The following is a 236351-nucleotide window of genomic DNA, read 5'->3' on the forward strand; positions in this document are numbered from 1 at the left end:
GTAAAATTGCTCAGTGGATGAGCCTGCTCTGTGGATAAACTTAACAGGCCATGATCTGGATGTTATTAGAGGTGCAAATTTAGGAAGTTTTAGAGCTATACTTCTGTAGATAAAACCATTGGTTTTGGTGAACCTGGTATTGAATTATTGTCCTGGCCTAGTGGCAATTTTTTAATTTGTGGTAAAAATGGAATCAAATGCAAAAAAAAGAGATGTGAAGCCGTACCTACAGAATGGACCGTTTATTCAGAAAAGTCTCAAACTCAGGAGTAACACTAGGGAAATCCTTCACATATGCTACCGAGTGTGGGTACCCCTGTGAGATGTCAAAGGCTTCTCTGTCAATCGGCCTGCTAGTTTACATGCCAAGTCCTGTTTGAATAAAACACATTATGGTGTCTACTGTAGTAGGTCAAATATGTTGTTCTCAAGTACGAGTGCATGTCATGGTTCTATATGTACTTCATTTCAGCGTGAGAACTGGGCATCTGCTGTTGACTTGTGTCCCCTTCCCTTCACAATACCTTGACCTAGTTTTAATGGAGAGAAGATTCTTAAAACATCCAAGTCTGGACAGAGTCTCCTCCATGCTGTGTCCTGTGGATATGTATGAAGTCCCTGGCCATTGCCATGACCATTTCACAGGGGTGACTGGTAGATGTGTGACAAAATGGAAAAGGCCAAACAAAAAGGCAGAGCAAGAAACAGCAGTAAGAAAATGTGATGAACTCACAAGTTAACAACTGAACTTAGACCAGTGTACTAAAATTCAACTAACATGAATTAACTCAAAATCTTTTCTTTCCAGAAACAAAACTGTACTTGAATGGATAGGCACTAGCGAATTAAAAAAAAAAAAAAAAGCCTCATGAAAATGATCCAGTGTGTCTGATTGTAAGCACCAGGCTGAGGATGTGTAACAATTACAGGTCTTAGGAAAACTGAAGACTGAGATTACAGTGGGTCTCCTTTAATAGGAAAAAAAAGATGGATCGAGCCTTTGATGAACAGCACACAAGGTTATGTAGCAGTCACAGCATATTCTGTCTTACTTATTTGGGACAGAGCACCAGATGCATCGCTGTTACATAAGCCTGCTGACCTGCATATAGAGCTTTGTGGTAACAGGAGTTTGAGAAAAACAAATTCTGTTCAACTTAGCCAACATGAAGACAGGAAATTAGTGTCTTTTTAAGTTTGGTTGCCTTCTCTGGAGTTGTATGGCTATACAGGTACATTTAAAGGGGAAACCCCACAAAATATGTTATTCCCTAAAGGACTTGGTTTTGAAAATAAAAATGGGAGAGCATGAATACCTGGGATAAAGAGGAAGGGTGAGGAGGCAATGAATGTGATGAAACCTCAGTCTGCTGAGTGATGGTACAGTTTGTATGTTTAGGGAACAGGACCACAAGACGTGTTGTACACCAGCCATAACAGCCCACTGTTCAAGAGGTGCAGCATGAAAAAAGATCATGCCATTTTGCAGAGGATTTTGATAGATTTTTTCAATTTGATTTTATTCTGATTTGAAATGGAGTATTTTTTCAATTCTCGATGAATAGAATAGAATATTTTCAGTTGGAAGGGACATGCAACAATCATGTAGTTCAAAGTGAATGACACATGGAACTGGAGGTATCAGAAGCTCTGGGGTCCCCAGCTCTAGAAAGTCTGTCTGGATCGTCTGGCTGCCAGGGATGCCAAGGAGGTGCACATTTCCAGAGCTTCCAGACTCTTGCTTCTTTTTGTTCAGCCTGGTGGGCTAACAGAGGGCTGGTAGCCTTGGAGTTTATTAGCAGGGATACTCTGCTCTGAGTTTCTTGGCATCCTGCCTAATGAGATCTGTAGAGGAGCCAGAAGCTTAGGAGCTCTGCATTCTCTGAGACAATCCTGGAGCAATAACTTTCAAACTCCCACTCTCTGTCAACCTGCCAGGAGTGCTGTTGAAGAACAGGGAAGGGGACCTGGCAGGAAATCAGGTGTGATTCCTGCAGCCTCATCAAAATCAAATGTTCCATGCAAAATGTTTCTGACCACTTTTAGTAACTCCACGCAGAAACCCTAACATATCAGCACCTGATCCTGAGGTCCTGCATCCCCTTGCTTTAGATATGAGTGCAAAGCTCAATGAGGCAGAAGAGAGGACGAAGAGATATTTACACCATCCTAGTATCTCTGTAGTTGGGATGCAGGTCAGCTGCAGCTCTTCACACAGCACTAGACTGCCTGTAGTCAGATGGCCTACAAATCCCAGTTGTCCTAATGGTGTTGGAGGACATGGTTATTCTAGGAAGGCTCTTGACTGGTGTAGCAGCTAACGTCATGGTAATGGGAAGGTAGATGAAATACATGTTGGCTCTCTGTGCTTTTTCCCATGCTTGCTTTATGATTGACCTTGAAGTCTGTGTCTGAGTAGCGATATTGGTCCAAACAGTGTGGACAAGAGAATTGTCTGGGCACACGTGTCCCCCAAGCATGTACTTAAAATTCAATACAGATATTTCCAATGTAAGTTATATCAGCCTAAAGGTTACTGTGATTTATACTTACAATCTACAGCTACAGAGTGATGTTTCAGCAGCTGGGGTCCCTGGAAGGTGAGCATGCTCTTGCTTTCTCTAGCCATAGAGCAGGAAGATGATAATGCAACAGGCCTTGTGGCTCACCGTCATGCCTGTGGCCCCTGCAGGGTGTATTAGGACCGATGATGCAATGCAAAACTGCCCAAATGACAGAGAGAATTTGAGCCATGGTGTTCATCTTGTCTGATTTCCAAATTTTTCAGTGCTCGAGGGGACAGAATGGTAACAAAGTTTGACTTCCTGCTATGTAGGTCATACACTGTATGCTGAATCCCCTACTACAGGGGTAAAGCTGGACCAGGGAAACTTGCTTTGCCTTTGTAAATATTGATGGGATAGCAAATGTTTTTCTTTTATTAATAATTTTCAAGTAGTTAGATTTGGGATAAATCCATTTAGACATTTACTGTTGGTGATGCATTGAAATATGTTGCAGTAACAATGTGTTGCAGTTGTTAAACTCCACAGTCTTTAGATTGCTGCCTCTGAGCAAAATTCACTGTTGGTCTGGAGGCTTTCCAGGTGGTGAGTGGACTGTCTGGCTCTGCCGTGGGGTGTTCCAGGATACCACCCTCCTAGTGCACCTGCGACCATGGCTGGGCATCCGCTGTCTGGCAGACAGGGCTGTGCAGGCTGACACGCAAATATACTGTAGGTTGATCTGGAAACAGGGTGAGGAATTAACCACAGAAAGCCTACGATTTGCTCACAGACTTGTAATGATACTGCTTTGATTACTACTTTAAAAAAAAAAAGTCCAACCTACTGTAGCAGTTATTCTGGCTTATAATAGGCCCTTGTAAAGATCAGGCAAGCAAAACAAAGCAAAACAGAAAAGGTCAAATATTTGTATGCTCCTGTCTTCCTAAGCTTTTGCTATGGGATGCAGAGCATCTAGAAATCCTCTTCCTCAGATGCTACTTAATCTGTTCTGGATGCGCATACATCATTTTTCCCTGCATGGTTGGAGGGGTTGTGAAATACAAAAATGCTTTGCTGAAATGTGAATTCGCTTGCCCATTTTTTTTTCGGCTGACAGCAGCAAGGCAAACCTGCTGATCAGTTACTTGGATGACTGTGCATTTAAGGGGAAGATATTTCTTTGTTACTGCTGCAGCTCTGTTGCAGCAATTAAAAAAATGTGTCTAAGGAGGAGGCAATAACTCTGAAAGCGTCTTTGGTGACTAAACATTATACTCTAAATATGCAGTGTTGCTGCTGATTTTCCCAGTCTCCTGTGAGTCATAAAATCTTGTCTCGTATTGAGTGAGCCATTCTTAATGACCTTGACTTTAAAAAAATAAAAATGCCTGTGACTCCTCCTAAGTCAAATAATTTAAATGAATGATTTTCTGTAGGACATTTGTAGTGCTTTTCAGATCATTACAGTTCCTGAAGGACAACAGGCAGTTCTGCATTTGCAGGCATCACTGCTGTCCTCAGGAGAAAGCCTCTCTGGCCCAAAGGTTGCTGTGGCTTAGATGAATACAACCTTTGGTCTTCTGGGCAGCCTTTACCCACTCAAATGTGAGTAGGACTGCCTGGGAAGATCATCTGGTAAAGAGATGGCATGCACTAGAGACTGAAGGGCTCAAATGGCCTCTACTTCCAGGGACCTTATGTTGTCCTGCTCACAATTTGTGCTCTTCTATCCCAGCAGGTCTTTCAGATTTTCATAGTTGTACTTACCTCCCGGGCTTCCCCAGCATCCCCCACAGACCAGGGTGCTGCTCTGAGGCACAGGCTTTCCCCTCACAGTCGGTTGATCCAGTTTGCAATGCCTTGCTGCAAGAAGGTTGAATCAAACTCAGCAAACAAAGCATGTTTTTACAAGATTCGTGGCTGTTACCTATTGTAGATATATCTGTTCCAATGGTGTTCTACAACTAGTCTGTGAAACTGATATTACACATTACCAGAAGAACCTTATCATTAAGATTTTGACATTAAGGATACCTCTCTGAGAAACTGTAAGGGCAAGGAGTGGCCCACCAGCCCAGAAGGTTTGGAAATAACCAAGTTGAACATGCTTCTATTGCATATTAATTTTTTGAGCTCTGGGACTGTTGTGGGTCCACCTGACTATTGCATATTCAGCACTGGAAGAAACACCATATGGCCCAGTTGCAACTGGATGTGTTATGGAGCTAAAGCACACAGTGAAGTACATTAGATGTGAAGTATTTCTTGTGGTTGTTGTTACTGTCTGTTACTGTTGGCAATTTTTTGATAACGCTCACTTCTTTAACTAGCCTCAGAAAAACATGCACATGATAGGGATTGTCTACATTTTTGACTTGACAAGATCATCTTTCTGGAATTTGCTTTTTCATTGTATTGAGTTGCATGATTGTTTTGAGATGTTTCTCAGAAACAATATGTCTGCTATACAGGAGGTACCACGTTGCTGTCATATTTGAACATGTCCTGCTATTATTGTCTCTTCAGTGTGAGTTTAACAACTCATTTGTATTAGCCTATAAATCCATTATAACTGTCTTAATGGGAGAGAGGTAAATATCAGTAAGCTCATGTCCTGACTTTACCTTAGCACAAAAAAGAGCCTATAGATTAGATTTATATTTTCAAGGCTAGTGAAAGCTCTGGGGTATATAAATGGGGTAGAGCCTGTACAGGAAAATCAAATCCATAAAGTAAATGGAATCCTGTGGAAGACGCTTTGAATACAAGGGTGTTTTAATTGTTTCTTATTTTAAATTGGAATAGGGCCGCTCTTTAATTAGGACTAGCACTGGGTGAACTCTGTCATACAAAAAAAAAAAAAATTATTCCAAGCTGGTTTTTCCTTTTTTTATGTGTGTTCTCAGCAATCTGTGATCAGACTTCGAGGTTTCCTAGTTTGTCATTTTAAATTGTTGGACTGCTTCATATCAGCATGTTTCACCCTAAACTTCTTGGCAAGCTGGCTTGCTTTGGCTGCGTTTTCAAGATTTTGGGTTAGCGATTGATCTTGTAAGTGTATATGTTACTGCTGCCTGCCTGCAAAGTTGTGGAATATTTGATGAGCAGGAGGTTAGACATCAGGATTCTTCTGTAAGCATTTTCATCTCAAAGCTGCAAAGGATTGAAAGGATATTATTTTAGAAGACATTTTTTGAAAGCAAATATATTATTTCTGTGTATATTAATAGGCCATTAACAGAAGAAATTAACTTCCAGTATGGCACTCAGCACAGTGGTGAATTCAACTGCCCACACACATTTGTGAGATTCACATTTGCAACTCCTGTTCACTGTAGTCACGCAACCCTAATTAAGACTCTTAAATTGTTTTTCCCCTAACAGTGTGAAAATGAGTGTGTGCGTGACATTGTTCTGAAGAGTTCCTCAACATCAAATAACACTGCTTGTATGTTATATATTGACCATATTGAACTGCTAATGAAACTAATCTGTTTTGCATAGAGTATGATTAAGGCAAACCTCATTCATCACTGCATGAATTCGTTTTACCAGAGTCACACCATTAGTTTCATAAGAAAGAAACTGGCATAAAGCCGGAGCAATCATGTTGAGTAAGATCTATAAATGTAACACTATTTAGTATTTAATACCTTCATTAAGCACAAAAATGTAGAATAACATGATTTCTTTTTCTAACAGAGGAGAATATAATTTATTTGTGGTTTTCAACATCCATGGTTGGTTAGTTGCTTGTTTTTTTTTTTTTCCCTGGTATGCAATTGGTGTAGCTTTTCCTTTCCTCTGAGATACAGGCAAGCTCTGTTGGCCTTTGGTTATGATTGGGATCAATATCTCTTCATTCAGAGTTTAATGAGATTCACACCTCTTGAGCTCCAATGTGAATCCATCAATTATAAATGAATTTTTTAAGCAGCAATTTGTGAATGAAAAGACTACACTGAATACTATTTGATTTTCTTTTTTCCAAATTTAGAAATCAAATGTTTTTGCAAAGATCAGTATACTCTTGGTTATATAGCATTTCTTTACCAAACAGCTAAGGGATCCCATGTGTATTATGGCAAAATGCAGCTTTGCATAATTTCCTTTCCTGTAATCACTTTTTTTTTGGCAATTTTTCTATTTGCAGGTAATCAAGATTTTTCTAAATAAAGATGTTTATATTTTAAAATAAGGTACTATAAAACACACACGAAATAATTTATGGTAGATAATTTTCTATTCAAGTGTGTGTGTGCCACAGACACATTTGATTTTCTGTAATTAATAGAAATTATAATATGACTGGATGCTCATGATTATATTAGACCAATTGAAATATCTGTAACTTTATTATCAAATATTAAAGAACAGCACAAGGCTTCATGCCTGGCATTTTCTCTCCTTTGTGCTACTGTAGCTCCAGAATAGCAGTAGGAGCCAGTGGTGCTTCGGTGATACTAAAGAAAGGATAGTATGTGACCCTTGGTAAGGGCAGAGACACAGCAGAGTAGTTCTTTGATATTTTACAGCAGAAACTCTTTTAAGACATTGCATAGTATCTTCTTCAAACATTTGTTCACAATAGCAAAATATGTATTTCCTTGCTGGGTGTAAAGAAATTTTAATAATTCCTTGAATTTTGCGCTTTCTTCACTTTAAATACCTCTAATGATACAAATCAATGGAAATATGGTGTACCCATCCTACATATCAGACCTGAGGCATAGGGCACCCACTGTGTACTGGTGACTGCAGATCTGCGATGCTGTGTGTTATATATTGAGGAAATGTTCCCAGTATGCATTGGCTGAGATTATTCAGAAGCCAGAGTGAAGCAGCTGGAACTGCATGGTGGTCCACTACCTAAACCCACCTCAGATACTTGGAAAGTTAGCAGACATTATTTTGGTATGTTTTTTACAGTGGTATCAGCATATTTCATGTTCTCTTTCAGATGATGAGAATAAAATAGCATCCTCCTTTTTCTATCTTTATCTTGTCAATGGAAGGAACTATTTAGCTTAAAATCTTGTGTGTACATTCATTAATCAAAAAAAAGCACAGGGACTCTCTGAAGATGCCGTAGAGGTTTTAGGAATATGTGTACAGTCCTGCAGCTGTTTTATTTTCCTTCCAGCTCTGCTGTTGTTTGTCTTTAAAGTCTCTATATTGGCTTGTTTATTTCTGACTTGGATGCATACTCAAACTTTTTTGCAAAGCTTTTACTGCTGTACCTTCCTAAGGGGAGCAAGGTGGCTTCTACCCTGTGCTTTGCAAAGGACAGAGACCACAGACTTTGGCAGTGGACACAGAGTTCTGCTCTCCAGGGAACTGATTGGAGTGGAGGAGTTAAACGACAGCTTGCTTTAGGAGGAGGTGTGGTTGGTCAGCATTAGTTCTGTTCCAACAGTGTGAGCTGAGGTGGATGAGCTTCTGCAGACCAGTCAGTACCATTTCTGTCATTGCATTCTTTGTATCATCTGTCTCTGAACAAGCTGAGCTGGCCAGGGGATAGCAATGGCCTTGGTTGGCAGTACTGGTGCTCTCTGAGCTTCCTTAAAAATGTTATTTTAGATACTTGGGAGGGTATACCACTTGCTCTGTGAGCAGAAGCCAAGGGACCTTGACTGGTTCACCCTGGAGAAGAGCCAGTTTTGGAGAGACCACACAACAGCCTTCCTGAACCTACGATGAAGAGTAGGTAGGAGAGTGAGATGTAGTGGGCATAAGTTGAAACAAGGGAGGTTCAGACTGGATATAGGAAAAGCATTTCCCCCATGAGGACAGCCCAGCAGTGGGACAGGCTGCCCAGGAAGGTTGTGCATTCTCCATCCCAGAAGGTTTTCAAGATTTGACTAAGCCCTGAGCAAACTGGTCTGACTTCATAACTGACTCTGCTTTGAGTAGGTTGATCTAAAGGACCTTCTAAGGTCCCTTTCTATGATCTTATAGTTTCCTGATACTTAGCACATGATGAACAAGGATAGATGAGGAAGACTGGGAGGTAGAACAAATAAATTCTGGTGACTCACAGAGGTGGTAAAAGATTGGATAACATCAAGTGAGTGCATGAAAATGGATTGCTGATCTTTGTTGTGTTGGAAAAATTTCAGTGCTGGCTTAGAGAGCAGTGCAGTCTTATCACTTTTATGTTGCAAGGTTCCCTTTAAGGCTCCAATATCATGAAGAAATCAAGTTTTGTTTAATGACCTTCTGCATTAGCAGTTCTTTGTGTTGGTGGCTGAAATTGATTTTGCTCGTGGTGTGAAGGAATAGGAGCCCAGCCTCCACATTGTTGCTCAAGCATGTGATTTAGCCCTAATAATAGATGGGAGGCCAGCAAATTTCTGAGCACCAGAAATATCCATGCTGAAACTCTTTGTTCCGTTATTGATAAAGACTCAGCTGGTTTTTAATCACTGTGATGCATGGTTGGAAACTGCCCCTTTGTGCTTAAGCACTGGAAATGCTTGGTTGAAAAAACTCTAGTAAAGTGACATCATGAAGACCTTTTTTATTTTCCTCAAGCAAAACAGACCTCCTCCATGACCAGAGTAATTACAAAAGAGTTCAGTAGTGGTTTATGTTGCCATACTGCTTAGTTAGATAGGTGGTATGAAGAAAAACAATAAGAGAAGGATGAAGGATAAATATGTCAGGGACATAAGACTGCAAGGAGCATGAGGTTTCAAAAAGACTTGGAGCAGAGAATAAAAGGAGGAACAAATAATGTCACATAGGAAAGAGGAAGGACAGCAAAAGAGGATGAAAGGAACGTGAATCTGACAAAAACAAGAATAGAAATATAATCAATGGCTAACATTTCAAGAAAATGTGATACAAATGGAAGTAAATGTAATGCAAATAATGACTTTTATGTTTGTAAATGCTCCCTGGTCTAGCAGTGCGTGTTTGGCAAATATTCTTTATCCCTGACTTTGGAAAACTGCAGAACTTAGTTTAAATTTTAATTAGTGGATAACAAAAGATGTGGTCAGTAAAGTGCAAAAAATATATGTTCATTAAATGTATGAAGTTTGAATCAGATTTCCATTATTCTGGCCACACCAATTTTCAGACCTGATACTTCAGGGACATTTTTTCCTTTGAACAAGCCAGTAAACTGACAACTGGTAACAATGGGTGGCTCCTGTGCAAGCAATTGAAGGACTAAAATCGCAACCTCTCTGTCTTCTAAAATAAGGCTAAGTTTTAGGAACACCTAGCGACTCATCCTTCTGATCCTCCCCAGCTCCTATGCACAGTGATGGGATCACAGAGAAGAGACTGTGGATGAGTGGAAGGGGAGAGACAGGAATATATTTCAGACCATCCAGAATATAAGACCAGCTCTGCTGTTACTAAGTCATATTTCTCTTTGCAATATTAATTATAAAAGGGAAAGTGCCTGATGTCCTGAAAAATCCTTGGAAGCTGTGGATAGCAAAGGCTGTAAGTGTATTCTGTTGGGTTTTGTTTTGATTGCACTTAGACTACAAAGATATTAATCAAAAAAGAAGACGATCCATGGAGACTCTAGTAGCTTTCCCTTTCTTTGCCTGGAGACAAGAATGAACTGCAATGGACTTTGTTTGTTTGCAGTCAAGCCTGGAGCTCTATTAGACCATGGAAAGAGAAGAAATTCCAAAAATGGTTTTGTTTAGTCCACCTACAGCAAAGGCAGAGATAACTTATAATGTCTTAAGAAGGCTGCAGAAAGCTTCTGGTGTTGCTTTGAATGAGAAGCGAATCTGAACTTTTGCCACCTTCTGATCCAACATGGAGATCTGAACTGGGGAGTATGCAAGGGCTGTAAATGCCTCTCATAGCTAGGACTCCTAGATTTGCTCCTGCCCAGCTGGCGCTCTCCTGGCTCAGTTACCGACTTTTGCATACCTCACTGGTTTTGTGTCCTACAATATCCCATCTAGCTGCTTCTCCAAAGATAACAGCCTCCCCTTTATTACTCTGCATCACTCTGCAGGATTTCTTCTCAGTTCTGTTCTTCACACTTGGAAAAACCTTTCCATCCTAAAGTACAAGCCATAAAGCCTCTCTTCTTTCCCAGTTTTTAATTTTTCTCTTTTGGGGGACATGTCATTGAATGGGATGCGTTTTAGTAATGACAGTTAATTACTATTACCAGTTGCTTATTATAATAATAATTACAATATACATTTTTTAAAATTCTGTATATTATCATTTCCTATACTCATGTACTAAGATGTATGTTTCTCCAGTAGACATCAAGTTTTAGCCCACGTTAAGTATGCAGGCACTGCATCACTGCTGATTTTTAACAGTAATAATGACAGCCTCGGTGGAAATTGCAAAGCCAGATGTAATATTTTGCAGGCTTTGGAACTTAATATCTGAGGAAGACTTCAAGCGATGAATATTGGTCTGGGAAGAGGCATAGAACTAGGACTGACTTGGAAGGTTGGATTTATGATGGCTGTCATCCCTGGGATGAACTTTATCCATGAGACTACTTCTGTGGATCCCTGCCAAGGGGATTATGAAATGGTGTTGGGAAGATGGCAGGGAATGTTTATTCCCATATAGATAAACAGATGACAGGAACTTGCTTACAAGAAGGAGCAGCAAAAGGGAAAAATATGGGATGTACTTTTCATCTTAAAATCAGTAAATCATGGGAGAATGTCTCAATGTGTTTTGAACAGTTCAGTTTCTACATTGTGTTCTCTTAACGCTGCCGTTCTGTTATGTTTGTATGGAAGCACCTAGGCATGCTTCTTCCCAAATGCTTTATTTTGACCTTGAATGAATAACAAACGATTCCTTAAATTGTGAAAATCCAGATACTTATCTTATGCTTTTGTCTCTTTTTTTTTTTCCTGCCTTTTTTTTTTCTCCTTCCTCTTATCCAGGGAAGAATGTATCAGTCACACAGAAGAAGCAATACTCTGAAGGAATGATGAAAGGTGCTTTGACCTGGTGGTGACCACAGCTGCTTCATTATGGGAAAAACTGAGAAGTTGCCCTGACTTACTATCTGCCACGTTTTAGCCACATCCTGTAGTGGAAGCTGGCCATGCAGGCCAACCCCATGTGTGGTTCGAGTTTTCATCCTGTTTTGTTTTCTTGGGATCTCAGCATTTGCATTTTAAAGAAATTATCAAGTTAAGCACAGACCCCAGTCTTCATGGGTCTGCTTGTGTGGGCATGTAATATCTTCAACCTCATATGGCTTTGAGCATTCCTGAAAGAGTCTTTGATCTGAGTTAGGATGTTTAGTATTTCTGAGGACGTAGTACTTGAGGGTACAAACTGTTTAGGAAGTGAGACAGAACTGCATTTTTACAAGGGTAAGTAGAATTGGGAATGTACTTTGTGTGCACTGAGAGGCACTTGGAACATCAAAGCGCTGTGTCCTAATACTCTAGGTTGATTATTTCAACCACATGAATAGGCCGCACTGAATTTAACTTTCAAATAAGGTATTCGCATGCATACATGCTTTTCCTGAAATAGGCGTTTTTGTGCACACTGGTTGTTAATAGTACACATGATGCAAACACATTTTGCAACTACACTGCATGATACAGATTTACGCACCCATAACCCATACTGTTCATATCTGAGTACCCATTTGTGAAGGCATGGAGACGTGAATGCAGGCACAAGACTTGTGCATAAGGGATCATATGGGTACATCCATTCCTTCTTTAGCCAAAGGCTTGCACATAGCGCTGTTCAAGTCAGCAGCAATACTCCTGAGCGAGAGCAGCCGTGGGTACTGCTGTCTCAAACTATCCCTCACAGTGTAACGCACTTTCAGTTTTGATAACTGTTTTATGACTTGTATTTCCTCTTTTTTTTCAAATGTTGAGCTAACTGCTAGAACATGCTGTCTTTACAATGCTTAGTTGTCCAGTAATTCCAGATATCCTTTGAAAGGAGGCAGAAGGATGATAAACTGTGGAATCCCAAATCAGATTAATGTAATGTGCATTTCTAGATTATGATTAGTAACGAGATGACATGTTGGCATGGTAACACTTGAAGCTTAACTACAAGTTCTTAAAATAAAGCAATGACATATGTGCAGGTTTCTATCCATTTGCATACTATCCACCTGAAAACATACGTTCCCACAATACTCGGGCAACTAAACCCTACTTCTTACTTTTGAATTAAGTGTTGACCTGAAACATCATGCCTCTTTCCTGCATAATCTCCCACCATAAATTATAAATGTTGATAATGAATCTGTCCGTTTTGTAGTATCTTAGGCTTTCTGCCATTTGGTTTCATTTTAAAATGATTAGCATAAGGAATGTAGAACATGCTTCATTCTTTGTGGTTTGTACCACATCGATCTGCTTTAAATCTGACCAACTCATAATATGAAAATCGTCTCATCAATATTGGTAAAGCCTGTTTATTAATTAAACTGATAGACCAGTGGGTGCATTTCATGCGGCTGAGGATTGGGAATTAAAATCCCAACTTTACCCCAAATCATTGTAAGAAAGCAGTAAGATTTTTAATGTGAGATTACTAGCTGAGACGGAGAGCCTAGCTCTTATTTTCTAGTTGCCTTATGGTGAAGCAAAAGGTGTTGTCTAGTTGTTACAGTCTCTTTGGCTTTCTTTCACTACGCTGAAGTTAACTTGTTTAGATGTGCTATCTGTGGTAAATGTGCCAGGGGATGCTTTACGTGTATCGTTGTTTGGTGTTAAACTTTCTAGAAGGCAAAATTGGGCACTTTGTTCTGATTGCTTTGTAAGCACAATATTGCTTTGACCAAATTCCTTACAGTCAAAATTAAGATGCTGCTACATTCTGCGTAAGTCAATACAATCTTCTTCTGTCACCCTAAATAGACAAAATGGGCAGTGTTACATGGAAAATATGATTTCTTTGACAGTTCACTTATTTACACGTACTGTACTGTATAGACCATTGCAGGATATTGCAAATACAGCTCACAGTATTTCCACAGCTCCTTACGCAAACTGTGAATCCCAAATTCTGTTCTTCATACCACTATGGATGGCGGATGCTGGAAGTACAACGATTGACTCCAGCGTGATAATCATGTTACATTCAGAATAATACAATTGCCAGGAAATATTGCACATACACAGCAGAGTTCCTAGGACATATGTCCTGCTAAGACATGGCTGATGTTTTTGGCCTTTTAGAAAGTGGAAACCCTGGTCTGTGTTTCATAAATCTACCTGTATTTCTCACTCACTTGCAGATGAAGGATTTTAGTATTTGAATTTGAATTTGAGGGACATGTGCATGCTGGGTTTTGTCACTAATCCTTTGGAAATCCTTTAGTGCCTTAAGGAGGCAGAGAGGGAACAGACCTTAGGATTACAGAAACTTGTTCAAACCTCTTTCCTGCTTTAGCAGAATTCCTTTAAAATGTATTGTGCCTTTGGCTCCAAACATGTTTGCGTTAGAAATCAGTAGCCATGGGATTATGGATGGGAATTTTTGTCCCTGCACAAATGTTAGGAAAGACATTATACTGTTTCTTATCTAGGATGTGAATTAAAAATATAGCTAACAAGTTCTGCTATTGGAATCCATGCATAAACCATTATTTGACAACTAGAAAAGTTGCAAGTTGCAGTTAAAGACAAAAAAAAAAAAAAAAAGAGGAGAAAATTTAAACGGGCTGGATGAAATGCTTGTACCACTGGGGTGACTGGCAAATTTCCACTGGCTTCCCTGGGACCAAGATTTCATGCTTGCTTCTACTTGGCTTAAGAAATGCTCACATATGATGGATACTTAAGCATCATGCTTTAGTGTTTTCTATGCACATAGAAGAGGAAAAGAGAGATTAGTAGTTGTGGAAATCTGCCTTGATTTGGAGTTGTTGGGATCTGTGGTATAAATCTCTGTTCACTATTGTTTCTCTGTGTAATATAGACTCTTGCTATGGGAATATGAATATGCAAATATAAATTCCTGTGTTGGAGGTTACTGCGCAGTGAGCACTAACTGATGCCGAATAACTACATTTCTCTGCTCTCTGAATTGTGGTTTTGTCTTTTTTAAAGAGGGAAAATGTAGTTAACAACTGAAAAATACTCCTGTGCAAAAAAAAACCCACCACAACTGTGTGAGGCAATTCATGTACTCACTGATGGTCCTCAGCAGAACTTAGCAAAAGTTGAATAAGCTTTTAGCTCATGAGTGAATTTTACCTTTTAGGGATTAAGAGCAATTTTTTGGTACAGAGCTACAAAAAAAAAAAAAAGGCAAAAAAAATGAGGACCTGAAAATCAGAGCAGTGGTGGTCTTCTGTTTTGCTCCCTGTGATGACAAGCAAGTTTTAGAGAATATGTAAATAGTTTAAAGAAAACCATTACATGGCTCACAGTATGCAAGACAAGACCCAGCATGGAACAGATTTTTATAGCTTGTTTATAAAATACGCTTCTGTCTTTTGTTTGGAACTTGGAAAAAGAAACCATGTAAATTAAATAAGGAGTGAAGACTTACCACACACATTTGTTTGACTGAAGCAAAGGTATTTCCCCACCTCCTGAGGTATTAATGAGAAAGCTGGGATGAATAATGTATGGAGATCTTGCCTCGTGAGCTGTAGTGCTATGCAGCTATTTAACTCTTTTGCACAGCCAACAGTGGGACAGTAACCAGAAGTCATGAAGAGCAGCTATTATGGCCACAAATTGGGATCCATTTGAAGAGGTGCCAAAGGATGCACAAAAAGGCTGGGGTTTATGGTGTGATACTTACTAACCAGATGTACCAGCTGGACTGGGGAGGAAGGGGTGTTTGTAAATAAATGCAAAAAGCTTAAACTCTGACCCATGACCACCCTGTAATGGGGTGTCAAATTGGTCTCAGCTAAGTGAGAATCTTCAATAAATCAAAGAGGCCACTCTTGTTTTGTTCCATTAAAACCTTCTGGATAACTTTTCAGCAAAGATTTCCACTCTAAGACATTTTTCACAGATATCAACTGTACATATGTATTAATTTTCAGTGTAACTAGGGAGGATACAGACTTGTAATGAAGTCACAAAGTCTACTTGATGATAATCACAGGTTTATAACTCTCACTGATATTATGTAAGATATGTTGACATTTTATCTTGTTAACAAGATGTATTTTTCTATGTTAGTTAAATGTATAATTTGTATAATTTTGTATATTAAATGTATGCATATTTTAAATTAAAAACTTTATAATTTTAATTATTTTTAACTCTAAAATGGTGGTGGAGCTTCTGAAATATAGTTGTAAATACAACTGTGTCCTTGGATAGCAACCCAGGAAGTCTCCATTTTGAGGAAGGGGCCACCTGGTCTGCTAACAGGGTAAGGAAAGTGTTAACACCTGAGCTCTTGCTCCTGTTTGTGGAGAAGCTGCTGTTCAGCTTTTGCTGATTTAGCAAAATTAATATGAATTAGCAGAATACTGGGGGCTGGATCCCTTGCTCAGAAAGCAGGAAACCTGAGCCTTCCCCAGCTTGTTGGGTTTTGGATCCTGGGTTCCTACATGTCAGGACACAGTCGAAATCATCAAACCATGGGATGGGGTTTTGTGGGGGGAGGAGGACATTACAGCCAGGAACATGACAGTCATGTAGAGCAGAGAGAGGGAGGCTGACTCAGTGACTTAGCGACTCAAGTCACTCCAGGAGAAAGAAGACGTGTGTCTCTCACACCCACTCCCTTTGGGCTGTTCATGCCTTTTTTGTCTGATTGTTCTGTTGTAAAATGCAAAATAGTGAAAATAGGTGCAAAGTGTACATTGCGTATTCTCTGAGCCCCTGCACCAGGGAAGTTCTGTGCTAGCTTATAATGTTCACACTGTTGCAAGAAGAGTTCCAGTTACAACTGGAGCCAAGCCGGTAAATGGTATCTTTCTTGTTGGAATTTTGTTAAAGGTTTTTGTTGAGTGAAGCAAGCATGTCTCCAGGTTTTCTGCTGTCTTTCATCTAGCCTGCTTGGAATATAATTAATTTGTCATTGATGCTATACCAATATAAAGATTAAAGGTCCTATAGGACAAGGGTGCACTTTCAAGCAAGTTCTGTCCTATTTTCACCAAGCTATGACAAGACAGGATGAGATGCAGTGTCCGTGGGAGAACATAACAGACCAGTATCTTTCTCCAAAGTTGCATAAATGTTTTTAGGTAAACTCACAGGGTCACAGGGTATCAGGCTGTAATTGGGTCTGCTTCTGTAGCAGCTAAAACTGCAATTTTATCTCATAGTGAACAGAAGAACAGTATGCATCTGTTGACTTAGAACACAGTTTTTAATAAACCAAAGGCTACAATATGAAAACAATCAATTAAAAAGCAAAGAAAGACTCTAATACTATCTTATGCTTACTTCTAACTTGAAAGTTTAATGCTGTTTTCTAAAGCACTGATTTGACATGTTCTCTGAGTCTTGTGGTCTCCTTATGTTATTAGCATTAAGATGAATGTCCTAGCTTAATACTGAAAAAAGTAGCATTATTCTTTGTTATTCCAACAATCTGAACAGTTCTAGAAACCTGAACAATGTTATCTAACTAGATCTCAGGTGTAAACAGAGTCCATCTTTCTTGGCTTTGTGGATGTTAAACAAAAGATGCTTTTCATTTAGCAGATGCATGCACTATGTACAACATATTGGACCTACTATGGAACCATTAGAAATTTTTTCTGGAGGTTCAAATTAATCTCTTGATTGGAAAGAAATATCTCATAACATGAATCATTTTTCCAATACTTACGAAGACATGCAGGTCACACATCATGCTCCATTTAGCATCTGCATATTTCACTAACTGTTAGGGTTTGGTGTCCTGTGGAGGAGGAAATTGACTTTTTTTTTTTCCAACATGATCAATAAATCTCAATGTTACCATTGGGAACAACAAAAAAAAATCAATATTTGTCTACATACAAGAGAAGAATTTAAGGAAGCAACAAAACAATATCCTGTAAGCCATACTTATTTTTCCACACACCAGTGAAACCTCCATGTATTAATGTGTTAATCTGGTAGCAAGGTTTATCAAGTGAGTTGTGGAATCCTGGGCAATGTATGCTCAGAAATGTCAGTCATGATGCTGCAGCTACTAAAATCAGTGTGTTAATAACCAATGGTCAGTGAACTTTTGACTAATTCCCTAAGTCCCCTCATGCAAACAATATACAGTGTTCCAGGGCACTCAAGACAGGAGGCACCACTGCACTATAACAAGTGCAGAAAAGAAAGATATTTTCCTTCGGTGTTTTTTGGCAATGCTCAAGTATGCTACATCACTGCTTTTTACATGGTTTTGCTCCAGCAGTAGTTGTTAATGGGAAAGATGGTTATCTGGACTTGCTTCTGATGAAATCCCAGGGACCTCTGTCTTTAACCTCCCACTTTTCCTGATCAATTTATAACTTGTGATTTTTCTCGTGCTGGGACCACCAGGCATGCCTGTGGGCAATAGACAATAGTGCGGTGTGGCTGGGCTTGTATTCAAATAGTATAACCATGTCGTACATGAGCAGTGAAGAGGTCTTGTGATTGATCCACTGCTTGAAATTTGCTTAGTCATTTAAACAACCTCAGACCAGTTTGTTCCAATATGCTATTTCAGAGCGATAGAAAATGTCCCTTATGTGACTGCTGATGCAAGGCCTGTCAGAATTGTCTGAGACTGGCTGCATGTGCAGGAGAGGAGTGTCCAAGGTTTTGTGGTTTTGGGGGATGATCTCCTCAGGCATTGTAAGACAGACAGGGGTGTAAAGATGGACTTTCTGAAGTGCAGAGAGGTGAGAGGGTAACACATTCTCCACCCCTCCTGCTTTAGGGAACCCTCCTTGATTTTGGGAACTGGCGTCCCTCGCAGTGAAACGAAGCCGTCCGCCTCAGGCTCCCGCGGTTACCTCTCCTTCGCCGAAGGGAAAGCCGGGCCAGAGCCTCCCGGGCCGCCCGGCCGGGGACGCCGCCCGCGGTGCTGAAGGGACAGCTCCCCCGCTGCTCCGCCCGGGATTCCGCGGGGCTCCGCGGGGCGGCGGGCCGGGCTCGTCGGGGCAGCGCGCCGTGCTGCGCGGGCATCCCGGCCCCGCAGGGGTCTCGGCAGGGCGACGCGTCGGGCACTCCGGGCTCCGCGGGCTGGACACCGCGGTCCGCGGAGCCGCCGCCCCCCGGCCATGCCCGGTGGCAGAGCCGGCGGCGCAGGCAGCGCTCGGCGCGATCACTTCCGTGTCAGGGCCGGCTGCCGCCGCCGTGCCTGCTGCCTGCCCGGCGCGCTGCGGGATCGGGCGCTCTCGCATCACCGCCGCGGCGAGGGGGGAGAAGGCGGCCGGGAGCGGCGGGGCGGAGCGGGGCTGCCGCCACCCCCCCCCGGGCACCAGCTGCTGCGGCAGGGAGAGGGCAGCGCCAGCCCCCCTGCTCCAAGGGGTCGGGGCTGGTTGTGCTTCCTCCCCCCACTCCGCGGGCTGCCGCGGCCGCGCCCCCCGCCCGGGCCCCACCGCAGCCTCCTCCTGCGGAGGGAGGCGGGGGGAGTGTGAGTGTGCAAAGTAGGAGAAACTCCCTCCGGCTCGCTCGGGGGGGCTGGGGACATTTTGGGCTTTGCTTTTTTTTTTCTTTTTTTTAATCTTTTTTTTTCTTCTTTTTTTCCCCCTGAAGCCACGTCGCAGCAGGTGACTGGCGCCCGCCCGCCGGGAAGGTCCCTGTTTGCACCGGCTGCGTGTGCATGTAGCGGGCTGCCTCCTCCCCCCGCCTCCCGCCCCCCGGATCATTCTTTATACCGGGGGAGCGTGTGCACTGCGGTCCTTGCTCTGGGAATTGCTGCTGCTCTTCCTATTCGTCAAGGGCTTTCCAATCACCTGCCTCTGCCACCCTCTCCTCTCCGCTCTTTGTACTTTATTTTCACGTGCTCTTTACTAACACGGCTATTTTTAAATCCCGCTTGAATTTCTTTCTTTCTCTCTCTTTCTCTCTTATTTTTCTTCCTTTTTTTTTCCTTTTTTTTTCTTTCGGGGGGTGGGTGGGGGGAGGGAGGTTAACGTTTGCATCTCCCTAAGGGAAAGATCCCACCAGCCAACCCAGCTCCGCCACTGCTGCATCCATCCATTCATTTTTATGGTCACTAGCAGCCTATCCCGGTAGTAGAAGGTGCAGAGAAGTGGGAGACAGAGACAGAGAGAGAGGGAGGGAGGGAGAGATCCGGACAGCGAGAATGGCCGAGAGAAAGAGGAACTGGAATAAAGAAGATGACCTGCCTGTATATCTAGCTAGGCCGGGTACGACAGCACAGACACCGCGGCAGAAATACGGGGGGATGTTCGCCTCCGTGGAGGGGGCCTACGAGAACAAAACCATCGACTTCGACGCCTACAGCGTGGGGAAGAAGGGGTCCCGGACCCCGCGGAGCGGCAGCCGGCACGACATGCTGGACGGAGGGGACAACTACAGCGAGACCGCCAGCGACATCAGCGAGGTCTCCGGCTCCGTCATCAGCTCCCCGGGAGACCGGGAGGACAAGACCCCGGGCGTGGAGATCAGATACCCCATGGGGAAAGAGCTGCTGCAGGGCCAGGACAACGGGCAGGTGAGCGGGGCTGCAGGCCGGGGGGCGGGAGCTGCCGCCCCCGCTGCTCGGCGAGCCGTGCCGAGCCGAGCCGTGTCGTGCCGCAGAGTCCCGCTCGCCGGCGCGGGGAGACGGGGGCCGCCTTCGCGGGGGAGTATGGGCACGGAAGGTCAGGGAGGCATGGACCTCTCCTCGCCGGCACAGTGATGCTGTAGGAAGAGCCCAGCTGGCCCCTAAACTCACTTGCCTGAGCATAGTGGGGGCGGGGGGGGGGGGGGGGGGGGGGGGAGGGCACGGGCGACCCCAGAAATCGTTTTCCTTTGTGAGTGATGGCGATGAGTTTTCTCCGTTTCCTTTCCTGCCGGTAAAACGCTGCCCATGCCGGGTGGGCTGGAGGGCAGACCGGGCCCCCTCGGGGCCTCCCCGCCGCACCCCGGAACAAAGCAGCCTCCGCTGCACTTCTGGGCTCGCCGGAAAAACTCCGCGGAGCCTGTCCCAGACACGGACCCGGCTCTGCCCTGGCTCTGCCCTGGCTCTGCCCTGATTCCCCCCCCGGCTCCTCATGCGCCTTCATTGTCTCCCCGGCAGGCAGTGCCTAAGGCCGGAGGATCTGCCGACACCTTTGCCCGGGAGTTCCCCACCTCTGGGGCTGCAACCTGGGCTCATATTGTAGACTTAAGGAAAAAGCGAGGCCGGTGGGGCTGGCTGGCTCCTGCCAGCTGTGCTTCTCCATCTTACCCAGTCTGAGGCACGCAGACCCGGGGGCCTGGCTCTCCCGGGAACCAGGGCTGTCACTGATTTCCCATTAGAAGGAAATGTGGCCTTGCAGTCATGTCCCTGCATAGATTCACCCTTTCCCTGAGCACCCAGCCTTGAGATTGTGTGGCCTGTCTATGCTCTGCTCTTTCCATAGGCTAAACTGAGAGTTTCCACTCTTTCTCCCCCTCTTCAATTTGAGTATGAACGGGGCACTGGTCCTCGCTAGTCTGGGGGCTTGGTGCAGGTGGTGCATGGTCTCCCGTGCAGCCCGGTGGGTGCCCGCTGTAGTGGGACACTGGAGCTAGCAGGCAGGGCTTGGTGGGACACTGGAGCTAGCAGGCAGGGCTTGGTGGGACACTGTGCCTGCGATGGTGCCGCTTCACTGCAGGGACCTCAGAGTTGCCTTCAGAGGCTGCCAGCTGCAGTGCAGTCTTCCCTTTCCCAACTCACCTGAACCCCTGTGTCTTTTCCATCAGGAAAAGTGGGAGGGCATGGCATACCCTGAACATCCCTCGTCTTCTGGGACATCCATGATGCTTCCTCCCTGTCCTCTCTGCTTCCTAGTTCAGCCTGGGACTCAGGCTAGTGAGCACATTGCACGCTACCTGCCTGAATCTCACTGGTTCCAGAGTTGTCTGGCTCTGGACTGGACTTGGGGCGGTGAGGAGAAGGTTGGGGGTAGAGCAGGCAAGATTTGGTCACTGGCTTAGGAAGGTGCACTGTAAGTAGTAGCCACGTGCCTGACCCCTGCACAGCGGTGGCCAGAGTTTTTTGCAAGCTCTGAATGGTGATTTTGGGGGAGATGTGCCAGGGATGTGACCTGGGTGGGAAATGCTTTGTCTCTATGTATGTGTTGCAGGGGGGGTGTGTGCTAGGAGCCCCTGACTGCTTGTCGTTGGGGTGATTAACTCGAGCACAGCTTTGCAGGGCCTTTTACCATTCCTGCAGTTGTGCATGGAGCCTTAATCAAGCACCACGGGAGGAGGGAGGCACTCTGTGAGTCAGAAAAGGCGGAAGGGTTTCAACTAGCCACTTTTCCTCTCCATCAGCTGCTGGCATAGCAGCCACCTGGGCTGGCCTGCCTGTGCTGGGCTGTACCAGCACCCACAGCCTCCCTGGCAACGGGGCAGAGCAGGGACTGGCACTGGGACAGTGACAAGGAGGGCAGAGCAGGGCAAGTGCTGTTGGGGTCAGAGTCATTGGTGGGGACAGAGCTGGGCAGCGCCATCCATCTGGGTCAGTGCCATTGGGGACAGAGCAGGCAGTGCCATTGCCATGTACTGCGCAGTAGGACCCATAGCCGGGGGTTACCCCCCCACCCCGGTCCCCACCCCGCGGGAGCCCACGCGTGGGACCCCACAAGTGACCTCAGCGTGCGAGCGGGGCGGTGGCGGAGCTGGGGGAGGGCGGCGTTTTCCAGCGCCGGTGCGAGAAGGAGGGAGGCTCCGGCTGGATTGATGGGCTGGGAAGGGGGGCCGAGGGGGTAGGGGTGGGGGACAGGAGGGAAGGAAACGCTTCCTGGGTTGAGCTGAGCGAATCCTGCTCCGACCTGCAGCCGGGAGGGCGCTGCTGCCGCCGGGAGAGGCAGCGCTCGCCGACCCCCCCCGGGAGCCGCGTGCCTGTTTTATTGCAGCCGGAAAAAAAGGTGCCGGCTTTGCCTGGCTCCCTTTCCCCTTCTGGGCGAGGAAACTTTGCCTGCATTACCCAGCTCTGCGGGGTCGTCCCTGCCCCGCCCCACCCCATCACCCTACCGCGCTCTGAATTACTATTTCTTTTACTACCACCGGTATTTTCCGCCGGGCTCGGCTCGCTCCTCGGGGTGTGTTGCGTGCGCCCGCCGCTAGCGAGAGCCGACATGTCTTACCAGGGCAAGAAGAGCATCCCCCACATAACGGTAAGCGGATCCCGGCACGCAGCGAGCCGCTGCCCTCGCTCCTTTGTTAGCGGGGCGGGGAAGGGCGTGAGGCGGGAGCGCAGCGGCCGCTGCCGCGCAGGGCCCCGCGGCTGGCGGCGGGGAGCCCGCCGGGCTGCTTGGCCGCGGTTCTGCGGGGCTGGGTGGGTGCGGGCGCCGGTGCCCTCTCCTCCTCCTCCTGCTGGAGCTCCGGGCTGGGAGTTATTTTATTTTTTTTTTTATTCTATTTTTTCTGTTTTATTTTCTCCCTTTCCTCGCTCTCGGCACAGCCGGGGCTCAGCGCCGTGTGCTCCCTCGCCGGCCTGGGGCCGGGCGGCGGTGGGTCGGGGCGGGGAGGGGCGGGCCGGGCCAGCGGGAGGCTTGTCCCGGCGCTGGCGGGGCCGGGGGTCGGGGCTGGGGGTCGGGGCTGGGGGGTGGCGGTGCCGACCTCCCGAGGAGTAGGGCCCGGGGAGCCTCGGCCGCCGGGCGAGGCAGAACAAAAGAGGGAGGGGACGAGCCGCAGCACAACGTGCCCCTGCCGCCGCCCCCCGGCAGCGGGCAGGGGTAGCGCAGCCCCCCGGCGGGGGCAATGGGGCGGTGGGCCAGGGCGGGCTGGGGGTGCGGAGAGATGGGAGGTGGGGAAACGGGTGTGGGGGCAAAGCGTGGAAAATCAAAGAGCGCCATGATGCCAGCACCGGCACCTCTGCACGCTATTAATACATCAGACATGGTGGGGATCAGAAGTCAAAGAGTTAATCATAACCATCCTCTTCTTATCTGAGCCTGTCTCCCGCTAGATGCTTTTATCTCCAAGCAGGGCTACAATAGAGTGTGCTTTCCATGCCAGAAAGAAAGGATCTGGGTCTTTTGATTCCGTATATTGTTTCCCTTAGATACACTGGATCAATAGGGCTGGGGATAAAGAACAGGCAGAGCTGGTGGGGAGGGGGGTTTCAGGGGAGATCTCCGGAGTTTGGTCACGCAGAGATTTTCCCCAGAGCCAGTGTCGGTCTGCAGGCGGGTGCCCGCTTTCCTCTTGGGGGGCTGGATCAGTGGGTGATGGGGTCACTGCTGCTGTGGCACCCAGGGCAGAGATGAGCGGGGAAGCGGGGTGAGCTCAAAGAGCCTTGGGCTCATGGAGCTTTCCCAGGAAGGCTGGCACGGTCAGGGCGCTGGGAAGCAGGGCAAGTTTCAGTAGCTGTAGGGGGGCTGACTGGTGGGTGTGGCAGCTTCCTGAGCAAACCTGATGGCTGAAGGCATTATTTGAGCCAGTGTTAGAAGGCTTGTGAGCACCTCGAGGTTTTCTCATTGTTAAAAAAAAATCCTTTAGCCAAAATATTTGGTCAGGAGCGGAACAGCCTCCTAAAAGCAGAGTTTTATGATACCAAAGTGCTGCGTTTATACAGTTTTCCACTATCAACAGGCAGCAGTGTGGGGTGGCCAAGGCTGAGCCTGGGTGTTGCGATGGCTTTTTCGGTGATGGCTCTTCTCGCCTCCGTCCTCAGTGCGTTGTGTGACCTGGTGGTTACTCAGGGTGTCTCTGGACTGAGGGAGGCCCTGGCTGCCCTCTGGGTGAGTGTCGGGTGCTTTGTGTGTGGCTCGACCTTCGCTTGCAGCTGGAGTGTAACAGGTTCCCACCCATAGCTGGTTGTTTGCTCTCCAATTTGGAGAGGAGCAAGAAACTGTTAGAATTACGAGTGCTTGCCTTGGAATCAACAATTCATTTTAATTTCTTCACTTCTCACAAATTTCCTTCTCTGTGCTGGTGAGAGGATTACTGGGGAAAAGAAAGCCCAGACCTCAGCCTGCTCTCTTTGAAATGGGATGTGTTGAAGCTTCTATAAATGAATATTCATTAACGCTAGTGTTGAGTTTTGTGACCGAATCAAAGGCATGAATTAACATTAGTGAAGTTGGCAGGCATCAGACTTGGACTGCCTTTTTTTATTTTAATGGTTTACACTTCTGGCCCTTCTTCTCCTCCAGCAAAAGCAAATCAGACACTCTATGTTACACCTTGTACACACTGTCCATCCCACAAGAGCCCACCGGATTTGTCTGCATGTATCTTCTGAAGCCCCGTTCCAGTATGGTAAATTAGGTATTTCATCTTGCCACTGAGGAAATACATTGGAGCTTCAAGCCTCCTGGGCTCTGAGGAAATGTGGTAGCTCTGTAAAGTTATGCAACAACAACAGCGATGGTGAAATCATATAAAAATGTCACTTGTTACTGTGCTTAACATTTCCCCCCCCCAGCTCTTTGGAGCTACATCAGCTCCTGGATTTGTTGGAATAGTGAGAAACTAATTTTTGACAGTGTCCTGTGTGCTGATACTTTGCTGTGGATTTCCCCATGCCAAGCCTGTGTTCCTTGCGTGGGGCCAGGAGCCATCCTGAGCACACGAGGAGAACAGCACTCAGAATCCTGCCACAGCATCCAACCACAGGCACTCCCTGCAGTCAGTACCTGGCCAAAACTTCCCTCCGGGGTCATTTCTGCAGCATCAGGAACTTTGTGAAGGAAGAGGCAGAGGCTGGTTTCAGCTCTGATCAGTGTGGGTGCAGGTATCACTCTTGGGAAGACAACCCTGTGGTGTCCTTTCTGGGTTACTGCCCTCAGTGCACGTGGGCATAACTGCCTCCTTGTGCTTTGTCTGACAGTGTCTTGTCTCCTAACCCCTTCAGACTACCAGCAGTGCCTGACTGATACCCCCTTCACCCTGAAGCAGATTTATTCCTGCCTTCCTTTCTCCCATTTCTCCTGGAAGTACCTAGGATGGCAGAGAGACCGTGTTGCAGACAGGCCCCCTTTTGCATTGAGCATCTCCCTACTCTTTATTTGCCAAATCTGCACCTGCTTTTTTTCATTTCAGCCCCTGAAAATTCATGCTTCTTGCAATTTATCCTGTTTGTGACTCTCCTGCCGCCCTTTATGCATCGCATGCAGCATCCAGGCTTGTTGTTATTAGCTGGGCACCAGCGCTGCTCCAGAGTAAGGTGCCATTCTGTTTTGAGTCCGACTGGAGAAACTGGGCCCCTTTCACTGTAAGTGCTGTGGGAAGGACCTCTGTATTTGAAGCACCAGACAGTCTCTGGATGGTGTAAAATAGAGATGCACTGAACCAGTAAATGGAAACACACTGGTCACGTCCTCTGCACTGCACTGAACTGAAGTCCTTGGGGGGTTTCACTCCCCTGGTTCAGGAGTGTTAGCTGGGGATGGAGCAGGGTGTGCATAATGTAAAGACGGCAGAGAATGCATCTGCAGGAGCATACTTCTCAGGCTGTGTAGTACAGTCAGCCACCACATCCATTGCCGAAGTGTTTTTCTGCATGAGGTGGCAGTCTTTTGTGCTTTGGTTGTGCAGGCGTGCTCTCATGCAGACCAGAGTTTCCAGGATGCATCCCCCCGCCCGTTGCTTTTAATGTCACTATTATACTCCCCTTGTGCAGTATATTACAGGGAATCAACGGCAATGATGACACGGAAAGATCTGTTGCAAATTATTTTGGCTTATATGTTTTGGTAGTGCTTGACACTTTTCAAGCAAGGCCTCAGCCCAGATGAACTCAAAATTACAGTATATACAGAGCAGAATTTAAAAAAAGCATGTGGCATGTAAAATGTCTGCTACAGGACTTGTTTGTTACAGCAGTGACTGCAACCATTAAAACATAATCAGAGTGAGCTCAGTGAGGAGGAGGTGTGAAGACAACTCTACTGAGCAAAGGGAGAATAGCTAGTCACCAAAGCAAATGCAAGGAGGGACATGGGAGAGGCAAATGGTGCCCAAATCTCTTAGAAAAAGCAATAATATTCCTGGGAATGGTCCAAGGGTTGGCATATGAATGGGGGAAGGAGCTGCTGGTCCTGAGCTGTCAGACTGTAAGGCATGGGGAGACAGAGAGCTCAAAAATGTGGTGGTACAGAGGAAGGATCTCACTATTTTGCTTAGCAAGTAAAGGGAAGAGCTGGCACAAGATGAGAAAAAGAAGCAGATGCAGAAAAATGAAGAGAGGCTGGAGAAATTCAGAAGAGTGGGCATGGAGAACAATTTTAGTTGTAGCCTTTTGAATTGATTGATGTGAAGAGAGCTGAGAAATAAGTACGCTTTAGTTGAACGTGGTAGAATACTTTGAGAGAGAAAAAATGCATTCGCCTGGACTTGTGCTGTGTGAGACTTTGGTGTTCTGGTGTGAGACGCCGACAGCAATTTCACTTTGGACACCAGGGGTTACACGTCTTACAGACGCAAGGTGTGGTGAGTACCTGGAATGGGGAATCAAAGTCCTCGTCTAGGTGTGCATCTATTCCATATCTCCCCTGGCCGTGCTTTTTTCCCACCCACCTTTGTTTAACAATATGAAGCCACACACAGATTGGTGTGTGACTTGCCAAAAGTATTTGAAAAGCCTACTGAGTGCTGGGCATGAGAACAACATCTCACATTATTATTCTGCTATTGGCGCAAGATTTGGACTGATTTAAACAGCAGTTTTTGTCCTGCTTTCAAACACCAAGGCCTGGGACTTCTGGATCCCTGCTTACTCTTGAATATTTGCTTAATACTCAAAGTTACATTTTTCCATCTGTGGCTGTTTAGCAGACTTGGCCCCTCTCAGTTTACTTGTCTGTTCATGAACATTTGTGAATTCATGTTGTGTATTGCAGTGGGCTTGGCAGCTCTGGAGATGCTTTAGCTGCTTCAGTAGAAGTTGTTGGACTTCCAGCCACCATTTCTATCATTCTGTGATAAGTCTTTTCCTTTCCTTTTTTCTACAAGAGAGAAAGTGGCCACAGTGTTTAAGCCACTTCCATCTGGTGTCTTACATTCAGGGTAGGTCCTTCTGGGGACATTTCTATGGAGACTGAAACCTTTGGCAGAGGGACAGAAAGAAGGGTTTGGGGCAGTGATTCCTTTAACTGCCACAGCAAGTTTGTCAGTCGATGCCCTCAGCAGGGCATCAGAGTTTTCAGCATCATAGCTGGTGTCAGCATGGGGAACCGAGCTGCGTTTTGCTGGAAGCCAGGCAGGTTCGGAGAGGGAACAGGGGCTGTCTGGGAGGACAACTGATGTGGTGAGGTGATTGTTCAGCAAGTCTGAATCTCCTTTTTAGAAGTGCCTAGAGAAACTGCTAGCAATGAACCACTTTCCTGACAGGAGGTCAGGATCTGTTTTCTGCTTTGCTGCTGTTTATTTCATAAGCAAGTTTATACATGTGGTAAAAGGGAGAAGCTTCATTTTGCTTTGCAAGAGTGGGAGCCAGGAGAGCCCGCTGGCTTGTGAAGCAGTCAGATGCTGAGAGTTAGTTGGGATAAATTTCTTGGTGCTTTTGTAGGTATGAGAGAGATGGAACAGAGATGAGCAGCAAAATAATTTGCAGGTTTCTAATCTTGCAACACGTAAAGATGGTGGCCTTGTCCCCTGGGACAGAGATACTTTGGGCTTACTTTTGCTTGTCCCTTGATGCGCTTGTCACAAGATGAATTTTCAGTCTAGTGCATGTCCTGATAAGGTTTAAGGCCTCAGCTTTTGCTTGTGTTCCTGATGAATAATAAATGTCCCCACTGATTTCAGTGAAGTCTCTATGTAGAACCTCTCTAAGTAAAGCTGATCACCCTTGCCCACCTTGCACATGACTGGCTGAAGAAGTACGCAGCGCTTAGCGCTGAGATACTGTGGAAGGGTTGTTCATGGACCAGTGCTGATAGCACGGGAGGTGGAGCAACAAGTGTTGCAACTTTCTATGACTTGTAGGAAAAGTAGATATGTGAGGCAACAAGACAGCAAAAAGTGTTTAAGTGCAAGCAATACGCACCTGTATCCACCACATTTAGTCAATCATGATTTACCATTGCTAGCATCATATTCAAGGGCATTTTCTACTGTTCTGTTTCCCTTGCATCCACCTCCTCTGTCAAGAGAAGGGCTTCCTTACGGTCTCAGCTGGATTTTGACCATGACTGGTGCCAAGGCTGATGTGTCCTGGTAACCCGATGCAGGTTTCTGACTAGAACTTAGATAAAACTCATCTTCAGTTCAGTGGCATACTGCAGCGAGCTGTGCTGTAAGTTGTTGTTATTTTTTCCCAAGTTTAACCTTTCCTATGAATGGCTTTCTGAGATTTTGAGATTAGCTCTAATTGACGTAACCTGTGTGTAACCCAAGAGATGGCTATAACACACAATGGAGGGTTCAACCCTCCAGCCCATACTTAGGTGAAACCCTTGCTGATGCCAATGAGTATTGTCATCAATAAGATGTTTGTTGTGCTTCCCTTCTAAAAGCAAAGCAAAGATGACATTTACAGTGAAGAAATCCCCATGGAGTTAGTAGCTGTAGGAGTAGCCCTTTTAGACTGTGTGATTAAGGAGTGAAATTGCTAGCTGAATAGAAAGTCAGGTCTCCAAAGGGGAAACAAAATAACATCAGATCTTTTAAATGAATAAAGATGAATGAATATGTTGGCTACAGACCAAGATACAGCATTACTACAATCAACATAATCCTTCCTACATGAATTGCCATATACTGGAGTGCATTTGTTAAGAAAAGGACCTTAAAAGCAGGATTCTTCATCAGTGGCATATTGGAAATGATGCCTCAAGGATACGTTTTACAAGCAATTCCCTGAGCTGATTCAGGGATCACCTTAGCTAAAAATTACTTCCTATGGAGGGTAACCTAGACATGAAATTCGAAAGGAAGGATAGTGCTGATTAAAAGCAGATCTTCTATAAGCAGACAGTACTTCATGAAATCCCATTTACAGCTCTTTGATCCTTATGAAAGGATTTTAAGCAAGCATTCCTTTTGGGAAGGATGTCTTTCTTCTTTTGCCATGAAGTTTAAAAATGTTCCTTATTTGTAAGTACTTGCTAAAGCAAGGTAATTTAACTGTGTTGTATCACAACTGGGTCTGAATCTGACCAGCTCTGACAATAGACAACCAAATATATCTACAAAGGAAATATCTTTTAAATCTCTTATGTATTACGAGAAATAACTCTGCAGGGAGGAATGCACAGAAGCACAGAGGAGCTCTGAGTGTCTCCCTCCATTGTCTGCCAGTGAGACTTTTGCCTTTGAGAAACTTCCCCCGCAAATTGTCTTCTTCTGGAGATTTGGATAATCAAGGAGAACGCAAACTTTAGCCTGTGGTTTTTGAACCTTCCCTCTAAATTGGAGATTCTGTGTCTTTTCTAACTCTCAGTGGCCTTTTTAAAGCCTGAGCAACAAAGGATTCTCAAATGCTAAAAAAGCAAAGATGAATGCCTTGGCTGCAAGTGTGATAATGTAGTCTAATGCCTTCTTATGTCTATCGCCTTTAATCTGGTGTCTTTTAAAACACACATTTATGGGCAGAAAACTGGAAATACAGGTGGATTTGGATTTTAAACTGTTTTCAAATGGCTATTTAGCACAAAATCCTTAGTCCTCTTCAGGGCCATGTACTAATCTGGATTTTAGAGAGTACAGACATTGTTGCTCTGGAGATGTAAGGACAATGGTATATTCTAGTAAGTCCTTAGAATTACACAAAGGATGAAATCATTGCTGAGTGTTTCCTCCTCCTTCAGGCCTGGAAAATCTGGGGCTAAAGAGTGTTGCAAAGACTTTTTCAGTTGGCAGTGGCTGCAATGCAGCAATCGTGAAAGTCCAAATCCAATAATGAAGCGCTTAGACCCATATGCTGGGTACTTTATATGAAGGTCGTTGTAGCTACATTATAAAGCAAACTGTAAATAATTAAAAAGACATCTTTTACTTGATTTAGAGCTGGAGATGTAGTAGATAGACGTTCCTTTCATGGATGAAAAGGAAAAATGTGATGGCATATATCAGAATTACAGTCTGGACAGATGCTGCTATTCGATTAAAAGACTGCTCTTGAAATCTCTTTGAATCTTTTCATGAATAGATAATGGCAGATTCTTTTTTTTTTTTCCCCCAAGCTCCATCTTGTACAATAAAGGTATGGTTTTCTCTGCAAGGTGCCTGCAGGTGCAGTACAACGGGTATCGATACTGAAGAGAAATGTGTGGTTTGCTGTAACTTGTGCTGCATTTTGTTTTGACATGCTGCAGCAATTTGAAATAATATTTACGTAGTAAGTCTTATGTCAGAAGATGGCAGTTCTATTTCTTCTGTTACTGTGTTTTTTAGTAGTTCCAGAAGCAGATTGAGACCTGCGTGTGTAAAAAGTGTATTTGAATTTTGTTGTGTTTAATATTTTTAAATACCTCTAGCTCCGAGTGGAGTACGTGAATGAAAAAAGGCTCATTTTAAATTTCTTTGCAATTGTTCCTGCTCTAACATTTGAATCTAACATTTGGATCATATTTACAAATAACCAAGTTGTTAGTGACCAAAGGAATTTGACTTCACTTGTAATTGCGCAGAGCCCGCTGCAGATCTGGGGGCTGCAGCAGGGCTCAGGCTCATCATCCAGCAGGTTGATGCAGATGCTGCTTATCTCTGCTGCCCTTGTACCATTGGGAGTGTATGAAAATATGGACGCGCATCACAAGAGCTGAGCCGAGCTGATTTAAAAAACCCAGCAACACCGGCAATTTGTACAAATTGTGCCAGTCACCAGCTTACAGATATTTCGTGTTGCTCATACTGTAATGTGAACAATAGTTGTAAGAGAGCGAAAGCCACCGCCTCGTGTCTGAGCAGGCAGCCCCTCCTTCTGCAGCAAACGATGCTGAGTTTGTGGCGTCTCCTTCTGCTGCCATGAAAACTGCTGTCATGTCACAGAGCAAGCTCTGTGCCTTTGCTGACAGATTAAGCAGGAGAAGCTAGAACGCGATTAGCAAAAAATCACCAGGAAAGCAGTGCGCGGGGTTTGAAGGTGAAGAGCTGTGAATAATGGGAATGGCTGTATCACACTCGGCAGCGAGCTGAGCCAGGAGGTGCCGGAGTGCTTGTAGAATGGAGCTGCAGGGAGACAGAAGATAAGCATCGTTGCTGTGCGGATGCTGTGTCATAGCCAGGCACAAAACCTGGAAGCAAACAGCTTTGCATCGATGTGGTCGCGTCATTGCAGCAGCGATGGGTGGAGGAGAAACACCTCGGCGCCCACCCCCCGCAGTGGATGCTGAGCAATGGCATGGATTTACGGTGGTGCTTTCCACGCCTTCCATGTCAATGAGAGCAGATTTTTTTCCCCTTGAATATTGGCACCTAATGAATTGCTCAGTTTATATGTTCAATTCGTAATACCCCCTCTCTGTTTTGGTGTGTTCCTGCTGACTGTCCTTGGCAGGCTGGAGGGAGGAGAGGGTCCCAGCAGTTTGCCTTGGCTTGCACCAGGGTGAGCTGTGCTGGCACCTTCTTGTGCTGGGCAGTGCACTGGAAACTCGGTATGGAGCCCTTAGGGCTCAGTAGTCAGGGTACCAGTGACCAAGACATCTGTTAGCTGAATATAGAGGTGGCAGCCATTCTATAAAGGTGTGTGAGCGCATTGTTGTTTGCATTGTGAGAGCACCCGAAGGTCACCCGAGTGGCTGAGGGTACATCCGAGAGCTAGGCAAAGAAAGTGTCCTGCCTGGAGGGGTGTGCATCGGGAAGGGGCAATATGGGCCAGTGCTGTGTGGTTAATAATTGACTGGAGCATCTCCCTTATGAGGAGAGGCTGAGGGAGCTGTGTCTGTTTAGCCTGGAGAAGAGAAGACTGAGGGGGGATCTTATCAATACTTACAAATACCTTAGGGGCAGGTGTCAAGGGGATGGGGCCAGACTCTTCTCAGTGGTGCCCAGTGACAGGACAAGGAGCAATGGGCACAAGCTGAAACATGGGAAGTTCCATCTCAATATGCGGAAAAACTTCTTTCCTTTGTGGGTGACAGAGCACTGGAACAGGCTGCCCAGGGAGGCTGTGGAGTCTCCTTCTCTGGAGATACTCAAAACCCACCTGGACACGACCCTGTGCAATGTGCTCTAGGTGAACCTGCTTTGGCAGGGAGTTGGACTAGATGATCTCCAGAGGTCCCTTCCAACCCTAACCAGTCTGTGATTCTGTAATTCATGAGCTTCAGGTCACTCCTCCCTCCACCCCCCTCTGCTTTCCCCAGGGTGCTACAGAGTGTGTCTGTCCTCCAGCCTGGAACATTGTCTAGGTAGAAGAGGACTTTGGCCCCTAGTTTTTCTGGACATTTGGCACTTGGTAAGAAAACTGCAAGACACCTGCCTAACATCAAGCCCCCACTAGATAATAAATGGCCCCTGACCATGCACAGGCAGGCTACGTGCCCGAGGAGGCTAACCTAATTCACAGACCCTGTGTGTGCCCAGATTTCTGTCCAGGATGTCACTGCCACAAGTACCAGTGACCTAAAACAGTACAGGAGGGCCCAGGTGCTGGTGGCCTTGGCAGTGGTGCAGGGTGGCAGCATCCCTTTGCCTTCAGGCCAGGGCTGTGCCTGTCCCCAAAGCCCATCCTTAATGCTATGGCAGGGAACAAATACTCACATGTTGACCAAGGGTTTGTATGAAAGTTTATTTTGTGAAGAATATAGAAAATTGCCTGTCAACATTAACCCATGCCTCCCTGCTAGTTAGTTATGTTTGTGTAATTTTTCCGGCCTGTTCTTGAAAATGCATCTATATGGGTAGGTGCACACAGGCATTTAGTACCACTGCTTTGGCTAAGGACAAGCCACCCCTGGTCCGGAGCCTGGTGTAGGAGGCAGCGCCCATTTGCTTGGGCGCAGCGTGCTGCCGGGGTGTCCAGGTGGCACTGAAACCCCACCTGGGTTGCTTGTGCCCATCAGCACCGTCTGTGTAAAGGTACCCTGCTTTGCTCATGCTCCTGGCTTGCAGCGATCTGTAACGTGTCTTACAGACATGCTGGCAGCTTGAGCTGGTTGGGAAAAGTTCCAACAAAACCCTTTTTCTTCTGAATTTGCTGATTTGCTGGAAAGGAAGTGTGTGTCAGAGATGTTTCCACGTCTCTCAGGTCCTGATGAAAGCTGGGCAAGGCTCCATGGCACCTTCCCTGGTGGCTTGGCAGACTATCTGGGGAGCATCAAGGTTTGTGGGTTTTTGGTAGCCTCATCTCCCATGGCTTCCTGTTCCTGGCTGGGATCAACCTTAGCCACAGGCCAGCTCAGGTGCAGGACCTGCTCACTTTTGCAACAATTTTGAACAGTTTGTATTTTCTTCTGAGCGGGAAGGTGTCAAGAATTAAAATGTTGAAAGTCTCCATAAAGTGCTGGTTTTTTTCTTCATCAGAATTTCTTAGACCCTCTGAAATTCTGAAGGCAGCGAGAATTTGTAGCTAAACATTCAGTAATCCTTTATAAACTGGAAGTGAGGCTTAATTTAATGGATGACTCGCATAACTGAGTGCTTTCTTGAAACTGCCTTTGTATCCTTTTTAGTTTCAGATTATTCTAATATCTAGTTTTGCCACTTATATATGTATATTTATATATAAACACTTATGAAATCCTTATGTCTACAGTTATTTTTCTAGGGTTGCACTTTGCTTTATTTTAGTGTGTCTTATTTTCCCAGCCTGTTACACTGGTTTCTATTTATTATGCATCTTCTACTGTTTTAAAAGAAACAGTAAAATGTAGAACATCTTGATGAGCGTGTAGATTTTTGAGTCATTAGCAGTGACAGATGCAGTGCTCTGGTAACGTTCCCTGCCCGTATCCATAAGCTCTTGCCTCTTGTAATTGGACGATATTAATGTTTAGGAAGGCAATTGAATGAGCGTAAAAAGAGCTCACAAGATGGTGGTCTCTGAAGGTCAGCAGGTGGTGTAGTAAATCATCATGGTGAGGAGATGCAACTGCCAGCACATGGCAAAATTACTTATTAGCGTTGAGATTGCTGATTCACAAGTCCTGCAGTTACAAGTGACAGTAGAGAGGCTGGGGAGAAAACAGGGAGCCTGCCCTGGCAAATTCCAGACTGAGGACCTGCATTCATATCCATCCCTTAACAAGGGTACCAACATCTGAGGCAGGTCCTGGGGACATATTTCATTGTAGTTCTGGGCCTTGGTTCCCCCCCCAGGTCATCTCGCTGCTGCACCACATGGAGGAAAGCCTGAGACCTTCTGTGTACATACTCTTTTGTCATGCGCTGTATTTAAAATGTCTTTTCCCTGCTTCTTTCTGCCCTTAAAATGTCTGTTTCTCCCTTTTTCCTTTTCTAGAATGATATAGAGGGCTATAGAGACTTCAAACCTGCAAAATGTTCAAATACAATCTGAAAAGTAAATATGCTACGTAGAACTGAGAAGTTACATTAAAGAAAGATTGTTGTAACACCCCTAACTCTGACTTGGCACTTTTCAATCAATACGTTTTTAGGAGGTCTATATCGTTGTCCTGGTTTTATAGATGAGGGAACATATCAACTTGTTCAATTATTTTCTAAACTGGGAACTTGGGACATGCATGGTTTATATGCGTGAGTCATCCTGTAATTAAACCAAGAATTGAGTCTGGAGTGAGGAGTATAAAACATGGACAAAATGGAGATTCCGAGTTATTGTTCAGTGAGCCAAGGAAATAATTTACAATAAATTGCCTTTTTTTAATATATGAATGGGAAAAGAAGGTTCTGACTGCTTTAGAGTTTTCCAGCATTCATAGTCACTTGACAAAAATATTTCCAAAAGCGTTATGTACTGAAGTTACAGACTTTCCCTGTCTCTGGATAGGTGGTAGAGTGCTGGCATTTCCAGTACAACTTCTTCAATGTGGGAGTTCAAATATGGGTTCTCAGGAATATGCAGAGGTAAAATTTGCTTTCTGTAAAATACATTTTTTGAGAACGGAGTGTAACCATTTGAATAGAGAAAAATGGAAACAGATTATTGTTGTGAATAGTGCCCCAGCAGACTTGATATTTGAACAGTTCTTCATGGGAAAAAATGTTTGCTTTCTGGCACTTCAGAAAATACCAAGAGGCAGTAGCTCGCTCTGCTGTTCATATGATATTTCAGATAAACTGAATTTTGGAAGTCCTGTCCTCATTCATGGAGTGAGTGAGATATGGCGTGGGGAGCCTCAGTACAGGGTGCCCCCAACTAATCAGCAGCCTTTGACCTGCAGGAATCACAAATTAGACAACAGTTCATTATTCATGGCCACTAGAAACTAGACTTTCTGCTGTTGGTCTGCAACACAGTACAGGAGGCCCAAGCTGTGGGCCATGTGGGCTGCCTCAGTGGAGCAGCCGAGTTGACACTGCTGAGCTGACCCTGCTGAGCTGACGTTGGTTAAAGCAGCTTCCTTGGGCAGGAATTTCTGCATTACGGAGCTCAGCAGTCTCTCCTGACCTTGTTCCTTCCCATTTCAAGCTCTGTTACTCTTCCAGGGGTGCTGAGAGTCCCAAGTGAGCTGAGCTTGGCCATTCCAGTGTTGGGCAGGTTATTCTGGGGTCTTCTCTTCCCTTTTTGGCCTTTGTACAATAAGGTGGTGGTAAAAACGGGATGTAGCAGGATTTCAAGTGTTTCCATGTGCAATGAGTTCTACTTTGAGGAAAAGACTGTGATGACCATGAGGCGTCATGTTCCAAAAGGCAGAAATAAGCACTCTGTGAAACTATGGTTTTCCTCTCCACTGTCTATGTACACACCTGAACCTATGCCATAGACTTTTATATAGGGTAAGTGCTTTGATGTTAATGGCTTTCTATATAATATAAGCCTATTTGGTATCATCAATATGTTGTTATGTTTATTTATTTCAACAAACCCACATTTCTTCCTTTTTTTTCCCCCCAGAGTGACCGACTACTCATTAAAGGTGGAAGAATTATCAATGATGACCACTCCTTCTATGCAGACATATACCTTGAAGATGGACTTATAAAGTTGGTTTTATTAAATATTGAACTTTTTTTTTTTTGCATGCCTGTTAGTATAGACTACTGTGATGGTGCTGACCTGCAGCCAGGGCCTTGGTTACCTCTAGAAGTAGGGCCATAGCAGAGGAGTGTTTAATTATGTCATTTTATCTTTACTAAGATTAGATAAGTAGAAAATTTCTTTACTGTAAGTTGAAGGTATTTGCTTTTCAAACAGTTCAATCCTAGTTTCTTCCAAAATAGTCAAGGCAAGTAGGCTCTCTCAAGAAGTGATCCTAAGGACAATGATATTTTTGAGTCCATATATGACAGAAGGCTCATTACAGCTTTTTTCCCCACACCTAATCAGGGCGAATGCAGCCGTGCTCTAAAGGTTTGTACCGCACAGAAATATGCCCCGTGTTACACAGTGCTAGCAGGGACCTACTCTTTCTTAATTCCCTTGTTGGTTAATGCTGAAGCACAGCATGTTCTGTTCGTACAATGTTGTTATGTATTGCTCGTACGTCCCTCTTCTTGTTTAGCAAAGGTATGTAATCTGAAATCTTCACACAATTGGACAGAAAATCCTACTGATTTATCAGGATGTAAAATACAGGAACTGCGAAAATATTCCTTAGGCAGAAAAACCTAAAATAAATGTTACTGATAGCCTGGGAAACAGTAACAGAGATGTCTATTTGTGTAGCGCTCTTGGTCCTACCTTGACTTGGTGGAGATGGGGGTCTCTAGTTTTGCAAAGTTATGTAGCGTGTATCTGATATACACAAGAATCAAAGCCTTTTTCTTGACTGCTAAACATTTTCACTAGTGACCTAACAAGTTTGGTCTCCAGAGGCTACAATTTAATGCACAGAAACTTAATTATGTTTATCTGGTAAATAATTCATTACCTACTTGTTTTCAAAGCTCCTTTTCTTAAGAATATATTATCAGAGTCGAAGTCCAATTCTTTACGTATCTGTGGCTACTTAACATTATTCATGATTCAGGTTATTATAACAGAAGAAAATTCTACATGCTTGTATCCATGGACTATGTGGTTTTCTTTTTAATACTGCACTCTGCTTTTCCAGTTGTAGTGTTACTTGCAGTGCAGAAGTGGCAAAAGGAGCATATCGTTTTAAGTGGAGAAGGCACAAAATTATGAACACGTGTATTTTTTTAATAGCAACAATCAACCAAGTTGTGCTCTCTGTGATAGGCATTTTAGTTGAGTTTTTCTCTGCTTTTGTTTGTTCAGATGCAGATTTCCTAGTAACACTTGTAAGCGTCAGAACTGATACAACAACTAAGTGCGTGAGATGCTGTGAGTCTGAAATTGCTGTGGATTTTTGGCCTTGATTCCCGAAATGCAGTGATACTCAGTAGGCAGGTTAGCAATGCCAAGCTTTCAGCTGCCATGCCATTTAGCAGCCCTTGCTAAGTGCATAGACTCCTTCTGAAATCCATGCAGGGATCCATACCTCCAGAAAGTGTCACAGCTGCCTGAGACAGCTAGGATTAATAATGATTAGACAGACAAGATCTTAATTTTTAAAATGCCTTTATCTTTGCCTAAGCAGGTGAGTTTACTCTTCAGCACCCTAAGTCGTGCCTGGTTTCCTGGATTTAGATGACCCAAGGTTTTTATTTGTAAACTGTCAGGAAGTCCTGCTCTGAAAAAGCAGCTAATTTGTGAGGGCAGCCTGGTGTGAGATGGGCTTGAGTCCTAACTGTGATCAGATGATAAATTCTGCAGTCTAGGGAAGCGCTGTATTTTCTGGGATTGGTCTCTCAATTTCTCCAGCTGGAACTGCCCATTGTGTCTAAATATTTAACATAGTTGTTAAATGTTGCTTGAGATCCTTTGGAGCAGGACCTTGAACCTCCAGCATCCCCGTTTCAGTTGATGCCCTAGCTCTCCAGCTGCAGATCCGGCTGATAATACAGAGTTCTTTCCACAGAATGGAGCAGCCACCAAACCACTCAGCCCAGAACAGGCAATAGTGTTCTCTTTTTGTTGGGATATAAAAGATTTGGGTTAATTTTCTTATTCTTTAGTGGAAAGGGATTGGAAAATAGAAGATTGGGTTTCTCTTGCTGACTAATGAAGTAGGATCTTTTAAGGCTTATGTCCCTGCAGGTTGTCCTGCAGAGAGGAATGTAGATATAACCTTGAATGTGTTTGAAGATTAGTTATAGTTTGGAGGGTGGTAGATGCTTTTTCCTACCTATCAATACTTAAACTGGCTCCCTATGTACAAGGGAGCAGTGGTGCATGTGGATCTTTCCTCTCTGAAACTTAAGCCCTGCACGCTCAGGTGGCAGTTGAGAGGCAGTTCTCCAGTATCTAAATAGTAATTTAGATATTTAGTAATTTAAATTGCCATTGGTACATAAATAATGTATTTTGCTTACATTTATCGTGTCTCTCATTTGAGCCCCTGTCTCCATGCCAAGTGGCAGGTCACGGTGTAGTGCTTGCTGTCCTCTGCTCCGTCCCTGCCAAAGGGAAGGGTTGGGTCCCTCTGGGCTGGAGGGGACTAACAAGTGTGCAGGATGGGTGGCTGGGGACAGGGTCTCCAGAGCTGGGCAGACAATGAGCCAAGTTAGGAGGAGCCTCAGGTGCCTAAAAGAGATCTGGGCTTGATAACAACAGAGAGAACTCCACTGAGTTGTGAGGGAGGTTTTCAGCTTTCTCAGGTTAAGCTTATGAAGAGCTGTTTCCATTGTGCTTTAATCAGCTCATGTATGTCAGAATTTACCAGCTTCTTCAACTGAAGATGGTAGACAGCATAGACGGTTGTCTAGTTGCTGGTGCATCAGAAAACCAGCTCAATCATTCGTGCAGTGTCTAGAATAGTTATCTGCGCTATTGTATTTTTTCACCCACAAGTAACTAAACTCCATTCTTATTAACATACACTTAGCATGAATGAGTGAGCAATTCAGGAATCCTGTCACATTATCTCTTACTCTAAAATAACCTTGAATGCCAGTGAAGGTCAGCCTTCTCCCAGCCTTAATCTTGATGCCAGGGCAAGAGATGAGACAGGTTCCTGACAGCTAATAGTGCAGCATCATCCACAAAGGCCATTTGGTCCCACGTCACTTCATCATGGATGTCTTCAGCCATTGCCAAATAAGCTGTTAACTCAACTGTATGCTGAAAATAATGAGCAATGAGTCACCAAGAAACTTCCATACATACTTAGCACTCTTTCCACTTCATTAGGGTGTTGGTTTTCTTGAGCAGGGAACTGGTAGGTACTGATCGTGGAAGAAAATAAAAATGAATTGCTTTTATATTTTTGTGCAGGTTTTCTTAATATTGTTATTTTCATAAGGTGTGGTAGTCCTTGGAGTGCAGTTCCACCTTAGACATATTTAACAGAGATTGGTCATAGTAATTTTTTTTCCCCAGGTCAGTTTTTTAGCGACACAAACACTGTACAAAGGTTGAGGAGTGTTCTGATTGAAATCTGGGGAGTGGATCCAACTAAAGAGAATTAGTGCAACACCATTATTATCCATGGGGCTACCTAACTTTATACAAGCTTTCAATGTGCTCATGGGTTGGAGTGCCATATGGTATGCCTTTGTGAGTCAGATTTTAACAGCAGAGAAGCTTCTTGCAACTTGTTTGTGCAACGGGATGTGCTGGGCTGCTGCTGGCTTTTGCATACGTATCGATGCCCTGTTTGTCATGGTGTCATTAGCGCTCCTCACAGCTCTAACAGGTTATGACACGCTCCCACTGCTGTACGTGTTGATGAGTATTAGATGCCAGACATGGAGTTGTGCGGCTTCAAGCCGTGACATTATCAGCTCTCACGAGTTAAGCCCTTTTGGATGTGTTCAGTGCTGAGTGGCTCAGACCCAGCTCGGGATGCTGCCGGGGCGTTTGCTAACCGAGTGGCTGTGCTTCCCCCCAGCCAAACCTGGAGCACCGGGGGAGCCAAGCTGCTGGAGGTGACGTTTTTGCATAGCGTATGAAACAAATTCTTGACCTCTTGGGGCTATTTATTAACTCTGGCAGTTTGGCGAAGTTCCAGTGTGAATAATTATCCCTGTTTTTTTCACTGGTTTTAATTAACAGTTATATTCATTTTTGGTTCTAGCTTGTTGCGACTGGCTGTTACTCAGTTGCTGTGTTTTGTTCTGTAGGTGGGAGTTGCGTTTTAATATGGGAGAAACAGATTCAGCAGCTCAGATGTCTGGGGTATTTGTTTAGCTATGGATAAATGTTATTTTATCTCAGACAAAAGGAAATTAAGACAAGGACTGTGTGTCTGTAATACAAGATAAACTAAGTGAACTTAAACTACCTTATAGTTATCTCTAAGCCCAAATATATTACGGTGTAACAACACAGAGACATGGCTTCCACACAGACCCATACCTTTTCCTGTTTGGAACCATATGAAGTAGACAATAAAACTGTAATGTGGCTTTAACTTTTAAAGGTTAATTTACTGATAGTTGTGTTCATGAACACTAAAAGTATTTTGATTGTACGTATCTGGAGTTTGCTTGGTGTCAGCATGGGGGACAAATTAATATTTTTAATATTGAAAAAAAAATCCTATTTTGAAGAACTGAAGGGAAAAACATTGCAACAGTTAATTAACGTTTTTCCACACAGTTGTGCAGAATGTTTCACTGAGTTTTAACTTTAAGAGGACGATGAAGAATGGTGTCATGATAGATTAAAGGTGTTTGGGTCTCTTAAATATGTATTTCAGTATCTTAGGATATTTAGATTTCTTTTTACGGATAAATTTGCCTTGCTTTGTTACAAAGTAATTATAACTCGTTTCTGATGTGCCTTGTGCTTCTGCCATATATTTACAGTTCCAGCTTGCTGTCATATTTGATCTATGTTTTTCTGTTTTTGTTTAAGAACTTAGTATACAAAACCAGAGCCCCCAAGAGAGCGTTAACTGTACATATTTGTAGTTGTTTAAAGATAGGGATCATATTAAAAAAATCATTTTTTAATGCTGGTGCGTTATGGCTTCTTTGTTGGCCACTAGAGCAATGTAAAGCAACCTGGGCGCACGGCCCAGCTAGGCAGGCTTGTGGATGCTTTGTTCTGCCAGTGCCATGCAGAGTGGCCAGAGCAGGTGTTTGAGCTTCACCTTTCCTTTGGGGTCCCAGTTCTTTCTGTATGGCCCCTAAGTTTCTCTCCTTTACATGTGATAGGATGAGAGGAAACAGCCTCAAGTTGTGCTAGGGGAGGTTTAGTTTGGGTATCAGGAAAAATTTCTTCACGGAAAGGATTATCAATCATTGGAACAGGCTGCCCAGGGAAGTGGTGGAGTCACCATCCCTGGAGGTATTTAAAAGATGCGTAGATGTGGTGCTTCAGGACATGGTTTAGTGGTGGACTTGGCAGTGCTAGGTTAATGGTTGGACTCGATGATCTTAAAGGTCCTTTCCAACCAAAAGGATTCTATGATTCTATGCCTCAAATAGCTTCTGTCCACTGTGCTTCTTTGTTTAAGTGAAGTAACATCGGCGTTCCTTGCTGCCTAGGCAAATAGGAGAGAACCTGATTGTTCCTGGAGGAGTCAAGACCATAGAGGCTAATGGGCGCATGGTTATTCCTGGGGGAATAGATGTCAACACTTACCTACAAAAGCCCTACCAAGGAATGACTGCTGTTGATGACTTCTATCAAGGCACAAAAGCAGCACTAGCAGGCGGCACCACCATGATCAGTGAGTACTAGCAATACTAACTCTTCCCACCCCAGGCTGAAGCTTGTGTAGCACATGTGGGGATAGCTATGGGAGGCTCCATACCAATTTTCTGAGATCTTCTGCAATGAATCTTGAAAATTCTGGGCACTGTGTTGGAGATCCATTCATCATTGTCACCCAGGACTGGCCTGAAAATGAACCTACCCTCAGAAAGAAACAGCGGCATGGGGAATTGTCTATTGGGTTTTCCTCTGAAATACAACAAGCACTGAGAGATAATAACTCTTGGGATTTTTGAACAACAATGTAATTAGTGCTGTAAATACATGGCACAGAAAATCTGACAAAGATCTGCTGTTCCCACCTAGTGACATTTTAGGGGCTCTGGAAATAACAAGATGCTTATTTATGAACTTGGATTTGGCACCAGGAATTGAGGAAGTCCCTACCAGAGATGTCCTGGAGGAACATCTTTCTTGGTGGAAGGGAGAAGTGTTTCTAGTTGTTAAAGACCCTTCTTCTGTCTACCAGATGGCAGGACAAGACTTATCTCTTTCCTACTAGCAGTGGCTTGGCCCTTGGTTAGACTTTGTGAGGCAGTTGTTCAGGTGACATAAATTGTCTTAGGTTCCTTGCACAAAGGAGCTGCCCAGTGGGGTTTTACTCCCACTGAATTGGAATGTGGCTTTTTTGCTGAGTGCTGTTACTTATTACCTGTGTTCAGCAGCAAGTATTAGCCTAAAGGATCTCTAGCAGTAAGCACAAAATGCACTGCTGTGTGTTACTTTTGTTAATGATTTTTTCAGTGTGTGTTCTTGAGTTGAGGCTTCCTGTGCAGCATTAGGTTTGCAAATGCCACTGATAAGCGCATCTTGCTTTGTTTCCATACTTACTTTTGACTTAGCCCTGCAAAGATAAGTATATGTGGATAAGTAGTCATGTCTTTATTTTATGTCAGTAAACATTGTGGCATGGTCAGATGAAGAAAGCCTTGAGACAGTGAAGCTGTATAGTTGCAGAGCATTCGATCTGCCATACAGTGTGGCTGAGTGTTTGTGCTCTTCATCATCTCTATTCAGACCTTTGACAATATTCCCAATTCTGGCTGCTGAGAAAGCATTTGACATCTCCACTGATACATTGGTGAGGCAGAGTGGGCCAATTCAGTGACTACAAAGCACTGATTAATAATAATGCTTACTATGAAATACGTAGAAATGGACACATCAGACAGTAAATACAGGTAACACTGGAACTTGTGGTCTCTTACAAAACAATTAAGGGAAAAACAAATGTTCCCTAAACTGTGAGATGTTTGGATCTCCCACTGTGTGTCTATTGATGCTGCACCAAGCAGGTTGCCAGGCTCAGCTTTAGTATAGACTGTCCACAAAGTCTGCTATACCTGAGACAGCAAGACCTGGCCAACATCCCAAAGTTAACGCTCTGCACACAAACTGCCTCCAAGGCTGCTGTTTTGGCCGAAATGCTGGAAGGCTACTTACATGCAGTGAGCGAATCTGAACAGTGTGCAGTCTGTGTAACAGACACTGAATCTCTTTTTCAGTTGACCACGTGTTTCCAGAACCTGGATCGAGTTTACTGACCTCCTTTGAGAAGTGGCATGAGGCAGCTGACACCAAATCCTGTTGTGATTACTCTCTCCATGTGGACATCACCAGCTGGTATGATGGGATTCGAGAAGAGCTGGAAATACTGGTGCAAGACAAAGGTTAGTGAGTGAAAATTAGTAGTATTTTTTGTTTTTATTGAAATATCGTATGGAGGTGAAATTTTGAAGGCTTTTAACGAATGCATCATCCAGAACAGAAATGCGTGGGCGCTGGTTATACTGCCCAAGGTTCTGCGCTACCTTGAACTTTTGTATTCACTTCCTGCTGTGTAAAATAGACCTAAAACTTTGTGCATTAGTGCTAGACAGCAGCAAGGTCGATGGAGGGAGAAGGTTTACCCCAATATAGGCATGGAAAGCTAAGAAGTGTATGAAAGTTCAGAAGCCTGCGTTGTCAGATACAAATGTATCACCATGCTTGCTTGTACATGTGGGAATAGGCTCAGACATTGCATAGTTAGGTTTTATTTTAAGATAAAACTCAGAGATCAGCATTTAGGGTAATCAGCCCAGTGGCCTTAGATCCTCTGTTTCATGAATGGAGAGAATGAGACATTTAAAGGTAGTGGTTCAGATTTTAACTAGACTGAAATCTGCCCATTTAGCTGCCTCACATTAAGCCCAAATATGAAGGGCACATGTGTCTGAGAAACTGTCGTCAGAGGCTATTGCTCATTTCTCAGCAGTGGCTCAGGATAATTCACTTGAGAGACTAGATGTTTTTATAAAACATGCCTATATTTTTAAATTAGGTTCAAGTTATTAGAAAAAAGCAATGCTAAACTTAGGTACCTAATATTGGAAAAATGTCCTGATTTTCTCAGGTGCTTGGTCTCCAGTGGCTTTCCCTGAAGTTACTAGAAGATGCTTTGTTTCGGGACTTACAAAAAAAAGGGTCACTTATTTAGGAATCTATTTAAGACACTTAAGGGTTTGATTCAGTTCAATTAACAGGTCTACTGACACGTGAGATGCTGTAGGTTACCCTACCTGGACTTCAGCTACCACTCCAGAACAGCACAGATAAAACCTCTCATAAATCCTTTTCCATACATGCCAGCTCAGTGTCGTGGTTTCCTATGTGGAGGGTAACTTGGTGGCACCAGCTATGTTATGTGTGGGCAATTGAATCTAGCCTTCAGAAAATAATAATTTTGATCTAGTTCCTTAAAATTCTGCCTAACAGCATGGATTTTTTTGTCCAGAAGCATTTTTTTTCAAATATTTTTCACTTCATACTTTCCTTGAAAATGCATGGATATTAATTAGGAAATATTTTCTGAAATGATATTTAGTTACCACGGGTAAATCAGAATGACCCTTATGTTGGGAAGTCTAAGTAATATGTGTATGCAGTATCCTTTGTAAGGTGTAGTGCTAGTGATGACTTAGATTTGAAAAATTCTGTTTATATAGAAATGTAGTATCAAAGTAGAAAAACAAAGCAAAATCCTATTTTTGAGTGAGCAATTGTTCACTGAGATACTATGGAGGTGCAGCCACGTAGGGGAATTTATCCTGTATTGCAGCCTGCTGGCAGTACACATGCCGTGTAACCAGATTTTAGGCAACAAAACCCTTCAATCGGCAAGATTACACATAATTTAGAGAAACTGCAGCTGGTCTTACATAGGTCTTTATAATATAGGTGATTTTTACAAGGTGATGACATCTGTCAACACTTATGGTGCCAAATCTGTGCTGTTCCCCTGCTGTCAGTGTTAACATGGGTATGCTGCTGTGCATTAGCTGACTGTACTGTCACACAAGTTATCCTGTGCGTTGTTTCAAAGGTTAGATACTATTTTCCAGAGCTCCCAGATCACAGATGGCTCAGCGCGCCCAAATTTGCCTGAGGGCTTACATTAAAAGCCTGGTGCAGACAGTTGGGTTAATAGTTCTCTCCAACTGTAGCAATGTGAGTTTTCAATATAAATCTGACCTGCCTTTCACTCTTTAGGGGAAGCAGGAATCTGTTCATCGGTTCCTGGACTGGGATGCGTGATGGGGCCCTTGGTGGCCTCTTTGGTGGCGATAGCACTAGGAGTTCACCTTTGTTCTCACGGATGCTGCAATATGTCTCAGGCAGTCAGTGTGAATTCCTCTAATGTGTTAGGAGACACAAGGTAAGGGAGAGTATGAAAGCACAAACACAATAGGAAATATTTCAGCGTGGCAGGGGCTTTCAAATTAATGGATAATATCTGCTGATAATTGTTAACATCTGAGCCAGCTGGTGCAAATAGACTTGATGTCAATGGAGTGACACTGGTTTTCATCAGCTGGGAATCTGGATTGAATTTGTTCTCAGCTGATTGTGTAGTGGGTGAGTTAGCCAAGTAACAGGGCTCAGTTAATCACGTTTTGATGCTGTTTGTGCCTAATACAATCTTGGCATGAATAACAGGGGAGCTCACAGAGCGGCTGTTGAGGTGCCCTGTCATGAGGTATAATTGAATAGTTCATCAGTTCTAAATCAATACAAAGCTAATTTAAGGAGACAGAGGCTTTGGAAGGGCCTGGAGATTTTGTAGAACCAAATGTTGATTATAAAGACTCAAGCTTGTAGCATTTCAGCAGCTACTTTGGGACTGGGCTTCTCCAGAACATGCAAAGGAACAACAGCCTGAAATGTGTTGATGGACGCCTCACTCATTCCTTTAACTACTGCACTTTGTCACTGTGCAAAAAAACCTGTCGCACTGTCTGAAATTTGGAGAGGATCCTGTTGAGTACTCCTGGTGAGAGAACAAGCAGGACATTAGCAAGAGTGTCATATGTAACGAATGTTAAGCAGTAAGGTCAATAGGCCATGGACCAGGTCTTTTGAAAAGCCACATATTTCCAAGGAGTAGATCAAGACACCAGAGCAAGGCATTAGGCAAAGAGTTTAATATTGGATACCTGTATATGTAAATTGGTGTTATTTTATCTCGGTATCTTGTAAAGGTACTCTCTTTGCAAGGCAGGATGGTTCAAACCATCTCTCCTGTTAGCTGCAAAGGCAACCTGTGAGATGCCCTTCCACTTGGTGTGTGTCTGATGTGGTAGCTGAGGGCGTGGATGTGCATTTAGATGGGAGAACTCTGCTTCTGCATTGTGGGAGCTGTCAGTAAGGGACAGGCTCAAGATCCCACGGTGGGATCCTTTCTCTTCTCATTGACTTCAGGGAGAACATTAATGTGAGTGGGAGCAAAACTCGTAGTGATTTTACCAAGGTCAGAAAAGGGCCTAAGAAGATACAAAGGCAATAAAAGAAAAAGGAAGTAAATATATATTACTTGGGCCAATGTATGTCTTCCAACCACAGTACCCAGAGAAAGCTGCCTTATCTCCTGGTGGGATTTTGATTAAATGAATTACCTTTGTCTAGATCCCAGTGGGTAAAGGAGAGCAATAGGTAACCCAGCTCTTTGCTTACAGAGAAATGTGTATGATTCAGTCCTGTGCCATCACTGAGGCTCGTCGGTGTGGCTTGGACCAGCCTTGACACGGCTCTCATTGCTTCACATGTGCATGATCACTCATGCAGAAAGGTGGCTCCCAGGTGCACCTGACATCTGAGACACTGTGTGGGTTTGTGAAGGGAAACAGAGCTTTCCTCCAAGGCAGGTTGGGCAGATGGGATCAGTCAGAGGGTAGATGGTGCTGCAGGCGTGATGCTGTAGGCACTGGCCCCAGGGAAGGCGTAGGCAAGCTTGAAGATTTTAAAGCAGGGACATGCTAAGTACATTGAAACTGTGTAAGGAGGAGTAGGCTGAGGGAATACAGTTAGTAAAGGGCATGCATGTTTTCTGGGAACTTGAGAAATAGGAAAATAGGAAGAAAGGACAAGCTCACAGGCTGATGGGGCTCCACGGTCCAGGCTGGATTTACTCAGCGTGGAAGGCAGCATGGAGGGGCCGGCTCCTGCTTCGTGTTTCTCCCTGAGCTGCCTGGCCTTAGCAGGAAGACATAATACCAGGGATCATTTCAAGGTTTTATCCTGGGGTATTTTAATCTTGTAATTGTGAATAAACAAATTCTATGTGTGAGTGTGAACAGCCGTACCCTCTGCCTGAGGATATATCCGTGCCTTCTAGACTCGTGAAGGAGTTATATCTTCATCAGAGAGCCTTAGTCATTCAGTGTAGCCAACTTGAATAACATGAACAGATCTCTTTCTTTTTCCTCTTGCCCCAGGAAGCACAGTTTTCGTGACAGCTATTTTGAAATGCAGCATACACCACTTAGCTTAGAATTTACTTTTCTTTTAAGCTAGAAAACTCTGAGATCAGTCCCTGTACCAAAGTAGGGATGTTGTCAGTAGACTAAAGTGTAAGGCAAATTTATAAACTAATATGAATTCAAATGTACAGAAGTTGTGAACAGAAGATGTTTGGAATTCCAGTTGCCTTAGAATACGAAGCTGTGTAAATAATCACAGAATCACAGAATGTTAGGGATTGGAAGGGACCTCGAAAGATCATCTAGTCCAATCCCCCTGCCGGAACAGGATTGCCTAGACCATATCACACAGGAACGCGTCCAGGCGGGTTTTGAATGTCTCCAGAGAAGGAGACTCCACAACCTCTCTGGGCAGCCTGTTCCAGTGTTCGGTCACCCTCACCATAAAGAAGTTTTTCCTCATATTTAAGTGGAACCTCCTGTGTTCCAGCTTGCACCCATTGCTCCTTGTCCTGTCAATGGATGTCACTGAGAAGAGCCTGGCTCCATCCTTATGACACTTGCCCTTTACATATTTATAAACATTAATGAGGTCACCCCTCAGTCTCCTCTTCTCTAAGCTTTGAAATAAACAGCAAAACTTGTAGTGGTTTGAATACAGTTGGTTCTTGGTCACCGACACTCAAAACTAGCATTTCTTACTGATTTCTAAAATTTGGAGCTGTCACCTTTCATGGTTTTGTATGACTGCCAACATAAATTCTTCCATCTTTGGAAGGTGGAAGGAGAGGTATGGTGAGCTGCCCTTGTAACTCGTTTCAGGCTTTGCTTCCACTCCTTCCCAGTGTCTGGCATCAGCTAAGCTGGGTGCTTTGGGCAGTAGGGTCAAGAAAAAGCAAGTTTGTATGCAAATTCAGATACACAGTTCCTACAGCTTCTCAGCACTTTGGGGAAACTTAAATAGAAGTTTATCTATTAAAAAGTACAGTTTCAGGTCAAGCTGAAATGTTTTCCTGGTTAGCTGAAGAAAGCTAAAAAGAAAACCAGTGATTCACAGAACCTTACACAAGTTTTTTTAAACTTTACCAACTTTAGATGCTTTCTGTAGCCACTATTGCTTGTCCGTGATTTGGCTACAAGCAGTCTCATTTGCCGTGGTGGCTGGGTTGCTCCAGGGCTAAACACAGGCAAGCCAGAGAGTCCAACAAATTCCCCCAAAGAGGGGATTCAGGCTTCTAGTCCTAGCAGCTGTAATGCAGCTGTGGAGCCATGCTTTATTTCTGGCAATCACTGGTGAAAAGCCTAGTCCAGACGTATTCTATGACTTATTTTTCCTGAAGTTTTTGTTCAAATACAATTTAAGAATCCACAATGGCAACACCTTTGAATTTTGTCTTGGAACAGGTGTCAACTCTTTTCAAGTCTACATGGCCTACAAAGATCTCTACCAAATGTCTGACAGCCAGGTATGGCTCTGAATGTTTTTCATTGTTGTGATCTGTCCTCTCTCCTGTGATGTCCTTCTCAACACTTGAGGAGCTGCTAAGGTTGAATCCTGGAGAAGCATTCCCATGGACCTGAGTGGCACTGGGGGAGATGTGCAGTGGGGGAGTTCTCTCTGGAGGGTCAGTGCTGAGCAGTGTTGAACAGCTGCACATGTTCCTTCAGGTGTATGACATTCATCTGCTGCAAGGATTATCTGGTGCCTTCCAACATTGCAACCACTCAGCTCTGCTCAGGATTTTGCCATGCACTTTATTTTGCTGTTACCTTTCAAGAACTCTAAGCCAGAGAGGGAAGAAAAGTTGAAACACTCGAAGCGGTGGCAGTTTTGAGATTTCAAGAGTTTCTCGGTTGCTGCAAACAGCTAAATGGAGTTGCTCTTTGCGGGAGGTGGCCTTTTCTCATTAGGGCTGGTGATAACAATGAGCTTGTTTGTCCAGAGCTTATTACAGATTCCAGACTCTTCAGCTTTCCCATTCATAAGTATCAGGTCATTGTAAATGGACAATGGCATCTGTTAGTAATAATAATATTTGCTTATTCAGTTGAGAAAATGCTTCTTTCTTACTTATTCCCAGAGCTGTAGCTCTTGGTCTGTTAAATAAGTATTGTTACACCTCCAGTCCATGTGGTTTTAATTGGAATTTTAGACATAATAATATATAAATGTTCTCTGAGAGGCAGTGCCTGTTAAATTCAACTCCCTGTTGGAATTGCCAGGAGAAATACATCAAAATGTTTAATGTGTGGCTAGACTAATACCTGTTACCTTGTTTAAATGCGCATGTTGCAGGCTGTGTATTCCGACCCGTTCAATGCTAGCTGAAGTACCCTAGTGCAAAAGTAGGCACTGAGAAAACCACGTCTTCAGTATTTGATCTGTGTTTGAAAACTGGACTCCCACATTACTGAAGTCTGGTTTAAACAGGGAACACATTAGCTGAATACCTTTTGGAAAGGGAACTAAATTTCAGTAGATCTGTGCTCAGAAATTCTCAGTAAAAGCAATAGGATCAACAGTTTCCTTTCTGTATGGATGGGATTTAAATCTTAGAAAGTGATAAAAAAAAAAGGGTGCTCTAGAGAAAACATTGCAACTTTTCATTGGAGAATTAAAGGTGTTGGTGAAAGCGTGACACTATCTGCTCTAAGAAGATGGTGCAAAATGCCTGCACTTCAGAAAATAGGTGTTTTAGCCATAATAAAAGTGTCTGTAGCCCATGGGAATAATTCCATTTTACATTTGCTAAAACTACGGAAAAGAGACCGCTCACTAAACTTAGGCCTGCGTGGAGGGGCGTGAGGAGGTAGCCCTGCAGTACGAGGGGCTGGGGGAGACTCAGCCCCGCTCAGGACTCTTGACCCTGTCTCGGTGCAGAAGGGCAGAGGCTCATCCTGGGGCTGGCTGGTGTGTAAGGGAGTGGGTAAGTCAGCACCTGGCAGTGAAGCTCTGGCTCTGTGTAGAAAGTGGAGAGTGGAAAAGGGAGATAATTACCAGCACAGAAGGAGCAAAACTGAGGTGAACAGAGAGGTCTGAGTGTTGTCATGTGTTTTCCTTATTCAGCAGTGTTTCCTTCTTTGTACTACCTGCAGCTTTATGAAGCCTTTACCTTTCTAAAAAGTCTTGGGGCTGTTATCCTGGTCCATGCTGAAAATGGAGACTTGATAGCTCAGGTGAGTGAACTGTCATTTTTGCTTCACTTTGTGAGAACACAGACACAAGAGAGGAGAAGTAAAGCCCTCCAGTCAGAGTATGGGTAGGAAAAAAGGAACTACCTGGTAAGTGCCTTAATTTGGCCGGATGTCCTACACACTGCTGGTATAAAGACTGGGATGAGAGGATGGAGACCCTTCTGCAGAGCATCCGTGAGGTAGAGCAGCGGTGCAGACAGCTCCTGGCCTTGGCAGCAGATGAGGACTGGGTGAGGGGGGCAGAAGGAAGCAAGAAGATCTCTTCTGAATCCAGCAGAGACAAGTGATGCAGAACAACATAAAGCCTTGCTCAGAGACTTTGGGGACAAAAAGTGTAGCTAGGAAGCTTTATGCTAATGTGTCTTGCTGCAGCTCTCAGCATAAGCAGCATAGTGAGTTTGGGTGGTAAAGCTCTCGGACCTATTTATTTTTGAGAATATTCTTATAAATCTCTGAAGTTAGAGAATAAGAAACCACCGTGATCTTCTAAACATTTCAAAAATGTGCATTAAAAGTGTAAGTCATGCTCTTTGAAGATGCCTGTCAGAACCAGGAAACTGGGCTCAAATTCAGTACATTCCATTAAAATGTCCCGGATCCCCAGTGCACTCTTTACAGGTCAGGTCCCCCGCGTAGGTACTGTCCTCACACTGGAGCGTGCTGTAGCTCCGATCTGTGCCACAGCACATCGAAAGAGGTATCCCAAGGACAGCAGCTGATAGTAAACCTTCCGCTGGTCTTTTAGAGGCCAGGATTCCCTGTAAAACAGAATGGGCAGGTTTGGATGGGTGTTATGACTCTATACATCTGTGGCAGATGAATCTTTTAAGGCTGTTGCAGAGGTGTTTCCTTCCTGTGATCCCTTGTACGTGCATAGAGCCCCTGAGGTCCGTGAGGCTCCGAATGAGCCAACTCATTTATCTGTTGAGCTCTTTATCTGCTGGCTTATCTGCTAAGGACTAGGCTGCAGAGCTGACAGGGAAATTACAATAGCTAAAAACAAGTTGTCTTTGAGATCTGGACTAGGGAAGCCACCTTGTCTCATGGTTAAGCGAGAACCTCAAATGAACACTTGAGTGGTTGGGCAGTGTGTAAGGGCTCTTACCCATGTGGGTTTATTTTTTTGTTTTTCCTTCAGTGGCCTTCTGTCCTTTATCTGCCTGGTAGGAATTTACCCCCTTGGAGAGCCTTTTTTCCCTTTTCCCTTCAGGTTTGGCCAAAATAACCACTGGGCTCAAAACTTCCTAGTGAGGAGTCAACAGACACATACAGCGCAGTTGTGTCCTTCCCCCACTGAAACCGGGTGAAAACCCTCGTTTGGATTCAAGAGGGGAAAAAACTTCCCATGAAGTTTAGCATGATTTAAAACTACCAAAATATATAATTTATAGTTTTAATACAACATAAAATATCCAGTAGAATGAAAAATAATAAGAAACATAGTAAGTCAATATTACTGTAGGAATGGCAAAATGAAACAAATCAAATGGCACCTGTGATGTTTTGATGTGTTCACCATTAAAATCAAGGAGCACTCATGGAATTGCATTTCTGATAGAAATCTGTTTCAGTTATATTTTTTCTTTGATCAGCTTTAATATACTGCCATGGAATACGAACATACATTATTAGGAAAAGAGGAAGTAGTAAAGAAATGTAAATTGTGTTATACATCAACATATTTCTTCACTGTTGCCATGTCTCATAAAATCAGTCTTTCCTTATGCTTTTATTTAGAAGGATTATTTGGATAGTGACGAGAAAGCTGCCTGAAGGGCTGTTTTGCAGGACTATCCTGTGTGAAAATCCAAATTTGGTCTTATCAAACAAATGTTCTATCTTGTTAGCACTATCAAATCCTCTTAACAGCAGGTAATTTTATCATATGGTCTGATTTTTATAACTTCCTTCAAGATGCAAATCTATCCTACTTTGTGTTCCATCCTTTGCCATCTTGCTATTTTTCATATTATATGGTTGCATTTTAGATTTTGTTGTATTTTAATTATCTGAAGTCTTTAACTCTCACTCTTCAGAGCTGTTGCATTAATGATTTAGAACATCTATTTTTAAGAATACCTATGAAACATTATGATTTTCTAACCAAAATAATAATTAGAGAGTCAGATTATTACATTCCTATTAATGCCTCTTCAGCCTTGATTGATAGCACCAAAGGCAAAAGTATATGTGAATATTAACTTGTTCAGGTTTTCCTAGAGTATGTTGCTAATGTGTGAGCTTTTCACCCTCGGGGACCTCGGATCAAATATTTATTAGATGACACAGTAAAGTATGTTAAGTAACTTCATCCTGGTCTCCAGGGGACATTTGTCTGTATCACAGAGTCATTACATTTGTTGAACTGGGCTCATTAGAGACCTGTGGGCAGGGCAGGCCAGGCTCGGGGGTAGATCAACAGCTCTGGTCCCACTTCTGCACTGCTGGCAGACCTGGACCAACCTCACATGAGAAATGGCTGACCGCCGTTTTCTGCAAAAAGGGGAATTTATTTCAATACCACTGCTTGACCTTAAATTAAAAGAGGTGAAGATTTTTATCTAGTTTTAAAAATTGGTCTCACTGCTGTGAAGCTAGATAGCACAGATTTTTTTTCCTGACAAACCCCCATTGGTCCCAAGATGGGCTTTTTGGCGTGGACACAGTCCCCTCACAACTGGAGGGCACTGTTTTGCTTTTGTAAAAAGAGAATTTTAGTGATTCCTCTGTAGGAAAAAGTGTTACAGAAAACTGGGTGCCAAAGGCAAGCCTTTATTTGATGAAGAGTTAGCAGTGCTAAAAGTTTAAGGAAGGTAACAGTGCTTCATGGATTGCAGCTAGAGAGGAACTTCTGCGAGTGAAGAAAGAGTTGCAGGGTGGAAATATCCATCATTACCATTTAGTGTATTGATTGAAGCCTGTTCCCTGGGTTGGTGTCAAATAAGACTTTCAGGAGGGCAGAGAAGATTTCTGATGGTGCAGCCCAATGGCTTGAGGTGCAAATACGCTCTGTCACACTGCAGAGACAAATCTTCCCTTGAAATCTGCGCTGGCTGCGTGGAGCAGACGCCGGGGTGGCATGGGACCAGTTTAGGGCCAGTGTTTTCAGTCCTTCTACCCCGGCAGCAGGCTTACATGGCTGCACTTACACAGACAAAAAAGGGGCAGTCAGACAATATGGCTGTTAGTCTGCCAGAGGATGCCTGGTGCAAGGGTCTCATCCTGGAGCGCTTGTCAGCATTTATCTCTTATCTTGCAGGAACAAAAGCGTATCCTGGAGATGGGAATCACAGGACCTGAGGGACATGCTCTGAGCAGACCCGAGGAGGTAAGAGACTTCACTCATTTTGTCGAGCATGTAGCATCAGAGCTTAGCTTCTGTATGTGCGGATGATAGATGGGTGCATGGGGGAAGGCAGCAGTCTGCTGCTCCCATGGCCTTTTCCAGTATTATTCAAAGACTTGAAAAGTCCAGGTTCCCCTTCAGCTTGTTTGTTTGCCTGAAATAGCCTTTTGCCGCTGCAGCAGGTGCGTTCCCTTGGTCCAGGGATGAGCGTGTCCTTGTACACTCAGGAGTCGCAGCTCCTGCTGCCCTGGGCACGGGCATGCATGTGTTTTTTGAGTGTGACCCTTGTGATTTGATTTGTGATGACAAAAAAAACGGGTTTAGCAGGGTAAAAATCAGCAGTGCAGGTTGTGGGTTAGGCTTTGGAGTAACTGCATTCATTAAAACGCTTTGGCTGAAAACCTCCTATAAGATGCATGTGTACATATATACCATGCATATACAGGCACTCACATATAAATCTATGTTATGCCAGCAGATAGATTTGTAGTAGAAATGCAGGCTGTAGAAATGCAAATATGCGAGAATGGAAAGATGCTATGAGGCAGCTCATTTTATGCAACTCTTTTATAATAAAAACCAGGCTCTGACGTGGATCATTTTAGGCATCTGGAAAGGGTTTCTTTAATGAGAAGGAAAAGGTGGAGACATGTGGATGTCCCTTAATGGACACAGTTCAGACCGTTAATGGGATGATGGAGGGTGGCAGTGGGAAGTGACTGCTTTCCTTGAAGACTAAAGAGACAAGGTCCTGGGGATATGAGGCTAAAATTGAAGAGATTGTTGTGGTTTGCAGATCTTCATATAACCTCTCCCCAAGGCAAAAGGAATCAGCTTAATTGGTCGCATTCTTCTATTGAACTGTTTATGTACTTTTTCATTTTGCCGTTTAACTTCCACCTAAATTATTCTAAAAGAATGAAGTTGTTTCCTTTTAATGAGAACATGGGCCTAAGGAAAAATCTGCATTTACAGTTTCCAGAAAGGAATTTTGCATCTTTCTGACCATGCATCTGACCACCTCAGCCCCAGCGCTGAGATACAGAGGTTCTGCCTCCTTCCCTGCTCTTCTGCGGGTGCATTTGGGGCTTCGAGAGCAAATGTGCTAAAAGTCTTAGGAAAACCTGAAGTGACAGCCTGATTTAAGAAAAAATATTTTACAAAACTGTGAAGAATTAAGCCATGTGGTTTTCGAAGGGCTAAGTCGCTTAACTTTTCTAGCACAACTCTTGGAGAGAATATCTGTACTGACGAGTCGGTATTTTCAGTCACAAGAGTTTTGGGTATTAAAATGTCGATACTGTGAGTCCATCTGGGAAGGAGGTATAAAACCGATGACTGGGAAAAGGAGTCTTCAGAGCCGCTGGGAAACAGTGCTTCTCTGTCTGAAAATGACTGCTTTGTGTGCCTATGTCCCAGATGGCTCCCTGGGAGGAGATTGCCTTTACGCTTGCTGACAGAGGGGACTTACTGGGCGATGCTTCAAAGGCTTTTATGGATTATAGGCTAAATTCAGTCCATAGTGCTGAAGTTGCTATTTGAGAATACTTTACATTCGCTGTCATCTTATCCTTATGTAAAGATTGCATAGGGTAAGCTGCCAGGGAATGCTCAGAGGTTGTCTCCGAGCTGGGGCAATGTTTCCTTGCTTCATTCTCCTTCCAACTGCAGGGCAGAAGTCTGAAACAGAAGGGTGGGAGGGAGGTAAGGAAGAGCCCCATCAGCTGCTTGGACGTGACCTTTCCTGGGGTGCAGGGAGCCAGGGAGCTGTATTTGTGCCAGGGCAGCTGTACCCCGTGGGCGAGTACAGCCTGGCTGTGGTTACTCGTAACGCAAAGTACCTGAGGTTGGGTTAGCTCCCCATTTCCCAGTACTGCTCGCTCTCTATGGGAAAAGCAGAATCAACCCCTGAAGAGTTGTTGCTAAACAGTGAGAAATATGGCTCTGTCCTCCCGTTCATTTTTTCTTCAGTCTGCTTTTGCAGTTAACTTTTTCCTCCTTGTTTTCCTCAGCTTGAAGCAGAAGCAGTTTTCCGTGCCATTACCATTGCCAGTCGAATAAACTGCCCTGTGTACATCACCAAGGTGATGAGCAAGAGCGCAGCTGATATCATTGCACTGGCCAGAAAGAAAGGTAAGAGACTTCCTTTTCTCCCCCAAACTCCTTTTTTTTTTTTTTTTTTTTTTTTGTTGAATAGAAGCTCGGTGGAAAAACCTGTGCATCTTGACCCAAATCACAAGATACAGGGAGAGGTTACCAAAGAATGGTAATACCATCACAGACCCTAAATATTTACAGCTGGGAAAGAAAAATGGAAATCCTTCTACATTTTTCAGTTGGGAAACTATCCCCACAAACTGTCCGCTTGAAGATTGTGTTGTAACTCTTCTTTATCCTGTCTTCCATTTTATCTTTCCCTTAGGTTGCTGTATTTCTGTTCATGGGAGGGAGATACTTTTTCTTAACAGGGTCTACCATATCCTCAGTGCCTTTTGGGGTTATTTCAGGGTATTATCCTCTGAGGGGTGGCTTGGGCAGTGAACCTGCTGTTAGGATGCCTGGTGCTCACTCCTGGCCTTGCTGCTGGAGGCTGACCCTGTCAGATGTGCACTGGGGACATCGGCGGGTCGACACAGCTTGCTGGGGCTGTGGAGGGATCCAGGTTACAAAGCACCCAAAAGGGATTCGTGAGCTTGGGGGCAGCTGCTTTTGAAGCTGCATTTGCGAGTCAGGACCTTCTGCTGGTTGGTGCTACAAAGCGCGTGAACAATATGGAAAAACCAAAGAGCAAATTATCGTCTTGATATTTGTGTTCTTGGAGACTTGGAGTATTGTGCTGGGGACCATATGCTGCTATCTGCTGGTGCTGTGCCCAACCTGGGAGTAGTAAAAAGGCATCTGTCTGCTGGAGCCCATCCTCCATGTAAATGCTCTCCGAATCAGAGCAACAAAGAGAACATGGCTGTGATTAAACCAGTACAAATTAAAACCAGATCTGAACTGTCTCCTCCTGTATTAGAAAGGGAGCTTTGTAAATATGCTGATCAAAAGCATGGGTAGCTCAGAGAGCCAGCCTCCTGATTAATTTTTTATCATACAGACAAAGCCAGGGCTGCTTAATTTTCTGGGAGCTACGCTGGCCGTGTAGCAATGCGTAAATTATACATGGTTGCATGCAGCAAGGAGTATAATGTGCTGAAGAGAGAGTGGATTGTAATCAGTTCCTGTATATCCTTGCTTTCTCCAAGGTCCCCTTGTTTTTGGAGAGCCGATCACTGCCAGCTTGGGGACAGATGGGACACATTACTGGAGCAAAAACTGGGCCAAGGCTGCAGCTTTTGTGACCTCGCCACCTCTGAGCCCTGATCCTACCACTCCAGATCACTTAAATTCACTCTTAGCATGGTAAGACCTTTATTGTTTTTACAGGCTGATGGTCAGACAAGTGCAAAAGCCACATGGGACAAAGCATCTAGGGATCAGCTCAGTTTCCTTTAGACAAGTCTCATACACAAAACAGCAGAGAAGGGACATAGAAAACCAGGGATGGTTATATCCCCGTGTTTAGGCTGTCAGTCAGGTGAGCAGGCATGGACTCTACAGCTCCAGTTTGCATGATAGAGAGGCAACTGCTGGCTATTCAGGAATTAATTATTTTTCTTTCTGCTTTTGAAGTGATTCCTAGTTGTACATCTAGATAGTCTTTAGCCCAGGACTTCAAACTGGCTTTCTCCCTAGTTCTCTGTTTTCTTCAGCCACATTGTTAATATATGATCGGATGGCATCGTCAGCGTCCAGCATAAGCAACAGCCTGGTGGGTAGACCCCCATCTGTGAGAACAGACTCAGTTGTAGACCCTGGTCATATCTGGCAAGCACAGCTCCTGAAATCAGGGTTGTCCCTGGATGCAGAGATACCTAGAACTGAGAAACTTTCCTGGTGCAGGTTTTGTCAAAGCTGGTGCAGGGCTGTAAGCTGTGAGCACGTTGGAGAATTAGGCTGTCCTAAACTAAATTGTAAGTGTTTGTAACAGAGTTCAGTGGTTTTAGCTCCTGTGTATTGAAAACTTCTGACTTGGTAGTTTGCCTTCATCTGGGATGGACCAAAATCATATAAGTTTACTTGTGTTTAGTTCTTGCAGCTTTGTTTTTACTTTTAGCTTGCCTTGTGTCTTTATAGGTTCCAGGGTCATCAAGCTGGAAGACAGCAAAGATAAGTGGTGCATATAGAGAAGGTATGTCAGGCAGGAGAAAGAGGCCAGAGTGGACTACAAAGGAGACTGTCAGGGACTCAGGTGCAGACAGGCTGGTGACTGGAGGCCATCACTTGACAAGATACGGATATGGGCTGATTGTCTTCAGGTTGGCAGGGAGAGGGTTGTCACTGGAGAGATGAGTGGAATGTGGACAGCAGAGGGAGAAGTGTGTTTCTGATATAGAAAAGAAGGCATCAGCAATGCCTTGCCAGCAACCCAGACCGTAAACCCATCCCTGAAAGTATTTCCTGGCTGTAGCCAACTGTGGATCTTCTTTAGCTTAAGCAAAAGACCATCTGGTTTGAAATGATACAGAAGTTCACAGCTGAAGCCCCACCAGGACAGATTGCTAGTGCTGGAGCGAGGAACTCAACTTACCATTCAAAACCTGATTTAATGCCATGTGGTGACAACTCATCTCACCTGCTGCCTCCCCTTCCTAGGGTTTCCAAGGCTCTTGACAGAGCAATAGAATTTGAACCCTAAAAGGGACCCATTGGTCTTCAGAAAACATTTCCTCCTGAGATTGGTTTTCCTCATGACTAACGGGCAGGCTGTATGGCAGGCAGGCTGTATGGCAGGCAGGCTGAATTACCCTGCATGTGTAATTCAGGCTTAGGCAGAGCTGCCCTTTAGGTGGATGAGCATATATGTGTGATGGGACGCTGCCATCAGTCAATGCCACTGCTGCAGTATGCACACACCTCTCCTTGTGCACTGTGGGTCAGGCTGTGCAGTCCACCAAACCCAGGTGTTAACTCAGCTGCCCTAATGATGCTGCATGGACAGCACTGTTCATGAATACACCGCTGAGCTCTGAGTTACGTGTGGTTCTGGTAAGAATACGCAGGAATTTGTTCTGTTGTTACGGTTTGACGGCGGAAATGATTTTCCATAATTGAGCTTTCTGTTCCTTAAAATAAAGACAAGGAAGAAAAATGACTTTTCTGGTCTGATCCATCACTGTCAGCACTGTAAAGAGTGAAGCGCATTGTGTGAGGGTGAGGCTCTTAGCCAGCACATGTGAATGTGTGTTAAAATGTTTGGCTCTTTGCTCTATCAGATGTGGCTATATGTTTTCTAGAAGAGAGTCCCAAAATAATCGTATGTGGGTCAAAACAGATTAGCGAAAATAGCAAGAGAATTTTTAGAACTGGAATCCAAATAATGACTTTTTTAACACTAACATCAGAAAGACAAACTGAGGAGTTACAGAAGTTTTCATTACCTTCCAAGCATGTGAAAATGGCCTTTTTTTCCTAGTGGCTTAAAGTCCTAGATCTTAAATGACAGCAGCTTAGCCTGCTTTCAGTTTTAATACTTTAAATCTATACTGTGAAACAAAAAAAAGAACTGTATATTTTATCAATCTGCCATGCATTTGTGGGGAATTTTATGCAAGGATGAAGGTAAAGACAGTATTTCACTTTTCTATTGCACTGTTCATTAGGAGACAAATATTTTACATTCATTAAAAAACCCTTACAACATTCTTCCTCTGCAAGTACACAGCATACTGCTCATGCTGTTTTCCACGGAAAGTGTTGATTTTTCACTGGAAAGCTGAATGTATAAAAATCCAGCATGTCTCATGGGGTTTGCAGATTGGATTTCCCTCATGAGATTTGGTCCTTGTTTCATCTGTGGGCCATGCACCTGAGGTAGCTGTCATCTTCCATGGTGTACTGCTGCATTATTGCCACTGTGATATGCCATCTCCTCTGGATGTGAGATCTTGGCGCTTCATGGAAGATGTAACCTGCCGTGAAAGCCTCGTTTACGGTGAAGAGTAAGATGACAAGGTATTGATGTGGCATTTAAAGATACACATATGTCCACTCTTAATTCCTACCACTCCTTCTTTTGGAGCTGTGTTCTGTGGTGATCCCTTCTTCTCTTTCAGTTTTTCAGTTTATCTGATGCTCGTCCCCCATGTATCTAAACAGGAGGAGTGCCCGTGTAGTTAACCAGGTGTTGAGCAGCTCTCAAGCAACATGCTTCAGCTTCAGAAGTCTTTTGTTGATTAGACTGGGGAGTGCAGTGCATGTCATTAAATGTCATCAAATGTCAGAGGAGAGGGAAAATGGAGTTCAGAGGAAGCAACTGTTCTTTCACATGTAGGAATTAATAGTGTGGTGTAAGAAGCGCAACATTAACCTCAGGGAAATGGGCCTGGCTGTGACATTCATGTTTTCGTGGTTGTATTCATCAGAGTGCAGAAGAGAGAGCGAGGGTAAGCTACAAGCAGCTTAGCTGCCAGAAGAGCAACAAAAAGGAAGAAATGGCGTTGCAATCTTGTGACTATATTGTTGTGTTTGTTAGAATAAATGAAGGTTTAACTGATGGATTTGGTTTAATCCTATGGAGTAACACCAGGCAGTCATTAAGAGTCAGGAATAGCTAAAACATAGCTGCCTTTTCACTGTTAAATACATGGGTTTGGCTTCTGCTAAAAACTGAATGGATGCATGTGAGCATGGTGAAGAGCTAAAAAAGAGGCCAAAGGTTCTCCCCTGTCTGTCAGCAATCATTAGGGCTGGTAGCCCAGAAAATTGCATTAGAATTAGTGATGTGTGACCCTTTTTTTCCTCTGTACTTGGCTGTTTCTTAGCTTGCTGGAATCTAAATATACGGACCAGAATCATTCAGATGTTTCAGAGCTGGAACTTAGATAATCAGTTAAAGAAAAGGATGACAGGCTCTTGGGGACATCGCCCTTCTGGATAGAAGGGGGATTGTAGTGTGTTTGAATGTTCTTGGCTCTTGTAAGCTTAATCAAGACCTAAAAATATCACCTGTTTTCCTGGGGATATTGAAGAACCTGTCTTCTTTTTTGTCTTTCTATTTTTGCAAGATTCTGCATATTGGTTATGTTCTTCCTCCTTATTCCCGAGAGCAGCTGTGATCCAGTTCTGCTCTCTGCAAAAAAAAAATTTCCCTAGGCTGAAAAAAAGACTTCTTAAATAAAAGCATTAGTATTTGGTAGCTCTTTTTGTGTTTCACTCCTTGCCTTTTTCTATGTAAGACCTTTAAATTAGATAAATCCAGAGCACAGGTTTGACTTGAACTATGCCTTTCTCTGTTTAATTAGAAGACTGCCTGATAAAAAGCTTTCCTTCCATTTTTTATTTTCATGGTTCTGTTTTGGAAGGTCAGACAAGAAATATTTGTGTAAGAATTGCAAGAAAAATATATGTGCAGGGGAGAAATACAGGGAAACAAGCTTTGATGCTCATGACTTCACACTGTGAAATTTGCCATTATTTTTCAGCATGGTTATGAATTAATTTATCTTGAGAGTGGCAGACATTTCATACAAGCTTCCGATCGTTTCCTTAATCCTGGAATAATCCTTTGTCCTGGTTAGTGGGCTTGTGTCTGATCTCTGCCGATAAGCGGCTTGAAACCCACGGGGGCTGTAGTCTGGGAGTTCAGGGTGCTCCTGGGGGAAAGTAGAGATGTCCAATGCCATTGTCACTCTTCAGTGATCTGTAGCCAACATGTAAAGGCTGCTGGCATGATCTACAGCGTATGCCTCTGGTGTGTAGGCTTGAAAGGTCCATTCACAGCTAGTCTGAGACCAAGGTAACCTTGGTGATGCCTGGTCTAAACCTTCTGTGTGTTAAATCCGCAGTGGGGACCTGCAGGTGACGGGAAGTGGACATTGCCCGTATAGCACTGCCCAGAAAGCCATTGGAAAGGACAACTTCACTATGATTCCCGAAGGGGTCAATGGAATTGAGGAAAGAATGACTGTTGTCTGGGACAAGGCTGTAGTAAGTAATTACTTTTATGAACTAAAAAGAAATTGAGCGTTGGCTGAATAATGAAAGCCAGGAGACTCTTGGCCAGTACTTAAGTGACTTTCTGATATATTTCTGAGAATTCCCAGAGAGAGCGCTACTACGAGGTGAATTGTATATTTCAAAAACCTTCTCCAATTCTATAAACTCAGGGCTGTGTTTCACTTTTGACAGTGCAACACAATCGTGTTGTATGAGACCTGAGGCTTCACAGACTCCACCGCTGGATTTTCCAGTTGTGTCAGAGCGGATGCTTCTCAAAGATGTAGGATCCAGAGCAGTTTAATGATTTTGAAGTGGACCCCACATAAACGTGATGAATGGATTGTTTGAATTTGGGAAGTGTCTCATCGTTTTTGAGAAATTACAAATGGATGGCAGCCGAGCCTGAGGCTAGACTGTAAAAGGCTTTGAAGGAGAACATTGCATGTAATTCATACTGGCATGTTTTGCAGTGGGGTGCCGCTATAAGTTAGCAATTTTTTGATGGTTCCATGGATGCTAATATCTAACGATATTCTCCCTCCATTGTCTGTCTTCACATACACACTCGTGCACACACACTCACACACGTGCACACACTCATTACCTTACACTGCATTGCACTCCAATCCATATCGCAAAGTGGGAAGTGGTAGTATTTACAATGCTCTCGTGAGCGCTTCTCCCAGACTGTGTTTAATAACCACTTTCTTCAGGGACCACTGTTGAGATTCCAAGCACAGACGCAGCTTCAGATATCTGCCGTGTAGGAGCAAAGTGCAGCCAGCCAGTGGTATTTGCCTTTTGTTACTCCCACAAAGGGAAGGAGCTGCAGCAAGGGCTGCAACATGGGATTTACAGGTGGCGACACTCGGTGCTGCACCACTGAGTAGCTTTTATTTTACAAATCTCATGTTTTACCAGGCAGGAAGTAAGTGTTTATTTAATATTAAAAAGCTTGGCACTGTTTTTCTTCCTTGCAACGTTGTTCTTGCTTATTGCCAGGGAAGACCCCAAAATACTCTACTGAGAAATCAAAATGCTGTTGTGTATAGCTGCTATTACGCCATCACTGACTGTATAAAAAGTTCAATCGGTGGTGACATTTCTCCAGGCAAGGACTTTATAATTGGGGTTGTATTACTTAGATGTATAGGTTTGGTAATACTAATTGCAGAATGGACTTAATTTGCAAGAAATGTTTCTAAAAGAGTCTGAATCTTGATCTTTTATTTAATCTCATAATACTCTAAGTTCCTCTGTTTTAAAATCAAAATATTTAAGGAAATTACTAGGACTAGCAACAAAACACACTTAGGCATCAGTGTGTAGAGAAAGGGACTGTACATAACTGAGCACCCTGATGGTATAATCTGCGTTAAGGTTTTATTGGCTGCTCTTTGGGATGCCAGGAATAACCCATTCACTTTTTTGAAACTCCCAAGTAACGTGCCTTGTATAAAGTCCTGCTTAAAACCTCTGTTTCATGCAACATCACCATATATATGAACCACATGCCCTCCCGTATCTCCCTGATCGTTCGGCACTCTGAATAGTAAATCCCCATTTTATAAGCATGTTTTGCTCAAGGCACATTGTTTTTAGGCCACAGGAAAGATGGACGAGAGCCAGTTCGTAGCTGTCACCAGTACCAACGCTGCCAAAATCTTTAATCTGTATCCAAGAAAAGGCCGGATTGCTGTAGGATCGGATGCTGATGTGGTTATTTGGGACCCTGACAAGGTGAAGACTATAACAGCTAAGAGCCATAAATCGGTAAGGAGAAAAGGAAAAGCAGCAAGAAAAAAGAAATGTTACTGTTGCTTTTCAAATGTTGCTCTAATTCATGTGAACACCAAATATACGGGATATAGAGGAGTGGGGTAACTGCCTACTCCTATTCTGAAATGGGTAGATGTTTCAGAAGCTGCAAGTATTGAAATCTTGCATTGGAAGCACTGGGATCAGGAAGGATTTCTTTTCTCTCTGCCTATACCATTGACTATTTTTTGCATGCTTGTGGCAGATCTGTAAACAGGTGTCTGTAAGCAGGTCTGCAGCTGAGGTTGGTAAAGCTGTGATGTTAAATTTAAAACCAGCTCACTTATTTGCTGACCTGAAAAGCACCTGATACTGTAAATCGCACCATTAAATCAACAGTATTCCAAATTATGACAGATGATTAAATATTTTGATAATACAGCTCCGAGCAGCTTCACGGCTGGGATTTTCTATTTAATTCCAAAGCTTTTCTGCATACTTCTCTGCTCTTAGTGCAGAGTACCAGTGACTCACAGCTGCTTTGATTTTGACTGTGACAGGTTTTATCTTGTGTGTTGTGTATCTCAAAGTTGTTATCTTACTGTTCGGTGCTTTAGTCTTTTATATTGGGAAATTCTTCCAAACGTTTTACTGGAAATATAGTAATAGGGCTTATATTAAAAAGGCATAAACCTTTAGAAACCTTTAAAAAGTAAGTTTAGGTGCTTCAGTTTTATTTCTCTGTCTTGGGATCTCTCTGTATTTTCGAGAAAGTAATAATCACCCGCCCTTTGACAGTCATTCCCATTTAGACTCAGGCTTTTCTGGTCCTTTCTGGGCTTTTTCAGACAAATATGTGTGCTGGCCCCTTTGAAATTCCCTTATACAGTCACAGCACATTCATGGTGGGACCATGTCCTCTGGGTATCTGGCAGCTGAGTCACAATTTTCCTTCTTATTAAGGCTGTCACACTTCTAGAGGCTCTGGATAAATACGGAAAGTCCTCAAAAACAAATGAGAGAAAGCCCTGATGGAAAGTGAGCAATGGATTTCAACTACCCTGATATTTGCTGGGAGGCCTACTCAGCCAGCCATCCTCAGTCCAGGAGGTTCCTCCAGTGAATTGATGATAACTTTCTGATGCAAATGGTGGATGAGCCAACTAGGAGAGGAGCGCTGCTGGATCTTATCCTCACTAACAAGGAGGGTCTGGTTGAAGAGGTGAAGGTTGAGGGCAGCCTTGGTTGTAGCGACCATGAGATGGTAGAGTTCAGGATCTCATGTGGCAGGAACAGAATAGCTAGCAGAATCACAACCCTGGACTTCAGGAGGGCCAACTTTGGCCTTTTCAAGCAATTGCTAGGGGAAATCCCATGGGACAGGGTACTAGAAGGTAAGGGGGCCCAAGATAGTTGGTTAGCATTCAAGGACTGCTTCTTCCGAGCTCAAGATCAGAGCATCCCAACAAGTAGGAAGTCAAGGAAGGGTACCAGGAGACCTGCATGGTTAAACAGGGAACTGCTGGGCAAACTCAAGTGGAAGAAGAGGGTGTACAGATCATGGAAGGAGGGGCTGGCCACTTGGGAGGAATATAAGTCTGTTGTCAGAGGATGTAGGGAGGCAACTAGGAAAGCTAAGGCCTCCTTGGAATTAAACCTTGCAAGAGAGGTCAAGGACAACAGAAAGGGCTTCTTCAAATACATTGCAGGTAAAGCCAACACTAGAGGCAATGTAGGCCCACTGATGAATGAGGTGGGGGCCCTGGAGACAGAGGATAAAAAGAAGGCGGAGTTACTGAATGCCTTCTTTGCCTCTGTCTATACTGCTGGAGGCTGTCCTGAGGAGCCCCGGACCCCTGAGGCCCCAGAAGAAGTCAGGATAGAGGAGGAATCTGTCTTGGTAGATGAGGGCTGGGTCAGGGACCAATTAAGCAATCTGGACGTCTATAAATCCATGGGCCCTGATGGGGTGCACCCGCGGGTGCTGAGGGAGCTGGCGGAAGTCATTGCTAGGCCACTCTCCATCATCTTTGCTAAGTCATGGGCAACGGGAGAGGTGCCTGAGGACTGGAGGAAAGCGAATGTCACTCCAGTCTTCAAAAAGGGCAAGAAGGAGGACCCGGGTAACTATAGACCGGTCAGCCTCACCTCCATGCCCGGAAAGGTGATGGAACAACTTGTTCTTGATGCTCTCTCTAGGCACATCAAGGATAGGGGGATCATTAGGGGCACTCAGCATGGCTTCACCAAGGGGAAGTCATGCTCAACCAACTTGATAGCCTTTTATGAGGACGTAACCCGGTGGATAGATGATGGTAAAGCTGTGGATGTGGTCTATCTCGATTTCAGTAAAGCGTTTGACACGGTCTCCCACAGCATCCTCGCAGCTAAACTGAGGAAGTGTGGTCTGGATGATCGGGTAGTGAGGTGGATTGTGAACTGGCTGAAGGAAAGAAGCCAGAGAGTGGTGTTCAATGGGACAGAGTCCAGTTGGAGGCCTGTGTCTAGCGGAGTCCCTCAAGGGTCGGTACTGGGACCAGTACTATTCAATATATTCATTAATGACTTGGATGAGGGATTAGAGTGCGCTGTCAGCAAGTTCGCTGATGACACAAAACTGGGAGGAGTGGCTGACACACGGGAAGGCTGCGCAGCCATTCAGAGGGACCTAGACAGGCTGGAGAGTTGGGCGGGGAGAAATTTAATGAAATATAACAAGGGCAAGTGTAGAGTCCTGCATCTGGGCAAGAACAACCCCATGTACCAGTACAAGTTGGGGGCAGACCTGTTGGAGAGCAGCGTAGGGGAAAGGGACCTGGGGGTCCTAGTGGACAGCAGGATGACCATGAGCCAGCAATGTGCCCTTGTGGCCAAGAAGGCCAATGGCATCCTGGGGTGTATTAGAAGGCGTGTGGTCAGCAGGTCGAGAGAGGTTCTCCTCCCCCTCTACTCTGCCCTGGTGAGGCCTCACCAGGGCAATTGTGTCCAGTTCTGGGCCCCTCAGTTCAAGAAGGACAGGGAACTGCTAGAGAGAGTCTAGGGCAGAGCCATGAAGATGATTAAGGGGGTGGAACATCTCCCTTATGAGGAGAGGCTGAGGGAGCTGTGTCTCTTTACCTTAGAGAAGAGGAGACTGAGGGGTGACCTCATTAATGTTTATAAATATGTAAAGGGCAAGTGTCATGAGGATGGAGCCAGGCTCTTCTCAGTGACATCCCTTGACAGGACTAGGGGCAATGGGTGCAAGCTGGAACACAAGAGGTTCCACATAAATATGAGGAAAAACTTCTTTACAGTGAGGGTGACCGAACACTGGAACAGGCTGCCCAGAGAGGTTGTGGAGTCTCCTTCTCTGGAGACATTCAGAACCCGCCTGGACGCGTTCCTGTGTGATATGGTCTAGGTAATCCTGCTCCGGCAGGGGGATTGGACTAGATGATCTTTCGAGGTCCCTTCCAATCCCTAACATTCTGTGATTCTGTGATTCTGTGAAAGGAAAAGTCTGATCCAGGAAAGTCTGATCAGAGAGATTCTTTTAAATCTTTTCATATCATAATGCATTGCTTTTCTTTCGGACAAAACAATTTTATACATCTTGTAATGGCAGTTGTCTAAAAATATGACTTAAATACAGACTATAAATTACTAACTGAAAGAGATCTTGTACTGAACTTGCAGTGAATATGTTGGTTGATCCTCAGGCCATTGAGTACAACATCTTTGAAGGAATGGAGTGCCATGGTGCCCCACTTGTGGTCATAAGCCAAGGGAAGATTGTGTTTGAAGATGGAAATCTGCACGTAAATAAAGGAATGGGCCGCTTCATCCCTCGCAAACCTTTCCCTGAATACCTTTACCAGCGCATCAAAATCAGGAATAAGGTGACGTCAGATATTATTGAATCTTCTTTGTAGCCGTATACTCTTGGAACTACAGTAGCACATCTTTTTTTATTATTATTGTGCTAAGATGAGTCCATATTAGATGGACTATACATGACTTGTTCAAAACGTGACCAAAAATCTGGTTCCTCTGCAAGTATGAACTGATTTAACTTAATTAAAACCATGAGCTTCAGTGGGTAGAGCATATAATTGCCAGTTGCTCATAATTGTCTTATGCCCAGCTGTGCAGTCTTTTGAAAGGAGGTGGAATAGTCATAGAATTTACTTTTAGTTAAAATTCAGGAAAAAGACAAAGCTTCTTTGAGAGGAGGGTTAGCCAGAAGAAAACCAGAATTTTAAATTGTTACTGAGCTTTGCATACTGAACAGCCACACTGCAGAGAAGAAAAGCATGCAAGCCAGAGATACTCACTGTATTTGGCATCTCTGAGGCGTTGTTGATGCATTTGCTGAGCTGAATATTAGCAGCATTCACAGCTCAGAAAACTTTCCTCTCGTGTTTAATAAAAAGCTCGGGAAATGACCAAGATTAAGATGGGGTCACTTCTGGTTTTGAATTTTATCAGTGCTCCTCTGTTGAAAACCAATTGGCTTGGCACTAGTTCGGCATTATTTGGAAATTGCTTTTTGCTACTGAGCAAGAAATTCACTGTGTGAGGACAAGTAACAAGACAAATTGACTAAACCTCATATTTTCTTCAACCAGGCATATATCATAGCCTGTGGGGATGACAGCTGAAATTAAGTCTATGAGCAGGTTCATAGGTTTTATCTTTCATCATTTGTTATACAAATTCTGTCAAGCTGTGGGATACAAAAGGTCTGCTTTTCTAACGAGAAAAGGCACTGTAAAAATCAAATGCATCTGCAGAAGTTTTGCAAAATACCAATCAGTATTACACTTTTTTTACATTATCCACTTAGATGATGTGGGCCTTCTCTTCACACTTGCCTCACAAGAGTTTAGCACATGGGAGTGCTATGTAAAGTAGATTATGATGATCTAATGATTATATTAATATATGAATATAAAATTAAAATATATTAATTATATTTTAATTATAAAAATATCATTTATATAGTGAAAACAACACTTCAAAAACAAGTATCAGAGAGTGGTGTCTTCTGCCAGGAGTTTGCACAAAAGTAACTGGGCCAAGTAAACTGCATCTTGCAAGTGGGCCTGGAATGTTTGGTTTTAGATACTTACGAAATACTTAACCTGTAGATAACTTAGGTCTGCAAAATGACTAAGAAAAGGACTGATATTTTTGCTCTTGCAGCTCCCTCTGCTGCCTGCCGAGAGGAAGGGAGAGCAGATTCATGCTCATATTTCTTTTCCCACTACCGAATTTTATCAATTGGAAATATTTAGAAAAACCCAGTGATGGTCATAGCAGCCACCATTTGAATATATCAGTGCACGGCAAAGGAATATAGAAAAAGCATGTCAAGCAAGGGGCTGCAGAGCTGTAACTGGCACAGGATAGCGGTTTATGTTGGTCCCTGGCGCAGGGACAGCAGTGTAAATTCCTGCCTTTGTGGATCCCTGTGAGATGTTTCATTGCTGTGATCGGCAGCTGCTCCCTTCTGGGCATTCATTTTGGTTCAGCCTGCGAGACAGTGGCTCTTCTGAGCCTGATGTCCCTGTCACCAAAAGCAAGGAAAAGGCATTGATTTCTGCAAGAGCTGGATCAAACCCCTGTGAATAGTGTCCTTCCTATATGGTATTTTAATTTCACTGTTAACCTGTTAGGGAAATGGCTCTGAAACAATAATCTTGTAAGCCAAAGATTTCTGATCTTTTTGATGAGCTTTGGATTCTGCGATTCAACGTCTTCAGGCTCCTCCTGAAAACTGGAAGTTTTTAAAAAACATTATTTCCTAGATTCCTGGGATTTTAAGACCAGTGAGGCTGTTAGGATTGTCTTTTCTCATATTCCTTGTAGGAACTGTACAGGGATAAAATCTAGAGATCTCAAACTGAAATCAGAGCTCAAATGACAGACACTCTATTGACAAACAATGAAAGATAGGTGCCATGCCACAGTCTAGTGTACAACTGCTTTTCTAATTCATGACAAGAAGTGGAGGATTTTGAAATTTTAATTTTAAAATTGCCACCACTTTTCAATGAGTTCTAATGAAGATGATACGTTTGAAGGGGAGGAGCAGAGAGAATACAGTTAGGAGTGAAATTGCTATAATCGGTATAGTGGGTATCAGTCTTGCAACAACCAGAGTGGGATTCAGCAGCTGAACCAACCCTGCTGAACAGCCTCTGAATGGAGAGAGACGAGGTGATGGTGACTGATACTACTTAAAATAAAGATCTTAGGTTAGATCTTACTGTGAGGGTGGTGGGACACTGGCACAAGTTGCCCAGAGAAGTTGTGGATGCCCCCTCCCTGGCAGTGTTGAGCAACCTGGTCTAGTGGAAGGTGTCCCTACCTGTGGCAGGGGGGTTGGAACTAAATGATCTTTAAGGTCCCTTCCAACCCAAACCATTCTATGATTCTATGATCTGTTCTTTTGAATCCCATTTTTCCCCATTGACTGCAAAGGATGCCTAATACGGATCTCCCTCTTAAAATTTATATGTATATAAAAATGGAGGGAGGAGACTTTATAATTTCCTTTACAGATAAAGCAGACTGTAGCTTTGAGAATACAGATGTGTTTTTACTTCAGCTAATGCAGAATATAGCTCTGTGCTCAGCGGTCTCTGCATGTAGGGAGGAGTATCATTAGGGACCGTTCTCAGAGCGTTCAGTGTCTGGGTTTTCATTCTCCTCTTGATGTAGGTGGGAGGACTGCAAGGAGTCTCCAGAGGAATGTATGATGGGCCTGTGTATGAAATCCCAGCTACGCCAAAATATGCAACTCCTGCACCCTCAACTAAATCTTCCCCTGCCAAAAACCAGCCCCCACCAATCAGAAACCTCCATCAGTCCAATTTTAGCTTATCAGGTAAGTCAGACTGACTCATCAGCAATGTTTTATAGCCTTGAGTATGGATTATTGGTGATAAATTTCAATTACAATTACCTGTTTAACCAAATATGAAGGGGTGGTCAATGGGACAGAGTACAGTTGGAGGCCTGTGTCCAGCGGAGTCCCTCAAGGGTCTGTACTGGGACCAGTACTATTCAATATATTCATTAATGACTTGGATGAGGGAATAGAGTGCACTGTCAGCAAGTTCGCTGATGACACAAAACTGGGAGGAGTGGCTGACACACCGGAAGGCTGTGCAGCCATTCAGAGAGACCTGGACAGGCTGGAGAGTTGGGCGGGGAGAAATTTAATGAAATATAACAAGGGCAAGTGTAGAGTCCTGCATCTGGGCAAGAACAACCCCATGTACCAGTACAAGTTGGGGACAGACCTGTTGGAGAGCAGCGTAGGGGAAAGGGACCTGGGGGTCCTAGTGGACAGCAGGATGACCATGAGCCAGCAGTGTGCCCTTGTGGCCAAGAAGGCCAATGGCATCCTGGGGTGTATTAGAAGGGGTGTGGTTAGCAGGTCAAGAGAGGTTCTCGTCCCCCTCTACTCTGCCCTGGTGAGGCCGCATCTGGAGTATTGTGTCCAGTTCTGGGCCCCTCGGTTCAAGAAGGACAGGGAACTGCTAGAGAGAGTCCAGGGCAGAGCCACGAAGATGATTAAGGGGGTGGAACATCTCCCTTGTGGGGAGAGGCTGAGGGAGCTGGGTCTCTTTAGCTTGGAGAAGAGGAGACTGAGGGGTGACCTCATTAATGTTTATAAATATGTAAAGGGCAAGTGTCATGAGGATGGAGCCAGGCTCTTCTCAGTGACATCCCTTGACAGGACTAGGGGCAATGGGTGCAAGCTGGAACACAAGAGGTTCCACATAAATATGAGGAAAAACTTCTTTACGGTGAGGGTAACTGAACACTGGAACAGGCTGCCCAGAGAGGTTGTGGAGTCTCCTTCTCTGGAGACATTCAAAACCCGCCTGGACGCGTTCCTGTGTGATATGGTCTAGGCAATCCTGTTCCGGCAGGGGGATTGGACTAGATGATCTTTCGAGGTCCCTTCCAATCCCTAACATTCTGTGATTCTGTGAATGCTACTTTCCACATGGATTTATGGTCACTAGCATCAGATTTACTGTACTGTTAACCCATGGACTTGGTGGGGACAGGTATTCTAAATCAATGAGACAGGTTTGAAAAATCCACTCTGCACATACATATTTTTTTTCCTTTTAGTTATACTAGCAATATTTTCTATCAGGGTCTGATCTTACAAGGGGAACCCAGGCTGTAGGCTGCCATCGCTGCATGGGCTGTTCTTCAAGTCAGTGGAAAACAATTCCCCATGTAGGGTGAGCATCAGTCTGACGTCAAACATTTAATCCTACACTTCTCACTGACGACAGCTGGAGCTAGGCACAGAAATGTGCCTTGAAGGTCTGTTTAGCCCTTCAGTCAGGGGTCTGGCTCCAGAGAAACCAGCTGATGGTGATGTGAGGGAAGCATAGCTGGAACTAGCCACGTAAAATCTCATTGCTGCTGTTTTTTTCCTTTTCATAGCTTTGTTTCCTCATTTTCTGTTGTTGCAGGAGCTCAGATAGATGACAATAACCCACGCCGTACTGGCCACCGCATCGTGGCACCTCCTGGTGGTCGCTCTAATATTACCAGTCTTGGGTGAAAAACGGTGATGGACAGAAACACAAGGATGAAGATGATGGGAATAATGTCCATTCCCTACAATATCTGTGTTATCGAACCCACAGTTTTATTTGGTACTAATGGAAATAAAAAAAATGTCTTTTTTTTTGTATAGGAAGAGGCGATAATAGTGTGGTGTGTTTGCTTGGAACTACTTGCCTCACAATTGTGCTTTCATGCCATAGTCACCTTAAAGCATGGTGCTTCCATTGCCCCTTTAGTGACTACAGGTTTTAGCTTTGTCTCGTAACTGAATGATGGTTCTTTTGCACCCTTTCGCTGTATTAGAGTAGTTAATGCATGTTACTGAGTTATTTATGCAAGTTGCATTCTGTGAGTCCCTGTAGAACACGTTGCCAACAATTGACTAGACACAATGCCAAGATTAATGTCCGTATTTGAGAAACCACCAAAAACACTAACGAAGGAAGAATATGGCCATCTTGAGAGTATGCAGTAGAGTAGTATAGGCAGCTTCTGTTTCATCTTTAATTTATTATAAACCCAAGAAGCACTTCTCTAAGACACAGAAAATCATCGGGACACGTAATGACAAATGGGCTCTGTAGCACCTGTCTGTTCCCACTCACTCACTATGTTCTAAGTCTGTGTCCTTCTTGTTTCCATTTTAGACAGAGCCATAATTTATACATGCCATTGCCACCCCTGCTGGGATTTCTCCACCTGGGCAGTAGTGCTCTCCTTCTGCATGAGATTTTTGGTACTTACAGATAATCCAAGTTGCCGTCGGATTTTTAAAGTTTTTTGTACAAAGTTTTTCCTTTGTAATCACATGCATTTTTACTTACTCTACCGTATCAAGATCTACTAGTTGTGGTTCAATTTCTGAATTCAAAGCTTGTGAAATAAAGGAAATTAATCGATGGGTAAGTGTCTTCCTCTGCTTTCCAGTGCTGTTGCTCGATGACTGAAAATTTAGAATGGAGAAACTCAAGAGAAAGTGTCTTTTAGGTTGACATCATGTGAAAGAAAGAACCACCTTCGATCGATCACAAGGGATGTTAAATGTATATATGTCTCCATATGCATACTATAGCATGCCATAATTTGTCTTAATTAAATAGAGCTCACAGTAGAAATATACTTAACCGTTTACATTGCAGCTGCCTCAGTTTTGGCCAAATGAGACCTAAATTATCTTTCTCCCAAGATCTTCAAGCCTGCATACAATTTGCTTGAAATGGTAATTGGTTGCCATCATCTTTATGTGTAGTACAGAACCAGTATGTAGTGCTCCAGTTTGACCTAAGCTATGCTTGACTTAATACTGGTTTTCTCTGATGACTGAACTGGGACAGTGTTTAGGCATGGCATGAACAAGAAATGCTGCAGGCAAGGTGAGGAAAGTGGACTTCAATTCTCTCTCTCTAGAAGAGAGAAGGAAATGCTTTCTCTGACAAACTATGTAAAGAAACCTTTTCTGTCACTTGAAGACTTGTTACTTGTCTGATTGTGTTGCAGATGTTGTGGGAAGAGTGGGCTACAGTGGAGGGTGGGCTGCTATGAAATTAAGCAGGTCAGCAAAACACCTCCCCTTGGCCTTCTACCACTTTGCCCTTGTCTATGCTACAAAGCTACACCAGGAAGTCTTGTAGCAGCGTGGTGCCGGTGGAATGGTTTTATCTAGTTGGGATGCTTCACCACTTAGCACTGGTCCATCCTTTCCATGCAGCAATAAATTGTGCTGGCACAGGGCAGGTGGTGCACGCCAGGTGCATGTGGGACATGGACATAGAAGTTGGAAAGTAGCCCACCTGAAGCCTGTCATCTTATTCTGAGGCCAGTATGCTGTCACCTCCAGCTTGCCCGGGAAAGGAACTGCTACCCTGGAAAACTCCATTTAGGTCAGCTCTGTCTGAAAACCTGGCAGCAGAGCTGGTCTGAATAGCCAGCTTTTCCTTTGGCTTTGACCTGAACCAGCGAAGAAACACTGCAATTCAGCCTGAAATGAACTGAATTGATTGCTCACAAAATAAGAGAAAAGCTTTTCATGAACAACCCCTTCTGTTAAGGATTCAGATTCATGTTTCCTATTGCCTGGAGAGTGCCCTCGTCCCTAGGCTTGCTTGTTCACTTGGTAGTTCAGGTATTTTCTGTAAAATAACTTGCTCACTTGGTGGTTCAGGTTTTTTATATGAAATAATGCTAGCAGAGAAGCCTGAGGTCAACCTCCCCTGGAATAACCCACAGCCTAGCAAGTAAGGCAATCCTGAAATGCCAAGTCTCCATCTCCACTGTCCTATTCCAACCCATTTGCTATGAGTGTTGACAGAGCCAGCAACAGTTCTGGTAATCTAACCCTGACAACAGAAATAAAGCTGGTTTGTGAAACTATGCAGCAAATTTGACATAGTGTGAAAATTTTGGAACTGCTGGTTACAATTTCTTTAGTGATTTTTCTTGTGTGTGTTTGGGCAAGTAGCAACGGTTGCTCACCTCTGAGTAAAACTATATCTACAAGGCTTGTCTTGCTTGAGGTGACAGAAATGATTGTTGTGTAACTAGTATTGACAGATTCCACTTTTCCTACAGGCTAAACAACATCCTAAACCAAAGAACCCTTTGCCTACAAGCTAGTAAAGATCCACTGTTGTTAACATGCATTTATTTTTCCGCAGTAAAGTGTCTGTGAATAAATACACGTGTGGGTGTTTGTGAGGCCCTTCATGGTTCAGTGCTTCTGTGCAAACAAGATTCTGCTTGTCAGGTCAATGTAACTCCACTAAGATTTCTCTGAGGAGAAATAGGCTAGTGTGCCCCTGATGTTCATAAGCCCCCACAGCCTGACTGCTGCTCCTGTGCCACTGCTGAAGGACAGACTGCAGGAAGCCTGCGGATCCTGTCCTGTGCCTGCGTCTCTTCATTCTGGACATGCAATACTACCTGGATGTGATTTAAGCAAAAATTTTTTTTGGAGCACAGGTATCCTTACTGCATGGTCACCAGGTGAGGTGAAGGACGGGTTCACTTGGTTACTGTGATCCACTATTGGAAAGCTGGCACATGCTATGCCATGCTCACGGTGGGTTTAAACCAAGCAAAGTAAGTGGTGCTTCTCACCACCTGGACGCCTATTTCACAGCAATAGCCCTGCCTCTACATCGCTAACCTGTCCTTAAAAAATAAACCAGCAACAGTAAATAAAATGGATTAGCTGGTGATCCTGAATACATCTGCAGAATAGGAAACTATACTTGAGTTTGCTCCCTTGTAGGAGCACCAAACTGGGAGATGTTCAATTTATGAACTGGTGGGTGGGAAGCTGCTGTTACCTCAACTACAAGAAGAAAGTGCAAAGCTTTCATTCTTTTTTAATCATCAGGCTTCTAAAAACTTACAGCAGGGCTATGATCTTTTAATACCTGATATAGTCCTAATGATGTAAAACTGGCTCTTCCCTGTTGCCATTTGCAGACCCCTTAAAATTAGCCCTTATGACCAGTCTGAAGACTTTTTCAATCAAGTGATGTGGAAGAGAAAGCTGCATCCATGGATTGTTTCCTGAGTGACAGTTTGGACCAGTTTGTCTTGTGTTAGTTTGTCTGCTACAGAGCAATGCAGTCACACGTTTGAATTTTAAGTGTTTGCAGCAAAGCCTGTTAAATCATGATGCTACCACCATACCAAAACTGGTAACTGTCCCAGCCGTTAAACGTTTCTCTTAGCAATACACTGATCTTCATCCTTAAGAACTAAAAATGCAGACTGGACCAAGTCAGATAACCACGTTTTCTGGGTTCCAGTAGCCAACATAAGCTTAAGGGAGGCCAGAAGAAAAGAGCGAACATATAATGCTAATATTCCTCTGTTTCGCTCATTTCCAGTGCCTTGTAATTTCTTCAGAAGTAGCAGCATCTTTGTACTCTGTAGCTGTCAGTGGATTTTTCTGCCCTGAATTTATTTGCCAAGATGCTTTTAAACCCATGTAAAATCCTGGCATTTATGGCTTCCTGGAGCAAGAAGATGCACAGCTTAATGCACAATGACAAAGTAAGTGCCTCCTTTTGACTCGGCCATCACTGACTCAAGCGAGTCTACTTGGCACCAGCTAATTCTTGCCATGTAGACCTGGCCAGTATTAAATCTCAGTCATCTGAACAAACAGTTTTCAGGATTGTTTTCCACCATGATTTTTGTGAACTTTGCACAAGCCTCCCACATACATTTCGGTGACAATAGTGAGGGGTATTCAATTAAAAATAAATTGTATGGAAGAGTCTTATAATACAGTAACAATGCAGAGTCTGAGATACTGTTTCTTTGAGTATCATAAAGCTCATGAAGTATTTGCAGTGATATGGGTAAAGCAGTTAGGTCTCAGCACGTCACCTCTGCTTCCCCACCCTCCAGCCAACTGCATATTCTGTAATTTTTCTAGCACAGCGAGATGTACATGCAAGGCTGTCTTTAAATGTATAGTCATATATAGTCATACATGCTTTAAAAAGCTTTAAGCTTAGTGGCTTCTTCCTCACAACTGAAAGTAAGCCAACCTGCAAGTACATCAGTGACTGCAATGTTCCTTTCTGACAGTCTTCACCTGGCAGGGTCCACATCCTTGTCCCCTCTCCTGATGCTCTGCAGCGCACCAGTGGCCACAGCCGCGAGGGTGCTGAGACCAGGAGCCCTCCCAGTGCAGAGGCAGTTCCCAGACAGCACGGGGCAGGCCGGGCAGCTACACACTAAGCCCTTCATACTCTCTGCAGAACACATGGAAGATACATTTGTTCAGATGGAAGAAACACAACCAGAAAGCTGTTGTATGTAAGGATCTCTGTATGTCAGTGGCTCCCAAAGACTCCCATAGATGCCACGATGGAGTGAGTGAAGGTGCTAACCTGGTGCTTGCCCTGGTATTGGGTTATGGTGTGCACAGACTGGATCAAAGGAACTTTACATGTGACTTACACTTAGGAGTGCTTGTTTATTCAGGAATGAAACTGCTCATGTTGCCCAGGAGCTGGCATCAGCTTGAAGGTCCCAAGTACAAGTCTCTTAAGTTGCACACATCTTCAGTGTGGTCCAGGCTACTTTGCAGCAAGACTTCTGCATGACAAGGCTTTCCACATTTTTCAACAGCAGAAAGACCATTGACATTGGCTATTTTGATTCTTTCATGATAAAACAATGCACTCAACAACTCTTAACACCATGCCTAGAATTTGTTTGAGCTACACCCTTGTCATAAAGCTGTGAATGAGGCTAAACAATCATAAACTGTTGGAATAGCTGTTACCCTTGATGTTAAAAAAAAGGAGAAAACAAGCATGTCATTTTTTCCCTAAATTTCTGCAGCAAGTGTTTTTGATACATACCTGTAAAGCATGATCAAAGCTCCTTTTGAGCCTCTCCTGAATAAACTAAAGAGAGAATGCCTTATAGATTTAACATTGTAAAGCAAGTGTTTTGAGCTGTGATTGGCACCTAGGTTTCTCTATTTTCCCCTATCTGACATGCACTATGGTGGAGACTGCTCTCAGCTGGCAAAACTGCTTAGCAGTGTATCTCCCAAGGACTCTCTAGGCACAACCCCTGGCTCGCAAGCAATTTCTACCATCCCTTAAAACACAAGGAAGGTACAAGGGTGCTCTTGGTGGGGGAGATGCACACACATGCACCAAACATTTCAATAACAGATCAGTAGGAAGGAATAGTAGAATCACAGACAGATTTAGGTTGGAAGAGGTATCATCTGGAGTCCAGCCTCCTACCTAAAGCAGGGCTAACTGCAAAGTTAGGCTGATCAGGACCTTGTTCATCTGAGTGTTGCAACTCCCCAAGGACGCGTATTCTGCATCCTCTCTGAAATACCTGTTCCAGCAATTCACCTATTTCATGGCGCGAATCTTTTCTTCCTGATGAGCAATTGGAACTTCTGTTCCAATATGTGACTATTGCAATGAGTTGTGCCTATTCGGCTGGTGGTAAAGTATTTGTCACCGTTTAACCAGGGCTAAACAATAACCAGTTGTTCTACCACCCACAGAATCACAGAATGTTAGGGATTGGAAGGGACCTCGAAAGATCATCTAGTCCAATCCCCCTGCCGGAGCAGGATTACCTAGACCATATCACACAGGAACGCGTCCAGGCGGGTTTTGAATGTCTCCAGAGAAGGAGACTCCACAACCTCTCTGGGCAGCCTGTTCCAGTGTTCAGTCACCCTCACCATAAAGAAGTTTTTCCTCATATTTAAGTGGAACCTCTTGTGTTCCAGCTTGCACCCATTGCCCCTTGTCCTGTCAAGGGATGTCACAGAAGAGCCTGGCTCCATCCTCATGACACTTGCCCTTTACGTATTTATAAACATTAATGAGATCACCCCTCAGTCTCCTCTTCTCTAAGCTAAAGAGACCCAGCTCCCTCAGCCTCTCCTCATAAGGGAGATGTTCCACCCCCTTAATCATCTTCGTGGCTCTGCCCTGGACTCTCTCTAGCAGTTCCCTGTCCTTCTTGAACTGAGGGGCCCAGAACTGGACACGATATTCCAGACGCGGCCTCACCAGGGCAGAGTAGAGGGGGAGGAGAACCTCTCTTGACCTGCTAACCACACCCCTTCTAATACACCCCAGGATGCCACTGGCGTTCTTGGCCACAAGGGCACACTGCTGGCTCATGGTCATCCTGCTGTCCACTAGGACCCCCAGGTCCCTTTCCCCTACGCTGCTCTCCAACAGCTCTGTCCCCAACTTGTACTGGTACATGGGGTTGTTCTTGCCCAGATGCAGGACTCTACACTTGCCCTTGTTATATTTCATTAAATTTCTCCCCGCCCAACTCTCCAGCCTGTCTAGGTCCCTCTGAATGGCTGCGCAGCCTTCCGGTGCGTCAGCCACTCCTCCCAGTTTTGTGTCATCAGCGAACTTGCTGACAGTGCACTCTATTCCCTCATCCAAGTCATTAATGAATATATTGAATAGAACTGGTCCCAGTACCGACCCTTGAGGGACTCCACTAGATACAGACCTCCAACTGGACTCTGTCCGATTGACCACCACTCTCTGGCTTCTTTCCTTCAGCCAGTTCACAATCCACCTCACTACCCGATCATCCAGACCACACTTCCTCAGTTTAGCTGTGAGGATGCTGTGGGAGACCGTGTCAAACGCTTTACTGAAATCGAGATAGACCACATCCACAGCTTTACCATCATCTATCCACCGGGTTACGTCCTCATAAAAGGCTATCAAGTTGGTTAAGCATGACTTCCCCTTGGTGAAGCCATGCTGAGTGCCCCTAATGATCCCCCTATCCTTGATGTGCCTAGAGACAGCACCAAGGACAAGTTGTTCCATCACCTTTCCGGGCATGGAGGTGAGGCTGACCGGTCTATAGTTACCCGGGTTCTCCTTCTTGCCCTTTTTGAAGACTGGAGTGACATTCGCTTTCCTCCAGTCCTCAGGCACCTCTCCCGTTGCCCACGACTTAGCAAAGATGATGGAGAGTGGCCTAGCAATGACTTCCGCCAGCTCCCTCAGCACCCGCGGGTGCATCCCATCAGGGCCCATGGATTTATGGACGTCCAGTTTGCTTAATTGGTCCCTGACCCAGCCCTCATCTACCAAGACAGATTCCTCCTCTATCCTGACTTCTTCTGGGGCCTCAGGGGTCCAGGGCTCCTCAGGACAGCCTCCAGCAGTATAGACAGAGGCAAAGAAGGCATTCAGTAACTCTGCCTTCTTTTTATCCTCTGTCTCCAGGGCCCCCACCTCATTCATCAGTGGGCCTACATTGCCTCTAGTGTTGGCTTTACCTGCAATGTATTTGAAGAAGCCCTTTCTGTTGTCCTTGACCTCTCTTGCAAGGTTTAATTCCAAGGAGGCCTTAGCTTTCCTAGTTGCCTCCCTACATCCTCTGACAACAGACTTATATTCCTCCCAAGTGGCCAGCCCCTCCTTCCACGATCTGTACACCCTCTTCTTCCACTTGAGTTTGCCCAGCAGTTCCCTGTTTAACCATGCAGGTTTCCTGGTACCCTTCCTTGACTTCCTACTTGTTGGGATGCTCTGATCTTGAGCTCGGAAGAAGCAGTCCTTGAATGCTAACCAACTATCTTGGGCCCCCTTACCTTCTAGTACCCTGTCCCATGGGATTTCCCCTAGCAATTGCTTGAAAAGGCCAAAGTTGGCCCTCCTGAAGTCCAGGGTTGTGATTCTGCTAGCTATTCTGTTCCTGCCACATGAGATCCTGAACTCTACCATCTCATGGTCGCTACAACCAAGGCTGCCCTCAACCTTCACCTCTTCAACCAGACCCTCCTTGTTAGTGAGGATCAGATCCAGCAGCGCTCCTCTCCTAGTTGGCTCATCCACCATTTGCATCAGAAAGTTATCATCAATGCGCTGGAGGAACCTCCTGGACTGAGGATGGCTGGCTGAGTAGGCCTCCCAGCAAATATCAGGGTAGTTGAAATCCCCCATGACAACCAGGCCCTGTAATTGCGAGACTGCTCTCAGCTGCCTGTAGAAGGCCTCATCACCCTCCTCATCCTGATCCGGTGGCCTGTAATAGACACCCACAACAGTATCACCCCTGCCAGCCTGCCCCTTAATTCGCACCCACAAACTCTCAACTCGCTCCTGATCCGCCTCTGGACAGAACTCAATACATTCTAGCTGCTCACTCACATAAAGAGCAACTCCACCACCTCTCCTTAGTGGCCTGTCTTTCCTGAACAAGACATAGCCATCCATGACCACATTCCAGTCATGCGAGGCATCCCACCAAGTCTCTGTGATTGCCACTAAATCATAGCCCCCTGACCGAACACGGATTTCCAGCTCCTCCTGTTTATTCCCCATGCTGCGTGCATTGGTGTACAGGCATTTCAGGGAGTGAGCTGAGCACACCGATTTCACCCCAGGGGGATGGGAGGCCTCCTGGTCTGCCTCAACACTAGAGCGTTGCCCCAGTGGTGCAAGCCCAGCTACTACCCCATCCCCCTTCGAATCTAGTTTAAAGCTCTCTGCATGAGCCCTGCTAATTCCTGTCCCAGAACCCTTTTGCCCCTACGACATAAACCTTTCCCATGTATTACGGTCACGCCTGGTGTCTTATAAAACCAGCCATTATCAAAGAACCCAAAGCCCTGCCTGTAGCACCAGTCTCGTAGCCAGGCATTAATAGAGAGAATCCTACTATTCCATCCCTTGTTGTTCCATTACCTTTCCGGGGATGGAGGTGAGGCTGACCAGTCTATAGTTACCTGAGTCCCTCTTCTTGCCCTTTTTGAAGACTGGAGTGACATTTGCTTTCCTCCAGTCCTCAGGCACCTCTCCCCTTCCCCAATCTCCCTTCCCCAGCTGAGAAAGAGAATTGGGAAAAGGAGAGAGACTTGTGGGTTGAAATTTAAACGGATCTAATAAAATAAGAAAACCAATATCAACACTAATACAAAAGACACAAAATTATACTTAGCTCATAGAGTGGTGGCAAGTCCCTCTAGGGAGAGTAACCATGGCGAAGACAGTGGAAAAAGACCCCTTCCCCAGCAGCTTTCCCATTTACAGTGAACCTGACGTTAATGTTATAGAACACACCTGTGGGCCAGCCTGGGTCAGCTGCCCTGGAGTTAACTGCTAATGGCCTTGATCACCATACCACAGCTGGCCACAAACTGAAACAAAATGTAACAGATAATTGGTTCTATAAATTTTATCCCTGCAACACCAGGACAGTATTTCACAGCATCACGAAAAAATCTCGCTCTCAGTACTTTTCTATGTTGGCTTTGAAATAAGAAGTCACATGGATTTAAACTGAACTAAGGGGCCAGAGGTAGGAAAAAAAATCACTCTGTAATGACTATGACAGAAGATGGGAGGGAGATCTGCAGCATCAGGATCCAGATACTGACTGTTACTATGGTTAAAACACCATTAGCACAAGATTTCAACAGTGCTTAACTGGAGAGCAACTGTTTTGAGCTTAGCTTGGCCTTTGCTACACTTGTTTCTTGGTCTGATAAAACTTCTCCTTGTTCAATATCTGCGTCACTGACAGGGAGCGATGTTAAATAAGTGCCATGACATGCACAAAATCTGCACGTGACTTCAAATTGGACAGCGAATCCATGGAATAACTCAAGGAGACGGAGAAGTTGGTAACAGGGGCAAGAGTAGGGGGTCTTTTGCCAGGAAGCTAATGTGACTTTGTGGGAAAGGAGAAGAAACGCCTGTTTGTTGAAACTCCAGCCCAGGGATGTCGGGCAGACGGAGCAGCCGCAGCACCAGACAGGCAGATGCCCGTACTTGTGTTCGGGGGGAGTGGGGACTCATGGGGATCCTGCTGAGAGCTGGCACCCTCCCTGGCTCCTTCCCGGTGCTCCCTGCCTGTCACTTCCACCAGCAAGGGGAAGAAAACCCCGCTAACTGCCCGGGAGAGGGCACTGCTGCTCTGCTTTTGCGATAATCAGAACCTTTCCACTTTTTCTAAGGGAGAGAAAAAAACATTTCAGTCCTGCCTAGCCAAAGGAGTCACAGTGCATCCAGGGAGACCCCGCTTGGGTGCTGAGAGACCCACCTCGGGTAATTAGATACCCCACTTGGGTGACTGGAGACCCTGCTTGGGTTATTACGTTGCATCCTAACTGTGACCGGAGCCGCTGCTGCGCTGCATGGTTTAAAACATCATCAACTCTAATAGTAAAAGCTTCCTTCTTGCTAGCTTATAGAGCGCGCTGCAGAATTAGGATGTTCAGAAGTAAACAGGCTGCACCTGTTTAAAAAAAAAAGCCCAACAAGCAGCAATTAAAATGTCAAGATCAGGAAGGCAGAGAAACCATAGAGACCAACTGCTGAAATACCAGAATCAAACGCTTGAAGTGCTACCATTTAGGGGAAAAAAAAGCATTTTTACAATGATTGAGGTGAAAATTGGTCCTTTAACATATAATGTTAAATATTAATGTTAAATGTTATGCCCAGCATAACATGCCTGGCAAAGTCACTTTTATCTGAAGTAAATCACGTAACTGCTGCAATATTTTCCATCATGCCCCAAAGGACAGCCTTTTAGTCAGCAAAATGTATGTTCATTTTAAAAAGACAGAAAATTTTCATTTCATGAAAGCTGTAAGATTGCTTAAGTGGGGCAATTTATTACACAATACAGGTGCTCTGTAAGAACTAGCTGCTTTGCATAACAAGAAGAATTCCCTTAAGAAACTAATGAGCATAACAAAGTATGTTGGAAACAAAAGAGTGTACTTAAGGAAGAAGACTAGAAACTGAAGTACAAAAAACACAACAGTAAACTGGTTTTGTCACATTCTTCCTAAAAATAATAACTTGAAATCTGAGACAAATGCAGAGAAATACATTTATAAAAATCTTTGTACAAATTTTAAAAACCATGGAAAAAAGCATTCTTTGGAAGCACTAAAATATAACAGAGACCAAATGTCATCTTTTGACGTACCCATACCATCTGAAGTCTGTTTACATATTCTTTACATTTCTATCTGGTTTTGTTAGTCCAAAGCAGCAATCACAAAATATTAAGACTCCATCTACCACATTTAGGGCTCAAAAGCAAATGGTACATCACTATTGTAATGAAACCTTACTGAGATACACTGACCTGGGCAACCAGCCTAGTGTGGATCTGTTCTCCTACAAGCACACTTTCCTCAGGTATATTCCTAATCTAAAACTATCATCTCCCCTCCACATTCGCCAAGCGATCTGGAAGAGCTTATATGAAAGAATTCCTTGTTCTCCCTTACCAAAACCAAGTGGGAATGTTTTACTAACAGTTAAAGGAAGTCAGGATTGATTCTTGGTCTGTAGCTAAAGAAGGTTTCTTGGTTATTATTGATGTTCTTCGTTGTTCCTCAGTAAAGCAGCTCAGGAAGTATTTATAGCTGCTGAGATTCCCCAGAAGAATGCTGGTACTCCGTGTGCAGACAGCTCATGTAAGTGCTTTTACTATCTGTTGCTTCTTTTTTTTAGCATCTTTGAGTTTTCCCTCTGTTCAGTCTCCCCTTCGTGTGGACTCTGTAACCTCTCTCTGAGAGAAATAAACAAGAAAAATAAAACAAAATTGTAGACAGATTTTTTTTTAAATGCTACAATTCTCTCTTAAACTAAAATAATTTTGATAAGAGAAGAAAGGCGCTTGCTATATAATTATAACTTCTGCACTCACTGGTTTCAGCTGCCCCTGTTGAGGCTGCCAAAACAAAGTTGCATAAAGATCACCGTTCCTTTGTTGCATCCCTGTTCCCTACACACGTATCACTTGTTGGCTGTGGGAAAGGAGTGTGTGAAAAGGGTTGATGCCATCAGGGAAAGGAGCCATCTCCTGAAGTCAGTCCCAGGCTGAGGTCACTCAGGGGATAAATACTTTTCCCCAAAGGCCTGTGGCTCCTGAGAACCAACTGTTTGCTTTGCCTGTCAACAGGATTTTCTCTGCTCAATATATCAAGCCCCAGAGACCAGCTGGCTGGTTTGATCTGCCCATAGTAATCAGCTGGCATCTTTCAGGTTTGTAGCCATTTCTTCTCCTCTAGTTAGCACCCCAGCGTAAGCCAACTGCAACATCTATCAAGAAAATCATTGTTAGAGCTGCTACCCTCATCAGCCAAAGACTGGCGCTTGCCTTTGTTCCTGAAATAAAGGTGGAAGTTGAAAGCCTAAATACCACAGACCATATTTTGGTTGCTACATGTCAGCCTAGTTCCATTGGATTCACTTGTCTGTGCTGATTTATGCTGTCTGTGACTCAGGTTTTAAAAAACCTAATTAAAGGAAATTTGGAAACAGTATTTCTCATTTCTCTAGCTAAAATCAAAGTTATTTATAAAATACATAACAGCACAGACAAGCAAACTCAGATGATTTTTCTAAATTTAAAAAATATGGGGGGAAAAAAGGTCAAATACATGTGAGAAGTAAGTATTAAGGAAGAAGCTGAGCTAGTGTAGGTGTTATACTTTGGGTTTGACTGACATACCTGCTTAGAAAGTACATTTTGTACTGCTTTTTGTAAAATTTATAATGTTTTTCACATACCCTTTTTTTTAGCCTCTACTGTACCTGCATAAGCCAGAAGTCAGTCCAGGGGGCTCTTGAATATTTTCATGAGAATTATCTTTGTCTTCTGATTCTGGTGACTGAATGGTCTTTCTTTTTGAGTTTGTTTTTCCCCCTGAATTGCCAAACGCATGTGGATTAAGAAAAAAAGAATCACAGACAGTAGTAGAGCTTGTTTGGTTTTGATCAACATAAAGCAAAAAAATATACTCTAACACTTCATTCATACATATACGTTATTATTCCAAGGAAATCATTCCACTTTACATTAGTCTAGAATACTATTTTTTTACTATCGGTTAGTTCTCACAGAGTGTTGAACTTCCATACTTGCTGAACACTGAAGTAAGTTTCCATGAGGTGCAACAGTTGAAAGCCCTATCATATATTTTCGTGGCAAGTAATTGAAAATAGCTTTTTACTACTAGCAAACAGAAGAAAATCACTTCATAATTTTATGTGATTTGAATAAGAACAACCTGATTCAAAAGTCACACATGTCCCTCGGGTCACGGTGCATACCAGGACAAACAGCTCTGCATGCTTGAGAAACAACCAGCTGAGGAGAGAGCCTTCAAAATCATTCAGGTGAGTAAGCTGCTTTTCTCTTTCAGGCACCTGTCTGACCTTTCAGCATCTTTCAAATGTAATGCCAAATGTTTCATTCTGATAATGACAGCAGAATTGCATGGCTCAAAGGATGAGAATTTGCACGCTCCACTCCAAATATAGATCCGGGAACACAACTGCTATTCTGACAATTTGTCCCTAACTCTCTCTTGAATAATGAATTAGTCTAATTTGTTAAAACTGTAGTAAATTCATATAAATATTTCAAATTTCCTCATTCAGTAAGATTTTACTTCTGAATGTGTGTGGGAAGGCCGATTCTTCCATTCTACCTGGAGAATGAAAACTGAGTGATTCAGCTCTGCTGGCCTCCCAAAGACTTAGTGATCGAGGCGAACGGAGTCCTTGTTAAAGAACTAATTAAGACATGAAACATAATTCTGGTTTGAGCAAGGCAAAGCCTTACCTCAGGGGACACAATGGGATCTATAGGCTAAAGGACTGCTCTGGAGTAAGGAACAGTGACACTTATTTGTGGCTCTGCTACGTGCAAGCTGGGTGACCTTGGACGGTCGCCTTACTTTTCTATACCCCGATTAGGGAAATGGCACCAACGAAAAATCTCTCCTAAAACTCCATTGTGTTATATTGCAAAATATACACTGATATGTGGTATGATGTGTTTTTTAAAACAATCCAGAGTTGTACTAACCTGCTGGCTTGCTCCTTTTTGAAGGCTTCTTCTTCATCACCACTGGAACTCGGGCCAGCGCAGCCAACTCACTCACAAAGTCCTGCTCTGCTTCCTGCACAGGAGGATAAACCAGAAGTCAGTTAACACAACACAGCTGGGTTCTGGGTTATGTTATTCTACATGTGGCACAACAAAAAAGGTGTAAGTCCTTGCAGAAACATAGGAAACAACATGGCTAGCATCAGAGATGTGTTTCTTACTGAAAAAATATTCAGTGAGGAGAACTCTAGCTTCTCGTTAACACGAACAGGCTGAAAGCATGCGTGTGATGAGGGCACGAGATCTGATGTGAAACCTGGCTGGTCACGTCTACACTGCGTTTGGGCCTGATCCCCCTTGTCGTGGCCATGAGCTCAAGCACACTGATGTATTAGTAGTGAGGCTGAGTAGTCTCCATCTGATTAGGTAGAGATGTTCAAGTAACCAAAAAGTGAGTCTGTACTTCCAACAGACACAATACAGAACTGTCAATAAGCAAGACAGAGAATATAACGCCTCCCCCAAGTCCCCGGTTCTCTTTGTAGGAAATAGTTTCAAACTGTTAACTGTCTGTATGTGTTACTGGGTTTTGAGCCATAGCTTCAATGGTGAAGACAGTGGTGAATCTTAGCACTGATTTCAACTGGGACAGCAAAGAGACCCTTACAACCTGTCCGATGTTTTGCCATGGACTGATTCAGATCCCTGAGTCATTTTACCCTGATTTACCTTTAGCTGATTCTCCAGCTCAGTTTCTAGGTGATGCAATCCCAGCAGCTTTTGCTTCAGAGACTCCAGACGAATTTGCTGCTGCAGTTCAAACTGAGACAAAACCTTCTTTTGCTGCAGCACCATCCTGGTAAAGGGAAATTTAAAAGTACCGATGTTGTTCAGATCAAGGGATGAATACAATCCTGGCAAAATCTATTTAGAAGACATTGTAGAGAGAAAGACTCATTAACAGTATCAGCCCATCCAGCTTCTCCTGGGACAAACCATTTTGTAGTAGATTTTTAGTTAGATTTACTTATTTTAATAACCTGCTTTGGTTCTCCATGGAATACAAGCTCCTTTCAGAGGTAGGAATTGCAGCAGAAATTTGGGGAGTCCATGCCTGGACTTTGGGACCTGGAGTTCAGCTTTAATGTTGAAGTCTGCTTTGAAAACCATTGTACGTTTCTAAAGTCAGCTTTACTGTCTGCTTGCCAAAGAGACAAGCTGTTAGAGGATCAGGCGTGAGGATAAGGGATTAAGAATTGAGCATTTCATTCAGGGCTCTTCTGTACCAGGTTGAGAATAAGCCAGAAACATGGTAATGCAAAACTTGGCAATTGGGAGCATTGACAACTATATTCTTCACTTGTTTCATTTTGCTGGTTAAAGATTAATATTAATACAGTAGAACCTGAATGGCTGCAACTTTGTTGAATCTGTATTCCTTCTGTCCTCTTGCCTGATCTACTTTGAAGCAACGCTGCCAATCACCCATCACATTCCTCAGGGAAGGAGATAACACAAATTGTTTCTGACATCTACACATAACGAAGTTGCTATTGTAATAGTCAATGCTTACAGAAGGTTAGCTTTCAAAATTTGCTTTTTGAACTCGCACTCATAATGTTGCACCAAGGGCAAAAGGAAATAAAACAATTTATGTTGAATTTAATAGGAGTTAGACAAATTAATGGAAATTTTGTCATTAATTTACACAGGACTACGATTTGACTGTAAAAGACATCATAATAACAATAGGAAAATGGGTTGGATTACTAATGTTTATGAGACCAGCTTAGATACTGAATAGTTACATTCTTGAATACTGTATTTCTGCTTGCATGAAGGCTAATTTGATTGTATTTTGTTTTAAGACACTAGAACAGATTATGGAAGAAAAAACTGAGACAACAGCTAGAAGTGAATTTATATGTCAGAATAAATTATAAACTTGATAATGAATAACTACCAGATCTTTTATGAAGCCCTTTATTACCTGAATCTATTTCCATACTAATTTAAACAAGGGTGAAAACCAGAAAGTGGGCAATGATTTCTTTCAATTTAGAAGTAACAGAATGCCTAAAAAAAAGAATGAACCTCTTTACAATGTCAAAACTGCAGACGCCATGTTGTTCTGGATGATAAATCAAGAGTAAAGAAATAAAATGATTACAGAAATGTATCATGTGCATGCCAAGTCATACAGCTTTTTACGACAACTTATTCCTTTGGAATTGCAGTGCTTTTTCTCTGGACTCTTAAGTTTCATAAAATCAGTAATGAATTAAATACAATTTTTATTTAATTACTATTTGAGAGTTTCCACTCTAAATTTAGTGCAAGTAATCCTGATTGTCCAAGGCATTCGCTGAAATCTTGCCATTTTGAGTATTATTTATGCTTCAAACATTTTTTCTTCATATGGTATATGTTTACTCAACAGCAAACTAACAAACACTTTTGACGTTCAAAGCAGAAAAGATGGAACGTAATAAGTAAGATAGCATTGGTTCCCATCCTACATTTATGTTAGATTTCTTTTAAAATTTGGCGTATGTTTTGGCATTGTTTTTCATTCTCTCTTTTCAAGCTGTCCATGTATAGTTCTTCAGTCTGTAATTAATGAGCATCAAGAAGTTTAATTAATAAGAAAGTAATTCTCTGAGATCAAAGGGTAGACATAATTTGGCAACAGATATTTCTTTTCCATCGAAGACAAATATAAAATGCAAAATCAAGACATTTATTCAGCTAGACATTTATGTAGATCTGCAAACACTTACAACATTTAAATGGAGTCAGCAGTGCTGCTGCCTGCTCTTACCTTTGATGGACTGTGGATGATACGTTCAGGAGGCCTTTGGTCTGTTTTTCTTTCAATGCCAGTTCATTCTCTTGTTTCTTCCTAAGTCTGTTCCTTTCACCTCTTTCTGCTGAAATAATGTTTTTGTAAAATTTTCTGCTCAAAATTACAAATTCTGAGTTGTGGCAACCTTACAATTTATGTTTTGCATCAGCACAAATTAATCCCTGTTCTAGGTAGTCTTCCCAAAATTACTGCTCCTTAGGGATATCAAGTACTTCTTTCTTACACACTCTTGCTCTGCTACTGTGATCTGTTGCACAGACAATAATAGTTTGTGCATCATCTAGCTGGGATGGTAATGTCACTGAATTCCTATTCTTATCTACTTCTCCCATTAGGCTAACTGATTAACATGGAACTTGAAGCAGAGATTTTATGAAAGACTCTGATGCCTCGAGCAAGAACTGCAATACCTAAACAAAAAATGCAATATAAAGAAAACCTCTGCTCAGAGGCCACTTAGCTCTGGAAATGCCTAACTTTACTAGACGTCCCCTCATTTGTTGGGGAAGTATTCTGGGTACTTTTGCATACGCTCACACTCTGCGAGTAACTTGGCATTTATCTGCTGACCAGGCTCCTGACTCTTGCCCATGAACTCCTGCCTGGCAGCAAGGCTTGGGGCATGTCTGCCAGATAGGACTGGTTTCCTTGCACCACTGCTTTTAAATAAAACGCAGCAGGAGGGAGACGGATGGGTACATAACAGATTAGGGTACATAACATTCATTTGGGGAGCATTCAACCACTTCTGAATGCTCGGAGAGGCTAACAGGCACCCCTCTTACCAACAGCACCATCAGGGAGCAGTTACTCGCTGTACTCTAGGCTGGGCTGGGCTGGCTGGAAGAGGGGACATACTCTCCACCTTTTTTCCTGCAGCTGTGCCAGACAGACCATAAATTCAGATTTACTAGGCCAAGGGATGCCCAAAGATGCAAAATCCTCTAGCCTGACATTAAGCCCAGTCACTGGGAGAGACAAGCCCAGCATTATGCTCCTTACTCCTATTTAGCTATCACTGAATGAAGTGCATATAACAAATTTCCTATGTGGCCATTCAAACCCCAAGGCTATCACATAGTAGGTGGCTCTATTGCCAACACTGTTTTTTCCAACTTGTGTTTTAGAGAGAGAAGTTATGAGAGTATTTGGTGAAGAGGATCACACTCTCAGTGTGGTAATCATGCTCGGTGATGACCTAACAGATCAGCCCCTTCTGAAAAGGAAGAAACATGGATGTTCTGCCTCCTGGCTGAACTTGGATGGAAAGTAGTTGGCAGGCTAGCAGGGCTTAGGGTGTCCTGGCTGCGCCCTGGAACGAAGCTTCAGGCTGTTAAGAATCACAGAGAGAAATTTAAATGCTTTTGGGGCCAATACAGCAGCTGAAATGAGAAAGGAGTGGGGTTCTGCATCACAAATTTTGACTTTGGTTAAAGAAAGACTTGCGTGTACTAAAACATCAAAGTCCCTTATCAGATGGTGGTGCTCACTCCTAATGTAAAAAGCACCAACAAAGCTGTAGTAATCTGTTGATACTGAAAATCTCAGCCAGGCTGCAGCATGCACATGTAGGTTTGCAATATTTTTTTCACTGTAGCAATTAATTTGATCTGTAAATCTCAGCTGGATTTCTCTCTGGCCACCCAAATCTAAAACACTCCTACTTTTATTACCAACATAAATACTCTCATCCTCCCTCATGCCTGTAGGCTTACACTGCAGCAGAAGGATCTTCTTTTCCTTCAGTTGAAAAGAAAATGTGCTTAGCTTACACATGTAATTTTCTTCCTTGTAGTTCATGGAACACCAATACACTGAAACAATAATATATCCACACAAACTCTAGGAGAAAAAATAATCTAAATGAGCAATTACTCAAAGGCTGACTGTGGTTCTACTGACTGGTATTCTATGTCTCACAACCTATTTGGGAGACCAGTTGAGAGCATTCAAGTGTGTAACGACATCCATCTCAGCGCAGATCAGAGGAGCATTCTGGAACAGACTTCAGTTTTAATTCCTGCTTAAAGGAACTCAAATCAAAGGGATTTTAGACTCTGTAGTTGGCTGAATCAGGGCCAAAGAAGTCTTTAGAGGGACTTTGTGAGAACTTAAGTAACTGCCTTGCTAGCTGCCAATGTTTAAAATACAGATTGTCAAAAATCCAGGCACAGATTTTGCCTAACCCAGCTTTCAATATTAAAGTCTTCAAGGTTCACGACAGGGCAGTGCAAAACAGATTGGTTCTCTCTTATAACCAGTGAGCATATCTAGCTCCTACTGGGGCTCACAAATCCTTCCTACCCACTCATGTCTGGATCTCAGCCTTCAGTGGATATGCCTGTTCCTCTTCAAAAACTCTCTTCTGTGGCTAAAGAATAATTTCTATTTAAAATTGCTAACTCTATTTTTAGAAATAAAATCCATTCCATGTGTCTCAAATACAACCTCTGATGATATTGCCGTTTCACTAACTTGCTAACTTCATTTAATGCCGACAGCCTTCACCCAGGGGAGGGAAGAGCGTTTACAAAAGAAATCAATAATCACAGTTTGCTTTTGTTCTCCTGTCCTGAAGGAACTAGTCAATTAAAAATAGGTCCAGGAGCACCTGTATTTACGTGAGATCCAGCAGTTCATACACCTCTTCAACAGTTTCACAAGCTGTAAGAGGGTCATGGTTGACAACTAAGAAAGAATGTGGCAGCTCACACAGTGTTCCAAGAAGGGCACGCTTGGCTTTTTGGTGTCTCCTCTAATGCATTTTCTCAACTTCAGAGAAAACAACATTTCACTAAGCCAAAAAAGGAATGAATATTCCAAAAAAGGAACGCTCTAGTGTTGAGGGAGACCAGGAGGCCTCCCATCCCCCTAGGGTGAAATCGGTGCGCTCAGCTCGCTCCCTGAAATGCCTGTACACCAATCCACGCAGCATGGGGAATAAACAGGAGGAGTTGGAAATCCGTGTTCGGTCAGGGGGCTATGATTTAGTGGCAATCACAGAGACTTGGTGGGATGCCTCGCATGACTGGAATGTGGTCATGGATGGCTATGTCTTGTTCAGGAAAGACAGGCCACTAAGGAGAGGTGGTGGAGTTGCTCTTTATGTGAGTGAGCAGCTAGAATGTATTGAGTTCTGTCCAGGGGCGGATCAGGAGCGAGTTGAGAGTTTGTGGGTGCGAATTAAGGGGCAGGCTGGCAGGGGTGATACTGTTGTGGGTGTCTATTACAGGCCACCGGATCAGGATGAGGAGGGTGATGAGGCCTTCTACAGGCAGCTGAGAGCAGTCTCGCAATTACAGGGCCTGGTTGTCATGGGGGATTTCAACTACCCTGATATTTGCTGGGAGGACTACTCAGCCAGCCATCCTCAGTCCAGGAGGTTCCTCCAGTGCATTGATGATAACTTTCTGATGCAAATGGTGGATGAGCCAACTAGGAGAGGAGCGCTGCTGGATCTTATCCTCACTAACAAGGAGGGTCTGGTTGAAGAGGTGAAGGCTGAGGGCAGCCTTGGTTGTAGTGACCATGAGATGGCAGAGTTCAGGATCTCATGTGGCAGGAACAGAATAGCTAGCAGAATCACAACCCTGGACTTCAGGAGGGCCAACTTTGGCCTTTTCAAGCAATTGCTAGGGGAAATCCCATGGGACAGGGTACTAGAAGGTAAGGGGGCCCAAGACAGTTGGTTAGCATTCAAGGACTGCTTCTTCCGAGCTCAAGATCAGAGCATCCCAGCAGGTAGGAAGTCAAGGAAGGGTACCAGGAGACCTGCATGGTTAAACAGGGAACTGCTGGGCAAACTCAAGTGGAAGAAGAGGGTGTACAGATCATGGAAGGAGGGGCTGGCCACTTGGGAGGAATATAAGGCTGTTGTCAGAGGATGTAGGGAGGCAACTAGGAAAGCTAAGGCCTCCTTGGAATTAAACCTTGCAAGAGAGGTCAAGGACAACAGAAAGGGCTTCTTCAAATACATTGCAGGTAAAGCCAACACTAGAGGCAATGTAGGCCCACTGATGAATGAGGTGGGGGCCCTGGAGACAGAGGATAAAAAGAAGGCGGAGTTACTGAATGCCTTCTTTGCCTCTGTCTATACTGCTGGAGGCTGTCCTGAGGAGCCCTGGACCCCTGAGGCCCCAGAAGAAGTCAGGATAGAGGAGGAATCTGTCTTGGTTGACGAGGGCTGGGTCAGGGACCAATTAAGCAATCTGGACGTCCATAAATCCATGGGCCCTGATGGGATGCACCCGCGGGTGCTGAGGGAGCTGGCGGAAGTCATTGCTAGGCCGCTCTCCATCATCTTTGCTAAGTCGTGGGCAACGGGAGAGGTGCCTGAGGACTGGAGGAAAGCGAATGTCACTCCAGTCTTCAAAAAGGGCAAGAAGGAGGACCCGGGTAACTATAGACCGGTCAGCCTCACCTCCATCCCCAGAAAGGTGATGGAACAACTTGTCCTTGGTGCTGTCTCTAGGCACATCAAGGATAGGGGGATCATTAGGGGCACTCAGCATGGCTTCACCAAGGGGAAGTCATGCTTAACCAACTTGATAGCCTTTTATGAGGACGTAACCCGGTGGATAGATGATGGTAAAGCTGTGGATGTGGTCTATCTCGATTTCAGTAAAGCGTTTGACACGGTCTCCCACAGCATCCTCGCAGCTAAACTGAGGAAGTGTGGTCTGGATGATCGGGTAGTGAGGTGGATTGTGAACTGGCTGAAGGAAAGAAGCCAGAGAGTGGTGGTCAATGGGACAGAGTCCAGTTGGAGGTCTGTGTCTAGCGGAGTCCCTCAAGGGTCGGTACTGGGACCAGTACTATTCAATATATTCATTAATGACTTGGATGAGGGATTAGAGTGCGCTGTCAGCAAGTTCGCTGATGACACAAAACTGGGAGGAGTGGCTGACGCGCCGGAAGGCTGCGCAGCCATTCAGAGGGACCTAGACAGGCTGGAGAGTTGGGCGGGGAGAAATTTAATGAAATATAACAAGGGCAAGTGTAGAGTCCTGCATCTGGGCAAGAACAACCCCATGTATGAGTACAAGTCGGGGGCAGACCTGTTGGAGAGCAGCGTAGGGGAAAGGGACCTGGGGGTCCTAGTGGACAACAGGATGACCATGAGCCAGCAGTGTGCCCTTGTGGCCAAGAAGGCCAATGGCATCCTGGGGTGTATTAGAAGGGGTGTGGTTAGCAGGTCGAGAGAGGTTCTCCTCCCCCTCTACTTTGCCCTGGTGAGGCCGCATCTGGAATATTGTGTCCAGTTCTGGGCCCCTTGGTTCAAGAAGGACAGGGAACTGCTAAAGAGAGTCCAGCGCAGAGCCACAAAGATGATTAAGGGGGTGGAACATCTCCCTTATGAGGAGAGGCTGAGGGAGCTGGGTCTCTTTAGCTTAGAGAAGAGGAGACTGAGGGGTGACCTCATTAATGTTTATAAATATGTAAAGAGCAAGTGTCATGAGGATGGAGCCAGGCTCTTCTCAGTGACATCCCTTGAGAGGACAAGGGACAATGGGTGCAAGCTGGAACACAGGAGGTTCCACATAAATATGAGGAAAAACTTCTTTATGGTGAGGGTGACCGAACACTGGAACAGGCTGCCCAGAGAGGTTGTGGAGTCTCCTTCTCTGGAGACGTTCAAAACCCGCCTGGACGCGTTCCTGTGTGATATGGTCTAGGCAATCCTGCTCCAGCAGGGGGATTGGACTGGATGATCTTTCGAGGTCCCTTCCAATCCCTAATGTTCTGTGATTCTGTGATTCTGTAATATAATAAACTATTCCTTAAAGCTGAGGGCAGTCACCTCAGAGGATGCAGACTGTCTGCCAATGATGTTTATGTTTTCTAATATGGGAGAAGGGATTCAGCTTGTAGGCGCCTGTCATACACCCTCTCTCTCTCTCTGTGAATATTTGATTCATTGATTCATTTTATTTGCATATATTAATACTCAGAGTTGACCAGTGTTTATGGCAGACCTTGGCTGTATAACCTAATACTGGTACAACTCTTTGCTTTCTCAATTCTTCTGCCTTGTGTTGAGGTTTAGAGCACCAGAAAACCAATTGCTGGTGGTTGTGATTATGGTGGCATCTCTGATCTTAGCTTGGTGAACCAGAGTTCATGGTTCAACTATAATCCCCAACACTGGGTCAACATTCCGTGTGTGTCTGTACCAAACTGTGAGTAACGGAGTCCTGCATCCATGACTGTAATTCAAGTAATTATTAATAATAACAGTTCTACCACTTCTCTTTCAAAGATCGAAATGGACCTACACATTCTTTTGCTTTGTTGCTTACTTTAAATAACAGATTTCTGTTATTTTTAAAAGCAATCTTTACAGTGATAAGAAAATTAATTTATCTGTTAAAAAGCAGAATTATCTTACAGTCATCAATATCATACATACCTTGTAAGGATTTCAATTGTTGAAGCTTTTTCCCTTCATAGCCTTCTGTGATTTTTCCTAATTGCTGATAGTAGTTTTGCACCAGTCTATTGATATTATTGCTGGTCCCATACACACTTTCTACAGCAGCTTCCACCAGTCTCTCCTGTATTACACAGTACCAGTCACAATTAATTTTCTAAGTCAAAAACTGAAGTGTTTTGATCTGTCTAAAACTGAAGACCCAATCTAATTTTGTATGTGCATACAAAATTGTGAATTTTGTGCTTTAAAAATGTGGCAGACTAAGATGCTGGAAAACAGGTATTTCTATTCATCCACGGAACATTTCAACATGAAAAATTACAGTAAAATCTTTCTAATGTCCCTCACCTCCATTTGGGAAGGGGCCATTCCCCTATATGTTCAATCTCTATAGCCCATTTTTCCTGTCAACCCAACTGCCAGCAAAGTAAATCAATATACGTGTAGCTCTACTACAACTTTCCACTATACAGAAAATCCAAATATTTACTTCGCAATAATTTTATTAACCTGTGAAGCAAGTTTTATTTTTATTTAATTATTTATCTATGAATTAATATTAAGCTGTTAATATACAAATACTATTAACCATAAAACTTTCATCAACAGATAACCATCTCAATTTCTTCCTCATTTTTCTCATTCCCTGTCATCAAGGACTCTCTCAGTTTTTTTTATGTTCCAGGGTTTGGCTTAATAAAATCTTTTGGCTGCTATAGCAAGCCACTAGAAAATACTGTACTTCTACGTAAGTGTTAGTTTGTAAATACTTCTCAAAGTATCTTCAGTTTTAACACAGGTTGTAATGGTCTCCTGCTGATACGTCTAGGCATAGGGTATGCATAAATGAAATTGCCTTCCATTTTACAAAGTAGCATTCATTTTGTTTGGAAAACCGCTATTGAACATTTCTATACCTTGAAGTCCTGTCCATCATCTGAACTCTTTTTTCCAGCCTCCTGTTGGGCATGCTGCAGCAGTGTCTGCCCAATCACCTGCTCCATGCGCTGCTGAAGAAACTGAAGAGCTTCTTGAATTTCTGTGACTAGCTGCTGGTGAAACTCTAAATGGGTTTGCTGTGTTTCTTCCTCGAGCTTCTCCTCCTCTTCCAGAATGTGGGACTCCTGGTAATCAGACAAAAAGAGCACCACCATTTAAATACACTGACAAAGTTAGTCAGCTTCACTTTAAAAAAAAGTCTTACACCTATTCAGAACGTTACTGGTTTAAAACTTAGAATAACCTAATTTCCAGCAGAAGTTTATGTACAGTCATTTAACACATTTGTCTTTGCAACAAAACTATTGCCTCTGTCATGATACATACAGTAACAGCTACATCCTGTCCCATCAGTAATTTTGAAGTGATATATTCCCATCTTTTTATTCTGTACTGTTGAATTTGGTCTTATTTCTATTAAAAATACGAACAATCTAGGTTAAATATCCTGAGTCCAGTAAGGGATAATTGTGGATGCCTTGGTAACGTGCACAGGAACAAGGCAACTATACAGTTATGCACCTGGAATAGTCGTACAGTTTGTGGGATCTTCCTGAGAAAAAGTTGGTATATTGCTACTTACAGCCCTTGGGAGAAGTCATGAACATATTTAATAGCACTTGGAAACCATTTGCACTCTTGGCATCTACAGCATCCTGTGGTGGTGAGTTCCACAGCTTATTTACGTATTTCTTAATTTTGAACCTGCCATCTAATAGCTTAGTTCGGTGCTCTCTTCTTCTTTTATTAGAAACAAGAAATTAAAAGCAAGTGAAAAAATTGTTCCCTATTCATATCTTTTATGCCAGTTTTAAAACCTATGATATTCCAGAAGGCCTCTCTTTTTTAGGCTGAAGAGTTCTAGTCTCTTGAGGTCTTTGGACCATTCTTGCCATGACTTTCTATGCTTCTTTTTAAATCCACTTTCCCTCTAAACTCTCTTTAGCACACAACAGTATACACTCACCAGCACGACCTGTTCTGTCTTCCTTATGTGTATTAGTCTTCCATAGATTGCTTTCTATTGAGTTGCTGATGTCCCTCTTCTTATATTAATATTCTCATTTAAGGCTAAATAACATTAAACTATTCTGGGGGATTTGAGAGTACCTATTTGATTCTGTCTTGGAAATAAGAAATACAAGTAGGAAATGAACCTGCTCTGCCCACATTCATCTATGGAAAATAATGATGTCTCTATTAACACTGGGTTATTCTGACATGTCTTTATTTATAGCTTAGACATATGGTTTTGATGTGGGTTTTTTTAAAAAGTCAGAATGTCATTAAACCATTTCTCTTTTTTTTAAGAGACCCAATGTCATGTTATCATGTCCAAGCTAGGATTCGTTAGTGTTGTTTTACATTTTATATGAAACCAACAGATAGACATGACACTCTCTCCCAGTCTAAAACTGGCACAACCTCAAATTAAGCTTAGTTCAAACAACACAGTATGTCTAAAACTCTGGTTGAGTGTCTGTAAATTAACATTTTCCTTAACTCCTGATACATTGGTACTAATTTTGGAGGTTGATTCATAACATTTTTTTTCTTTGACTTTTCACAATTCCACACCTAGGTCCTACTTCTTTGGGAGCAAGGATCTTATATGTGTATTTTTAGGCACTTCCTTGTGAGATGAGTTTTAGCTGGCCTTGGAAAGAGTCTGTAATGGAGAGAGGCCAAAGGAACAGTAATACCCGGGGCCATTTCATTTTTGTTAGGGAACACAGTGATTGTATCATTTAATGTCCCTGTGGGAGCTAAGTGAGAGGGAGTAGTGGAAAGCACATAACAAGAGGAATGCAGTCATATGCATTTGTATTTTATTATTTTATATTTTATTTCTTCTGAAGGTTAATGAGATTTTGAGATTTTCACAGTTAACAGGAGCTACTTCAATAGACTATCAAATATGAAAATGGCAGCAGATAGAATTGTATTATCCATGGTACAGCGCTTATCCATGATACAGTGCTTCAGAGTACTTTCTAAGAAGGTATGAAAATATATATATTGGTTGACGAGAAGCTCAACATGAGCCGGCTACGTACGCTTGCAGCCCAGAAGGCCAACAGTATCCTGGGCTGCATCAAAAGCGGCGTGGCCAGCAGGTCGAGGGAGGTGATTCTGCCCCTTTACTCTGCTCTCATGAGACCCCACCTGCAGTGCTGCGTCCAGCTCTGGGGCTCCCACCATAAGAAGGACATGGAGCTGTTGGAGCGACTCCAGAGGAGGGCCGCGAAGATGATCAGAGGGCTGGAGCACCTCTCCTATGAAGACAGGCTGAGAGAGTTGGGGCTCTTCAGCCTGGAGAAGAGAAGGCGCCGGGGAGACCTTCTAGCAGCCTTCCAGTACCTGAAGGGGGCCTACAGAAAAGCTGGAGAGGGACTTTTTACAAGGGCATGTAGTGATAGGATGAGGGGGAATGGTTTTAAACTGAAAGGGGGTAGATTTAGATTGGATATTAGGAAGAAATTCTTTCCTGTGAGGGTGGTGAGACTCTGGAACAGGTCGCCCAGCGAAGCTGTGGCTGCCCCCTCCCTGGCAGTGTTCAAGGGCAGGCTGGATGGGGCTTTGAGCAACCTGGTCTAGTGGAAAGGTGTCCCTGCCTGTGGCAGGGGGGTTGGAACTAGATGAACTTTAAGGTCCCTTCCAACCCAAACCATTCTATTCTATTCTGTATTTTTAATTGATTATGCTGGCATTAATGTGTTAAAAAACCATTTTGCCTTAATTCTGAATTTGATTTTTTCATTGGATAGAAAGGTTCAGCTTTGTGCTAAAAGAAACTTATACTTTTTTCTTTTACTCTACACTGTTTTTTTTCTGTCTCTCTGGGATCTGAAATTTTCTGGGCAGACTTCTTTGCCTGATTGTTTTTTAATTGTGGCCAATATCTGCATGTCTCACATCTATCTTTGTGTGATGAACACACTGAAGTATAAAACTTAACTGTTTATGCAAACAGCAGAGGGAGCTTCAGCACCGTGTATTGTGAATGATCAAGTTGGAAAACTCAAGGTTTTTAACTTTCTAATATGGAAAACCAGAGCATGTTCTACGAAGCTGTTTGCTAAAGTAACGAATGTAAGGGAAGCATCTTCTGTATTTCATGGTTGGAAATTAGGTAGGATTTTTTGGCTGGTGGAAGGTGTCTTCAATGTCTTTGTTTTGGACTGACAAGGACATTTGGATTTCGCGTATTACTTACATCTCTGACACCCAAGATGGTGGAAGTCTGGAATACATCGTATGATGGGGATAGTAATATGCACAGTTAGAAGTGCCGTGCAAAATATACTTGGTATGGAGCCAGCTAGCCCAGATTGTGCTACATCTTGTCCTCTGGTGAGCTGTATAGATGTTCCTGCACTGTCTTTAGTTCTGCATGGCTGCACCTCCAGATTTTGAACTAGCTCCATAAATTCACACCATGCTGGTCAGACCTAATAAGCTTTCCATGAACCTGAAGTACTGGGAGTTCCATGAGCAATAGTGCAGTGGTACCTGAGTAATTCTGCAGGAAACAACTTGGTCCTGAAAGCCTTACTGGTTTCAGCTTAACAGTAGTAATGTCAGATCTGGTCTCATTCCCTCTAGACATTCAGGTGTTTCTGTGCGTTCCTGTGTTTCCAGCAACAGTTGTGCAGGGAGGCCTGAACTGTGTCTGTGTGCAGCCGTTTGAGGTCTGCCTCGTAGAGCATGTTCTTAGGTGTACTACACTGTTTGTATAGCTCAGCTCACCCTGGAGACAGGACTGTTGCATTCATGAAATGTTTTTTCTGAGCTAACAAACCGCAATGGCTCTGGATAATTCTTCACAGAGCCAAATCAGATGCCTTTGCATCCAGGCTGTCCTTATTTAGCAGTGTGGGTAGCCACCAGCAGGCAATTCAGACTTGCCAGTCTAGGTTGGTAAAACACTTTGCTGCTTCCGCTTGCTGAAAAGTCTAGGCATCATTCCTCACGCTGTGTGCTCCCTTTTCAAGTGAATGGAATTTGTGCAGAAGCTACCTCTCTTTTTTTTCTTTTTTTGAACTTTTTTTGAACTTTTTTCCCTTTTCTTTTTTTTTTTTCTTTTTTTTTTTCTTTATTTTAGTTTTTGTGCCCTACCAGCTGATGCTGCCTTGCAGCACCTTGCACACTCTGGACATTAGAGAGGTAACGTGACGTTATCTTACTGAGAAACCCAGGCAGTGTAAAGTACCAGAAATGTATGTTGCAAGATAAAATCATAGATTTTATGAACCAGGGGAGGTTCAGGTTGGACATTAGGAAGAATTTCTTTTCAGAAAGGGTTATTAGACATTGGAATGGGCTGCCCAGGGAGGTGGTGGAGTCACCATCTCTGGATGTGTTTAAGAAAAGACTGGACATGGCACTTAGTGCCATGGTCTAGTTGACATGGTGGTGTCAGGGCAACGGTTGGACTCGATGATCCCTGAGGTCTCTTCCAACCTGGTTGATTCTGTGATTCTGTGATTCTGTATTATGCAAATCAGAATTAGAGGGATGCACAATGTTATCTCTCAGCTAATTACACAGCAACAGCAAGGAGCACAGAGCTGCAAAGTGTTGGATGGGTTCAATCCAGATGTGCAGCAGCAGTGGGCTGGGCAGGGGCTATCACTGACACCCGCCAGGAGGGTCCTCTGAGGTTGAAATCTGAAATTTGCTCTTGTTCTAGGTAAATATCCAATGCAGACAAATAAATAACCAACAACACTTAATGGATTAACTCCAAGAAACACAGTCACAAACAGATTTGAAAGTGAGCTGTGGGAATATCAAGTCTAAAAATCTCTTAAACTTTCTCCCATCTCCTTGACTTACAGGAGCCAGATTATTTGGAAGGATGTCACGAGAATGGATGCTGAGCATCTCATGGAAAGAGGAGAAAGAAAAAAGAATGAAAAATGATGACAGTATAGAACTTGCTAGGTCTGGTGGAGGAAAGAATTTCTTCTAATGCTCAAGTAAGAACTTTTCAAGTGTGTATTACAATCCCTAGAAGAATTAGTAGGGATTTATCTTACCCTGAAGCAGTAACTTGTGTAAAAGTCCTTTATACATGTTGCCATGCCTTCTTTAATTATTATTTTCATGTAAAATAAATAGCTAAATAAGCTTGCTATGATAACACATATCACAGACAGCTAGCCAGTAGGTAAAGTATTAGAGAATTTAAAATGTCTGCCCAAACTAAAACAGGCACACTCAGGGACCTCTTATGCCAGCAGTGGGTGCATTTTTGACAGAGGATATTTTCCTTTCTATTTGGAACTTGAACATTTTTATTTTTTGAGATCTTCTACAGCTACTTCTAATGCCAGACATCATAGCATAAAAGACTTCTGGAGAAAAACCCAGATACTGTACCTACCACTGCCTTCTGTAACTGCCACTGGTCCTCGTCTTGGCAGGGGGAGGATCCCTTCTGCAGGGTATGCTGCTCTCTCAGCTCCTGAAGCAAGCTCTTCTTTCTGGACAGTCTCATGCGGGCCAGGGCTGCCATTCCAACTCTTCGAAGGCTTAACCTTGTGAGTACCGAACACAGCAGAAGTCGGTGTTTTTGCAATATATAGTTAACAGACCTGTAAAAAGGACCATTAAAAATCAGCTAAGCTGCTTGCTGATTTGGCACACCTGTGTTCAGCAAAGTCATTGCTCAAAGATGACAAGAGTTACTGTTCACGCTGTGTAACGTCTTCTCGCACAAAGCATGCCTTGGAGAGCTGCTCAGGTGTAAAGAATGGTATTGCTGTGATAGACTTCTAGTTCTGTCACGCTGAAGTTAAATTAAAATAAAAATAGGAAGAAAAGAGATAAATAATCATCTATAATTACATAATAATAGGTTTTTTAAATAGGAGACTTGCAATAAGATGAAAAGAGAATGTAATCAGAACTACAGGAAAGTTATTTCAAGAAAATGAAGGAGAGCGTAACTTGGATTAACAAGGAGGCACACTCTGAAGAGAGAAAGCAAAGGCAGTGCTGGACTGAATATTTAACTTTGAAGAATATCCAACTCCAATGTGACATATACAGTGCAAAGGGAGGCTGGTTCAAGATTAGAAATCACAAACATAGAAGTAGATGCACAAAAAGCACACCACTTGATAAACCACAGAAGACTTTTTTCTACTTACTAGGAGTCATATCTCTGTTTTTTTTAATTTGCTTCTGATACTCAGACAAAAAAATAGAGCAACTGCTTCTCTGTCTGAAGATGCTCATAGTCTCTCAACACTGCTTTCCACAATGTAATGTACACAAGTTTTTACCTGTGCAGGCAGCAGTAGAGTTTTACCCCACTGCTTACTGATAAAACCAAACTTACTCATCGCTGAGGCATCCTAGTCTGCTTACGACACCTTGAATTATCTTCTCTTGTTTCTCAGACAGGTGCTTTTGCATCACAGCAGACAGAGCATATTCTTTTATCCATAGCTAAAAGCAAGGGAAAAAAATTACAATCGTAAGATACTCTGATTTTAGTCATTCTAGTCACCACATTATGAAACAGGGGTTTATTTGATGTTATTCTGCTAAAAACAATCATTCCCCTCTTTCAAGAAACAAACTCATGCTGAATTAAAATGATTCCACTTAGGAATATTTTTTCCTCATCGATCAAAGTCTTAAACAAATCTCACTGAAAAGAAAGGGAGGCTTTGCACTGTTTTGGATCAGCCCTGAGCTGTGTCTCCTACAGCTTTTCCGGTTTCAGCAACAGAGGAACAAGAGAAAGAGACCAATATAGCACAAAATATTGCATCGAATCTTATCAGCAGGTTGCAGTGGGCTTTTTGTTTGGGTTTTTTTTCACTAGTAGAGAATGTAGTTTTTATTTTCACTGAACAAAACAGAGATATCATCTTCCATCACACTTTTGTGTATAGTACACAGTGCTAATAGTTAGAAATGGAGATTGTGTGATTAGGCTTATGGACTGCAAGTTTACAGCTCCTTCAGGGTGATATTTAGATCAAAGAATTTAATCTTTAAATGTTTTGATGGATTTGCCGTTAGACCATATACTTGTGGAGATACGGACTTAAGATTTTGTTAGTGTATTGCCAGAATTTAATGAATAATAAGATGAAATGGTTGTAAGGCCCAAAGTCTATTACTGTGAGATGAAGAGTATATTTTAAGCTACACTGGCAGCTGGATAAATGCAGGTTGCCTGCAGACGTATGCAGAGCCCTAAATTAAATATAATACTCAGGCTCTCTGACAGCTTCACTTCATGTTCTAGCCTCATTCAGAATATGAGGGACTAAATTTTCTACTATTGTAGACAGCAAGGTTTCACTAAATCGATCTGTCTAGCAAAGAATTAGATGTGTAATTGCAGAATTGTCACTGTTAGGAACTAGGAGTGGTACTGGGCCTTCCTACTGGATTTGATAAGTCTTTCCCTTGGGAAGCAGTGGTCTGTGCAGGAGAGAGGCTTTATCTGTGCGCACAGAATGAACTCCCCTGGTAAGTGCAGAACATCAGAAACCACATCATCTTTGGCTTTAAAATAAAAACATATTTCTTTCTTGGATAGCGCCTTCTCTGTAGTATACACAGTAACATATGTAACTGACCTTTCTCCATGAAGAAAACCTTACCAAAACACATTCTCCTGAGCAGGATGCCTGGGAATGATGGGCAGGCAGTCGTCAACAGGTGGCAGATGGAAAGAATTCAGCTGAGCGTGAGAAGCACAGCCTGAAAGTCTGTATGGCACCGGGGAGCCCACCAAGCTGCTCTCAGAGAGCCGCAAGACGTACCTGTGTAGCCAGACCTCAACTGCTTTGAGTCTACACAATTCTTAAAATCACAGAGCACAGCCAAGCACAGTGCCTTCTCTGACTGCATGCTGCAAGTGTCAAATTATGGTCTATCAGGTCTCCAGGTATCATCATGACAGATGGCAAATACTTGCTTGAAGTAATAACTGTTATCAGTATTTCCCTTTAGCACCTCTGTGGATATGGCTTCCTAGTGTTTCACACGTCTCTGCATACACCTAATAGATCCATCACATTGTGTATTTTAACGTCTCTTTCAACAGTTAAAGGAAGGGCTGAAAATGACCTTTTACTTTCTACAAGTATTTTCATTTTCAATGAGAGACTGGCTATGGCTCAGATGTGGCTTCCCATCATTTTTGGAAACCTGGTTATTCACTGAGAAGTTGCTCTTGAAGGGCCTGTCTGCACACTTACTCTCAAATAAGCCTGTGGATTAAATCTGATGTAGATCACCAAGATACAGAAGACGGGAGACATTTTCTGAATTACAACTGGAATGATAAATAATATTGCAGCCAAGAAACTAAAACTTAACACCTCTGCTACTATCAGTATATCCTATCCAAAAAGGCACTGAGAGTAATAACGACAAAGACTGTAGCTACTGTTTACTTCTGTTCATGAATAAGTAGCCTAGTTCTGTAGAGGTGAACACAGACTTTCTTTTAAATGAGAAGAATGACTCACCTTTTCCATTGCGAGTGCATTTAAGGTAAGCTGTATGCAAAATTTATGAAAGGTCTCTTCACCCCTCTGAGGCCAATGGAAAACAGAATACAGCAGAAAATACCCCTGCACACAGTTATTAAACCGAACAGTGGAAGTACATCAGCCATATAAGTAGTTAGAAGAACAAAGAGGAAAGGAGGGGGATTATTACGCATTTAAGATGGTATGATAAATAAGGAAGATTGAGAATTGGACCAAATACTAAACCAGTGTTTTGTCTCAAAAAGGCTATGAGGAAGACGATCCAGGAGGGCAGGATCAGCTGGGAATAAGAATGGAATATTGCATGTTTTATTGGAACGGCTCACTGGGATGAGCTGGGAGGGCTGGGTATTTTCCACCTCCAAAATACTAGAACTCACACATGCAAGCATAGACGCAACACTAAAGATCCTCTGGGAATCTTAATTTGAGGCTGCTGGCATATTGCTGAAAAACAGCAAACCAGAGACAAGTATTTCATCAAGCCAGGTGGAAGGGTCAGGCTTTGTGCTGCACTGACCTTCCAATGCTAAGCCAAGCCTCCACATGCCTCTCAAAGTTTTCCAGTCCTTGGGAATGGGCTTACTTTGCTCAGAGACAGGTCAGTACGGAGTGGAGAAAATGATTTTGCTGTACAGACTTATCAGCTGGAAGAGAGCTTGAGCTCTCCAGTTCCTGCATTTAACCAGTAAAATCAGTGACAAAAGCATCATAAATGGGGGAGTAAAGCTCCGAAGAATGTCTGGCTCCTTGAAAAGAAGAGTCATTCCAATGACTACGAACAAATGAGTATAAAATTAAGAGAAAGTGATAAAATGCACACCATGTCAAAACTGGTAAGCAGATGCTGGTTCAGCTTTCTGGATGTCAAGCAATGATGTGGGAATGGACAGAAATCTCCTCATCCCGTTTTTTCTCTGTAAGCTTCTCAGTGTTTTGCTTTCTGGCAACAAGCCCATTACAAGACCTTCTCGAGCACTGGTAACGTTAAGTATTTCTCTGGCAATAAAGGTGAGGGATATGCCTTTGGTAGGTAATGAAAGCCATAAAATATTTTGAGTTAGACCTCAGATACAACAGCAAGCAAGCTCACTCTTTTTTCTGCAGTTCTCAGTTTGACATTTTTAGGATTCTCAGGAAATCGAAGGAAAGCAATTTCTCCCTAACAGCCTGTAGATGGGGTGTGATGCACACTGAATGTCAAGCAAGTACCTCAGCCCGGTGCAGCAGTCTGCTCCCCGAAACCGCAGCCCATGCTGGAGAGCTCGTCTACAGAAATTATGATGCACAGGCTATGTGGGAAAATGCTTAAAATTTATTTTCATTAATCATTTATTCTCATTTGCCCCAATCACCTCCTCAAGTGCATAAGGTAAAAGTTAAATATGAAACTTATTTTTTCTTTTCTGTTGTAAAAGAGATTCTGTTCCCCCAAGGACATCATATTCCAGATATGTATAAATGCTAGAAAAGATAATCTCAAAAAAATGCAGTTTAAACGGGAAAAATGTCTTTTTGAGCCACCTTGAAAAGCACACATAACACTTAAATACCCTGGTGAAAAACCTTCTGGTGTTAGTATTCCCAAGTCTGTAAAGCAGGTGACTGTGTAACTCTTCGTAAAGTACATTTATAAACAGGCAAAGGAAAAATACATCTCCTGCTGGAAAATGCCTGATAAATTAAAAGGCCTGTCAATATGCATGTTGATTTATTGATCTGTCATATTCAGCACTGTAACATCTATGCAATCTGCTAAATGACATGATCACCTGTCACAAGTGTCTGATCTCGCTTCCTCTTTTCTTTAAGGTGGAAACCAAGTGCTCTTTTTTGTAGGATGCCAGTATCAGCTTACTGCTTAGATGTGCATGCTGCTGCTTCTATCCTAGGAAAAGGCCAATAAACGTACTTTGCATCTGAACGCAAGATAATGACTTGTGTGATGTTTTTCAGACTCGTTTATACAGGAAAATCTGCCTGCCTAGCTTTGGTGGAATAGCTAGCTCCCTGCATTCTCTCTTTGGAGATACAGCAGACTTTTTTCCAGTTTAGTTCAAATCACTTCCAAAAAGCCACAGGCATAAAGTTAAAAAAGCTACTTAAGCACATGCAAAGAATATTGTCTTGAGGAATCACACATTTTCCCACCAGGAGAAACCCTTGTCTCTTCTAGGAACTTACACACAGAATCATTTGTCCTTAGAACAGCTCTGTCTGCCGCTCAGGAAATTTTTATACTGAATAAGGCCCAACTGCAGTGCTGGTGACCCAGAGACCAATGTGAGAACTCTGTCGTTGCTAAGTGAATTCCTCTATAATTCAATAATTACTGTTAATGATGTCAACAAACCCTTTATTCTTTTTTCTTTGTTCATCTAGGAAGCCATCTGCTTTATATTATGAATGCTACAGTACACTGAAAGTGATGGAAAGTCAACTTTCTAATTTAAATAACCTATGCTTGGGCATGACTGGAACATCTGAATTCACATATAATGAATCCATCACACAATGCTGCCCAAAGAGCTATTATTCAGCAACCGGGTGTTGGAGATGAACTAATCCTTTTAATCCTTTGAGAAAAAATCCCAGGGTGTTGTTTCTCCACTCAATATTGTGCCCAATGATAGTAATAGAGGAATACATAAACAGCATTTTTGGAACAAAACTTTAGACTTGAGATCTCTCCCTCTGAGGAGGGTCTCCTAGCCGTTAACATCCTCTCTGGCCCTGAGCAATGGCTGAAGTTCAATGGGACAGTGGAAGGACCAGAGCAGAGGTGCCCTAACATGCACTCTGACTTCTGAGATTAATCATAAGTTGCACACCAGAACCTCCTCCTTCTCTGACTGTGGTTTTTAATGACAGCAGATACCACCACAGTGCTTTGGGCTCCATGCACTGTGAGACATGCTTGTAGTGCAACTACTAGACCAGGCTGCTCAGGTCATTCACATACAAGGACGGGCAATTTGTGAACCCTCAGTGAATGTGAAAATGAGCAGTAACCTAGAGGTTTAAGCTTGCTAAGTCAGGTATTGAATCTAATCCTTGACAAAAAGGGGCAAAATAAAAAAAAGTAAAGGTCAGACATTGTCTCATTAATCACTGAAGGTATAGGTACACCAAATTCTAACCCTAAATGCCAGCCAGCAGTCCTAGAAAACACAAGTGCCCGCCCTTAAATTAATGCATGTGAGCAGACTCATTGGCATCAGAGGTCAGTCCCAAACATATTTTAGTTTAGTTTGCCAGATATCCCTGTGACACAGAAACAGAAGAGGCAAACAGAATTGTTTTTCAAAATAATTAAGATAACAGGTGAGCTACAATAAAGTATAAAATGATCAGGGAGGTGCACGTTGTAAAACTCCAGATTAAGCAAAATAGAGAAGAAAAAAGGGAAATGGCTAAGAATTTCCAATGAATAATTTTAGTTTTTTATTCCCAAGGGTGTTCTAAAACCACTGGTCAGCAAACCTCTCTACCCGATTTAATAGGAAGCCCACAGTTTCCTGAATCACGTAGTTTTATGGAAGAACCCTAAATATAAGTGGGTGAAAAGGTTAAACACCTTATAGCAGTCTGTAATAATTAGGGACTCAATCAGTACCTTATTAACCATGTACTGGATTGTCCAGGCACTTTGGAGAATGAGGCTAGGGAAAAGTATGATTTTGCCAGTGTTAAAGAACTCTGCCAACCTTTTATTTAATAAGCTCCAATTACTTTATACATTGCAGCACACACTTGACATTTGGGAAGGGGCACACCTTTGTACAGAGAAGGTCTTTCTTTGACTAAGCTGTGTTAGTCTTCAAAGTAGGGTAAATAGAGAAATATCATTGCATGAATAAATTGCAAGTATATTTGAGTTCTAGCCTAATGCTGATGACCCCTGTCTCTGCATTTACTGTTGTTGCTTTTCTCCTCTGGTGTCAATGCCCCCTATGCTGGGCACAAACAGAGCAGGAAAGCTGAATGTGTGTTTCTTCACCTTCTCAGAGTAAAGAATAAGTTTTCTATCATCAAGTGTGTATCATATGTTTCCAATTATTATACTATTAATACATAAAAATGATTAAGAAATATTTATCATTGTGAGGCCTCTTTTCCTTTAAACTGTACTGATATGTAACCTCTCCAAACAGACCAGATGGAAGTTTTTTTGAACTATTTCTATAGATGGTCAAGAGCTGAGGACATCAGACAGCAGCCTTGCCAAAAAATGTTTATGTGATGAAAAAGCCATCAAACACTGTGGACAGATGTTCAGTAATTACTCTCTGACGACTCTATGCAAGTCTACATGCACAGCATATACATTCACTCCATACTGCAGGTCAAACTGCCCATCTCGAGTATGGACCTGTGTCTGGACCTGAGCTGTATATTTATACACAAAATACTCCCTACAGATAAATATCTTGATTTTTTTTTCCATATCCCTGTTTTTAGACCCTCGGTTCCCAGAAGGTAATATGGGCCTTACATTTTTTTCTTGCAATAGCTGCTCCTGGAAAAGCTTCCAGTGTCTCTGGCGGTGGGTCTCCCATTTCTCCAGCTGAGGGACCAAATTCTCCTGCCATTCCTCTTTCAGAAGCTCACATTCTCTTACAGAGAGGCCGGTCACAACAGGCAGGGTTTGAAGAAACAGCTCCGTCACCAACTCCAGTAAGGCATGGGACGCTTTAGAGTACAGCTCCTAACAGAGGGACAAAGAGGGACAGAGAGAGACAGGTGAGAAAGTGAACCTCCCAGCCCTTGGGAGCTATTTCATTGCGTGTCTCCATGATGCCAGCGAGGGAACCACGTCCCAGTGAAGACACTGGGCCAGTGACTGGCCCCTAGAGCTAAAATCCAATGCCACTAATGCTTGAGTTAAAAAGACCAGGTTTTGTAGATGGAACAACTTGAATGTTTTGGTTCGAGGCATACAGGGGTGTTTAAAATGCAACAGTGGCATAAGCACATGAGAATACTTGAATACTAACTGTTGCCCACGTGCAACCTCAGTACAAGGAATATCTTGTTTCACTGGCTATGGTGACGTGTTATAAAAACAATTATTTTGAAAGTTGCTGTGGAAACAATCTGGCGTAGCACAACACCTCATAAGCACATTTTCAAAGGTGCTGATATGAAATCACAGAATCACAGAATCAGTCAGGTTGGAAGAGACCTCTGGGATCATCGAGTCCAACCATTGCCCTGACACCACCATGTCAACTAGACCATAGCACCAAGTGCCATGGCCAGTCTTTTCTTAAACACATCCAGAGATGGTGACTCCACCACCTCCCTGGGCAGCCCGTTCCAATGTCTAATGACCCTTTCTGAAAAGAAATTCTTCCTAATGTCCAACCTGAACCTCCCCTGGTGAAGCTTGAGGCTGTGTCCTCTTGTCCTATCGCTAGTTGCCCGGGAGAAGAGGCCAACTCGAACTCTGCTACAACCTCCCTTCAGGTAGTTGTAGACTGCAATAAGGTCACCTCTGAGCCTCCTCTTCTCCAGGCTAAACAACCCCAGCTCCCTCAGCCTTTCCTCATAGGTCAGACCCTCCAGACCCTTCACCAGCTTGGTCGCCCTCCTCTGGACTCGCTCCAACACCTCAACATCTTTCTTGAAGTGCGGGGCCCAGAACTGGACACAGTATTCAAGGTGCGGCCTCACCAGTCCCGAGTACAGAGGGACGATCACTCCCCTAGATCGGCTGTCTACATTATTCTTAATAGAGGCCAGGATGCCATTGGCCTTCTTGGCCACCTGGGCACACTGCTGGCTCATGTTTAGCCGGCTGTCGATCAGCACCCCCAGGTCTCTTTCCACCGGGCCGCTTTTTAACCACTCTTCCCCCAGCCTGTAGCGCTGCATGGGGTTGTTGTAGCCCAAGTGTAAGACCCGGCACTTGTTCTTGTTGAACCTCATGCCGTTGGTCTCAGCCCATCTATCATCTAATCTGTCCAGATCCCTCTGTAGGGCCTTCCTACCCTCCAGCAGATTGACACTCCCACCCAGCTTGGTGTCATCTGCAAATTTGCTGAGGGTGCACTCAATCCCTATGTCTAGATCATCTATAAAGATATTGAACAGCACCGGCCCCAGAACTGAGCCCTGGGGAACACCGCTAGTGACCGGCCGCCAGTTGGACTTTGCCCCATTCACCACCACTCCTCTCTGGGCTCAGCCATCCAGCCAGTTTTTAACCCATTGAAGAGTCCACCCATCCAAGCCCCAGGCAGCCAGTTTGTCTAGGAGGATGCTGTGGGAGACAGTGTCGAATGCCTTACTGAAGTCTAGATAGACTACATCCACAGCCCTGCTCTCATCCACTAAGCAGGTCACTTTGTCATAGAAGGAGACCAGGTTGGTCAAGCAAGACCTGCCTTTCATGAATCCATGTTGGCTGGCCCCGATGCCCCGATTGTCCTGCACGTGCTGTGTAATGGCACTCAGGATGATCTGTTCCATCACCTTGCCTGGCACCGAGGTCAGGCTGACAGGCCTATAGTTCCCTGGGTCCTCCTTCCGACCCTTCTTGTAGATGGGCGTTACATTTGCTAATTTCCAGTCAGCTGGAACTTCTCCAGTTAACCAGGACTGCCGGTAGATAATGGAGAGTGGTTTGGCAAGTTCATTTGCCAGTTCCTTCATTACTCTGGGGTGAATCCCATCCAGGCCCATAGCCTTGTGGGTGTCCAACTGGCACAGCAGGTCACTAACCGTCTCCTCCTGGATTACGGGGGGCTCACACAGCCCCCCGTCCCTAACTTCAGGCTCTGGGGGCCGAGTCTCCTGAGGACAACCGGTCTTGACATTAAAGACTGAGGCAAAGAAGGCATTGAGCACCTCTGCCTTTTCCTCATCCCCTGACACTACACTACCCTCCTCATTCAGCAAGTGGTGGAGGCTCTCCTTGACCCTCCTTTTGCTGTTGATGTATTTGTAGAAACTTTTTTTTTTATCTTTGACTGTAGCAGCCAAATCAAGCTCTAATTGAGCTTTGGCCCTTCTAATCTTCTCCCTACATGACCTGGCAACATCCCTATAGACCTCCCAAGTTACCCGACCCTTCTTCCAGAGCAAATAGGCTCTCTTTTTTTCCTTAAGATCTAGCCTAAGTTTTCTGTTTAACCAGGCTGGTCTTTTTCCCCAACGGCTTGTCTTCCTACACACCAGGATAGCCTGTTCCTGAATATTTAGCAATTCCTTTTTAAAGCACGTCCAGCCTTCCTGGACTCCTTTGCCCTTCAGGACCGACTCCCAGATGAATGAAGGCAAGAAAGAAGGAAGAGTTAAAAAGGAGACTATGGCATTTAGATAGACAAAACTGACACTAGTCGTATTATATACTCGGTGCTCCAAAATACGACACTCTTCCATGCCTTCTGGAAGGACAGAATTATTCAAACTCCTTCTGATGCAGAACAGGTTCAAGCCTAGGAAAACAAACATCATCTGGTGGTTTCATTAAAACTAGTCCCATATGAGCGGTTTTCAATTGCTGAGGCTGTTTCACTTGCAAGAAGAGTTTGAGTGATTGAGTCAGATGGCATCCAAGCTAAAAAGTCTGTTCAAAACACATAATTTTACTGTCAAATACACAGTGATGATACGAACTGCATTTGCAAACTTGCTACAGTTTGAGATAATCCTTGAGGAGAAGGTGTGAGGGCAGGTAGCCTTCCCCAGCGGAAGAGAGAAAACAAAGACACATGGGAAATGTCACAAGGACACTGCGGTACTCCAGCACTATGAAGAGCTATTTTTGTGTGAGTTCCACATGATCTTACCAGTCCAAAAAGCTTTATTGATGACTTGGTTTTGCTTTCATTGTAAATCAATGTTAGCCCTCTTGAAAACACATTTCTTTTTTTCCTTAAATTGCAGCTAATATTTTAAAAAATCTTTTCAGCATTCCTGTTGCAAAAACAAGTCAAGTCTTCTACCTGTTGCCTTCTTTTAAATATAGGTTTAATTAGAATCTCTTAAGTGATCAAAATCTAGAAACTCTCAATACAAACACAGACATATTTATCTAAATGTCAAAAACATTTGTCTGCAGCTCATAGACATGAAAAGTTCTAGTGGAGTTGTCTTTTTCTGGAAGATACACTGGTATAATGTACTACTGTGTAAGAAGCCATTCCAACTAATAGATATGGGATCATAAAAAAGAAAGTAAGACCAAAAAAACACTGAAAACCAAAAGAGGATGTTAAATTGCAAAGCCAAGAACTTAGATATAAAGAACAACCAGAACTTAGGTTGCATGTGAAATCTAGTTCTGTGCCCTCATAATGATAAATTTGGGGTTCACGTACTGTTTCTACAGGAAATCTGTTCTGTGTTTAGGTTTATCAATACCCATTGAATGGATAGATTTTTTAAGAATCTTTATTTTGTATTTCTCAATTATCGTAAAATATCCAAACTGTGCACTGAATGCTAAACTATTGTTTTCCTCCTGGGATCACTCTAGGATGCTAATCACCATATTAATGAGCTGTTTCACAAACAATAAACAGCTTATCTTAAGAGCTTCCTGCAGTAACCTTCTCATGGATAAACTTGAGACACAACACTATCAAAAGCATTCACTACATCTTCGAGATGAGCCGTCTTGATATTTTCCACTCCTAGCTGTTTAAAGCATGCAGCATTTTCAGAATCCAGATCCCACTGGGTTTGTTTAATCCAAAGTGCTATCAATTCTTCTAAATTGGGCTACAGGTTTCTGAAAGTGGGTACTGGGCATAAGTATCAGAATCGGTAGTCAGAGACACAACGATAAGATACTTAATTTCTGTTAATATTCTCCCATTTCTAGCTATCGCTCACAATCTGGACATGACAGTATCATTAGGGTAACATTTGCTACACAGGTGCATCCTGTGCTGAAGGATGGATCTCCCCTACTCCTTAATTATTAGAGTTACCATTTTCTGTTATGAGAAGAGGCAGGACTTGTACGATCTTAATAATCTGTGTAGTTGCGGGCCTGGCTTAGCTTGCCAACACTAATGCAAAATGGTTTGCTTTAATTACCTCTTCTGCTGCTATTTTTTTTAAAATTCAAGTCTCCAAGTTCTGAGATTTAACATAAGCTCAAAGATCCTATGTTTCTAATCTCCATATCCCATGCCACATTTAAAGAATGATCACTCTATCTCTGTAAACCGTCTCTGAGCTTTACTTGCCTTTCAGGACAAGTGAATTCTCTTGCCTTTACTCAGTGTTCAGGGATATAAGAATTTCTCTTGGGTCTTAAATAGTTCAGAAGCAGTCGAGAGGAGCCTGTGGCATTTCTATTGCAATCTCAAAAGGTCTCAGACAGGGTGTTAAGGAACTCTATTCTTAAACAAACAAGAGTTCCACCTATGGCAGCTAAATCACTTTGCAACACATTTTGCTGCAGAACTGATAGCATTTCCCTGCCATGCTGACAGCTCTGTATTATTATTTACTAGGAATTCTTTTGCACAGAACATAAATAACGTATTTTGTTACTTGCCTTCACGCCATTTTGTTCAAAGACCAAGTGAATAGAGTTCTGCTTGCACTCCCTGCAGCTTCAAATTATACTGTATACTTCCCTTTGGCACTACCAGAGTGGGTACATAGTTACCCAGGAAAAATGTGACTAGGTCCTGTTCCCCAAAAATTACTTACCTACATCACCTCATTAATGTGATGGGCCAAGTTATCTTTAGATCAAAGGTGCTTAACCATTTGTTTGCAAAATAATTCATGGCCCTCTGCTGAAACTGGTATGTGAAAGGACATGAAAGTGGGATTAGAATTACAGGAGCAGGTTTTCACATCAACAGTCCCTTTAACAATGAAAATGCTGGGTGAATGCATGGAGGGGAAGCAGGCCTCAGCAGTATGTTCTTTACATCTCATATTTGAGGAAAGGCTGAGAGAATTGGGTTTGTTCAGCCTTGAGAAAAGAAGGCTTAAGGGAGACTTCATCACCATGTTCCAGTACTTAGAGGGTGGCTACAAAGAGAGAAACTCCCTTTTTACAAGGAGTCCCATGGAAAAGACAAGGGGTAATGCGTACAAGTTACTCCTGGGGAGATTCCGATTAGACGCAACAGGAAAATTTTTTACAATGAGAATAATGATCCTTGAGGTCCCTTCCAACCTGGTATTCTGTGATTCTATGACATGTTGCAAACTGACACGCAAAGCAACAGGAAGCCTGGTCAGGTGCTGTACGTCCCTGGGACGGTGGTTTTTAACAGGACTGAACACTTTCCCTTTAAGTTCTGTTAGAAATTCTCCTCTGTGAAGGACACAAATCCTGCACTTACTGGTCTTACCTGTGGTCCAGAATCACAAAATAAACCACTGTCCATGATGACTATCAAAATACTAACTTCTCTTCAGTGTTCAAGGAACCACTGGCCACTGGCTTCTTTAATCTCAACACATAATCATACCGACACTAGACCCCAGGTAGTCCTTGCAACCCAGACCCTAACATGACAGCATGCTCTACCCAGAGGACACACCACATGTACAATACAATGGCTACACTGTTTAATGCAGCACTTGAAACACAGTGGAATGGTCTTTTAAAATCTAGCAGGAGAAATGGTAAGTCTACATTTAGGAAGGACTGTAGATGTGATTGAATCCTACCAAGCTAACAAAATAGTTCACAACTATTTGTACTCTAAGGAATGTAATTGATCTGCAAAAGCAATAAAGTCTGTCTGTGAACAGGGACAGTGCACTACCTATTATAAAGCTTATTTTCCACAGGAAAAAAAGAGAATGGATACAAAAATCCTACTACTTCCAGGATCTTATTTTTGGACTAGAACCCCTATAAAATAGTTCTTACAAGCTTCCTGATATGCCATGTCTTGTTTTTAGAACTTTTACTTAACGAAATTTATTCAAATTGATTCCATTAATAGAATAGCTGATTGCGGTGTTGAATGAACCTGTTTGTAGTACCTGGCAGTGAATCACAAAGTTTTCAAAAAATCTCCAAAGAAATTCATCAAGCATAAAGTAATACCACAGGGTATATGCAGAAATAAAATGGGCTCAGATTAAAATACTGAGTACATCTGAATTTTAAACAAGGCAATAAATATATAAAGTTGTCATTAACAGGGGAAATACACAGCTTATCAGATTTCACCACAAAACCAAAGAATATTAATGCTCACCCTCAAACCCAAATTATTAAAAGGTTTCTACATGCAGATGAGAATAAAACAAGCAATGAAACTGTGAAGCAGGAAAATATATTTAGAAAGGTTGGTTGCGCTGCATCTTAAATGCCAGCCTCTGCCTAGTATATATTATCTCCAAGAAGCAACTACATGGCTATTTGTTAACTTGTGATAGCCATTTGTTACCTTGTGATACAACAGCATTTCATTATAATAATTAAAATTTCTGGTCAAAGCTGTAGAACACCATCACATGGATCTCCATAAGCTCAATGGCTAGGGCACTTCTTTAGGAGGTAAGAGATTCATCTCTCAGCCCTTAATGTATCTTATTAAGGACAGAGATACAATACGCAGATCATACATCCCATAAACACTCCAAACATTCTTGGATATCACTGGCCACTAGAAGACACTTCACATTATAAACTCACACTAAATGAGCAAAAGCTAATGTTCCCCAGGGCTCAGTGTTGGGGCCAGTTCTGTTCAATATCTTTATCAACGATCTGGACGAGGGGATCGAGTGCACCCTCGGTAAGTTCGCAGATGACACCAAGCTGGGCAGTAGTGTTGATCTGCTTGAGGGTAGGAAGGCTCTGCAGAGGGATCTGGACAGGCTGGATGGATGGGCCAAGGCCAACTGTATGAGGTTCAACAAGGCCAAGTGGCGGATCCTGCACTTAGGGCACATGCAACACTAGAGGCTGGGGGAAGAGTGGTTGGAAAGCTGCCTGGCAGAAAAGGAACTGGGATTGTTAGTCAACAGGCAGCTGAATATGAGCCAGCAGCGTGCCCAGGTGGCCAAGAAGGCCAACAGCATCCTGGCTTGTATCAGAACTAGTGTGGCCAGCAGGACTAGGGTAGTGATCATCCCCCTGTGCTCGGCACTGGTGAGGCCACACCTCGAATACTGTGTTCAGTTTTGGGCCCCTCACTACAAGAAAGACATCGAGGTGCTGGAGCGAGTCCAGAGAAGTGCAACAAAGCTGGTGAAGGGTCTAGAGCACAAACCTTATGAGGGAACTGGGGTTGTTTAGTCTGGAGAAAAGGAGGCTGAGGGGAGACCTTATCGCTCTCTACAACTACCTGAAAGGAGGTTGTAGCGAGGTGAGTGTTCGTCTCTTCTCCCAGGTAACAAGTAATAGGATGAGAGGAAATAGCCTCAAGTTGTGCCAGGGGAGGTTTAGATTGGATATCAGGAAAAATTTCTTCAAGGAAAGGGTTGTCAAGCACTGGAACAGGCTGCCCAGGGAAGTGGTGGAGTCACCACCCCTGGAGGTATTTAAAAGACGTGTAGATGTGGCACTTAGGGACATGGTTTAGTGGTGGACTTGGCAGTGTTAGGTTAATGGTTGGACTCTATGATCTTAACGGTCTTTTCCAACCTACATGATTCTATGATTCTATGACTCTTCCTCTCTTCGACGTGATGAATTCTGGAATGCTAACTGCAAAATGAAACCAGTACCATGCTTTTAAGCATCCTAACACCAATAAAACACAATGACATCAAAGTCATCCTTAGCACAAGCTAATAAAAAGGTTTGATTTCCATGCATTAAAAAAGGAGGTTCAATTAAATTCCAGTTTTGACCCCTCCCTGGTCCTTGATTTATGGGGAACGCAGTTTCAGTCTTCTCTTTCTGTACTCCCTTTTTAGAAATGTGCCTTTGTAGACAAGGTTATGTGCTTTACTAGATCTAACTATTAACAAATTGTGAATCCATATAGTACTAAAATACATTTTCTTATGCAATAAGGCAAGAAGCAAACTTCAGAATGAAGGCTATCCATATCAGTCATCTTGTATCAGCTTTGATTGAAATGACTAGATCAAATTTAATCAGTCCCCTAGCCCAGAACAAGACTGAGCTCGCACGGTAAGAGTTCACATATTTAATCTATTAGATTATGCTGTCCTTCAGCCTTTTTGGGTTAAGCCACAGGGCAAAATTTTCAAAAGTAAGCATTTGAGTTGGAGGTCTGTTGATATGGATTTCCACCTGAGACAAGCTGTGGGTGATTCACCTTGAAAAGCAGCTAGCTCTGGATACCTAAAAATGCAGTCCACTCCATGAAAAGCATCCCTAATTGTATCTCATGTTAATGAAATTACATAAGGAAAGTAATAAAAGAGTAAGTCTCTAACAACCTGTACTATTTATTGTGACAAAGATACATTTCCCCCTTTTATTAACACAGGAAAAAATCAAATATTTTGCTTCAACCTCACATTCATGTTTACCCATTTATAAAATGTTTATTGCCTTGCCTGTTGATAATACTCATTACTTAATAGCTTTTAGTCTAAATTCCTGTGCATTTCTGTGTTCTGTCAAGTCAAATGAAATAACATTCTGATGAACTGCTATCAGCAAAAGGGAATTATAAATGACAGTAAATTGTGTGGGTTTATGTTTTTGATGTTATGGCTGAGGAAAAATAATTATCTTGCCAAGGACTATGTAATTTTTAGCTGTTAATTGATTTCCTTTTGTGCAACCTGCATGTTTGTTTTCTTAATAATGAACTGTTAACCACCAACCTCTTTTCACTTCTTTCGCTACTGAAATGAGCAGGTAGTTCACAAAAAAAAAAAAGGAGAAAGAAAAGACAAAAGGCTGATTAACATCTGATATGCTAAACTTGAGACAGACTTGCAAGGAGCTAACCATTAATCTTTTCAAGAGATCACGAGAAACAGAACAGGACATACTGGGGGCAGGGGGGTGCTTTTTCTGCCCTGTAAAAGAAAATTATGTAAAATCCTTGCAATTGAAAAGCTACCAAAGCCAAACCAAAACTGTAACTGTGACACAATATCCCTTGTGTATGGGATAACTCTGCAGACTGTGTTTATGAAAATATTAGGTTCAGCCATTCAATTACCTCTGACACAATTCCTCCTTCAGTTATGACATACTGTGATAATCAACATCACTTGCCCCCATTCCTCAACTTGCACTTCAAAAATTAGTTATGAAGCCTGTGTCTAGACACAGACTATTCTCCTACAGTGCATTATTTTAATCCACTAGTGTGGCTGAGAAGTCCTATGCTATCCTCCAAATATAACTCATTCATTCACTTCAGGCATCAACAGATTCCATTGACCTTGGTTAAATCACTTTAATTGATTTATTCAAATGTACACAAAACAAACCTACTCAATTATTCTATGCAAACACAGTCAGCTTCCAGATCATTGCATTTTTACATATTTATTCACCAATTTGGATAATTCTTTGACGTACTGTAGCACTACAGTCTACAGTAGTGCTAGAGAGTTATATAAATCTACCTTGGTGAACTCACAAACTGTTTAAAAGGGGAAAAATGAAAAAATAAAAAAGGCACAGAAATTTGAGAAGGGCTTAGAAGAACATTGTGAGAACAAGGTAAGGATCTTTTCCCACAAGTGAGTGGCACTTCTAGTTAAGTGACTTCTTCTCTCCTAAGAATATTCATTGGTTCCCTGTTTGGTCACATGGTGACCTTTTCCTTACATTTTAATATCACCTCTTGCATTGAGGTTATCCTTCTACTTATCCATGAAACTAAGTCTGTCAGGCTTGCTTCTCTGCTTGCTTACACTAGGACAAACCAAGGTTACTGTTGAAATAAGTCAAGTCATTCTAGTGCACAATTGAAGGAGGAACGGAAGGCCTAAACTTTTCACACATATAAGCCTTTAACACATAGAAGACCTTGTCAGGTCCTTTCCCCTTGAAAAAAAAAAGAGGTGTAACGGCCTTCAAATATAGCAGCTAAGGACCATGAGCTTAGGGTGACTGCTGGGCCCTTGGGCTTCTGCGCTTGGTCGAGTGAATTTGTCAGAGTGCAGCCCTTGGGAACTTTGTATTGCCTGTCCTCCTTGAGTATTTATTCTGGTTTGTCATCTACAGTGCAAGTTTTGATACAGTACTTAAATGGGGGTGAATGGTTTAGAAAGTTGATATAGGATGGAGGTGCCTGTATGCTCTAAGACAGTTGCTTTGAAAGCTGCCAGTAACTGCTCTTAGCTGAAGGTATGCCTGAGAATGGGACATAACTCTAACTAACTGGATATTATGCACCTCTCTAACACTGGTGCTGTTACAGTACATGAAGTTATTGGATATTACTCCAAATGGTCATTTGTCTAAACCAACATGGCTGTTCCTTACTAGGATATTGGTGTTAATCTGATAAATTGCAACACTGATGATGCCCCAAGGACCATGAAAGCAACTTAAGAAAATAGAGGGCTTGAATGTGGAAAAAAAAACCCCACCATCATTTGGGTTCTGCTGCCATTAATCTAAAAAGTGTGGTGTGATTCATTCCAGTTCTGGAGGTTTCCAACCAAAGTCAAGATGGCAATTTTGACAAGCAGGAACTTGTCTGGAACCCTAAATCCTGTGAATACTGGACAATATTAGATTGTTCAGCCCAGAAGAAATATCTGGTATTTCTTTAATACTGGGCCAGTAGAGAGTATGAGCTACTTGGTCTTGCCTTCTGACTTACTTAGTAACACATGCTTGCATTTATGGAAATATGGAGATTAAGTGAACAATAGAATGTTTAACCAAATCTTTAACGTTACCTTTTCCTTGCTCATGTTAGAACAGAAACAGCAGAGTCCAAACCTTCCAAATGAGTGCAAGGTAAATGACTATCAGTCAAGCTTCAGGGAGTACAGACGTTCTGGAATGACAACATGGAGCTTTGCGGTGTTAGCAGATGTGCCCGAACTAGCTGGTTCTACAAATGAGCTGGTTCAAACCCACCTGGACAGAGGTCTTGTAGCACAGTGCTGACTACTGCCATGTGAGGGTTGCTGGTACCCAGCTGGTTAGTCTAATGTTTGCTTGCTTAGGTCTACCTGAGCTGCAGTCACACCACTGCACTGTGGAATATCTCAAATCCCTGTTGCCTTCCCGTGGGTATCTTGTCTTCCCCTTTAGTAGCAGTAGCTTCTTCCTAGCAGAAACCTGGAGAAACTAAGTGAAGGGGCAAAGCCCTACTGCTCAGGAAAAGGCTTCTGCTTGTCCAAGGTGCACTTCTGCTCTGAAAGTGTGGTGGAGCAGAGAGAAGCAAAGGCATTGTGGTTGCAAGATGCAACTCCTTCCCTTAATGGCAAATCTACTTTTGCTTTTATGCCCCAGATAATGGACAACGTGTAACTACTGCACTTCCCTCAGCTGTAGAAGTCAGAACAGCTCCATTTACCTATAGTGGAGCTGTGCTTATTTGTATTTTCTCTTCTTTCTAGCTTATGCTGCTTACAAGGTATATTCAGAAGCAGTCTGCTCTCCTAAAACAGTCTGCAGTATCTCTATTTAGGATTAAGGGGAGAAAGTGCAGTTGTTCATTATGTTAAATGTCACAATAAAAATGTTTAATTATAGAAAAAAGAAGTGGAAATTAAGATTTGTGGATCCTCATTCAACAGATGTCAGCTGGATCACAGTACTTGCAGTTTTTCATGTCTGGCAGTGTTTGTTTGGGTCTCGGAATATGAAAGCAGCTGTAATATGGAATATAATGGCTTAGAGCTGGGTGAATTGGCAGAATTCAAGTTTTTCCAGCTCTCCTGGCAACTTGGCAATTCTAGAAACACTTAATTCACCCAAACCAATTTTTCTTTAATGGAATAGAAAACTTAGCTAACAGTGCTGAAAGAAATAGGATTTTCATTCTGATCTTAGTGTCACTAAAGCAGAGTACACAATAAAGGAAAGCAATATAATTTCACAAATGAAGTGGAACTGTGGAGGGCAAAAAAAATTTTTTGGCCTCCAGAAACTTCGTGTGAATTGAGGAAGTGGGTGGAGAAGTTAGTAACTCTGGAGAATGGACTGTGTGCAATAATATCAGCAGACATATTGACTTTTCTTAAATTAAATAGCTTTGTACAATTAATCTACTCTGATTCACTGGCATAGCCCTCCAAACACACTTTTCCTTTCTCCAAAGCAGTAGTTCTTCTCAAATACCCTGTTGCTTTCACTATTACATAAAACCATGGTAAAACTATTTGTTCTAAATACAGTGGCTTTATTTTTTTTCTCATTTGAATCTGAAAAAGTGCATGTGGACTAGAGCTAATTAAGATTGTGTGGATATCTCACCGTAATGTGACAGGGACTACCAGTTTCTGTAGCACCCTGAACTTGTCATAATTAATCATGACAAGGATCCTGCTGAGCTGAAAGTGATTAGTCCCAGTCTAATTAAAGGTCACTGCTGGCTACAGTTTTGGGCTTCATTAGATAGATCACCTTATCTTATTTTTTCAGTGCAGACAGAAAATAATTAAAGATGATGCAAAAGCATGAAGCATCTACATATTTTCTAAATCAGCAACATAAAAAGTGTAAGTACATTCATAAGCATATTACTTACACCAAAGATCTGAACCTATTTCAGGGAACTAACTAGTGTCAAAACAATTTCTCAGAGAAGAAAAGAGATGAGAAAACTATTTTTGGAGATGTAGTGAAATTAACTAAGAAGAGTATCATCCGATCATGGTGCAGAGGAGATAATTATGCCACATAAATGAAGTCTCTCTCCTGGTAGTAATGCTAGACATTGTATGCTCTCAACGTTACTGCAGCCTTGTCAGCCACCCAGGCAGCATGTTTTGGCAGACCATGTAGGCATTTTCTGACTAATATGAGGTTAGGAAATGTAGTGTGCAGGGAAGATAACGGAAAAGGCAAGCTAATGTGGAAGACTGTCCTGTCTCTATCTCCTGGATTGCCAGCCTAGCTTCCTGGAGCTGCCATGATCTCTCCTGCAATTCCCCAATCCTCCCCAAGGCCTGACATTGTGTAGTGGGGTTAGAGGATATTTAGAATTATTTTAGTGAATGACACATATCACTAGTAGTGGCACCTTGTAGAGATCTGCAACAGCCTCTGTGCTCTTGAAGTCATCCTCCTCCTCCAGCTCCCACTGTGCTTGCCGATGCTTCTGTAACAGCTCATGGTAAGCCTAGAAGAAACACAAAGGTATATTTAAATAGCTGAAAAGGTTCTGATAGCTTCTTGTGATCCTCTTCTTCCCTTCCCTGATGCCCTTCCCATGTACCATCACAATAGTAAGTGTTTATCTGGAACCATGACTCGGAGGGAAATGAAACTTGCCTTACCACCTTAATTTGACCATAGCCTCAGCAATCTGGGGTTAAATAATATGTACCTAATACTGGAAAACATGTGAAATGATCTGATTTGCAACCTGCTTTCCTGTGTATGAGTATCACTTCATCATATCCAGTACTATGAGGTGCAGAACAGCATGACACACATTAGTTACAGCTGTATGACACTGTATAGGGCTTTTGCAGTGGGATTGGTCAGCATGTCCTATGGTACTGTCAGATGGCACTCAGCCTAAAAGGCTGATCTGACTTGGTCCTGATTTGGTCCTTGGTCACAGATTTAAGAGGGATACAATTTTTTTCTTCTAGCCAGGTCTGTGACGTGTTGGCAGGCTCATGTGCTGTAATGGAAGACTGAATTTCACAGACAAGGAACACCTCATTCAATAGACTAATGAGTGGTCTTATACATAAATATTCCATATTTTGATTTGAACTGCCAAGTGCCCTCTTACATTCCCATGGTAAATATGGCTTTCTTCATTAGGTATGTCAATAGGGCTTTTCTAAAGAACACAAAAACTGCTCATAAACTCTTCATGTACAGGTCATTCTTGTAGAGGTGGACTTTAAAATTCACACTTGTCATGAAATCATAGTTTACCACAGAATTTGACAGGTTAATCACTGTAAGCTGTATGTCCACTAAGGGTAGGGCTGAGCAAGACCGGGTTACTGCAACTGGCACCTTTTCGCTTATGTGCTTCACTTGATCATTCCTGTATTCTCTGCCAGTAAAAAACAAAATGAAAATGCTCCTTTTCCAGTGGAAAAACAGATGAAGGAGACAGAATGATATAGGGACTCTAACCTTTACTATCTAGGTCATTATGTCATATAAAAAAATCAGAGCTGCAGCAACTACATCATTACCATCCAACTTTTGTTCAGAAGAAACTGATGTGAAGAAAGTTCATTGCAAAATCCACCTTCTTAATTGGCAACCACTTAAAATTCAACAGAAAGGTCAGTTACTCCTGAGGCTGCTACCATGGTGGTGCGAGCCCTTTGATGAGGTGGACAGGGGAAGGCAGAGAAGAAAAGTGCATTTGATGGGTACAACTCTGGCCTCATGGTGAGGATACAGGACCAAGCCCTTCACTGCTGGGCTAGCTGTGAAACCATGAAACAGGTTTAAAATAGCTCCTCAATGCTGAGGGGATTGTTCACACAAAATAATTACTTGAGTATTTAAGTCAAATCATGGGAGCTGCAGATAAATATATTTTTTTCTTATTCTTCAAAGAGTCTCTGGACTCAAGACCCCATCTGTTCTGGGACAAAAGGCTCTCTCCACTGTGGCAGCAGGAAGCCTTAAATTTCTGACTTATTATTTGCACCCAGGCATTTCATAATATTAAGACTCAGTTGTGTTCTGTCCTGCAGCATGAAGTGCAAGTTGCCCATTCCTGCTCAGCCTGTCATAAGCAGAATGTTAGTCTACAGTTTAACTAAGCATATTTGTTAGCTTTCTAAGGTGCACAGAATAGAGCATCTCTTGTACAAAGCTGTGTGGCTCTAACTTTGTAGGGGAGAAGTCTTAATACAAAATTTCTAAGCTTTATTTAATGAAGTTGGGATGTATCCAAGAGTTTTGAATGATGTGTATAAGGAAAATACATTCACAAGTGATCAACGGCTACAAAAATGTGTGATAGAATTATTTGTCTCAAGTTACAAAAAGACAAAGAAGTAAAATGTACTCTACTGTTCTGAAGTGCCTGAAACCTTTTGTTTTGAAGTGAGGTGTTGCCAGGCAGCTGTTGCATACAAGAACAGTAACTGCATTATCCAATTCATACAATATAATTAAACAACTTGGCCCTGCAGTACAAAATTGCAGTGTTGAGATCAATAAATTTTGACAGTTTGTTACAGCTGGAATCTGGGTCTTCTCATACAGTAATTTATCCAAGTTATTAGATTTCATCAAAAGTTGAATGCTGCTGGATGTAAACACTTTAACCTTAAATTATTTCTTTTTATGAAAATTGAGGATTATTTTTTTTTTTAATTTCTTAATAACTTGCGTCTGTAGTTCTCAGCAGTTATAGGAGTTTCGAAGCTCTCAGCTTTTACAACTAAGAACTCTGATTTCCTATATACATTCTGAACAGTAACAATAGAGGTCTCTAGAAGATATGGCCAAGAAAACATTACGCTGGCCATTGCATACCATATTAAACTATCTATTGCAAACCTTCTCTAAGGTGTCCTGACAGCAATCATAACAAGTTTTCCCTCTACTATGTGAAATTTGATAGTCTTCTGAGCCTCAGTAACCTCACTCCCAGAAAAGCAATTAGATCGGTGCAGTCTGCTTTCTTCTGTAACGCAGGCCAGACACCTTCCTCCAGAGATTTCCTGTATTGAACCTAACACATAGTACCTAAGAAAAAGATGTTTTCTACAAAACATGCAATCTAGCATTAATACCCTTTGCCATTTTCTTCCAATGTGGCAAGACCAACACTGGAGGAAAAGTCTCTAGGCAAGCCTAGGCAACGGGGGGTCTGACCCTATCCTGCCTGTGCTACTGTACACAATTGTCAGGACAACACAAAATCTGCGATATATTTGGCCTTAAAAACTAACGGAACAGCGAAAATAATCTTTTATGTGCTCACCTTAAGAAAATCATGAACATCTTCAATATGAAAAGTTTTACTGAGAAGACTCCCTTGCTCAGCTTTCTGTCTGTGTCTGTACTCTTCTCTCTTCTTTGCACCACACTCCAGTTGTTTCAAGATCAGGTCTTTGCTTTGCTGGATACATTCTGAAACATAAACCACTGATTGACACCACAAGTCTACAGGGACAAAGTAGCATCTGCTACTGCCACAGAACTTAAGCGCACAGAAATCTGTTAGCAAGTGAAATAGGCAAGTAATTACCAGGCAGGATTTCCAATTTGATTCTTACCCTGATGGTCTTTTTAGATGTGAACTTTTTGGTTGTTATATGGCAGTTAAATCTATCAGGTTTTTGGATCACTACCACCCTGCACTCTCCCTTTCACTGCTGCTGCTGCTGCTGCTTATGCAAAGGCAGTGAGCTAGTTCAAGAAACAGATTCCCACCTGCAGCACCCCAAACCTCCCCCTCCTACTTTGGGAAGGTCCAGAAGTGGCTCATTACCTAATTGCAGATATGCAAATGCTGCTGCAAGGACAGGGGCAGTATGGCAGGGAGAAAAGGTCTAGAGCAGGGCTAGTTCAGATTAGCTTGAACTGGCATGCAGCCGTACCAGGCTTCCAAAGTGACTCATCCAGGAACCTGCAGCAAAAGCTGTAAAGGTTCCTCTGATGTGAAATATTCGGGACCGAGTTCTTTCCCCCTTCATCCCTGCTATAGCTCCCAGTGATTTATAAATTCACAAGTCTGTCTGGACCCTGTGCTGCAGACTGGAATCAGCACTTACAATGTTCTGCCATTGCTTCATGTCTCATCGCCTGTCCACCTAAGAACTTTATTCTTTTCTTCCACCCACCCTGCCCCAGACCAGTACTTCACTCTGGACACTGGCAGCTAAAGGCGAATGCAAAAAAATAGTCTCATCTGTGGCTGCTGTCCTGCCATCACATCAAGCTGCTTTAACTGTGAGAAACTATTTCATGGAGAAATAAAGAAGCACAACACTGTAGCACCAAGTATGTTACTTATTCTCCACACTAATTTATCGTGCTTATCCACAGGCTGATGATGCACTGACAAAACACTTGAAAGTGCACTGAACATACAGGAAAGCCTGTAATAAAAATGTCATCTGAACAAGTGTAGCAACTGTTATTTTTAAATACTACTTGATTCTTTACTACTTCCTTGTTTGTTTCCTAGGAGCAGTCTTGCTGGCTTTGTGTTCTGCTTGTGATTTATAGGTACAGCTTAACTTACGTATTTAGGAGCTCATAAGCAAGGTCAACACAGACTCCCGAGTGAAAATGCTGCACTCCAGATTCTTTTTTTTTTTAAAGCACATTTCATTTCCATCTAAAACCAGGAGGTTGATAACGCCCTTCTGCACAGGCTGTACTAACTACAATATATAGCTATATATAACTATAAACATCTACCTTGCATAAAATCAAGGCCTTGACAGAGGTATTTTTGCTTTGGAGCAAGACGAACTTGAAAAAAGGGTGAAAAAACACCCACAGATGTATGTTTATGCTTAAGGAATATTAGTGGCTGAACCTATGCAAAGACTATGGACTAGACATGCCAGTTTTAGGATCAAACATCCATGAAATAATCTGTATCACAATATACATGAATTTGTGAGTATGAGCAAACTGTTCACATGGTTAACTGATGTTTTTGAAGTGGAGACAGTCTGCAGCATGGGAATTCCGATCACCTTCTATGGTGAAATGACTAGCTCAGCAGATGAGGGGAGAGCAGTGGTTATTGTCTACCTTGACTTCAGCAAGGTTTTTGACAGTCTCCTGTCAGATCCTCATAGAGAAGAGGATGAAGTATAGGCTGGATGAGAAGACAGTGAGATGGATTGAAAACTTGCACAAAGTCCGCCTGGAAGCCAGTAACGCGTGGTGTAAGCCAGGGGTCAACACTGGGTCCAATTCTGCTCAGTATCTTCATTAGTGACCTGGATGATGGGGCAGAACGCACCTTCAGCAAGTTTGCAGAGGTCACAAAAAATGGGAGGAGCAGCTGATACAGCAGAGGGTCATGCTGCCCTTCATAGGGATCCATAAGGCCCTTGACAAGCTGGAGAAATGGGCTGACACAAATCTCATGAAGTTCAACAATGGGAATTGCAAAGTCCCGCACCTGTGGAGGAACAATCCCAGGCACCAGTACATGCTGGGGGCCACCCAGCTGGAAAGCAGCTTGGCAGAAAAGGATCTGGGGGTTCTAGTGGACACCAGGTTGAACATGAGCCAGCAACGTGCCCTTCCCGCAAGGAAGGTTACTGGCATCCTGGGCTGCATTAGACAAAGCATTGCCAACAGGTGGAGGGAGGTGATCCTTCCCCTCTACTCAGCACTGATGAGGCCACACCTGGAGTGCTGAGTCCAGTTCTGGGCTCCCCAGTACAAGAGACATGGACAGACTGTAAAGAGTCCAATGAAAGGCCATGAAAATGGAACTGGAACGATGGACTGGAACATCTCTCCTATGAGGAAAGGCTGCGAGAGCTGGGGCTGTTCAGCCTGGAGAAGAGAAGGCTCAGGGACGTCTTATCAATGCCTACAAATACCTGGAGGGAGGGCACAAAGAAGACAGAGCCAGGCTCTTTTCAGTGATGCCCAGTGATAGGACCAGAGGCAATGGACACAAACTGGAACACAGGAGGTTCTCTCTGAACATCAGGAAACACTTCTTTACTGCGAGAGGGACTGAGCACTGGCACAGGTTGCCAAGACAGGTTGTGGAGTCTCCACCCTTGGAGATTCTCAAAAGCTGTCAGGATATGGTCTTGGGCAACCAGCTGCAGCTGATTCTGCTTGAGCAGGAGGGCTGGACCATATGACCTCCAGAGGTCCCTTCCAACCTCAACCATTCTGTGATTCTGTGAATTGCTGACCACGAGATGTTACAATTTATTGACACGAAGCTTGAATGTGAATGAGCAGCACTGCAGCAAGAATATACTGCAATAAGACTACATTCATTCTGACTATAAAGTTCACTGAACTCTAACCCTAATGCCGTTTTGCTAGGACAACTTTTGTTAAATATGCCCCTGAGTAGCAGGAACGGTTCAGGAAAATGTGTGAGAGTAAAACACTTCTGTTTTCTTTTTGTCTGAACATGTACTATAATTTTCCATGCGTGCTGATGGGAAGCATTCAGTCCTTGATACAGCACCTCTCAGAGAAGCTGGGGGTATGTTTCTCAAAATGTTGGGCATTAGGCAACACCCAAAGTGATACACAGAGAACCTTAAATCAGTGGATCAGTCAGCTTAGACTTTGTTGTGTACTTTACAGATAAGCAATGTGAAGCGCTGTAAGAGGAAAAGGAAAAGACTTAGTTTTTAAAGTTTTTTAGTCTGACATAATAAAAGAGAGGATTAATCTGAAGATCATAAGCCTTAAAATTATCTTTTTACAAGAGTGATAGCACAACTATGTTTTGTGTATTTTCTCCTGGCTCCACATGCTAGCAGGAGATCATAAGACAGTATTTTGCACATATACAGCTATTACTGTCCCTAACGTTAACCAGTATGGCCAACAATGTCAAGTACATGAACAGTAAGTGAAGAAATCTCACAAATACTTGTAACAAATGTGACTCTTCTTCAATCTTCAAATTAATGAAATAAGGTATAGATTACGTGAACTGTAGAGTAAGTTCATAGTAATGCCTGGAACAAGACCTAGAAGGCTTAAAGCCAAAGTTCCCATTCTAAGCACCCACCCTTCACAACAAGAGTGTTCTCGGCCAATTCATCAATACCTTTTTAAAACAGAGGCGTACAGGGCCAAAGCCCTAATTCTTTACTGCTTAATACAATAATGAGAACTCACACCCATATTTGTTAAGTCATGAACTCCGGTCTAAGTACTCACCGTTACTGAAATGTGCCAGCTGTTCCCAGAAGGCCTTGTGCAGATCTGTTAAAAGTTCTTCCTTTTGTCGGACTGAGACATTATTCTTTACAGTTAAATGGTCCAGAATATTTGATACAATATTTAATCTACACTTGCACTCTTCTGGTATACAGGACTTCAGTGAATCGATCATTTTCACCATAAGCTCCCAGTTGAATAACCTTTCCTGAATGTCCTAAAACAAACATTTAAAAAGTTCCATTTAGAAACCAAGAACAGATCTTTGGTTGGGCTGGTCCTTTCATTGAATTATTCATTCCCAAATTACGCAGAAAACCCAGGAGGCTTCTCAAGACCATGTGAATAACAACCTTCATATACTCTACTTCTGAAAATATTGACCACAGTAGGACAGCAGTGGGTTTATCGCATATTCAGTTGTATGACCTAATCTAAAACTATTGGTGTTTTTCATTATTTGTAGCTGCCAAGAAGACATTAAGGCAGGAAAAGACAACAACAAGCTGGCAGAACAAACTTAAGTACTCAAGGGGGAAAGATGGACAGAAGGGCAACATGGAAGACCTCTCTTCAAGATACTATATGCTACACCAGTATGTGCCTTCATTTTGAAATGAGGACACATATCTGATTTTGATACTGCTGGGATTCCTTCAAGTATGTGGTCAGTTGGAGTTCAGTATATATACTAAAAGTTAGTGTAATTGGCTATGGCCTAGCAGCTTTCATTGCACTATTAGAGAAGCAGCCCATGATTACAGTAGGGAGCAAGATTTGCTGGGTGAAACTGCAACTGCTTTAGAGAATGCTGCAAGGTTGGAAAGAGTGTGGTAACTACTGTAGTTAAGGAAGACACACATAGAATAACCTTTGCAATGAGATGCAAACATCACAGCAGTGACTTCAGGTAGGAATATTTCCTATATCTATATCCAAACGTCTCACTTGAAGTCTGCCCATCTGAAGGAACTTACTGTACAATAGCCCGTATGGGTCAAGTGTGATCAGCTGCAAAGACTATTTTCATACCTAGCCAGCTCAGTTTACTTAGCTGCTCCAGTGCAAAACTAACAAGCTAATAATTACTCTATCTGTTTATTAGTAAGCCAAATAAAGCTAGCTATCCATTTATTCTCCAAATCACTAGTTCATGCAGTGGGCCAGATTCTGATTGTACTGTTAATCTGTAAATTCCAAGTAATTCTTTCAGTATGTCCTGTGCAAAGCAAATAAAGAATCTGTTAAGACTTAACACAACATAAAGCACAGTGCTGATGCATTTATAAACACATTTTTCCCTCTTAAGAACCACATCACTAAGAGATGTTAAGGGTTTTCAATTCCAGTTAAAGTCACTGGACACACAGAAACACCCTCAAATTGAATTAGCATTTCTCAGTCAAAGTGGAATAAATACTTTGAAAGAAAAAGAAATGCCCTAATGCCCAGGGTAACAATTCTCCTTCATCATTAGATCTAGTGCTCTTGCTCCTGGCTCACTGGCTGCATTAATATAACTTTTTCCTAACACGACTGCCTAAACGGTATTTTGAGAATCACAACTCAAGTGCAGAGAGTTCACCCTCCTGTGAGTCTTCATAAACTGCAATGCAAGTTGAACTCTTTGCAAGAAAGCCGAAAGAGACAACTGGAGTAAGCAGTCTACATCACTCCTGAGGAAGGACTGACAGACTTTGTACACTTGCATCATTCCTTGTGTTCAGATTGACTAAATCTCTCTCAACTTTTATTTCTTTTTGTACTTTACCATTGCTTGCAAATCTTGAGATTCACTTAATAAGTTTTCTACAGCAATCATCTTCTCGGTCAGATCCATTGCTATCTTTCTTGCTTTGGCACTTGAGCATTTTGATTGGTCCAAAAAAGCCTGCTGGGCTTTGTCAGCCTGCTTCCAGAAAGCTTCCATCTGTGGAATATGAATCAAAAAACAATCCATGTTCCCTCATTAGTCATCTAGTATTTCATTACAACGAGAGGCATATGAGTCTACTGAGATACAAGTCACTGAGACTACAGGCAGCTTTCAGTATTAGTTATAGTGAACATTTTGCAAAGCTAAAGAACCTGTTTACTATGTAATGATACACGTGTTAGTGGCACATAACCAGCAGGTCAATCCTGACCTTTGAAAATGTCATCATTCTGTGTAACTCACTAAGAATTTGTGTTAGTTCTCCATATACTGCATCTACAAAAGCCTATTATGTTGTTAGTACCAATGAGAAAACTAAAAAGGATAACAAACTGCAGCCCTTTTTTCTGGGAAGTTTATTTACCTGTAGGAACATGCATTTCGATCAAACAAGATTTTTGCTGAAAAAGGAAAACTGAAAATTGTCACTGTTTTTCACCATCAAAGCCTTTCATAGCCACATGCTACATAAGCACTTTATTAACTGCACTGGAATTAAGTACTTTATGCAGTATCAGCGCAGCATACGTGCCCATTCTGATATATTACTGTGTGGGTAATCTCCAGTTTTAGGCTCCAATCCCACAAACACTCATGACTGTGCACAACTGTGAATACTCTGTGCTCTTCAGTGGGATTACCGGTATACATAAAGAGAAGAAAATATATCCATTGTCAAGATTTGTATTAAGTATCTGTGAGTTTTGCAAAAAAACGTGACTACAGCATCTGTGAGTATGGCAAAAAACCCCTGATATTACTGAGGGAAGAGTGGATTAGTTCAAGGTCCTGATCTACACGAATCTGTGTACAGGGAAATCATTTTCAATATGGATGAAAAGCATCTGTTGGCATAACAGTGACAGACATACTGAAGGATGACTGCTGCTGATGAGTAACTGCCTCATGTTGCTCAGTGAGGCTGCCAGGGAGTTTTTATGTGACTAACTCTGGAGAACTCTAAACAATCAATTTTTCAAAGAGCAAAGTTGAATTACAGAAGTGCCATCGTTACCAGATGTGACACAGATGTATCATCGTTACCAAGACTTCCACTATAAAGTGAAAGGCACAGAGAATCACGACAAAGCTGAGAAAATTCCTAGTGAAGCACTTGACCATCAGACATTAAAAAATGTTAACTCCTCTATGAAAAAGGCCCAAGGCTGAGATGATGGGCTCTTTAGTTCAGGGCTGAAGTGCCACAGTCAATCAGCGCAGGCAGCTCACAGAGCCATCAGTCTGACTAGTCAGTCCCTCATTTTCATCAGCAGTGAATTTGCTCAAACCTCGAAAACAGGACTGGGAAGAAGAGTATCTTCCAGATTACTCAGTTTCCTGGAAAATAATATGCCGAATACTCTTAACCTCCAGTTTTTTAGGCTGCAAACTATTTGGACACAGTGACAGCATGTAGAGAAAAAAAAACACTTCACTTTGAGAATCAAATGCCTGCTACCAAACTATTTTTACATAAAAAAACATGTAAATGTATTATAATGTGCAGAGTTGCTAAGGCAAAATGTTTTGCTAAAGTAAATGTGCAAAACATGCTAAAAGGTAATTATTTTCTTAGTAATTATTTCAGCTTAAAAATGTTTTATAGTCTCCTACTACTCTCTTAACCAATTAGGGAGAATTGAAGAAAACAAGGTGCTAGGATAATATTCCTAAAAGTCAGACTATATATAGGCTTGAAATAAATCTTACCATCTGACAAGCAACAGACATTTCTCAGCTCCAAACCCAGTGTAAAACACTGTTTGTATAAAAAACACACTGGCTCCCAAAGCGAGCTGGAAATACTTTGCTGGAGCAATGTAAAAATGTTTTCAGGACTCAAGCACATCTAAAGTACTAACTGTGGACCAGCCAACACAACAGTTTAAAAAAAAATAAAAAAGCATTCCCCATCAAAAGAGTAACATTAAAATAAAATTTTAGGAGAGAAAAATTAGAAAGTTACATTATCTATTATGTGTTCAGAATATTCTCTTTCTTTCCTTTCCAAGTCTTCTAGAGTCTGGTACTCTGAATTATGGGCTCCTGACATCTCAGTACTCTGGAGTCTAGAGTCAAGTTGTTTCTGTAATTCTTCAAAATCCTGGGAAAAAAAGCAAGTGATTTGTTAAACAGAAAAACAGACATCATTTCTAAATTTGGGAGTGAATTTGTATGTCACTTTGGTTCATGCCTAAGGAAGCTGAACAAGAGCGTTCAGAAAGTTCTGTCTCTGGGCAATGCACCTTCTGCAGCAAGCAAAGAAAACTGAAGGCATGTATATGGCAGCTCTGAACTACACTCGATACAAATACACACATTTCCACTAGTATGTGAGTACAATCAAGACTGTTGTCCATCTCCACCGAATTCAAGTTTTAGTAAACACTGCTCCATGAGCTTTCATACTAATAATCCTTTGAATCTATCCACAAGTATTTTTATTCTAATGCACGTGCTCCGTCTTAAATGGCAGCTATGAGTGTATACACTGTGTATCCAGATATGACAATCAGATAGCATTTCCTGCAGAGTGCTGGCACACATGGATGAACACACCTGTAATGCTCATAAGGGACAAATTACAGGCTACATGATTATATGAGTTTTTAAAGTTTTTCAATCCTTTGAAACCAGGATGACTTTTTCTGAAAGCTAATGATACTGACAAATGCTAGTCTTCTACCCTTACTTAGTAGCTTGGTACTAAAATGGATGATGCTCAGTTGCTGAAACATGCCTTATGTAACAAACATTTACTTTTAATATCACACAATTTTGAGTGTCAATGCATTAACTTGATACCCTGTGTCTTAAAGAAATGTAACCGCATTTTGACAAGCTTCACAACCAATTTCATCAAAACCCCATGAATTTTTCTTACAATGCAGAATTAAAAGAGGAAAATGCTCTCTGTGATAAACCTCAGTCTTGCCAATGCAGTATTACACACAGCAGTTTCCAGTGCTAATGCTTTTGCTTATTACCAGCATCTCTTTTACATGATACCCATAACCAGCCTCATCCGTTATGTGATATCCCACCCCTAAGGCTATCATGTTTCCAAGACCTTTCTCTCCAGAATATAGGACATACGAATTCCATACTGACACTAAAACAACTGGCCTACTCCAGCAATTAGTGCATCTAAGAAACAAGATTTAGTCTTTGTCTTGCAGCAGCTCAGTTAGGTGCATGAAGACACCGATGCCATCAAGCCTCACTGAGGGCTAGGCTATACTGGGAAACGTGACTAATCTGTATTACCTCTGTGTTCATAATTTGAAGTTATTACCTGAAGTCTATCAGAAAAAGGGATTAGCACACCAAATCTCACTTTTCATTTAGTAAATACAATCTCAACTTTAATACTAAACTTGAGGATTCAAGGCAGAGGAGTGGTTTTAAGGCAAAATCCATTCTGAAATAAATTATTAGGTACAACTAGAGAGATTCCTGATATTCACAGATTGTGAGACTGAATGAACAAAATAATTCTCAACTTGAGCTGGCAAGCCAATAGATTTTAATGCCTAAATGTGAAATTCCATCTGTATGTAAGATAAAAAAAATCATTACTATGAGAAGAATTAAATATTGGACTAGGCTGCCCAGAGAAACGGGGGAGTCTCCTTCAGTGCAGATATTCAAGACTTGGCTTGGCAGGGCACTGGATAGCCTTATGTTTTTCCCTACTTCCTACAGAAGGTTGGACCAGATGATCTCCATGTAATAATCTTAAAAATAGTATTGTGACTCCACCTGAAATGCATGTTGACTGTCAATGTATGACATCTAGATCAGAAGTGGAAAATGGATTTTGATGCAACTACACGGAAGAAAAAAAGGATAAAGTATATTTTCCCTTGATAAAAAAAACCTTGAGTTTCCTCCTGGTACTTTATTTCCTGCTATTTTATTATCAGCAATGATACATGGAACCAGAAAAAGAAGTGATGATTAGAATTTTTTTTTTTTTTTAAATCTGAGTGAATAAGGTTCACAATGTTGTTTGTTTGAATGGATTCAGCTACAAAATACTTTTATTCTTAACAGATTAGACACATCACTGCCCTGATCACCTCATACAAAAACAAGGGGGAAATGTGGACACAGTAATGGAGAGAAAAAACTAACAAGAGAGTTCCTTTGCATTTCTTCTGAAATAGATTACAGGTGACACTGCTGTTTAAAAAGAGTAGGTGAAATAGCCTGCTGTGGCAGCCTGCACCAACTGGTCGGATTAACTCTTATTTTCTGTGGTCTGAAATATTAACCAACAAAACCACTTACATTTTCCTGAATTAAAAGGATCTTCTTGAACAAATCATCGGTAATCTTCTTTTTATGACAGAAGTCTGTGAGGTATATTTTGAGAACGTGAATAAACATCTATTCAAAAGGAAGGAAACAAAACCCAGGATAAGTGCCTGTTCAACACTATCAAGTGTTCATCTTTGTGATAACTTTTGTTGATTTAAATCAGTCAGTGAGACTACAGTGAATCATAAGCAAAATAACAGAAACATCATCAGAACTCTGTTGTACTTCCATAATGAAAAATTCTTAAGCTGTGGCTTCGTAAGATACTGCAAGATGGTGTTACGTTCTAGCAAGGACAAGGACATTATCTCATATAGCCTTGTAACCAGACTGACACATCTGAAACTGTGCTTTACTGAACAATATACAGATCACTTAAAAATATAAAGCCCGTTTTTTTAAGTTTAATGAACCCCTAAGCTGAAAGATACTAACATATTCAATACTATGATTGCAACTGTACCTGGCCAAATGAAATATCATTTTTATATACAATAAAAAAGTAATCATCTCAAGTTCTAGCGACCTCCTCTTAAAAAAAAATACACCTGTTTTCTAGTTGTTGTTTTTTTCCAAAGATTGTAATACTAGTGACTTCAAAAAGATGTTTTTGAACACTGGGATAATTTTTGCTTAACCTCTTCTCCTCTTGCCTCGATTAGAGTGTCAGCGTAAAGACAATTCACTTCATTACTAACTGCTACAGCATTTTCCAACATGAAGATAAAAATATGTGAAATTTAACAGCCACCTGCCTGTTACTCATGTACTTGAAAACAGATGATGCAGAAGTTGCCCACTTTAAACACATAAAACCATAAATAAAACCATATTTACATATACAAACAGTTATTGAAGCCAACATTTCAGCTGAGCAAAATCTGGAAAGTATGTTATCACTAGAGTTGAGAAAATGGTAAACCAGCCATGTTTTGGATCTCACTTGCCAATGTTTTGTATAGGAGTCTGGCAAGTTCTGAACACACAACACCAAGATATCACGTGGATTATCATGTGGATTATATCACATATACAGTTTGCTGTAGCAAACTCAAGTGGAAGAAGAGGGTGTACAGATCATGGAAGGAGGGGCTGGCCACTTGGGAGGAATATAAGTCTGTTGTCAGAGGATGTAGGGAGGCAACTAGGAAAGCTAAGGCCTCCTTGGAATTAAACCTTGCAAGAGAGGTCAAGGACAACAGAAAGGGCTTCTTCAAATACATTGCAGGTAAAGCCAACACTAGAGGCAATGTAGGCCCACTGATGAATGAGGTGGGGGCCCTGGAGACAGAGGATAAAAAGAAGGCGGAGTTACTGAATGCCTTCTTTGCCTCTGTCTATACTGCTGGAGGCTGTCCTGAGGAGCCCCGGACCCCTGCGGCCCCAGAAGAAGTCAGGATAGAGGAGGAATCTGTCTTGGTTGACGAGGGCTGGGTCAGGGACCAATTAAGCAATCTGGACGTCCATAAATCCATGGGCCCTGATGGGATGCACCCGCGGGTGCTGAGGGAGCTGGCGGAAGTCATTGCTAGGCCACTCTCCATCATCTTTGCTAAGTCGTGGGCAACGGGAGAGGTGCCTGAGGACTGGAGGAAAGCGAATGTCACTCCAGTCTTCAAAAAGGGCAAGAAGGAGGACCCGGGTAACTATAGACTGGTCAGCCTCACCTCTATCCCCAGAAAGGTGATGGAGCAACTTGTCCTTGGTGCTGTCTCTAGGCACATCGAGGATAGGGGGATCATTAGGGGCAGTCAACATGGCTTCACCAAGGGGAAGTCATGCTTAACCAACTTGATAGCCTTTTATGAGGACATAACCCGGTGGATAGATGATGGTAAAGCTGTGGATGTGGTCTATCTCGATTTCAGTAAAGTGTTTGACATGGTCTCCCACAGCATCCTTGCAGCTAAACTGAGGAAGTGTGGTCTGGATGATCGGGTAGTGAGGTGGATTGTGAACTGGCTGAAGGAAAGAAGCCAGAGAGTGGTGGTCAATGGGACAGAATCCAGTTGGAGGCCTGTGTCTAGCGGAGTCCCTCAAGGGTCCGTACTGGGACCAGTACTATTCAATATATTCATTAATGACTTGGATGAGGGAATAGAGTGCACTGTCAGCAAGTTCGCTGATGACACAAAACTGGGAGGAGTGGCTGACACACGGGAAGGCTGCGCAGCCATTCAGAGGGACCTAGACAGGCTGGAGAGTTGGGCGGGGAGAAATTTAATGAAATATAACAAGGGCAAGTGTAGAGTCCTGCATCTGGGCAAGAACAACCCCATGTACCAGTACAAGTTGGGGACAGACCTGTTGGAGAGCAGCGTAGGGGAAAGGGACCTGGGGGTCCTAGTGGACAGCAGGATGACCATGAGCCAGCAGTGTGCCCTTGTGGCCAAGAAGGCCAGTGGCATCCTGGGGTGTATTAGAAGGGGTGTGGTTAGCAGGTCGAGAGAGGTTCTCCCCCGCCTCTACTCTGCCCTGGTGAGGCTGCATCTGGAATATTGTGTCCAGTTCTGGGCCCCTCAGTTCAAGAAGGACAGGGAACTGCTAGAGAGAGTCCAGCGCAGAGCCACGAAGATGATTAAGGGAGTGGAACATCTCCCTTATGAGGAGAGGCTGAGGGAGCTGGGTCTCTTTAGCTTGGAGAAGAGGAGACTGAGGGGTGACCTCATTAATGTTTATAAATACGTAAAGGGCAAGTGTCATGAGGATGGAGCCAGGCTCTTCTCAGTGACATCTCTTGACAGGACAAGGGGCAATGGGTGCAAGCTGGAACACAGGAGGTTCCACATAAATATGAGGAAAAACTTCTTTACGGTGAGGGTGACTGAACACTGGAACAGGCTGCCCAGAGAGGTTGTGGAGTCTCCTTCTCTGGAGACATTCAAAACCCGCCTGGACGCATTCCTGTGTGATATGGTCTAGGTAATCCTGCTCCGGCAGGGGGATTGGACTAGATGATCTTTCGAGGTCCCTTCCAATCCCTAACATTCTGTGATTCTGTGATCACATACTGTAAAAGGGGGAAAAGAAACAAGAATTCAGGAAAACACTGAAGGAAGAGGATATGTTTCCTTTTCCTAGACCTGACACTAAGAAAGACTGAATCTAAAATCAGAGAAAGCAGAGTGGAAAAGGAAGAAACTATTCTCTAAACTGATTTTTTTTTGTCCTTTTCCTCTGCTAGTGAAAATACACAGCTATTCAAAGCTTCAGCTAAAGGTCAAAGTCATCTACCTTTTATGGTATTTTCTGGTGGGCCACAAAGTATGTTAAATGCTCATTTTCTCAGCGTTTCTGTGATTACATCACCATGTTGTTAACTTATCTTCATTTACAAATGGATGATTAACTTTGAGATCAAGTTCAACCTTCTCTAGTTAAGCTAAATTTCCTTCTCCAACCGGATTTCAAGTTCCCTTCCTCATCTTCTTAGAGGGAATAAATACGATCAGAAGAGAAGCTGCTTTCCAGCTTTACTTTCATGCTTCCTCTTTTGGATTGTGTAGAAATTTGTTCAGAAAATCCCAGAACGGAAATATTCTCATTGCATTTAACAAATATATCAGAAATGACCAATCTATTTAAACAGAGGTCGGGAAAGAAGGGGAGGAGAAAGCGACATACTTCATGTCCAGATTTATATTAACTAAGCTAAAACTCAGTGATGGTAATGATTCTGTACTTGATCATAACTAGTCACCTTAAACAATTGTATACATCCATTTGTGTTTTGTTTTTTTTTTCTGTCAGCTTTGGATTCTGTGACTTGATGTAGTTAGCTATCTATGGTTTAAATGGGTACCTTAATTCCTCTGTCATACAAAACCAAGGCTATTGTACGTATGACAATGGTACTGATTCAGTTGAACTGAATTTTCAATTTTATTCAAAGAGCTTGGAGTCCTTGGAGTTGCATTGCACAAGCATTGTCCTTAGAACATAAACTCATCTATTAAATACATATTTTTTTCCATTTTTATGACCCTCAAGTGCTGTATGTTATTCTCTTGAGTAAAGTTTAAAACCAAATTTTTGTATTATCCAGGCTGACCTCCTCTATTTCGCAGCCCAATATATTTCTTTATATTTTACTCCTTTGTGAAGCTCATATATATGCAGAACAGAGAGAAAAAAATAAAGAGAATACTGCAGAGATGCAACTCTGCTACACTACTTCCCAGCTAGCAAGTAGTTCATGTTATTTCCTAAACTGATATTCAACTAAGATGTTCAAAATAAACAGTTATAAATGAGACATGAGTACCTACCACATGTTTTTCTTTTCTGAGTTCAGTATCAAGAAGCATGAGATCTTTTAAAATAAGACTGCAAAGGCAGAGCTTAACATCAAAACTAAAACAAAGATTTAAAATGTGTTAATCTAAATGAAGGTCACATGAAAAAGCAACACCATATAATAGTTTCATTCAATCACTAAATTCTCCTAAAAGCATTGTCTCTAGAACAGCAGTCAAGCCACTTTATTTCTACGTTGCCTTCTCTTTCATATAAAATATCTCTACATAAAAGTAAGCAAAACAAAATGGTGCTTTAACAAAGTTGGAGTTGCAGTTCCCTTTAGAAAAAGGCACGGTAAATATATGAATGAGTGGCTACAACAAAAGGAAAACAAAGCTTTAAACTAAAACAGCTATAATAAGAGTGGACATTTTGAAAATATTCTTCATCGCTAGTACCTTCCCCAGTCCCCATAGTGACACAAATATTATTTTCTTTATTCTTGCTAATGAGAATACAGACACATATGTATAAATCTATGGCTATCTCACTGTTGTGCAGCTGAAAGAAAATCAGAGCTGATAATCCATTTTGATTAGCTCTACCTGCTCATCACTAGAGTCTCTGAGAAAGGAACAGTTTTCAATATGACATGAGTAGTTACCATTAAAACGTAGAGAACAGACCACTGCCACTTGCTGTTCTCAAGGTACCTGTTGTGTGACTTGATGTTGTACTGTGCAAAGGACTCCATCCCCAGTCGAGCACGCCACTGCACGTGTGAACTGAGCATATAAGTGAAAACAAAGGGATCTCCTTATCCAGCGATATACCTTTTATGAGACTGCTTTTGCCAAAGTTCCAGAATTTTGCCAAATTCCCAGAACTGCATAAAGAACAAACTGACTTCCAATATACAACATGATGCATTTCTTCAGTTTCCCCAACGACTTCTTAGAGTTATAAGCAGATAGTCCTGTCTTTATGTGGTGAACATATGTGTTTTAGCTCAGCCTTTGGTTTACACCAGACTTTTAGTGATTGTACTGAAAATCACTGAGGCACACTAGGAAATGACCAAACACAAAGGCAGGTTTACTGCTTACCTCTCACATGTTAGCACTTCAGGGAAGCTGGTCACCTTGAGGAAGGCTCGAGCCTGAAATCTGTCATCGCTTGTTGTGGAATGTATTGTTGTGGAGGAACTGCAGTCCTCTTTGTCTCCCTGGCTCAGGGATCCCAGGCTGCCTGATGTAGATGTTTCCATGACCTGATTAGGCAGAACTGCCTGCTTTGGATTCTCATGCAAAGATGGATTGGATGAGCCATCTGCCAAAGGCTACAGTCAAAGAAAATTAAAAGGTCAATTAATACAACACAGTAACGAGATAAACATCTCATCAATTTGCAGTGTTTGCTTTCAAGCGAAAAATTAAACAATACACATAGCAAAAGTGTTTCCACATAAGTTAAGATTCACCAACTGACAGGTTTCTGCACTGCATTCTTCTCTTGTGGTTATCTGCTTGGTGCATGTTTTCTTACTGAAGGACAGATCCTTGTGGAGTTTTTCTTATGTCTCCTTGAACAAACCCAACTTTAGTAATGTTAATGGGAAGAAAAGGTCTCCTGACTACAGTGAAAATTGCTGGACATCACGTAAAGCACTGCATGTTTCAGGGGGAGCTGAAAGTAGGTGATGCCTTACAGAATAAGCCCTGAGTCAATGGACTATAAACAAAGATAGATCCCTACTAAGCAGACTGGCAGTAAGTTTTCTTCCATTACTTGACTCCGGAATTTACTCTGACACAGAATGATTGCCATTAATTTTTACAAGTAGAATCTAAAACCTTACCCTAAATTTCTGATTGATGGGATAGATCACTTTTGCCTTTAATGCAAATGCCGTGACGTTACTGTCCAGAGGAGACTCACTTTCCTGTATGGAAAAGAACAGAAAACCATTTAGGAACAGCAGTAGACCTGGTGGTTGTTCACTGTATGGCATGCCCCTTTTGGTTACACAACTTAGAAATTCCTGTTGATAACTAACTATTTATTGACTGTTTCTGCTTTGGCACAACAAGTCTTCTCATAAGACTCATTCAGAGTATGCAGCCCAGAAAAGAGAACACTGTCATTAGCACTGCTCCAAAATGTTTTTACTCCTGCAAGGGAAAATAGGCAATAGCTGGTATTCACAAGTTATTTTCTTCCCCCACCCCACCTTTTAGCAGCAACTAAAGATGTCATGTGAGAGACTGAAATTATCTTAATAACAGAAACTACTAAAGGACAAGCTCCACGGATATCATCATGGCTATAAATTCTGACTTTCAATTTAAATAAAGAAACAATAGATTAAACAAAACTAGTCATCATTTTTTCCAGGAAGAACTTCTATAGTATAACCCTTACCTATAATTTAGAGAAAATACCAATGTTCTTTCAAAGAACTTTCTTAGATAATGCACTCTTTTCATACAATCTGTTATATCATGTAATCTGACTTTCTGCTCCTTCTCTCTCCTAGACATTGCTTTATGCACTGGAACAATGGGATAATCAGTTTTGTTTTGTGAGGTTACGTATAGCTTAAGGTTGGCTATAAGCAACACAGAGAATGTTTAAATCCAAGCTTTAGGAGATTACTGTTCTAACTTTTTTGTCATAAGAAATGAAACAATCTGATTTGTCAAAACACAATTTTACTTATATAGATTTTTCTAGGAAATATCAAAGCACTAATAGAGTCTACAAATAGAGGCGGGAAGAGAAAAGCAAACTATGACATTCATTAGACTCTTTTCATCAGTGCATCTTTTCATCTCCATTTCATTTATTTTCAGAAGTAATGTTTTGATTTACTGATAAAGTTAAAAGCATGGGGTCAGCGTCTAAACCAGTTGCTCATACTGAGCAGTCCCACTGCTGTAGTACACACTCAGGGATAGTAGCTGACAGAGCCATTGCTCTGCAGTGGCTGGAGGCAGAGCAGCTCCTGTCCAAAGCCGTAAAGTCATATTGCAGTGTGCTAGAACTAACACATCCTGCTTCTCAGCAGACATGAGTAATGCACAGTTATTATTACTATTGTAATTATGGCATTGTTGCAACGTGGAGGGTCTCAGAATGAAAATACCTGTTTTTCTGAAGTGCTCTAACCTAACTAAAAGCATTTTCCATCTATGCTTCTTCACGAACTGTCAATTTGATGCTAGTAACAGCAAAAGCCTCTGGGAATTGGAACAAATGAATAGGAAAAAAATACAACATCAGTAGTTAGACAAATAGGTAGGAGAAAATCCCTTCAAATAACAAGGTTACTTCTTAATGCATTATAAATGAGCTAACATGTTTGGGAAATGGATATAGTTGTCAATGATCACCTTTAAAAGACGATGATCTGAGTTCAAAAGGACTGGTACTATGCATAAAGCTGTATCATTACATAGGTTCTCCCACAGGATTTACACCCCAAAAGAGAATCTAATTCATGCTCACTTGTTATGCTGTACTTTAACTCAAGGAAAATGACCAACCATGGTTTGTCATCATTTCTGATCACAAAACTGAAATGAAGATTAATTACTTGTCAGGATTTAAACCAACAGTAAAATGTTTACAATAATGCCTATCTTCTCTTTGTCTTGAAACCAGTTCTCATTACAAGCTCAGCACCAGACTGGCTGGCTTTATTTATGTATGATAGACTGAATGAGTTAGCTTAACTGCACATTTTTTAAGATTTTTTTTAATATGCAGTTTAACTCACAACTTTTAGCTTCACCAAGAGCAGTCAAATCAGCTTTGGGTGAAAGGCAGTGACCTAACAACTACACAGTAGGAGTGGTTCTCAAGCTATTTTGAGATTATCACCAAAAAAAAGTTATTTGAATTTCTGATTAAGGGTAGGTTAAGTTTATACCTTCTCCTAACTTTCCTTTCCAAATTTTTCTCTAATGGTCCATGAATCCCAGCTCACCACACTGGTGTTTCGGTACTTGTGGTCATTTGTATCCTCAGCTGGTACCTGATGGGAGAACTTCCTATGTGAGAAAGCCATTGAAGATGCTGCTGTTCACAAACATGCTCCTTTTACTTCATTTATTCTTTCTCCCTTCATTGATCTACTCATTCCAACTGAGAGCTGGAGCCTCTAAGGAGGCTCTAGAATAAAAAGTGTTTGTTCCAGATTGGACCGGATGAGGGAACCTTGTTACTGTCAAAATTTCTCCAATAAATCTCCTTCTCTAGGAAAGAATCCACTATCGACTATCAGCACTGATTTCAGTAGTTAAGAATTTTTTCTTATGTCAATAGTGTTAATTTTTCCCATCAGCCTTTTGAAATTAAGAACAAAGTAGAGACAAAAACAAAGAAGCCCCTGACCAAAACCAACTCAGGATCTTGATTAAAATATCCAAAGTCCCCCAAAAGCAATGGAATTCATAAGGGGAATGAGTGCCTGAAACGGTTGCATTCATAAGCAGCCATCAACTCCCACTCTCCTTCTCACACTTTTTCTGAACGCTTTTTAAGGGTTCAATTCCAAACCCAATAAAATTAATACAGTTTGGACCAGGCCCTGAATGTGCCCATTGCTACATGCAGCAAAATGGACATACACCCAGAGCAGAGCTTTACCTCCAGCAGAATTTCCTCTTTTGGCGTATAGGATTCTGCTTTACTTTTTGTGAGCGTGTGCTCTTTTTCATCAGAGTTGAAGCTTTCCAGAAGTCTCTGGGAATCATCTTTCTGAAATTGCAAGAGAAAACAGATAAAATGTAAAACTGAGATCACGCAGATTCACTGGAAACATCTTTAACAGCAGCCTGGATACACTCACATCTCCATCCTGAAAATTATTTCAGTATCAGTCGAAAATCGTAGCTTTGGAAAAATATGACCAGAAAATGAATGAGAATTTTACATATTCAGGAAGCATTTTTTCAAATTAATGAATTTTATGAATTTCATTTGTCAGTCCAGAAGTAGAATTTTAACTTGAATATTTGTAAGAGGCTGTAAATGTGTCAAACCAATCCATTAGCTCTCAAAACTCTACAGACTATGCAGTCGAGCTCTCAGTCTTGGTTCAAACTTCTCAGTTAATGCAAGTTAACTGAAATTGTCTATAATTGCCTGCAATGAAGAGAACACCAGTATTTTTGCTCCCCTGCTACGAGAAGCACTTCCTAAATGAAGTTTTATGTGTGGGAAGTTCCTGTCAGGAAGAAATAACCATTAGAAAATGTTCACCATCTTCCTTCCCCAAAAGCAGCCCGTACCATTGGCCTTACTTCCCTAACAAACACACACAGCCACCGGTACGGACACAGACTGTGCAGGAACAAAATCTCCTGGTGCACACGCTCTTCCCTGTGCATTGGACACACCAAAAAATAATACTAATGTTGGTCAATGCATCCCAACACAGCATTGCAAAGGGTTTTTTTTAGTGAAGGAGAAGATTACAGCCACCCTACCTTGACTACTTTTTAAATTATTTTTCAGGTTTTCATTCCACTAACTGCTTTCTGATGTAGTCTAATGATATGGCTGCAGCCAGTATGCATGTAACTATCCTATGGTAAGATTCTCCTTGAATTATTTGGCCACTGGGTATATAAAGTAGTCCATTTTCTCAGAACATAGAGAACTGCCCAGCCTTTGCATGTTTCACTCCTTATGACTTGCCTCTTATTATCTCTCTGGAACTTAGATGCTCAATAATACAGATCATATTCTAGGGTTAGTCTCCAAGACATGGTGAATTGCAGATGATGGTTCCTAAAAATCTACTAATGACAAAAGAACAGCTATAAGTCACCCCCAGGAATCTTGTCACTTATTTGTCCTGAACCAGAAGTTCACAAAATTTAGGTTGAGTGACTGGGACTTGTGGAAGTAGCCACACTGGATTCACCACTATACCTCACACCATAGCCACACAAAAGCAAATAAGAATTTGCTTTTCTCATCTTATTTCTCTGACTGTTCACATTCACCCAGTATTCATTTTCACTCCTTTATATCTCCATCACTATAATTTTAAGTGTTTCAATTTTTCCAGGATTCATTGCTTTCCTGCTAACATTTCTAATCATCTCATCACCTTCCTCTCAATTTGTTTTTGTTCCTTGTAATTTTTGCAACTGAAGTGCTACTGAGCTCCCTTTTAAGAGCATCAAGAAGTTGAAAACAAACTAAGTTTATCTGTAACTACTGTAACACTTCATCAAGCTAATCTACCAGAATACCATAACGAGACAAGTTCCAACTCAAAGGGTCACAAGAGCCTCCAGGCAACACTGTACTCTAATAGGAGAATATTATTGATAGAAATGTATTACAGTACACTACATGGTCTGAAGTTACCACAGTAAAGGTTTCTTCCCAAAACTATCCCAGCGCGTCCTATGCACAGTTCATCAAACCAATAAGGCACTTAACTTCATGCATCCAAGTTCCACAAATTCAGGCTGAGATCTATAGAATAGTGATTAATTGGAGCTGAGTGACAAACGCCAGTAGCTTATAGCGGTACCTATGGCTGCTTTGGACACCAGATACTTGCCCTGTTCCCACTGCAAGGATAACTCAGCTGCTTGGGAAGCAACATGGCATACTTAGGTAAACTATCCCTGCTTTTACTTTGGATACAGAAGGCTGTAATACCTGCAGTTCAGTATCTGCTACACATGCAACAGGTTTGCCCCATACATCGGTGGGGCAGACAGTACGTGGAAGGAATGGGCACAGACAGCGTAAGGTAGCCCTGTTTGCATTTGGGAAATCAGACACATAGGATACAACCTGCCTGCCCTGCAGCGTGCTCTGCACACACCAGCGGGCAGTTTATTTTTCTTCGAAAATAAACAACTCTTTTACAGCAGTAGCATTGATTTTAATGGCATTTAAGCACCTAAATGCATCCGAAGATCTGGGCCAGACAGAACTGACAGCTTCTATTCCCTACTGACACAAACGACATAAAGGATAAAATTGTATATGGCTATATTTGAGTTGGTAGCAGCAGTACAATAAAGATACCACCTATTAAGGCAGGGAAAATGAGCAATTGAATCAGAGAGGCTTGCACTCTCACAGGATGCATTGATCCAGCATTTGAAGGGCCTCCATCGCTAGGCTAAAGCATGGCTTCAAACAGAGTTTCAAACCTCATACTTAAAAGCAGTTGGGAGCAAGAGGATTCTTCTCTTATGCCATGTTTAATGACGATCAACACTAACAGATACGCACACGCAGCAGAGCTGTTATAGCTGAAAAAGGTGCAGTTAAAAAGCAAGCCAAACCAGACCCCCCACTGTAGGCTGGCAGAATGCTCCGCAGGGCTCCGTACTTCCCAGCTGTGCCAGCATCAACCATCGCTACATCCAGTCAATCCAGCACGACCTGGGACTAAATGCAATGGGAGAAAGAAGAAGAAGAAGTAGATAACAATTCGCAGAAAATATATCTGCTCGGTAGCGGTTTGGTGGGTAAGAGCTATCTCTGCAATCCTGGAGTCCAAACAAACACTTTAAGTAATAAAGAGATATGTACCATCCACCACAGTCCTTAAAACAGCAAGGCAGGTCTGTTATTAACAAAATCACACACTTTAGAAAACCCTGTTAGTTTTGCATCAAGTAAACTGTCAGCTGTGTTCTGCCTCCCTTATTTCTCAGGTACATCTGTGTGTACCCTCTGTGCAAAGTTATTGCTGTAGGTTAGTACTAATACTCTGATCGTGCTGTTTGTAAAATGAAGTTTGGAAAAGTTCATAAAATGCTTCGGAAATCAGATTACTCTTACTGGTTTAGAATGGAAATTAGTGTTTACTTTCAATCATCTCACCAAGTTTCTGCAAGCTGGATACATCATCCATTGTCCCCAAAAAGCAACGCAGCCTTGTACAAGAAGCGATGGCTGCAAGAGGCAAGTAGCAGGTCACCTCTGTGACAGGATACAGGCCCAGCACGGCAACAGAACACACACATACTTAAACCGGCCTCTTTTCTGAGTCGGCCTGTTTGTTTTGGTAAATTTTTAAGTGAAGAAAGTCGTAAAATCCTGCCCAGCAGAGGTACTTCAGGAATTATGGGGCTCCCCACCCAACACCGACCTCACCCTCAGCTAACCCCGAGCCCGCACAGCCTCATCGCCGCCGAGGACACCGGCCCCGCTGCTCACCCCGCGCCCCCGGGCCGCGGCCGCCCCCGCTGTGGGGCTGCCCCAGGGCTCCCGGCCCGGCTCAGGCAGCTCCGGCTGCCCGGTGCAGCGGGCAGAGCCGAGCCGGCGGCACCTCCCGGGCCCTCAGGGGCCGCCGCCCCTCACAAACCACCCCTGAGTCCTTCAAGCTGTTCACCTCGAGCCAGGACCGAGCCTCCCCGCGGCGCCCCGCGGCCGAAGGCACTGGGGCAGGCCGGCTGCCGGCCCCTTTCCCGCCCCGCGTACCTCTCTCCGCCGGCGCGGCCCGAGCGCGCAGCGGCAGAGCAGCGCGGCGGCGGCGGCGCCCAGCAGCAGCCCCAGCAGCACGGCGGAGGCCAGCAGGGTGGGCAGCGCCTGCAGCGAGTGCGCCCAGAACTGCAGCCCCACCGCCCGCAAGCAACCCCCTGCCGCCGCCATCGGGCCGGGCCCGGCCCGGCGAGACGGGAGGGGAGGTCCCGCTGCTCGGCGCCCCTCCGCCCCCCGCCCTCGACGCGGTGGGAGGAGACCGATGGCGGATGGATGCGGCGGCTGAGGCCTGGCCTGGCTCGGGGGCAGAGCTTGGAAAGTCTCCGCGGCGCCCTGCGCGCCCGCGGAGGGGCCGCCCGCCGCCATGCGGCGGCTGCTGGCCGGCCTGCTGTTGGCGCTGCTCCGCGGCGGGCCCGCCGCCCCCGCCCAGCCCGTCGGAGCGGCCACCTGGCGCGCCCGGGCCGGGGGTCGCCCCTCGCCGAGCCCCGCGGAGCGGGCCGGGGCGCCGGGCTGGCTCCGGGAGCCCTGCGGTCAGACGGCGGCTGGGGTAAGGCAGTGTGACCGCGGGGCGCAGCGCGGGTGGCGGTCAGCCCGTCAGCGGGGCCGCTCCGTGGGCCCGGGGCGGCCGGTGGCGGGGGAAGGCGAGGCCCTGTGTGCGGCGTGTGCTGCGGGAGCGGCGGCCCGGCGGAGCGGCGGTCCCTTCCCCCGCACTCTTCGCCCACTGGAATCAGCCCGCTATTAGGAATCCCACTAACGGTTTAGGATACAGCTTTTATTTTTCATTGTTTTTCTATCAAGCTGTCTCAAAATGTGTCAGCGTAGTTTTCTTTTGCCCATACGGAGAACACCTGAGACTCTGTGGTGGGGAATGGAGGGAGTCACGAACGATAGCTTGTGGTGGGGTTACAAAAAGAGTAATCAGGACGAAATAGTATTGCAGGAAAATGAAAAAAAAAAACAACTTATTTTTCCACCAGAAAAATAAATTAATGTAAATCTTGGGAAAATGTCTGCTGGCAATATTACTGCATTAAATAAATTACTTTAGAAGCATGATGTGAGTGCTGGCCCGTAGAATTGGCACTGTTTGCCAATGCGGAGGCCCTTGTGATGCCCTCTGGTATTATGGATGCACTCTGCAGCAGAGTGGAAGAATTGTGCTGAATATCTGTATTTTCCAGTGCAGACTACTGAGAACTGAATGTCAGATAAGGCAGAAGAAAGAACAAGGAGTGCTGTAATGTCGTTTGTGGTTGACGCACATGGACATTCAAACACCGAACACCGTAGATTTTTATGCATGAGCTGTTGTAAAACTACAGATGAATGAATGCCTGGAGTCCGTGGAAATCAGGAGCCATTTGTACACTGATTTCCTAGGAAGTAGGAAATAAAGCTTGTTAGCTAGCAAGCCACATTTTCTGTGTGCCTTTATGCACGCTTAGGCCACTTTCTACTTTTGTTAGATGCTCATTTAAAAAGGAACTGTTGACATGTAACATTCATATTCATATATATGGTGTTATAATGAGTAAGAGTAATATTTGGGTTTTATATTTATAAACAAGATTTATTTCAACATTTAACATAATAGACCATCGTATTGGTGTTTTGTATTTTCGTCAGTGTTTTACACTGGTGTCATTACGTCCATTTAGTGTACTGGTATGCATTTCCTTAATGCAGATAGGGCTCTAGACTGCTCTAGAAATATCTGGCAAAGGTTGATTCCCTTTTAGCATGTGATTTCTATTGCTGCATATCCATATGCATGTATGGAAGTGCATACATATATATATCTATCTATCCACCAGACAATTCTTTGTATAAGTTGCAACTGGAGTTTCCTGTTCTTATCTTACTATGTTCTTGAGATGCTTGGCTACTCGAAATTCAGGGTCATGTGGATTGTTTAACCAACAAGAGGAAATTAATAATGGCATTAGAGAACTTTGGCATAACTCAGTTTGTGTACAAGAATTCTGGAGTGCAGGGAGAGCTGTACAACGAGGTATTTGCAAATAGACCCTAGTGAAGAGCTCAGTGCCTGGGGTCTCCCAGAGCTGCATCCTGGGGCCGCGCAAGTGTGCTGCATGTTCCCGCTTGTGTTCTCTGTCCTTTCTTTCACCTCCACAAGAGCTGCCTCCAATACCATATGTACATGTTTTCCAGAGCAATATCCACTCAAAACCCAGGACTCCTGGTGCATCCAAATTTGTGCGATGTTTTGCATTTAGGGAAAGTGCCCTATCTGAAGTGAGAACTATTTTCACACAAGGTTAGCTAAAATAACAGTTCTAGCAATAATCAAAGTGATGGCTTCCCCAAGCACGTAAAGAAGAAAATCGGCCGGTAGCTTGCTGTACTTTAACAGTGGTGTTGACATAAGTCAGTCCTTAACATTACTCACATGCAGGGCTTGGGAGCAAACAGAAACAGTAAGTGCAGGTCACATCACTCAGCGGACTTAGAAGATCGCTGTTAATCAGCTGGCATTCCTAACTCTGTAATATCTCCTGCGAGGAAACGTTTTTATTAAATGAAAACTTGTTTATGTGACTACTAATCTTGATCAAAACACCAGGCATTAACAATCCTGAAAAACACTAGTTTCTATTACTGATGTTTTAGAGCTGTGATTTCTGTAGCAATCTCTGCGGTCTGGGCACAGGCAGGAGGCTGTCACAGATTGCCTCGTAAGCTGCAGTTTTTAGCCTGTCGTCCCTTTGAAAGGCTCCATGTAATGCTCCGAAGGAAAAATGAGCATAATGTCAATAGACTTGATCATCCAATATGGACACATTCTTGCTCACTCCTAGTGATTGGATTTTCCAATGTCCTCAGTTCTGCCTTTGAAAATGTCAAGAAAAATTATTTTATAAGAACAAACTAATACTTCGTAGCAAACCCTTCTGCTCCACTATTGCGCAAAGGCTCAGCCTGGTATTAAGTGTAAGTACAATTTGAGCCCCAAGCGTGCATAGCCACAGTAGGAGACAACAGAGCCTCATACTGCTTGAAGCTGTGGGAAACCTCTAGAGCTGTGTTGTATCTCTTCTGGTAGTTAATTCTGGGAAACTCGAAGCTTTGTGGAGCAGGGTTCTGTCTAATTGTGAAGCATAAATTCAGTGTAAGAATTCAATATTAGATATTTATGAAAACAGTTCCTTTTTATAATTGCTCTCTTCTGTGTTAACTTAGGTGATTAAAGATAATCTGTGGCTTCAAAGAGAGTCAGGATGTCTGGGAATGACAGGTATGTAACTTTTCTCTCTCTTTTCAGCACTGTGGGTGTCTCAGAACCTCCAGGGCATGGGTGGGCAGGGGACTGGAGCTTTGCCCTGGTTTTACCTGCCCCCTGATTTGGAAAAGGGAGGAAGGGGAGGGAGAAGAAATGAAGCAGTCTGGTTCAAGAAACATCCCGTCAGGGCTATTAACCTGATGTGTGGTCCCAAAAACAAAATCTAAATGGTTCCCAGAGTAGTATTGGGCTCTGCTCCACACTCTCAGTTTGCAAGAGGAGCTAGAGCTTGACCACCCACGCCTGGCTGTGGACATGTGCCTTCAGTGCTGCAGGAGCCAGGTGCCGCTGGTATGCCTGCCCGGGAGCGCGGCCCTATGCTGCGGAGGGAGGCATGTGGAAGGACTCGTGGTGTTCCACCGTCGTCAGTGGGACTCTTGATCCTGGGCCACGGGGTAGCGCTTACTCAGAAGTTAGGAATGAGGGTGCTCTGGGCTTTCTAAACAGCTCATCTAGAGTGGAGCCGCTATGAGGAGACAGTTCATACCCTGCTCTGAATCATTTTCAGGAGGAGCCCTCTTTCCTTATTAGTCATAATGATGTAGTACGGGGAGCAGCCTCTGATGCCCAGCATTCACTGTTGTGGAAAACCCATTTTACTTGAAGCTGATCAAGGCCTTGTTCCTTTTCAGAACCTAGCTTAACCTCTATGCATTTGCTAACACTGTTGCAAGACCTACTCTTGAAGCTATTTTCAAAGACCTCTGTAATTACAATAATTAATATACTTTGTGCTGGGCCAAGTTGCTAAAGACTCATAGACATAGGGGGTCTGGAAGTGTTGCTGGGATGCTAATACTCTTCACAGAGGGTATCAGGTATACTTGTCACTGCACTGATCATCTCCAGTCATAGTTGCCTAATCTGATCGAAATAGGGTATCCCGATACTTAGAGAAGTCACTTACAGCTTGGAGGAGCTGCGTCCGAGGGCTGACTGCCACAGCCTCTTTGTGTACGTTTGAACAAATCATTGAGTTTCTCTGAGTCTCTGGGTGTATAATAAATACTGTGCTACCTCACCCAAGCGTAGTGGAGATGAGTACCCTGAGAGGTTGCGGCATCCTCATGCAGCGCATTAACAGGGGCGATGCAATGCCTGAAACAGACCTCCCCCCATGGCTGTGGTTCCGCAAGAGATGATTTCATGACATGCGTTTGCCAAGAAATTACACGCTCTGAAGCAGTCATCTAGTGAGATGCCTCTAATTTCTTTGCCCTGTGCCATGGCTAATTCACAAATTAGTTTATTAATTTAAATACGAAAGCAAATAATTCAGATTTGCTGAGCTTCCTTGTTTTTTTCCTCTGTTTATTCAATGTAATCTTTTCTGCTCTCATCTTGCTTTCTGATGGGTTGCAAATTATTAATGTACCATCCACTGACAGAGGAAATGCGTGCGGTTTTGTAGTTCAGAAGAACCTTCTGGCGCTACAGAAGAAGTGGGGCAATTGGAGGATTTTGACATGTGATAGCTTTTTGTTAGTGGTTGAATCTCTGCCATTTTGTTTGTAGGTAAATATACGTGTTAAATGAGGGGCTTCTACAAGCCCTGAATTGCATGCTTGATTTTATAACTGAGAATTGTCCCATTCTAATAAACATGAATTTTTAACGTATTTAAAGCTAAGTTTAACAGTTAAGACAGGGTTCTGGCATATCTGTTTATATTGGCTTTATGGAGGATTAAATCATGGGAAAACATTATAGTAAAGTGCTAATTAAAAGTAAGATAAAATATTTAACAACTTGATAATACATTGTAAAAATGTGCAATGTTTAATTTGTGTCATTAAGGAAAACAAAGCGAAGAAAATTTCATCTTAAAGATGGTGATATTGTCTCACATCTCAAAAGAAAGTGAAATTACTGCCTTTCTTTGATGAACTGTTTCACTTGGCATCTTTGGAGATGTTTGCAGGAAAGCCCCAGATTAAGCTTCATGCTCTGCTGGTTTGCTTGCTGGGAGATGTTCTGGCTTGAGGCATTGTACTCAGTGCCTGGTGGCAGCCTGGCAAGCCCAGCTCAGAGGGGGCTATTTGGGCTGTGCGTAAAGCTGAAACTGTTCCCCTGCTTTGCAAAGTTTCCCTTTCAAAAAGGAGTGGGAATAGTTTCCATTTAGAAACTAATGGAAGTGAAGACCATGCAGCTCTGATAATGGCTTTTCTGAAAACAGCCAGAAAAATGGCAAAGGTTGAAGCTGTAAGAAGAAAAGAGAGTGGAAGGAACAAGATTGCAGAGTCAGAGTCAGAACTGGGATGCATCTCTGAGGGGTCACTGACAATGGTGTGCTCACACTTCTGAGCAGCAGGGTGTCCAAAAGAAAGCTTGATGCCTCCTTTCACAGGCCTCGGGAGTCGAGTATTAGTATTTTCCAACCTCAGATGAATCTATTTGTTTAAAAAAACCAAAACAATTTCAGAATGGAAATCTAGAATAGACTTGAAAACCACAGAATGTGTTATGCCTGTACCATCCTTTCTCAAATGTGCAGCATCCAGTTTTTCAAGCAATCATCAGCCAGCTACAATCCATCTAGGACCTTATCTGAGAAGAGACAGCAGGTGGATTGATAAATACAATTATGTTGTCTTGATGTTAAGGGTATGGAGCAAGGTATGAGGAAAAGCAATTACGTTCTTACAGGTCAGCTGGAGTGAGCTGTATAATGCTCTAGTGCCAGTTAAATGTATGTGGATCAGGAAAAAGTTATTTTTTTTAACTGACAGTTGATACTACAAAAAATAATGAGATAGAAAAGTGCTGCTTTACTGGCAAGGGAAACCAGAGTATTATAAAACAGCTTATATTGTTAAAAATTAATAGGAAGGATGAGAAGTATTTGGAGGAAGGCAGTGGCACATGTTGATGTGTGGACATGCATGACACTGATTGAATCTGTTTAAGCAAAACCTTCCACTGAGTGCTGGGAAGGTACAAGTGAATCTGCAGAAGTGTCCTTGTAATCATCATAAACGTTGAGGCTGCTTAACATAACGTCAAGAACCTGCAAAATCCCCAACCTCCAATTACCAATGATGGAGCAGCCAAATAACATGCCTGGAGACTTCTGCTGGGATCTGGGCGCATTATCTCGGGATTGTAAGTGATGACAAAGCACAACTTGAAAAAAGGCTCATCTGTGTAATTAGCAATCCAGGGATTTATTCAAAGTCAAAGAACATGATCAGTTAATTAAATTGGTTCCTATGGACTTGACACTCTCCAGAGGGGAGTATCAGGATTTGCTGTCACATGAAAAGTGCAGTTGGGTGTGCTGATGGAGATGCTATGCTGCGTAGGGCACAGGAACAAAAGATATTTTATGAAGCAATTACCCCCTTGTTGGCTGACCTCCCTCACCCAAAATACAGAAGGAAATGATCTGCTAAACAAGAAGCACTTTCAAGGCAGTAGTTGCTCAACCCAGCCCATACATTTTGCCATTTTGACTTCTGACTCTTACGAAGCCCTACGAAGAAGCTCCATGCCTTCAACCAGAGTTTCTGTTTACTATAAAAGAAAGTGCATCTCCTGTAGTTTGGCAAGAAAACAAAAAGGAGAACCGGTGCTCCACCTCCATAGGAATGGGGCTGCAGTTGCATTAATATATATGAGGCACAGCAAATATAAAATGGATCTCTTTCAATGTTTGGATATATCTATACAAAACTGGGAAGCGGTTTGATTCAGTAGTCAGAACGTAGGTTTAGAGCCATTGGAGGTGGGATATAGTGTGATACTTTGATCTGCTGGGGAGTGCCGTGGCCAGGTGGGCTCAGGCTGGTAGCTAGCAGGTCTGTGCTGCACTTACAGTTCAGCACTGGTGTCATCCTGCATGGTTTGGGCTGTTGCTTAGCCTTGAAACAGAAATATGCCATGCATGACTACCCTTGAAAGAATGCGAACCCCAAAGATATGCAGATGTTTGGTATTATAGCTATACATATTACTGTTCTCACCATATTTACCTTGTTATTTTTACAGTCCCTAAATTAGTCTGAGTCTGTTGCAGTGTTTAACAGTGGTTTAAATATTTAAGTAAAACTTAGATAAGTGAATTAAAACTGATTGTAAAGTATAAACAACTAGGTTTTCCTGGCCCATATATCCACAATTTTGTCCAATATAATAAAAATAAAAAGCATGCTATTCTAGCATGGGAAGACAGTGAAGCTCCCAGAGGTGCACATGTCCATCTGGGTTCTGTAAGCAGCAGGACTCCGTCTCATTTATCTTGTTAACAGAAATCTTTTCAGTGATCCATGTGCATCAATGCTTCAAGGCCCTTCATAGGACCTCCTTCTGAAAGTGCAATTGTGAATGCTCCGTGCATGTCTTTTCTATTTACAGCTAACAGTATTTCTCTATATTGTTCTTCCAACAAAGCAGTGTCTTCTCAAAAAAATGCTGCGTCTCATATTAATGGGATTTTAGTGTCCTTAGCTTTTCATAGTTCATTAACACATAATAGGTTTTTTAAAAATGAAAACTTTGTAGAAAAATGTCATTTGCCAAAAATCTTTGCTTTACAATGAGAGTTTTTGTTCATATGAATATATATTGCTATTGATTAAAATATGAGATTTAAAAATAAGTAAGAAATGAGAAATATTATGCAAAGAATGAAAAAAAGTATCTTTAAACATAGCCAAATATAATTTGAAATTTTCTTGACTTTTTTCTCTTAATTCAGCAGCTTTACCTTTTGACAATTTAGTATATTAAATTATTTTCAGTATAAACTCCTTTTATTGATGTCATAGGTGCTTTTACTTTAGTAGATGAAAGTGATTGTTAGGTTATGAATTCAAAACTACTGAATGGGGGAGTGTCTGATTTGATGTCACTTCAATTCAGCTGAAATGTAACCGAGACCTTACTCAGCTGAGAAGTATTTTTGTTCTGAATATGTATTGACATGGTTAATGATTAATTGGCAGACTGTATCTCTGAAGCAGAACACCCTTGGCACTGAGGCTACTCACGTTGTATAGTGCTTCAGTTATTTGTGCTTTGCTGAAAATGTCTTTGTGTTGAAAATATTAACAGTTGATTTAAGGCTGAAACCTTTTAATTCATGCGTTAGATGCTTTACATCTAAATGGCAAGTTTTCTGTGGAGTATATGTGAGTTCCCTTCATAGGAAACAGTTTTGTTCTAACTCCTGCTGGGTTTTGTGAGGCAAATCCCATCTCTCTTTCCTCTCTGGCCTCATGTCTGTGTTACCTATATTGCTTTTAAGTGCTTTGAGGGAGAGTGTGCTGGTTGCTGTGTGCACACAGAGCAGCAGGTACCACGAGCCCCATCCCTGGCTGGAATCTGCGCCACGCAGCTGCTGCACAGATGCCAACTTTAGCTCTAATGCAGAGTGTTGCCTTGGTTTTCAGCAATGCGCTTACCTCTGGTCGTTCAAGCAAATGAAGCCCCTCACCAGCTCTTGACTTCTGCAGCCTCAGACAATCAGTGGAGCCATTCACTATTTGCTTTGATACCCTCATGGACAAAGAAGATTTTGTTCAAACGAGAGTCTTCTGTTAACCACCAGCTGGTCAGTAAAAGATGATTTGCCACTTTTAGTAGTTGTAAGGATTGTAGCAATTATATCAGAAGTGAACATTGCTGGGAATTCACTGCCCAATTAGTACATTTCTAATTCTGTCTCTAGTGATTATGTTCACTTGAGATGGTTTCAGCAATACTAACTACTGGTGAGACTTCCAAAGAATTATTGTGACAGATACAGCTATGTGATTGCTGCATAAATTCTGATAGACACTTAGTAATGAAACGCATCTGTATAGTCTGATGAACTTTGTGCGTAGTGTATTTTGTTAGGGAATTGTGATAGCCAAGAGATGAATATATCAATTAAGATACTAGTAATTACTTGTGGGAATAAGTAGTTCATACAAATTTGGACTAGAAAAAAAAAAGGCTAGCAGTTGGGATTACAAAGCTCTTAAATTTGAAGGCAATTAATACCTCTAGATTTTTTTTTTTGTTTCATTATTTACATAATTTAACTTGTGCTGCAGTTTGTGAATTCTGATATTTTCATACACTAAGTAGACTTTTCCCCTTCCTTCACAGCCTGAAGATCTGTCCAATGTGTCAATGTCTTCTGGATTTGGAATAACCCTTCAGAAATGTGGTGTGGTAAGTTTTCTTACATTTGTCTTGTTAATTTGATGCAAAGTTTGTACCCAAATGTCCTTTATGAAGTGGGAACAAGTTGTGCCCATGCTGAGTATTTGGGAGAACGTCCGTTTTGATGTTAAGATCATCATCATTTCTCAAGAGAGAAAATAGCACCCTCCGTAAGAGGCACAGTTTTACAAGGTTGATTCAAAACTGAAGGAAGTCAGTGAAATCTCTCAGACTTCAGGGGATTTGGGGTTGTGGTCAGAGTAAATACCTCAGTATGAATTTGTAAAACTATAAATGGGCAAAGCCCAATGAATGCTAGAAATCAGCCACAAGACTGGGTAAAGATAGAGACAAGCTTATTTAGAGGGTGAGATAAGCCTTCTGAGATACTCTTCTGGCTCAACCATGTGTGCCCTACCTGTGTCAAGTATGGGCCCTGGGATGCCCACTGTGTCTTTGGGCATCCTGTCACACACCCCTGGAAAAGCTAATGTGTCATAGTCTGCATATTCAGTGGGACTCAGCTACAGCACAGTATTTAATGAAAAAAATGTTTCATTTGACTTGTATAAAATGCTTATGAGAAGCAAAGATCTCCCTACTATAAGGAAATTTTAAACCTTCCATTTTATTTTTACTTTATGTGGCATAGGCTGATAGGTTTACCTAGACTGTTATTTTTCCTTTCTTTTTTTTTCCCCATTTTCTTTTTTACACTACATGAAGCAAGACTGAATTTTTATAATTTGAGACAGTTCATCTTACCTGTTTCTTGGAGACAGAAAGCACATCCAACTTTGAGACAAATCTGAATTCAGCCACTGAAATGCTACATGTGAGGGTAGAGGACTCAGTAACCAGTACAGAAGAGGTGACATTATAACCTGAACCAGATCATTTGCATAGAGAAGAACGAATCTGCATAACATCACATGGCACTAATTACCTATAATGTTGTTATTGAAATGGCTGCATATCATAATTAATGAGGCTGAATAGTGAACATTTCAGGCATAAGAAGCATGAATATTCTGCTTTTCCTGCTGTAGATCCCCAATTTTTATATCAGAGCTTCTAAGAAAGAGAGTTTGAGATGGTTACATGTTTTTTTCTGCTATTCATAGCACAGCCTCACACAGGCTTATTAAAAATTGTGAAACACTGCTGTACAAGATCAAAGTTAGTCTGTTGTAGATGCTAGGATTATCAGATAATATTTTTGCAGTGCTATTAGTTGTAAATTACTGAACACTATGTGATTGTCTTCCACCTTCAAATGCAGTTCACATTTTGTTTTCCTTTGCTTACCTTGTCATCTGCTTCCGTCCTAATTCGTCTGAACAGATGCTTTCCTCCTAAGAGACAGACTGGCCATATGGTGGTCTTTAGCTGTTTTAAATGGAAAAAAGTGATTTTTGCACATTTTCCTTCTCCTACCATGAGTGGCTCCTCAGAGCATGGAGATGACATATGTTTACTTCTTGGAGGCAGGATTTTTCCGACACTTTATTGCAGAAATACCCTTATTGAAACTTGGGTGTTTACATTTTACCTATGCTTCCAACACCCAGTCCCTTCCTTCCTTCCAGAAATGTGCTCCTGTAAGAGCTTCGTTCCATAGTATGACATGAACTTTTCTGTAATAGTACTTTGTAAAGACAATGCTTTTTAGCAGAGCTGAAGTAAATCTTTATATTTGTCTGTTTGGCTTTTAACACATTTTCTTGTCTTGTTTCTCAATCTCCTAAGCATTCTTGCACTGCAGATCATCTATGATACAAACATCCTTCATTTTTTTTACTCCTTTCCTGTTTCTAGTTGTTCTTATTCCCAATGATCCTCCATTCCTTTCACTTCCATGGCAATTCCTCCTCTCTTTTCTCCTAGCATGTCCTTGCTCTTGCTGTGGTTCTTTCACTTCACTCTCCCAGGTACCTGAAGTGACATCCCTTGCACAGTGATGACACTGTGTGCTTCAGCAGCAGGGAGAAAATGGAATAAGCACTTAGGCATCATCATTGGCTACCATTGGGTTTGGTTCCTGTAGATGGTTTGGCAGCATTGTCATCTGCTCCAAAAGCAAGAAAAAACATCTTCAGGCAAATTAGAGGAGCAACTTAAAGGAGATATACCCAGTGGGCGCTGATCCCAATGGCAGCAGTGTATGGAGGAGGTTCTTTCTAGGAGAGGTCAAGCCCAACACCTTCCCTACTGCCTGATTGTCATCTTCAAGTTTCATCAGGAAAAAACACCCAAATGCTTTCAACGTCTTTGCAGTTTAGCTTAAAACTGCCAGTCAAAAATAAAGAATGCAAAACACGTATTTAATGTTAATCAGAATGCAACAAATGTGGACTTTTGGCCACCTGAGGAAGACTGAGGTAGGAGATACGTGGTACAGTTAGGATACCTCTGAAAGCTTGCTTTGTTTAGTCACTGCATTAAGGATTTTATTAAATGAAACAAAATTAAGAGAAGATGGAAAATTGGTTGGAGAAAGAGAATGAACAGTGTGTGGGAGTATGCATTAAACCTCCTGCCTAGGGGAAGGAGAGGACTAGTGCTGCCATATTCCGCCACCTGCTTGTGAATATACACATGCTACTTTCTCTGCCTATTTTATTGTAGGAATTTGTCTAAATTACGCTTTACATCCCCTCTCCCTAAATGTGAGGGAATATATTTGTGCCTGATTAGAAGCAGAGGAAGACACCCTGAAATCCTAATTTTTTGCCTTTATCTCACAGAAGAGCAAGGGAAAGGTATGGGAAAATGAAGGGAAGAAAGAGTTTTTCTATTTCCCCCCGTTTCCCCAGCTCCCTCTTTTGCTGGTGCACACGTTTGTCTGCACAAGCCCATCCACGCTTACTGTGGAGTATAATACAGTATTAACAACTCGTGCAGTTCAAACCTTGAATCTTTCAAGGTGTGTTTTCTTGTTTTGGGGGTTGGGTCAGGGTCTCTGCTTTGTGGCTTTGGATTTTCTTTATGTGGCTTTGGGGCTTTTTTTCCTGTTTCGTTTTGTTTATGCTTTTTAGAGCAAGTTTCTAACCTTTGTGACTGCAGAGGAAAGGTTGAAAGGCATGTTGACTGCATCATGCCGTTCAGAAAACGGGAGAGAGAAAATCTGCCCAAAATATGTCACATTTTTAATATTTGGTGATTTTAAGTCTCATAAATGTTGGGGTATAATTCATGATATACAAACATATGAAATTGGTAATGCTTTCCTCACAAATACGATTAAGCCTATTTTTATACATGCTGACAATTATTTGCAGAATCTAGTACAATAAATAGTTGGATCTTTGCCTCCATAAGATTTGTTTAACACAATTGTGGTTGAATTTGCTGTAATGAGTTTGGAAAATTTAGTGTAGTATACCAAGGAGAGTTAGTTATATAAACGGATTTATTATTGTCGCTTAAGTAAAAATGCAAACTAAGCAATAATACTTTCAATAAACTGTTTCTTCTTTATTCATAAGATATCGTAAAACTGTAATCTGTTTCTATGCTGAATTAGTATGAAATGCAGAGATCAATGGTGCACAATGAAATCATAACTACATATGTCGAACTCTATAGCTGCCATGAACTCTGGTATGATTTTTGAAGTCTATCACAATTCGTATTTTTAGAACTCATTTCTATGGGAGCTGCTTTACTATTTATATTTGCTGGTGCCCAGGTACAAAGTAGACATTTCCTAAAAAGGAGGAGGAAAAAAAGAAAAAAGCTCAGCCTGAATCATACTTTGGTCAGTTAAGTGTTAGTTTGGTGTCGTTATTAGAAGCCTGATATACCATCATGGCGCTACTATAGGCCAGCATATTATAGACCTGGTAAATTTATAGACAATTCTGGTTTAATATGAGTTATAGGGGAAAGCAGTTTGTAAGGTGAGAGGTCAGTGAGCAAATCTGTGCTCAAAGTAATTTCATTTAGAGAGTATAATTACTCAATAAGAGTTAACGGCCTAATGGAATAAATAAATAAAATCATGTGAGTGCGTGTTGCTAGAGATTGGTGATTAGTTTGTGAACTTCACCACTAACTGGAAGCAGAGCCACGAACTCCAAGTCCACTGGTGGCTCCATCAGCCCTCCCATGGGAAGGGCGAATCAAGGCAGCCGTCACCCTTTGAAGAGTGTGGTTGCTGTGAAAAAAGTGAAATAGATTCCAAAGCTGCATGGAGAGAATGAATTTGCAGTGAGGGCAGCTTGCAAAAAAACATGCTCATGGTACAGAAGTTCAAAGTTAAGAATTTTCCAGATTCTGGTTGTAAAGTTATGATCCAGTTCTGTGTTGTATGAGGTATCACTGGGATGTTCAGATTCTTGTTTTCACTTCCGGCTCTGCAAGAGCTGGATTTCCAATTTCTGGCTTTCTGCCCCTTTGTCTCCAAGCAACAGCTTGACATACTGAAGATTAAAATCTCAGGTCGCTCAGAATGCCTTCAGAAAATAAGTTTACACATATAATGAACTTTTATTAGTAATCAAGATGACAAATTTTACTGTTAAGATGCACATACAGCCATTTTTGCACCGTTAATATTAGAATTTCTGTCTTCAGGTGGATGTTGAACATGACCCTCAAACTGCATACATTACACTTCTGATTAATAACACCAACACGCTGCTCTCAACAAACATTACAGATCTTATCCTCCTGGACAATATCACTGGTTTACATGTTCGAAGAAACAGTGGTAATACCACCACAAATGGTATACAGATTTACAGGAAAAGATTCTTGCAAGGTAAGAAAATCTGCAGGGAAGTACCCCTGCTTACACGTGTGGAAGAGCATCTGTTCAAATCATATTTATTTATTTATTTATTTTATTTATTTTTGGTGGTGTAAATTCTCTGATTATCAGTTAATACAGGTGAGAAACTCTGGGAAAGGTTTCGTGCTGCAGTTTACAATTCTATTAACTCACATTTTGGCTCCCACATTTGAACTGGTTCTGATCTCCCAGGCAGAGAAGTGAGCCCCTGTACTCTGTAAAAGTTGCTGCCATCAAAATGAAACAGAAACTTTCATGATAGTATTTGTTCATTTTGGATACTTTTAAAAGCTGCCACACAAGCCATTTTAATCAGTCTGTCTGATGAGTCTTCCTTCTTGAGCCAAGCAGGCAGAGTGGCTTGCTGAGGTATTGAGGTGCGTTGGAATTGCAAAAGGCCATGGAAGCAGGCAAGATGATTCATCAGAAATAAGCTCTTGTCAGTATCTGTTCTCAAACTGAGCAAATTATAAAATCAAAGCAAGTAAGAGACAGATAAACCTGTGCCACTCTTGGAGTCAGTCTTTTCCTTTGGTAGCAGTTGGATCATTGCACATTCATAAAATTTTACCTTTCTTGATTTCTTTCTCTCCCTTTCCCTAAGCACAAGTACATAGAAAACTAGCAGCTTGCTTTTGAGAGTCATGATATTTCTCTTGGAGCTTTAGAAGTGTTCAGTTAGATCTGTTTATGGTTGAACTACCTAGGGTTATGATAGCGTTTTCCTGGTGAAAGATTTCCAAATAGGAAAGGGAAGTAGGTAGACCTGGAGCTGCTGTGTGATTGCAAGCAGATAGCTAGACTCCATTTCTAATAACAGCAGTGTGAGTAGTGGTACTGATTATGGGGCTGGGTGTTTTGGAAACATTAAGGAATTGCTGTCTCTCAGCAGAGGTTCGTAAGAAAGATTGATGCCTGAGAAAGAAGAGCAAAATACCTTGCAGAGCTGATCTAGTGAACCAAGTTGGAGCAGTTGCTGAAATTACTGAATCTGGAACTGAATCTAGCTTTCCCAGCCCATATAAGTTGAATGAATCAGCATGAAGAATATTGAAGTGGAAGAAAATCCAGCAGAACAGATTTCTTGCATAGTTTAATGTTTGGTTATTACTATGTCAGTCCTGGTCTCAGCCCATACCTTGCCGCTGGGGGTGGACAGAAGGGCTATACCTACACTGGCCTATGTACTGTCATGCTGCATGTTATCATAATAATTTTTCAGTGCTCCGGTCCACTGTGAATCAAAATTCAGCTGAAATCTCAATCAGATTTCTCTTTGGTTTCAATGGGAGGAGAACCAACCAGTTAGTGGTTATAATGTAGGCTGTCCATTTTATAAAAAAAATTATTTTTAATATTTCATGTTGAGTTTTAGTATTGGGCAAAACATGATGCTTTTCAGTAGCTTGAGGCATCATTTAATGCAGTTTCCAGATCCTGGGCAAAATTTGCTTGAGTTCTTAGAGGCAGCAGATACAAAGGTTGTTGCCGGGCTCATGTGGGCAGGAACTGTCTACTCTGGATGTGGGGCATCTGCTGTGTCGGAAAGGAAAAGCTCCAGTGTTGTCCCAAGCCTTGCCCAGGGATCTTTGAAATTTTCCTGGGAAAAGAGCAAATCTACCCATATCCCTCCTCTCTGGACTATGCTGGTAGGCTCTGGCTGCCTCCTCTTCTGAATTCCATTGAAGTCAGTGTTAGCTTACTACAGCTTGGTTCTGTATTGGGTTTGCGTGGCAAGGTTTTGGTAGCAGGGCAGTTACAGGGGTGGCTTCTGTGAGAAGCTGTTATAAGCTTCCCCCATGTCCAACAGAGCCAATGCCAGCTGGCTCAAAGACAGACCCGCTGCTGGCCAAGGCTGAGCCCATCAGTGACGGTGGCAGCACCTCTGGGATAACATAGTTAAGAGGGGGAAAAAGTTGCTGCACAACAGCAACTGCAGCTGGAGAATATGTGAGAGAAACAGCCCTGCAGACACCAAGGTCAGTGAAGAAGGAGAGGGAGGAGGTGCTCCAGGCACCAGAGCAGAAGTTCCCCTGCAGCCCGTGGTGAAGACCATGGTGAGGCAGGCTGTCCCCTGCAACTGTAAAGATGTGCAACTGTATTGGGTTGTTTTCAAGTCAGTGTAGCTACTGTTCTGCTTAAGAAAATGCAGACACAATTACTTAGAGGCCACTGTTGCACTGGTAGATGTACCTCACCTGCTTAATTTATGCAGTTGGTTTTTTTCTCTAACAGGTGGAGAGTACTTCGCAATCAACTACTCTGCACTTCTTGATACAGAAGAAATGTGGGATGGCAGGGTCTTGATGCTGCCTGCGAAGCTAACTTTTAGGAGTTCATCACAGGTATTTCCTTTAAAATTTTATTTTGGCCTTCACAATTTTTGTAAAAAAAAGTCTCCAGGGTGGTTCTTGTCTGTCTAACCAATGAGGCCTGCATGTAATGAAATGAGGTTCTTAGGTTCTCTGATTGTTTACGATAAATTTATAAATACGTGAGTTATTCTTCATAGCTTAGGAAGTCCTAGACTTCCTTAAATAGGTGAAGTATGTTTGTGTGTTGTCCTGTAGCTTTTCTCTCTGCTTTTTGTATTTCTCTCCAATTTATCTATGTATCCTGGAAATAATGGTGTTCCACATACTTCTGTGTGTATTCCTGTAGAGATTGAAAGTTTTGCCATATTTTTATCAGAAAGTAGTTTCTTTTAACCAAAAAAAAAAATTGCAGCAAAGGAAAACCTGCGTGCTAATAAGTAAGACACTTTTTTAGTATGAGGGTTGTGAACTTCTGAAAGAGATTTTTCAGAGAAGCTGAGGAATCTCCATCCTTGGTGATTTTGAGAACTCAGTTGTACCAGGCTCTGAGACAACTGGTCTAACACCGGAGTTAGCCTGGCTTTGAGTAGGAGGCAGGACAAGTGGTTTCTTCCGAAGAAAAATTTTCAAATTCTTAAATACAGCTTGATATTTTTTCTGTGGTTTTCACAGAATCACAGAATCACAGAATGTTAGGGATTGGAAGGGACCTCGAAAGATCATCTAGTCCAATCCCCCTGCCGGGGCAGGATTGCCTAGACCATATCACACAGGAACGCGTCCAGGCGGGTTTTGAATGTCTCCAGAGAAGGAGACTCCACAACCTCTCTGGGCAGCCTGTTCCAGTGTTCAGTTACCCTCACTGTAAAGAAGTTTTTCCTCATATTTATGTGGAACCTCCTGTGTTCCAGCTTGCACCCATTGCCCCTTGTCCTGTCAAGGGATGTCACTGAGAAGAGCCTGGCTCCATCCTCATGACACTTGCCCTTTACATATTTATAAACATTAATGAGGTCACCCCTCAGTCTCCTCTTCTCCAAGCTAAAGAGACCCAGCTCCCTCAGCCTCTCCTCATAAGGGAGATGTTCCACTCCCTTAATCATCTTCGTGGCTCTGCGCTGGACTCTCTCTAGCAGTTCCCTGTCCTTCTTGAACTGAGGGGCCCAGAACTGGACACAATATTCCAGATGTGGCCTCACCAGGGCAGAGTAGAGGGGGAGGAGAACCTCTCTCGACCTGCTGACCACACCCCTTCTAATACACCCCAGGATGCCATTGGCCTTCTTGGCCACAAGGGCACACTGCTGGCTCATGGTCATCCTGTTGTCCACTAGGACCCCCAGGTCCCTTTCCCCTACGCTGCTCTCCAACAGGTCTGCCCCCAACTTGTACTGGTACATGGGGTTGTTCTTGCCCAGATGCAGGACTCTACACTTGCCCTTGTTATATTTCATTAAATTTCTCCCCGCCCAACTCTCCAGCCTGTCCAGGTCTCTCTGAATGGCTGCGCAGCCTTCCGGCACATCAGCCACTCCTCCCAGTTTTGTGTCATCAGCGAACTTGCTGACAGCGCACTCTAATCCCTCATCCAAGTCATTAATGAATATATTGAATAGAACTGGTCCCAGAACCGACCCTTGCGGGACTCCGCTAGACACAGACCTCCAACTGGACTCTGTCCCATTGACCACCACTCTCTGGCTTCTTTCCTTCAGCCAGTTCACAATCCACCTCACTACCCGATCATCCAGACCACACTTCCCCAGTTTAGCTGCGAGGATGCTGTGGGAGACCGTGTCAAACGCTTTACTGAAATCGAGATAGACCACATCCACAGCTTTACCATCATCTGTCCACTGGGTAACATCCTCATAAAAGGCTATCAAGTTGGTTGAGCATGACTTCCCCTTGGTGAATCCATGCTGAATGCCCCTAATGATCCCCCTATCCTCGATGTGCCTAGAGACAGCACCAAGAACAAGTTGTTCCATCACCTTTCCGGGGATGGAGGTGAGGCTGACTGGTCTATAGTTACCCCGGTCCTCCTTCTTGCCCTTTTTGAAGACTGGAGTGACATTCGCTTTCCTCCAGTCCTCAGGCACCTCTCCCGTTGCCCACGACTTAGCAAAGATGATGGAGAGTGGCCTAGCAATGACTTCCGCCAGCTCCCTCAGCACGCGCGGGTGCATCCCATCAGGGCCCATGGATTTATGGACATCCAGGTTGCTTAATTGGTCCCTGACCCAGCCCTCATCAACCAAGACAGATTCCTCCTCTATCCTGACTTCTTCTGAGGCCTCAGGGGTCCGGGGCTCCTCAGGACAGCCTCCAGCAGTATAGACAGAGGCAAAGAAGGCATTCAGTAACTCCGCCTTCTTTTTATCCTCTGTCTCCAGGCATTTCATAAATGCACGTAATTAGAACCTGCAGATGTATTTTCATTTCAACTGCTGTATCTCCTTTGTTTTAGAGGAAAAAGTGCTCAATGTCATGAGAGTGGTACTAGAGTGGTAGAGAGCACGACTTCAAAAAACAGGGCATCATAAGAGTCGAGACTTATGCACTGACTTTGGCTCCTGTTCTGTGCATTTTCAGTCAACCCAGATTTTAAAGGCACAGAAAAAATGTAATTCTTTGAGCACCAGAATATGCCTCTGTGTGGTTAAAAGGGGAATGTATCCCACAGATCAGCTGCTTCTATGTCTGTTAGTGCTAACCCTAAGTACACTGAATTTTCTGATCAGATTTATTTCAGCTTTAAGCTTAATGAGAAGTATAGCTTATCTTCTCAGGAGAAGCTTTTCTAGAAACTCTGGGCTATTTGCCAGTGGATTCTGATCTTTTTTTTAATACATGTAATACTTTTATGTCTTTCTCAGAATAAAACACATCTCTTATCATTGACAGCATCATTCACCATAACTGAAGAAGAAAAGACCAAGGTAAATTCTATCATTTGGTATTATATTGGCTCTTCTGCTTAAACTTATGGGCAATCTAAACTAAATCCTAGGAGCTAAGGATGTACTTATGTACTTATATCTCATCACTCAGCTATTGGCTATTAATCATACACAAGTTGTGCCTTTTCTGGCTTTTAGAAGAAGAATACGGGAGTCAAGACAGGGGGTCTTTGTTGTCTCAAAGCAGCAATATTTAGTATGAAAAATCTACAAACTTCTATTATATTCCTAGCCATGTTTTTTCATTTGAATAATTGTCCAGGCACAGAGACCCGTGATGAGGAATATGTTCACCTGCTCCTGTGCATAGCCACCATGTGAGAGCTTTTTGCCCTTCCAAAAGGGTGGGGTTATCCTCTACCTATTGAGAAAAGGTTTCTGTATCATGCTTATATACAAATCAAGAAATAGCTGTGTGGGGAGCCTGAGAAATAAAACTGCAGTGATAGAGGCATGGTTTATGTTTGCCTTTAGTTTTTTAACTAGTTGTCCTTTCAATATGACTTTCTGTTCTTGGCTTCTGAATTAACATGGTTTCTAAGAGGCCAAATAAACCTTCAAAATTACATTGATTGCAGCAAACAGTGTTATTCTTCTAGATAACTTTTTATTAGGGAACTCCCCCCTGCATCCATCAGTTTCATTGCTAGAGTAACCTTTTCACCAAACTTTTTTTTTCTCCCCCAACCCCTCATTACCTTGACAGGCTGCTGTGTTGCAAGGGGTCTTTCTTTAAGGAGCTGGGGCTTGGTTGGCAAGAACAGTGTGATTATTTCTGTTCAGGTAGAAAAAAATAGTTTGGTTCACCCCAGAACATTTTTGCCATGGTTATATCATTTGAAATCTAAAGTTCATGTGAATGGGGCTTGCCTGAAGAAGTCCTGAGTGCTAGACTGCTCATTCCTTCCATGGGCCTGTCCCATGAGTTCATCTCCACCTTTAAAATAAGTAGTCTATTTGGAGATTGGGCACAGGGGCCTCTTGTTCCAATATTCTCTTTTGCTGTGGATCTCTTGCCCTTTTAGCTTCTATTAGTCTAATAGATGTAAGTCCAGACTTGGCTTTCTCACAATTGAAGATCAAGTTTCCATTCTGTTAAAATGAAAGCCAGAATTAAACATGGTACAAAGTAAAACTACGCATGAGCTAGAGAACTCATTGTTCCTGGATAAAGATCTACTAAGATTTAAGAGGGCTGGATGTTTGCATAGCTATGAGTTATGTTTGGAATTATAATAAATGTATTTTTTGGAAACTCTTAGTCTTAAGGGTATAAGCCATGCAGTAGCTGACTGGGTTAGGAAAATAGCTTCATGAATGGTTTTGTGTAGAGTTTAATGTGAATTGATCTGCAGCAGTTGGTGATGTCTAAGCTAAGACTGTAAGCTACGTTGGTCTCAGCCCACCATGAAAATTCCTGCAATTTATTACTATACTTAAACCCTTTATCGCAGGTTTTTTTTTCCCAACTTGAACTTGATAGTTAGACCTTAACAAGTTCTTGGGGATTATTCCATAGTTAGGCAAAATGGGCTCAGCTGCGTTTGAACTTACTAAATGAACACGTTTTGTAATTAAAATGTGTGGTAAAGGTGTGTGGAAAATACTGTTAATTTTTGAAAAATAAAGCTTAAATTATGGAACACATCATGTTTCACATGCATAATATTTGCCTTTGGGCTGTGGCCAAACATAAGGTGTTCCAGAATTAATCAGTTTGTGCAAGGAAGTTATGATCAGCTGAAAAAGGTGCGATGTATTGTATTTCGTCCATATCTTCAGCTGTCATAAATGTTCTCAATCTGAGATTTTATTTATGAAAAATCATTGTTTAAACCTGTTCACAGATGTGGTAAAGCCAACACACATGTGTGACTAAGTGGATATTAAATGTTGACTTTGGTGACAGAAAAGAGAAGAATTAGTTACGTAGTCATGGCAATGCCGTGCGAAGTTGGTCCCATCAGCTTTCACATGGTTTGCGTGCACACATGGCAACTGTGCTGTTCTTTAAAGTTTTACAAACCCTGTGGATTTTCTTTCTGCGCTGTTGGAAGAAAGTGCTTGGTTGCCAGTGACAAGGTAATTTTGTGGGTTATGATAAAATACCAGTGTTGCTCATCTGAGTGTCTGTGCCAGATGTCTTCCCACAGCGCTTCAGGGACTGTGAGTACTGCATGTCTCTGCCCTCAGCTGAGTGTTTTTGATGCTGAGTAGGAAGCTGTAGTGCAAAGGACAAAAGGAAGTTCTCCCATCTAAGCACATTGCATGGGATGGATAATAATAATTACTTTGACCTGATTTTTACCAAGCTCGCTTCCCTCAGTATCCTTCAAATCAGTGAGAGCACAGCAGTTCTTGGAAGAAACTTGGGCCTGTAATGTCTCTTCCCACTATTGGGGTGGCTTAAGAAGTTAGCTTAGGATATGGATTTTGAAGCTTCCTGGTCTGTCAGTAGTTTGAAGGTCAGCCTGCAGTGCCAACACTGGTCCTACACCATGGCTTGTGCAGGGGCTCTGGCACCTGCCCCACAGCATCTGCTGTGACGCTTTCAGATGCCATTAGGCGCCTGCTGTGTCCTCCTGTCCCCCAATGACATGGACTGTCCTTCCAGAACCCATTTTCTTTAAGTATAAAAGCACAGATAGTTCCCTGTCCATTTTTCTCCATCGGAGCTTAACCTCTGACAGAACTGCCTGCCCAGATGCAGACTGACTGTCTCGCCTTAGGTCTCGCCTTTTACTTTACTTAGAAAGCACAGGATCATTCCCTAGCCAGTGCTTTTTCTCCTTCAAAACTTAACCAGTTTCATTTCAGCTTCACTGAACGCATAGCCTCACCAGATTCCTGCTTTCCCCAGAAGCCAAGCCTAGAGAGATCCCTGAATTTCACAGAATGCTTGGAAATTGGACAAATGCGAGTGAATTCAGACATGAATGGTGAAGTCGTTCCAAAGCAGCGTTTTTTTTCCTAAGTATTATCTACAGCATCTCCTGTTCCTTGAAAGTGGTGGGACCTCAGGCAGAGCCTTGGTGTGGCACAGGAGAACCCTTCTGTGATTCCCTTTTGGCCACCTAGTGCAACTGGAGAAGCTGGGGACAGCAGATTGACTTAAGAGGCATTGCATTTTTTCCAAGTCACACACAGATGTTTGTTAGCTCTGTGACTGTTCAGGGGGTATGGGCTAAACCCTTTTGATCTGTGAAGGGAGTAAGCAATGGGTTAGGGAAAGGAGTTATTTAATATTTACATAATCATCTTTCAGAATTAAGATATTTTGGTGCAAAGTGATGCAGCTTTAACTGAGCTCATGGCAAGGAACTGGGGGGCAGTGCAGAGTCAGAGGAGGAGAGAGCTGCTACTGACGCTGATGTGGATGTGCTGGATGTCCTTAGTGGTCAGCCATGGTACAGAGGAGCATAATGGAAGCAATTGGCCAAAGGAGTAGGAAGCTACATCAGGAAAAACATTCAGACAATGTGTGTGTTGGTAATTACGTATGGAACCGGGAAATTAATGTGTTGCTCCTCTTTTTCTTTTCTCTCTTGTTTCCATTTAAAACTTAAAATTATTGAAAGGTATTAGAAGGAATTCAGCACATGGCTGGTTTACTGAGATAAATACTTAGTCCCAAAATGGTTTAATGAAACTCAAAGTGCTTAAGGGTTTCATTATTTTAGACTAAGGACATTAAAAAACAAAACAAAAAACCAAAACAAACATACCTCTGTCAGAGCAATTGTTGGTTCTACATGTACAATACTGTGCAGTAAACCTTGGATCTTCTTGGAACTGTACAAGTGCCAAATAGTAGCCTGTAATAACATCTTGATGATCTCCTTTGTAATGACACCATCACCTAATTCAACTGAAATCATATTGAAATCAATAAGTGCTGAGCATCTCCAGCAGCTTTGAGGAGCTGAGCCTGTGAAACAACCAAGTCTGACATGAAGCAGTTCCTTTCAGTTAGAGATATGACAGATTTTCAGTGTACAAAAAACATATCAGAGAGAGGAAAGCTAGGCAGTAAAAGGATAAAATTCTGCTGTTAAATTGGAATAAATCCTTTTCAAATTGCAGACCGTGTTTGATTATCGCTTCCTATGCAGAATTACCATTCACTCCATGGAATGCTCTCAGGTTTCTGCTCCAAGAGATGACCAAGCCCATCTTGCAAGCATCATGTTAATTATTTACACTTTCTGGCCCCAGCAGAGTGATTAGTTTGTGGTGAAACATTATACTAGTAGCTGTGCTATGTTTTTCATCCAGAGATCTCAAAGAACTAAACAAACACTGAATTAACTTTTGCTACATGGAGCATGAAGGAAAAATTAATTTTTAATGCAATTCAATTTAAAGATTAAATTAAGAGCTAAAGTGAAAGGCCTACAGAGTTGTTAGCTGGCTTGCGGTTCCGGTGCTCCTGCTGTTCTTTTCAGACTGTGGCTCATGCAGAAACTGCGAAGGTGCGCGCGAATTGAGTGGTTTTGTCAACTGTCAGTTACATGTTTATTCTGAACTCGTATTGGTGCTTTTTCCCTATGGTGATTACTCAGTTTTATTGAATCAAGAAATGGCCATTAATTAAAGGTAGCCAACTTCAGACTGATATTTTGGAGGCTCTGAGCAACATCAAATACCATCAATTTCAATGAGACTTAGGAGAGTTTGGCAACACTGAAAAACAGGCTATAACGTACAGGACACCCAAGAGTCACAGCACCTAAACATCAGTCTGTGGGAGTTCTGTTTCTTGGAGTTACACGAGAATGTGGTCTAGGTGAACATAACGAACCATGCTGACTTCAAAACCTATGGAAAATAGACACTTGTTTGAAAATATTAATAACAATGTAGTAGTTATTGCTGAGAAACCCTGAAGTTGTGAAATATTTAAAATAATTTACTACATTTAAAAATAATTTACTATGTTGCTTACAGTTATAATCTCTCAGTCTGATCTTTATGTATATTTGAAATGTAGTATTAATAATATGGTCTTTTAATTTCAGATTTCGTACAGCCATGTCGTCCATGCTTCAGGGTTCTTCATTGCTTTTTTTGTTTCCCTTGTATTGACATGTGCTGGTTTTTTCATTGTTTACCGAACCCAAATATTGAAATGGAGTTTCTGGAGTAAAAACCAGGTGAGTCATACTGTCTGTAACGGTACTTTATTTAGATTTTTTCATTGATCGTGTCTGATGATAAAACTTGCTAACTAATACAGATTGTCTAAAGAACTTTTGAAGATAAATAAAAAGCCACCAAGTGATGGATTGAATTCACAGGTAACGTAATCTCTACAACCTCTACTCCTTATCACAATCAGATTTAGAGGGAGGTGTACGAGTGATAACCTGATCAAAAGAACTGCTGTCAGTACCTGGATGTTAGCTTCAGACTGGAGGGAGATTACCCTTTGGCTACTTGTTTCTTTTCATATTCCTCCCTTCCTCCTCTCCTCTTTGTCCCCCAAAACGAGAGAGAGGCAGGGTGTCTGTGGGTTATGAGCAGTTGCCCAGGGAGTGGACCACTTACCTGGAGCATAGCAGACTTGGGTCCAAATTGTATTTCTGATTATCAGGAATGGAGATTTGAATTTAGGTCTTAGTTCCTTGGATGTGCCTTAATCTCTTGAGTTATTAAGCAAAACAGTTGGGTTTGGGGATGGAGCACTTTTGGTGTTCTTTATCCAAGCTGTGCTAGTTTGGAGAAAGTGTTTCAGTACATACTGGGCTGGAGAGAGAAAATACAGTCTCTGATAAATATTCGTCAGGTTCACCCAAGTTCCAGCCCTTGCGTCTGTTTATTATTTAGGTATTTATGTAAAGTGGAACAACTTCGACGGAAGGGAGCTGGAGGCCTCAATCAGAATATTACAGTGGTTGGAGCAGTCCTTTAAGAGAGGTGTGCTCAGAGGTTTGAACTCCTCCTTTGCTTGGACAGTGGTGGATCTCCCATCCCTCTGGACAGACCAGCGTGGCTCACAAATCACTTCCAGCCTTATTTTCTGCAATTGGAAATTACTCCATCAATAATTTTTATTTCTTTTAGACCTGAAAAAATAATCCCTTTAAATGAAAAGAGTGTGCCTTCTTTCTTTTTACAGAAAAAGCTGTGTTAATGAAACCATAAAAAAGGGCCAATTTGGTCCTAGCATCAGATATTTATACTATTGTATTGGGTCTGGCTGATATGGAGTTAATTTTCCCCATAGCAGCCCTCATAGTTCTGTGCTTTGTATTGGTAGCTAGAAAGGTGTTGGTAACACACCAGTGTTTTGGCTACTGCTGAGCAGTGCTCCCACAGCATCAAGGCTGTCTCTCCAACATTCGCCCCCCTCACCAGTAAGGTGGGGGTGGGCAAGATCTTGGGAGGGGACATAGCCAGGACAGCTGGCCCAAACGGATATTCCATACCGATACCATATGATGTCTGTTCAGCAGTAAAAGCTAAGAGAAAGGAGGAGGAAGAAGGGGCATTCGTTATTTATGACATTTGTCTTCCAGAGCAACCGCTACGCGTACTGAAGCCATGCTTCCCAGGAAGCGGCCAGCTATCGCCTGCTGATGGGAAGCAGAGAATAAATCTCGTCTTCCTTTGCTTCCGCACACGGCCTTTGCTTTTGCTTTTTTAAACTGCCTTTATCTTGACCCATGATGGTTTTTTTCCACCTTATTTTCTCTCCCCCTGTCCTGCTCAGGAGGGGAGTGATAGAGCGGCTTGGTGGGCACCTGGCATCCAGCCAGTGTTAACCCGCCACAACTGTTTTTTTGTATAGTATTAGCTCTCAGTCTCAAGGGAGCCTCACTGAACTGTGAGCTGAGTCACTTCCATCATTCATAGGATTAGTTTTCATTTTGTTCACCTTGTAATGCTGTAATCTTGCCGTATATAATTTGTATACCATGGTAATTTTAAAAAAATTGGCCTAGAAAGTTTATAGTAGAAGATAACCTCCTAAGAAGGCATTCACAAGCCTACTGAAGGGAAAGTAGAGTCATCTGTCTTCTTCATTTCTTCATTTCTATTCCCAATCAGCTATATACAAAAAGTTCAGCATGAAACAAAAATAGTATATTTGATTTTAGATACGTATCTGAATTGCACAATCTCTTTATACCCTTTCCAGTTGTACAGTTTGATGATAAGTAGGAACCTTCTCACCCAGAGTTACCTGCAATAAAATTAGATCAGATGCTCAGTGTAAATTTTTTTTTATAATCTGAAGCTTACTTTTTTTTTTTTTTAGGAGATAAAGCATGAGGTCAGTCAAAATCACAAACTGGAGCGTTCTCAGTTTAATTCAGGTGATCTCTTCAGTGAAGATATAATTACCAACGATCAAATCATTGATATTCTGTCCTTTGAAGAATCTGGGAACATGCATCAGGCTTTAGAAGAGTAAGAATTCACTGCTATTACATTACATTTATTACATTTATCATCAAACAATCCTTTGAACATGCTTTGAGTATCTACCCTTTAATTTTTCTTCATAGTATCTGTTTATGGATATGATTGCACTACCTTAGGTTTTTGAACTGTATTAAATAGCCATGCATGGGAACTGAGAATTGTCTTATTTCATATTGCTTTACCTATAGAAGTCACAGCTCCATCGAGGCCGTAGGCATGCAAGTTTTCCAATCCAGATTAACATCTAGTTTTGCTTCCCTATGGTTCACTAAGGGAAACTTTTCTGTGTACATGAGAACATTGAAAGGGTGTATTCTACTATTGCTGAACACATTCTGCTTTCAGAAGGGTGGCTTTTGTCATAGGAAAGAGAGCCCCTGCTGGGTGCCAGTGTTGCTGTGTAGCAGCATATTTTGGAAACACCTGGGTCAGTCTAAGGAGCGACAGGTCATAGTGCTGCCAGAAAGATACCACGTAGTTGCAATCAGGGGGACCATTGGGTAGAGCAGAGAAACTCTCCTGATATTGTTGAAAAGCCAGTCAGGGCTGATTGACAGACACATGCCGCTGTTAAAGGTCATCTGTTCTTCAGCTGAATTCAATAAAAAGGTCTGATGTGAGGACAGAGAGGATTTCGTTTGTTCTGTCTTACTGTTAGCTCATGGCAAGTCAGACTACAGGCAGTATTATGCAACCATAAAATCTGTAGAAGCTGAAAAGGAAAAGTTACAGGACCATGGAAGTAATTTTCTTTCTTAAAGGGTAACTAACAGCATTATTATTTCGTGTATTTCCTTGATAGCTGGGATGCTTATCTCTGTAAATTGCACATTGGTCCTTGCTTTTATAACTATATAGCGGCTCAGGCTTTGAGAAGACATGTCCTGAAAATCATTATGTGAATATTAAGAAGAACAGGATCAAACATTTTTTTAACTCGCTTTAGTATTAATTTATTTCAGGGATAATGAATAGCTATTTGAAAAAAAAAATGCTGGGGTATTTTCAGATACGTTATGGTTTAGAAAGGTAAATATTCTTACAAATCTTTGAATGGGATTATTTTTATAACTGATTTATTTCTAAACCCATAATACAGGATTCATTTCTTAGTTTGAGTATGTATCCAGAAGCTAAAGGTTTTTAATATCCTTATGCACTTAGCACAAATGTCTCTCTTGCTTCTGCTTCTCTCTCCACAGTTTCTATTTTCTCTACCTCTAAGGAGGTAAAGTGTTGCAGTGAGTGAAATAGATTCCCCTTAGCAAAGTTACTAACCTTCACCTTCTGAGTTATCTTTTCCATCTTCCAGGATGAGGATAGTAGATGGACCACAAAGGTATCCAGAGTTACAGGGGTTCCTGCTACAAAAGATGATTGAAAGGGTGATTGATAGACATTACTGTGAAGGGCTCAAATCAGCCTCTACCTGTTAGCAATGGGTGCTTCCTGATCCCTGTTTAGATTATCCCAATTCTTCTCATTTCTTGTAGTTTTAAACTGGGCCTTCTGATTCATTTACTGTTAGGAGGTGACACACAGATGCACTTACAGTATTTTTTTCTATCCATTCCCTCTTTTTATTGTCACTCATTGAATATGTGTATTCAATTACTGCATTCCTCTTCCTCTCCTCTCTTTCTGGTGGTATAGTTTATCTGACTGAGTGAGGATCACTGCAATGTGAACTCCTACACTGAGTTGCCCTGAGTCCCTTTTTGCTCAGGGGTGAAAAAGGGCACTTCTAGGGTATGATTATTCTGATCCCAAAGTAGACTTCCAAAAATTAGTTGTATGGCTGCTGTGCCCACTGACCCTAAAGCCTGGAGCCTGGGCTAATTAGCTCACATGTAGGGGTCTGGAGGTGGGTGAGATGAATCCCAGTCTTGCAGGCTGGTTGGTCAGAAAGGCTACAGCATTACTTTAACCCCTGTATTAGATACATAAAATATTGTTTCTGCTTTCTTCGGCAGCTATAATACACCCCTTGTTTTATCTGTCTTTGTTAACACTTTGATATTTAGCTTATGATGCTTCCTCGTCCTGTAATGTTGGTTCCTTATTCATTCTGCAAGTTGGGTCAAAGCAGTCCTTTAAGTTCTGATCTATATTCCTTAAAGGTTTAATTTTAGTCTTGTACTTCATAAACTGTTGTACTTTATCCAGGTTTTTAGCTGATTCCAAAGACAAAGATAAAATACTGTACTGTTGCCTTAGGAGCTTCTGTGACAGTAATCTAGGCTAAAACCAGAACGGAGTAATTCTTTTTAATGAATTACCTGCTTTAAGGGTAGTGATTTGTAAAATGTAATGGGAAAAAGAAAGATGGTGTGTTTGTAAGTTATTAATGGATAATTGCAGTCAATTTGAAGGTATTCTGTGCTTGAATCAAATGTTGTAATTTTACTACTTGTGGTCACAATCAGTTTTTCAACAATGTTGCATTTTGTTTTACTACATTTAGTGTCACCCAATAGAATAGTTGGGTTTTCTGTAAGGAATTGAGGAATGAGGTTTGTGTTGTCTCATAGGAATGGGAGTATATTGAGGATAAGAACTGAGCTTGTATTTTGAGCACAATTTTTTCATGTCATATATATACCAATATGAATTTTAGCATCATAATCCTGTTTTTTATTATTTGAGGAGTCAAAAGTATAGGGAGCTTTTGTTAGAGAGCTTTTGATACTTTAGATATTTTCAACCAACCAATAACATCTTGCTTGTATTCTAGTTTGATAATTGCTTCTGCATGTATTGCTGCAGCTATGTGTCATTTTCTCTACATGGCGTACATATAAGCTTGCCAACATAATAGATACATTCTTTTTAAATTGCATGGTGATATTAAACACGGCTGGAATCGTTCTGGTGCTTTGTTATTTTGTCCAGAGACAAATGAGAAAATTACTCAGAAAAATAAGAGCCACAGGATATTTTTGTCCTCTTTACGACATAAAGCTATGTTAATACTTAATGTCTTTTATGAAATGACAGTGCCAAATTGTTTAGCAAATACATTAGGAGCATGTGTTCAATATTTGTGGACAGGGGTGTCTTTGGAGTGCAGACAGTTTGCAATGTCAGGAGGATTGGCTAGAGAACAGAACATACTTTTAATATTTCATAAGGAAGCTTCTTAGTTACTCATTTTGTGAGTTTTGTCTTACTAAGTCATATCCTTGATGTACATTATTCAGCAAAATAGCTTGGCTTTTATTCTCAGTAGGTTCCTTACTGTGTATATTCCTGAATATTGGCCCATTGGCAGTGAATACTAATGAGAAGAAACTATATGATTTGAATATTTGACGTGCACATTAGAAGATCGTGTTCCAAAATGTTGTGTGTCTCTTTTTCTGTATGTCTAGAACAGAATATGAAGAGAGCTGAGCAGTTTGGGTTTGTGTCCAGTGTGATGAAGTCTGACCACGCTCATAGCCTCAGAAGATAGAGATACGTTAAAGGCAACTTAGTTTCTTTAAATGGCTTTAAATGGAAAACTACAACTTGTGTTTTTCATCTTCATTTTGTACAGCTCTGCTTCCTTGAGTTTGTCAAAGCTCCAGCTGAACTTGAACCTGCTTACTGATAGGCAATACATACTGCCAATTATTTGGGGAAATCACTAAGTAATATGTATGCATTGCAGCTGATTTTTTTCTTATGGTGGAGGGCATTGAGGCCAACGTGCTAGAGAACGGGATCAAACTGTTTCCAGAGAGCCTTGACAGAAAAGTCAAAACCAATTTACTACTGTATTAAAAGTTCACTTTTTCTTTCTAAATGTAAATTTCTTGCTGTACGTCTCAATTTAATTTGCTATGGAGAAAATATGGTTTTTTTTTAACCCTGAATTCAAATGGAAAGTAAGAATAAAAGATCACATTGTCATAGCAGCTAGACTTGAATATTCCTACATAGAAAATGGTGCAAAATAGTTACATTGTTAGTACAAAAAAAAAACTGAGGAGCTAAATTTCTGTATTTCATAGCTTTTTAAAAGTGTAATTGAAATTTTAGAATTTTGAATGGAGGGCAAATTCATTGCTTTAGTTTTGTGCGATGCATACAATGCAGGATTACAATAATAAGTAATAATCACATGGATATAACAGTAAGATATATGAAATGAACCCCAAACCCTGCATTGTAGTTCTGTTATGAATGCAGTTACAAACTTGACAAGTGTGTAAACTATACTTTTTTTTTCCGTCAGAGAAGCTCAAATGCTTGATAGGTGACAGGAGTCCATAAGACAGGGGAACTGAAGAAAACAAGTAATTTGAAATTAATGAATACATATCTTTTTTCATCTAAAAATGGCTCTTTGGTGTTGGCTAACTATGAAGAAATCGTGTTCAGAATTATATGGGTCATTTCTGCTGTCCACCCAGAACAATTTATCTCATCCAGAAAACAGTCTGCTTTTGAGAGTAGTGCTGTTAGTGATGCTTTATTCCATATCATTTTGAAAGAAGATTGATACCTCTTACCGTTTCTGTCATCTGAATACTCACCCTGTTTGAGTAGATCAGAAGAATCTGAATAGATCACAGCAAAGTTGGAAGCTCCTCAGGCATTAATGCATAATGCATATAGCCTTAATATTGATTTATGCTTTTGTTAGTATCCAGGCTGAAGTTGGTGCTTTTAAAATCAATGCTAAAATGTGTGATGACTTCACTGGAAGCAGGACTGCAGTCTCTTTTACACTCTTTTTCCATAGTGGTTTTTCAGTGAAATACCGTTTTCTGAGCTCTGTTGCAACAGCTATATTGTAGCTAGCTGTATTTTTTAAATTGGTTTGCTGAAGCTCACTGATTTATTAGTTTTTATACTTTCTGCAATCAAAGCAGAAGTTCTCAGTCTCTTAAATGCAGGATTTTTCAAATGTTTTGAAAACAGATTAGTTTAAGAATTGAAATACCTTTACTTTCTTTATATTGCTGTGGAGAGTTAAAGGAATTTGATAGTGAAACTGCTGCCAAATCTAGTGCTTAGACTTCTGGCAGGTTTTCATGAATCTTTTTTTTTCTGAAGAGCTACTAGTCTCTCAGCTCAATTTATCATCTTTTTCAATTTGGGGATTTTTTTTTTTTGGCTATGTATCATAAGAATCCTATTTCTGGTTTTGTCAGCATTCTGACTTTTTCTGGAAAGCTGTGACTCATCCATGTGACAGCATCCTTAGATAATTGTGATGTACCTTTCTTAGTGATTTTATTTACTGGTGAGATATCCTGGATTCTCTGTAGGCTCACGTTCGAGCCGTGCCAAGTTTACGCTTAGCTGTATAAGCGTCACAGGACTGATGGATGAACTCTCCCACTTCAGAGCTGGCTGCAGGCCAGTGTAGTTACTGGTATAGCACAGAGCATCTTCAGACCTCCTCTAACACATGTGGGCTGCACCCAGCCTGGCAGCGGGCAGAGACCAGGGAAAGGCAACGCTCCCTGCTCTGGCACAGGAGGGCTGAAGAATTTGGTGTTGGGCATTTGGTAGCTGTTGGTGGCCATTCAGACTTCATGCCATTACCTCTGATTTGGCTTTAGCACAGTTTTGGTCTTCTGCAAAGGTTTGTGCCTTGTCGTACTGCAGCCTGTGTAAATCCCTGCCCCGAAGTGTTTGCAGTCTCTGTTGTGACCGGACCCGGTGGGAGAGCATGGGAAGCAGAGGAAGGAAGAAAGGAGGAGGAGGCTGAAGGGAGGAAGCTATGGCACTGCATGCAGGGGCCACATTGACACAGCCCAACAAACCCAACAACAACAAAAACCCACAACAACCAAAACAAAACACAGCCCAACTTACTGATATTGTATTACTAACCCCTCAATAAAGGGATGATTTAGGAAACAAACCTCATCTGCAGCTGAAGACCTTTGATGCCCATTGTACTTGAATCGGCTTGCTTTGTTTACTGTCACTAAAGCCAGCACTGCAGGTACTGTTTTCTGGCTGTGTGATTCTCCCTGTCCGACCCTCTCTCCATCTTCACTTCTGAGAAGTGTGTCAAGGCAACATGGACCATAACACTTCTTTTTTATCCTCCTTTTCCTCCCTGCAGCTGTCCCATTAGCACTGTGTCTGGGGGTGCAGGAGATGTGTTGCTCTGGCTTAGGCGGTAGCAGTGGGTGCCACTGGCCTGGGGACAGTTGTGTGTCCCTCTGTCCTTCCCTGGCTGCGTTCCTCTTGCCAGCAGGAGTTGGTGCAGCTGCTGCACTGTGGTGTTCCGAGTCACTGCTGCAGCGGGGCGTCTGGGCCAGTGGAGACAAACCATCCACAAATGGCCCCAAATTACATGCTTTTGGGGAGCACTGGGTGTCACGAAGGGCTGCTTTTGCAGAAACTGCTACCACAGGGCTCCAGTCTCCTCTGGATGCTGTTGTAATACGTATGCTACTAATTGGCTACCATTTGCAGATGAGAGATGAGTCTTCTGAAAAGGACCGTTTTTTCTGTTTCGGTGAGGAAAAAGTCACCGAAGGGGAGTTTGTTTGATGTTTCTCTCCCCTTTAGACTTCAGAAAGTTCTGTCACAGTAGTTTATCTTTACAAACTCTGAATTCGTTTTAAAAATGTGTCAGAAAGATATTAGTTCATTTTAGGACTGTTAAATTCAGCAGCTATTAATTCTCCTGTTCAAAAATTTCCTCTGCGGGTCTCTAATTTGAGTAATAAGACTTAAAGACACAATTATTTTGTAGTTAATGAGAGGTTTCCTTTTTTTGTGGTGTTGTGTTTCGTTTTTTTTTTTAAAATTAACTATAGTTGTTTCTTTCCTGACCCTAGCTGCCTTCCTGTATTCTTTTATTAGGTCTGTGGAGGACATCAGATGCTCAGGCACTCTCTCTGCTTCTCTGTGTTTGGCGTCTGGGATTCTCTCCTCCCAGATCTTCTCTGACAGATCTTTAAATCCTCTTCGTCTTCAAGTGAGTGAAAAATCTTTACACTTGCTGCCGGCAGTTTCATTTTCTACATGTATGTTCACCTTTCCTCCCCCCACACTTGTGTACCACCTACCTTCTGTACTGTCCTCATCCTTTCTCTGCATGCTTTGTCCAACAGAAGCTTTGATCTTTTTCATCAATAGGTTGCCATCTGCTACCTGTACTTTATTGGCTTTCATGTTTCTATTATGCTGAATATGCTCAGAAAGAAATGCGAGACCTTTCAAACATGAATTGCTGTAACAAGCATAGTGCAGAGCATTTAAAGCAATTTAATAAATCTTCCTCAGTTTAAGGAGGCACAGAGTGTCAGGTTGTGATTTTTTTTCCCCCTGGTGTCACAAAACATTGCACATTTAATCTGGATGATTGTAAGCGTTGTTCTTGTGATGGACTTGTGTCTGAAAGCATTTGGTTTATTATATGTAGAGGATTCCTGTTCTGTACTGACTGTTGGCGTCTAAGACTCTAAGACTATATTGATGCAGCTTGTTAAGGCTGCCCTCAATCTCTCATTTGTAGTAAGAGCTTGAAGCAAGGTTTCTGGTGCATGTGATGAGCTTATCTCACTCCCGCTGGCTGCTGTGTGGAGGAGGCAGACCAGAAGCAGAGCACATCACGTGAAAGGCAGATTTCAGATTTTTACAGACGCAACCTTTCTTCAGCTGCCACTGAAAAAAGGCAGTGGTCTGGCTGCTGTCTTCTGGGATGTGACCTGGCAGAGCTGTGGCTTGTAATTACTTTTTCTCCATGCTGTTACCCTTGGATTGGTGGAACAGTTCACATGCTGCTTCTGCTTCATTGCCTTCTTCACAGATGTGCTATCAGGAAAATGGAGGGTGAGAGTTGCAGATTAAATACACCTGAGATCTTAACAGCCTCATCACTCACTTGCTGACACATAAACCTCAGGTGAACTACACCTATTGCTCCTCCTGCATTTGGCATCATGATCTTGAGGAGTGGAGTTGACTGGGTACTGTAGTTCTCTTTGTGGATGAGAAGGAGCATGGGAATCTTGCTCAAAATGAAATCAGGCCTAGTCTGTAATGACTTGCAGTAAATAGGAAGAAGTACTGTGGGAAGACTGAGGGAAAGATAACAATAGGAAATGTAGTGGTGGTGTTTGGTTTTGGCTTTCATTCTTGGTATCACTGCTGAAGACTGGAAAAGTAACAAGTAAGGAGGTGGGTGAGGAATGGGTTAATCTTTTTTCAAAGCATGCTGAAAAAAATCCTGTATTTGTGATGAGAAATCGATGTTGTGTTACGAGCTGTGTATCAACACGGTGGAGCTGCGAAGTGTTGCCTTCAGGGAGAGAGATGAGGAATTCAGTCTTTCACACTTCAGTAAGAAAGGGTTAGTAGGTGCTGTGACCACCATCTATCAGTGCACACATGAAGAACAGAAAAACAATTACTAAGGAACTTGTTATTCCAGCAAACAGAGAGAGTTGGAAGTTGAAACTAATCAAATTCAAGCTGAGAATAACGTGACCATTTTTAGGTCTTAAAGGAATTATCAAGTGGAACAATTAAAGTGTTGTTTAGTTCTCTGCTAGGGGATGCTTGAAAACCAAGATGAGATGTTTCTCATAAAAGACAGGTACGCTTCAATTAAATCAGAGCTACTGGACTTGAAGCAAGAATTAAAACAGAAAAGTAAATCCGGTGGCTTGGATTTTACAGGCTAATAATGAATTGGTGAATCTATGAAGGGGGGGCTCCTACCACTGCCTGACAGTCATTACGGAAATGTTATATCATAAAGTTCCCATTTTCTGGATCCTTGTTTTTGTTTAAATGCATTTGCACAAAACTGAAACACTTATTTTTTTTAAGTTAGTTACCATAAGTAAACAGCTTAGTACTAGCTGATATGTCAGCAAAAGTCCTAGATCTTCTGTAAGCAAAAAGACTTAAGAGAAAATACACATCTGTGCTGCCCATTTGAAGCGGTTGCTGTGTTGCTTCATCATCCTGTTCCCTTGATCCTGCTATCACCTGTCCTCAGTGGCCACCCCTGGAACTGTCCTGGAGCGAGAAGGACTCTCCCCGAGCAGAGGGAGCAGATCAGTGCCCTGGAGGACTTGACCGTGGATGCTGAACGCCACCCAAGAAGGCTGTGTCCCTGCAGGTGCTGTCCTGCAATGTCCATCTGTACACAGCATAGAGAAGCTGGACTGTTGTGTTGTCTTGGAGACATTATAGAAAATATTAGCTCTTATAGGATCTTCAAATTTCTGTGAAGAATGTTTCAGGCACCCAGTGTTTCAATCACAGGGATCTGGCCCCATACAGCAGTGATTCCTGCTCCTGTATGGGAGGAAGAGGGGGGGAAATGGAGGAGGTTTTGCAGCTGCAACCAGCCAGCCCTGCAGCAGATCACCAAGACGAGTATGGCCATCGCCAGTGCATTTCTGGGGTTTTCAGAGACTGCAACAGAAAAATCTCTCTGCCTCTTTGTGATAGTTTGTCATGGCTTAAGCTAATGTCTCCTAAATACTTCAAGTATTTGAATCATTGTAAGAAAACAACTTAATTCCATCCCATTGATTTCTAAATGGGGAGAATGCATCTCTCGTGTTTAACAGAGGGGCGGTGCTAATAATGTATCACTGATTTACTTTTAGTTAAACTTTATTTGCTTATATAAGGAAAGGAAAGTTTATTTGACAAAAAGGTGAAGTGTTTATAGATTTGCGTGCTTTGATATATACCGTTCTGAATGTAGTATCATTCTACCATCTTGCAAATCTTGCCAAGATCTTGGCTATGGATTTGAAATTTATTCTAAGATTTGACTATGGAACAAATCAAACCAATAATTTAGCCTAACCAAAAAAAAAGAATGGATTTAAGTTCCTAAAAGTGTATTTTGTAGGTCACAAAGAAATTCTTGTATACTTCATCCACACACAGAAACGTACAGTGCTGTGTCTTCATGTAAATTGACATGCAGGGGCAAAACCCACCTTATTCTCCAATCCTGAATTGAGTGCAGAGTAGGCAAAGCTATAGAATTTACAGTAGTTACTTAGTATATGAAATGAGAATAATTATTCCAATTTCATTAACTCTAAAGATAAATGAGAATGTGTTCATATGCAACATGACTTTTATTGCATTTTGTAAAAAACCCTTGTATTTCCCTCTGGTTTTAATCTCTCTTCTAGAACTCTGTTAATGCTCATGAGAGAGGGATACCAGATATTTTAATTTATTTGTGTTGGCACATAATCAGTACACTCTCCCCTCTTCCCTGCAGAGAAGAGAATACACCAGCACAGAACACAAAGCAGTGATGGGTATAAATGCAGATGGGTCAGTGAGTTTAGAACTGTTTTACAAAGTCAGTGAAATGTGTAGTCTGTTCAGATACTCACTTCATCTGCTTCCCAACGGAGGTGGGTTTTTTTTGTGTGTGTGAGGTTTTTGTTTGCTTTTAAGCTGAAGGGTTGTTTTCAGTTTTAAAGAAAAGCTTTTCCTCTTTATGTTTAAAATGGAAATGCAAGAATGGACATACTACTTCATTAAAGTTGCTGTAGTAGAAGTTGGCTCACCCTGCTTTTTAAGGAATGATTACTATCGTGATTAGTAAACTCATATGCTGTGATATTCTTGCACTTCTCTGACTGCCATTCAGTTACCCAGTATTGAATGAATATAGATATCCTTGTTTTCTGATAGGAATTTCCTATAATCTGCAATTTCAAACAGTCCTGATTACCTTTCTACAGCTTGGAGGTTGCCAGCCTGACGCAGGCAGATGCTGATCTGGAGACATACCGAACGCAGATATGTAAAGAAGTGATTGCTATGATGATGAAGAACATGGTCTTAAGTCACAGCCTCTTTCCTCATGTGGAGAAGAGGATGAATTCAATTTTCAAAAAGCAGTTTCTTGCAATGGAGAAAGAGATTCAAGGGGAGTATGAAAGGAAGATTGTAGCTTTAACAGCTGAATGTAATCTGGAAACTGGGAAGAAAATGGAAGCTCAATGCCAAAAAGCAAGAGCTGCAAATGAAGAGGCTGAGGAATTAATGAAGAAAATGCATGAAAAGGTAAATCTGGTATAAAATCAAGATATTTTGCGTGATATGTGGTTTTATATAGATGGTTTCTCTTTTAGACTAGAATGGCTGAGTTGTTCTTTTAGAAGAGCAAAGGCAAAAGCTATACAATTTAAATGCGTTCAAAAATTCAGAAGTCATAATTAGGGTAGTTGTTATTAAGAAACTGTTTTTACTTTACCAGAAAATAAATTTATCTCAAGAGAATCTGTGACACCCGAAAACAAAAGGTTGTCATTACCCTGATTTTTTTTATAGTCACTTAAACCCTTGCAAAGTGGTGTGTTTTTTATTTACTATATTTTACTGCAGCAGTTTCTGAGAACTCCAGTCAGAGACTGTGTAAAGTATTTTGCACGTTCAGAGCAGAACAACTCTCTGCATCATAAACCTTACAATCTAGGTAAGAAGCCACCAATATTTATATTCTTATTTTGAAGAAAATGAGAATATAAGTGCACCAAAGTCCGATGTCCTTCAAACCAAGTGAAGGCAAGCAGAACAATCTATATTTTAGGCAGGGCAGGGCAGGGATTGGACTTCTCTTGGAATTAGTCTCTGGATGATAGTGAGATAAGTAATTTAAGGCCATGTATGATTCTTTACAAGTTTCGAGTCTCCCTTTAAGTAAAAGCTTAGTGCTTATGTGTGTCACTTTCATTCAAAGATCTCTGTCTGAACGGGTAAGTATCATTACCCAGGAATTCATACTTAGTCACTAGCTGGAAATAGAGCCCGAATCACCAGTCCAACATCCCATGTACAAAACTATGCTCCAGTCTTCCATGTCTTTTTTCAAGTATATTGAGTGTTTACAATAAAATGGATTTCCCACCCCCACACACCTTTTTTTTTTCCCTTACTTCATGTGTCTGGAGAGGATTCTGTTGTTTTGAATATTTCACCTCTGTACGCTTAAAATGCTGAAATACCCAAGTTAATGTTTCATGCTTGTCTAACGTTATAACTCATATTAAGAGGATGACTTGGTGGGAATAAATAGTGCAGTTCGTTACTTATGAGTGGAGCTTTGCTTCTGGAGCACAAGTTGATATGTAGGTATTGAATGTGATGCTGCTGAGTTTCCAGCTGTCTGTTTCAGTTTGATTATAGAGATAAAAGAAGTTACATTAGGTGTATAATCCCTTAGAACCCTGTATTCCTTACTTAAGTTTTTGGCCTTCTGGGTTTTTTTGTGGTTTGCTTTTTTTTTTTTAAAAAAAAAAGACATTTTTGTTTGCATATCATATACCTATAATTGTTAAGGACTTTTATGACCATTCATGATTGCAGTTTTGACAAAAGAACTTTCTTTCTGAGCGTGACCCATCAAAGGTACTACAGTATGTTGAGGCTCTCGGGAAGAAATTTTGTTTATCAGGCTGTTGTGTGGAGAAAGTTGATGGCACAAGGTAGTGAGCCAGTTGAATGTCTTTGATGTTTCCAGGTGCATTTTAAATTGTGACCCTAGGGAGCTTTCAAATATCTGTAGGATATGAACATCCTGAACTAGAGGTACTAGAAAGTCAAAGGAGACGTCAAGGAAGGGATACTTGTGGACATCTTTTTAAGGATGAGGTGAATTGTACTCTGCAGAAGTCTTTTTCCTTCTGTTGGTTATAGAAGGAGCCTAGACTAGATGTCTAACTCTTCGATTGACATCACTGAGATAAATCTTACCTTTGCAGAGAGAGGGGCCTGACTGAAACTCAGTATGTGAACTCACACTAAATACGCTGTCAGCAAAGTGGCTTTTCTTTGCACAAAAGACATTGGTATTGATTCAGTCTGGTTTGTGTTGGAAATCTTGAATGGTAGGAATCAAAGAATTAAGGCCGATCTAATAATTGTCCTGATCCATTTATGATATACTAACATCTTGCTGTTCACTTTCCTGTCTGTGAAAGGACCTGTTTTTGTACTTGCCGTGGAACCTGGTCCAAAAGGACGTACCAGAGCGCTAGGGTTGGCCCACACTTGTGCTGCTGGCAGCAGATGTACTGATGCCCAAGATATTGCAATGAAAAACAGCTGGAGCAATAACCTCCTCCCCTTCCCAGCCAAAACACAGAATGTGTATTCCTTGCCTTTTTGATTAATTATTTGCTGTCTGCAGTGTGTCTCTTGGGAATGAGGGGTGAGGTGCAGAGGACAGTTCTCCCCAGATAAATACTATGATATTTAGAAGACGATCAACATTACTGTTAGGTAGCTCTGCTGGCATAAGAAGCATTCTGTGCTCTGTGGGACGTGTATGTTTTGATTCTATAATGAGTTTATGCCATCTGAGATTAAAACTATGAATATGTAAGCCTTACTGGAGCACTATGAGAAAGTATTTCTTGCGAAGAAGCTTTTAAATTAATTGCCATTTAATTCTACTCCATTGTTGTAACTCTGAAATGATGTTCTTGGATTAATTTGTAGAAACTAATAGATAAAATAGGTCACCAATAATAAGAACTTTTAGAGATTTGTAGTGGAATAGTTTTTTCTAATTTATATTGTTTTTAAAATGTATGCTTATTGTTATTTCATTGTTCTGACTTGTATGGGTCTATTCAATTTTAATAGGATTTCAGGATTGATGAAACCTAAGAAATTAATTTCATATATAGTATTTGTGTTGAATTTCATGCCATTTTGTATAATTTATCTTAAATAATGCTTCTAAATTCTGAAAAGACTTCATTATGTCTTGTAAGTGTTATCTGGATTAGGAACTGACAGCTGTACAACCCCTGTCATTCCAAACAGGTGAAAAACATGGAAAGTGTACACTGATTTAGGGTTAGCCTTCATTCAAACCTGAAATGACAGGAATCAGAGTATGCGTAAAATATGTATGAGCTAGTAGCACTGATACTTTAAAATACGTTGAATATTGACAATCACTTCAGATTTATTTACTTCTCTCTTCTCTGCAGCCTGCTGTAGAATACAGAAGTCTTCTGGATAGACTTCACAGACTGGAGCAGGACCGCCTGAAGAGGTTCCTTCTGGTAAAGCAGGAGGAATATTTTGCAAAGGCTTATAGACAGCTGGCTGTTACCCAGAGAAAGGAAGTCCATAATATCTTTTTTACACAGATAACAAATGCTACTTTCAAGGGAGAACTGAAGTTGGAAGCAGCTAAAACATTAGTGGAAGATTACTCTAGAATACAGGTAATAGGATGATAACTCCATTCCTAACCTAATGACAGAATACAAACCCACAGTAACTTTTGAGAAATGTTTCAGGAAATACGTTTCAGGATAAACGTTATCACTTTTATAACTAATTTTCTTGGGAAGAATTTTAAAAAGTATAATGCCATCATTATACACATTGAGACATCTACACAACTGTATATTGATGCATGCGCACAGCCTTTTTCTGCAACACTGAGTTAAATGTATTTGCCACAATGTTATGTGCTTAGTGCTGATTTTTGTTTTCAGGGGTAATGTTTCCAAAATGCCCAAGTGCTTAAAGTTTGTCTTTACTGCTCAGGGAAAATATGACTAGTAGCTCACCTGTATCATGCAGAAGAAAGAAGTTTCAAAACATGTCTACACCATGCAGTGGGAAATTGTTTAATATAAATCCTCAGTTTTGCAGTGAATATTTTGATATATCTGCGTGTCTTGTGGCTCTGCTTAGCTCCTGAAAGGTCTGTTGGTGCAGCTCTACCCCTAAGCCCTCCCTCACAGGGTGATCTGAGAACAGATTTATGCTCGTGCAGCAAAATTCTGGTTCCAGGTCTACCCTCACTGGTGTTAATGGGGCCCTCAGCATGGTACAGAAATGCCAGAGTGCCATTTTCAGAAGTAATTTCTGAAAGTAAAATAAAGGGACTTAGGCAACTAAGAGAACAGTTAGGTACCTAAAACTATTTTATGAATGGCATTTTCTAAAACAGGTGAGATGCTGTCAAATGAATGATAAATACTTTTGGAGGCCTGCCTGTGTAGGCATTTTCAAAACCTCGCAGGCATCAACTACTTTTCTGTACTTCAGAAGATGTACTGAGCCCCCCAATCCAAATATGTAGATTATTGAAATTGTGGTATGTCTGAAGTGCTATGGTTTTGTACTTTGAGGGTTGAGTGTTCTAACTTACACAGTCAGGGATGCTGATGAAGAGTATGTTTGGGACTTTAGTTTTGATTTCAGTTACATTTTAAGCCTCTTGCAACAGAATAGCTTGTGTGGTTTCCTCAAAGTTTTGTTTTTGTTTTTTTTTTTTTCTCCATTTGTGTTGAAAGTTAGTGTTCCAGATTCCAAAATTTCTGGGAATTGTTCTTCTGGCTGCTTCGTGAAGAAAAATATGATTGTTATGGTCCTAGAGGCTGAGGGCCTGGAGTTTAAAAAGCAACATCTGGAAAGTAGGTGTCAAAACATGTAAGGCCCACTCCTAAAACTAGATGCACTGTCAGATCTCACTACAAAAAAGCCACACATGGGCCACTGTCAGATACAGATGCAGCAAGCATTTGTGCACAAGACAGCTGAGCAGCCAGCAAGTGAAAGGCAAGTGAAAGAAGTTGATGACATTTTGACTGCTCAGACATGGGTCACCTAAGTATCAGACCTTGTCTTGGGTGTCTGATGCTAGCAGAATGTCTGCTATAGACCATCCTGTGTCCACCTCTGGTCTCTAACAGACCCACTTGTAGGTACCTGAACCCTTCTCATTCCCCGCTGTTGGAAGCAGGAGCTTCTGAGCCAGGCTGTGTACAGCGGGCTTGGCTTTCCCCATGCTGTACTGGATGCATGTGGAAGACTTATGTTTGGCTTTGAAGTCAACTTAGACACCTATGAAAATGTTAGCCTTTATTTAATCATACAATACATAGTAAATGAAAAAAAAAAATACTGCTGTTACTGAACACGTGCTACCTTTGGATCACAGTTCAAGATCACAGTTTCAGCCTGTGGATAGCTTGAAGCAGAAGCAGTGCTACGAAAAGTGGTAGGGTTGTGTGTGTATTTGATTGTGGGTACCTGGTTAAATTACCTGCTAAATCAGGGCTCTCAGGAGGTGCTCTTAAGAATTCAAGAGAGTACACACAATGTTGAGGTATTCAGGCCAAAAGCTCAGCACATTATCTGTTTTGTTTTGTTGAAATAACAGTAGTAATTTGATGCGATCATTAGAGTTAAGTTGATATAAACTTATTGTTTTTCACTTGTAAGAGTTTTTTAACTTTGCCCTGTTAATGAACAAATCTGGTTTGATACTCACAGGTGTTAGCTGAAATTAACATTACATCTAATTAAATATATTTATTCATGTTCTTTCCTGTAGGGAGACATTGAAGGGCTAATGGATTTTTTGCAAGCTAGCAAGAAATATCATCTGAATAGAAGATTTGCTTACAGAGAGTATCTTATAAGTAAGATACAGTTAAGGGATTCTCAAGCCTCTGCTCTTATAAATGCAGCAGCAACCCAGATATCAAGTCTCATTAATAAGATGGAAAGGTAAATATCTCAATTGTTTTCTTGGCAGTCATTTGACTACATTATCTCAAAGGCAATAGAATAGTCTTCAAAAAATCTTTTTGTCTGTGTTACCTAGCAGGAAAGGTGTATAAAAAAGTTATCTTTTAAGTTAATTCTAAGAAAATATTTTGTAACTGATGACTTTGTTAGCTAATATCCCAGCAGACGCTAAGGTGAGGCTTTGTTGTCTATGTCCACTTCGTACAGCACAGAGATGAATTGCTGTATAGTACCTGTTTGTAATTCTGACTTAAGTGGGAACCAGACTCATGTAAGAGTCTCAGTGTCTTTATACATCCATTATTATTGTGAATAGTCGTCAGTCATGTGAAAAGTCCTAACAGTGTCCATTGCAACATGTACCAGTTAAGACCATTTGTCTGGGTTATTTACGCGCGAATATCTGAATTTAATAGAAAAGAACAATTGTGGTTCACTTGGATTGAATGTGTTTTGAGGAGCTGGATGTACAGTCTCAAGCTGGAAAGCATGAATGTTTTCTAAAGAAAGTTGACTAAATTTATAAATAATGTAAGAGAATACACTTGTTGCAGGGAATATTAAAAAGTAAACTTAAGGTGAAGTAAAAAGTAGACCTGGAAATGGACTGTTGTAATACACTCATTTGATTTTGGGATATCATACCAGATCCAGGCTGATTCAAGTACTCTGTGTGAGGATACTCATAGTCAAGGTGGAGAGATAGAAATGGTGACTTACCAGAGACACAGTTATTTAATGTTATGTGGCCATGTGGAGCACTGAGAGAGACCTCTTGCTGCTACCCAGAGAACTGTGGCCTATCTTAGTTTGACTTACAGAGAGGTTACTGAGCATCATGCCAGTGCAGTAAAATACAGTAGTGCGCAGGAAAACAACCTAGAACTGCTGCTGTTGATCCTCTGCATGCAGCTTTATTTGTATATTTTAGGTGTCCATATTGGTGTCAGTCACTGACAACATGTGGAACATGCATTAAGTATAAATATCAGTCTTTACGTTGTGGTTTTTCTTTCATGTTGTTGACTTAATTTAAAAGTAATTTAATAGTTGGAAGCAGGAAGTCTGTTAAAAGCTACTGAAGAGTGCACCTGTTGATATGATAAAGTCATTTACCTGTTTTTCTTGTAACTCTTCTTTGCTCTTTTTGATTGTCCTGTGTGCTGCCTCATTGGAATCATACCCTAAGTTTAGCCTCAAGATTCATTGATCAGAGAGAGGTTCTTCCAGTATGCTTGCACTGCTTTCCCTGTTTTGCTAACATCTGCAGCTGTGTGGCTCAAAGACGAAAATAAATGTCTTGGCATAGGAAGTATAACTCAGAGAGTTCCCTTCTGTCAGTTCATGTCTCTCTTTGGAATCGGATTATGAGAAATGTTATGAGACGTTGTCACGGTTTAAAGCTGGGCCGGCTATTAAACCTGCGGCAGATGCTCTCTGTTATCCCCCCCCTCCCCCCAAAGGGAAAGGGAAAGGGAAAAGGGAGAGAGACTTCTGGGTTAGAAAGTTAAAACAGTTTTAATAAACTATAATAATGAAAAAGAGTATAATAACAATAATAGAAATAATCAAATATATACAAATATATATACAAAACCAAGATTGAGCTCCCCTGAAGTCAGCCACGTCACCACCGGCACTGCAGGGCAGGCTCCAGGAAGGCCCAGGCTGGGCCTAGCGACGGTTGAGAGCTGGATTCAGGGATGCACGGATCGGGATCGGGGGCAGCAGGAAAACAGTCGGAGTCCTCCTTGGACACCGGCCATAGCAGAAAGAGAGCGAGACCCTCGTGATCCCCCCGCTTTATACCGAGAATGACGTGTATGGGATGGAATACCTTCGTTGGTCAATTTTTGGTCACCAGCCCTGTCCGCTCCCCCCTGCAGCTGCGACCCCCCTTCGGCTCTTCACTCGTAAGCAGTGAGGAATTCAGCAGTGACCTTGGTTTCTCTCAAGAATAAGTACAGCAAGAGCCTTTCTGCACTTTCAGAAAGTGCAGTTACTTAGAGGAGACTTAGCTGAAAGGAAAAATCACTGAAAGGAAAATCGGCCAAACCAGGACAGACGTTTTCACAGGTGTTGTGGTTATGTGAAAAGCCTTTGTGGGAAAGTATGACCCCTGCATACATGACTTAAATCATTGCAATGAAAAACTGGGACTTCTCAAGCTGGAAAAATAGGTTCCACTCATTGTTTCATGCCTGTTATTGCACCTACCAGTCACAAAACAAGTCAAGTACAAAACAGAGAGGAAATGTGTAGTTTTAGTAATCCAAGACCTCGTGGATCTCATCCCAAAAAATGTATCAATAAAAAAAATACTCCCCCCCAAAAAAAAACTTCCAAAACCAACAAAGATCATTACCAGGATGAAACAATAGTGTTTTTAGCATTGCCCTGTTAAACTTCTCGGAGTATACAGTAGTTGTAGTAGTCTGCGGACAAAGGAAACGTGTCCATAATTGGAGAAAGCATTTTTAGAAAAGCAATCCCAGCTGGCTTTCTGGGATTAGAACTAGTTATTTTCCTGTAACTTCCCACACCTGCTGTGGCAGGAATTCCTTTCAGGCAAATGTTGGCCAAACTGTTATGTTATTATTCATTCTTTAGCTGTTGAGATTATAAAACTCCAGAATGTAGTACTTCAGATTATTTGCTAGTCTTTTTTTTTTTTTCCTACAGGCAAACTGAAATATCCTAGTATAAGGAAGTTATAATCTGTGCTAGGTAGGATTGTATTTCAGTTTCTAATTATAAAGTCATTTGGGGAATATTTACAGATTGGAGCATTAAAATTTGAGCAGCAAGAGAATTCTGGTCTGAATGGCCGGCACTTTAAATTTGTATCCGTAACATCCTCTTATTTTTCACTTTAGCATTGAGTCTGCTTGTCTAAATATAGATACAGGTCTGTCTTAATCTATTGTGTCCGTCTTTAATAGCGTGCCCTAAATTTACCCTTGTAAATGGAATTTTAAAATGCAGAACTAGCTGTATGGAGAAGAGAAACTGGGAGGAGAGGTAGATTAGATATACCACAGATAAAGAGATTCAGGGATACGTAAACCAGCACATAAATGATGAGGGGAGAGATCTTTTAAAAATGGAGCTTAATAGGATGTTCAGATTTATAAGATAGCAAGGCACTTTCAAATTAACATGAAAAAGATTCTGTGTGGCCAGAAATAAAGGTTATAAAAAGCAAAATAAAACGAAACCATTTCTAGGGAGGGTTATGAACATTTTAAATGAAATAGACCAGCCAGTTTTCAAGCTGGGCTTTCTAAAGATAGTATTTAAATAAAATGTAATTTTTGTCAGGACTGGCTGTGGGTACTCAGTGCCTTTGGAAATCAAGTCCGTGGGCTGTAGTGCCAAAAGGCAGGAAAGCAAGTTTTAAAATATAATCCATAATGATAGATTTCAGGGATGTCTAGCTATACTTTTTCTGTTTTCCCTTAGACAATAAATGGGCAGGAGGGTGATGCTTGAGGCAGTATTTATCCTGGATTGTTCAGCTATCCCCAGAGGCATGAGGTTCTCTATGTTTTTGAACTACAGCAGCTGTAAATGTTGCATCGTTCTTTTGCCAGTACCTGCTCGTTCACAAGAAGTTTCCTTCCTTCTTTGGACTCTTAAAAACAGAGTCCAGTTCTGCTGACTCGCTAGGTATGAACAACTCAAGCTCCTTTATAAATTTCTCTCAAAATTTTAATTTTTATAAGACCTCAAGCATTTCTTGTGAACTGTGTTTTTGAAGTAGGCAATTGATTATCTTTGACACAAAAGTTCAAATCAAAACATCTCATATTGGTCTCTTACTCTTCTGAATAATCTCAATTTATATGGACTTTGTTATAAGCAAAGTAATTTTCTGAACAGTGACCTGGACCTTTCAGTGAGTTGGTATTGGAAAGTGAATGCCTCCAGCAGTAGTGCATTAGTATAAAGTTTTCTAATAATCTCTTAAAACTGTTTCTGCTTGTAGCACTTTGCTATGTAAAGCATTTATTGCTCTGAATTACTTACCTAAATTTTGATCTGGGCACCGGCAAGATGCCAGTTCAGCAGGTGAAATCCTGCAGTAGCTCAAGCAGAGCAATATGGGCACTGTCTTGCAGGTTGTCTCTGTGTGGTCTCTGTGTAGTGTTGTGATTCAGCCTCCATGTACATACAGGCTGGTACAACTTTTCTGCTTTATTGTCTCCTTATGTTTTAGTGACACTCCCATGCCTTCTGCAGCTTTCATTAAACGATCTGCCTTTGTGGGGGTCCAGCATCACTTAGATTGTATTTGATGCTGTGGAGAGCTAACTACTACGTCTGACTTTTAGTGCCCTCACTTCACATTTTCTTCAAATTTTGTTGGCTTTCATTCGGTACCGAGAAGTCGGGGTCTGCCTCTGATTGACCTATGATACTGCTGCTATTGGCCACACACTTCATCTTTGTTCCTTCCATGGCACTCACTGCATTTGGGTGAATCACTGTAAACATCCTTGTCATTACTGCAGTATTCTCCTTCATTAAAATTCTCCTTGTTCAAAGACATTAAACATGTGCATGCACACTTCTTCAGTGATTAGATGTCTCGTATGCTGAGACCAAGCAGTTTATCATACAGTCTATACTGTCTCTTTATCTTTCTCCTTTCCTTTTAGTTTGTGTTTCAGCTCCGAGTCCTTTGGAAACAGGACATCTTTCAATTCTAATACTGTAATTGTTTTTATACTGTATTTATAAGTAACCAGAAATGAAGGTCTCTTGCCAGGATTTTGCCTTCTAGGAATTACTCTAATACTGATTAGTGTAAGTAAGTTGCCACATAAACTCCCATAGAATTCTGTTGTGGTAGGCATTTTGCCCATTGTTTTTGTTATCTGGGATTTCTAAATAAGTAGATTCCAAAAAAATAAATAAATAGGTTTTACAAAACTGCATCACCTTCGGTTTGAGCTGTGGACATACTGGATGTCTAAATAAATCAACAAACTGAAACGGAATTTTTTTTCCATCCCAAGAATAGGTAGGTATATATCATCTTCCAGTCATCTATGTTTCATGGCTTTTTCTGTATCTTTCATTTGCTGGATAGTTCCAGCACATCTGTCTTTCTCTATTGCAGCCCCTTTTCACTGCTCTAGACAGGGATTTTAATTGGATGCAGCAAGCTTGGGTTTATTTCCTCAGTACAAGACAGGATGAAGGTGTTAAAAGTAGTATCTTGGCTATTATCTTGCCTCACTTCCTCACTGTAATGAATCTACCTTTTATTCACTAACCTTTTGCCTTGGCTTTGATCAAAAAGTGGGGCAAGACTTATAGTTACCAAATATGGGTAGGAAATTTGGTGCTGCTGTTTTGTTTTTTTTTTAACATAGCACTGAAATTTAACATTGATTCCTTTCAAGGCAAAAATGACTTGGCCAAAAGATCCAAAAACGATGCTTGGTGGATTGCTTTCAAGATACTGAGAGGTATTTTAATCCTCTTTGCAGAAGATTACAGAAAGACAGTAGATAGACATTGGAAAAGCTCTGCAAAAGGAGGCGTTCTCTGGTTGACATAACTGTGTGATAAAGCAGGTCTGAGTTTTTATGCAGCACATTCATTATGTAGGGGATGATGTTTCGTGGCTTACTCAGATACTTGTGGATGCTTGAGTGGTAGATGTAGAGGTGTGAATTGTGGAATCTGGCCACCATGGTTACAGTGCAGTGTCTGCAAATGAGCTAATACATTAATCTTTTTTATTTCTTTTAACTTTTATTTTGAGGATTTTATTTGGCATTAAGCTGTTACAATATCAACAAATCCTAAGAAACCAGAATTAGAGAGCTTGCAACGTTTAGCTGCTACTGTAGTTTATTAATTGGGCCAGGTATCATGTTGGAACAGGGACTTGGGAGCCCTGGATTCATCTGAATCCATGCTCTGTGTGTAATGTTAATGTCTTAATGTTCACGTCTTCTAAAAAATGGGGATTTGAAAAATAAACCAGAAAGTGTTTGGACAACATTCAGGTTCAGGTCAGGAATTCCTGCTTTCTATTCAAAGTTCCATGTTGACCTTTTCAACCCCACATTTTGTAAGTCCACTGTGTTTAATATTAGAAATTATAACTCACGAATGTCCAACAGCCTGGTCTGAATTAAGATGTTCTTTTATTCTTCTGTTGTCTGAGAAAGATTTGGGGAATTTCTGGTGTAAATATAATAGCAGGTAATTTTTGAAATTCAGTTGGAGTTTGTGGACAGGGACGTTTTTCTAACTATGGCAGGCATGGCTGGGATCTTGCTTACACTTTGAAATTAAATACTATAGCAACTGGAGGTAGACCGTAGTCTTAAACTTCCATTTGAAAGCACTGTGTGCTTAAGACTGAGAATTTGCCCTGTTAGATCATTGTATTTCAGTATTAATTTGAAATCTTTATAATTTTTCTGATTATGTAAATGTAATAGGAAATCTGAATATAAATCTTTTCACGGATATGATGGCTTTCTCTCTTTAAAAATAATTTTATGTTGTTTTTACTTGATTAGTTTACATCCTTTAAAGAGGAAATTGTTTCTAATGAGGAGAAGGAATTATAAAAGACATCTAGAATTGCATTCCAGGGGTATTAAATAAAAAAATGTAGATATTAGGAATAATATATAAGGTTTAAAATGTCTCATTTGAATATTGCTTACATTACTAACTGATACGTAATTGGTTTTGCTTTTGCCTTCCCTTCCTTCCTTCTTCCTGTTCCTTCTTCATACACCTTCATTCTGCTTTCACAAGATGCCTCAATCCTTACACTTCTCTCTGAGATTATCATTCTATTATCCACTCGCTTGTTTGATCCTGCCAGGTATCACTACTAAAGAAACAAAGATCAAGGCCAATGACATCCTGGCCTCTATTAGGAATAGTGTAGCCAGCCGGTCTAGGGAAGTGATCGTCCCTCTCTACTCGGCACTGGTGAGGCTGCACCTTGAATACTGTGTCCAGTTCTGGGCCCCACACTTCAAGAAAGATGTTGAGGTGTTGGAGTGAGTCCAGAGGAGGGCGACCAAGCTGGTGAAGGGTCTGGAGGGTCTGACCTACGAGGAACGGCTGAGGGAGCTGGGGTTGTTTAGCCTGGAGAAGAGGAGGCTCCGAGGTGACCTTATTGCAGTCTACAACTACCTGAAGGGAGGTTGTAGCGGAGTGGGAGTCGGCCTCTTCTCCCAGGCAGCTAGCGATAGGACAAGAGGACACAGCCTCAAGCTTTGCCAGGGGAGATTCAGGTTGGACATTGGGAAGCATTTCTTCACGGAAAGGGTCATTAGACATTTGGAATGGGCTGCCCAGGGAGGTGGTGGAGTCACCATCTCTGGATGTGTTTAAGAAAAGACTGGCCATGGCACTTAGTGCCATGGTCTAGTTGACATGGTGGTGTCAGGGCAATGGTTGGACTCGATGATCCCAGAGGTCTCTTCCAACCTGACTGATTCTGTGATTCTGTGTGTCTGCTTTGTTGAGCCTTATTATGGTACTAATTGCCTCAAATATCCTTTTGCTCTTAAGAATTTGGGATAACAGGCTTCAAACACTGTTATTACAGAGCAGGTCATCTACCTGAAAGTCATTTGGGAGCGCTGCTGGACCGAGCTGAGGCTGAAATTAATTCTGTTAAACAGAAATTCGATCATGATTTAAAACAAGAAAAGCAAAAGCTTCGCCAGAAACTCATTACCAAACGAAGGCGGGAAATGCTACAAAAGGTAATTATTTTGAGTATATTTATTTTCACAGGGCTTATGAGTTAAAACTGGAATTAATTGAAAAATAAAGTGTATTTCTTAGGACGAGGGTCAACACTTCCAGGAGCACGGATGAAAATAAATGTCCCTTGTTTTTAGCTGTCTACTGGCATGTGCTGTATTAATTATACAGTAATTAATAGCTATTCTTTTAGAAAAACCTGCCAGAAAGTAATATAACTGGAGAAACTTGTGAAGACCCTCTACTTAGTCTAACCTGTCCAGGGGGTTATGACAAGCCTCTGTAATGCACAGACAGGCAAACGCCAATTGAGGTTCTGGAGTTGGTGAGGGAGATGGCACAGATCTGTGACGGTTGTCGTTTTCTATGTGTTTCCTGAGTATGTGTGACTTAAATGACTTCTACAGCATAGTTAAAATTCAGCTACAAACCAAAACTATTTAAAAGATGCTGTACCTGTGGCTGCTTGTTGTAGGACTCATGTCACCTAGCCTGAGCCATCTAATAGTCACGGCTAACTCCAAGAGCTCCAGGTCATCTCATAATGGAAGATAACTCGCAGGTGATCTGAGATAAATGGAAGGGAGTTGTTATCCAAAGGTGCCTACTTTTCTCTTCATAAAGGATGTAGAAAAACTGTCTTGGATTAGGTGATCTTTAGATGACCAAAGTTACGTGAGATTAATTTTACCTTTTGTGGGATATGTGTTTCAGTGTTATCTGCTCTTTAACAGATACCAGTGCAAGGAGAGACAGAAGGTATGACAATGGAGACTTCATTTGTTGTATTTATTCTCAGTATAGGTAGCTTTGGTTTAGCTTTCCAATGAAATTGCTGCATGCTGTAAGATGGGAAAAATAAAATTTAAAAACCCCAACCTTTTTTTTTCTTCTCTCTTTTATTTTCCTTCTTCCTTGGTATTTGATCCAGATTCACTTCTGGAACACTGCCAGGTCATTACAATTCAGCCAGTTGGGATTTTGTCAAACCACAAGATCATGCCTTTGTGTAGGTGTTAGCAACAATCCAAATTATCACAGGCCTGTGTTAGCCCTTCTATCTAACAATAGTGTGAATTATCACAGGCCTGCTGGATGCGCACGAAGCCATCATGTTGAGGGCTAGGTCAGTCTCTGGACACTGAAAAGCAGTTTTGAGAACACCGAAAAAAAAAAAGTATGAAATTTTGCATTGCTATGAAATACATATTTAAAGAGCTAGAATTTGAGATGTTCGTTCTCTTAACCTGGTTCTTCCCTTTGGCAAATGAATCAGCAGAAAGAGCATCGGAAGGAGCAGCTGTCACTTGGAGACCCCTTCAAAACTACTAAGGAGGTCACTCGCTACCTGAGCCACTGGAAGAATCTTCTGAGTGATCACACTGTTGAATTTGAAGAACTTACTGAAAAGCTTGACAGTGAAGCCAGTGAAGAGCTGAAAGAGCTTCTGTTTAGTATAACAGAGAAAACTGTTGAAGAGCTTGAACGTGTTCAGTATGGAGTATTTGTGCAAGAACTGGTAAAGCTCGGTGTGCCAAAGATATTCCTGCTGGAAGCTGTGGAGGAGCATAAAAAAGAGACAGTTGTTAAACATGAACAACTTGAAAAGGAAGAGCGTGACAAGAGCATGGCTGCAGAAGAGCTGCTTCAGCTCACCAGGCAGAAGCTGAGCCAGGAACTGGAAACGAGCCTTTTGGAACAAAAAAAATTAAGGAGCTGGGAACAATCAGTATTCATGCAAGTATCTCTCTGTACCCTTTCTTTAGTTATTCTTGCAAATAGAGATGAGCTAGGAGTTTTCACACCTGTCTGGTATAATTCCTAATGATAAGTTCTCTGTCATGCACTTGGGAGTTGGTTTTACATGAGCGCCCAGTCGCTGCGGCGCTGGCGGGTGAGCCGGCACTCCTACTGCTGCAGCAGAAATCACGGGAAACGGCGGTTTTGAACCCAAAAAGGTGGAGTGGTTTTATACTGCTGTTCACTCCGTGTCAGGTTTCACTTGTGCATCTTTCATTATTATTCTCAGTCTGTTCTCAGAGGTCCAGCACTTTGGAAATGTCATTTAGTATGTTGGGCCTAATTAGCCCTGCATTCTGTTTCGATATGTTCCTTCCAACCACAAGTGAAGCCTTACTCATCGGGTGCTCATTTTAAGCTCTGCCACAGTATTTCCACATATTTCGTAAATGCACAGCACAGTAGTGTACATCTCCAGCTCATGGGCTCCACACATCTGACTTGGCCAATCTGGCCTGCTGACCAAGTGCCCCTGGCACCGAGCCCCCAGCTAGAGAGGTGTCATGGCACAGGCGGTTTTACAGAGAGGTTTGCTGGCCCCAGGTGCACCTTATGGCCATCGCTGCCTGCTACGATGTGACCCTGGGGAGGTGGGAAGGCAAGTGGTGGCCTTATCACCACTGGGAGACCTTGCTCAGGGAGAGAGCACAACTGCAGCCGAGAGTCGACGTGTGTGGTGCCTCTCAGACTGGACAGCAAGGTCCCTGAGAGATTTGCACCATTCATTAGCATTTCTTCTTAGCTTTCAAGTACATTTATGACTAGGTGTTGTATTACCTGAATATTTACACTACTACATTTCCTATACAATGTCCATTTAATAACAGACATTGTTAGAGACATGGGAACATGAAAAGATAGTCTGCTGTCAAAATTGCAGCTTTAGGGGAAGCAGCTGGAACAGGCAAACCTGTATTAGGCTTCTGCCTCTGAAGCAAACATAGAGGGCATGAGAAATTGAACAGAAGAAAAAAGAAAAAAAAAGCATTAGTTAAGGTATTGCCTTCATATCTCTTCTTTACAGCAAAATAGGTGTGCATGGGCAGTTTTTGTGCAGACAGCATCTTTGTAAGTTTGCCTGCTGCGCAGTGTCAAACCATATAAAAGAAACATGAAAACAAACCTTGCCCATTGCATGTTTGCTTTGTTAAAGAAAAAAAATAGATCCATTTGTCTTGTTTTGATTCTAATTTCAAGGTCTTTGTATTTTATTCAGCATTTGAAATACTTTTCTGTAAGCAACTTCTTTGTCTTACTGTCTCTTAAATTGCTGAGCACGGACCTGCACGAGCAGGGGAGTAGATTGTGTGACCCAGCAGGTCTTTCACAATTCCATAATTTTGTTCCAGCCTGCAGTGTCGCCTGTTGTATTTGTTAAATGCTATCTTTATTTACAGCAACAGTAAGCCCTTTGTTTTTTCTGGTAAAATACTGGAGAATACATGCAAAAAATGCAGCATTTGCACAAGTGTCCTATCAAAATATATATCAAGTGCCCCTTAAAATCTGTCACTGTGTTTATGTTCAGACCACTGTCTGTCAGTTTTGATATTTCGATGACTGATGCCAGCTCTCATGTTTATGTTCTCATCTGCTATCTAGTTTTCACAAAGAATTATTTTGAATGATAGCTTTTCATTTTTGTTGCTTATCAAAGAGACCATGAGTTAGTCTAAAATATTTATGAAGATCATTAATGCTTAAAGTTCTTCTTAAACATGGACAGGACGAAACTGTCTGTTGCTGTATTTTCTTTTATACCTCCGTCTATATGTCTGTATATATGGATCTAGAGTATGGAGTTCCTTCTAGAAGTCGAAGACAACATGAGAAATAATTAACTATACTGTAAATGCTAGCTTGGATTACTGTTGCCTTAAAGTAAGTAATTTTTTGAAGATAAAAACTTTATGCATATTAGAAATGTTTTAATTTAGGATTTAGCTGTACTTTGCTGAATCAGTAAACAGAAATAAGGATTTCTAAACTCAGAAATATTTTAATGAAATGATGAGGTGGTGTAGGCCTGTGATATACTGAATAAAAGCATCAGTCCTAATGGAACATACAGTATAATATGTTTTTGAAAGAAAACTACTTTTTGAAAAATATATTGTTCATGCTTTAAATACAAATACATTTTTTGGGAAATAGAGAAAATTTCCAAACAAAAAAAATACGCTGTTTTTTTATGAAGTACTCTTAAGGAAATATTTCAGTCACAAGATAAGGTGATGAACGTAGTCTAAGGTTAGTCACAAGTGCAAGATGAATTTAGGCTTTTGCATGCTTTATTTGTAAGTAAACTTCAGCTTGACCTGAGGACCAATTCCCCAGACTTCTATGTTGAGAATATTCCTTCTACAAAATAGGAACTTTGAGTGATTCAGATTGCTGCTAAAATATATTCCGTGTTGTTCAGACTGCTAAAAGCTTTTTTACAAAGACTAACTGGAACCCTTGTGCCTTGGTGATGGGAGGGATGACATATATGAGTTTATAATAAAGAGATACTTTTTTATGTTATTTTTTTCACCTCTCTGTAGCTGTTACTGCTAAGTGCTGGGAAACAGCACAGGGAAGCTTTACGGGAAGCTTTTATCTCGATTTCAGCCCTAAGTTCAGGGTTTGTATTGTCTGAAGAGGTGGAAGGATTCTGTGCGTAGGTAATGCACTAAAAATTATTTAGTTATTTTTTAAGTATTCAAAAACTGTTTGCCCTTGAAAATGAAGTTTTACAGTCTGAGAAGTTCTGTGTGCAGAATTTAAAGTATCCTCAGAGATATTTTGAACGTGGCTAGCAGCTCAGTCCTATGTGTGGAATCATTAACTGATGTATGAATAAGACAAAAAAGGATGATCATTGTCATGTAAAGTATTTGTGTGCACGTCTCTTAAATTTTATGCAATATTGCCTATATCGCTGAACAGCAAATGGCTTTTGATTTTTTTAACAGGCAGCTTCTAAGTTTACCCCTCTCACTATCAGAAGCGGAATTGCTTAGAATGAGGCAAGAGTTGCACTGCTGCTTCTCTCAGGTGGACACCAGCTTGGCTTGGCCCAAGATAAGAACAAGAACTTTGCTTCAGGCTTTCGAGGTGGAGCGGAGGGATGCAGAGATGTTGAAAGTCGATCAGAATTTAGCAGTGATTGATAGACAGGTGGGAATGATCGGTGTGGGAATGTGTGAAGGGGTTCATGGGTGTATCCATGGGTTGTCGGCCTCGGCTGCGATATGGGTCCATAGCTTCTTCATAGGTGCAACAGCGATGCACACTTCTCCTGTCTGCATGGATCAGTGGACCTTAAAGATAATTCTTTGGACAGCAGTTGGATAGATATGTTTTTTTTCACAGATACCTGCATATTTCTACTGCTTGCCTGTCCTCCAGCTTTCCCAAGAAGGCGGCATAGTTAAAAAGAAGCAGATGGGTGGCCAAAAGGGGCTGCACCTCTGAGCAGAGTCCACTGAAATGCCAAAAATTTGAGCAGTGCTGAGCCTGGCTCTGAATATTAGGGACAAGCCCAGATTGAGATTTCTGTGGAAGCCCCTACACATTACTAAATTTAACACTAAATCAAGGAAAGATTTAGATGGTTTCTGTAGAGGAATGTCCTACACTGTCTTGTCCATTTAGAAAAGTAAAGTTCCTGAATTAGCTGGTCTGTCTTGGCAAGAATTTGGGCTTAATTTCTGTTTCGTCTTTCCAAAAGAATTGGGCATATACAGAGGGTTGGGTTTTGTTCCCCCCCCACCCTGACCCCGATGTAAATATGTAGAAGATGAGGCATATTCACTCAAAGTTAAAGGGACATTCCCAACAAGAGGTCTATCTGTTGAATCTAGCACTTTTTTAAAGAACTATGTGAACAGTGTTTAATTCCTTCAGTAAATGTAAAACCTGTGTAATCATAAATTATTTTCAGTTCTTAAATAGAAGGGGGAAAAAAGTGTTTCCTGTACAAATTGTATCTGATGCCATCATAAAAAGGAGGACTTTCCCTTGCTTTGTTTTGGTGTAGTTACTTTTGAACATGTGAACTAATTTGGGTTAAGTGTACTAGAAGTTAGCCTGGTTCAAAACCTTAATAACTTCTAAAGTACAAAAGAAGGGAAATGACTTTGCAAAGCCCTATAGCTGAACAGATGTTGTCATTTCCCCAAGAGTACATTATACTTAGTTGATATTCATGTAAAGAAATATAAAGGTCAAGAATAATTTGATTACATGGAACGGTGCCCCTTAATACTATCATGGTTCATTTGTGATTCATATACTGTGTCTTGAAAACAATGTAGTTCTTAAATTAATATTCTTTGTTCATTTTTAACCATGCTGAGACAACGTATCAGTTAAAATATTCTCTTATTATCACTGCTAAAGCTTGTTTAAAATCAGATTTATGTGCTAGCAGTTTTCATGGAAAGCATGAATATATAGTTCTACTTGAAAGAAATTAAAACTTTGTCTGAATGTCTGAAAGGAATCTTCTGAATGAATAGGCAGCACCTTAATTTCAGAAATATTTTGTTAGTGAAAGTCGTCCTTGCTAAGTGTTTCATTAATTGGTGGATCTGCTAATAATAGCAAGTAATAATCTTAATGTTAGCATCCTCATATACCTCTTACAAATAAAGTATTTTGTGCTCATCTTCTTACAGCAGCATTCTAAAATTAAAAAAACAGGATCCAGGAATAGAAATAAGATAGATATTCTGAAGAAATCTTTACAGGACAAAATTTTCATTTATGAAGACTCAGTAAAAGATGAAAATTTGAATAAGGTAAGTGCAAACTTTTTCTGTACCGAGGTCAAAACTAGATCTTTAGTAATTAAAGAATGGTGGCTTTGAATGATGGTCTTCTATCAATGTGAATAAGAACCAGATTAAAAAAGGCATAATGTATAGTTGCATGATGCATCTCTCTACTCTTGCCTGTGTTTGTCAAGATGTTGTATTTCAAGCTTAATAGTTTTGGCTTTGTTTTAATTTTTGCACTTTAGTTACAGAACTGTTTTTATGTCTCACCCTTTTTTCTTCCAGTGGTTCTGGGGCTTGGTGTATGCATGATTGCAAGACTCCCCTAGATCCCGTGGTTTTCTTAGTAAGGCTTTCAACACATGGAAGGTGCTTCACTGCATATTTCAGTTGAGCAAGGTTTAGTTCTTGGACCTCTCGTAACTCTACTGAAAACCCGGAAATGGGTTCTTAGATCCAAAGACTTCTTAGGTAGGGGCTGAGTTTATTTGTACAGAGCGTGTTGAAAGGGAGCCTTGATTCTGGTGGTTATCTTCTAAAAGGCTCACAGCCCCAGTCTAAAGTTAATCCTTAAGGAGTGAGTGAGGCCAATGCCAATATGGGATTTTGGAGGCTTTTTCCTTCTCTGCGAGCAGATGTTCCATGAGGTCTTGTTCATGTTCTTTAACCTTTCTCTCCTTCTCTTTCCACTTGTAAAATATGGATAATACTACTTTTATATATCAAAGGAATATTAAAATGATAACTGTGTTGACATAGGTGCACGGGTGTAAGAACTATACAGAACGAACAAGTGCCGTTGGTAGATAAAAAAATAGTTTCACACATGATTGGCTGCAGATAGTAAAAACAGAAGTTTATCTAGTTGAGCACCCAGTCTTTGAAAGTGAGAGCAGATGCTTGGACAAGAATGCAACAAGTGGGCTAGTGTGTTCTGGCACTCTTAAATAGTTTAATAACTCTCATCCAAGAATGCCCCTAATCCTTTACTGGAGGCATTTATACTTTTTACTTCAATACCTAGTGCCCTGACCTCCAAAATTTAGAGATTTTTTTTTTTGTACTGTTACTTGAAAGTACAACAGAGTATGGGCTCAGCTCTTAGGTTACAAAAAGTACTGAATACTTGTTTAGTGTGAATATTGACTTATGTTTTTGTTAGAATCTTGTTTTAAAATTGGTAAGTCAGCTTCTCTAAGCCTCATTGTTTCAGTTTTATGTGCACCAGCTGGCATACCTGTTGTTGTTCTAATTCTGTGATTCTGTGATTCTGTGATTCTGTAATTGTATGGCTGAACATTCACAGAATCACACAGAATCACAGAATGTTAGGGATTGGAAGGGACCTCGAAAGATCATCTAGTCCAATCCCCCTGCCGGAGCAGGATTGCCTAGACCATATCACACAGGAACGCGTCCAGGTGGGTTTTGAATGTCTCCAGAGAAGGAGACTCCACAACCTCTCTGGGCAGCCTGTTCCAGTGTTCAGTTACCCTCACTGTAAAGAAGTTTTTCCTCATATTTATGTGGAACCTCCTGTGTTCCAGCTTGCACCCATTGCCCCTTGTCCTGTCAAGGGATGTCACTGAGAAGAGCCTGGCTCCATCCTCATGACACTTGCCCTTTACATATTTATAAACATTAATGAGGTCACCCCTCAGTCTCCTCTTCTCCAAGCTAAAGAGACCCAGCTCCCTCAGCCTCTCCTCATAAGGGAGATGTTCCACTCCCTTAATCATCTTCGTGGCTCTGCGCTGGACTCTCTCTAGCAGTTCCCTGTCCTTCTTGAACTGAGGGGCCCAGAACTGGACACAATATTCCAGATGCGGCCTCACCAGGGCAGAGTAGAGGGGGAGGAGAACCTCTCTTGACCTGCTGACCACACCCCTTCTAATACACCCCAGGATGCCATTTGCCTTCTTGGCCACAAGGGCACACTGCTGGCTCATGGTCATCCTGCTGTCCACTAGGACCCCCAGGTCCCTTTCCCCTACACTGCTCTCCAACAGGTCTGTCCCCAACTTGTACTGGTACATGGGGTTATTCTTGCCCAGATGCAGGACTCTACACTTGCCCTTGTTATATTTCATTAAATTTCTCCCCGCCCAACTCTCCAGCCTGTCCAGGTCTCTCTGAATGGCTGCACAGCCTTCCGGCACGTCAGCCACTCCTCCCAGTTTTGTGTCATCAGCGAACTTGCTGACAGCGCACTCTAATCCCTCATCCAAGTCATTAATGAATATATTGAATAGAACTGGTCCCAGTACCGACCCTTGAGGGACTCCGCTAGACACAGGCCTCCAACTGGACTCTGTCCCATTGACCACCACTCTCTGGCTTCTTTCCTTCAGCCAGTTCACAATCCACCTCACTACCCGATCATCCAGACCACACTTCCTCAGTTTAGCTGCGAGGATGCTGTGGGAGACCGTGTCAAACGCTTTACTGAAATCGAGATAGACCACATCCACAGCTTTACCATCATCTATCCACCGGGTTACATCCTCATAAAAGGCTATCAAGTTGGTTGAGCATGACTTCCCCTTGGTGAATCCATGCTGAATGCCCCTAATGATCCCCCTATCCTTGATGTGCCTGGAGACAACATCAAGAACAAGTTGTTCCATCACCTTTCCGGGGATGGAGGTGAGGCTGACCGGTCTATAGTTACCCGGGTCCTCCTTCTTGCCCTTTTTGAAGACTGGAGTGACATTCGCTTTTCTCCAGTCCTCAGGCACCTCTCCCGTTGCCCACGACTTAGCAAAGATGATGGAGAGTGGCCTAGCAATGACTTCCGCCAGCTCCCTCAGCACGCGCGGGTGCATCCCATCAGGGCCCATGGATTTATGGACATCCAGGTTGCTTAATTGGTCCCTGACCCAGCCCTCATCTACCAAGACAGATTCCTCCTCTATCCTGACTTCTTCTGGGGCCTCAGGGGTCCGGGGCTCCTCAGGACAGCCTCCAACAGTATAGACAGAGGCAAAGAAGGCATTCAGTAACTCCGCCTTCTTTTTATCCTCTGTCTCCAGGGCCCCCACCTCATTCATCAGTGGGCCTACATTGCCTCTAGTGTTGGCTTTACCTGCAATGTATTTGAAGAAGCCCTTTCTGTTGTCCTTGACCTCTCTTGCAAGGTTTAATTCCAAGGAGGCCTTAGCTTTCCTAGTTGCCTCCCTACATCCTCTGACAACAGCCTTATATTCCTCCCAAGTGGCCAGCCCCTCCTTCCACGATCTGTACACCCTCTTCTTCCACTTGAGTTTGCCCAGCAGTTCCCTGTTTAACCATGCAGGTCTCCTGGTACCCTTCCTTGACTTCCTACTTGTTGAGATGCTCTGATCTTGAGCTCGGAAGAAGCAGTCCTTGAATGCTAACCAACTGTCTTGGGCCCCCTTACCTTCTAGTACCCTGACCCATGGGATTTCCCCTAGCAATTGCTTGAAAAGGCCAAAGTTGGCCCTCCTGAAGTCCAGGGTTGTGATTCTGCTAGCTATTCTGTTCCTGCCACATGAGATCCTGAACTCTACCATCTCATGGTCACTACAACCAAGGCTGCCCTCAACCTTCACCTCTTCAACCAGACCCTCCTTGTTAGTGAGGATAAGATCCAGCAGCGCTCCTCTCCTAGTTGGCTCATCCACCATTTGCATCAGAAAGTTATCATCAATGCACTGGAGGAACCTCCTGGACTGAGGATGGCTGGCTGAGTAGGCCTCCCAGCAAATATCAGGGTAGTTGAAATCCCCCACGACAACCAGGCCCTGTAATTGCGAGACTGCTCTCAGCTGCCTGTAGAAGGCCTCATCACCCTCCTCATCCTGATCCGGTGGCCTGTAATAGACACCCACAACAGTATCACCCCTGCCAGCCTGCCCCTTAATTCGCACCCACAAACTCTCAACTCGCTCCTGATCCGCCCCTGGACAGAACTCAATACATTCTAGCTGCTCACTCACATAAAGAGCAACTCCACCACCTCTCCTTAGTGGCCTGTCTTTCCTGAACAAGACATAGCCATCCATGACCACATTCCAGTCATGCGAGGCGTCCCACCAAGTCTCTGTAATTGCCACTAGATCATAGCCCCCCGACCGAACACGGATTTCCAGCTCCTCCTGTTTATTCCCCATGCTGCGTGCATTGGTGTACAGGCATTTCAGGGAGCGAGCTGAGCACACCGATTTCACCCCAGGGGGATGGGAGGCCTCCTGGTCTGCCTCAACACTAGAGCGTTGCCCCAGTGGTGCAAGCCCAGCTACTACCCCATCCCCCTTCGAATCTAGTTTAAAGCTCTCCGAATGAGCCCTGCTAACTTTTTGTAACATTAGTTACAAAAAGTCAAATGCTTTGGGCTTTTCCCAATAAGAAAGCTAAACTATTGTTAAGGAAAATCATTAGTTCTCACATTATCGTTAGGAGACAGAAGTATTTTAATAAACCTTATGCTGATCATAGAAATAGAGTTTCTTTCTTTTACCTGTTGCAGTCTGTTACCTCGTTCCTCATTTAGAATCTTACACTTCTAAATTTTGCGTTAATGTGAACACTTTTATCATCTGACTCAAAATTAAGCATGTGAAGTTACACAGCTGATTCAAGGCAAGGAAGAAGCACAGTGGAGCAGTACAGCTCTGCTGTATTTCTCCTGCCTTTACTGTTGCTGTTCTCCTGGAGACTTCATACTATGTCCTGGCTTCTGTCTTACTACAGGATGGCTGTAAAATGGTTTCCAGCTAATGCTTATGAAAGCAACAGTGGGATGTGTTTTATAATACTGTAAAACAGGCATGACAGAGAAGAACAACTCCTAGACAGGAGGTAGTGAGCTGGAAGGCCACAGCAGTTTGAAGCCTAGTCTAGGAGTGCCTGAGAGTATCATTGACCATGCTGTGAAAATCTTCAAAAGCAGACTCTTATCTACTACTTCTGTGTTGCATGGCTGTTTTGAACTGTCTTGTGCATGAGGAAGTAGCTGTTCCATTCTGAAATAGCAGTTAACTAGCTCTGAAGAAATACAGTAATAAAAATACTGACATTCTTTAGTTTTTTTTCCTGCTGGGCTTAAAAACCTCAGTAATAAGACTTGCGTGAGAAGTGTCTTTGGGGTTGCAGGTAATCAAGTATGTTTTCAGATTATTCCCTTGATTTGTAGTATTTAGGACCGAGGCAACACTAGTTAGCAATTCATCTGAACTAATATGGAATTTAGAAGTCAGTGCTTTCAGGCAGTGGACTAATCATAGTGCATTTCATAGAATCATAGAATCATAGAATGTTAGGGGTTGGAAGGGACGTCTGGAGATCATCGAGTCCAATCCCCCTGCCAGAGCAGGACCAATCTAGGGCAGGTTACCCAGGAACACATCCAGATGGGTCTTGAAAGTCTCCAGAGAAGGAGACTCCACAACCTCTCTGGGGAGCTTGTTCCAGTGCTCTGTAACCCTTACAGTAAAGAAGTTCTTCCTCATGTTGAGGTTGAACTGCCTGTGCTCTAGCTTGCATCCATTGCCCCTTGTCCTATCGCAGGGCACAAGTGAAAAGAGGTTGCACCTTTCCTCTTGACACCCAGCCCTCATATATTTATACACATTAATCAGATCCCCTCTCAGTCTTCTGTTCTCCAAGCTAAAGAGACCCAGCTCCCTCAGCCTTTCCTCATAAGGCAGATGTTCCACTCCCTTAATCATCTTCGTAGCCCTCCGTTGGACTCTCTCCAGTAGATCTCTGTCCCTCTTGAACTGGGGAGCCCAGAACTGAACACAATACTCCAGGTGAGGTCTCACCAGGGTAGAGTAGAGGAGGAGGAGGACCTCCCTCGATCTGCTGGACACACTCTTCTTAATGCACCCCAGGATACCATTGGCCTTCTTGGCCACAAGGGCACATTGCTGTCCCATGGATAACTTGTCCACCAGGACTCCAAGGTCGTTCTCCATGGAGCTGCTCTCTAGCAGATCGCCTCCTAGCCTGTACTGGTGTATTCTATTACTCCTTCCCAGGTGCAGGACTCTGCACTTATTCTTGTTGAACCTCATTAGGTTCCTCTTTGCCCAGCTCTCCGGTCTGTCCAAATCACGCTGAATGGCTGCACAGCCTTCAGGTGTATCAGCCAAACATCCCAGCTTCGTATCGTCAGCAAACTTGCTGAGAAGACACTCTGTCTCTTCATCAAGGTCATTGATGATGATGTTGAACAGGACTGGACCCAGCACTGATCCTTGGGGGACTCCACTAGTTACAGGTCTCCAGCTGGACTTGGCACCATTGATTACCACTCTTTGGGCTCTGTTGTGTAGCCAGTTCTTAATCCATCTCACTGTCTGTTCTTCTACCTCACACTTCCTGAGTTTGCTCATGAGGATGTCATGGGAAACTGTGTCAAACGCCTTGCTAAGGTCAAGGTAGACTACATCCACTGGTCTCCCTGCATCTACTCATTCAGTCATGACATCATAGAATGCTATCAGGTTAGTCAGGCATGATTCCCCCTTGGTAAATCCATGCTGACTACTCCTGATAACCTTCTTCTCTTCCATGTGCTTAGAGATGACCTCCAGAATGAGCAGCTCCATCATTTTTCCAGGGATGGAGGTGAGGCTGACTGGTCTGTAGTTTGCTGGATCTTCCTTCTCGCCTTTTTTGAAGAGTGGAGTGACATTGGCTTTCCTCCAGTCCTCAGGCACCTCTCCTGTTTGCCACGATCTTGCGAAAATGATGGAGAGCAGTAGAGCAACAACATCAGCCAGTTCTCTCAACACTCTTGGGTGCGTCTCATTGGAGCCCATGGACTTGTGTGTATTCAATTTCCGTAACTGATCTCTAACCCAGTCTTCACTGACTAGTGGAGAGTCTTCCGTCGTCCAGGCTTCCTCTCCTACATCCAGGGTCTGAAGATCACAAGGGCTGGTCTTAGGATTAAAGACAAGCAAAGAATCACAGAATCACAGAATGTTAGGGATTGGAAGGGACCTCGAAAGATCATCTAGTCCAGTCCCCCTGCCGGAGCAGGATTACCTAGACCATATCACACAGGAATGCGTCCAGGCGGGTTTTGAATGTCTCCAGAGAAGGAGACTCCACAACCTCTCTGGGCAGCCTGTTCCAGTGTTCGGTCACCCTCACCATAAAGAAGTTTTTCCTCATATTTATGTGGAACCTCCTGTGTTCCAGCTTGCACCCATTGCCCCTTGTCCTGTCAAGGGATGTCACTGAGAAGAGCCTGGCTCCATCCTCATGACACTTGCCCTTTACATATTTATAAACATTAATGAGGTCACCCCTCAGTCTCTTCTCCAAGCTAAAGAGACCCAGCTCCCTCAGCCTTTCCTCATAAGGCAGATGTTCCACTCCCTTAATCATCTTCGTGGCTCTGCGCTGGACTCTCTCTAGCAGTTCCCTGTCCTTCTTGAACTGAGGGGCCCAGAACTGGACACAATATTCCAGATGTGGCCTCACCAGGGCAGAGTAGAGGGGGAGGAGAACCTCTCTTGACCTGCTGACCACACCCCTTCTAATACACCCCAGGATGCCATTTGCCTTCTTGGCCACAAGGGCACACTGCTGGCTCATGGTCATCCTGCTGTCCACTAGGACCCCCAGGTCCCTTTCCCCTACACTGCTCTCCAACAGGTCTGTCCCCAACTTGTACTGGTACATGGGGTTATTCTTGCCCAGATGCAGGACTCTACACTTGCCCTTGTTATATTTCATTAAATTTCTCCAAGAAGGTATTCAGCAACTCTGCCTGCTCTGCATCCTCGGTTATCAGGGCTGCCGCCTCATTCAGCAGACGGCCCACACTTTCCCTGTTCTTCCTTTTGCTAGTGATATATTTGAAGAAGCCCTTTTTGTTCTCTTTTACTTCCTTTGCCAGTTTAAGTTCTAAGAGGGCTTTGGCCTTCCTTGTTGCCTTCCTACACATCCTGACAACTTCCATATAGTTCTCCCAAGTGACAAGACCCTTCTTTCACGAACTGTAAATTTATTTGTTCCACGAGATTTCCTTCAGAAGCTCCTTGCTCATCCACGCAGGTCTCATAGCACGTCTACCCGATTTTTTACTCAAGGAAACGCACCTATCTTGGGCTTGGAGGAAGTGGTATTTAAAAATTGACCAACTTTCTTGGGCTCCTTTGCCCTCCAGAGTCTTAGCCCATGGGATTCCTGCAAGTAGATCTTTGAAGAGTACAAAGTTGGCCCTGCAGAAGTCCAGGGTTGTAATCCTACTTATTGTCCTACTTCTACCTTGTAAAATACTAAACTCCACCATGTCGTGATCTCTGTCGCCAAGGCTTTACAGCATTGGCAAATTTTTGTGTAGTTTGGATGTTTCAGGTGGAATCAGCAGCAAATGTTGAGACCTACAGGAGCTGATTTGTCATAACCAAAGTAGTTTGACACTAATAATATTATGTCAAATAGTACAATGTCAAGCAGTATTTTTAGTCTCCTATTTGGTACGATAAAAGGCTTCAAGAATGGCCAGGGATATTAGTTTATAACTAGCTTATAATATAGTTTTTGATCAATGTTTGTTCCAGCTTCTACTGAAATCACCTTCTATGTTACACTGAAGTCAGGTCTACTTGTAAGCTTTGATTTTCATGAATGTATTTCTGTTTGCAGAGCTGTGGTTTCAGAGCTGACAAGAGGCAGGAATAAACGCAGGTGGCTAGGGGAAGATAGTAGTACCAGTTGAGTAACACAACATTTTGTTTGGTTAAGAGCAGTTAATTTACTGTATAGTGTTGAATAGATGCTGAATGATAAAGCTAAACATCATACCCATGTATTTGGATGTACTTAACGTGTGGCTTTGTACTTAGTACTATGCAAATAGTATCTAGATTTCCAGTTTGGACCATAAATCTTACGATTCATGGAATATACTGAACATATCAGATAAACCTGTTATTTGAAGTGGTTGACAAAAGTGTGTTTCTGTCATCAATGTCATCTCTTTTGCCTTTGAATCCAGCTGCAATTAAAATATACGTTCTTGTATCTCCTTATAAGTGAACTTGAGGTGTCAAACTGCATTTCCATCCTTATTCATTATTCATTTTAATGGGTTCAAACTTACACCAAAGGTGATCACTCATTTACTCATTCATCTATTCATTATTCATTCATCCATCCCCAGATTTCATGTATGTATAATTCATTTAAAATCATTGTGTCTGAAACTGAGCCTCCTGTGAAGATGCAAATTTTAAATTCAGTTGTTTTCACACACCTGTCAAAACATTTCTGTGTAATTTTTTTATCTGCATTTTTAAAGGTTTATAGCACATTCTGTTCCTAAACCACAAAGGCAGCCTTCAGATATTACTTAACAATTTTTTGTCATACAAACCAAATCATACCTCAAGCATATGTTTTCCCCTATTTTGAGAGACTGTAAAAAAGTTTGTGTATTCTGGCAGACAGTATCTTAGACATGTAAATAAAAGCTGGAAGAAAAGAAGGGCGAGCTCCTCAGTGTGTCTGTGTTGTCATAACTCATTCAAGCTAGTAGTGTAATAATTTCTATTAGTTAAAAAGCTGCCCTAATAGGTTGAATAGGAAGCATCACATAGACTCTAAATTGTAGAATCATAGAATTGTTTTGGTTGGAAAGGACCTTTAAGATCATCGAGTCCAACCATTAACCTAACACTGACAAGTCGACAACTAAACAATGTCCGAGCACCACATCTACACATCTTTTAAATACTTTCATGGATGGTGACTCCACCACTTCCCTGGGCAGCCTGTTCCAATGCTCAATAACCCTTTCCGTGAAGAAATTTTTTGTAATATCCAATCTAAACCTCCCCTGGTGCAATTTGAGGCTGTTTCCTCTCATCCTATCACTTGTTACCTGGGAGAAGAGACTTAACACCCTCCTCGCTACAACCTCCTTTCAGGTAGTTGTAGACAGTGATAAGGTCTCCCCTGAGCCGCCTGTTCTCCAGACTAAACTACCCCAGTTCCCTCAGCTGCTCCTCATAAGACTTGTTCTCCAGACCCTTCACCAGCTTTGTTGCCCTTCTTTGGACTCTAAGCATTAGTCCTTTTAAAAATGGACCTATTTACTTTTAGTCAGGTAGGTCAGCTTGATTTTTTTTCCCCCATTTCTTGAATAGGTGCTATTGTAATGAAAATCATAATATAAATCATGTAGTCTCCTGCGACAAAACCATTGGTTGTTCTCATCCATCTTCATTTTCCTGTTTTTGAGTAAACTCAAAACTCAACGTTGCCGAAGTTTTGAAAGGTGACTTGTGGCATTAACTGTCCAACCTGGTTCAGTTCTAACATTAATTGCCCCTTAAAGTGATGTCTGCTGTAGGGATGCATCTCCCTGAACACCTTGCTAGATAGCAGCTGTTGTTAGTGAAGAATTAAGAATTAAGTGGCTAGCTGAACTGGATATAAATTCCTTGCCTTCCTCTAAAAGCTGTTTCTTCTGGTATTTGTTAACCTGTCTGTTTTACTGTTAAAACAGGACTCACTTCCATTCCATCCTGTCTTTAAGAATCATCTGAGTGCAACAACTTTCACCACCGAAAAGAGGAGTGAGGGCAAGTCAATGGAAACTTAATAACTGAGACCTTAAAAAATTAGACAGTCAGACCATACATCTCTGAAAACTGCTAATTGTCTTTGAGAACATTGTCTTGTGTCACAGTGATCAGTAGTATAACAATTAATTCAACGTGCCTTTCAAAACAAAAATTTGAGTCTTATTTGAGAAATTAGTCTTGTGCACAGACTTTTGAAGAGAGATTTAATTTTTTAAATTATTTTTGTTTTAAATATTTGCCTTGTCACTGAGGGGTAGAATAGTCTTTCTTCCAGGCTTTAGTCTTATGTCACTGGCTCATAAGAGTATCTTGAAATAACACTTTGAATTTTGAAAATAAATTTGCTTTGACAGGATAAATAAAACAACCAAACAAACAAACCCGCCAAAACCCTGAGTTCGGGTGGGATTGACTGTCTTGTGCAATCTATATCAAAGTCGTGACTTGTATAATGTTCTGCAGGAGTTTTTATCTTTGATTTCTGATCATAGCTGTTAGAGTACAGCATACACTTTTGAATGCCTGTGAACTGCTGGACTGTGAGCTTAAATGGGAGATGCTAAACTTACTTGCTTTTCAGTAAAAAGCATTCTACAGAAGACAAAAGGCCTGAAATTCACTTTAATAGGTTTCTTGCCTGTCTGCAAAGAATGTAGAAGAGAGATATAAAAAACTATTATCATTATTATTATTATTATTATTGCATTTTTTCCTACTGAAACAAAAAACAAGCAATGGATATTTCTGGACCTATCCTAAGGTAAATGTAATCTTTTTTTGAACAAATACTGGAATACAGCTCAACTCTTTTTCCATAAACTCCTGATTTTGGCCATCTCTTTTGCTTTTCACTGGAGATGTCTGCCTCCTGTGTTCAAAAATAACAGCTTAGCTTTTAGCCTTTTGGTTTCCCTATTTTCAGTGTGATCCATGAGTTGAATTCTCCTCCTAACTCAAATATCCCATATATTTATTTGTAACCCATATCCTTACTTATTATTACAGTGTGACACTGTAGTGTCACACATCTACATTATTCAAGATCGATTTGTTAGATTAACAGTACTCTTGAGAGACAATGTCTGTCTTTTAAGCTGGAGATTTGTTAAAGATATCAAGAAAATTAATCTTGCCTCTACTTTGTGTCTGTAGGATGATTTCTTACTCTTGTCTTGTAATTGGCCTAATTCACGTTAGTAGGAAATATTTGCTGAAGGTAACCTTCCATCTCTTGCATTCAAAAACATTCCAGATGATGTAATAGAGACTTTGGAGAATATCACATGAGTGTGAATGGGAATATCACAAGCGTATATGGTTCCAAATCACATTTTAAATTTAGCTCTCTCTACTGGATAATAGAATTTGGATGATACACAGTCACTTTCAGCAAGTCCCTGCTAAATAAAATTTCCAGAGAAAATTCACGGGCATCATGTTACGTATTTATCATCTTAGGGATCTAAAAACTTGGTGGAAGTCTCCTTAAATGCTCCTTTGCAGCTAATCGTGAACAGAGTCAATAATGTATAATTCTGATTAGCCAGAACAGAAAGATAATAAGGTTTTAATGTCTTGAGTACGTACCATCTCTATTTGTGCAAAGATATTCTGAGGGGCAAAATCAGGTCTTGTGCCAATGGGAAGTCATACGGTGCCTAAAGACTACAGTTGACCTTTACAGTGTTGTAGTTCACGCTTGTGGGGCAGATACTATTGGTCTTTATTATTCTTATTTTATAGATTGGTAAAACTGTAGAGAGATTAAGACTGCATGTATAAATGTGTACCACAGGATGCTTACTATGCTAAGATACTAATCATGTAAGTATCTCAGTTGAATAGGGATGTTCATCTCTGCCTGCTCTTTAAGAGAGAGGCCAAGCTGGATGGGATAAATACTTTTTCCATAGAATGCAAATGTGAGGACCTGCTCTCAGGTGCCATGGTGATAGTAAACTTAACTAAAATTTGTTTTAAAGTTTTTTAGATGCCTCCTTTGATGGCTGTGGTTCTTCCATTCTGCCACAAGCAGTAGTTACTTGAGCATTGCTGTTAAAATGCATAATACTGGAAACTTCTGAAAATTCTGATTTCTGAAAATTTTTTTTTGTATGCTGTGAAACCTATCAGATTAGATTTGTAAGGACCAAAAGAGAATTTAGAGATAGAGTGAGGAAAAACCCTGCACTCTGATACCCAGCAGTGTACAGATGGGCTGTTTCTGTGCTTAGCTTTATTCTAAATCCAGTGTGTAGTGCAGCAGTTGGAGCTCTCATGGTTGCATGTCCTTTCTCTCTCTGTGTCTTCTCTCTCTTACAATCCAGCTTTTGGGCCTGCGTGGATAATACAGGGAGAGAGAATGAAACCAAACTGATAATTATTGACTGTCTTTGAGGATTCAGCTACCCAAATGTTAGATATGCAGTGTAGCCATCAATGTCTAACCTAGATATCCCGCATTTGTGGATGTCAGTGGAAACAAATTTTTTAGGATATGAAACATACTGAGAAGTATCTTTTCCTTTTCTTTGACTGTAAAGGGAGCTTAGAGTGACAAACTCAGATGGAAGCATCTAAAGAGGGTAATTGCAGCTGGCTACTATCCACATTGTCCTGCAGGAAAATGGTCACAGTGGCAATATCACTGGCTGTGAATGTCAGTGGTATAGCATGGAGAGCTCATCAAACACGTTGTGTTTGATCATGTGCTGGCACGTGCCATGCTTGCCTTTCACCCTTGGATAATTTCTATGGATGTCCCATCACATATGTGGCAGCAACATAGTTATTGAGTTAAATCATTTACATTTAATCCTTTTTGATGTCCATTCAATCCAGTTTTAATCTTGTTTGAAATCCATTACCAGTAGCCTCTTGATTTACAGTTTAACTTTGTTTTATATAAGAGGATTTTTGGTTATTTGCTTGCAGAATAGTAGGTTGAAGTTCATTGGTCAGTATTAGCTGACACTTGCCAATTTGAAACTAAATACAGTCTTTCTATAAATTTTGTGTTTTTGCTAAACAGAAGGATGTATTTTATCTTCCCATTTAACCAATGACATAGGTAAGCATAGGTTTAATTATATTTTTAATTTTTACTTTTATTATAATAAAAGATATATAGACCCTCTATTTTAGGTTAGTACTTAATATTCAAGTTATGACTACCCTAAACAAAGCCTGATCTCTTTGAAATATCTGAACTTACTGTAGTGTTTTTGTGATCACTTAAACACAAATGTTAAAAGCACTTTTTAAAACAACGTATTACATTATAAGATAACAGCATTGTTTTCTTTGCTACTTTAATCCTGCTTGTTAATTACAGAGTAGTAAAATCATGAGCGTGCATGTAAGGCTTTCTGTTAATCTTGTTATCTTTTGTGTTTTGGTATTTTTTTAGGTTAAGTATGAGTTGCTGCTTGAGAAAGAGCGTCAACTCCACAATCTGGAAAACAAACTTGGAGAGTATATTGCTTCTTTAGCCCTTCAAAAGGCTGTTAAAAAATCAAAAATGTTGGAGCTGTATACTGCTATCATAAGTGTACAAGCTTTGCTCTTTGAACAACTGAACACATCAAAAACCCTGTCAAAATTGGAATGTATTGAGATTTTAGAAGCACATAATCCTGTAAGTAATGAAGTTGTGAAAAGGAAAAATTCCTGTTAGGAGACAGCAACTATCACAGTAGCTTATTTGACCTTGATTTAGCTGTGCTCATTTGCAGCTCCTGGTGGTCCGGCCTTTAATTTCTGTGTTTATGTGCACTTTAATGCACTCAGTAAAAGAAATAAAGAGAAGGAAAGCATTAGAGCCAGGGGAGATTGTGTACTATTATTTATTTTTATCACAGTAGCATCCAGAAAGAGCAGTATCTTGGTGGCTAATTAATGTTGCAGTTTTATTGATCACAAGGAAGACAATTGGGAAGTGATTGTGAGTCATGACTGGGATAGTGTGTAAATCGTCATGACTGTGTTACAAAATTGTTCATGTTATAGTGCTATCCATACAGTAAAATCCATAACCACATGATATGCTTCAATCATTGTGTTTTTAAAGATTATATGTACAGCCTTCTACCTGTCTATCTCCCTCCAAGCACGTTCATACAGTTTAAATAGTAGAAACTTTGGAAAGGCCTCTTCCCTTCATCGTATTTATTACATACTTGGTATGTGCCAGTTTTCTAATCCTTTTTTAATACTTCAGTGCTCTGTATTCATAAGGATTTTTTTTTTTCACATCTGCTATTTGGAAGCATCCAAGTGAGGCTTGGGAGAGCACTGAAGTAGAACAAACAAAATGGGTTTTTAAGAGCAAAACCTCTTTGCTAGAGGGCATCATTAGACAGCTATTGCTGTGAAAACTCCTGGTTAAATTTTAATGCTGTAATCTCTACAGAATTTCTCTTAGAATTGCAGTTAGAATGCTTATACGCTTCCAGTTTTGCTTAAAATTGTATTAAATCTGTAGGAAATAGTAAAAGTTGTATGTAGGCAGAGTATTAAAAATAATTTGGTCTGGAATTACTGCCTCTTCTGCAGTAAGCGTAAGGGGGCTCTGCAGAGAGGTTGCTTTTAGCTTCTCTGTCCTTGAACAGCTGAAGAAAAAGGATTGAAGGAGAGGCAGAAGAGAGATGTAGAGTAGCTAACACTGGATTCTTTATCCAATGTGCAAGAACTGAGTTGAGCCCTATTTCGAGGAAAAAAGTTGGTTTAGGCATTGTTTAAAGTGCGTGTTGGGCTTGGTTTACAGGGACTGTTTCCTGGTGATCAAACCTCTCTCTCTTGCTGTATTTTTATCCAACTCCTTTGTCCCACTAGCTGGCAAATTTTAACACCTGTTACTTTAAAACAAATATATCAGATTACACAGGATTCCCTAATGCTGTTGACATCCATGATAGTTTTGCCGATCAGTGAAACAAACATGTCTGGTTATATGTGAATTTGCTTCATCCCCTTAGAGATAACAACTTAATACTCAGTTTTGGTGTTAGGAGAGGGGATCTAAGCTCCAATGTCAAACCTTGCTGACCGGGGGGCAGATACTTACTTAGAGATGCTGTGCTCCAATGAATCTGTAGTATGAATAAAGCTGATGAGGTGGAGGAATAGGTGAAAATACAGCATTTTCTCCAAGGTTCAGGTTGGGAAGTAGGGCACTGAGATATTAAGCAACTTAAAACTTGTGGTCAAACAATGACATTGTAAAACTGGGATATGAAGCCTTCCTTCTGATGTCTATTTGACTCTTTGACCAAAGAGAGATCTTTGGCATGAGGGATCCAGTCCACTTAAGACTTTGGGTTTTAACCCTTTGATTTTTAGAGCATTGTATTTTAACCCTAATTTTATCACACTAAATGTGAATTATTGTCTTTTAACTTCAAAACTCTTTGATAGTAGCTGTTGATTCAGTATAACTAAAACTAGTCAGTCTGAGCTGCTCAAGCTGTTCCAGTGGCTTTATGCAGCTTATAGATGAATTCTAATGGTGCCACTCTTTTGTTTGGATCACAGCCATGCTGGTAGTGTACTTTCTAGATGTCTTCTACAGGGGAAGGTTTCAGAGAGCATTGACCTTTAACACAACGAAAATTGACTCATATCTTTTGGCATTGTTCTGATATTCATAGTGTGCAAGTTGTGTTTACTGAAGCCATGCGATGAATTGGAAAGTGTAATGACTGCAAGTGGCTGAGTGGAATGAGAAATGAATAAACTAATATCAGAAATTCTGATACCATCTTTTTTCTTCACTCCAAATGAAATTTGTTCTTCTAAGTTAAATTACGACTTTTTATCATTACGTGTTTTCAACCTCTAGGAGATTGAAGAACTTAACAGGAAGCTGGAGTATGAGATGTTGCATAAGGAGTCAGTGCAGCAGCAGCAGCATCTAATGAGTAGGCAGAGGTGGACTCCGGATAGACTGGGACTTTCAAGTGAAGCTGTGGAAGTGAATGCAGATAGACAGGTGACAGTTCTGCTAAGACAGGCCATGAATAAATGTAGGCAATGTATAAATCTGCACCAGCAAAGGTAAGTGCTTCGGTCTCACGTTTTACTAAGTTGCTGCAGTCCTTATAGACCATAAGGTGTCACAGAGAAACAGCAGGCTAAATGTTCTGCTGGGGTGGGGAGGGACTATACATCTATGTTTGAATATTGCATTTTTGTGATGTGGCCCAGAGCATAACTGAGGAGTCTTCAGAATATTGAAATAAGAAACATGAAATAATAATAACTTAGTTACATATAGATTGTGGTGTGTTGTATAGCAATCACCATTTCTTGCAGGGACAATGGAAAAATAACAATACTCTTAGCAGCAAGGAGGAAAAGAATTTTAATCCTGTTTCTTCGTCTCCCAAGAAGATAGGTAGGGACTTCAATGAAACCTGATCTGCTGGGGTCAGAGGAAGTAGCTGAGACAATTTAAATTGAATTTCCATCTCCACTGTCACACTGTAGACTGAATTCCCTGTCACGCAGTCATTTCTGATGGGATATATAAACTCTTCTTCCGAGTCAGGCTCAATTTCACTTTTCACTGGCCAGTTTTTAAGTAAAAATATCAGTGACAAAAAAAAATGCCTCATGGGAGTTATATGGAAGTATCTGTCTTACCATGAAGGTTGCCTAGCAAAAATGAGTGATAATTTGCAAAACTACAAAGTATTGTATTACAATACAGGATTACCTAAATCATATCACACAGGAACGCGTCCAGGCGGGTTTTGAACGTCTCCAGAGAAGGAGACTCCACAACCTCTCTGGGCAGCCTGTTCCAGTGTTCGGTTACCCTCACCGTAAAGAAGTTTTTCCTCATATTTAAGTGGAACCTCCTGTGTTCCAGCTTGCACCCATTGCCCCTTGTCCTGTCAAGGGATGTCACTGAGAAGAGCCTGGCTCCATCCTCATGACACTTGCCCTTTACATATTTATAAACATTAATGAGGTCACCCCTCAGTCTCCTCTTCTCCAAGCTAAAGAGACCCAGCTCCCTCAGCCTCTCCTCATAAGGCAGATGTTCCACCCCCTTAATCATCTTTGTGGCTCTGCGCTGGACTCTCTCTAGCAGTTCCCTGTCCTTCTTGAACTGAGGGGCCCAGAACTGGACACAATATTCCAGATGCGGCCTCACCAGGGCAGAGTAGAGGGGGAGGAGAACCTCTCTCGACCTGCTGACCACACCCCTTGTAATACACCCCAGGATGCCATTGGCCTTCTTGGCCACAAGGGCACATTGCTGGCTCATGGTCATCCTGCTGTCCACTAGGACTCCCAGACAGGTTACTGGCTTGTGGATACTGCTGTAGAGATACATCAGTAAGGCATTCAAAGAAACTACAACTAGTCTTTACTATTTACCTGAAAACACAATGGAAGAAACAAGTGTTGTACTTTTCCCAAATGTCATAAGGATGGCTTCGTGATTTGGTCCAGAAACAAAATCATCACCAGTAGTGAAGAAGTTAACTGTTTACTATTATGTTCCAGGGACAAAAAGATCCACAACTTGCCATAAAGTGTGGTGATGAAATTTAAAGAGGATGGGGACAGGTTGAATCGCATTGCTTTGGAGCGATTCCAGATTTGAATTGTGTGCAAGAGCATAGCCTAGATTCTGCTCTGATCTTTGCTTGGTGGTTCAGGTTAGAAAGAAGAAGTTGGCTTATTTTAGAAGTTATCCTGCTCACCCAACTTGGCTGACAGAAAGATACGCTTCCTGAATAGATGACTTTCAGATATTGTTTCCAGTAATACAGTCATTGCACCTGGGAAGATTTCAATGTTAATTCTGTCTTTCACTTCAGCTTGAGAGATGAGCAGTGGAATTGCACAGTGCTTGAAGATCTGCTGGAAAATATAGAAATGGATGCATTTTTGGCACTTTATAGTCAGGTAAGCATGAAATTGAACAAAGCTTCCAAGTTTAAATTACAGCTGTATCCAGAAATCAGCTTTTCTTGCTTTTTTGGGAGCCGTTACAGATGGATTTGGACCCAGTTCTGCTAATAGTCACTACCGGTTCTGGTGTTTGTAGCCTGTATTATCATTCACTTCAGTTAATTCTGACCTACTTTCAACCTTTTGAATTTTACTGAGTTATACTTCTTTTTGTTCACTTACAAATCCTTTCTGGGGGTTGTCCTGCTGCATTTCATTCTGTGGAGAGAACTAAATTGCCTGAGTTTCTGGTTTACAGACAGGTTTACAGTCTGATTTTCATGTAATGAGGCAAGGGTTTTGTTTAGGCTTTAATCAGTGTTAGAAAGGATTTGCATTGATCGTGTTACAAAACTAAATGATAGAAGGACTGCTAGTTAAATTTTCTAGTACTGTTACTCACATTGTTTTCAAAAAGAGCATCACCTCTTTAGGTAATTTGCTATCTGTTGGCTGCCTGTCAGTGCCACAAAAGGTATTAAAAATGAATCTCTGTTGTCCCCAAATTTTCTCTGCAGGCCTTGGTTGAGATGTGTAGCTAGCGTCAGAAAAGAGACTCGGTGTTGCAGCTTTTCACATCCAAGTATCTTGCCTCTCAGGGACAAGAGTGGTTGCAGTCAACTGTATTTTGGTGTAAATTGGGAGCTTCAGAGATTAGCAGGCCAAGGAGGGACCACTTAGCGTAAGGGTCTCTCATCTTTTCCTGTGTCTCAGCTTGTTTCTGCTCAGTTTTCTGAACTCTTTATCCTCTCCTGAGTTAGATGTCTATTTGAGGTCAGCTGCTCTCATAAAGAATCGGAGTGAGACTCCTGTACCTGTTTTAGGAGGTTCACGTGGAAGGTAGCACATGTTTTCAGACCCTTGCTCTGATTTTGGTAAGGAATTTGTGTCAAGAACTGTTAAAGCTCACAGGAGTGTGATAATCACTTCAGTCTCTGCCTCTCGTTGGGACACTTGGGCTCCATTCAGAGCAGAGTCCTTCCACAAGCCTCTCTGGAAGAGACTTGCCACTGAATATCTGGCAGCCTGATGGCTAAGCTGCTGTCCTGGAATGGAAGATCTCACTTTGTGCTAATGAATTAAATCACGCAGAGTGGGAATTCAAACCTCATCTTACACTTTCCAAGAGCATCCTGTCCTTTGGGTGTAATAATATAAACACCAAAAACCCGTTGTGGTGTGTCTTGCAGAGTGTAACATTTGAGGGTGTTTGCTGAGGAGGTCATGACCATTGTTACCAGCCTTCTAGTTTTAAGCTGTGTGTTCCCTTAGTTTTGGATGTTTTTAAAAAATATTATTATTTTCCTCTTTGTGATTTTTTTTTTTGGTTGGTTGGTTTTTTGGGGTTTTGTGGAGGTTTTTTTTCCTCTTGCAACCACTTTTTTTACACATCATCTTGCCACCATCTTCTCCTTGACAGTTTGGTGTGTTTGTAAGTGGATATGGCTGTCAGGAGCTGCTGAATTCTGTTCCAGCCTTCAGCTCCTTCTCACAGTGTTTTCTGTCCCCGTGGCCTACTGCGCAGAGAGCTCCTAACGTTTTACTGGGACTTCACAGAAATAGCATCCTGCTGACACTGCTGAAAATTTCTGCTGCAGGCCTTTGTAGAGTGCTTGTGGTGTAAATACTGACATGATAGTGAGTTTTAATCTGTTTATTTCTTTATAACTTTAAACTTTATTAATTTATGCTCCTTTAAAACAACTTGTGTAACGCTGATGAGGCAGTCACTCACTATTTTCAGTTATTCATTCAGTCATGGAACAGTGACATGGGCAGTGACAGCTACAACTTTTTCAGAGGTAATATTAAATTTGAGACTTTATTTGCCCATTTGTAGTTGCAGTTTGCATAATAATTCAAGATTTCAGAACACTTTTCTAGGAGAAAAGATGATCTTTTGTCTTGTTCAGCGTTACTTTTTTTTTTTTTTTTTGTAATACCGGTAAGTAGTAAACAGGCTTGTGGGAATATTTTGCTGAAGCATCCAGTGCTTCAGATACATTTTGAATATGATAACTATAAGATAAGTCTTAGATAAAATAAACTCCATTCAACATCAGTGGAAAACAAACATCAGAACAGATTTAAAAATTGAAAATGCTTTGAAAGGTCCTTTGGGCTTTGCTGATCTTTCCCTGTACTACTGTGGTTTAAGTCATTAGTCTTGGTGGACCATAGCCTTGGGAATTTTTTTATACTTTTTTTTTTCCCTAGTTCATTATCTCTTTATCTGACAAAACATGCTGCATCCAGAAATCCTGGCCAGTATAGAGGCTTTAAACAGCACAGACCAGCTCCTCCAGATTAGCACTACCCGCGACCATTTTCCTAGTTCAATTTCAGTGCTTTTTAAATCCACTGTGGCCTTGTAGTCTTGGACTAATTGAAGGAACGGCTGGGACCTTGTACAGTGTTTATTTAGCAATTTCATGGGCTGGCAAAACTGGTCATCACTAAGTGGAAACTGTTAAAAAAGAGCATGAATAGTGCATTAATCTCATGCTGTGGTTCTTAGCTTGCCATACTCCTGGGAATAGAAGGGTAGGAAGAAGAGGCATGTAACAAGCCAGCTGCTCAGCAGAAGAGTTCTTATCTTGCAAAAGATGTTGTGAATTGTTTTCCTGCTGTCCTTGAGTTTGGGTGTCTCTGATAGAGCCTCAGTGTCTACCTCTTTAATGAAGGCTTGAATTCGAGATGTGTGGCATGGTAAGAGTGCTGAAGCAGCATTGTAGGACTTCATGGAAGGGAAGAGAGACAAACCTGGTGGCTGAGTGCTGCTGCTGCTGGCTGGGAATAATTTCAAGGGGAACCCTTTCCCAAGAGATCTTGGCTCTTTTCTTAGCATTTCAGTTCAAAGACAGTGCTTCCACATTTGGAAGTGTTAATCATATTTATCATCAGACTGTGCAGGACTAACTGGGAATGTGCTGGGTTTGCATGTTATTGTAGCTTGTTTCTGTCCTAGAAAGTTTGATAATACTGACACTCCTTGTCCTGCATGCCCAAGGATCATACCGCTTGGCTGGGGGGAAGCGGGATATTGCTTTTCTACAGCATAGGTAGAAATGTTGCTCAAGTTACTGACAATTTAATTGTCTTTCTGTGATGGTTGTTAGGTTTCTTTGGCACAGGTATGTTGTGAAAGAGCGTCTGAACAGCATGGCATGTATTCTGCAAGTTGAGAGGTTAAAATCATTGTTTTGCAGATTACAGATGTAGTAATTTTCAGAGTACCCAGTCCTCTTAGCACCCTAGCAGGTGAATAATGACCCTTGATAGTTACAGATTTTGACATCTTGAAGACAGAGATCTAAGAGCATCACTGTCACCTCACTGCACTTGAAAAGCTGGACACACTTCAGTGTACACGTGGGGGACTGTGCTTTATGTTTTGTTCATAAGATTCCCTGAAGAAATAATTCATTTGTGTAAATATGCGTTAGATATACCATTGGGGGTTTAGTATTTATATTTATATTCATATATATTTATTTATATTATATTCATATAAAGTGTAGCCCAGAGATATTCTGGGATATACTTTATTGAAGTTCCACAAAACCTATACATATTTACCCTACAGATATACAAAACAAAATTTCTGTTCTCAGCAAGTATAGTAGTATAATAACTCCAACTATAATTCCAAACCTCACTACCCTTAATTCAACTGTAAAGAAGTATGTGCTTCGTAGAATAGTAATTTATTAATTTACTAAGGTTCACAGTGTAGCATGTTTGTACTTCTGGATGTACTTATCCTGTGAGATGATATGGGATTTGATTTTTAAATCTTTTTTCCCCCAGTTTTCTTACAATTTATAGAACACATTATATTGGCAAGTATTAGGAAACTATAGCTATTGTACCTCTGTATCTTACACTCTTTCTTTTTTTTAAAGAGGATTTTCCCCTTTACACTAGTTTTCAGAATTGTGGATGCAGCCCTCTCTTGAAATCCAGATAAGTTTTACTTTCCTACCTTTCATGTTTCAGCTCACATCCTTATGGAGGCAGATCTAGGTCAGTATCAAAATCTCGAAAGAGATTTTCTTCAATGATAGTGACTTCTGGATCATAAGCCTCTGGCTGAGAAGTTACTTCTAAATAAGCTCGTAGCTGTAGCCTCAGGTACACCAGTTGCATTTTAGAAACAACAGATGATGCAGGCAGACTGTCATGGGGAAACAGCACAGTAAGCTTGAAACACAGCATGGATCAAGTTCATTGATTCTTGCATTAGTTGTTTAAATCACATTGCTCAGTCCAAATACTTAAAAGTATTTCTGCTGTTTGTAAACTAGAATTCATACATTCCTGTTTTTATTTTGATCAAATTCAGAGAATACAAATAAGGTTATTGGTGGCGCAAGTTGCATTTGTATCCGTTAGATGTTATGAAAAAAAGTGAATTCCTAATCTTTGTGGTACCTTACGATGTAATATACCAGAAGAATCGCACTCAGCCCTCCTTGGGGAGCTTTTGATCTGACTAGTGTGGCTGTTCCTGTGTTTGCATTCACATTCACTTCTCCTTCCTGTTTCTGCAAGCTGGTCTGGGCAGCTGTGGACATCTGAAGGTGCTGCTCGCTGCTGGCACATGTTCACACATCAACACTCCTTTGCTGTACATACACTAGATGCACCAGGCTGGTGGGTGCCTGTGCCACTTTTGGTACTGTTGACAGCATTGTGGCACCTTGAAGGATCAGTTAATTGTGAATTCCACTGTGTTAGAAAAGCATTAAGGGTTGCCTTTCAGTGTAAATCATACTTGATGTGGAAAGGTAAAGGTCAGAGTGGAGAAAAGAACATTTTTAAAGAGGAGACTATTCCAGAGGAAAGCAGTACTGAAGTCATGATGTTTCGATCATCTGTGTATAAATTACTGAGTTAAAGGTCCTGAGACCATTTAGCCAAAAAGGGCAGAATAGGACACAGAGATGTGTCATTTTTAATCTCACTTAATGCTGTTGTTTGTAAGTTTCTAGAAGAACAGTTTTTAAAGACCAAAAGTACAACACAGTCTATATACAACTATAGAAATTGAACTTAGCTGTCTGTACTAAGATTTAAGCTCTTACAGTCCTCTCCAGAGAAGAATAAAATCATTTCTTGCCCTAAGTAGCCTGAACAGACATCTCTCTTACCTAACTTCAGTGCCTGTTTAGGGTGAAAATATTGTGTTAGATACTACATCAATTTACTAATCTCTCATCAATCTTAGATTTTTTTTGTTCATTCTAGTATCTCAGTGGTTTCCGTGGAAAACCTATAACAGCACTGAAGAGCCCAAGAAACTTTTGGGAAGTGGCTATTTTTCCTCCCTTTTGGAGAGGAGTTCTCTGCTTGGAGAATGGTTATGGGAAAAATGAGGCTGATTGATTTCTTTATTTTGTCGTCTAAATTTGGGTTAGGGTTGCTTTGGGGGTGATTGGTTTGTTTGTTTTTACACGGATTTAGCAGAAAGAATTGTCCTTTATAGAGCATCCTTTTTGTGAAATGGCTTATTTCAAAGAAGATGATTCACTTAATGCAGGGATCTCCTTGGCTCATTTGCTCCTGTGAAAATTGGTCATGCAGAAAAAGAGGCAGAGTTCAAACACTTGCTGTGACATTTTGAACCCCTGTTGACAAATTGTCTTCCTGCATGGTGGGACCTTGTGGGTCTTTTATGTGACATGGGTTTTGTAGTAATCATGTATCATGTAGCTTATAGGAGGGTCTACAGAGTGGAGAAGACTCAGCTGTCATGAGTCATCTCGAATGTTTGGCACGTTTTACCTAGCCTCAGCTACCTGAGATACATGTATGATTTGAATAGACTACAACAGCATTTTTCTGGCATCCTTTGAGGCATTTAACTTGCTTTAACTTGCTCTACTCTTTTCTTTCCTTGTAGTTCTCAATATATTGTAGACTTTTCATATTTGATATGCATGAGAAATCCTCAGAAACAGCCCTGGGGACGCAGTAGTTTTGACAGCAGAGCAGAAGATAACAATGGGGTTTTGGTGTTTGGAGTGGATGGGAAATGGGGCTGATTGATTGTCTAGGGAACAGCTACAGTTGAACTTAGTCTATTTGAACACTGTGGAAATACGCTTTACCACTGACTTTTGGGCCAAAGAGAAGACATTTAGGAAAATAAAAAACAACTCACCAAAACAAAAACAGATGTTTCCTTCACCTCTTAACAAATGTTACAAGCTGTTCTCTGAGCTTGTCACAAAATCTGGTGTTAAGAGAGACTGAACAATGAAGTGCTCAACCATGGCAACAAGTAAATGTTGTCATTAGGTTTCAGAGGCTATTTTTTCCCCTAATTTTACAGACCAAGGAGTGCCATATCGCTTCATTGCTATCTTGAAAGGATTTCTTTATAATAGTACAATCCGTAAGTTAACTAAACCTTACATGCTAGAATATGGTTGCATTGTGATTTTTCAGACTGATGGGCATCGGGTACGTGCCCTAAATGCATATGCTGAGATCAACTGGTTGTTTAGCATTTACATCGCCTATATCCAGAATGAAATGGACAACTGTAATATGTATGGGCCAGTGTGGGCAGAAACAGCGAACATGGGACTATGACCACTTGACACCAAAACTGTCACCGCTAACGTGATTTTCAAAATTTTTCTTTTATTTCTACAATGAATGATAGAAATTAAAATTCACTTTTTTTGTTTTGAGTACTAAATTTACCTGTCTTCTACTCATTAATCCTCTAGGAGCTCCAGCTGGCAGGTTATTTAGCCAAACTGACAAGGGTACCAATGGGGATGTTGCATAGGATCCTGAACTTGTTACTGCCCTCCAGCTCACAAAGTGAAGTTCTTTCTGTCCTCGATTCCATCAGTAAATATTCAGATGGTGTTGCTGAAAGTGTCAGTAATGCAGATGAGTCTGGCAGCTGTAAGAAAAGGTAAGTGTGATATTTTTTGGTAGACCATTACAAGAGAAGATTATTGCTTTACGTGTATATGTATTTGCCGAACAAGCAGATTGACAACAATGGAAAAAATCACAGGTGCGTAAGTCTCCTTTTTGAAATATTTTTGTGGGTAAAAATACTTTGAAACTGCTACCTTATTTTGTGAAATATTTTAATATAATAAATTGATTAATAAAGAGTTAATACATTTTATAACTTTATGAATTAAACAGTTATTTTCTAGATTTATAAATCTTGCTCTGATAATTTTGTTTCTGTTGACTTTAATCAGAGTTTATTAAAATATTTTCCTTCCAGCTTTTTATATTTGAGGTGTCTGTAGCTCCTGAAGATGTAAAGGAGGTCCTCCTCCTTTCTAATAATGGAAGTTTCAACCTTGCAGCTGCCCGTGCCTTTGTAGTACATCATTACTAAAGTCACAAGTGGTCAGTTTTCCCCTTTACTTACAGAGGCAGGTAGTCTCACAGAACCGTCATCCCTCCAGTTTATTCCAGTTAACACCAAGAGGTGCTCCTGGACCCCCTCTCCCAACTCCCTGCCATGACTTGGGAAGGGGAGAAAAGCAGATGTTGTTGCACTGGGCCCTCAACTTGTCAGATGTGAGTTGTCAAGGAACAGATAAGGGTCCTTGGGACCATGCTGAGGTGTGATCTTTCCTGATTTAAATCATTTGTGGCAGGACAGCAAAAATCCTTGAACACTCTTGCTTGGGGTATTACTGTCATGGTTTTGGTAATTAAAATCGGAAAGGGGAGGAAAGTGTATGTATTTGGGGATTTGTTGCTGGGAATTTTTTTTCCTTCCTGCTCATTCAGGAGGAATCAAGAGTTGTGGCAAGCACTGGAGAGCAAAGTAAGGGAAGATCTGATAAACAGAAGTTTGGAAAAGATCCCTTCTCCAAACAAGAGAAAAGACAGGTAAGGAAAAACAAGAAGAAACATACGATTTTTTTACACTTCATTTCATCTCCGAAGGTTCCTCTTAAATCTGTTAGAAATCAGAAAATAAGTTCATAAATATGCATTTTCTGACACTGTTCTGCTGTTTGGTGCTTGTGTTCTTACAACATATTTACACATAATCAGGAATAATAGTAGATGCCTAAAGAGATTTTTCCACACATATCCACAAAATTCACACATTTTTCATATACATTGCCCACCTTACCTATGGTTATTTACTATAAGGCTACCTTTTCTTACACAATTTTGTATCCCATCAAATGATATGTAACTTACTGGGGATTGCAAGGGAAGTTACACTTCTGTCACTTGAAATACGATTTTCTTTAGCTTCCAAAGTCACCACTTCTATGTCAGGATATGCTATAGGAAGCTGTGCTTTTTTTTGCCCAAATTTTAATTTTTAACTTCAGTTTCTTTCATTAATGTAGCTTGGTAAAGAAGAAGCAACTTGCCCTCCTGGAAAAAGCATCATTCATTCATCTTGGTTGTTCCCCTACACATCCTCCTATGGAACAGTCTGATCCACCTGTTCCTTTGAACGCTGCAACTGCCGAAGCCGTAGAGCTGTTAGACACAGGCGAGAAGGTATTTTTGTTCCGTGAGACAAGTGATCCAATACTTTCTTTGCATAATTCTCCAAGGAAAAAGAAAAAGAACTTTCTTAATTCCAAAAAGGCTGCTCGTGCAAATATGGACTCACGAGGGCGACTTCCATTCAAAGTATCAATTACGGAAGAGGAAGTTAATTAAAATTCAGAGAAAGAATGAAGTATGCAGTTTAAATAACACTTGCGTTGTTTTAATGTCATTTGTCTGACATTGTAAATAGCTTTAATTTTAGAATTGCGCAGATAGCAATGTGTATTGTGCATTTTTTAATTCTTGTCAGCGTATGATGCAGTAGATGAAATATGGGTGTTTGTGATGCACATTCTGGCAGGCAGGACTATGTGTTCCTTCAGTACATTTTGATCATTTTTGCACTGATTTTACTGTAGCTGTATTTTTGTAATTTATATAGAAAGGTTATTTATTATATAAAGTAAGTACTGATTCACTATTGTATTTATATATTCTTGTAATAAGCTGTGGTATAGCAGATGGCTTGAAGAGATGAACTGGATGACCCACAAGTCCTTGTGTTCTCTGATTTTCTGTTGCTGTAGCTAATTTACTGTTTAATACTGTGCTGTTAATAGGCTTTGAATGTTACTTCTGCAGTCTGTGTTCCACACAGATAGCTGGTAGTCCAGATCTTCGGCATATACATATGTACTTAGCCTTACATCCCGGAATAACTTTAGCTTTTCGCTATTGTTTCTAAACTTACTTCAATAGAATTATGAATGTGGCTACAGTTCAAATCATGTTAAATATTTGCAACCTGTTGCAGTCTTTCTTGGCGAAGCAATATCATCACACTTGCTCATTAGAAAAGGGAAAAATGTAAATGCACATGTTAATAAAAAAAGCTTTTGAAGTTATTACAGTGCTGCAAAGTGTCACAGTTTTAGGTGGGTATTTTTGAAGTTCTTATTCCTGAATTTCTCTAAATTGATGAGAATATTGTTCTACATTTCAAAAAGAGATAATTGTCAAAGTTTCTGGTTGGCAGAAAGAAGCCTATAAATATGAACCCTAAAAGAAGTAATAGGAAAAGAGAAATTAAAAGAAATGCATATATTTGTTAATATTTCCTGATACTCAAACCTGTTTTGAGAGTTTTTGAACTGCATTTAGATGCTGTGCTCTAAGGGTACTGTTGTCATATATTTTGCAATTTTTCATGTATGGAGTTTCTGTGTCTTTGTATTAACAGGATGCCAATTTCATTTTAAAAATTAAAGTGTTACAATGTACATGTGTCTCCAGTTGGCATTTATTCCAAGTGGATGAAAACATATTTTTTTCCCGCTTCTCTTGACAAGTTTAAATATGCATTCCACAGTAAACAACAAGTAGTGTTTCATATCGCTATTAGCAATAGAAAATGTATGCAGTAATTAGCCTGATAATCCTAATAGTTTTTTGATTGCATTCTTCAGTCTTCTCGTAGAAGTCACTGCTTTCACAGAAAGAGGAGTCTG

At 42.0% G+C, this 236351-nt stretch overlaps 3 protein-coding genes across 6 annotated transcripts; 2 read left to right on the forward strand and 1 right to left on the reverse strand.

Annotated features, from left to right (window-relative positions):
- Nucleotides 1-19706: 19706 nt before the first annotated feature.
- Nucleotides 19707-72957, forward strand: CRMP1 (collapsin response mediator protein 1). 2 transcript variants are annotated; one of them, XM_068402843.1, is made up of 17 exons: nt 19707-19905; nt 20459-20503; nt 23906-23929; nt 34475-34482; nt 36465-36553; nt 42068-42252; nt 43802-43966; nt 49439-49500; nt 51131-51211; nt 54489-54557; nt 56588-56708; nt 57824-57980; nt 62465-62606; nt 64221-64391; nt 68078-68257; nt 71085-71250; nt 72866-72957. In XM_068402843.1, exons 1-17 carry the CDS (start codon nt 19707-19709, stop codon nt 72955-72957), a joined length of 1956 nt encoding a protein of 651 aa, XP_068258944.1. The 2 variants fall into 2 exon arrangements, with proteins under 2 accessions (XP_068258944.1, XP_068258943.1); XM_068402842.1 differs by lacking the exons at nt 20459-20503; nt 23906-23929; nt 34475-34482 and having other exon boundaries at nt 19707-20078.
- An 11390-nt stretch (nt 72958-84347) lies between these two features.
- On the reverse strand, nt 84348-150383 carry EVC (EvC ciliary complex subunit 1). The gene is made up of 21 exons (XM_068403117.1): nt 150018-150383; nt 146202-146312; nt 143410-143493; nt 142658-142890; nt 141581-141665; nt 137283-137381; nt 134956-135093; nt 132825-132983; nt 131054-131270; nt 127143-127291; nt 124248-124346; nt 110657-110869; nt 103983-104092; nt 103023-103233; nt 97552-97758; nt 96611-96755; nt 90157-90265; nt 88065-88191; nt 87315-87408; nt 86036-86147; nt 84348-85007 (listed from the first exon to the last, which is right to left on the reverse strand). The coding sequence occupies exons 1-21, from the start codon at nt 150381-150383 to the stop codon at nt 84926-84928; spliced, it is 3150 nt and encodes a 1049-aa protein (XP_068259218.1). The 3' UTR covers nt 84348-84925.
- Nucleotides 150382-236101, forward strand: EVC2 (EvC ciliary complex subunit 2). Of its 3 annotated transcripts, none has more exons than XM_068403218.1 (22): nt 150382-150564; nt 153219-153273; nt 158709-158869; nt 159412-159477; nt 164047-164233; nt 166499-166608; nt 169458-169520; nt 174560-174694; nt 176803-176954; nt 187658-187982; nt 190919-191158; nt 193285-193460; nt 201076-201235; nt 202513-202977; nt 205998-206198; nt 207701-207823; nt 221780-222007; nt 224210-224424; nt 226203-226290; nt 233076-233269; nt 234115-234216; nt 234693-236101. In XM_068403218.1, the coding sequence occupies exons 1-22, from the start codon at nt 150382-150384 to the stop codon at nt 235012-235014; spliced, it is 3951 nt and encodes a 1316-aa protein (XP_068259319.1). In that variant the 3' UTR covers nt 235015-236101. The 3 variants fall into 3 exon arrangements, with proteins under 3 accessions (XP_068259319.1, XP_068259321.1, XP_068259320.1); XM_068403220.1 differs by having other exon boundaries at nt 207704-207823; XM_068403219.1 differs by having other exon boundaries at nt 202516-202977.
- The last annotated feature ends 250 nt before the right edge of the window (nt 236102-236351 follow it).

Source organism: Nyctibius grandis, chromosome 6, assembly GCF_013368605.1.
Source record: "Nyctibius grandis isolate bNycGra1 chromosome 6, bNycGra1.pri, whole genome shotgun sequence".
Lineage (NCBI taxonomy): Eukaryota > Metazoa > Chordata > Aves > Nyctibiiformes > Nyctibiidae > Nyctibius > Nyctibius grandis.

Coding starts and splice junctions, on each gene's coding strand:
- CRMP1 (XM_068402842.1), top strand. CDS start 19,707: ATGGCCGAGAGAAAGAGGAACTGGAATAAAGAAGATGACCTGCCTGTA. Junction 36,554..42,067: donor CTTGAAGATGGACTTATAAA/GTTGGTTTTATT, acceptor CTTGCTGCCTAG/GCAAATAGGAGAGAACCTGA. Junction 68,258..71,084: donor GCATCAAAATCAGGAATAAG/GTGACGTCAGAT, acceptor CTCTTGATGTAG/GTGGGAGGACTGCAAGGAGT.
- EVC2 (XM_068403218.1), top strand. CDS start 150,382: ATGCGGCGGCTGCTGGCCGGCCTGCTGTTGGCGCTGCTCCGCGGCGGG. Junction 158,870..159,411: donor CTTCTGTTAACCACCAGCTG/GTCAGTAAAAGA, acceptor CTTCCTTCACAG/CCTGAAGATCTGTCCAATGT. Junction 207,824..221,779: donor AAGATGAAAATTTGAATAAG/GTAAGTGCAAAC, acceptor GTATTTTTTTAG/GTTAAGTATGAGTTGCTGCT.
- EVC (XM_068403117.1), bottom strand. CDS start 150,383: ATGGCGGCGGGCGGCCCCTCCGCGGGCGCGCAGGGCGCCGCGGAGACT. Junction 97,759..103,022: donor GGCAGTTACAGAAGGCAGTG/GTAGGTACAGTA, acceptor TCTGATTACCAG/GAGTCCCACATTCTGGAAGA. Junction 86,148..87,314: donor AAAAAGGAGCAAGCCAGCAG/GTTAGTACAACT, acceptor TTGGCAATTCAG/GGGGAAAAACAAACTCAAAA.